At 43.8% G+C, this 231,684-nt stretch overlaps 2 protein-coding genes and 2 long non-coding RNA genes across 7 annotated transcripts; 2 read left to right on the top strand and 2 right to left on the bottom strand.

Annotated features, from left to right (window-relative positions):
* Positions 1-22,855: 22,855 nt before the first annotated feature.
* LOC103351281 (uncharacterized) lies at positions 22,856-61,349 on the bottom strand. Of its 2 annotated transcripts, none has more exons than XR_001794462.3 (4): positions 61,113-61,349; positions 55,214-55,338; positions 51,117-51,207; positions 22,856-23,802 (listed from the first exon to the last, which is right to left on the bottom strand). It is a non-coding gene; the product is annotated as an uncharacterized lncRNA (long non-coding RNA). The 2 variants fall into 2 exon arrangements; XR_519095.4 differs by lacking the exon at positions 22,856-23,802 and adding an exon at positions 27,564-29,491 and having other exon boundaries at positions 61,113-61,338.
* A 4,285-nt stretch (positions 61,350-65,634) lies between these two features.
* Positions 65,635-68,177, top strand: FJX1 (four-jointed box kinase 1). Its single transcript, XM_002709052.5, has one exon. It carries the CDS (start codon positions 65,917-65,919, stop codon positions 67,231-67,233), a length of 1,317 nt encoding a protein of 438 aa, XP_002709098.1. The 5' UTR covers positions 65,635-65,916; the 3' UTR covers positions 67,234-68,177.
* A 46,557-nt stretch (positions 68,178-114,734) lies between these two features.
* On the bottom strand, positions 114,735-116,816 carry LOC138849153 (uncharacterized). Its single transcript, XR_011387562.1, has 2 exons — positions 116,546-116,816; positions 114,735-114,949 (listed from the first exon to the last, which is right to left on the bottom strand). It is a non-coding gene; the product is annotated as an uncharacterized lncRNA (long non-coding RNA).
* On the top strand, positions 116,785-229,876 carry TRIM44 (tripartite motif containing 44). 3 transcript variants are annotated; one of them, XM_017345979.3, is made up of 5 exons: positions 116,785-117,812; positions 138,874-138,951; positions 158,561-158,800; positions 167,712-167,731; positions 172,116-173,364. In XM_017345979.3, the coding sequence occupies exons 1-5, from the start codon at positions 117,144-117,146 to the stop codon at positions 172,165-172,167; spliced, it is 1,059 nt and encodes a 352-aa protein (XP_017201468.1). In that variant the 5' UTR covers positions 116,785-117,143; the 3' UTR covers positions 172,168-173,364. The 3 variants fall into 3 exon arrangements, with proteins under 3 accessions (XP_017201468.1, XP_051708279.1, XP_051708269.1); XM_051852319.2 differs by lacking the exon at positions 172,116-173,364 and adding an exon at positions 229,825-229,876 and having other exon boundaries at positions 116,868-117,812; XM_051852309.2 differs by lacking the exon at positions 172,116-173,364 and adding an exon at positions 221,489-223,640 and having other exon boundaries at positions 116,868-117,812.
* The last annotated feature ends 1,808 nt before the right edge of the window (positions 229,877-231,684 follow it).

Here is a 231,684-nt window from a genome sequence, read left to right as displayed (position 1 = left end):
CTTTCTCTAAAGGGAGGAGAGAACTTCCACTTTGACTATGACCCTGTTGGAATAAGATCAAAGTCAGCGAACTCAAAAGGCTTCCATAGCCTTGGCAACTCATGACTAGAGCCTAGGGAGATTACTGACTCCATAAACAAGAGTGTCAAATTGTTAAGTCAACAACAGGAGTCACTGTGTACTTACTTCCCATGTGGGATCTGTCCTTAATGTGTTGTCCAATGTGAAATAATGCTATAACTAGTACTGAAACAGTATTTTACACTTTGTGTTTCTGTGTGGGTGCAAACTGATGAAATCTTTACTTAATATATACTAAATTGATCTTCTGTATGTAAAGATAATTGAAAATGAATCTTGATGTGAATGGAATGGGAGAGGGAGATGGGAGGGGTGTGAGTGGGAGGGAAATTATGGGGGGAAAGCCATTGTAATCCATAAACCGTATTTTGGAAATTTATATTTACTAAATAAAAGTTAAAAAAAATTCAGAGATAACCTTTTACTGCTGTACAAGCATTCAGAAGAAGCTCTATCTCTTTGAAGAAGACCTTAGATTTTGTTTCACAAGAAATAGACATAGTCAGAACTTGAGACCAACAGAATCATAATTCTTGGCATCCAAATAGTCTTCCGTGTTTTGAAAATTCATCAGTAGGGATCATCCTAGATGCTCTTCAACACTTCGGTGAGCCTTGGATAAGTTTATTTGCTCCACATTAGTCTGCTCCACTTACGGTAGTAGGGACTGCTGTTGTCAGGGGGAAAAGGCACCAGAGAGATGGTCTTGGTTCTTTGTCTCATGCAAAAGAATTATCATGCAGGCACAACAGTGAAAGTAAAGTAGGATTTATTCAAGTTGGAAACTTCTTGCCAGAGGCGCAAAGAGGGGGCTCCAAAGAGGAAGACTTGAAGGGCTGGTGGTAATCAGGATTTTAAGTACAATCTTGGGGACCAAACTGTCAATCAATAAGATGAGGGCAAACTCAACAAAAGACCTGATTTATAATTCTCCATCCTTGCTTATTATAAAACAAAAGGGTGGGGGAGGAATCATCACTCCCTTGATTTTCTCATGGTAAATTTGTAAATTTGGAGATTCCTAAGGAAGCAGGACACCTTGATCGGCTAAAGATAACCTTTTGTGGGGAGCAAGCACCTCACAATTCCAAATTTCTGCCAGGGGACCACCTATTACCCATCTGACTCTTCACAATGTGTGTTCACTTTTCCGGGAGGCTCCTGGGTAGACCTCTTCTAAGGAACACAGCAGAAAGTGATGTATGCTTGTTCTACATCTGGCCTGTAAAACATCTTGTGACATTCCCTCTCTCCCCCACCCCCTCATCTGCCAGCTCAATGGCAGATTAAAAATGTAGAAGAGGACAGAGACACAAGATGGAAGGATTCTTGGTCTACGAATCACCTCTTGGGAAACAGCCAACCACAAACAACCATGTCAGACTGTTGCAAAAGAGCAAAACAAACTCTTACTAATTTATGCTACAGAAATGTGAAGATAATTTGTTATAGCAGCAAGCCTACTTTGAGCCGTATAACTCATTACTTTACTTTCTAGACAATAACCTAAAGTAAATTCAAGAGAGAGAAAAATCCTTTAGCTTCAAGAATCTATTTTTCATGAAAGCATCTTGAGAATAACAGCTGGTGAGAAAATATTTGCAATATATCTTACAGTCAAGCAGTTATTAAGACTAAAGAACAAAGAGTCATAAATATACAGCAAGAAAAATTATCAAAGGATATAGACATAATTCACAGAATTATAAATGACTACTAAATGTAGGAAAAGATGTTCAGCTTCATTAGTGATCTGGGAAATGCAAATTAAAACAGCAATGGCATAATTTTTTGCCAGTTAAAGTAGATTGAACCAGCTTGACAGCATTCAATGTAGGCAAGGGCTTAGGGAAAAGAGCTTTTCCTGAGAGTCATGTGTTGCATAATGAGGAGGATACATTGTGAGAAACACATCTTCAGGCAATTCTATTGTTATGCGAACATAATAAATTATACTTACACAAATTAAGGCAGCTATGACAGACAGTAGGTGATACAATCTGAAAGAACCAGTGTTGCATGTGCAGTCCATTGTTGAGAGAAATGTCATTATATGGTGAACGACTATCTTTCTAGTAGGACTGTAAATTGCTACAATTTTTTGAATGGTAATTTGGCTCCATCTATCAGAACACAGAACGAGCTTCTGATCAAAATGTAAAATGCGTGTACCCTTTGGCTCAGCAATCACATTTCTAGGAATATTTACTTAAGGGCATAAGGATATATGTTAAAGGATTATTCATTGCAGCATTTACTTATAGTATCAGAAACCCATCTAAACATCTATTCAAATGGTGAGATAAATTAGGGTGCATTCACAGGTACCATAGGTTATGTAGCTATTGAAGAATTGTAGAAATGCATACAAATTAAAAAGGCAAGTTGAGTCCTAAAAATGAGTGTACATGGGTGTGTAATGGAATACCAGGTGCAGCTTTTCCAGTTGCTTTTGAATTCTACTAGTGCCTGAAGCTGAGAACAGCGAGTGTGAAGTAATTGCCAAAGACACTGTCTGGACACATTGATCCACAGAGGTCTTCCACTATCAAGCTCCCTCCCCTATCTCTGGGTCATAGAAGGAAATGTTGAGATCCACAGAGAAGATTGTGTTGAAGGCCATTTGTAGGAGTTGAGAACCAGTCACGTTTCTACTCACTTCTCCTTCAAACTAAGGGTGATGCTTGCCAGGGGAACCAGTCATGGTGTCTGGAGTTGTCTGCCAAGAGGGGCAACCACATCTCACCTTCCAGCTTAAAGTGTCCTGGCAAAAGTTCACAAGTCCACCACATGGTGCTGCTACTCAAACAGATCACAATCAAGTTCTGGGGGAGCATGAATTGTAGCCACACTGGCTTGAGAGGTATGGATGGGGAGACTGAAATGCTTACTTCTGGCCCAGAGAAGTGTATAAGTGGGAGCCTGCTTGGAGCTACCTGTGATGCTGAGGAGAGAAATCTGGGCCAAACCCACCTGTACCTGCAAGGCAGAGTGGCTCAAGGAGGCATGAGTTTTCCTATGGCTGTAGTCATAGTCACCCCTAATAGTCCCAAAGCCCAGATCAAGAGTACAAATGGAGGCCCACGCACCCTATTCTACATTGTTTAAAAGTGCAAATCAAGCTAAATAAAACATATCCTATCAGCCTACCTTGAAAATGCATCTTCACAACAACCTTGAAAGCCAGATTCAGAGAACTCTCATAATCCTTAGAGTTCATTTCTTTTTTTTTAAAGATTCATTTATTTATTTAAAAGGCAGAATTACAGAGAGAGAAGGAGAGACAGAGAGATGGGGGAGAGAGAGATCCTCCATCTACTGGTTCACTATTTAAATGGCCACATCAGCCAGGGCTGGGCCAGGCTGAAGCCAGGGGCCAGGACCTTCATCCTGCTTGGATGAAGGGGCCCAAGGACTTGTGCCAGCTTCCACTGGTTTCCCAGTTGCATTTGCATGGAGCTGGATCGGAAGTAGAGCAGCCAGGACTGGTGCCCATATGGGATGCTGGTGCTCCAGGAAGTGCTTTAACCCGCTGTGCCCCAGCGCCAGCCCAAGAGTTCTTTTCTGAGTGGAGCGGCACTGTGAGAACTGCTCCTGCCAAGCTTCCCCTCTGCCCCACTCTCAGGTTCCTGCCAGGCTCACACATGCGCAAGTTCCATCCCCAGCAAGCAGCACCTCTCGGCCCTCTCTTGGGCCTAGGGCTGTAGACCCTGCAGTGAGGCCCAGGTAAACCTGGAGAAGTAGGTTTAAAGTTATCTGGGCAAAGAATTCTGGAGTCTTGTTTCTTATGATGAGGTATGGAAGGACTTTTTGAGCTCCAGGTGAGAGGCTGAAGTCCTCATCCAGTTGAAGAGTTGCAGATGAAAGAAGGTAAGAGCAAGATCCTCGAAAGCATGAGGTTCAAGGTCAATGCCCTTCCTGCCCAAAAAGTGAGTACTGGGACCAGTGAATTCTGTGGAAGCTGAGTAGGGCAGGGAGACCAGCTGACCCCAGGATGAACCCTCAGGGCCAGGGCCCAGGTTTGGGGGATAATAAGTTCATGAAACAGTACAGAGAAGATTTTCCTGAATATCCAGGATTTGGGCACCTGCCACACAGATTACAATGGTACAAGTGCAGTAAGACTTTGCTTTTTCTTCTAATTCCCTTTTCCTTGCCTAGGAAGAGCCAAAAGTCACAAAGGACGTGGGGATGTAGGAAGTTTGAAAAAAGAGGTTGTAAAACTCCCACCTTTCCTTACTCAGTAACTCAGGACTGAGCTGGGCTCAGAGGTGTTGGCGGGGTGGTAGGGAAGAGATTGTAATTATATGAGAGATTGAAGACTTGATGATACTAGACTGGACTTCTTATCAGCTGACAGTTACAAGGAAGCTATGGGATCATCCAAGAAGCTTTCAAGAGATTAAAGAGGGAATTCCTTAGAACACATTTAAGGCCGGCGCCGGCCCACTAAGCTAATCCTCTGCCTTGCAGCGCTGGCACACCAGGTTCTAGTCCCGGTCGGGGCGCCGGATTCTGTCCCAGTTGGGGCGCCGGATTCTGTCCCGCTTGCCCCTCTTCCAGGCCAGCTCTCTGCTGTGGCCAGGGAGTGCAGTGGAGGATGGCCCAAGTACTTGGGCCCTGCACCCCATGGGAGACCAGAATAAGTACCTGGTTTCTGCCATCGGATCAGCGCGGTGTGCTGGCCGCAGCGCACCGGCCGTGGGGGCCATTGGAGGGTGAACCAACGGCAAAAGGAAGACCTTTCTCTCTGTCTCTCTCTCACTGTCCACTCTGCCTGTAAAAAACACACACACACATTTAAAGCACTAGGCAAAAAAATAAAAGTGTACTAATTATTGTCTGTACCCTACTAAGTCCCACTCACTCAGTGACACTCAATTTTTAAAAGCTCAACCAGTTAGTCATATGTTTCTGTCCATATAGGAATTCTGTGATGGTTCTCATGGTGGTGGTTGTATCAGAAGAGTGAGAATGAAAAGGGGGAGGGGTGACTTTTGACTTTTCAATTCACACATTCTGAGTCACTTTTGTTTATTTATTTTTTAAAATCTGAAAAAGTATATGAGGTTTTAAGTGATATGGACTTGTCTCCATTTGCCCAGTGAGGCACTTAGCAAATCTCTTCAACCCAGATGCAAAAAAAAAAAAAAAAAAAAAAAAAAAATCAAACTTGTGTATTACATATTTGCCTTCCAAATGTTGCCACAAGGCCAAACACTATGATTTTGCTAGGGAAATAGAAGTTGTTTATTATTCCAGCGGTTGCCATAGCACTCAGTGTTTCCATGTTATCGTCTTTTTCTCCCCAGACATTACTCCACTAATACAAGTTCCAGACCTGCAATCCCAGGCATTTCAGACAGAAGGAAATGTCCTTTTCCTTCTGTAAAATCAGAGGGGAAGGCCAGCCTTGCGGTGGGAGTCTGAGTTTCAGAATTTTCAATCACTAGAGCACGTGGAGCCTGTGTCTGGCCAAAGCAGGGTAGGCTCTTGAAGAATTTATCCAATCCCACAATCTCCCGTCCTCTTCCATCTTGGAGGCACATCTGGTGCCAGATATCAGAGCTGAGATGGTCTCTACAACAGCAACAGAACAAAGAGGAGGAAAACTAAAACCTTGAGACAAGTCATTTGAGAGTTTGACCCTAGTGATAGCTACATCAGCATAAGAAGATTAAAAATCAGGGCTATGCTTCAATTCTCATCAAGATATCAGAGATCACCTTCTTTCATTTATCATTCCAGTGGAATAGCAGGTGAGCAGGCAACCAGAGTCAATGTCATTAGCCAAATGACTGAGGATTCTTTAGGGCCTATACTTCTCCTGGTCACCTCTCACCCTGATTTTATGTTTCTGTCGAATTCTTTCTCTCCATCCCATGACTAGGCTCCTTTGATTTTTGTCCTTACTCTCTCCTACTTGCAACACTTGATCAATCACTCCATTCCTTCAATCCTTCTAAATACTCGAAAGTTATGCAAAGTAGACTTTTACTAAAGATTGAAAGAAACAGAATTACAGCATAGAGAAACACAAGCATTGCCCTAAATTTTAATCTCATATGCTCATATATGCATAGAACATTCCTGGAAACACATACTATGCAAAGTGACATGGAATTAGGGTAGTAGGGAAACTCTCGCTCATCCTGATAATATTGAATGAGTGCTTCATATGTGCCAAGCACTGTTCTAGCTGTTAGGTAGGAAGGTAGACATTAGTCTACATGTGTGTGGTGGGTTGAAAAACAAAGAGGAAGTTCATGGGGTTGATTAAGGGAAAAAGCATAGAAGTATGCCTTGGAAACAGCCCAGCATATACACATCACAAGTCTTGCCCACGCCTGATAACCTTATAGGGAGGTTCCAGGGGGACACCTCAGGGGAATCTTCCCAGCCTTGTGCCAATCGAGGAGTGAAGGTACCCCTTGTCACAAAAATTCCAGTCTGAACGGAGACTGGGCTCTTGATTCTTTGCCGAGTTGCCCACCTGGTAGGCCAGGTGTGTTCTCTTCATTAAACTTTCCTAACATGTTTACTTTTGATCTCTGTCTCTCCTCTGAAATTCTTTTCTTATGTGAAGGCAAGAATCTGTGTTCCAGCTGTCTCCAGCAACATAGCTCCATGGCATCCATCAGCAAACGAAACACGGAACCATTGCCGTCTTCATGGATTTTATCTCTTTGAGGCGAGCTAAGATAAACAATGCCTAAGTAAGTAAACTATACAGTATACTGAAAGATAAATGCTATGAAAAAATAGAGGAGGAGACTCGGGGCGACCTGGAGGAGGAGTGTTCCAGAGGAGGAAACAGCCAGTGCCAAGGCCATGAGGCAGGAGTGTGTGCTTTGTGCATTACAGAAACAGCAGGGAGGTGGAAGTAGACATTGCATAGGAGAGACGAGAGGTTAGTGGGCAAGGAAGGTAGGACCCAGAAGGCAGTGATCAGGACTTTTGGGTCTTTTCTGAGTAGAGGAGCAGCACAACCTGACTTGCATTTCAACAGACACTCTCAGGCTGCACATAGGCTATGGAGAGGGAAGACCATAGCAGGGAGCCCAACTGAAAAGCAGTTAGATCATTTCAAGGGGTGGTGGCTCCCACCAAGCTGGTAGCAGATCTGAATTTGCTTTGTCATCAGAATTTCCTAACGGATTCACGAGAGGTGAGGAAAGTAGAGGAGGGGAAGACTGTGGATGGGGGAAACTTCAAGGTACATCTCGGAAAGGTTCATGAGAGGAGGTCCATTAGAACACCCCACGTGGAGGTATCAACTTGGAGAGATGTTTGGTGAGGACTTACAGTCAGGAGCCATTGGCACGTAAATGAACTAGCAGCCCCGGTACCAGATGAAGTCGCTGAGGCAGTTAGTTTAGATAAGACATAAACGGCCACACAGGACATCTGCAGTGTTAACATTTCATCAGTGGGACATGCGGTTAAAAAAGTATGCAGAAACACTCTGCTGGAGGACAATAATAAAAAAAAAATCTTGAGAAACTCTGGTAAAAAAAGAAAATAGGAGGAAAGGAATTGGAGACAGAGAAGATAAGCAATGCTGTAATGAGTTTTGCTGCAAAAAAAATCAAAGAAATAGCTCAGTGGACAGCAGATAAAATACAGTTAAGAGAAGCATCTCTAAATATTTAATACTAGGGGCAGATGCTGGGCCTAGGGGCAAGTGCTGGGCCTAGGGGTGAAGGACACTGCTTGGGATGTCCACATACCACGATGGTGTACCTGAGTTTGAGTCCTAGCTCTGTTGCCTGTTCCAGCTTCCTGCTGGTGCGCACCCTGGGAAGCAGTGATAATGGCTCAAATGGTTGTGTCCCTGCCATCTATGTGGGAGACCTGGTTTGAGGTCCTGCCTCCCACCTTCAGCCAGGTCCGATCCTGGCTATTATGGACATTTGGAGAGTGAACCAGTAGATATGAGCTTTCTTTCTCTTTCTCTTTCTGTGTGTGTGCATGTGTGTGCGTATAGGTGTCTGGCACTGTGACTTCCAAATAAAAATATGTTTAATATTTAATAAAAATATATAGTACTTATAAAGTGCTTATAATAGGCCAAATGCTGCCCTAACCCTTTACATACATGTCAACACAATTATTCTCCTTAATATCTCTGTAAGATAGGTCCCGCCATTATCCTGATTTTATAGATGGTGAAATTGAAGCCAGAGAGCTTAACTCTCTTGCCCAAGATCACACAGCCAGCAGGTGTGGGGCCCAGAATTCAACAAAAGCAGTTTGGCTCCTGAATCAACACTTGGATTTGGTCTAGATCCTGCTATAGTCGTGTTATGTTTAATATTTACATTGGTTGTGTTCTCCATATTTCCTTTACAAAAGCAAAACAAACATGAGGACCATCTCCAAGAATGAATACTTGGCATTTTGGCCCTGTTGGCCATTCTCTGCTGGGGAGAATTCCTCCAGTGTGGGTGCCTGCCTCCTTCCCTATTCTGTGTCCTCCTCTTCCTCAGGGGACCACCTCTACTCTGCTCCAGCTCTTGGCTCCCAGACCATATACCCGGAGCAGCTTACACTTGCCCATCCATGTTCAGGCCCCGGGGGCCTCTCTTTTCTCAGTCCGAAAGGCCTATCACAGCCAATCCAGGTAACTCCCTTTGCAGAAGAGACAGCCACTTCTAAAGCTAAATTAAGTTTAAATATGGTGAGATTTCAAGTACTGAATGAGCCTTCCCCTAGAATATGGAAATGTAGCCAGTCACTCGGTATATTCCCTTCTCCCAGGCAGCGTGTGGCTCAGTTAACACAACCCAAAATTAGCTTGGAGAAAATTTAATAAAAAAAAATCACAACTTTTGGCTTTGATTAGGTCAATTTTCAGGGAAAAGCTATATTTGAAGGATAAATTATTTGCATACGTGTCCTTATTCTTCACTTAATTTAACATATTTATATGGAGTAAGAGGCAAACTTATGTAATTTTTGGTAGATGAGCCCTACACAGCAGTTAAGATGTATATGTGCCTGACTAATTATTTTAATTAGGGTTCAATTTGGGAGCAGGGACTTCTTCTCTTGCTCTACAAGAGGCAAATGTCATGGATTCATGGGAAAACAAGTTGTTATCTGAAGGATCCTGTGTTTGAGGCCCCAAGGGAGTGTCCTGCGAACACATCCCAGTGTCCTTGCTGTAACTGTCAGAGAAAATACCTCCTGATACTCTCTTCTAGAAAGTTCTTCGTCAACCTTAGGAGCAACCCTACCCGCTTCCAAAGAAACTGGTCTTGTCCTGGATCCATTGCCTTTTGCCCAGACTGCTGTATCCAAGTCAAATTCATTTAGTCTGCATGGGGGGTGGGGGTGGGGTGAGCTCCTGCAAGACTCAACCCTGTCCTCCAGGCACTTGAGGCCCAGAAAATTTTGCTTTGCTTTGCTTTTGGAACTGGCTCATGAATGGAAATTAGGGACAAACCTCATAATTCTTCCTATTGTTCGGCTCCTAACTGTCAAAATCAAACATATCCGCTCATACTGCCAAAGAAAAAAATATCAATTTCAGACTCAGCACAGTCATCCCATAAGGAGAATATTTTATTTTTTCTCATAATACTCAATTTATGAGGCCATCTCTCTCATAAATAATGGAATCTTTCCTCACCCTTTCCAATTGTGTCCTTCAGGTAGCTGGTACATCCGTAAATTACCTCCCCCGGATCCAGTCTAGACTTCAGAGTGGCCATCAGTAAGGTGAGCGTTACATTCTTGGCCAAGGATCACTGATCACTGTCATCCTGGAGACGGCTACACATGCCTCCTTCCATCTGGCTCATGTCCTTTCTTTCCTGTTTTTCTTATTAATTTCACTTATTTGGAAGACAGACACATACACACAAAGAGAAAGACAAAGAGATTACTCTGAAAATGCTCACAGCAGCCAGGACTGGGCCAGGTCAAAGCCAGGAGCTGGGAGCTCAATCTGGACCCAACCACTTAAGTCGTCTCCTGCTGCCTCCTGCAGTGCATAGTGGCAGGTAGCTAGAATTGGGAGCCAAGCCGGGACTTGAACTTCAGGCACTCTGATATTGATGTGAGCATCCCACAGCATCTATTTTTATTTTTTCAAAAGATTTATTTATTTGAAAGACAGTTACATGCAGAGGTAGAGGTAGAGGTAGAGAGAGAGAGAGAGAGAGTAGAGAGAGAGAGAGTAGAGAGAGATATCTCCCATCCACTGGTTCACTCCCGAAATGGCCGCAACAGCCAGAGCTGAGCTGATCTGAAGCCAGGAGCCAGGAGCTTCTTCCGGGTCTCCCACATGGGTACAGGGGCCCAAGGACTTGGGCCATCCTCTACCACTTTCCCAGGCCATAGCAGAGAGCTGGTTCGGAAGTGGAGCAGCAAGGACTGGAACCGGTGCCCATTTGGGATTCTAGCACTGCAGGTGGTGGCTTTAACCTATTGCACCACAGAGCTGCCTGCCCCAACAGCATCTTAACCACTTTGCCAAATGCCTATCCCTGCCGTATATAACTTCTTATTGTCTAAGCACACCTTTGCCCTTGTCCCCTACTCAAGAAGAACATACAAATAGAAACCTGTAGGAGTAATAGGCCTTTACAGATAATCCAGCATCCACGCTAATTTCTCAGTGTAAATCATATGTCAGTGTTATCAATGGTAAATGACTTGAAACATATCTTGTCACTGATCGCAGGTACACAGCATTTCTTTGGCTGAGAACTATTGAAACAAAGAGAATGAGGGGCTATACACACAGATAAGATGCAACAGATCCATAAATTAAAGTTATAAATGTTGGCTCAAGGCAAGAAGTACCCTGTTAAGAACTTGAATTATGAAGCCAAACAGAGTCCCTAAACCTGTTGTGCTCTTCAGTAAATTTAAGATTTTCAGCAAGTTCTTTTAAACCATTTTTGATCCTAAAAGTGTTCTTTTTTTGAAAGAGTAAGGGAGTTTAGTGCAGGGCTAATCCACAGAATGCTGATTATGTCCAACAATCCACAATTTACACAATCATTATTCTACAGAAGGGAAAGTAGGGACCGGGCTAGAAGTTTTGCAAAATAGTTTCCTGATTATTGATAAGGAAAACATTTCAATCAATTTGCACATCACACAGATGTTTTAATTAAAAAAAATACAGCCGCTCTTGTAATAACATGAAGTTACTGTCGAAGCCCATATTTATGTGATGGGAGAGTAATGTTTTGAGATAATAAAATGGTTCATATATCTTTGCACGTTGTCTAGAGGAGCCCTTAGGAAGTAGACAGCTTTCAAATCTGTCCTGGATCCAAGCTATTTTGACTAAATGTTTTGAAGTTAAATAAAGTGAAAGCTACCTGGGGCCAGTGTTGCAGCATAGCAGGTAAAGCCACCACCTGCAGTGCCAGCATCCCAAATGTGCACTGGTTCGAGTCCTGGCTGCTCCACTTCCTATCCAGTTCTCTGCTATGGCCTGGGAAAGCAGTAGAAAATGGCCCAAGTCCTTGGGCCCCTGCACCCGCATGGGAGACCCAGAGGAAACTGCTGGCTCCTGGCTTTGGATCAGCATGGTTCTGGCTGTTGTGGCCATCTCAGGAGTGAACCCACGGATGGAAGAGCTCTCTGTCTCTCTCATTCTCTGCTTCTGCCTCTCTGTAACTCTGACTTTCAAATAATAAATAAATAATTTTTTAAAAAGTTACCCATAAATTGGTTAATAAAGAATTTCAAATTATTTGGATTAAAATTTCTTTAATTTTTAAGTAGTATAAAAAGTTGCAAAAAATATTTTACCTAAGTGGCCTGGTTTCAAAAAATAATGTGAAACCAAACAGGCTTGTACTGTCTTAAGAAACCACTTACATTTTATGAAAACCACATGAAATAGATCTCAAATCAAATAATTTTAACAAAACCATTCCCAAACCAGCATTTTGAAATACTTTCCAAATTTAACCATTGATGGCGATGGCTCTCAAAATTCCAAGAAACCAGTTACCAAATCTAAGTTTCATGTGTTGAAACTTTATAAAATATCTTATTCATTTCCACTTCTGGTTTATTTTAGCCTTTTCCTAGAAGAACCAGAGAATGTGAGTGTATTTCAGCCACAAACAGCACACATAGAAGAGAGAGATGAGATGGGGGGAGGAAAGGGCCGGTTCTTGGGGTCAGCCCTGGGTTGAATTCCTTTTCTCCCATACTCTTTCTGTGGCATTCTGGCATCATTACTGCTCCCGTTTGCACTATACTTTCTGTATAAAAGGAGTTCCTCAAAAGCAAAGCCTGGTCAACAGCTTTCATGCAGAGAGTTTGGGAAATGGCTTAAAGAAAGGATTGAGAGCTATAAACAAACAAACAAACAAATGAATACAACAAGAGGAGAAACAAGCCATTGCCAGGGGATGCTCTGGAGCTGGCCACCGCTGTGGACGACTGAGCCCAAATGTGCAGTTGTCTTCTGAGGGCCACATTGGATGCTCAAGGGAGAGAGGAGGGATGGTTCTCCCTGTGCTCCATCCTCCCCAGAGGCATAGTCACTCCTCGACCATGCAAACATGAGTTCCTGTAGGCTTTCTACATTTGAGAACCCCTGACACTGAGAGCAAGAGAGCAAGAGAGGCGTGGCCAACTCTTACCTACATCAAGCCCACTGCCATAGTCAGGACAAATGGTGGGTCAAGAGGATAGGGGACAGAGCACCAGAGGTGTCCAGTGCAGCTTCTTCTTTGCAATGAGGTGTTAGATAAACATTACAGTAGGTCAATGTTTTGTACTAGTTTCCTGCTCTGTACCCCAACAGACCAGAATAACAACCAAAATGGAGTCACCCATGTCAACGTTTTATATCACCAAACTGAAACTGAAGCTGTATCTCTGACCTCCCAAGAAACCAGAAAAAATGAAAGATAACAGCCAAATTTCCCAAAATAGGCCAATTTCCATCAGCGTGATAATGAAGCTGCCCCCAACCTTAGCTGTGACACACAAAAAAGGTAACCTAGAGCAACCTGATGATAAACCAATCCAGTTTTTTTTTAACTTTTAGTTAATAAATATAAATTTCCAAAGTATAGCTTATGGATTACAATGGCTTTCCCCCCCCATAACTTAGCTCCCACCTGCAACCCTCCCATCTCCCGCTCCCCCTCCCATTCCATTCACATCAAGATTCATTTTCAAGCCGGATTCTGTCTCGGTTGCCCCTCTTCCAGGCCAGCTCTCTGCTGTGGCCCGGGAAGGCAGTGGAGGATGGCCCAAGTTCTTGGGACCTACACCCACATGGGAGACCAGGAAAAGCACCTGGCTCCTGGCTTCAGATCAGCCCAGTGTGCCGGCCGCAGCATGCTGGACACAGAGGCCATTGAAGGGTGAACCAACGGAAAAGGAAGACATTTCTCTCTGTCTTTCTCTCTCACTGTCCACTCTGCCTGTCAAAAAAAAAAAAAAAAAGCAGATCAGTTTAGTATAAATTAAGTAAAGATTTCAACAGTTTGCACCCACACAGAAACATAAAGTGTAAAATACTATTTGAGTACTAGTTATAGCATTAATTCACATTGAACAACACATCAAGGACAGAGATCCTACATGAGGAGTAAGTGCACAGTGACTCCTGTTGTTGACTTAACAAATTGACATTCTTATTTATGGCGTCAGTAATCACCCTAGGCTCTTGTCATGAGTTGCCAAGGCTATGGAAGCCCTTTGAGTTCACCGACTCTGATCATATTTAGACAAGGTCATAGTCAAAGTGGAAGTTCTCTCCTCCCTTCAGAGAAAGGTACCTCCTTTGATGACCTGTTCTTTCCACTGGGATCTCACTTACAGAGATCTTTCATTTAGGTGGTTGTGGTTTGTTTTTGTTTTTGTTTTTGTTTTTGTTTTTGTTTTTTGCCAGAGTGTCTTGGCTTTCCATGCCTAAAATACTCTCATGGGCTCTTCAGCCAGATCCGAATGCCTTAAGGGCTGATTCTGAGGCCAGAGTGCTGTTTAGGACATCTGCCATTCTATGAGTCTGCTGCATATCCCGCTTCCCATGTTGGATCATTCTCTCCCTTTTTAATTCTATCAGTTAGTATTAGCAGACACTAGTCTTGTTTGTGTGATCCCTTTGACTCTTAGACCTATCAGTATGATCAATTGTGAACTGAAATTGATCACTTGAACTAGTGAGATGGCATTGGTACATGCCACCTTGATGGGATTGAATTGGAATCCCCTGGCACGTTTCTAACTCTACTATTTGGGGCAAGTCAGCATGAGCTTGTCCCAAATTGTACATCTTCTCCCTCTCTTATTCCCACTCTTATATTTAACAGAGATCACTTTTCACTTAAATTTAAACACCTAAGAGTAATAATTTTTTTTAAGATTTATTTACTGGGGCCAGCACCGTGACTCACATGGTTAATCCTCTGCCTGTGGCACTAGCATCCCATATGGGCACTGGATTCTAGTCCCAGTTGCTCCTCTTCCAGTCCAGCTCTCTGCTGTGCCCGAGAGGGCAGCGGAGTATGGCCCAGGTGCTTAGGCCCTGCACGCGCATGGGAGACCAGGAGGAAGCACCTGGCTCCTGGCTTCAGATTGGCGCAGCACCAGCCGTGGTGGCCATTTGGGGAGTGAATCATCGGAAGGAAGACCTTTCTCTTTGTCTCTCTCTCTCTCTCACTGTCTATAACTCTGTCAAATAAATAAATAAAAATAATTTTAAAAAGATTATTTATTTGAAATATAAATTTACAGAGAGAAGGAGATACAGAGAGCAAGATCTTCCATCTGATGGTTCACTCCCTGAATGGCCCAATGGTCAGGACTGGGCAAGGCTGAAGCCAGGAGCCAGGAGCTTCATCTGGGCTCTTATGTGTGTGCAGGGGCCCAAGCATGTGGGCCATCCTCTGCTGCCTTCCTAGTGCATTAGAAGGGAGCTGGATTGGAAGTGGAGCAGCTGGGACCAAAATCAACGCCCACGTGAGATGCTGGCATCACGAGCTCTGGCTTGATGCACTATGCCACAGCACTGGCCCCAATCTTTTTGCTTGTACCTTCCTTACAAAGAAAGTGACTTTGAAATGGCCAATCTGAGTGCTCTTTTTTTTCTGCTTTCTTCAGCCTTTCTCTGTCTATGAAACCAATCTGCTCTGCCTGGCTCATTGGAACACTTCCTCTGTGTCAGGGACTGTGGTGATGCCCAATCCTAGCATTGAAAATGCAGTCAATTAAGATCTTTGCTGTGATGTTTCCCTGTCTTTCCCTGTGTGCACAGTGAACAGTTCCTCTCCATCCAGTTCTTTTCCTCTGCGGCTTTTTCTGAGCTACAGTGAAGGAGGCTTCCTTTACCCCACCTTGACTCACTCTAGGCTCAAAGTCAGGAATTTCTGTCCCTTTCTCCATTTCAGCCCCTGCCACTACCATCCACACACATCCCTCTCGGCGAGAAGGAGTGGCTTTTCTGAACAGAGAGATTGGGAAAAGCTCTGGTTTTCAGGTCAGAGCCTTCTAAAAGTAGGTTGGTCTGAGCTGGGTAGGACAGGCCAGTCTCACCTTCTCTGCAGATGGTGGGAGGGAAAGGGAAGAGGGACCAATCGGATTCCAATCATGCATCCACAACATGTTCTCCCATCCTCCCATCCCCTTTTCCCAGCTCATGAGTCTGATATGCTGATCCCTCTTGGACACTTGGATTATTTTTCATGTGGTCCTTCTGTTAACAACACAAGCTGCATGAGCAGGGATCTTTGTTTTGTCCACTGATGTACCCCAAAGGAGGTGCTCAGTAATTATTTAACAGAAAAGGGGGGAGGGGTATGGCTAGCACCTCAGAAAACCCGCAGTCGTCCCCTCCAGAGATGAGTTCTTCTTTTGTGCTGCCTGAGCACCCCCTGTGATAGCACTACACACACTGTACCGAGCTGATAAGAAATCTGGCACTCATGTTTGACTTGGAACTCCCCAAAGACAAGGATTTTCTCTTCCATTTATCTATGGCTCTTAAATGCACAGCAGCCGAAAGACAGACCCCTAGGAGGTGCTCAGAAGGAGCAGCTGCATGCATAAGACAGGAATGCACCATCACATGCTAACTGCCTTCTGTTGTTGCTAATGCCAGAAATGCTTTTGATTTAAAGTTAGAACATATGACTGATGACTCACTCCCAAGCTTTACCCAAAACCCCAAGGAGAAGAAGTGGAAAGGCAAGGTAGGAGGCCGGCATTGTAGCACAGAAAGCTGCTGCCTCCAATGCCAGTGTCCCATGCGGGTGCCAATTCAAGTCCTGTTCCACTCCCAATCCAGATCCCTGCTAATGCTCCTGGGAAAACAGCAGAAGACAGCCCATGTGCTTGGGCTCCTGCCACCTCCCCCCATGGGAGACTAAATGAAGCTCCTGGTTTCAGCCTGCCTCAGCCCTGGCTACTGTGACCCTTTGGGGAGTGAAAATGTGGTTGGAACATCTCGCGCTCTCTCTCTCTCTCTCTCTCTCTCTCTCTCTCCCTGTTTGTGTGTGTGTGTGTGTGTGTGTGTAAAACTCTGCCTTAACTAAATAAATTGATTAAATAAATCTTTAAAAAGAAAAACACAGATTAAACCAAAAGGAAAAGTCCAATGGGCGAATGTAGACAGAGAGTCTTGCTCTTCCGCGTGTGTTTTGGAACCCAAGGAGGTTGTGTGACTCAAGAGGAAGTGATGTGGGCTAGGCAGGGAGTCAGTGACGCACAAGGAGCTAAGGACTCCCAACACCCAAGCCACGTGCAACCCGCAAATCCCATGGCCTTTCATGCAGATTCAACATCGCACAGCTAAGCCCCACTTTCCATCACGCAAGATGCCATGACACTTTCCTGGAGACCACCACGTGTGCTGCAGCCCCACCCCAAACCCCGGCTCCTTGAGACATTCAGTCGGGCCCTGCCTTGAGCACCACCCCTTATCCTGCAAAGGAGGATCCCAGCCTCGGAGGGGCAATTCCCCCTCGTGAGGTTTCCCATGCTCGTTTCCCAGTGTGCACTAACCCCTTGCCTTCTGATAAATCCTGCTTTCCTTCTCACCTCTTCCTACATTTCCCAGTCGTATTTGTACATGCAGAAAAGAACCCAGACAGAGTCTGGCTGGGCTCTCCGAGACTCACCACAACTCAATTCCCACAATATAACCCAGGGTTCCTGTTGACCACAACAGAAAGGGGTACAGTTCTTCGAGAATTTGCTAAAATATCAAGACTATAATTCCAGAAAGGAAGAGAAGACCCCTCCAATAAAAATAGGTGATAATACTTTAAATAATTATGGGGATGGCAAATACTTTCCCCCAGCCTCCTCATTCTACCTGCCCTTGATTGATAGACATCACTAGTCCATCAGAGTACATTCCTTCCCATCAGGGATCAAAGTCCTTCTAAAGCCATGCATGGCAGAAGAACTTTGTTACCCATGGTCTAAATCAAGAGCTCCTTGAAACAAAATGAAATAAGTAAATTTTTCCAAGTTCCCTAACCTGGATGAGTATCAGGCTCACCTGGGAAGCTCCTTAACCATTCAGATGTGGGAGCCAGCTCCCTAGAGCTGGGTGGGAGATAGGCACATTATTTTGAGTGCTTAAGTCTTCTAGCGAGGAGTTTGTGAAGAGGAAAATATACCTGTTGTTCTCCTCTCCTCCCCTCCCTTCTTCCCTCCCCTCCCCTCCCCTCCTTTCCCCTCCCCTCCCCTCTCCTCCCCTCCCCATTTTATTTTTTAGAGAGAGAGATCTTCCACCTGCTGTTTCACTCCCCCAAAACAACAGGGCTGGGTCAGACTGAAACTAGGAGTCTCATTCCGGTTTACCATGTGGGTGAAGGGGCCCAAGCACTTGGGCCATCCTCCACTACACTCTCAGCTGCACCAGCAGGGAGCCAGACTGGAAATGAAGCAGCCACCAGTGCCCATAGGAGATGGCGGCATTGCAGGCAGTAGCTTAACCCACTAAACATAAACTACAACACTGATCCCTAGGGAAAAATTTTTCTTTGACTCTCTTAGGTTTAGTGATTAGGAGCCTACAGATCACACACATAAAAGAGATTAACACACACACACACACACACACACACGGCAAACTTAATCACATAGTCACAGTAATTCACAAAGAAAATTATTCAAGAGGATGGTTAGAATTGGGAGCTGATACGCTATGTTAATAGGGAAAAGGGAAGAAAGGGCACCTAAAAGAAAACAAAGGACTTTTTGGAAAGGTAAATGAGCCTTTAGGAGAAGAATTGAGAGAGATGCTAGTTTTGTGATAATGTCTGCTTGAGTGTGGTAGGGACTTCTTAGCTCTAGTGATAAAAGTCACTTCTCCCAGATTGTTCCCAGTGAAGGATTTATAAAACGGAGTTCTTTTGGGAAGCTCTGCTTCTAGGCAGTTAAAGAATTTCAGGAACCAATGCTTTCAGCTCAAAATAATTTTTATGCTATGGTGACCTACTCTGGAACTCTTCGAGGAAGTATTTTATCACTGACATGGCTTAGAATTGCAGGTGCATGGTGATGATAAAAAGCAGAACAAGTTTCAATCAGTTTTATTATTGCTTTAAATTTTCTCAGCCAGTACACTTCACTACCTGCACCCACTCCACCCCCATCACCACTGCACTGCTCCTTTTGTAGTTAACCTCTCATTTGTGTAGACTGGAAGCACCAGGCAGTCAGGACTCACCTTTCACTCTCACCATTGTGGCCCCAGCACTTAGGGAAGTTTGACCCAACGTAGGTTTTCAATAAGAGCTGCTCAATGCCAGGAGGGAGGAGGGGTTTGGGAGTGGGGAGAGGGGGACCAACACAGGTGTAGGCTTGCAGTCACAAAAACCATTATGCAACTCTACGTACCCTGTGCCTAACTCCCAAACACCTGTCTCCAAACCATTATAGACTTAAATACATTCATAATAAAGACAGTCCATGAAGGACAAGGTAGCTCATTTTTTTATTTCAAGTTTATATTCATTTTGTTAAAATTCAGGGGCAGGCATTTGGCCTAGTGGCTAAGAGGCCCATGGCACACATCAGAGTGCCTGGGTTTGGTTCCTAGACACAGATCCTGACTCCAGCTTCCTGCCAATGCAGACCCTGGGAGGCAGCAGTGACGGCTCATGAAATTGGATTTTTGTCATCCACATGGGAGACCTAGATTAAGTTCTCTGCTCCCAGCTTCAGCACAGGCATTTGGGGGGAGTGAACCAGTAGATGCGAGTCCTCTCAGTCTCTCTCTTTATATATCAGCCTCTGAAATAAATTAATTGATTAAAAATTCAGATAGCATGACTATGTGCATAGTACCCTCACTTCTACTAAATGATGGCATAGAACTGACAAGTGACTGTGTAGCACTTGAAATGTAGCCAGTACAAATCAAGATATGCTATAAGCACAAAATATAGAACAGATTTCTAAGACTTAGCATAAAGATGTAAAAGAATGCATTAACATTTTTGCTCTTACATGTTAAAAGGGAATGCTTTGGGAATGTTAGGTTAATTAAAATTCATTTTTACAAACTATTTAAGTCTTTCTACAACACTACCAATCAGCGAAGTGTGGCTACAACTGGAGTTGAATACTAGTTAGAGATTGAATTCAGGACAGAGCCTCAGGCACTATCTGACTGTCTGAATCCAGACGCCTGAATCAGGAGTTGCCCAAGAGCATCTCACAGACACCATGCACCCCGCACTTTGAAGTCAAGTTTCTTGACCCACAGGTAGGTCACTGGGCCTTTATTACTGAAAATTATTATAATTAAGTTTGAGAATCAGTTTTCTCTTAACCAAATAAAGCATATTCAAAGATATCTCCTTGCCAAAGTTAGTTTCTCACCTACCAATATCCATTCTTTCTTTTGAAATATATTCTTCTGTAAGAGCTTTAGATGCTCAGCTAACTCTCCAAGAGTAGAGAGAGGTCCCAGACACTCTCCTGTGGGGAGCAACTCAGACTAGACTAAGTTACTGGAATTAAGACTTATTCTATGCATCTGCTCTCCCACAATATGGTGCTGGGAGAGGAGTAAAAACAACTTTTACACAGCTGCCTCCAGTTCAACCAGTAACCTGCAGGAGCTGATCCCGCTCCTGATTGGAGGAGAGCAGCGTACTCGGTGTGTGGGTAGCAGAGTTGGGATTGGTGGAAGAGGACTATAAAGGAGGAGAGAGACAACATGCACCAGGGAACATCTATCTGAAGGAACACCTGTGCAGACCCCGAGAGAGCCGGCCGGCGGTGTGCCGCTCCCCCGCGGAAGTGGGGAAAGTGGCAGGGGGAACCGCCCTTCCACGGAGGTGGAAGGGTCGGTAGCCAACCCGGGAAGAACCAGCAGCAAACCCGGGAAGGGCCGAGCAGACAAAAGAACAGTGCAGGGTCCTGTGTCATTCCTCCACGAAGAGGGGGAGCGACACTCTCTACCCAGTTTCCCTGCGTGACCCTCTCGCATGAGTGTCACAGTTCATGACTAAATTGTTCACGCGTTGTTGGTACGCGGGACACGCTCTCCTCGGGGTTTTCTGTCTCTCCCCTGTGTCTTCTTCCAGTGCAGGGAACACATTACTTGCAGGCATCACGTCTTCTAGGGCTTCTTTGAACTGATCATTTCTCAGACCTTTCCTGGTGTTGGATGACTTTGACTGCTGTGGGGCAAACCGGTCGGGTATTTTACAGAAAATCCATCAGCTCGGATTTGTCTGGTGTTTTTGTCGTGATTAGCCTGGGTGTTGGGCATGAATGTATGTGCCCCTCGCCCCCAGCCCGCCATGGAAGAGTGATTAAGTTATAGAAGCAGAAGCCTCATAAATGGAATAAGAGCCCATAAGAAAGAGGCAAGACAGAGACCTGTCCTCCTTACCACCATGCGAAGACAGTGAGAAGAAAGTTAGTTGGCTAGCGCCACAGCTCACTAGGCTAATCCTCTGCCTGCAGCGCTGGCACCCCAGGTTCTAGTCCTGGTTGGGGCACCGGATTCTGTCCCGGTTGCTCCTCTTCCTGTCCAGCTCTCTGCTGTGGCCCAGGAAGGCAGTGGAGGATGGCCCAAGTGCTTGGGCCCTGCACTCGCATGGGAGACCAGGAGGAGGCACCTGGCTCCCGGCTTCAGATCAGCGCAGCACTGGCCGCGATGTGCCGGCCATATTGGCCATTTGGAGGGTGACCAAGGGAAAAGGAAAACCTTTCTCTCTCTCTCTCTCTCTCTCTCTCTCTCTCTAACTCTGCCTGTCAAAAAAAAAAAAAAGTTAGTGAGGGTCAGAGATCAGGCCCTTACCAGACATGGAATCTGCTGGGGCCTTGATAAGTTTCTAGAACGATGAGGAAATACATTTCTGTTGTTTAAGAACATGATGCCCCAAAGCCTCTGAGCCACAGCAGCAGCCTCGAGGTCTCTCTGACCTTCCCCACCTGTCTCAATCCTCTCTCTCTCCAGAAAGGCAGGAGAGGGCTTTCCCTGAAGTTCCCTTATCTACCTAAAGACCAGATCCATCAAAGAACACAATTGCTTTCAGTCTCCTTACTGAAATTTCATTAACCAAGGAAGATTAGACTCACATCACAGAGGAAGAGACAAAACCAAACAGCACACAGAGAGCCCAGAGGAGCTTTGTCCCAGGCCATGGTCTTTTCACCCAGTTAAATCCCCTGACAATCATTTACTCCCCACCCCCCCTTTTTTAAGATTTATTTATTTGAAAGGCATAGGTACAGAGAGACAGAACTTTAATCCGCCGGTTCACTCCCCAGATGGCTGCAACAGCCAGGCCTGGACTAGGGCGAAGCCAGGAACCAGGAGCTGCAGGGGTGGCCGGGGCCCAAGCACTGTGCCATATTACACTGCTTTCCCAGGCATATTAGCAGGAAGCTAGATAAGAAGTGGAGCAGCCTGGGCTGGACCTAGGGCCCCTATGGGATGCAGGCATCACAGTGGAGGCTTAACTGCTAAGCCACAATGCTGGTCCCACTTATTCCCTTTCTAAAAGTGCCTGCAGCACCACTTCCCTCTCTCCCACCCCCCACAAGGAGGATATGTAAGTCTCTGCCACCTGGCCCACCTTTGAGTTTCATGTGGCGTGTGGCTTCCATGCACATGTGCATGTTAATGAATTTGGGTGCCGTTTCTCCAGTTAACATGTCTCCTGTCAGTTTGTTTCGGCACACTCAATGATCGAAACTTTGGAGCCAAAGTGTAAACTGGTATTTTGTTCCAGTAGCCCAAAAAATCATGAGAGTTATGTGTTTGGGGGATGAAGATCACAGAGATCCTTTGCCATTCTTGTATCAGAGTGAAAGTACACACTCATGAGGGAGTGCAGGCATGCCCTAGAGTGAGGTGCAACCCACAGGGTTCAGGGTCACCCTCTATGTGATCTGGAGTCGTAGGGGAATGTGTTTTGAGCAGAGTTTTCCAGGAAAGCCCAAGGACTTCCAGGAATTCAGCGACTGCCCATTTCCTAGCCTTTTTGGTTTCGGGGCATCATGGGAATAAGAGTTTCAGTCATGGTAGTTCTATTATAATGATGTTATAATAAGCCATAGACCATCTCTGGGACACAGTAGCCACGTTGGGTATCTCCAGCAGGCAGGTTCTGGGTGATGGCTTTTCTACACTAGTGGCCTTGGATTGCAGGCCGTGGTGGAGTTTCAGAGGCAGCCCTGGGGAAGGCTGTGGTGGTGTGTTTCCTCTAGCTCTATTTCTGATCCCTGGCTGTCTCCTGATGCTCTACCTCCTTTCCTTACTTTAGTATTTGGAAGGAAGGCAATAGCCATAGCACACACTTAAAGGGTATGGAGGTAAACATTACAAGCTCCATTTTTATGGAAGAAATTGAGAAGAAACAGCTTAATTCACTTTCCCAAAGTTTCAAGTTTCATAATTTACAAAGCCATGATTAAAATAACTGAGATTTTTCTCATGGTCTTTTGGGAAGTCAGCAGAAGTTCACTTACAGCTTAATTCTCTGCAGGAATTCATCCCACTCCTTCAAAATACAGACTCTCATTGTCTTACGAAAGAGCAAGGCTGAGAAGTCAACAGACACGGCTCCATCCCAAAGTTTATCCAAAATGGTATGTGACCTTGGATGCTGGGTATCTCTGACCTTGAATTTACTCCTCTGGGAGACAGAATAACAGAGAGGTTAGGAACTGGGCTCTGGTGAGTCTCAGCCAAGTTATTAATTATTCTACCTTGGGCAAGTGCTTTGCTGTGTTTAAGATTCAGTTTCCTCATCTGTAAAATGGCTGTGACAAGGACAAAACCTAGTCCAAAAAGCCTATGAATGGAAAATAGTTGGGGTATCCTCTGCCGCATTCCCAGGTGCATTAGCAGGGAGTTGGATCAAAAGTGGAACAGCCAGGACTTGAACTGGCACCCATATGGGATGCTGCCATCAAAGGCAGCAGCTTTATCTGCTGTGACACGATGCCAATTTGTATTTGAATGGCAAATATTTACTTCCATCAACTTAGGGCCTTCTCCCTTTTCTCCTTGTGGTTATGAACAAGTTTCAGGGGGATTATAAAGTACTAACTGACACAGTGCTCTTCTGGTCCCCATGTCTTCTGTCCATACCAATATCTACAAAAATATTGATCCTTTGATGATATTCTTCATCAATCAGCCAGCCAAATCTCCTTGAACACAGCCTTTCACCTTGTCTGGAACTCTTCTCACAACTTCTTGACACATTTGGGTGCTGGAAACAGTCTCCTGTTTCCAGGATACTCTGGAACCTGGAAAACATAGCAAAGCCACCTAAGGTACTGTATTAGCTTTTGTTATGAAATACCAAGGCAAGCTAGCTTTTTAAAGAAAATAGTTTCTTTAAGATCATGTTTTTGGGGGGGTTAAAGTTCATGATTGGTCCCTGTTGGTTCAGCAGTGGCCTTTTGCTGGCACAGTCCAAGGTGTCCAGGGTATCAAATGCAAGAGATGGAGACATACATGTCTGTCTGTATCTGTGCCCACTTTTTTTAAAGATTTTATTTATTTATTTAAGAGGTAAAGTAACAGACAGAGAGAGGGAGAGACAGAGAGAAAGGTCTTCCATCTGATGGTTCGCTCCCCAAATGACCTTAACAGCTGGAACTAAGCCGATCTGGAGCCAGAAGCCAAGAGATTCTTCCAGGTCCTTCATATGGGTGCAGGGGCCCAAGCACTTGGGCCATCTTCCTCTACTTTCCCAGGCTATCAGCAGGCAGTTGGATTAGAAGAGGAGCAGCCAGGACGTGAATTGGCACCCATATGGGATGCCAGTTCCACAGGCGGAGGCTTAGCCTCCTTCACAACAGCACCATCCCCATGTGCCCACTTCTTATAAAGCCACCAGGATCCAATCATGGGGCTCTACTCTCATGACCTAATCCAATGCCTATCACCTCCCAAAGACCCCACCTCTAAACACCATAATCACATTATTACCTCCTCTTAACGTGATCATCAGCATGAGGCTTTGGGGATTAAAAGTCTGTATGAGTCTGGAGAACAAATCATATTCAAGCCACAACATACCACCTACTGAGACCCATTATATTCATCTCTCTCTCTCTCTCTCTCTCTCTCTCTCTCTCTCTCTCTCCCTCTCCCCTCCTCCTCCTCCTCCTCAATCTGAAGCTCTCACACTGCACCTGTGAAATGCAGCTTGGTCACTTGGATTTATACACATTTCTCTGTAGCTTTTCGCATCCCTGGGCTTATCTCCTGCCCAGGCATTCACCAACATCAACACTTCCAAGTTCCTCAAACCTACCCCTGAAAGCCCTCGAGAACTGTTCCTGCAGGAAAACTGATGCTTGGCGCTGACTTATGTTTCCTTCCAAATCCTTCATCTCTACCATGAAAAGTTAGCCTCCCCTAAAGTCCCAGACTCTTATAACACAAAGGCCAGGGAACAACTTTTTTTCTCTGTTATCTACAATTCAATTCCCTTCCCGAGGTCATTAATTGGCCCAGCTACTTGGATAGGAGAAGTAGAAGGAAGGAGAGAGGGGGTCAAGAAGCCCAGAAAATGGAGCCAGGGGAATGGGAGGCATGGATGGGAATAGCTGTGAATATTCAAAATATTACTTTCCCCCAATAATACTCATAGTACCCACTAGATAGCATTGCTGTAAGAACTGAGACTACTCGCTGAGAATGTCTAGCACTCTTCCTGGTACCTAATAAGTAACCAATCGATAAATGTTAGTTATTCATTTCCATAAAGGAGAGGATACAACCACAAGTAACTAAGATGTCAGGATTTCCAGGTTTCCTTCCAGCATACGCCTAATGAGAAAGGCATGGCCGGCATCTAGCGCCCTTCCAGCTGGCTCTCCCTCGGCTTCCCCTGGCCCTGGGAGGCTGACTTGTCTGGCTCCTGTCACAGGCTCCGCCTCCTCTGGCTTCCAATTGTTTAGGACCACAGGAGCCCCCGGAGGTGTGTTTCCCTGGTTTCTTCCATGAATTTCCCTCTGGAGCTGCTTGGTCCCTCCACCCAAAGTCATCAGTTCCCTCTATGCTACCGTATCAGTGTGCTTGTGGCTGCCATGTCTAAAGTATTCCAGATTGGCTGGCTTAAGCCACAGAAGTTTGTTATCAGTTTTCTTGCAGTCCAAGACCAGGCTGTCAGCAGGTTTCAATTCTCTCCTTGGCGTACGGAGGGCTGCCTTCTTTCACGGTCTTTCATCTGTGTGTGCAGCTCTGGTGTCTCTATGAGTTCAACTTTCCTCTTCTTTGAAGAAAGCTAATCAGATTGGATTAGAGCCTATTCTGACAACGTCATTTTAACTTAGTCACTTCATTAAAGTCTCTATGTCCAAATACACTCAAAGGCTGCGGTGCTGGGAAGTAGGGCTTCAACGTATGCATTTGCAGGGGACACAAGTCAGCCCGTAATCATGGCAAGTAAGTTGTAGCGACTCTGGCAGACATTATCTCAAAACTATATTTAATGAGGTTTGCTGCTGCTTTAAGGGAGGTAACTGGAAGCATATTTCAATAATGATAAAAAAAATTAGGGGCCAGCGCAGTGGTGCAGGTAAAGCCGCCGCCTGTGGTGCCGGCATCCCATGTGGGCACTGGTTCTAGTCCCAGCTGCTCCACTTCCAACCCAGCTCTCTGCCATGACCTGGGAAAGCAGTAGAAGATGGCCCAAGTCCTAGGGCCCATGCACCCACGTGGGAGACCTGGAAGAAGCTCCTCGCTCCTGGCAGACACAGCTCTGGCCATTGTGGCCATTTGGGGAGTGAGCCAGCAGATGGAAGACCTCTCTCTCTCTCTCTCTCACTCTCTGCCTCTGCCTCTGCCTCTCTATAACTCTGCCTTTCAAATAAATAAATAAATATTTTTTTAAAAATTTACACTCTCAGCTGAAAATCTGAATTTGCAAAAATTCTACCACTGTGAGCTTGACAATGTCCTAGTACTTCAGAATTTTTCTGGTGAGATCAGTGGTGATATAGACAAATGTGATTTTTATCATTTGATGAAATGTGTCAATATTTGGATGATATGCATAAACTCAGTAAGTAATATTTTCCATGATATCAGAAAATCATGCATGGGTAAAAGACCCATTAAAATCTCAAGACAGACCAATGGATTTTTATTGTAACAGAGTATGAAAAATTAATTATATAGTTTTACATACCATGCTGAAATAACCTTTAAGAAAATACCACTTCACACATTTTGGTGTAGGAATAAAGAATATTCATAATTATTTTTAAAAGCACATTAAGATACTCTTCCCTTTTCCAACTACTAAGCTTGTTTGGGGCCAAATTTTCTTCATGTACTTCAACCATAATGACATATCACAACAGATTAAATGCAGAAGCAGATAAGAGAATCCAGTTAGCCTATTAAGGCAGACATTAAGGGGATTTGCCAAAATGTTCAGCAGTGTCATTCTTCTGACTAAACTGGCTTTCTGTTTTAGAAAAATTCTTTCTATAAAAATATTACTCAGCTAATGTGAAATGATTTTTGTTATTTTTAATAAATTAATAATAAACATTTTAGCAAATATATTTTCTTTTTACATTTTCATTTGTGATGTAGTAAGTATAAAAGTGCTTCAAAAAGTTAGTGAAAATGGAATTAAAGATAAGTTTATTTTGGTGCAAAAAATTTTGAAGTCCCTGCATATGAGGATTCTTCAAAAAGTTTGTGGAAAATGCATATTAGGAAAAAGCTAAGCAGAGATTTTGAAAATGTTTGCACCAAAAGAAACTTTCCTTTTACTTCCATTTTTCCACTACTTTTTACAGTACTCTCATATAGCATACACAAAAGCAATTTAGAGATCTCAATACATATTGAGAGTATAAAGATTTCCAAAGACCAAAATTCTGAGAATCTTGGATTCAATCCCCAGCCATTTCTCTGACCACCTCTTATCTACTGGCTGGGTATTTTACACTCACAGGCAGGGCACGAAAGAGAAAAGTCAGAGTCCTTGTCTTTATGGAGCTCCTGCCTAGAGGAGGAGCTGTTGAACTATCATGCAGGCACTGTATATATATTTGTCTTCACACTCAAATGAATGTGCACAAATACATACAAGGGTGGCTCTGGGAGCACAGAGCAGGTGTAGCCTTTAACTCAAAGGATGTGTCACTGTTTCTTTGAGACATTCCCTAACTCCCCAAGCTCTGGGAAAGGACAGGAAAAACCACACAGGGAGACACAGCAGGAAATGACCATTGGAGCTAAGAGAAAGACATATTCACATAACACAAGGCAAGAAAGAGCTGTTATGCTCAGGGAAGAGCAAGTGGTTGTTTAACGTGGCTGGAGTGTGGACCACACAGGATTAGCAAGTTGGGAGGCTGTGTTCCTAAAATAATGATAATAATAACGAAACAAATAGATGTTGCAAGCTCTTTCATTTGTTTTCCTGTTAGCGGATGAAAATGTTAGCTTCCCTATGTCCCAGAGGAAATGGGCACCAATGAGTCAGCAGAATGACCCACAAAGGGGAACTGGGGCCCATGGACTCTTAGTCAGCTCTTTAAACTAAAGCCACATGCTGGCCAGCCTTGGAAAATCAGCTTTGCTCCTTGGTAAGTCATTTTTTATGATTTTCTATTCAAACGAATACATATATGATGGCCTAGAATGCAAAATTCATGTGAATTTTTGTGACAAAGCATAAAACTTCAAGGAGTTCTGTTTGTAACCAACTGCTTTGGGCACCATGGCTACATTAATCATTTTCAGTTATAAGCATTTCAGCCGAGAAGTTAGCCTAGCACTGTTCAAAAGTTAACCAAAAATTTGTCCTCAGCAAAAGTTAATAAAACCTTGTAATGGATCATATCCTGGGAAATACAGTTTCCTCTCATTCTTCCACGATGCTGTGGAGCAGAGTTTGTTTTTGTGAGGCTTCCACTGTGTTTTGTGTGATAAGCGGCTTCTGAAATGGCTGCCAGTCAGTCTTTCCTCTTGGCACTCACACTCCTGTGTGCTCACCTCCCCTTGAGTGTGGAAGAATAATGAACTGTGCCTAATCCTTGCTTCCAGCAAACAGAACATGGCAAAAGGGATGGGATATAAGTTCCAAGGTTAGAAATGTTGATGACATTAGGCAGTCAGACTTTTGGGAGGGGATGAGGTCATAAGAATGGAGCCTTCAAGATAAAATTAGTGTCCTTAAAAAAGAGGCCCAAGGAAGCTGGTTTGCCTTTCCTTCCATGTTAGGACACAGCGAGAAGGTGCTCTCTATGAACAGGAAATGGGCCCTCACTGGACACTGACTCGTCCAGTGTCTTGAACTTGTTGCTATTTTAAGCCACTACATTTTTTAGGTCATTTCCTATGTAGCAATAGAGAAGAAATACATTTTATTTTTTTAGGGGTTGTATCAAAGGCATTTTAAAATTTTATTTAAGGAATACAGACTTCATGAATTTAATATATACAAACTTAGGAACATAGTGATTCTCCCCCTGCACTTCCCTCCCACCCATACTTCCACACTTCTCCCTCCTCCCTCTCTTATTTTTTTTTACAAAGATCAATTTTCAGTTAATTTTATCCTCAGGAGATTAACCCTACACTAAGCAGAGAGTTCACCAAATTGTATGAATAAAAAAGAAAAAAAGAACAAGGAAAACCTTGTTCCTCAACAGTCAAGACAAGGGCTGTTCAAAATCGTCACATCTCAAGGTGTTGACTTTGCCTCTATAGATTACTTTTTAGGCACTCTGTTAGTTATCACAGATCAAAGAGACTGTACAGTATTTGTCTTTTTGTGACTGGTTTATTTCACTAAGTATAATGGTTTCCAGTTGCATCCATTTTGTTGCAAACAACAGGATTTCATTTTTTTTACCACTGTGTAGTATTCCATAGTGCATATATCCCATAATTTCTTTATCCAGTCTTCAGTTGAAGGACATCTGTGCTGATTCCATATCTTAGCTGTTGTGAATTGAACTGAAATGAACATGAGAATACAGATCACTCTTTCATATGCTGATTTCATTTCCTTTGGATAAATTCCTAGACATGGGATGCCTGGGTCATATAGTAGGACTATATTTAGCTTTCTGAGATAACCCCATACTGTCTTCTACAGTGGCTGTACCAACTTACATTCCCACCAACAATGGATTAGGGTATCCTTCTCCCCACATCCTCGCCAGCATTTGTTGTTTGTTGATTTCTATATGAGAGCCAGTCTAATGGGAGTGAGGTGAAACCTCAGTGTGGTTTTTAAGAGTTATTTATTTATTCAAAAGGCAAAATTACAGAGAGGCAGAGGCTGGAGAGAGAGAGAGGGAGAGGGAGAGGGCGGGGGAGAGAGAGAGAGAGAGAGAGAGAGTCTTCCATCCACTGGTTCACTCCCCAGATGGCTGCAACGACCAGAGCTGCACCGATCCAAATCCAGGAGCCAGGAGCTTCTTCCAGGTCTCCCGCGCAGGTGCAGGGGCCAAAGGACTTGGGTCATCTTCTACTGCTTACTGAGCTGGATCAAAGTGGAGCAGCTGGGTCTCAAACCAGTGCCCCCATGGGATGCTGGCACTGCAGGTGGTGGCTTTACCCACTACACTATAGCACCAAGCCCCCCATTGTGGTTTTGATTTGCATTTCCCTGATGGCTAGTGATCCTGAGCAGTTTTTCATGTGTCTGTTGGCTATTTGAATTTCCTCTCTTGAAAAATGTCTCTTCAGGTCCTTTGTCCATTTCTTTTTGTGTTTGTTTGTTTGTTTGTTTGTTTTGACAGGCAGAGTTAGACAGTGAGAGAGAGAGACACAGAGAAAGGTCTTCCTTCCGTTGATTCACCCCCCCAAATGGCCAATACAGCAGGCACTGTGCTAATCTGAAGCCAGGAGCCAGGTGCTTCCTCCTGGTCTCCCATGCAGGTGCAGGGCCCAAGTACTTGGGCCATCCTCCACTGCCTTCCCAGGCCACAGCAGAGAGCTGGACTGGAAGAGGGGCAACCAGGACAGAACTGGTGCCCCAACCGGGACTAGAACCTGGGGTGCTGGCGCCGCAGGTGGAGGATTAGCCTAGTGAGCCGCGGTGCTGGCCCTTTGTCCATTTCTTAACTAGGTTGTTTGTTTTGCAGTTGTTGAGTTTCTTGAGCTCTTTATGAATTCTAGAATTTAATCCTTTATCAGTTGCATAGTTTGAAAATATTTTCAGGGATGGCGCTGTGGTGTAGCGAGTAAAACCACCGCCTGCAGTGTTGGCATCTCATATGGGCGCCAGTTCAAGACCCGGCTGCTCCACTTTCGATCCAGCTCTCTGCCATGGCCTGGGAAGGCAGTAGAAGATGGCCCAAGGCCTTGGGCCCCCTGCACCTGCGTGGGAGACCTGGAAGAAGCTCCTGGCTCCATTCCAAGGGCTGTTATTATGCAATGGAATTCTCCAATCTCTTTTCTTTTGCTTTCAAAAATTCAGTAATCATCCTGCATGTCAAAGCTGACATCATTCTTCCTATGGCCAAGAAGACTCTGAACTTAAAAGAATTTTATGTATGTTTTCCCTATTCAATTTCCTAACATTCTACTCTGGGTAATAGGTCAGTACCAGTTACCTAGAATAAGGACTATTAAATGCCATTTTCCTTGTACATCTGTTTTCTGCTAGGGTGTTCCAATTTGGGGTGGATATAGGTAAGGAAGGCAAACTGGGATTGGATTCCAAATGGAAATGTGCTTGGAATTATCCAGCTTTCTATAGAGACAAAGAGACATTTCCCTTCCTCTACCCACTGGAGGCTCACTTGGTGAATGGACAATAGAGAGATTAAATAGGGGAAAAGGCATATAAATGTATTAACAAGCAAAAGGAGAAAATTACAGCACAGGGAAAACTCACAGGGCCGTGATTACCCATTGGTCCAAGTTAATTTAGAAACTTACATGTCTTTCTACAGAAGAGGCTGAGAAGGGAGAATGGAAATAAGTTTTAGAATAGTAAATGACTTGGAGAGGAACTCAATGGTCCAGGAAAACATCCAACCACTTGGCACAAAGCCCACTAGACCTGTAGAACAGACAATGGATTGTGTGAAAATGAATAAGAAGTTTTCTGATCATTTTAATACCTTAAGAAAAATAAAACAAGAGAAAGCAATCACGAATGCCTTTTGGTAGGTGAGGAAAGTGAACGCATTCAGTTGGGTTCTGTTTTCTGCTACTTTCTTTTCTCATTCCTCAGATTCTGTTATGCAACACTGTGATGGCTTGACCTCACCTGACGCCACCTTGTTTGCTTCCCCAGCACAAACACTGGGCTAGACTATACACTCCCACCTCTGCCTTCTCCTGGCAATGTCAGTGCTGGCCCTTGATTTCCCTGAGATGCTGTGAGCTTCCCTGTATACCCTTCTATGCACAGGGGACAGAGCTGGTCTTTGGTGATAAATAAACATTTCTTCTGGGCTAGTAACTCCTCTAATTTGGTTTGGATTTTCATTTTTACCTTCAGAAAAAAAAAAAAAACTAAAGAAACAAGGGTCAAACAAGTGTGGACTCTCAGGTCACACTCAGTTCTGAGAACACTCGGCTCTCACTACATAACTGCAGTGGCTGGAGAATGAACTGCGTGGCTAGATGAGGAGGAAGCATAAAGGTCAGGATGCCTGTATTTGGCCCCAGTGCAAGTATTTACTAAATGTGCACTCTCAAATAAATCCCTCCCCACTGATGCCTGGTTCTTACTACTTGCAAAAATAAATATTGTTGAATGAATTAAACAGGATTGCAAACCACTGGGCCAACCAAGAGACATTTGTTGGTGTTCTAGTTGACACTTTCTGTATCTGCTGGAGCTTAGACAAGAGACCGCAACAAAGAGATCCCAGAGTACAGTGTTTAAACAACAGAAACATTTGTGTCTCACTGGCGTAACAGAATGGGAAGCTAGAAAGAAGGCAGCTCTTTTCTGAGTTATACCTGGTCTGAGACCCCTTCTAGTTTCTTCCTCCAGGGCCTGTTACAGTGGTGCTGCATGCTTGATGTTGGTTCATCAGAACCACATCCAAGCGCCAGCCAGAGGGATGTAGGAAGGAGAGTGGAAAGCAAGCAATTTCCTGTTAAGGGATCGGTGTGGAAAATGTACACTTCTGCTCCCACTCTATTGGCAAGAGTCTGATCACAAGGCCAGGCAAGCTTCAAGCAAAGCTGGGAAATGTGTCCCCTTGCTGATTAATCATGTTCCCTGGGAGCATCTGTAGAGAGGGGAGAGTGGGGGAGGCTTCTCTTACCAGAGGGAAGCAGAGAGAACAGGTGCACCTGGACATTCAGCAGTCTTTGCCATACGTATATTAAGATACCATACTCAATACATGATTCTATCAAGAATGAATTTTATTGCCATGTCCTCTTTTAATATTATTTTATCTTTTATTTCCCCTGATAATTTTCATTGAGTCCATATTTAAACTTACTATTGGCCTAAGCCTAATGACTTTGCTCATACATTTGAGTGGGGGGGTCCATGGCTCCCATACACCTACCCGGGAGTCTTTTGTGAAGACGTGTAAAAAGTGCAGATTTTCCTTTTGATCATGGTCTTCAAATTGAATTTTGTCATCTTCTGTATCATTCTCATGACTCCCTCAAAATCAAATCCTACCACGGGATCTCAGTGGCCTTGTTTATTACTAGTGATAAGGATGTAGACTTCGGGCCATCCAATGGCACTCAGAATCATAGGCTTGCCAAACTTAACTAACAAGGTGGGGTCAAGGTCACGTTCTCATCTGAGAGGTGATCTGGTTGCAGCAGATCAGCAGCATCCTTCCCATTAAATCAGTGTGGCGAGATTAAACTGGCTTTGTAGTCTTGTTTGTCTTTAACTTGGATTTAATTTAGTTTAATTTAACTTGTTTTTTGGTCTCATACATATATCAGAGCCATAAGGGTAAGTTTAAAAGGCACACTGTAATCAAACAATTGACGTAAGCACGAAGGAAAACGCAGGGGCCTGCAGGGCTGTCATGAAGCTCGTGACCCTTCCTCGGGGCGATTCCCTTCTAGCCTAGGATTCTAGCAGATCCCACACAGGCTTGCCCTGATGGCACTTGCTTCAGACCTTGTCCTAGCTCATCACTCAACGTCAGCCCCTCCTCACGTGGTGCCAAGTGTAAAAGAATAGACACGGAGTTTTCTAATATTCGCAGCATCTCGTAAACCAAAGAAACCTTGCCCAAGAGGGTTGCTGGGTCGTGTCTGATTGCTGCCATGCTGCTGCTCCATAGTTGATTTCTGTTGCCCAAAAGGACAGGGAAGTGAGGAATTCCTCTCTTTGCCTCCTGCCTAACCCATGACTGCAGTTTCACAGGTAACTGTGTGACAAGGGCAATAAAGAGTCCACCCCCGCTGAGGCAACGGTGTAGAAAGTGACATATATAGCATGTGGGTAGCAGCACATACATCAGTCTATCTGGTGCTTGGGGATCCTCTGGGATGAGTGGTGCTACATAACTATAAGTTATAGAGACGCTTAATCAACTGTTCTCCCTCTGACTGGTGCTGCATCTGTGATTTACTGGCACCTCTGTTTACCTATAGGATAACCATCCTGGTGGATGAGAGCACGAGCAAACCAGTGACTTGGCAGGTGATTAACTGTCCTAGTGCAGCTCAGGGTCCACTACCAAGATCATTATTTCTATTGTATGACAAGGAAGAAAGAAAGAACAGAGAAATTGTGTGCATAAATAACAGGAGAAGGATTTCTGCACTGCTACGAAACTCCCTCTGTCCCTTTCTTTCAGACCACCTGATGGGGTGAATACAGTAGTCGACATTCCTGTCTCTCTCCTGAGCCTTCAGAATGGGTCTGCACTAGTCCTTGTGACAGGGGGCTAGGGAGCTTTTGAGGATAATGCCCCTCCCATTCATTGCCAAATACAGGGGAACACATGGTGGCAACTCTGCCCTTCCTGGAGCTAAATTACACAAGTGTTCTCTTTTTTAAAAAAATAAAAATAAAAATAATTAGGGGCCAGTGCTGTGGCACAGCAGGTTAACGCCCTGGCCTGAAGCACCGGCATCCCATATGGGCACCGGTTCTAGTCCCAGCTGCTCCACTTCTGATCCAGCTCTCTGCTATGGCCTGGGAAGGCAGTAGAAGATAGCCCAAGTCCTTGGGCCCCTGCACTTGCATGGGAGACCTGGAAGAGGCTCCTGGCTCCTGGCTCCTGGCTTCAGATTGGCGCAGCTCTGGCCGTTGCAACTAATTGGGGAGTGAACCAGCAGATGGAAGACACCTCTCTCTCTCTCTTTCTCTCTCTCTGCCTCTCCTCTCTCTGTGTAACTCTGACTTTCAAATAAATAAATAAATCTTTAAAATAAATAAATAAATAAATAAATAAAAAGATTGGTTAATTTGAAAGTCAGAGTTACACAGAGAGAGGAGAGGCAGATAGAGAGAGGTCTTCCATCACTGGTTCACTCCCAAAATGGCTGCAACAGCTGGAGCTGTGCTGATCCGAAACCAGGAGCCAGGAGCTTCTTCTGGGTCTCCCACATGTGTGCAGGGGCCCAAGGACTTGGGCCATCTTCTACTGCTTTCCTAGGCCATAGCAGAGAGCTGGATTGGAAATGGAGCAGCCAGCCGAGACTCAAATCGGTGTCCATGTGGGATGCCAGCTCTGCAGGTGGTGGCTTTACCTGCTACGCCACAGGGCCAGCCCCTCAAGTGCCCTCTTAAGAAATGACTCTGGGCTCTAAGAATAAGAGACAATGGGGAAGAATATAAATTTGGATTGCATGAAAACTGCAAGAAACTACCGAGCTCTATAAAGGAAAGTTCAGGATATAAGGTGTCAGCTCTCAATGTTTTATTTTAATTAACTAAGTCAAGCACTTAATCCAATTGTTCTCAGTCCCACTGCCTATTAGGAATACTTCACCTGGGAGCCTTAAAAGAACTCCAGACCCGTTAAATCAGAAGCGCCAAGAAAGAAATCAGCACCTTTGTAAATCACTGGCCAAACGGAAACTGAATCCCTGAGCCTTAGAAGCGGCTCTCTGGGGGACTGGAGGCACTGATTGCATCAGGGAAACCCTCATCAGTCTGAACAGAGCAGCAGGGAAGAGCAAAGCACAGCCTGCTGGTGGATGGTTCTGGCTCCAGCCTTACTGCTTCCGGGGGGGGCGGGAGGGGGAGGGAATAAATCACTGAAGAAGGACCGTGCCTGATTTTAACTGGCCTGCGTTTTAATAGCCCATCAGCTCTGGTTTAAATGCTTTTTGATAGCACTGAGCATCTGACCTTAAGCAAAGCACTTGGATTCAACCTTGACATTTACCATAATTAAACAAAGAAGATTTTGCTCATTAAATATTATTTTTGTTTCTTGGCCCATAAACTGAATTGTGAATGAGATTCCATTTCAGGCGATGCACTGACATGACCCTCTGTTCCTCACGGCTGTCAGCGGCCCCCAACCCTGACGGGTCCTCGGTTGAAGACAGCACTCCCTGCAGTTTCTCTTGGCTACTGTCAGCTATGGAGAGAAGCCACAGAGGCTGGCACCCTGAGAAGGGAGGATGTGCAGCCCCATCCCAATTCTCAGGGCTATGAACTTTGGGATTGCGCTGGAACCCTCACCCACTGAGATGGAGGAGTAGACCATTTGGGGCGTATGTGTCCAGTTCATGATGAAACCCTAACTCTCTCTCTATATATATATGTGCAGTAAGCCTCTGGAAATCTGTACGAAAAGTGTTGTCTTCACCCTCTGCCATGATTGATCGACCAGAAGCAGCCCACGCTAGTTGAGTTGAACAAAGTGCTTAGAGGAATTAGAAGCAGAATTGAGAGAACGACAGTATGACTTTGGATGACCAGACCTGTCTGATGGACCCATTCTGACCGCCGAAAGAATGGAGAGGTAGAAGAAGCAAGGCTCTAGGAAATCAGAGCAGAGCAGACGAGACCAGAGGCGAGGGACTCAGAATGAAGATGGCTTGTGTCTTGGTTGCCAATCCTACTTCTTTCCCAAGTCCCATTTTGTTCCTCCTCCAAAGGACACTTCAGTGTCTTTATAATAAACTCTCCCCTTTTGATAAAGTGGGCTTGAGTTGGTTTGTTTCTTTGTTAAGACTTTATTAATTTTTGAAGAGCAATTTTAGCTTTGGGAGGAAGGCATAGAAATTTTCTATATATCTCTGCCCTCTATCAGCACAGTCAACATCCCCAACCAAAGAGACACATGTGTTACAATTGATGACCTCCACTGACCCACCAGTATCACCCAGAGCCAATCATTCTTGGAGCTGTGCATTCTCTGGGTATGGACAGATGTACAATGACATGGATCTCCCACTACAGTATCATACAGAGTACTTTCACTGCCCTAAACATCATCTGTGCTCTGCCTACTCATACCTCCCTTCCTCCAGCCCCAGAAGCTACTGATCTTTTCCCGTCTCCACAGTTTCTCTTTTCCCACAATGGCATATAATTGAAATCAGATAGTATGTAAGCTTTTCAGATGGGCAGCTATGCAATGAAGTGTCCTCCGTGTTGAACAGGTTTTTGTTATTGGTAAACATAACCTAACCAATGTGGGAAGACATCTCTTCCCTGTTCCCTTTCTCTAAATCATCCACCTACTCTCCTTTCTTTACTGTGGTATCTGTGGGCTACGTGGAAGGTGGCTCTACAAAGGTGTTTTTATGGATGAGCTAGGTTGCAAGTAAAGCAGATTCTGCAAGATGTGGGTACATCAGTTGAAGGCTTTTCATAGAACAAGGACTGTCCTCTCCTCTGTAGTCAAGAAGGAATTCTGCCAGCAGACTGCCTGTGGGTTCAAACCGCACTCTGCCCTGGCAAGCCAGCCTGCTCACCTTCCCAGCACATTTTGGACTTGGCAAGTCTCCATAATTGTTGGAGTCAACTCCTTAGAAGATAGATACATGGATGGGTGGATGGATGCATGGATACATAGAAACAGAGAGACAGAGATATATAATATAATGTAGAGTATACTAACACCCACACATCATGTTGGTTCTACTCCTCTGGAACAAACTAGTCAGTTAGTCCCTATAGAAGCCAGCCTCTGGCTATCATTATTATTTTTATCCCATCCTTGAATTTATTTGTAATGATTTAAGCATTCATATTAACTGGCAATAGGGAGGTAGTCTGGCAAAATGGAATGAACGTTGGTTCCAATTTGACTAATAAACGGCACTGATCCTTGTGCAAGTCACTTTGCTTCTCTGAACATACTCCTAGATTATAGAAGATTCCCAAGGTCTTTTTTTAAGATTTTACTTATTTATTTGAGAGGTAGAGTTACAGACAGCAAGAGAGAGACAGAAAGGTCCTCCCTCCACTGGTTCACTCCCCAAATGGCTGCAATGGCCAGAGCTGTGCTGATCCGAAGCCAGGAGCCAGGCGCTTCCTCCTGGTCTCCCACACGGGTACATGGGCCCAAGCACTTAGGCCATCTTCCGCTGCTTTCTCAGCCCACAGCAGAGAGCTGGACTGGAAGAGGAGCAACTGGGACTAGAACCAGTGCCCAAATGGGATGCCGGTGCCGCAGGCAGGCAGAGGATTAACCCAGTACACCACGGTGCCAGCCCTAGATTCCTAAGGTCTTTATAGTCTCAAAAATCCACATAATATATTGTAATACCCTAGTGAAGGGTGAGTCACTCCCTTGTTCTATTGGCCTTCACTGTTGCAGCCATTTGGAGAATGAACCAATGGTGAAACATCTCTCTCTATCTCTCTCTCTCTCTCTCTCTCTCTCTCTCTCTCTCTCTCCCCCTCCCCTCCCCATCCCTCCCTTTCTCTCTCTTTCTCTCTCTTAGTATCAGTTGACCTGTCAAATAAATAAATAAATCTTTTAAAAACAACTAAAGGTGTTTCCTTTCTGGCTTTGCTGAGTATGTACAGCGCTTGGCTCCACCATAGCTGGGACAGAGGATCAAGGAGGAGTCCTTCTTGCCTCCATGCCATGAGGGAAGAGCTCCTCCCCCACCCTGCTAGAAGACAAAAAGTTGGGGATAGCTCCAAAGACACCAGTTATTTTTAGCATGTGGCTTGCTGTCCCTAAGGAGCCATCACTATGATAACAAGGCAACCAGAAATATGAGAAATGATTTTTTTTAAAGATAGTTTGAATCCCTCCCTCCCTCCCTCTGATGCTCCATTAAGATCCAGAAAGAAGAGGCAAAAGAGACACCAGGAATCCCCAGTTTATGGGTGAAAGTACTCTTTCTCAGTTGTTGAGAGACTGGATGAGGGTTCAACCAGGAGGTGTGGTGTGGCTGCTGTTTTGTCACCTGACTTATCTGTTATGTTAGAACATTCCAGGAGCTGCAGGTTTCAGAAGAGGAACCCAGCCTAGTCAAATCAATGAGAAGACAGACCAGAGGCAAATGGGAGTGAAAACTGTGCCTCTGCAAGGGGTACAGCTCAGCTCGAAGGCAGTTAGGAAAGCCATCTACCATGTACAGTTCATCGCTGCTTACTCTATTGCCATTGTATTTCACATCAACTGTTTATCCCTTTACTCCTGTCATCCTGTCCATGGCTTTTTAGACCAGATCTATTGTATCTTTGAGCATTATCTGAAAAGGCTACATTAGTTCTAACACTGTTTCTTACTATGTATCTTTGCTTATAATGCATTCCTTAAAACATGGAGTTTTCTTCAGTCATATCCCTACCTCCCTAGCTATTTCTGCCTTAACAGCTCCAAGACAGACTTATGCAAGGGTTTGAGTCACAACTCCCCCAACAGATTCTTCAAATTTGGTTTCCATATGGCCATGAGTAATGGACAACGGGCTAGCTACAGCAATAGACATTTGGAATGTACTGTGTTTAATCCTTACAACAGTGGTGGGAGACAAGTATTATGAGCCCTGTTCTACAGAAGAAATGGATGTGGAGAAAGATGAGTAACTTTCCCACGTCTTCAAAGTACCTAATTTGAAAATCCAGGATTGAAAAGCCCAGGCCTCTTTAACCAAAGTCTGTGCTTTTGTCACCACCGTGCACTGCTCCCTGTGACTGCTCTCAGCTCAACACTGCCCACGCCACACAGCAATGTCTTCTTTCTATGCCGCTGCTGCTGAAAAATGAGAGCATCCATGGAACTCTCTGAGTTTTCTGTCAATTTTCTGCGAATAGATGAACTTCTAGAAGAAGTGCTAACTGAACAAGACTTGCCCATGGAAAAAGGATACTTCATTTATTTATTTATTTTTTATTATTTGACAGGTAGAGTTATAGACAATGAGAGAGAGAGAGAGAGAGAGAGAGAGAGGTCTTCCTTCCACTGGTTCACTCCCCAAATGGCCGCCACGGCTGGCGCTGCGCTGAACCGAAGCCAGGAGCCAGGTGCTTCCTCCCGGTCTCCCATGTGGGTGCAGGGGCCCAAGCACCTGGGCCATCCTCCACTGCACTCCCGGGCCACAGCAGAGAGCTGGACTGGAAGAGGAACAACCGGGACTAGAACCTAGCACCTGTATGGGATGCTGGCACCACAGGCGGAGGATTAACCAAGTGAGCCACGGCACTGGCCCCAATTTCTTTATTTTTTAAAAGATTCATTTATTTATTTAAAAGGCAGAGTGGCAGGGAAAGGGAGAAACACCATGCTTATGCGTGCATGTGCACACACACACACACACACAATCTTACATCCTCTAGTTCATTCCCCAGATGGTCACAACAGCCCGGGCTGGACCAGACCAAGACAAGAAACCAGGAACTCCATCCATGTCTCCCTCATCTGCTGCTGCTTCCCAGTCGCATTAGCAAGAAGCTGGATCTGAAGCAGGGTACCTGGGACTCGAATCAGCACTCCAACATGGGATCTGGGTGTCCTAAGCAGCGGCTTAACCCACTGAGCTCTAATGCCCACCACAGCCCTTCATTTTTTATATCCCATTGCCAGTGGCATCAACAATAGGCATGAACACGGGTCTATGTATATGTGCATTCAACACGGATGCCTCAGGGTTGTCGTTGCAAAGGATGAACTAGAGACAAGTAAAATGTTGGATGTTTAAGTGTCACTTCATATTATATCCAAATGCTGTCCCACCACAACTGTCCATGCTACCGTGTGAAAATGACATAGCCAGAATGTAAATGCAAAACCAACAAGTGCTTTCCAGAATTTTGTCAGCACTTTCAAAACGTCGAATTGTCAGACATTTTACAGCTAGTCCGCAAAGCTGGCTGAAGCCATTTCTATTGTGCATGTAGGTTTCTTGTTAAGCTGATAAGAGTTTGTGCCTTGGGGCCGGTGCTGTTGCATAGTGGGCTAAGCTTCCACCTTTGGTGCTGGCAGCCCATATATTGTATCCCGGCTGTTTCTCTTCCGATCCATCTCTCTGCTGATGGCCTGGGAAAGCAGTAGAAGATGGCCCAAGTGCTTGGGCCCCTGCACCTGTATGGGAGACCTGAAAGAAGCTCCTGGCTCCTGGCTGCAGCCTGGCCCAGCCCCAACTGTTGCAGCCACTTGGGGAGTGAACAAATGGATGGAAGACCTTTCTCTATATTTCTCTATATATCTTTCTCTATATATTTCTCCAAGGCAATTGAGAAATATACAAAGGGATCAGACAGGTCCTAGTAAGTGTTCCAACACTGACCACCTGGATGGAGATTGACCCTGCAGCCTGAATGAATTTCCTATGCTTTCCTCTCTGATTAACACTTTTTTCATGGTCATCACCATGCTGGACGTTTGCAAACCTTTCACTTCAAGGGTCAAGCTTGCCTGCCTTGCCACAACGCCTTTCCCAGTCCACAAAATCTTGAGCAGATAGACTAATATATGAATAGTATACTCAGTAATTGCCATCCAGCCTCACCAATCAGAGAAGCCTCTCTGGTATAAGGGCAGACAAAAAGTCTACAAATGAGATAATATCCTCACTTCAAAGAGTTATGAATTCTTCTACTATCATGTATAAGGAGTCTTCAAAAAATTCATGGGGATGTGTATTATGAAAAAGTTATTCAGGGATTTCCTATTTGTTTTGCACCAAAATAAACCTACCTTTTATTCCATTTTCCACAAACTTCTTTGAAGTCCCCTTGTTTGCTAAAGTTTCCCATGAATGCAACGAAGGCACTGTAAACCTTGAGCATTGCCAAAGGGGCTGATGAAGAGTAGAGCATCTGTGTCCTGTTGCTGCTGTACCAAATGCCCACAAACTTGATGCCACAAAACAAAAAAGAAAAATGACTGTCTTCTATGTCCGGAAGTCGGGACTCGGAAATGGACCCCCTGGCCTGACCTCAAGGCGTCACACAGTTGCATTCCTTGTGGAGGCTCTGGGGGCAAATCTTTTTCTGGAGCTTTCCATCTGCTAGAGGCTCCACACACTCCTTGGCTCCGATCTCTTGCCATCCTAATGCCAGCAATGGTCAATGGAGTCTGTCTCAGTGACTGACTTTTCAGCCTCCCTTGTCCTCATTTAACCACTGTTTTGCTCACATTGGACCCAGCTGGATCACCCAGAATCCTCTCCCTGCCATAAAGTCAGCCTATGAGAAATTTCAGTTCCATTTACGACTGGAACTTCCCTCTGCCATATTCACAAGGTCCAGAAATTAGAATATAGGCATCTTTGGCTGGGGAGTGGTGGTGGCAATTATTCTGCCTACCACAATGAGTGACCGCAGCAAGGGTAGCTTTCAGGGTAGGCATTGTGGTGCACCAGGTTAAGCCTCCACTTGGGATACTCCCATCCCATATTGGAGTGCCAGTCTGAGTCCCAGCTATTCCGTTTCAAATCCAATTTCCTGCTGATACATATCCTGGAAGGCAGAAGATGATGGTTCAAGTGTTTTGGGCCCTGTGATCCACATGGGAGACACAGATGGAGTTAGGAACTCTGTCTTGAGTCCTGGTTGTTGCAGGCATTTGGGGAGTGAACTAGTGGATGGAAGATATTCTCTCTCTCTCTCTCTCTCTCTCTCTCTCTCTCTGTCACTGTGCCTTCCAAGTTAGATGAAAAATAAATATTAAATGAGAAGAAAGAGTAGTTTCACACCACTCAATGAGGGTTAACACTCAGTTCTTGTACCTCTCCTAACAGTCTCCAGGTGCTCTGAAAGCAGGGCAATAAGAAGCTGTATTTTCATGGTATGTTTTGAAGTTGTTCATGGAGGACAGAAGCGGAACCTTGTTGAAAACAAACTGTGTTTTATCTCTCCCTTCACTCTGATAAGAGTGCTGTGCAGGCCGAGTTGACAGACCGCCAGCTTCCCTCTCAATCATGTGGCCACTAACAACGTTGAAACAGGGCTCAGGGCCCTCAGGCTGGGCCCTGCCAACAATGCGGGCCTCACTCAACAAGAGGCAATTGATGTCGGTCTCACAGATGCTGTGCCGTTTCTGATGGTGATGACGGGGAAGACACACCACGTCCCCAGTTTCCATCTGCACGGAGAGGTAGGAGGAGCGATTCAGTAGACGCCCTTGCCAGAAGCCAGAGCAGGTGGATGGATTAAAACACACCAAACTTTGCCTGCTTAGCCATTTTCTGCCTTTATTTGAATGCCACAAGGCTCACTAAAAAAGGAACAAATTGTACTACATAGGTATATGGCCTCATCAGATCCATTTAATGGTACAATGTACAAAGAGTCCCCCCTATGACTACAGTAGGCATTCATTCACTCCCGGCCCCATAAATGAAGGGAGCAAGTGTGGTGTGCCCCATGTGATACTCTTTTGCCGCCCCTGCTCGTCTGAGTGTGTGTGTATGTGTTTGGGGAACACAGTTAAAGGCAAACACACACAAGACATCAGCAGCAGGCCTGGCCATAGGTGACTTGTTTATCATGTCAGCCAGGACGAGTTGACAATGGCTCATTCAAAAGGAGTTTGGGCAACACGTATGCACATGGGAAGACAGTAAGTGCGAGAAGATCAGTCAGGAAACTGCCACGGCTGAGGGATGATGAGAGATTTTATTTGAGCAGAACCAGGAAAAACGAAGAGAAGGAAGCCAACAAGAAGCTTAATGGGAGGGAGAAGTGGAGCCAGCAAATGTGGTACAGCAGGTTAAGCCGCCACTTGTGATACTGGCATCCCCTATCAGAGTGCTGGTTCAAGTCCCGACTGCTCCACTTCTGATGCAGCTCTCTGCTGATGCACCTGGCAAAGCAGCAAATAAAGGCCCAGGGCCGGCGCCACAGCTCAATAGGCTAATCCTCCACCTAGCGGAGCCAGCACACCGGGTTCTAGTCCCGGTCGGGGTGCCGGATTCTGTCCCGGTTGCCCCTCTTCCAGGCCAGCTCTCTGCCGTGGCCAGGGAGTGCAGTGGAGGATGGCCCAAGTGCTTGGGCCCTGCACCCTATGGGAGACCAGGAGAAGCACCTGGTTCCTGCCTTCAGATCAGCGCGGTGCGCCAGCCACAGCGCACCAGCCGTGGCGGCCATTGGAGGGTGAACCAACGGCAAAAGGAAGACCTTTCTCTCTCTCTCACTATCCACTCTGCCTGTCAAAAAAAAAAAAAAAAAAAAAAAAAAAAAAAAAAAGGCCCAGGTTCCTGGATCCCTGCTACCCACATGGAAGACCTGGAAGGAGTTTTTGATTTCTGGCTTCAACCTGTTTCTGCCCCAGTTGTTGCAGCCATTTGGGAATAAAGCAGCAGATGGAAGATCTTTCTGTCTCTCCCCCTCTTTCTCTGTAACTCTGCCTTTCAAATAAGTCAATCCTTCACAAGCCTGTGTCAGCTTATCTATTTACAGGGACAAAAACTGACCTATACATGAACTGGATGGGGACAGAGGTGGATGGGAAAGGAACCCAGATGACACTGAGATTCTAACCCAGGCTGACTCTGTGGCAAATGGTGACACCCTTACCAAGACAGAAAACCCAATACAGGAAGCAGGTTTGGGGAAGCCCTGAGTCCCCACCTCAGCTCTATGAAGCAGGTGTCCAGCCCCAGCTGGCTTCTGTGAACCCTTGCTTCTTCCTCTGGTTGTGATTTTTTCCCCAGGGTACGTACCTAGTGCAGAGCCCAAGGCCCTCGATCATCTGCTTCCTGCCCACTTCTCCAACCCTCTCCTCCTTCCCTCCCATCTCTCTCCCTCCTGCCCTGTACCCATCCACACTGACCTTCCTTCTGGCCCTCAAACCTGGCAGATTGGTTCCCATCACAAGGTCTTTGCCCTGGCTAATCTTCCTGTTTAAAACCTCTCCACCCAAGATTTCTGTAGCAGGCCTTTTTCCTCATTAAGCTCTCTGCCATTGTCATTCCCCACTGAGATCCTTCGAGCTGAAAGAGCCCCTCCTACTAGGAAGTCGCTGACATCACAGCTCCTATTTTATCTTCTTGATGGCTTAGGTGCATCTTAAATTATGTTATTTGTGTTTGCAAATATTGTCTGCCTCTAAGGGTGCTCCTTGAGCACAGGCACTCTTCTTTGTTTACTGCTGTTGTCCCAGCCCCGGGACACTGCCTGGTACATATTGGTACCTAGAAGTACATATTGGAGTGAGCACTTGACCTAGTAGTTGAAACACCACTTGGCACACTCACATCTCATACTGGAGAGCCTAGGTTCCAGTCCTGGTTCTGTTTCTGATTCCAGATTCCTGTTAATGCACACCCTGGGAGACAGCAGATGATGGCTCAAGTGGTTGGGTCCCTGCCACCCTTGTGGGAGACCCAGATTGAGTTCCCAGCCTTTGGCTTCAACCTGGCCCCATTCTGGCTGTTGTAGGCATTTGAGAAGTGAGCCAGTTTATGGGAAATCATATTTTTTAAAAGAAGTTTATGTTAGCTGACTGAAAATGCTTAATCTAGGGCAACCATCTGTCCCATAGATGCTGAGGGGTTTCCAGGCTACAGGACTTTCAGTGCTACCACTGGGGAAGTTCCAAGCAAACCAGGAGAGTTGGTCACCCTAACTCAAACCCAGATCCTCTAACTCTCGGTCCAGTGCTTCTTCCTCTGCCCTGATCTCTGGAATCCCAAAACATCTAGTGTGAAGTGAAAGAACTCACACTTAACAACACTGCCTGACACACGGAGGCAAGCAACAAAGATCAGTTAGGTGAGTGAATGAATGACCTGCCCCCACTAATTGTTGGTTTGAATCCTGTGTCCTGACTGTTGGGCAGCATCGACCCATGGCTCCGACTCGGCATCTCAGCAGCCCGAGTTGGAGCTACAGTTAAAGCCCTGGGCAGTTCAGTGTTCAAGCCTGGCCAGTGGGTTTCAGCTGTTAGCCAAAGGCCTGCTTTGACGGGTCTCAGAAAGGCTCAGAGAGCAGGGCAGAAGGAACACTCCGAGAATCCAGGTACCTGGCTTGGATATGTCAGAATTTTTTCTTCTTGGGGATTTCTTTGCCTTCTCCTTGGAATCTGGTAGTAACCCCTCCAGTCCTGCACAGGGAGAGGGGAAAGGGAGTGAATGTGCCGAGGCAGGCTCAGGATGGCTTCTGCCCAGCTGCAGTGGGGAGCTACAAGAGGGAGAAAAGGGCAGTGGGCGCGCCCCAGCGGAGGTGAGACAAGACTGGGGCTTAACTGGGGAGGGGCAGTGGCACAACTGATTGCTCTGGTAATCAGGTTCTGGGCCAAGAACCAAGGGGCAGAACCTGCCTGTGTAGTACACAGAAATAATGTTCGAGGTATCAGGGTTTCCATAGCTAGAGAGAGAGAGAGAGAGAGAGAGAGAGAGAGACGGAGAGAGAGCAGCTTTACTCCCCATATGACCTGCAGTTTGAATCCTGGCTCTGCCAAATAATATTTGTGTGTGTTCCCATGAACTTTCTTCATCTATAAATTAGGATTGCTAGGAGAATTGGAGAGTATGGATTTGAAACACTTGTCACATGGTATGTTCTAGTGAAGAGTGGGTGTCATTATCATTACACTACAAGCTCATGACCAAGGTAAAGTTGCTTGAGCCAAGGGTGGTAGGTCGTTCTGTCCCTGGATAATGGAGAATTATTAGCCCAGCCATGTCTTATGACCTGGCTTTGGCATCCTCATGGTTGGGAGTAATGAAGCTGCTAGTTTGGGCTGCTCTCAACAGCGACTGAGCAAACTCCCCCCCTCCCAGGACTAACTCCTTCCATTTAGATTTAATAGATTGGGCTTTAACAAGGTTGTTATTATATTTCAACAAAACCCTGGCTGGCCAGGATGAAATGTTTACTGCAAATTAGGAGCAAGAAAAGCTGTCTCGGCTACCTCTCTGGTCTATCTCAAGCACAGCTCTGAATAATTAATTTGTCATTTCACTACTACACAATTGCTGGCCTATTAAGCCAAGAATCCTGTATTTATTATATGCTAACTTAGTGGCAAACAAACAAAACCCGAGTCAATAGTTGTCTTGCCAGTTATTAAAAGCTCCTCTCCCTGAGGATTTATGTGGGAGGCAGTGCACGTGGGGAGGGCAGTGGGATTTAGGAGCAGCCAGTGGAGGTAGGGGGATGCTAAGGAGCACGTAGGACACTCTTCAAAGCCCAGGCTGCTCAGGAGGGAGGGGACCACCATGAGAGTCTGGGGTAGGTGCCAACGGAACCACCTGGATTCCTCTGCAACATCACACCAGACCTGAAGCAGCTAACCAGAACACATTCGGTTTTGTTTGGAAACTCCTTATTGCCCCAAGATAGGGCTTAGAGGCAGGAAAGATACATGGAAAGTGGTGGGGATCCCAATGTTAGGACTTTTCCCACCAAGAATAATGGAGCATCGATCAAAAAAAAAAATGGAGAATTGAAGATTACAGCCTGTGTTGTACCTGATTACACGCTACGGACATTAACAGTAAGGGCTTTGAAAAGGAAGCAATTAGGATGCTATTGACTGCACATAAAAGAAACCCCAACTCCAAACAGTTTACACATTAGGGAAATTAATTCTCACCCACCAGGAAATTCAGAAGCAATATAAGTTTCTCAGCTGGGATTAGATTTGGTTGCATACAAGAGAAAACACACAGTAAGAGTTGCTTCTGTTTCTCTCACATCACTGGTAGGGCAGCTCCACAGTCATCAAGGCCCTGCAGTTTCTGCCCTGCCATCCCTAGCACTCTTCCTCCCATGAGTTAGCTTCATGGTCCCATAACGACTGCTGCAGCTCTAGACTTCCTGCCCACATTCCAGGAAGTAGGAAGCTAGGAGGGGCAAGGCAAAGAGCCACTTAACATTCAATTGGCTGTCCCTGTGATGAGGGAGTTTGGAAATGTGATTTTGTATCTGGGTACCTTGCTATACTCATCAATATAGATTCTGTGTTACTAAGGAAGAAAGAGGATGCACACTGGAAAGGCAACTAGCAGTTTCGGCTGCTGGAGGTCTCTAGAATGGATTATTTAGAAACTCAACCCCACCATCAAAAAAAAAAAAAAGCAGATTCTCCCCATCTCTGCAAGGGTTGTCTTGGGTATGAGCCTCATCTTTAGATCTGGGAGTAAAGTGGGCAACGGCTCCAAATGCCCCAGGCAGATGTGACAACATCCAACGGAAGATGAACAAAACTACTGGCATGGCATGTCCCCTGAGAAGTGAGAAAGCTTCATTCAGGATCCCATCAGCAGGCTCCCAGTGGTCAGCATCAGGGGAGGGGACAAAACAGCCTCCTCTCCCCTGGAGATGAGGGTGAGCTCCTAGGACCTCCAATTCCCTGCAGCACATGGCTGCATGGGGAGCCACGCTGAAGCTCCATCAGGAAGGTAGAAGGCTGGGAGGGATTGGTGCAGGATGCAAAGACCAACTCCATCCTACTCTCAGAACTTGGGCCATGGACTTCGTCCCCCCAAGCTGGGCTTTCCTTAGACTGTTATGAGACTGGAATGAGATAACCTCTGCCATGTGTGTATGCAATTTTACAGTTCTGTATGAATGAGGCTCTCCCAAAAGTTCATGGAAAATGCATACTATGAGAAACTATGGATTTGAATTTTTGCATTAAAATAAACTCATTTTTGCTTCCATTGTTTCCATGAACTTCATGTGATCTACTCCAGCTCTTGTGACACAAGTAAGGCTGGCAGGTCTCTGTTGCTCAAATACAAGGGAAGCTGCTTGAACACCAGTGGGCATACTCTTGAGACTTGCCTTCTTGGGGCTCATGAAGCCTGAAAAGGAGTTACCATGGCGCCACTGCGAAGCAGAGACAAGGCCTGCATCCCTTGGTCTTCCATTTCCCCTGCTGCGCTTGCTCCTTGCTACTTTGGAACAATGCAAAGTAGAAATCCATACCACGGCTGGCTGGCGGTGATCAGGATCCTCTCTGTGTGATGCACTCCCGCTGTGCTGCAGGAGGGAACTTGTTCTACACCCCCACAGGATGCCATGGCCCTCCCCATGCTGGTTGGTGCCACTGCTTGGTCATGCCACACCGCCTCAGGAAGGGAGACTCTCCCCAGCTCAGGAACCACTCCCCCACACCTTCACGGTCAAGCCAATCCCCTTGTCTGCACCCCAGGATTCATGCCCAGTTTTCTCATGCACCCCATAATCCTTCCCCTTCCATCCTCGGCCTCACAGGTACTATTCTAAAACAGACCAGGCGTCTCCCCTGCTGGGAAGAGCTCACACTCACTGCCCTGATTCTCATTTTGGGAAATCCTTCCCTCCTACTTTTTCATCCTTCAACACCAGCTATTCCTGCTTCATTGTCCTGCTGGAGCCTAAAACCCCTTCTTCCCTACCCTCACCGTGCAGCTGCCATATGAATGGGGGAAGTGTGGGTCCAGCACAGGGCCACGACCCCTAGAATGTGATTGGTTCAGGTAACCTAAGCCAATCTGCCATTCTGCATTCTCTAATCAAAAGAACTTAGTCAAAAATGGACAGGAGACTCAATTCAAATCAGTGTGACTTGAGGGGAGATTTTTCAAGGAACTTCTGGGGGTAGGGAAGATTTCTATTTCTCCTTATAAATAATGGAGAGGTGAAGTCTGGAACTCCTACAGCCATTTTGCCACCATGAGGAAATCAGGCTGATACATAGAGTAGGAACAGAAAGCTTAAAAGAAACCACCATTTGATGATATTCGTAAGCCCCAGAATCAAGCCAGCCCAGAATGCCTTCCAGGTATATGGGCCATAAATCCATCTCCTTTATTGTTGAAGCCATTTGCAAGTGAGTTTCTCATAGACAGAACATACAGTGATCTAAATGATCCAGAAAGGCATCCAGACCTTAGAAAGACCTTGAGTCTCCCTGACTGGCAGTAAGAACCACTGGTCGGGGGGGAATATAGGAAATATGGACCTATGCTCAGGATTCAGACTTTTAAAGGAATTCAGCCTACACCTGAAAGCAAGGAGCATTAAATGAAGGGGCTCACTCATTAGCCCATCCATCACTCACTCACCCATGCACTGGGAATTAGAATTCTAGGTGCCTCTACAGCTCGGCACCAGCACCCAGCCTCCATCCCCATGCACGCCTTAAACCAACTCAGGCATTACCCCCAGGCTGCTGATTTTAATGAGGCTTCACTTCCTCTCCCTTCCTTTTCACCTTCAAGTTCAGGCCCTTCCTCCCTCAATTCCTGGCCCATCGGGGCAGCTTCTGGAAGGTCACCTCTCCATTCTTCCTTCTGACAATCTTGTGCCATGAAGCATGAGTCATTTATTCTGACACATGAATCATTCATTCTGTAGCATTCTCTCGATCATTCCAATCTGCTCAACACTACGTGCTGAGTATGATGAATTTAAACTCTAAGAACATAGAAAATCCCTTCTGTAAATTTCTTGGCCACAAGGTAACCCACTATTCACGGTTGGGTATGCATCCTCAGAGCTTCTTTCTAGGTACACATCTATTTGGTACTTTTCTTTGTCAACAATGTGCCATACAGCTTTATAAAAATTACTATACTACAAGCGAGGGATTGCCCTGAAATCACATTAAGAAAACCATGCCTGCATGATGCCTTAGGGCTACATTCACTCAAAATAATGGAAATTTAAATTCCCATTACCCCACAGGGGGAGTATTCTGAAGCCCACATCTCCAATTTTTGATGCTATTGCATATCTATTGTTTCATTCTCCACTGCTTTAATTAGTGCACAGTATTGTCTGAAGCGGTGTCATTTTTATTGCAGCTATGGCCAGAGGCAGTTAACACAAAATCCACAATATTTTTAATTTCAATGTAATGATTCAGTCTAATGATTCCATTTCAGCTACCTTGGGGGGTACAAACTCCCAGCACCAGAAATTGCAAACAAGTGGGGCCAGAGCTGTGGCATAGGGTGAAGCTTCCACCTGCAGTGCCAGCATCCCCTGTGGGCCCTGGTTCAAGTCCTGGCTACTCAATTTGCCACCCAGCTCCCTACTAATGTACCTAGGAAAGGAGCAGAAGATAGCCCAAGTGCCTGGGTCCCTGCACCCACAAGGGAGACCCAGAAGCAGCTCTTGGCTCCTCGCTTTGGCCTGGCCCAGTCCCAGCCATTGCAGCCATTTGGGAAGTGAGGATGGAAGACCTCTCTCTCTCTCTCTCTCTCTCTCTCTGCCTCTCTCTCTGTAACTCTGCCTTTCAAATAAATAAAATAAATCTTTTTTAAAAAAAAAAGTTGCAAACAAGAAAAATTGGTCCAGGGTTATCTTAGAAAGAACACTCACCAGAGGGTCTATGGCTGGGTGCAGACTTCTGAGGGTTCATGGCACCATGTGCTCTCAACCATGTGCAGAAGGGTAGAACCAAAAGCTTGGCCTAAGGGTGAATAATTGGCACAGTGGTTAAGATGCTGCTGGAGACACCTGCATCTAGGAGAGCCTGGGTCCCAGGCCCAGCTCCAGTTGCAACCCAGATTCCTGCTAATGTGCACCCTGGGAGACAGCAGGTGATGGTCAAGTACTCAGATCCCTGCCACCCATGTGGGAGACCCCGATTGAGTTCCCAACTCCTGGCTTAGGCTTGCCCCAATGAAAGATATTTTTCTCCCTCTCTTTCTCTTTCTCTCTCTAAGTAAAATTGAAAAAAAAAAATCTTGACTTACAATGGTGCTATTACTATGCCAGCTTCTGGAGCAAATAGTGTCTCATAATTTCCAATCTGTTGCAACCAGGCACCACAGTGACATTCCAGGACTGCTCCCAGAGCAGCCAGTGATATGTAGCAGAACTACTAAATCTTGAGTCTGAGCTGAGTTTTCCACATGGGGGAGGGGTTTGGACCAGGTGACCTGGAGACACGGGAGCAGGCTGGAATCTGGTTCTACCATTTCAGAGCTGTGCCAGCTTGAGCCAACTTACTTAAACTCTCTGAGCCTTGGAGCTGATTAAACCCACCAAAAGGGGTTTGTGAGGATACGACTTGAACTGCCTGGCAGGCAAGAAGACTTAGTAAATGGCATCTGTTATTAGTCTAGCCCTGGTCATTAAGAGATTGGCCACTGCCTTTCAATAAATACTTCTGATCATCTTACCCAGCAACCCCGTCCTCCCAGCAGCTCCCCCGAAAAACAAAACAAATCACAAAGGAGTGGGTGGCCAAGGAGAGGATTTATTGAGTCTGGAAAGGATGTTTATGGAAGGACAGGAGGGGCGGTAGCCGAGCAAGTCCTCTGTGGGGTGACGTTGCCAAGAGGCATTACTGAGACCTCAAAGCATCCCCAGCCCCTCCCAGGCTGGCCAAGCTCCCTGCTTCTCACTCTTTCCTCAACCTCCTGGGCCCTGGCTGGGCTTCGCTTTCCTGGGAAACACAGATGGTCAGCCCAGAAAATGCAGTCTGGATTTGAGGCACGCCTTGGATGCGCTCTAAGTTACTCTGCCCTGGCAACGAAAATCAATCTCTCTCTCTCTCTCTCTCTCTCTCTCTCTCTCTCTCTGTACCCTGCCCACTCCCTGCCTTCCAGCCACTATAAAATGACTTCCAGTGATAGGAAAAGCAGAAGATGCCCTATTACATTTCTTGACCCTAACACAGGTCTCAAACTCCCTTCCTAATCAGAGAGGCACCACTCAAGAAACATATGGAAATAAAAAATACAAGCACTGCTACTGTTGTTGGGTCTGTTTGCCACCACAATTCTCATTAATGCAGGCCCAAGGCAGGTGTATCATTCCGTAGTGTATCACCACACACGTGAATGACAAATCACACAGCTTACTTTTGGCTTTTATTGGCTCCTTATAAAAGATACACAAAACATATTTTTGCTGAGATTTTGCAATACAATTCTATTTGTTTTATTCATGGCTAGGGTTTTTAGTATTTTATTTTATTTATTTTCAAGGGAGAGAGAGAGAGAGGAATATCTTCTATTTGCTGGTTGGCTCCCCAAATGCCCACAGGAGCCAGGAGCCAGAAACTCCATCTGGGCTCCTACATGGGTTGCAGGGACCCAAGTACTTGAACTGTCACTGCTGCCTTCCAGGGTGTACACTGTCAGGAAGCTGGATCAGAAGCTGGGTGGGGCCCCATCCCAAGTACTCTGATATGGATGCAGGTGTCCCAAGCGCAGCTTCACCTGCTGCACCACAACACCTACCCCTCATTATTATTTTAAAAGGAATCCAAGGTATACTTTTTAAAAATCAAACACCACAGAATGCTGGGATGGATGTGTACAGGGTGATGGCTCAGCACAGAACCGAAGCACTCCTGCCTTATCTGCCCTGGCACTTGGCAGAGGTGGATGGGGGGGTGCTGGAAACTTTGACCCAGAAATGGACCGAGCAGATCCCCATTTTCCATACCATAAAAGCTTGAATGGAAGGTGACTGTGGGATCTCAGAGCCTCACCCTCGACAGCACCCTCTGGCCTACCAAACCAGGTTACCCACATTGGATGCTTGATCACACCCACTTCCCAGTTCTTCCGGGGATGCCATTCCTTGCCACCAGTGGGTCCTCGACTGATCCCAGTGTACTGAGACCAAACTTTACACCCTCACACCGACAGATCCACAAACTGTCACACTCTTTAATTCCCCATGCATCTGTGGGATCTTACCTTTTAACTTGAGCTGCCCTACACATCCACGCATATTTACATACAATCCCCACCACGCGATGGAGGATGAAAAAAATACATAGAAAAGTAAAACTGCCTCCCACTCACAAGTGCCCTTTTAAGAAGTAACACTATTAACAGCTTAGAATGTAACCTCTGAGTCCTTTTTTCTATGCATCTGGGTGTGTGGCTTTTACTATGGAAGGTTTACTGAAACCATCATATGCCAGGAACTGTATTAAAATGTTTCACCTGCTGTATTTTACCTAAGCTCATAATCCCACTGAATTTTCACAGTTTTCACTGTGAGGTGAGCATTAATATCCCATTTTAGAAATGCAAGAACCAAGGTAGGAAGACTTCCATAGCGTGGAGCTCTTCTCACTGATTCCGAACAGCCAAGTAGACCTGTCATCACCCCTAACCTAGCGGGGGTCTCAGCGGGGAAAGTGACCGTCTCAGCATGGGGGAGTCACGTGCTACACTTTGCTTTGCTGGCCTGGATTTGCCCCCCCTTGAGCAAGCGCATCATGTGCAGGCCAGGTACACCAGAGGAAGCCTTTTTTTTGTCACCATTTCTTCTTACCCATCTCCCAGTCATTGTATGATCTTCCCCGCGTCATCCCCCAAAATAACTCACTCAGAAAGTGAGTGGCTAATCAGCAGTTACCTCCTCCTTCCCTCTCTCACTCCCTTTGATTAATTTCTCTGCTTGTTAACCAACAGAAACAAGCAGGCAAAGAAAAGACTCCAAAATAATTTTTCCCCTAACCCTTCCCTCTCCTTGTAGTTTCCCTTCTGCTTGCTATCATACGTCTAATGAGAGAGGTAGAAAGTTTGAGCAAGGGAAGAGCAGCTATGGTTTGGATGTGGCTTGAGTGTCTCCCCCAAGGATTCATTGTAAGGTATTAAGAAGGTGGAAATTTGAGGCCGGCGTTGTGGCGTAGTGGGTAAAGCCACTGCCTGCAACCCCAGCATCCTATATAGCGACCAGTTCAAGTCCTGGCTGCTCCACTTCCAATCCAGCTCCCTGCTAATTAGCCTGGGAAAGCAGTGGAAGATGGTTCAAGTCATTGAGCCCCTGCACTCATGTGGGAGCCCCAGATGAAGCTCCAGGCTCCTGGCTTCAGCCTGGCCCAGCCCTGGCTGCTGTGGCTATTTGGGGAGTGAACCTGTAGATAGAAGATCTCTCTCTCTCTCTCTCTCTCTCTCTCTCTCTCTCTCTCTCTCTCTCCTCTCTTCCTGTAACTCTACCTTTCAAGTAAATAAATAAATCTTAAAAAAGAAAGAGAGAGGGAGAGCACCCAGAAGACAGAGACACGTACACGTGTGCGGATGCTCCCTCCCTCTCACCGCGTGAGGTCCTGCACCACCAGGGGACCCTGCCAGCAGAAGAGCTGTCATCAGATGCAGGTCTTAGACCAAGGACTTCCAAAACTGTGAGCCAATTTTGTTAACTTATCCCATCAAAACATTTAAAAAGGGGCCACCACTGTGGCACAGTGGGTTAGGCCACTGACTGTGATACTAGCTCCCATGTCAGAGAGCTGGCTTGGGTCCGGGCTGCTCCACTTCTGATCCAGCTCTCTGCTAAAGTGCCTGCAAAAAGCAGCACAGGATGGCCCAAGTGCTTGGGTCCCTGCCTCCCACATGGGATACCCAAACGGAGTTCCAGGCTCCTGGCTTCGGCTTGGACCTGGCCATTGTAGCCATTTGGGGAATGAAACAGATCTTTAAAAATAATAATAATTAAAAACTTACCCACTCTTTTTGGCTTGTGCTACTGGCAACAGAAACCAAACTGATACATGAGCTTTGACATATTCCAGCTTTGTAGCAACCCTGGGTTCACTTCTTCCAGCCGCATTCCAGAGCTGTAGAGGATACTGTAACCAAGATAGTGACAGGGTTTGCACACATGAATAGCACTGAACAGAGGAGATGCCAGATGAAACTTCCAAGGTGGAGGTCAGGTAAAGTGTGCTCAAGTTCCAGGACTGTCAAGTTGCTCTTTATGCAATGCTCTGAAGTCTGTCTTTCTCCTTCACCAAATAGCAACAGTAACCAAGCCCATCTCCCCACACCTCCCTTGTGAAAAGTCATAGATATGTGAAAGTGAATGGTAACACTGCAAGGAGCAACCCAAATATTCCACCATCATTATTCCTCCCCCTTTGTCCTGCTATTCCGGAGGCCCACACTCTCCCTAAAATTCACCCATTGTTTAAAGCCAGGAAGCAAGAAATAGCCTCTGAGGTCCCTTTCATTTTTTTTTTTATCCCCCCTGGGGTGAAAGAATTAAAAAGGAACCAGAGGTATGCAGGAGTGAACCTCAGTGGGTGTGGTACACCACCAACACACTGTCTCCCAGGAGACACCTTCCCTGTGGCAACCTGGAGTTGGGGTGGGGGGCAAAACAGAGGAGAAATGCCAGCAGGTGTCAAGAACACTGACATCTTTACGCAGGCTGTCTGGACCTAAGACAGAGACAGTGCCATCGCCAGGACTATCAGGCTAGCCCTCTTCTTTCCTAACCTCTCTGGTCCCTCCTTCCTCCCTATATTGACCCCATGGAGCCTGCCATACTGCAAATTACCTCCCTGTAAGTGAGCCGGGGTTCAATCACTCAGCAGAGATGAGGAGAGACGCAGGTAGTACTGGGTTCAAGCACACATGGAAAAAGACAACGTGCTAGCACCAAGGAGAGGCACAATTCCGTTGTAAGGTCCCATTGCTAACTCACCAAGGCGTTCCTCAGCCCTGGAAAGCCCTGCGGCTCAGGTCGGGTACACCTTCTCCAAAACACTTGGGCCCGGAAGTGTTACAGACTTTTTTCAGACTTGGGAATAGTTGCGTATACAGAAAGAGAGATCCACATGTGAAATTCACTTATGTTTCAGACACACCTTATACCCCCAGCCTGCAGGAAGTTTTAGATGAAGTTTGTAGCACATCTGTGTTTTGACTGCAACCATCACATGAGGTGAGGTGTGAAATTTTCCACATGTGGTGTCATCTTAGCTGGCCAAGAGTTTTCAATTTGAGAAGCATCTTGGGTTTCATGTTTCTGGATGAAGGATGCTCCGGTGTCGTGGTTAACCTAGTCTTGTTCTACGGCAGACTGCAGCTGGGGTTCTTCTGATACACAGCAGAAGTCTGGGCCAAGTCTTGCTCTCACAATGCTCCTGCTTTCTCATCAATGAATGGGGGGATAACCACCCACCTCGAGTGGTGGGAGGAGGCCTTGAAGACGAAGGGCATGGCGAGATGTCAGCGCACTCCCTGGCGTGTAGAAGGCACGCAGGCAATGCTCAGGGGTGCCCACCATCTCGTCTTTCAGAGACTCCCCAATATGCTCCCTAGAGAAGCCTCAAGCTGAAGTAGAGGCTGATCCTGGGAGGCCTGCATGGGAGCAGCCCAACTTTACAGCATGCAAAAGAGGACGCAAGAGAAAAGAAAGAGAGGAGCCAGACAGGTGAAGGCCTTGCACAGGGAGGAGCGTCCCCTTCGGGGAGTCCTCCAGATTTTCCATAAAGGCAGTAAACTCACGATATCTGCAGGGGTCCAGCAGCCTTCTTGTGAGAATTGCCACAGTGACTTCTGGGGCGGAGGGTAACCCTCAAAACCCCTGCGGGATAAACCAAGTCAAGGTGGTCTGCTGAGCGTTTCAGGACAGGCACTGACACCCAGCCGGAACGTGCCTTATCTCACTCCTGAGATGTTTGTCTTCCTTGAGAAAAGTCCAGGTACATTCCGGCTGGCCAAAGGCCACCTTGTCTGGCTTAATATACGTGAACCCCTTTGCTCCTGCCTTGAGACACGGGGACCCTCTCATCTTGCGGCCATCCAGGACACACTTCCGTCTGAAAATCTCTCATTACTGTGTAATCTTGGATTTGTCTGCCTTTTCCTTTGGTTTCTCTGCACCTTCCGCCTTTGGCAACCAGTTCTCAATACTGCATTTCTCCCAAATCCTATCTGTGGGTCAAGAGGGGACAGCTAAGGCATGGAACTTTGCACCCATGTTATTGGGTGTTGGAACTCAAAGTGGACACAGAGACACAGGCACGAAGGACAAAGCTCCAGGGACTCTCAGATGTCAGGGGAAGGTCTTTGGAACCTCTCAGGCCATTGAAGAGGAGTTTGGGTCAAGTGCAACTGGATCTCAAAGCAGCAGGCATGCTTCACCTAACAGCATAATGTTTGCACCCTGACTGTCATCACTAGCTAATGTTGTCTGTCTCCTGTGGAGTGCAGAAAACTGGTTTTAGGCAATGAAACCTGGAGCCCAGGAAAGAAACACCCAACCAGAGCCACAGTCCTGAAGAATTCACTTCACTTTAATGTAGGAAGCTATGTCTACATTTGCTACTTCCCGGCCAGCAAGCATCCGTAAGGCACCCTTTGCCTTTTCCTGTGAGCGAGCCATTTTTCAGTCCGACAGCACTAGTTTCTCTGAGTCCGGAAGTCCCTCCATCTTCCACTTAGGCTGCTCCCTCTTCTGAGGCCACTCATCTCCACTACACCGCGCCCTCAGTTATGAATTACTTACCTGCTGGCCATCATTTTCATGTAAATGGATTTTAAAAAGCAGCAAAGGAATATATTTTCATTTGGAGTTAAAGCACCCATTTTTTATTTGAGTTGAGCCTGATCTAGGAGAGACGGCAGAAGAATGGCTCGGAGACTAATCTGGTTAATGATTATGATGGAGATCCCGAGAGCCGCCAATATTTCACTCGCAGCCACCTCTATCCCGGCTCCGCTGCCTGCAATCCTTTTTTTTCTCCACAGCCACTTCCATTAACACCCACCGCGTATGATGGAACCATTATGATAATATCTCTGCTCTCAGCTGCCTCGACTGGTCTTGACACATTATCACCCTACGAGCTCAGCCACGTTGCACTGATTCCTATTTATAATAACCCTTGGCAGGAGCCACCAAAATAAAGCCTGCTGCTGATGGGCCACCTTTCATCCGAGGAAATCAGAAAGCTTTCCAAGCTTAATTAAGCCCCGGCATCATCCTGACTGATGACGTGCAAGGCCTGGGGGAGCCAAGAAGGCGCAGAATCACTAATTGTACACTGGATAAAGCTCTGGGCGGCGAAGAACAACAAAATCAACAAAGCAGCAAGAGTCACTGCCTTTAGCGGGAAGTGTTTGTTGAGTGAATTTTTTCGCAGAGGGTTGAGACAATTTTAGGTTACTGCGGAAGGGGCTGTGGTGAGTCTGAATGGGTGACTCTCGGTTTAGGGAATGGACTTGAGATTTGTTTCTATTATCCAAAGAACCCACGCTCAACACCCCCAGTGCTTCTGGGATCACCCACACAAGGGCGCAGACACTGAGCTCTGGGAAGATGCAGCAATCTGCCTGTGGGCACAGGGTTGCTGGGCTCACATGCTGTTCCCTCCCCCTGCCCAAGCATCCTCCCTGCTCCAACGCGCCTCTGCAAACCCCAACTTGCCCTTCACAGTTCTTTACATCCGCTGCCCTGCAGAAGCCTTCCTGCCACCTCCTCTGTGCTCCCCTGTGCTCTCCATTTCCATAATAGCTCTAGGCACTGATATTCACTGCTCACTTACTACATGTTTAAGGTACATCTCGTCCACACGATGAGGCAGGTGCAAGTACCATCTCAATTTTACGGGTGACTTAACATCCCCAGAGAGATTAAGTAACTTCTCCAAGAAGGCACAACTTAGCCCTGCTGCAAAGCACATGTTCCAAAAGGCTAAATCCCAGGGGCCCTAATGCACAGGAGAAATCTGTCCATGTGTCTGCCTCCATCTCTGTTGTAAAGGGATATTACCAATTAGGAACGTTTTGGATGCCAACAACAGAAACCCCAACCCAGAGCTGTTAAACCACCAAGGAAGTCCAGAGGAAGGACAGCTCCATGTTGACTCACTTGGGGGCTCGGCAACATCAGCGAGGACCTTGGTTCCCTCCATCTTTCTGCTCTACCTGCCTTCCTGTAGGGACATAGTTCCCCTGGCCGTTCCCCAGTGACTTTCCCAGTCCAAGGCTTCCCCTCCAGATCTGAACCATGCAGAAGAAGGGCCACATCTTCCTTGTGTCTCTACAATAGGATGGGAATCTTTTCCAGAAACCTCCCCCTGGACTCACTATCAGGTCTCACTGGCCAGACAGACATCCAATGGATGCCAATGGATACACACATACATCCTACATGCCTACACAAGGGGCCTCAAAGACCCAAGGCCTGTTTAGTCCAATCAGGATTTGGCCTCCCTCAAGCATCAGGCACACAGGAGGAAGCTGGAGAGCAGGCGAGAAGTGGGAAGTGAGGGTGGAGGAGGAAGCAACCAGGGCCTGAACCAGGAGTTAAGGGCCAGGGGAAATCTGATGCCCCATCACCTGCTGCCCAGCCCTTTGGCCTTTAGCAGGTGCAGGACAAATGTCACTTGAACTAAATTAGACTAGACAAAAATTCTAGGCTCTAACATCAGTAGATACAGAAACCTTTTTCCAAAGCAGGTCTAAAAGACAGCTACAAGGAATAAAGAAAATCATAGGGCCAGCGCTGTGGTGTAGTGGGTTAACGCCCTGGCCTGAAGCAGCAGCATCCCATATGGGCGCTGGTTCTAATCCTGGCTGTTCCTCTTCCCATCCAGCTCTCTGCTATGGCCTGGGAAAGCAGTGGAAGATGGCTCAAGTCCTTGGGCCCCTGCACTCATGTGGGAGACCCAGAAGAAGCTCCTGGCTCCTGGATTCGGATTGGCACAGCTCTGGCCATTGCGGCCAATTGGGGAGTGAACTAGCAGATGGAAGACCTCTCTCTCTCTCTGCCTCTCTTTCTCTCTGTGTAACTCTGACTTTCAAATAAAATAAATAAATCTTTAAAAAAGAGAGAAATCATCATAAAAATGTTAGTTTCACCATAATTTCAAGGGTTCCTGTCAACCCTGACTTGCTTTCCAGAAACATAATGTGTTCCTAAACGCCAGGCTTGTTTCAACAGACAGGCTAATCACACTCAGAGATTATTATGTTTCCTGATCTCCTGTGAGCTATCCAGGAGAATTCACCTGGAACCAGGAAGACATACACCAATACCTGCCCCGGGCATCCAGGTATATGAGGATGAGATCAATTAAACAATTTTTGGAAGATTCAGATCATGGTCAAACAGAGAAACCAAGGAATAGCAGAAAAATAACACAGCCTACAGGGAGAGAATGTGGGCAGGAGACTATGTCTTAGTTGGCACTGTTAACAGCAAACATCTCTTTCCTACAGTGCTGGAATGCTGGGAAGTCCAAACTGCAGACCCCAGGAGATTGGATGTCGGGTGAGAACATGATTCCAAGGTCACAGTCCCGGACAGCAGTGTTCTGGCTATGTCTTCACACGGCTGGAAGAGGGCTGGAGCGCTCTCGGGGGCCTCTTTCATTAAAGCAGTGATTCCATTCCTGAGGGCTCCACCCACGTGACCTTATTACCTCCGCCAACCCCACTTCTCATCCCATCACCCTGGGCACTCCAGCTCCAACATGTAAATTTTGGGATGTGGGGGTTACAAGCATTCAGTCCACAACCAAGAGACAAATAATGAAACTGTATCACAGAGAGTTAAAAAGCTGCTCAAGGTCAAGCAAACAGAAATGGCCAACTTGGGAGTCATACGTACCCAGTGTCAAAGAATGTCATACACCTCTCTGACATCGCCTTTCTCTCTCTTCCTCTTTGCAGAAGCATCTAGCAGGGCGCGTTGGAGGGTTCTTTGGGATGGACCTCGAACTCAGAAGACCCAGGAAACGTCGGGACAGAGGGCAGCAAGGCAGTGAGAAGAAGCCAGAAGCTGGCTGCTGGCTGCTGGCTGCCGGCTCCCAGCTTTTAACAAGAGCAGCACTGGTGAGCTGGCCCAGCTCCCTGGGAAGGAAACACAAAACAAACGGTCAGAGAAGACACCCATCTGGGGCCTCAAAGGTGCGCTAGGCTGGAACGCAACCTCTACTCCCTGGATTCCATCTCTCAAGACCCAAGCCAGGTCTGGAGCAAGACAGCAACAAGAGGAGGAAGAGGTCCCTATCTGGGCGATAGCCCAGCAAAGCAGGGAGGAAAAGGGAAAACACTAGGTGCAGGAACAGTGAATGCTCGGATGGTCTTTTCAACACTTTAGATACCAGGACCAATCTACTGCAAGATTTGTTACTATCAACTGATTACTAGTAGTCACGAGGTACTAGAGGTGTCCCTGGTACTAATACTCTTGTGACTGCATTTTGCAAGTGAGCCAGCTGAGGAACGGAGAGGATAAGTAACTCACTCAAGTTCCCATTCCTGGAAAGTAGCAAGGCTGGGTGTTAAACCCAGACCATCAGCTTAAGAGTTCATGTTCTCAATCACTGCACTTAGTCATAGCAGCCCCAAAGAACATTCCTAAGGAAATTTAACATGAGTTGAATCTACTTTGATGTAATACAATAAGGACTATACTTAGCATTTCCCCGGTAGTTGATAATTTACACAGGGTTTTACTTCCGTCATTATGAAACTGCAGCCCTTCTTGCTATTTGACTTCAGCTTAGTCACTAGCTAAGCCTCAGTTTTCCCATCTGTGAAGTGGGATAATAATAAAACTTGTCGGGAGGATTCAGTGGGATAAAACCTTTGCAAGGCTTAGCCTGTTCCCAAGTCCATAATAAACCCTCAGGTAAGTGTTGGTGGCCACTGTTGCTGTGACTGCTTTTAATACTTCCCTCAAGCTGCATGACAACCTGGGAGGGAGGATTTATTATCCTCATTTCTCAGGTTCAGAAAAGGAAACTCACCAAAGGTAGACATTAGCCATGGAGCAGGTCAGAAAACAGAAACACTGGACATGGAAAATCTGGGGCCCGTGGAAGGCGCACTGGGTATCCTCCCCTGCTCCCAACCCTCAACTCCACCTCCTCTCATTTCCCAGGATGTGCTGGGAACATGAACATGAACATGAACCAGAACCAGACCAGGTCAAGGAAAGTTTGAAGATATTGCAAGTTCTGGCTCAGGGAGAAACTGAAAAGTATGAAGAAAGACGTAAAGGTGCAAATAGGTTCCCATCTAGGGGCAAGTGAGCAACACCTCCTCCATTAGCAAGTGCCAGAGGGCAGGAGGAACCAAGGTCACCTATTTCCATCAGCTGGAGCCCAGTGAGCCACACTGGCTTGGCCACAGCAGGTGCGGGGATGTCATGAGGCAGGAAGTAGAGAATAGTCTAAACACTGTCTACAACGATCAAACACCATTTGAAAGCTGCATTCCACTTTGCAGGTGTGTGCGCATGTGTTTATCCCTTCAGCTGTCTGTACTTCTGCACTCTGATGAACTTGTTACGGTTTCTATCAGCGCACCCTGCTCAGGCACACGCTGTGTTCCATCGTGTGGCCCCAGGCAAAGACAGAGAGATTCAATGATTAAGTCAGCCCATCTTATGAAGTATAAGAGCTTCGCCAACTTTTGTCAGGAATAGGATTGGGAGATCCAGGGACTCAGGGTGTCTAGCTTTACAGCTGTTCTCTTTTTCAAGATTCATTTATTTGAAAGTCAGTTACAGTGAAAGAGGAAGAAACATACAGGGAGAGGAGAGTGATAGTCCATCACTGGTTCACTCTCCAAATGGCCAAAACAACCAGGGCTGGGCTAGGCAGAAGCCAGGAGCCAGGAGCTTCCTCCAGGTCTTCCTCGTGGGTGAAGGGGCCCAAGGACTTGCATCATCCTCTGCTGCTTTCCCAGGCACATTAGCAGGGAACTGGACTGGAAGCGGAGCAGCCACTTGGGATGCCGGTACTGCAGACAACGGCTTAACCTACTGCACCACCATGCCAGCCCTTGCAGCTGTTTTTGTCAGACTGAAAATCATGGACTTCTTTGCACATTCATTTTGCAGAGCCCTCACAAACAGCGTTTCCTTTTTAGATAAACGAAGAGTTCTTGCTTTGTGTCCTCTATTATAAGGTGATTTATTTAAAAAAAAAAAAAAACCTTATTGCACGCTACTTGGAGAGTTTCTTCTTATTAGCATTCCACGATCAACTCAGCAAACTGTTACTGGACACTCTCTGGGTGCCAGGCTCAGGGCCCAGGCCCTCACAGAACAATGGACAAGACAGACTCCCCACGCAGCTTACAGCCAAGGAACCCTGGCCATTACTGATAGCTTTGGTTAGCCAAAAAGACAGCGCCACCAACCATCTGGGATCCCCCCACCCCCAGTCACTAGGGTATGGCTTGGTCCATCGTAGCCATTTCATATTCTTTAACTCAATTCACGGTGCAGTTAAAAATATATGCGTTTTTTACTCTTAATTAGATGATATTCTACTTATGTCCACAAGGTGGAGATCTTGCTTAAACCAAGCTGCAAGCTCTGCTTTTAAAAAATTCCTGAGTAGAAGTTAACCAAAAGACAAAAAATTAAATTCAATTTATTGAGTGCTTATTTAATGCAATGAACTATGTTAGGTGGTAAAAGAAATAAAAAGTCAGTAAGACATAGCCCCTGCCTTCTAGGGAGAGACAGGGGAGGGAGCTTGCGCAAGGCAGAAACAGAATGCCTTTTAATGAATTAATACATTTTCATCTATCCATATGGGACTCATAGTAATCTCAGCACAGACAAGGGATATAAAAAGCCATGATTCAGTCACCAGTGCAGTTGCGAATAAATTCAAAAAAGACCCCCACGCTTCGGCCCATATGTACTTCCACACCAGGGACAACACAGCATGGTTACACCGGGTCAGCACTTGCAGACTCCAAATGCGGTTTTCTGATGCCTCTGCTCAGCTACAAACATTGGAGTGTCTGTCCTATAACCCTAGAACATTCTTTCTAAAGAGAATCAGGGCCAGCTACTGAGGTAGTACCATTGAAACGCCCCTGCGCACCTGATGGAGAGAATACAAAGAAGAAAAAGAGCAAGGGGAAGGAAACAGATTTCAAACTCTGGCTTTCAAACAGGCAGATTCCACCTACCTTCCCAACCTGTGTCTCATTTGGGAGCAGCCAGGTTTGGATCTGGGACACACTGAGGCAGAAAGGGAAAGGAAAGAACAGATTAAATTCCAAGAGGTGCATTCCTGGAGGACTGAACCCAGGGGTGGCTGGAAGATATGTTGGTGTTTTTGTTTGCACCTCAAACCCCCATCTCACCCCCACTTCTGTTTTCCTTAAACCAGTACATCAAATGCAACATAGGGCTATTTTTGTTTCATTGAAAATCACATTTGGGGAATACAGGACTGACAAGCGACAGAGTGGAAAACCTAAGCATCCTGATTTGATTAAATCATGTTAAGTCTCTCAAGTGCCTTGCAGCCAGGACCCCTGAACGTGACTTTGAGCCTCTGCACTTGCTAACCGTGGGGTCTGGAGCAAGCCTGCCTTCTCAGTGCCTCGGTTTCCTCGAGAGCACAACAGTATCATTTCTATTGGGAAGTCGTCCCTGGCACCTCTGCGCCAGCACGAGGTTGGGTCCCAGGTTATAACGGTGCGCCCTGGGAACGGATCTGGGGGTTTATACACCGTTTGTGTCCAGAGCTCAGGACAGTGGCTTTGTTGAGGGATCCACCCATGACTGGGAACCAGCCCAGGTATTCCACGTGCCCAGCGCGGTTTCAAGCCCTGTTGAGTCCCTTGGGAGAGGCGCAACCTCAAAGCTCGCAGTGACCAGGAGCGGGGAGCACGCTCGAGAAAGGGGGGTGCTGGTGCAAAGTTGTGAGCCACCAAGGGTGCCTCTTCCCGCCTGCAGCCCCATCCTCGGTGGCTCGGAGAGATTACCGGGGGCTGACACAAGGCAACGTGAGCCTCACTGTCGCAAACGGAGAAAGCATAGGGACCCGCCCTGACTCTTGCGCCCGGAGTGCGGGGAGGTGAGTGGGGGGTCCGGCGGAACTTCGCGGGAGACCGGACGCTGCCCGGGCCAGCACCCGGCGAGCACCCCACGCAGCGAGGGCCAGGCCCGCCGCGGACGCCGAGCCTGCGCCGTCCCCTTCGGAGCCCCAGCGCGGGCGCAGCCGGCTGTGCTTCCTCCTACCCCTAAGCCTCCGACCGAGCCTAGGGCCGTCTCTCCGGCTTGTACGGCGCCATCGCCGCTTTAAGGGGAAGAGGACGGGAAGGGGGCGGGGGAGCGGGGGGCGGGGAGTGGCGGCGGAGGAGGGGGAGGGGGATCCCCCTCGCTCCCACGTGGTGCGGGCGCCTGTGAATCGCGCCCGCCGGAGGGTCTCACAGCGAAATACAAAAGCAGCTGGGAAGCGGCGGCGAGGCGAGTTCCCAGCGCCGCACAGAGCCCCGCAGCGCCCGGCGGCCGCCATGGGGCTGAGGCGCCCGAAGCCCCGGAGCCAACGAGCGGCCCGGCCCACCTCGCCGCCGGGACCTGGGCGCCCCGGCTCGGCTTGAAGCGGCGGCGGCGGCGGTGGCGGTGGCGGCGGCACCGGCGCGGCCACAGGAGCATGGGCAGGAGGATGCGGGGTGCCGCCGCCACCGCGGGGCTCTGGCTGCTGGCGCTGGGCTCGCTGCTGGCGCTATGGGGCGGGCTCCTGCCGCCGCGGACAGAGCCGCCCGCCTCGGGGCCGCCCGAAGACCGACTCCCGCGCCTCGCAGCCCGGATCGGCGGCCCGGCACCCGCGCCTCGCTTCCCTCTGCCCCCGCCTCTGGCCTGGGACGCCCGCGGCGGCTCCTTGAAAACTTTCCGGGCGCTGCTCACCCTGGCTGCCGGCGCTGACGGCCCGCCCCGGCGGCCCCCGGGCGAGCGCAAGCGGCACGTGCCAGCCGGGCGGTCCCGGCCGGAGGAGGAGAGCGCCGCCGTGCACGGGGGCGTCTTCTGGAGCCGGGGCCTGGAGGAGCAGGTGCCCCGGGGCTTCTCCGAGGCCCAGGCGGCGGCGTGGCTGGAGGCGGCGCGCAGCGCCCGGGTGGTGGCCCTGGAGCGCGGGGGCTGCGGGCGCAGCTCCAACCGACTGGCTCGCTTCGCCGACGGCACCCGCGCCTGCGTGCGCTACGGCATCAACCCCGAGCAGATCCAGGGCGAGGCCCTGTCCTACTACCTGGCGCGCCTGCTGGGCCTCCAGCGCCACGTGCCGCCGCTGGCGCTGGCTCGGGTGGAGGCGCGGGGCGCACAGTGGGCGCAGGTGCACGAGGAGCTGCGCGCGGCTCACTGGACCGAGGGCAGCGTCGTGAGCCTGACGCGCTGGCTGCCCAACCTCACGGACGTGGTGGTGCCCGCGCCCTGGCGCTCGGAGGACGGCCGTCTGCGGCCCCTACGCGGCGCTGGGGGCGAGCTGGCCAACCTCAGCCAGGCGGAGCTGGTGGACCTGGTGCAATGGACAGACTTGATCCTCTTCGACTACCTGACGGCCAACTTCGACAGGCTCGTAAGCAACCTCTTCAGCTTGCAGTGGGACCCGCGCGTCATGCAGCGCGCCACGAGCAACCTGCACCGGGGCCCCGGCGGGGCGCTGGTCTTTCTGGACAACGAGGCGGGCTTGGTGCACGGCTACCGGGTGGCGGGCATGTGGGACAAGTATAACGAGCCGCTGTTGCAGTCCGTGTGCGTGTTCCGCGAGCGGACCGCGCGGCGGGTGCTGGAGCTGCACCGCGGGCAGGACGCGGCGGCCAGGCTGCTGCGCCTCTACCGGCACCACGAGCCTCGCTTCCCCGAGCTGGCCGCGCTCGCCGACCCCCACGCTCAGCTGCTGCAGCGCCGCCTCGACTTCCTCGCCAAGCACATTTTGCACTGTAAGGCCAAGTACGGCCGGCGGCCGGGCACTTAGCGTCACCCGGAGGAGCCGGGAGAGCCGGCACTGGGCTGTGGCTGGTGGGGGAAGGGCCGTCGCCTCGGCCACCGCCTGGGGACCCGCCGGCCAACGCCCAGCCGGTGGCCCGCCGCGAAGGTGTCTCAAACTTCTGCTTCACCCACCTGCCTTTCTTTGCAAGCCCACGCTGTTTGCTTTCAAAGTTCTGGACGGGCGAACGCACCGAGGCGGGATGAGCCACGTTCCCTCCACCCAGTTGATAAAAGGATTCTTTCTAAAGCCAGCGCGAGACCCGATCCGAAGAAACTGGCTGCTGAGGTCTGCCCCAGGGGAGCCGTCTCTGTGGGAGATGCACCCCATTCTTGCCCCCCACCCACCACCCGGCCGCTTCCCACCCCACCCCCCGACCCCGGTCCATTTCCGAAAAAGGAAAACTTCCGTTTGAGCCCTTGAGCTAATTCTGCAATTTCCTACGGAACGCGGCGCTGGTGGCCCCCGAGCCCGGCTGTGACATTGGTGGTGGAGCCCCCTTCTGAGCTCTCCCTTTGTTCCAGCGCCGCGGTGGTGAGATCACTGTTGAGAGCGGGGAACGGCTCCGATAGGACAAAGGGAGCAGGACCTTCAACCGCTGGGACCCGCAGACCCTGTCAATTTGTCTGACTCATTCCTGACCTCCTGTCATTTTAGCCTGAAGCCTCCGATTTCAGGACTGACTGTATGCACTGAATCAAATAATGGATTTCTTCCTCCCCCTCCCAGCCGACCAAAATTTTGACAATGATGATGTTCACACGAAAAAAAAAAATCAGTTTCATGCACTTTACTTTGTTTTTATTTTAATTTTTTATTAAGAAAAACTTTTTTATTTGACAAAATTTGCCTTCTGTATATATATGTGCATAAAGTGTGGTGTAAATATACTAAACAGACTTATATTTCAATAAAAGGGAGTTTAAAATTTAGAAGTTTAATTTTTGTGGCTTTAACTCTTTGGAGTATCTGATACTTTGAGAGTATGTTTTAGGCTTTCTCCCTTGCTGGTGTGCTTTTAAAACAAAGGATGCTTATCCCCGCCCCTTGTGACTACAGAACTTGCAGAATTGAATGGTCAAGAGCAGGCCGGCTGTCTCCTGTGCTGGAAATTTGAGTTCAGCCTAGAATGTAGACTAAGGAGGTGGAGAAAAGCCTGGGAGAAAAGTGTTCTATTTCCTGGCAAATAAAACTGATAGGAAGAGATTTCATTGCAGTATATTCCTATATTAATCATTTGACAAATACGATAGAACCAGATGTGCAGACTAAAATAGAACAAATGCCTCCTTTGAAAGTTGACTGTTGTGGTCACATGCTGTACATTATTTGCAGCATTATAATCACCAAGCGTCACAGTGTGTAGCATTAATAAGCTGAGCACATATTGCAAACAGGTAGAGAAAGCCATACATTAATTCATCTCTTTAATCTGGCATAGACTCCGTTGCATTCAGGAGATCATCATCTCCAACATCTGGACTCATGCAAAGTTCTTAAAGAAGCGGCGCTGTTGTCCAAGGTCCAACTGCCTGACGCCCTAAGAGCAGGAGGCATTGTGAGACCAGGAAGGTGCACAGTTCTTCTGTGTGACATTTGGACTCTTCACTGTCAGAAGACTTAGAACTTTAAAAATGGCTTCGGGGTCTTTGGCCCATGGCCCATGACAGGGGACAAGATTTGCTTTTGTTTATTTTAAAGCCCCTTGGTGTTGCATTTGGGCATTTGTTATCTGAGCCCAGGGATCTTGCCTGTTCATGGTGTTTCCTGACTTCTAACTCAAAGCTACTTGGGGTTACAATTTTGGTTTTTTGGTTTTTTGGTTTTTTTTTGTAATTTGACTTGCATTTGTAAACCTAGGGTTTTATAGACTCACAAAGCTATTAAATCTCTGTGGGTTCTTTGTCTCACTGTGAATTGCAAGGTAGTGTGTAATTTAACTATTTAATGTCATCCGTATGTTTTTCCTGCCTTAGGCTAAGCCAAATCTTAACTAGGAAAAACAAAAACAGTCCATAAACTATTTGTGGTGAAAGTCAATTTTTTTTGCAGTACAACCCCAGAATGTACTGATAATAGCAACTATATGCTTTTTCAAGACCTCTGGTAATTACACCTTTCAAAAATAGCGTTTTCCCTTTCTGATAGTTAATAATAATGAGATTTGCTGCTGACATTAATGGTGGCCACTTCAAGAACAGGATATAGATTCTACATCTTGCATGTTCCTTGAGGAAAACAATGAGCAGAAGGAAGCTGGAAGTTTCCCGTTTGCACAGGAAATGCTCCCTGCCTCCCGTCTGACTCCAGCACTGGTGAGTTCTGGGCCGGCAGCATTCTCAACATTCCTCCTGAACTTCGGTTCTAAGCCCAGACGTGAACAGAGTTAACCCAGAGCAAGGCACTGAGCTTAATTTAAATGACTTTTCTCAGATTCTTTAGTGAACCATATCTGCCTGTTTGAGGGAAGAAGAAAGAAAAAAGTTTAATTACATGGTGGAGTTGTTAAGGGAACCGAGAATTAATTACAGAGACCTTGCTTTAACTGTTGCTATTCCTCGTGGGTAACCGGTAGGCTGTGGAATGGAAAGATCAATTAAAGTCTTGCCATGGTCAGTAAATGCTGCTAGGGACAAATCATTTTTCAAATGAAAAAAAAAAAAGTTTCAGGCATGATTTGCAGAAAGTAATGAGTTCTGCAGGCAAACTGTCTTCTGAATTCTGCCCCTCACCTATTTACCTTCAGCAAGTCCTTGAATTTAGTTCCCTCATCTGTGAAATGGAGATTCGATCAGAGTATTGTGGGATTTAAATGTTAACATATAAAACATACAGGCACATAATAGGTACTTCCAAAAAAAATCTCATTTCTTATTCCTCTTTTAAAGAGGAAAAAAGCCTTTGCATTTCTTATACTTCAGTAGAATTCTACTAATTTTGATCATCGAAACCATAGCTAGGGAGAGGTGTTTGAGCTAGGAGTTGAGGCACCAGTTGAAACGAGTGGATGTCTGCATCTCCTACCAGAATGCCTGGATTCAAGTCCTGCCTCCACTGGCCCGATTCCAGCTTGCTACCAATGCAGACCCTGGGAGGCAGTGGTGAGGGCTCCAGTGACTGAGTGCCCACCACCCACACGGGCAACATGGATGGAGTCCCTGGCTACTGGTTTTGGCCTAGGCATCATGGGTATTTATAGAGTGAGTCAGCAGATGAGCACTATGTCTATCTCTCTCCCTCTCTATCTCTCGAATAAACCAGCATTAAAAGAAAAAAAAATCCCCAAATCTAGCTGTTTCCAAGACCAGGATCGTTTTTGTATTTGCTAATCAATTAATTCAAGAAATTGTTTCTTAAGCACCTGCTAGCACTATGCAAGGCACTGGTTCATAAAGCCAAGGTCACAGCTTAATCTCCACGTGGATTTGAGTGAGTGGTTTCAAGACCAAAGCAGACCCTGTGCTCCAAAGCAGCTATACTACAAATATATGAGGGCAATTTAAAAAAAAAAAAAAAAAAAAAAAGAACAGAAAAAAGTAGATGGTTCATTGCAAATCTATCACCACTTCTGGAAAGCATCAAAAAGTGATGAATCTTTGCGGGAGCGAGCCTCTTCCCAATGCCTTCTGCCAAGAGAAAGTAGGCAGTTGACCTTTTCTCCCTGGATTCCACTGTTGATTAATTCACTCTGTCAATGACATAGTTCTAAACTCTATTAAGCATACTCACCCTCCTGTCTTTGAATCAGGAAGAAAAACACATTATTTTAACACATCTCAACATTTCTCATCCTTCTGCCTGCAACTGCGGCTAGGAGAGTCCTCTAAGGCCCAGAAGTTGATTATGTGGATTAAATGAGTAAATATTTACAATGCTCTCTGAGTAGTGCCTGGCACATAGTAAATACAATACATGTGTTTATTTATTGGTAGGGTAGATCATTTTTCTACGTCAAAACCAGAGGCACCAGGAGTCTTTCATAATCCTGCTCTATCTCTGCCATCATAGAACACATTCTACATGCTTCTGGTTTGGCTCAGGGAAACCAACTACAGTGCATGAGCCTGGCAGAATTACCTTGGAGCTCACAGGTATCAGCTGGCTTGTCTCATTTCTGAGACTGCCCTCTATGTCAGTTGTCATATATACCTCTCTCTCTTTCACCAGGAGGCTGTAATTCTATTTCTCATGTGGCCCATCAGCTCCAGGGAGCAATGAGCTGCAGAATTTTGCACCTGCTGAGTGACCGTGAGCAATCCATAGTCATGGATCATCCAAGCCTGGGCACTGGTTATTTGCCCTCCATGCACCTGTCCCTTTCCCACGTGGTAGGAGGGTGATAGGAATGCTGGAGAAGGAAGAGAGAAGCAAGCTCAGGTAGAAGTGCAGGGAATGTTCCAGAAGGGACTAGAATGCCAGCTCCCTTGGCATGACAGCACAGGGATTGACAGCCACCCTTCAGGACATTCTGATCATTGGCACCCAGCAGAAAGGACCGTGGGAATCAGGAGCTCCAGGCTTCTTCTGACTCACAAAAAGACACAGACTTTACATTGCTACCCGGACCACACACACACACGTCATACAACAGAAGCAGAATTTTACAAAACACTATGTATAACATATTTTTTCTCTTTTATTCAATTGTATTCTGTTCCACCGCCTCCTCTGCTTCCTATTGCTTTTGTGACCCTCTGAATTGATTTCATAACTCCTCAGTGGAGCACAGCCTGTACTATGCAAAACTCTAGATCAGGTGTTCGGTAAGCTCCCTTCCAGCTCTAAGATTCTAGGGAAAGTCCTTTTTAACCAGTTTACCACCTACTACATTTTTTTCCCAAGGGGAATACAGGATCCAATTGTGTGTACCTTTTACAAACAAAATATTGAAGTGCACTGTTTCAAAAGGTAACGGGGAGAACCACTCAGAATTTTACATAAGGTCTTTTTAAAAAATACTTACAAAAAAAATCCTTAAATGTGGGAAGTAATTTTCAGCGTGTCTCAACCCTGTGTAAGCAAATAATATTTTGTAATAAAGCAAAATCCTTTGCATCTCTGCCTTAGTCGTGCCCAAGGATGACTCCAGAGGACAGTTCCTTTCCTGTGTATTCATAAAGATCAGATGTAAGAGTCATAATTTTTTAATGTGACTGTTTTACCAGCTTCTTTTTCGGTGTCCTGCTGTGGGGGAAGCTGCATTAATAAACTATGTCTCAATACTGCCTCGCTGGAATTTTTTTCTCCGCAGGACTCCACCAAATATAGCAAAGGAATGCTCATTTTATTTATCTTTTCAACTTTATTTCCACTTTGAATATATCTTTGTGGCACTTTTGAAATTTTTTGTTCAACGGCACGTTAACGTTTTTAGGAGAATGGAGAACTGATTGTCCACTGAATAAAAAGAAAAAAAGAACTCTTTCCCTCTTTCTTACATGCCATATGGTGCCTTTTATGGTTTTAACAGTTACTGTACACCATATCTAGAAAAACTGGTACTTTATAGAGCTGGCATTTCTCCAGTACCAACGAACAGTTTTACTTTGCTGAGAAATTGCGAGTTAATAATAGAGAAGTGTCACCTTTAATTCAATGGGCCTTTGTCATTCATTTGTTTCTGTTTCCACCTTCCTTGCAATGACTCTTTTTTAATGTTCATTAAAGATTTTGCCCCCATCCCACAAAGATCCTGGAGAGTAAGGCAGGTAGAGCATGACACAATCAGGATCATTGTTTTTTTGAGTTGTGTTAAAATATATGTAACATCCACATTACTCTTTTATTCATATTTACATGTACAATTCAGTGGCATTAAGTATAACAACCTTGTGCAACCACACCATGGTTTCCAAAACTTCTTCATCACCCCTTTAAAAGCTCTTGTAACCATTAAGTAATAACCTCTCTGAGAGCAGGGTTGTGGCCCAGTGGATTAAGCCACGGCCTGTGACACCAGCAGCCCATAGGACTGCCAGGTGGAGTCCGGCTGTCCCACGTCAGATCCAGCTCCCTGCTAATGGCCTGAGAAAGCAGCCAAAGATGGTCCAAGTCCTTGGGCCCCTGCCGTTCAAGTAGGAGACTGTTCCTGGTTTTGGCCTGGCCCAGCCTCTGCCACTGTGGCCATTTGGGGAGTGAACCAGTGCATAGAAGATCCATCTGTCTGTCTCTCTCTCCCTCGCCCCGCCCTCCCATCTCTCCCTCATTCTGACTTTCAAATAAATAAACATATCTTTAAAAAAAAATCTTCATTTCCGCTACCTCCAGTAGTCTCTAATCTACTTTCTATCTCTATTGCCTACTCTACATAATTCATGCAAATGGCATCATGCAGTTTGTCCCTTTGTGTCTAACTTCTACTTTGACATTGGTCATGGAGGCAAATCCATTGGTGGTAACGCAATACTGTTTAGGAACCAGCAGACCTGCATTTGTGCTGAGTTCACCACTTAATAGCCCTGTTTAGACCAATTGACATACTTCTGTTTCCCTCATCTGGAAAAGCGATACAAAGGCTACAGACTCTCTAGAGAGCCTTTCAACTCTAGAAAGATGATGTGTGTTTATGTTCAGCCACTACACACATGATTTCCAGCCGTAGTTTCCAGTTTCCTTCCCCTGCTTGTAGCTTCCACAACTTTCTCGGTGCCTCCGAAGAAGTCACAAGCCATACTCTAAGCACTGTGCCCTTGAGGACTTGCCTTCATGGAGCTTAGAGTCTAGTGGGAAAGATGGGACATTATCTTGCAGGCTCGAACTGGGATAAATGCTGTCTGGGCTAGAGGACATTTCCACTGGATCCATCACACAGGTCTTTGTGAGCTCCTCTACAGGGATGGCTTACAAGCTGACCTTGTCATTATATTTGTACTTGAGGGGAAGTCTTGAAGAAAAAGAAGTATAAAAAAAGAGATTTTCACAGTAGTCCCCTGAACGACCTGAAGAGGTTCTGCTGAAAGGAGTCCGGGAAGCTTCTCTCGGAGGGCTGGGGAGAGCAGGGGTGTGACCTGAGCTTTTCCAGCAGGGCTCTTAGCTGCTTTCTGCGATACGACATACACTTCAATACAGATCTCTCTTGTATTTCACTAGTTTTCTCCTCAAGCTCTAAACTGCTGTTTAATTCATCACTAAAGTTTTGCTTTCCTTTTCTTGTCTCTTTAAATTCCATGATTCCATCATCCTGAGGAGGTACTTGGGAATGGTATGGTAGGAATTAATATCATGAGGAAATTGAGTCTACCAAAAATATAAAAACCTACTTGTGATGAACACATACTAATAAACAGCACCTTTTGTTAGGCATATTTTTCCTTTTTAAAAAAATATTTATTTTATTTATGCAAAAGGTAGAGTTACAGAGAAAGAGGGAGAGATGCAGAAAGGGTTCTTCCATCCGCTGGTTTACTCCCCAAATGGCTGCAACAGCTGGGGCTGGGCCAGGCTGAAGCCAGGAATCTAAAACTCCATCTGGGTCTCCCACATGGGTGGCAGGGGCCCAAATGCCTAGCATCTTCCACTGCTTTCCCAGGCACATCATCAGGGAGCTGGATCAGAAGTGGAGAAACCTGGACTCGAAACAGTGTCCCATAAGGGATGCCAGTATCACAGGGATACCACTGTGCCACCATGTTGGCCCCCGTCAAAACTCCTTTGATTAAAGCTCCCTGACTAAAACCTGGCACCAGTATTTCAGTTGGAAACTACTTCAAATTGTGATGCATTCCAGATTTCATCAGTTCTTTATACTCTTAGGCATTTTACAGAGTTATTATGAAGATTAGCAATCAGAGTTCAAAATTCACTATTTCTTTTACAGGTTTAAGAACCAAGGCTCAAAAGGGTTAAGTAAACTTCCCCTCAGGCTTGCAGAAGCAAGCCTGTGGCTTGAAGACACATCTATCTAGCACCAGCATAGGTTACGCTTTTCTCCCTTGTCATCCATTCTTTCTTTCTCTCTCTGTCTCATATGTCTTTTTTAATTGTCTTTTTTCCCCTCCACAATCTTCTCTGTGTCTTTGGTGTCCTGTAATTTCATTATGATGTCTTCAGACATGAGGGAGTCTCCAAAAAGTTCATGGAAAAATGAAAAAACTCTACATAGGTTTTAAAAAACTTTTTTGCAGCAAAAATAAATGTATATGGGCTGGCACTGCAGCTCACTAGGCTAATCCTCCACCTTGCGGCGCCTGCACACCAGGTTCTAGTCCCGGTTGGGGCGCCGGATTCTGTCCCGGTTGCTCCTCTTCCAGTCCAGCTCTCTGCTGTGGCCCGGGAGGGCAGTGGAGGATGGCCCAGGTGCTTGGGCCCTGCACCCACATGGGAGACCAGGAGGAAGCACCTGGATCCTGGCTTCGGATCTGCGCAGCGCGTCGGCCACAACGCTTTGGTCGTAGCGGCCACTTGTGGGGTGAACCAACGGAAAAAGGAAGACCTTTCTCTCTGTCTCTCTCTCTCTCACTGACTAACTCTGCCTGTCAATAAATAAATAAATAAATAAATGTATATTTGCATTCCATTTTTTCCCTCAAATCTTCCAAGACATCATATGGATTTATCTGTTGTTTGGGTTTTTTTTTTTTTGGTAGGAAAATTATATCTCATAAATCTAAGAATTCATTTTTGTTGTTGTTGTTTCAATGTAGGCAAATTCTTAGTCATTATTTCTTCAATTATTTTCTCTTATTCTCTCCCTTCTTTTTTTTTTTTTTTTTTTTTTTTTTTAATTTTTGACAGGCAGAGTGGACAGTGAGAGAGAGAGACAGAGAGAAAGGTCTTCCTTTTGCCATTGGTTCACCCTACAATGGCCGCCGCTGCAGCCGGCGCACCGCGCTGATCCGATGGCAGGAGCCAGGATCCAGGTGCTTTTCCTGGTCTCCCATGGGGTGCAGGGCACAAGCACCTGGGCCATCCTCCACTGCACTCCCTGGCCATAGCAGAGAGCTGGCCTGGAAGAGGGGCAACCGGGACAGAATCCGGCGCCCTGACCGGGACTAGAACCCGGTGTGCCGGCGCCGCAAGGTGGAGGATTAGCCTATTGAGCCACGGCGCCGGCCCTCCCTTACTTCTAAGACTATCATTGGGCATATACTATATCATCTTTCTATTCTCGATGGCCCAACCTTTCTCGTATTTTCTTATTTTTTTAAAGATTTATTTACTTAATTGAAAGGCAGAGTTACAGAGAGGCAGAAGCAGAGAGAGAGAGAAGTCAGTCTTCTATCTGCTGGTTCACTCCCCAGGTGGCCGCAATGGCTGGAACTGGGCCAATCTGAAGCCAGAAACCAGGACACGATTCCAGGTCTCCCACATGGGTGCAGGGGCCCAAGGACTTGGGCCATCCTCTGCTGCTTTCCCAGGCCATAGCAGAGAGCTGGATCAGAAATGGCACAGCTGGGACTCGAACCGGCATTCATATGGGATGCTGGCACTGCAGGCGATGGCTTTACCTACTACATCACAGCACTGGCCCCTCTTGTGTTTTCCACTTCTGTATCTTCTGTGCTGCTCTCTGGGTACTCAGATCTCTCTTGCATTTCACTAGTTTCTCTCCAAGCATCCAAACTGCTGTTAAATTCATCACTAAAGTTTTGCTTTCTTTTGCTTGTCTGTTTAAATTCCATGACTTTATTCCCAAAAGTCCTACTGTGTTCTTAGCAATTTTCTTATCTTGTCTTCTTCCTTCCTCAACTGATGACTTTTTTAAACTACTCAATCATTTAAAAGTATACATGTGTGATGGGTTGATGTGTGTTCAGTTTCCAATTTCAGCTCTCTGCTCACTCTAGCTTCTTGCTAATGCTGACCCTGGGAGGCAACAGTGATGGGAGACTCGGATTGAGTTCCCAGCCCTTGGTTTCAGCCATGGCCACTGAAGGCACTGGGGAGTGAAACTCTGTCTCTATCTCCCTTCCTCCCTCCCTTTCAAATAGAAACAGTTTTTAAGGTGTGCATCTGATTACTCTAGTATCTGAGGTCCAGGCAGTAACCTTCTTGTGTGTATGTGTCCTTTTGTACAGAAATTACAGAACTTTAAATATGGGATGCTGGCACTGCAGGCAGTAGCTCTACCCATTAGGCCACAACGCTGGTCCCAGGGATATGATTATATTAAAATGATTTGTTACTTACCAAATTCAAAGTTAACTAGACATCTTGGGAGCAGGCATTTGGTGCAGCAGTTTAGACACCTTCATCCATATCAGAGTCTCTGCCATCAAGTCCTTGCTCCACTTTCTGATCCAGCTTCCTGCTAACACTCACCCTGGGAAGGAGCAGATGGTGACTCAAGTACTTGGGTCCCTGCCACCACACGGGAGACCCAGACGGAGTTCTCAGCTCCTGACTTCAGCCCGGCCCAGCCCCAGCTGTGGCTGGTGTTTGGGGAGTGAACCAGTGGATGGGGACATCTCTCCCTCTCTCCTGCTCTCTCTCCCACTTTTGGAGTAATAACTATTATTAAAAAAAAAAAAAAACAGTTAACTAAGCATCCTCTTTCATTTGGTTTGGCTTGGCTTGGCTTGGCTTGGCTTGGCTCTGCTTTCTTAAATATGGCAACCTGACTCATGGAGGTTTTGTATTTTGTGACTGAGGATTATAAACTCGTGCTCAGGCAGGATTTTATCAGTGAGATTCCCTTTTGTTTAGGTTGAAGATACTTTCCAAGATGGTTTCATTTCCTTGTGTCAGACACCTCAGGGATAAAGCCAGAACTGGCTCATTTTTACATTAATCATTTTGTCTGGATGTTGAAGGCCTAGCAGGTAGGGTAAATATAAATAACAAATGAGCGAGGAGAGGAGGAATCTTCCTGGAGATTTTTGTTTTACCCCAACTAGAGTTCAGCCCAAGACAAGCAATCTCCTCTCACATCTCCCTTTGCTGGAAGGATAGAGTTTTCCTTTGAGAGTCCTGACGCTATGGGGGGGTCTTGGAAACTCCAACGTTCCCTCCAGCTGGAGCACATTAAACCGGATCTGCTTACTCAGACCAGACACACACACACACACAAATATCAGGGTGTCCCAGGCGTCAGTTCACACTTATCACTCTGCTTTTGGTTCTCTTTGTTTTGGACCCCTGGGGATTTTCCTTACATTTTTGTGAGCCCAGCTATGCATTTAAAAAGATGTTTGTTATATTTTATAAAACATTTATAGATGTTTTACAGAGACGAGGTTTTTTGGGTCATGTCTTCCGCCTTATTGCTAGAAACAACGTCCACCTGAGCGCCTTCTAAGGCCTGTGATCAAATCCTGCTTGCAATAAGCTGGCCCTCACCTGAGGATTAGGTGCCCTATTTGGTTATTCAGAGAGATTTCCCCACAGTGGAGACATTTACTTTAATAGGATTTGACCTGAAGTAATCCGTGAAACAAGTGACCCCAGAGTCAATAACAAATTCTGTTCTGTATGCCAGCAGCAAGTTGAAGATATCAGCCTGGAAAATGATTAAAAGGAATGAAAAAAGGGAAAGGTGAGAAAGCAGAGGAAAGGGGAGGGATTGTTAGAAATCGTCACACGTGGTGGAGAGGCAAAGGGGCAGCCTTTGCCTCCACTGCCCTTCAGTCAGCATCGGAACCAGCAAAACGATGCCATGTCGCAGGGAAAAGAGCCGGTGCCCCTGCAGGTTACACGTAGGATTAAAGAAAGGTCAAGTAACTCCAGGGAAAATTGCTTTTCATTTACAGACAGCTTCCTGCCTCCGCCACAGCTCCCAGCTCTGCAAAGTGCAGCCGTCCCCACTTGATCCTTGGCTCCTGGACACCGAAGGCCACACTCTGCCAACCTTTCAAAGAAAACCAAGCCCTTGCCATCATCTGCGAATCTCAACTTTGCATTTCCAGAGGCAGAACATTGGGTTTCATCATTTAATGATGTGACCTATTAGCAAAATCAAAAATGCTAATGAAAGAAGAGGTTAAGTATCTTTGACTTCTGAAGGCATTAAGCTAATAAAAGATGTCCAAAAAGTCGCTACACATCTCTCCTGTCATCCACCTGTTTGTAGCTGGAACCCATCCAAGCTCTCCCTTTAATATCCCACTTATGATCCAACTCCACATAAAGTGTGTGTCTTATCTGATACCATGATCCTGGATGCATGACTCATGCCATAAAAATTATTGTAATGACTCCAGACTTAGCCATTCAAAAATTGACACTCCATGTGAAGTCCTGTTGGATTCTTTTCAAGTGCTTACTCATGATCCAGGTATGTGCTACATGTATGGATAGTTATGTTGGTTAGACTGTTGACATACTTCCAGCTCAGTTGATAAACATCCACTGCCCTGAGTCTCGAGTGTACCTATCCCACTTTCCCAACCGTTCCAGCCTCCTTCCTGAAAAAAAAAAATCCTCTGTACTTTCCTACGATCCAGCAACTAACGGGTTAACACCTGGCACAGTGCTAACACCTGACCAGTGCCCCAGGACTAAGACCAATAAATAAGCTCTGATTTCTCCTTATATAATTTGAACAGCAACCGCTGGTATACACTATCCTAGTCCTTATCTTTGATTTCCTTGCGTTATTCAAAACCTTCATTTATTTGGCAAACTGACATTATTGCATCTATTCATGGCACAAACATTTCCTGGCTGCTTGCTTTGGGTCGGGCACTGGGTTGGGTGGCAGCAATAGGTCAGTTACCTGGAGAGATGTGGTTTCTGATCTTCTGGAGAGCCCCGGAGCGGAGCTAGACAGTAAGCAGATCATCACTGTAATAACTGCGATGACAGGCAAACCCATGTCCCTGTGAGAGTGCTAACAGGGGACCACCTGATGTTGCAGGCTGAAGGATGTGGCATTTAAGCAGAGACCAGAGCAGTGAGCAGAAGTCAGCCAGTATAGAGCGGGGAAGGAAGGAGTGGAGAGCATGTCAATCAGCATGTTTGAGAGACCAAGGGAAGGAGCTTACTGTTGAGAAATTCAAGAATGCCGGTGTGATTGGCAAATGTGGTCTGGGGAGGGGTGGGGAATTGCAGAATTTATGGCTGTAGAGGTAAGCAGGTGCCTACTAAGAGCCAAGCACAGAAGGCAGGATACGGATAGCACAGGGCCCCGGTTCCTTAGGAAGGCACTGAGCATGCTGAGAAAGGGCTGGATTCTACAGGAAGGCTTTCTGGGTTCAAAGCCTGGCTCCTCCATTTTTCTGGCTCTGTGACCTTGGGCAAGTTCTGGTTTCCTAGTCAGAAAATAGGGATAATAGGATCTACTTGTTCATGAATTCACACATGTGATGCATGTAGAACAATAGCTAGCACAAGGAAGGACTCAGTGCATGTTAGAAATTGATCGATAGGGCACAGAAGGGAATGGCAGCACAGACAGATTGAGTGGCTTCTTTCATACCCATTTTCACCAAATTCAAAGGGGTTAAATAGTAAAATATTGTGTTTATTAATCCCATTCCTAGGCACCAACATGGTCTGTGCTGCTGTCACCTCCACCATTCTACAGAAGCTCACTTCTAGGCCTCCCTCCCATGACCCATTCCAAAGGTCTGCGGGAGCTTGATACTGACTCTTCCCTGCATCAGACTTTTAGGAGAGTTTTCAAAAGAAAAGCCACAGAAGCCTGCTGTTACAGGGAAATCATCCAGATAGTGTCGAAGAAAGGAGGCCATCATCTACAGAGCTGTTAAACAGGAAAAAAAGCAACAAAAAGGAAAGAATGAAACCAGATAAAACTACCTTTCCAAAATTGATCACAATGTGACTGGAAGAAAAAGAAATTCAAGCTAGAAAGGCACACCAAGGCCCAGCAGTAGGTGCTGACAGGTTTACAAAAGACTTCTCATGGGAGCTTAGTCAGAGTCCTGAAGAAATCCACAGGGCCCTAGGAGGAAACAAATCATCCTGTGATGCCACCCCAAAATTACAGACCCCTGGGGATTCGGTGGTGCTGTCATCAAAGCCATCATGGCACTGCTCACCCCGGGCAGGAATGGGAGAAAATGTAGGTGAATAGGGCTGATTAAATCTGTAAGTCTTTCCCTGGAGAATACACGTGGCGATCACTCTGTCAAGTGCCCTCCAGTGAACTCAATGAACGTTGGGATTATTCAAGCTAAAAGCATGGAACTCTTCCCTTCAGCTCATTATTTTGTGCACCCTGGGGGGCTTTGGGTTTTTTTTCTTCCCATAAATCTCTGCTGTTGTCACATTCTGTAAAAGACCATGCACGTGAAGTTTAGTTGGCATGACCATGCCCTTTGTAGAAAGGCACCACAACACATTTCCCACCAGAGTGGCCAAGAAGGCAGGGTGGACGTTTGTCATGGTTATGGCCATCCAGCATCCATTTCTTGAAGAACATCTGGTTTGCTTTGGTAAATTACCCAGTTGTGGCTAATTTTGTTGAGTCTCAAATCTAATTGTCCCCAGACACATAGTGAGACTGAATGTGATCTAAAGTCTGTCAACTGGATTCTCCCTCTTAGCACTTTGCTTCTTAACTATTTATTCCAGCTGCTTAGAAAGTTGGGGGTGTGTGGAGGTTGGGGGTTTCCTGCCACCAGAAGTTTCTACAGCTATTGTCTGTTCCAAGCTTAACTTCAAACTTCCTTTCAAGCCTAAGAGTTCCCTCATTTCCTACCATTTGCGAGTTTGTTTCTGTTGCTTGCAATTGAAGACTCTGACTGAAGAAATCATTCAAACAATGAAAATCTTCGAGTGGATATGGTGTCTGGAAAGACTGTTCCATGACAACTGGCATTTTCCCTAATGAAGTGTCACAGGGCTGAGACTTCAGGGTCAGGAGAGGCAGAGTATTTGCTTTTCCTCATCAGCTTCTTTGGGTAGCAGCCTTTGACCCGCCTGGGAGCCCTGTGCTCAGCTGGCCCCGGGGCAGTGGAAGGGGAGGTTTGGTGGCACAGTGGGTTCTCTTGCACCCAGTAGTGAGCTGGTGAATGCTTACCATTTGGCTCTGGGGCAGGAGGAGGGGAAGGCACTGGCTTGAAATGTCTGCCAGTTTTCATGGCCAGGTTCCAGCTCAGGAGTGATGTCACCACAGAATTGGGAAGAGGTACACACACACATTCCCCCGAGCCAGTCTAAGCCGGCACTAGCACACCACTGCCTTCTACTCCTGGCAATCATACAAGAAAGATTCTGGGTAATAAAGCTTAATCTTTACCAAACACTTCACCTAGTGCCAGGAGCCATTTTAGGCACTTTACATATAGTCTCTCATTTAATTTATTCATGATGTCCATGGCAGAGGCAATCCTTTTTATTTTCCTTTTCTTTTTTTGTAAAGACTTATTTATTTGAAGGGGGAAGGTTAGAAAGACGAAAAAGAGAGAAAGAGAAAATGAGAGAGAGAGACAGAGAGAAAGAGAGAGAAAGCTTCCATCTGCTGGTTCATTCCTCAAATGGCTGCAACGACAGGGGCCAGCCCAGGATGAAGCCAGGAGTCCAGAACTTCAACTAGGTCTCCAACGTGGATGGCAGGGCCCCAAATACTTGGGCTACCCTCCGTGGCTTCCCGGGCACATTATCAGGGAGCTCTATTTGAAGCAGAGCAGCTGGAACTAGAACCAGTGGTCTAATGTGGGCTGCTGGCATCGCAGGTAGCTGCTTAGCTCCCTGTGCCACAACACCTGCCCAAAGAGACAATTCTTGAGCTTATTATATGTATTAGGAAACTGAAATAAAAAGAAAGTAAGAACTTGTTCAAAATCCTGAGGCTTGGAAGTTGAGGCGCCACGATTAGATTCCCGGTGAATGACTTTAGGGGCATCTTGCTGGGCCACAGCAATGTGTGGTGGGCACAATTGAGTTATAAAAGGCTTCTGCCTTCTAGAACACAAGGAATGGCATCAGATCCAAACACTCTGGCAGAAATGACAGTGACAAAGTTCCTGGGTAAACTCAACACAGGTGTTTTCCACTGGATTTTTCTTCTCCATACGTATATTGCGATGATCTGTATCCTACGTACCATCAGAAGGATGGAAGGTAGATTGAAATAGTAATATCTAGTAATTATTGAGTACTCACTATAACCCCTTTACATTTGGTCTCATCTTCACAGCAAGCTTGTAAAGACAGCAGCTGTTCTGCCTATTTTGCAGATAAGGAAATGAAGGCTCTTTAAAAGTTGATTTACCAAAGCCCACATAACTGATAAGTCACCAAAGTAAGGCAGATTGTTTTGAATCCTCTTCCTTGATAGGGAGAGAGGCACAGAGAGGTTAAGCAACTTGCCCCTTGTGACACAGCTAATCAAGGCTGACAACATCCCAACCTACCTGCTATGAAAGCCCAACATCTTTACACCATGCCCAGTGACTTCTTCCTCTAAGAACTTGTGCTAACACAGCTGGAAGTGATTTTCCTAGAAAGTTCTGGAACTCAGGAAGATGACTTTGTCAAGTGGCCATTGAGGGGTCGGCTGCAATTCCATGCCTCAGAAGGCTCTCTTCTAACCTCTTGCCATTTGCTCATAATCTGTGTAGTCAACATTTTTCTCTCTGAAAAGCTCAGTGAAGATCAGCGGCAGGTTAAAAGTAACAGCACAAGAATAATGAGTTTGATTTCTAAACAGTGGTTCCTTCTGATCTTTTGCGGCTTCCCTTTGGGGACTGGGCTGAAGGGAGGGGTACATCATCAGGGTGCAGGATTCTCCTTGTGTGTGATGTGAGAGTCGGCTTTTGCCGGATGCATACAGGACCCAACCTGACGGCCTTGACAGGTGTGATGTGGATGAGGTATTCCCGTTATTGGTGATAATGAGACTTTTCAGTGTCTGTCAGTTATGGAACAATTGATGTCATCAAGTGACTGGCAGCTTCCCAGCTAACCTACCGCTCAGAGACAGGGCTGCTGCAACATGGAATGCTTTGAGGAAGTCATTGATGCTGGTTTGGGAAGGGTTAACACACTCCAACATGCCTGCTTAGTGCTTCCACAGAGAGAGGAGGGGGTGTACTGGGGGTGGGATATGTGTCACATTCAGACACACATCCACAGCAAAACAGTGGAGAACCCATTTTAAACCGTGTTGCTCCCTGTTCTGGCTTGCATACTAATAACCCTGGGATTACTTTCCCCGGCTCTTGCAATCTGTCACCTGTACTGGGGAGGAAAGGCAGGCATCGGAGAGACTAAATGACTGAGTAGCATTCTCTTGATTTTATGAAAATGCCTAGGAGGTCCTTGACCTAATTAGGAGACATGATGGTGGGGTGGGTCCTGCAGGAACACCTCAGAATTCCCCTTCTCAACAGCCCTTCTACTCCAAATGCTACACACAGAAGAACCCATCCTCAAAATACTCAACATAGACTTATGATATGATTGTCAACCCCACATCTGGGTAAATATCCAAAAAGAACTGGAAGCAGAGACTTGAACAGATATTTGCATTTTTCACGATAGGAAAAAGTGGAAACCACCCAAATGTCCACCAACAAATGAATGGATAAATGTGGTTTATGTCTACAATAGACCATCATTCTTTTTTTTTTTTTTTTTTTTGACAGGTAGAGTCATAGACAGTAAGAGAGAGAGAGAGACAGAGAAAAAGGTCTTCCTTCCGTTGGTTCACTCCCCAAGTGGCTGCTATGGCCTGCACTGTGCCGATCCGAAGCCAGGAGCCAGGTGCTTCCTCCTGGTCTCCCATGGGGTGCAGGGCCCAAGCACTTGGGCCATCCTCTACTGTTCTCCCAGGCCACAGCAGAGAGCTGGACTGGAAGAAGAGCAACCGGGACTGGAACCCTGTGCTCACATAGGATGCCGGCCCTGCAGGCAGAAGATAGTGAGCCACAGCGCCGGCCCCTAGACCATCATTCTTAAATGGAACTCTTAAAGAGGAATCAATTTCTGACACAAGATCCAACATAGGTTAACACTGAAGACGTTAAACTAAGTGAAGGCAATAAGTCAGACAGAAAATGACAAATACAAGTTGAGTGTCCCTTATCTGAAGTGCTTAAGCCCAGAAGTGTTTCAGATTTGGGATTTCTTCAGATTTTGGAATGTTTACATATACAGAATGAGATATCTTGGGAATGGGACCCAAGTCTAACCACAAAATGAATTTATGCTTCAAGTATATACACTTGATTTATGTAGCCGGAGGTAACTTTATACACGATTATTCATGATGTAGAATTTTTCCATGTGTGGTATCACGTCTATTTGAAAAGTTTGGAATTTTGGTGCATTTTATATTGGGGGTATTATGTGATGCTACTTATATGAGGTACCTACAAGCAGTCGAATTCATAGAGACAGAAAGCAGGCAGGTGGTTGCCATGGGTTAGGGGGAGGACATGAGAAGTCATTATTTAATGAGTACAGAATTTCAGTTTGGGATGATGAAAAAGTTCTGGAGAAGGATGCTGCTGACTGCACAACAAAGTGACTTTACTTAATGCCACTGAACTGTACAGTTAACAATGGTTAAAATGGTAGATGTCATGTATATTTCATATACTTTAAAAAAAGGATACCTAGCAGTGTGCATGTGGTCAACGTTTTTACAAAGCATGAGCCAAACATAAGAGTGCTTGGGTATTCGCTGCTATCATCTATAAGGCATTCTACAAATGTTAGCTAAATGTGCAAACTGACTTCTGTTATTCTTCATGGTGATAGCATCAGCTTCCTTTGACACAGGAGGCAATGGAAGTTCTGAGAAGAGTTGCCCAGATTCCACGGAAGTGATAGAGGGAAGACTTAAACCTTGACCTTCCTGTCATCAACTGCAGCGTAAATCCCGTGCCCCACAGTGGCTGACAAAGTGTCCTCTTTTCAGAGTATTTGTAGGCCAGACAATCAGATGGAGCTGGATTGACCTGCTCTCAGAAACGGGCAATCCAAGCTCAAGAATAGTTTAGTATTCATCCGAGGAAGTGAAACTGAAATTCCTAGAACTAAAATATGCAGTCTGTTGTTATCAATGGAGAGACCTGGAGAATTTCCCTAATAAAGGTACAACTCTGTCAGATGTGGCTTTGGTTGGCTTATAGAATTAGACTCACTGGGCCTGTGCTGTGGAGTAGTAAGTTAAGCATCTGCCTGCAGTGCCAGCATCCCGGATGGGCTCCGGTTCGTGTCCCCATTGCTCCTCTTCCGATCCACTCTCTGCTTATGGCCTGGGAAAGTAGTGGTTGACGGCCCAAGTGCTTAGGCCCCTGCACCTGCCTTGAAGACCCGGAAGAAGCTCCTGGCTTCAGATCAGCTCAGCTCCAGCAGTTGAGTCTACTTGGGGAGTGAACCGGCCAGTTAAAGACCTTTCTCTGTTTCTCCCTCTCTCTGTCTGTTACACTGTCTCTCAAATAAATAAATAAATCTAAAAAGAAAGAAAGAAACAGACTCACAGCATCCACTCACAGCAGGCCACTGTGGTCAGGACAGCCGGGCTGCCACTGCATTGGCAATAACCACAGGCCCTGGCTGTTCTTCCAAACTCAGTTGGAATAACAGACTGACTTACCCCTGGCCAGGTCCCTCTCTTGGTTTGACAAAAGCAATGATGTGTCATTCTCACCAAATTCTTCTTAAAGGCCTGAAGATCTTCAGGAAGTGTATTTTTCCCATGTTTGATGCTACGCTCAATGCTTTTATTAGGAAGTGCATTATAGTCTAAGCCACGTAGTTCAGCATAGTGGTAAAGATCATGTGCTTGGGGTGGAGAAGGGGACAGATGGGGGAGGGTGGGGAGGGTCTTACAAATCCTGGGCACAAGGGCCTGTGCTTTGGTGCAGTGAGTTAAGCTACTGTTTGCAACACCAGCACCCCATATCAGAGCACTTGTTCCAGTCCCTGCTGCTCTGCTTCCAATCCAGTTGCACCTGAGAAGTCACAGGAAGATGATCCAAACACCGGGCTCCTGCCACCCACATGGGAGACCCAGATGGAGTTCCTGGCTCCTGGCTTTGACCTGGCTCAGCACTGACTATTTGGGGAGTGCATCAGCAGAGGGAAGCTCTCTCTCTCACACACACACATTTAAATCCTGGGCATAAATCCTGGCTCTGCCCTTTACTGACTATATGACCTTGGGCAAGTTACTTCACTTTGCCTCAGTTTCTCCATCTGTGATCTGAGGGACAAGAATAGCACATATTCCATAGGATCACTGTGAGATCTAACTGTGCTAATGAACAAAACTGTTCAATGTGGCACACGGCTTAAAGTAAACATGAAATGCTTATTAGCCACTATTATTAATTTCTTTGAATATACTGATACATCTCTTTTCCCAAATCCCAGTGATATGGAAAAGCTCTAATATGGGTTATCTTTAAAATGCACCCACTACTATTTCAGGAGAGGGAGAGGGAGGGACTGAGAGGTGAGAAAAGGTGGCTTTGAACCAAGTATAAGCATCTCACATTCTCCTCTGGTACCAATTACTGTGATAAATTGAAGGTGACAAGTTATTTTATGACATAAATGCAAATCAGCATTCACTTCACTGTTATTTTCCAATGCCCTGGCACTTTAATGGTCCCCATAAGTTTGCCTCACTTGCAGCAAGTATCAGTATGTTCACAGTCAGCCAGAGAATTTATTTTTAGGTGGGGAGTGCAATGAACTGAGCCCACCGGCTGACTTAGAAAAATGATCACATTCCAATCCACAAATTATTCACCAGGCTAGTTAGCGTTTGAGCTTTTGTTGGTGAAATAACACAATAAATAAAGATATGTCAAAAGGGCTCATTTCCACCTGCCAGATTTGACTTGCTAAATATTAGGCATTCACACATCTGTGGAGGCTGTGAGTTTATGTGTGTTTATCAGAAAAACAAAAACCTCTCCCAAAATGTAGCCGTCCCTGCAAGTGACAAGTTGAGACCGTCCACTCCTTAACCCAGTGCTGTTGGGGAAAGAGCCTGGCTTCCTGTCTGTTGAGCAGTAAAGCTGCTGTACACCTGTAACTCCAATGCCAGGGACTTCAACATGAATGGGCACAGAAAGGAGGAGACATTGCACTATTTTCTCACTTTCCATCACAGAAGTCAATTTCTGGTCCTGCCAGTTCCACGGGCCTGTCATCCCTTCCCCTTTGATGTTGATGGCAGGAAGAAAGCAAAAAGAAATAAAAAGAAGAAAACAGAAAAAAAAAAAAGCCAAAGAGCAGTTGTCCCTGTAAATAGGACTGTACCTCCCTACCTGCTGCTCTCCTACATGTCTGCATTAATAGAATGTGGGAACGGTTAAATCCATGGGCTAATTAATTAAAATTACAACTTCAGAGAGATAACCCCTAATTGTTAAAGGTGCTTTTATTAGGACATAAAGCTAATCACAGAATTAAGTCATTAAGAGTCATAATAAGGAAACTGGTGCACAAAATGACACCTTGATCCCCAATGTCACCCCTCCTTTGCTGAATGGCTGCATTCGCTCATTTGTTTATTATCTAAATATTTAGCAAGCATCTCCTATCCTGTTCCTGCCAGTGAGCCACCAAGACAAAGGTCTCACATTTTGAGGACAGGTGGTTTTTTTTTAATTTGTCCACTTCATCCTTAGAATTATTATTTTCATATGTGAGTGTGTGTGTGTGTGTGTGTGTGTGGTTTGCACTCTGAGATGCAATCAGCGTGTAAGGGCCGGGAAGGCCAAGGCAAATAGGCGGTAAGGAACATTTTTATGCACACTGCAGAACAAGGAGAGTTTCTATCAACACCTTTCCTTAAGTGCATTGCATTAGGCATTCCGTCTGACAAGTTGCCACTTGGAGACAAAGTCTTACTCCTTCCCCCACCCTCCAACTTGGAACTTGACATTGCTTCACATCAAATGTTTAATTTCCCACTGTTAGAAATAAAGTGGTATGTAAAACATGCGTTGCCATGGATGCAAAACCCAACAGTGCATATAGAAGTTCCTGAAACCAGTAATGGGATCTGCCCAAGTACCCAGGTGCTGAATAAGGCAAGGGAGGAACTAACCTTCCCAAAGACATTTCCAGTGGGACGTTTTTCTATTGCAATCAAGCAATAGTCTACTTGCCAGTGCCTAACTCTGGTTTCTGCTCAGAGAGAAAGTTCCTGATCCATTCCTCTGCCTCTGCTGTCAAGAAAGTAATTTTCTTCTCGATTAAATGTGTCTGGGGTTCACATCCTTGTCTGGAGGTGTCTCTGAAAGTTACTGAGCAATGTTGTGATCCCTGGAGGACGAAAGCAAGAAAACGTCTTTCGTACACAACACATAAGGGTTCCAAGAAATATCTCCTAGAGCCAGATACACGCTCAACTCTACATGCCAGGTATATGCAGATGCCCAATAGAAATGCATTCACATCTTCATGAGAGACTGTGCCAGGGTGTTCCTAGCAGCTGTACTCACAATAGCACTCAACTGGAGATTGCCCAGATATCCAAGATACAAGGCAATCCAGATACAATGCAATGCCATATCCAGTAATACAAGGCATTGCCAGGTCATGGAATAAAAGCACAATGAGGATGGATGAACCCTAATCACACACAACATGAATGTATCTCACATGCAGTGTTGGGGGAAAAAACCCAGACCCCAAAGGGACCTGCCGACTGATTCTGCTTACCCACAGCTTCAAAGTGGGCAACACTAATTTTGCAGTCAGGACAGTGACTGGCTTTAGGGACGATGGAAGAATCCTGATGGGCAGCAGATACAAGGAAGGGTTTCTGCACATGCTAATGATCTCCTGCTGTTTTGACTTGGGGATGGTTTTGTCTACTTTTCTGATTTTGGACAAAATCTGATATATTTTTGCTGGTATATTTCACAATTAAAAATAAAAACCTTCAAGCTGGTCTTGGAGCATGCAAGCACAGCTCTCTTGATTCTGTTTTATTTTATTTTTAAAAAAGATTTATTTATTTGTTTCAAAGAGTTACAGAGAGAGAGAGAGAGAGAGAGAGAAAGAGAGAAAATATCTTCCATCTGCTGGTTCACTCCACAAGTGGCCACAATGGCCAGGGCTGCGTCAGGCTGAAGCCAGAAGCCAGGAGCTTCTTTCAGGTCTCCCACATGGGTACAGGGGCCCAAGTACTTGAACCATCCTCCACTGCTTTCCCAGGTGAATTAGCAGGGAGCTGGATGGGAAGTGGAGCAGCCAGGACTAAAAATGCCACTCATATGGGATGACTGCATCACAGGATGTGGCTCTATCTGCTATGCCACAACGATGATCCCTTGATTCTGTTTTAGACTGCAGATTCCTCACAGTCATTGTGCAAAAGACTAAGCGGCAAATCAAGGCAGCAGGTGCAGGGCAGGAGCAAGATAAGCCTTTTCGCTACCACCCAAAGGAAGCTCCTCAGTCCCGACCAGAAGTCAGGCTCCGGGACTGCCCCAGATTCCCGAAGATGAGCATTCTTTTGGAGGCCAAAAGTACAGACATTCTGGTGGATATCACCTTTCCTTATGTATTTTTTAAATTATTAACTATGAAAGGCTCCTCTGCTCACCATACATACCAATGCTTTTATATCTGTGAAATACAGAGATGCCTGTTGATGACAAGAAAGCTTGTGTCCACTTAAGTGGCAGAATTTTTTTCCTATTTAGTGGTATAAAAGATAATTGTGTATCTTAGATTTTTTACCATCTTATTTGAAACATAGGAACACAGAGAGATAAACAGGGAGAGATCTCCCATTTGCTAGTTCACCCTCCAAATGCCCACAGAGGCCAGGGCTGGGCCAGGCACTCAGCTACAACATACTGGTATCCCAAATGGTGGCTTAACTGCTATGCTACACACTCACCTCAGTCTTAGATTTGATAGAAGTATAGTGAGTACGCATTGTATGTATCTGAGGTTTTGTGTTTTGTGGTTTTGGTTATCAAAAGATATTCAATGAAAAATTCCAGAAACAAACAATTCCTGTTTTAAGTTGCTTATCTTTCTGAGTAGCATAATGAAGTCTTGCACCATACCTCTCCATCTGTTTCAGAACATGAATCATCCCTTTGTACACTGTATCCGCACCATATATGCTACCCACACTTTAGTCACTTAGTACCCACCTCAGTTATCAGATGGCCTGCAGCGAAACTGCAATGCTTTTCACATAACCCTTATTTTACTTAATATCCTCAAGTACAACTGTAGTGATGCTGGCAACTGGGATATGCCAAAGAGCCTCTGTAGAGTGATTCCTTTAAGCGAAAAACTGTACATGGTGTGTGTGTGTGTGTGTGTGTGTGTGTGTGTGTTTACATGTATATGTGTATATGTACATATATATATATATAATGTGCAGGGGACAACAGTATCTGCAGGATTCAGTCCTATCTGCAGTTTCAGACATCCACTGGGATCTAGGAACATCTCTTTATTGATAAGGAGACACTACTGTATATCTGCTGTAGCTGCGAGATGTTTTATCTGTGCCCTCTCTACCTACGAGGGACAAGCCAGGCATGAGATTTTCCTGGGAGCTTCCTTCCTGTGGGGTCTCAGGTTCAGCACTGACCCACAGTGGAAAGCAGGACAGGAGAAGCCATTTTTCTCTTGAGCCAGTTGCAAGCAGACACATGGGCAGGTGTGAGAGCTGCAGTGGCTTCCAGGAAGAGGCTCCTTCTTTGAGATGCAGGATGAGACAGTCAGGGGCAGCTTCTCTGACTTGCTCCTCCAGCTATGCTCCTAATTCCGGTTTTGTAAAACTGTAATGCCGTGTATTACATGCATTCAAACATGGAATACTTTGAGGGGCTTTTGTTTTCCTTACTAAATCCTGACATAGAGCAATATGTTCCTCCTATACACACACACACACACACACACACAAAGAATTCTGTTCTGGGGCCTGATGTTCAGACTTTCAATGGTTCTTTGAGGCTGTTGCTAAACTCTGGGTCTCACCTGTGGAGCTAGCTTCCACAGCAGTCCATAGGGTTCCCACAATCCAATCTCTGTTTTTTTCCTCTGATTTTAGCCCATATCAGTCATCCCTTGCTCACTGAGCTCCAGCCAAACATGACCATATGTTTTAAGTTGGTTGACCTTCCTCATTCTACAGTAACACTAACAACTTCAATGAGCTCTTCTCCTTACCTGGGACCCTCTTGCTCCTCAATACACTCCCCCTCCATCACCTAACATTCACTTTGAAGGCCTTCCTTCCTTTCTTCCTTCTTAATTGGAAAGGCACACACATACAGAGGCATAAAGAGATCTTCCATCTGATAGTTCACTCCTCAAATGCCTGAAGCTTTTGGTCAGGCTGGGAGCTCACTCCAGGTCATTTGAGGGTGTCAGTGACCCAACTACTTAAAGCCATCATCTACTGCCTCCTAGGATGTGCAGTAGCAGGAAGCTGGAATCAGAAATGGAGCTGGAATTTGAAACCAAGCATTTCAATATGAGATGTGAGCTTCCCCATTGGTGTCTTAACTCTTACACCAAATGCCCACCATGTGAAGGTATTAATTAACCAGTGAATTCATCAGGTAGGTATTTTTTGATCTTCCAGAATGCATTAAAGCCCTGCTATATATCCCCATTATGCCCTACAGTGTTCCTTTCTTACTTATTATTTCTGATCCACAACTCCCTTTAGACTGTAAGGTCCACGGAGGTAGACACCAGGCCGAAAGAGCATTCTCATGTGACCAAGATACCCAGTACCTCCCCAGGACACACAGGGCACTCTACAAGTATCTGTGGAATAATTCATATTCCAAGTACTCTCTTCATGGGTAAATAATGTGTTTCTCTCATGATAGATGGGACCCAGTTTTATAAAAGGTGGAATTGACAGGAGAGTGGAAGTGAAAATTAATATACATTTTGGATTCTTTGTGTGCACTGCACATGGTGCCAAGCACTTTGCCAACATTATCATCATTTAATCCTCACAAGAACACTAAAAGGTGGATGCTATTAATATCTCAATTTCACAAATGAAGGAAGAGATTCAGAGAGGTTAAGTAACTTGGCCAAGGCCATATAGTTGCCTCAAGTCTTAATTCCTCATCCTCTGTTCCATCGGTAATTGTTCATGATGTCATATGTCCCTCACACAGCTGGCAAAATGGCTCAGAAATAGCAATGGTTAATTTCCATAATAATTATATGAGGTTGTTTTGAATGTGTCCTGATATTCTATTTTGTCACTTTAGCAATGACAGGCTTACATTTCTACACTGCTTAGCTACGGTGGCTTAGCGTTGACCTCTAACCTCCATGGACTCTTTGAAATTGCTTCATTTCTCTTCCTTCAAAGGGAGCCAGCACTGCTTCAGTTAGCAGTCCCCACAACAATTTCCTCCCAAATCCCTCTTTTCTCAGGCTGGATTTAAGTTCCTGCTTCTCCGAGATGCTCCCCCTTTCCCACTGCTAACTAGATGTCATTGGGGTGCACAGCCTGCTGGCAAAAAGAAGTGGGTAGTTCGCAGTATAATATTCACAGCCAGGTACATAGCCTGTGGAGTGGAAATATTGTTTCAAATCCTAGCTCTACCACTTGTTGTGTAAACGTAAGGTACCTTGTCTGCCTCAGTTTCCTCACACCTGTAAAATAAAATGAAAATAGTGTTGACTTCATGATGTGGACTTAACAGTGGAATGGTAACTGCAGAGGCCTAAGTCGGCTGTGATACTGTCCATGGTGTGAACACATCCTGCCGCTGGCCATGTGACCTCTCAACAGTCTCTAACCCTGACTAGGGAAATATCTATTGTACCTTAAGAAGGAGTGAGGGGAGGGCCGGTGCCGCGGCTCACTAGGCTAATCCTCCGCCTAGCGGCGCCGGCACACCGGGTTCTAGTCCCGGTCGGGGCGCTGGATTCTGTCCCGGTGGCCCCTCTTCCAGGCCAGCCCTCTGCTGTGGCCAGGGAGTGCAGTGGAGGATGGCCCAGGTGCTTGGGCCCTGCACCCCATGGGAGACCAGGAAAAGTACCTGGCTCCTGGCTCCTGCCATCAGATCAGCGCGGTGCGCCGGCCACAGCGCGCCGGCCGCGGTGGCCATTGGAGGGTGAACCAACGGCAAAAGGAAGACCTTTCTCTCTGTCTCTCTCTCTCACTGTCCACTCTGCCTGTGAAAAAAAAAAATAGAAAAAAAAAAAAGGAGTGAGGGGAAGGTGCTGTGGCACAGCAGGTAAAGCCACGTCCTGCTGTGTTGGCAACCCCTATGAGCACCAGTTTAAGTCCTAGCTGCTCCACTTTTGATCCAGCTCCCTGCTAATGCATTTGGGAAAGCAGCGGAGGATGACCCAAGTGCTTGGGCCTCTGCACCCACATGGGAGACCTAGATGAAGCTCCTGGCTCCTGACTCCTGGCTTTGGCCTGGCCCTGCCCTGGACAGAAGGGACATTGCAGCCAGGATGGAAGATTTCTCTCTCTCTGCCTCTGCCTCTCCCTCTCTGTAACTCTACCTTTCAAATTAAAAAAAAAAAAAAAAGGAGTGAGTCTTCCATCTCAGGGCCATTGTGTGGCCAGAGTGACTAAAGTCCCATGTTTGGTTCTCCCTACACCTAGTAAACATTGAGAATGGGAATGAGTGTGGGAATATAGTCTATCTCCTTAATCAATAACCAAGTCTCTTAGCTGTTACTAGATATTCTTCCACTTTCTATGAAGTATTCTTTGATTTTAAATGTGATTGATAACCACGCATAACCTGTAAGAAAAGTACAGAATGTAACCAAATGCAGGCTTGCAGAACAGCTAACTCAGGCCACCGAAGGGCTGTTTCCAGGTTTAAATCCTAGGTTTGACCAAACGTTGATTCTCAACTGGACTATTCTTTCCATCAATGGTGGGATTGTTTGGGGGATTAAACGATACAAGAAATGAAATAAACTAGTGAAGTACCTGGCCCATTGTAACTGCCTGACAAATGTGCACATTGGTCATTATGATGCCACACAGGAACTTGATACAGACCCTAAGCAAGCCCTGTCCTGTGTCCCAGCTGCAGCCTCAGGCCCCCTGTTTTGTTTCCCTTCACCAAAGATAATAGAAGTTGAAACCCTCCTGGGCTGTTTAGCAGTGAATTCAAGCAAGCTCAGCTCCTGGGGGAAGAAGACTATACCCTAGCAGGCAACCCTCTGGGATCTGTTCTTTCTTTGTGCAAGAGTTTTCTCCCCTCCACCCCACGACAGCACAGTCTTCCTCATCTCTCATCTCTCACCAGTGCTCCTGTGGCAGAAAAATTCATTCCCTTCTCTAACTGAATCACAGCTTTAATAAAGCTATTGTATTTGACCACAGGCTTAGGCAACAGCAATATAGCAGAATAAGAGAAGATCATTAAAGTTCTGTAAAGCCAGCATTCCACTTCTTTATTTCCAGTGTCCCCGAGCTTGAGATAAGGGATAAACATTTTTTAATCAAAATCTAAATAACAGTGAATCTCACTTTTCATTTCAAGTATTTTTCCGGTTAAGTATGTGGTGTTTTCTAATTTCCTGTGTAGATCAGATGGACTATAAAAGTTTTTTTTTTAATTTTAAGTTTTCAGGGGCACTTTTCTGACTGCAATTCCAGCACATGTCTTTGGTTAGGCTGTCAGAAGAGTGAGCCAAGAATGATTAAAATTCTAGAAACTGATTTGCAAAGGAATAAGAACAAATAAGTACTGAGAGGTAAAACCACATATGGGGGCGGGGATAACTGGGTAAGTAGCTCAGAAACAATGAGGAAAAAAAAACAGACATTAATTATGTGGTCCAAATAGTTATAGTCCAGGAAAAATGTTCTAAAGGAAAATAGAAGCCTCTCTTCTCCTTCCTCTGCTTAGAGCAGAGATTAAGGGGATACAACCACAGAAGTCGTAGGCAAAGACTGAAGTCTCACCTCTGCCATTTGCAGCTGGGTGGCCTTGGACAAGTAACTAAATTACTATAAACACAAATGCCAGTACTAAAACCCCAAGTAGTCATAAGACGGTCACGAAAAATCAAGAGGGATGTGTATAGAATGCACCTAGCACTGTGTCCAGCACTTAATAAATAGTTCATTGTGTTACTACCGCTTGTGCAGACACTTGAGGGGTACCATATTTGGAACAATATAAAACTTCCTAAGGAACTGTTCAAAGAGAACTTACTTAAGATGTTTTCAAACTGGGTTAAAGAATAAAAAAAAATCTCTACCATGAGTAAGCCTGGAAGTGCACTAGCAAGCAGATTGGACACCTCATCAACTTCTTCATCAGATGCATTTTGTACTCTATGTAGAGACTTTAGGATGCATATTTTCCTACATTTTGACATCTCTATAGTCAGGAAATCTTACAATCTAGGCATTTCTTCTTTCTTGGTGCTTGATAGAATGATAGCACATACTCCAATTAATGACATCCATGTTTTGAAGTAGTATGGTATTAAGCAATAAACACGCAAAATGTTTTATTCTGGCTCAGTCAGCCCAAAGAGTTTGTCCCCTAAATAACTTATAATGTGAGGTATATAATGAGGGGAGGATGTTGTAGTGCAGTGGGTTAAGCAGCCACTTGGGACACCGTATTTGAGTGTTTGGGATCAAGTCCCATGTATGCTTCAGATATAACTGCTCAATAATGCGCACCCTGGGAGACAGTAGTGATGGCTGAAGTACTTGGGTCCCTAACACCCACAGTGGGAGACCCAGAACTAATACCTGGCTCCTACCTTAACCTTGGTCCAGCTTTGGCTGTTGCCGGCATTTGAAGAGTAAACTAACAGATAGAAGTGTGTTCTCTCTCTCTTTCAAATACAATAAATAAATGAACTTTAGAAAGAACACTGAGGGTCAGGGTTGTGGCAGAGCAGGTTAAGCCGCTGCCTGGGACACCAGCATCTCATATGGGCACCCATACAAGTCTCTACTGCTCCACTTCCTATCCAGCTCCCTGCTAATGTGCCTGGGAAAGCAATAGCAGATGTCCCACGTGTTTGGGCCCCTGCACCTACATGAGAGAACTGGAAGAGACTCCTAGCTCCTGGCTTTGGCCTGGTACAGACCCTGTTGTTGCAGCAATTTGAGGAGTGAACCAGTAGATGGAAGATGTCTTGATATCTCTCTCTCTCTCTCTCTCTCAATTTATGTCTCTCCTTTACATTCTGTAACTCTTCTTTTCAAACAAATAAAAAACAAATCTAAAAAAAGACTTTTTGAACGCCGGCACCACGGCTCACTAGGCTAATCCTCCTCCTTGCGGTGCTGGCACACCGGGTTCTAGTCCCGGTTGCCCCTCTTCCAGCCTAGCTCTCTGCTGTGGCCAGGGAGTGCAGTGGAGGATGGCCCAAGTCCTTGGGCCCTGCACCCCATGGGAGACCAGGATAAGTACCTGGCTCCTGCCATCGGATCAGCGCAGTGCGCTGGCTGCAGCATGCTGGCTGCAGCATGCTGGCCACGGCAGCCATTGGAGGGTGAACCAACGGCAAAGGAAGACCTTTCTCTCTGTCTCTCTCTCTCACTGTCCACTCTGCCTGTCAATAAATAAATAAATAAATAAATAAAAATAAAAAATAAGAAGTTAATTGTTAAAAAAATAAAAAACTTTTTGAAAAAGTATTTTATTTATTTATTTGAGAGGTGGAGTTATAAACAGAGAGAAGGAGACACGGAGAGAAAGGTGTTTCATCCACTGGTTTACTCCCCAAATGGCTGCAACAGCTGTAGCTGAGCTGATCTGAAACCGGGAGCCAGGAGCTTCTTCCAGGTCTCCCAGGCAGGTGCAGGGGCCCAAACACTTGGGCCATCCTCCACTGCTTTCCCAGGCCATAAGCAGAGTGCTGGGTCAGAAGAGGAGCAGCCGTGACATGAACCAATGCCCATATGAGATGTCAGTGCTACAGGAGGTGGCTTAGCCTACTACACCACAGCACCACGCCCCACTCCCCCCACCAAAAGAACATTGAAACAACTAAATCAACACTATCCAGATACAGGAGGATTTGTTGGCAAAAAATAAATTAATTACCTAATTAAAGATACCATTTCACCATTTACTTATTGTGCAAACATGTTCAAATTACAGAGAGAAAGAGATCTTCCATCTGCTGGCTCACTCCCAAATGGCCACAACAGCCGGAGCTGAGCTAATCCAAAGCCAGGAGCCAGGAGCTACTTCCTAGTCTCCCATGTGGATGCAGAGGCCCAAGCACTTTGGCCATCCTTTGCTGCCTTACCAGGCGCATTAGCAAGGAGCTGAATCAGAGTGGAACAGCCAGGACTCAAACCAGCACCCATGTGGGATGCCAACACTGCAGACCAGAGCTTTAACCCACAATGCTGGCTCCCAAAGTACTTCATTTCTGTGTGCCTTGATTTCCTCCCGTATTTTTTGTAGAAGTGCCTAGTAACATGTCTTGAATGGTTGTAGGAAGTACTGAAGGCATCACTCTATAAAGAGGAACAGACCATATGGGTCCTCAGCTTGTCACATAGGTGTGACTTTCATTCTTCCCATAGTCCCCTGGTGTGAGACTGATGTCTCCTTGCTCCCTGAGCCCCCATACAGAGGAGTCATAACAATCTAACCTCAAGACTTCATTATCGACGATGTGTAGTCAGCCCAGGTTGCTGGAACAAATTCGTGTAGACTCAGCAGGTCAACCAATAGAATCTCTCACAACTCTGTAGCCTGCAAGATCCAAGATCAAGGTGCTAGTAGGTCCAGTGTCTGGTGAGAGTACACTTCCAGGTTTGCAGATGGCCATCTTCTCATGAGTTTTTGAAAGGCCCCTCATTTACATGGATTTCAATCTTTGTACCAAAATACACTTCTCTCTCAACTCCTCTTTTCCATGAGTGTTCTGAAGTACCTTGTATGTTCCAGAAGCCCTGCCAGACTTACCTTATGCTTCCTTGGCCGGAGCTGGGCCACATGTGCACTTCTGAACCAATTACGGGCAGAGGGGATAGCTCATGCCTCAGAGCTGAGGATGCTAATATCTAAATGTCTGAAGAAATCAGGGTTCTATAATAATGAAGAAGGAAGCATGCACCTGGGTTGTAACCAACTGTGTGTCTGCATTGGTCCCTGCGTGATATTGGGGAGTTTGATGACCAGAAGGGTGCTGAGGGGACACTGGATGGTAAAACAAGCATTGTTTATGAGAGCTAAACTGAGAGCAGGGTGGGTTTCAAGGCCTGGAACATGCTTGGCACTCACTGGAGAACTCAGAGTCCATAAATCCAATTGAGAGATTGCTTCACAGCTTTAGGGTTTAAACACAGACCATCAGAGCCAGCAGGTACCATACAGATGTTGGTAAGTGCTTTGGAAATTGGTCACAACAATCCCTCCCATACTGAATGCTTTTTATCATGTAACTCTGAAAGGCTTCTGGAGGTGGCTTCTCCTCACATCTGACTTGCTTTGATGAATATCTTACAGTGAAAGTAGTCCTGTGTGACCTCTGGCATAAGCCTTAAGAATCGTTGGGGTTTCTATTTTTGTCCTCTAGGGGGCCAGCTGCCATGTATAGAACCTGAGGTTATCTGATTGGAGGGACCATTTCAAGAAGGCATGGCCCTGGAGGATGAGTGTTCACACAGAGAACTGAGCTGACAAACACAGCTGTCACACATGAAGAGTGATGCCGCCCAGCCCCTGTTGAGCACTCAGCTGTGAGCAGCTACATGAAAGACACCAGCCAACACCATATAAAGAACCACCCAGTTGAGCCGAGGGAATTTCACAAGATCCTGAGGGGAAAAAATGAATCATTTTTGTTTTAAATCACTAAGTTCTGGGGTGGTGTGTGGCTTAGCAATAGATAGTTGAAGCCAGAATCAACTACTGCGGCTCACTCATTTCACAGACTGAAATGCCAATGAAGGTACAAGACTTTCTCAGAGTCACAAAGTTTATGAGTGATGGAAGCACAGCAAGAACTCAGATTTCTGAATTCTCAGTTCACTGCTCTGATGATTAATCTAGCATGGCTATTTTCATCCAGGCAAAATTGGTGCACTTGGAAATTTCTCTGACATGCATATAAGCTAACAATTTGTACTGAATGAGTGTTTATTACATGTTTGGCATAGTGCTAAATGCACTATCTCATTTAACTCTCACAATGAACCTATGGAGCAAGTTACATGACCCCTCCTCTATATTGTACAGAAAAAAATAACTGAGTTAAAGAAATTAAATAATGCATTCAGAGTTTTCTCCAAGTAAACACATGGCGGGGTCAGGATTCACATCCAGGTCTGTCGGGTTCTGAAATGCTCACTCTTTAAGCATCCTGATACATAGCTCCCATTGACTCACATTTGCTTTCTTGCATGATATGGTGATTCCACTCAGCCCAACTCTCATCATATCTTAAATGTGCCTCAGGGTGGATATGGATTTCTGGGTAAAGACAGAATAAGTATGTTGAGATCATTCTAACAGTTTTTCCTTATTGAGTATTGACTTTCTAAGGAGAGAAATAAAAATGTCTTGAGTTGTTTAATCCATCATAAGATGTACATTCAAGACACTTCCCACCCTACCCCCACACACTGTACACTCCACATTAGGATTCTTGAACTCTTCTCATCCTGAAGTTACCTATGAACTAAAATATGACAACTGTAGGGTTGTAGTTTCGCAGGTTTATACAGTCTTGTTGGGAAAAGAGAGAGAGAAAAGGAAGAGGAACAGGAAAGAAGAGATGAGCAGGAAGGGAAGATGGACCCATGTGACATGCTGCATGGATGAAGGAGGATTACTGGGGCACTACGAATCCAAAGCTGCCTCCTCTGGTCCCCTTCTTAGGATGACTGTACACACACCACAGGTACCTGAGCCAGTGCTGATCCATGCCTCGTGTCGTGGCCTGTCAGGAGTGTTTCATTTCACTCTCAGGGTATCCCCATTTGGACAATAAATTGGTGATCCTTCAATCATGTCTCACTCTCAGCTCCCAACTTCAGGTTTCAAGCAACAGAAGTAGGTTTTGGATGCTATGGTAGGTACTGAGGACACCAGATTCAGCAGACATAGCTCTTGCCCTCAAGGAGTTCACTGCACAGTAGGAGAGCCACGGATGCAGCAAGCACAGTAACAGAGGCACTGCTGGACACAGTGGAAGGCCATAACTGGGGGAGGAGGTGAGGTAAGCAAGTGCCGAGGCATGGAGAGTGGCAGTGCTTGGCATAGTCTAGGGAACCACAGTAATCAATCACTCCTAACATCCAGATGCCATGTAACATTCCTCCCCAAAATTACTTTTCAGAAAAGCGTCACCTTATATTTGATTTCTTCCAAAGTTTCTCATTCTGTGAGTTGATCTCCTGATTATATTAAAGTTTTATTTATTTATTTATTTATTTATTTATTGCAGAGAGAGAGAGAGAGAAAATCTTCCATCCACTAGTTTACTCTCCACTCTCCAAATGTCCCCCAGCACCCAGGACTGGGTCAGGCTGAAACCAAGAGCCAGGAACTCCATCCAGGTCTCTCACATGGGTAGCAAGGACCCAAGTACTTGAGTTATCATTTGCTACCTCCCAGGGTGTGCAAGAGCAGGAAGAGGGATTGGTATATAGCTGGGACTTGAACCCAGGCATTCTGATATGAGATGCAAGTGTGGCAGGCAGCACAGACTAACCACTGTGACATAATGCCCACTCTCCTGATTATTTTAAATAAAACAAATTACCATTTGAGGAAGAAGATAAAATCAGTTGAGGGTGAGAAGGAGAGAGAGAAATTTCAAGATTTAGTATTTTTCCTTGCCCAGAGAGTAGCCTCACAATCATTATTTGTACATGTCATTTTAAACCTACTTTTTAAAGACTACTTGTAAAACAACAACATGGAACATGGCTATGTCATGGAGATACATACATATACATACACACAAATATATGGTACCTTTTTTTTTAATAAAATGATGTATTTATTTGAAAGGCAAAGTTTCAGAGTGATAGAGATCTTACATCCACTTGTTCACAACTCCTGCCCAGTACCCTGTCGCTCCCCCTCTTCACGGAGGAACGACACAGGATCCTGTGCTGTTCTTTTGTCTGCTCGGCCCTTCCCAGGTTTGCTGCTGGTCCTTCCCGGGTTGGCTTCCGACCCCTCCACCTCCGTGGAGGGGCGGCTCCCCCTGCCACTTTCCCCACTTCCGCGGGGGAGTGGCACACCACCGGCCGGCTCTCTCGGGGGCTGCTCAGATGTTATCCGGATGTTCCCGGTGCATGTTGTCTCTCTCCTCCTTTATAGTCCTCTTCCACCAATCCCAACTCTGCTACCCACACGCTGAGTACACTGCTCTCCTCCAATCAGGAGCAAGATCAGCTCCTGCAGCTCATCAGTCAAACTGGCGAGAGGCAGCTGTGTAGAAGTTGTTTACTCCCTTTCAGTGCCATATTGTGGGAGAGCAGATGCATAGAATAAGTCTTAATTCCAGTAACTTAGTCTAGTCTGAGTTGCTCCCCACAGTACCCCTTACCTCAAATAGCTGAAATGGCCAAGGATGGGCCAGGCTGAAGTCAGGAGCCAGGAGCTCCATATGGGTCTCCCACATGGGTGACAGGGGCCCAAAGAATTGCACCATCTTCTGTTGCTTTCCCAGGCACATTATTAAGTAGCTAGATCATAAGTTGAACAGCCAGGACAGGAACTGGGGCTCATATGGGATGCCAGAGTTACAGGTAGTTGCTTAACCCGCTATACCACAATGCTGGCTCCAAATATATGGGACTTAAAAAATGTTCTATTGTTGGGGCCAGCACTGTGGTGGAGCATGTAAAGCTACTGCCTGTGGCACCAGAATCTCATATGAGTGCCAGTTCAAGTCCCTGATGCTCCACTTCCAATCCAGCTCCCTGCTAATATGTCAGAGAAAGTAGTGGGTGGGCCCTGCACCCATCTGGGAGACCCAGAAGAAGCTCCTGGCTCCTGCCTTCAGATGGGCCCAGCTCCAGCCATTGCAGCCATTTAGGGAGTGAACTCACGGATTGAAGATCTGTCTTTCTGTTTGTGTCTCTCTCTTTTTCAAATAAATAAATGACCTTTTTTTTTTAAATCCCATTATTAAGAATTATTATTATCTCCTTTTTTATTTGAAAGGCAGAGACAGAGATAGGCAGAGCTCTTCTACTGCCCCCAAATTGCAGCTGGGCCAGGCTGAAGCCAGGAGCATGAAATTCAATCCAAGTCTCCCATGTGTGTGGCAGGAACCTAAGTACTGAAGCCAACACCTGCTGCTTCCCAGGGAACACTTTTGAAGGAGGCTGTAATTGGAAACAGATCCAGGACTCAAACCCAGGCAGTGCAATATGGGATGAAGGAGTTCCAACTTGCATCTCAATTGTTCCACCAAATGCCTACTTCAACATTTCCTATTGTTATATAAAGGTATATGTGTGGATTATGACAAAAATTCCAGTGGCTGCATAATTTGCAGTTTCAAAATGTTCTAAATTACAAGTACTGTAGGAAACAGTGAAGATATAATGCTCAAAAAACTGCATTCTGTGACCCAAAGAGTGGCTCTTGGGATGATGAAGACAGACACTGCATTTGGAGCTGCCAATAGAGTTGCAATGAACTTATTTCATGAATTTGAGAGACAAAAAAAGTATTTCTGAGGCAGGATTTTGTTACAGCAGTTAAAGCACTGTTTGGGATCCCCATGTCCCATGTCAGAATACTCTGTTTGCATCCTAACCCCTCCACTTCAGATCCAGTTTCCTGTTAATATGCAGTCTTGGAGGCAGCAGGTAGTGGTTCAAGCAGTTGAGTCCCTGTCACGCATGTGGGATATTTAGATTGAGTTCTAGAATTCTGGCTTCTGCCTGGCCCCACCTGAGCTGTTACAGGCATTTGGGGAGTGAATCAATGGAGAATCAATCAATCTCTCTCTCTCTCTCTCTCTCTGTATGTGTGTGTCTGTTTCTGTGTCTCTGCCTTTCAACTAAAATATAAATAGCATTTATTTAAAAAAAATTCTGAATTAATGCTTTCTACTGTATCTGCAAACATTTATACATTCAGACTAGCTATGCTTGGGAAGGTCCTATCAAGAGACAATTAAGGAGTCACCTTAATATATGATATTCAGCACAGTCAATGTTTTGGACCATGGGACACCAGGGTTCAGGGAGCAGCAGGAGGTGAGGTTGGCAAGGTAGGCAAGTGGTCAAATCAGAGAACCTTGAATAATCTGCCAATTCATAGTCAGTGATGGAAATCTACTAATGAGTGTTCAGAAGATGAGTGTATGTTAACTGAGTTTGCATTTTGGAATAATTATTCTGGTAGTAGTGTAGAAGGTTGGAGAATTTAGAAGAAAAACTGTTTTTGCTACTATACACTCACAAGACAGATCCTTTCTGACACCAGATGTGTGTGGATTTATCTGCACACACAACAAGCAAGCGATTTTGTAACAGACGCCAGCTAGGTGTCCCCTAATTCAATTCAGCTCTGACATTACCTACCTAGAGATAGCGTCAGATCCCCCAGCTTAAGGGCTCAGTCCCAAAGACATTCCCCCTTTCAGGTGACAATTGCAACCCCCAAGTTGCTTCACAAGTTGTGCTTCTGACCATCTGCCTGCTGTTGACCAATTTATCACAAAGGATGCTACAGAGCCAACAAAGGAAGAGGCTCATGGGGCAAGGCAAGTGGGAAGGGGTACAGGCCTTCGTTCCTTTCTCCAGGTGCACCCTATCTAGGAGCCTCCAGGTGTTTGGGTACAGAAGCTCTCCAAACCCTGTCCTTTCAGGTTATTGTGAAGACTTTATTACATAGATGCATAAAGCATGGGCAATCATGCAGAAATATGACTGGACAAAATGGGTATGCTCAAATGCTAGTAGACTGGGGGAATCCAGCAAAGCCTGTCTGCTCAGGCTCTTCCTGGTCTCTCTGTACAGCATTGCTTCCTCCTGGGTATAGGGCAGGACTCATTCTGAAACAGGAGTCTTGGGATCTACTATCAGATAAGGTAAGTCAGAGAATTTCTTTGTGGCCACTTCTAAGACAGAATGACAGGGGAAGATGATAGTATATTTTTAGAGTCTATGACCCACCTTGGGAAACAGAAATTGTAGCTTCCCTGGCCTGCCTTGGGGAGAGTAAAGGAGCAGGTAAAAGAGGACAAGAGAAGGTCCAAGAGAGATTTTGCTTCAGAGACCTAATTCTGAGGCCTAAAGTGCTCCAACAACATAACAGAAGATTTTCCTTCACCTTTGTTACTCTGAAGCTGTTTGGACGCTGCCTTTGGGAGCCAAGGACACAAGGCCAAATACTTTATTGTTCTACTTCATTTTGGAAAGGGCTATAAGAGTTCTAACTTAAGAACCACAGATGAAAACCAAAAAAAATATATACCAGAATATCAGAGGGCCAAGCAGAAATGAAAGAATGTCAGCTTCTGCTAGAAGTATGATTACAATGGCAGCAGGCGTGGTCTTGTTTTACAGTTGCATCCTCAGAACCTAGATCAGTGCTTGGCCCATGGACAGCAATCAACACTCAGTAACTGAGTGAATGAGGGAATGAATGAATTAGGGAATGGCCCACAGGAAACTCCCTGCTCTGACCCCTCATCCCATCGCATCAGAAGATGCTGCACCAAGAGTTTCCAGGATTGTGCTTCCTCGTTTTGACCATATCAATGCCTGTGCCAGTTTATCTGTATTTCCTGATATTCCATTGCTCTAATGTCTGGTCACGATAGTCCAAGTAGCTACCATGGCGATATAATCTTAAAATTCTTTTCAAAAGGTACCACTTTTAGATACTTAAGGGAAATTATTTACACTCTACTCTTAATTACATCTTCATAGTACCTCCCATACAACAAATTTCTTCACTCAGTAATTATGAATTAAATCAAGCAGTTGAGAAAATTATCTCTCTACAGAGAAAAATTAGGTTGGATCCCTAACTCAAGCCATATATAAAGGTGACTTCAAAATGGATGTGCTGTGAAAAGTAAAACCATAAAGATAAAAGATTTGGGAATATATTCTGATAATCTTGGGGTGGAGAAGGACCTTTTAGGCAGAACAGGTTTGACTACATTGAAACATAAGATTCTGTTCCAAAAGGACATCACTATAAATGATTTTCATGGATAACTGACCTGCTGGGAGAAGATATCTGCAATATCCAAAACTGACTGGGGGGTGGGGATGTGTGTTTAGCCAACTGATTGAAACACTCACATCCCATATCAGAGTGCTTGGGTTCAAGTCTTGGCTCTGCTCCTGATTCCACCTTCCTGCTAATGCAGACCCTGGGAGCAGCAGGCGATGATTCAAGTAGTTAGGTCCCGCCACCCACATGGGAGACCCGGACTGGGTTCCAGGTTCCTGGCTTTGACTTGGCCCAACCCTGACAGTCAGGCATTTGGAGAGGGAAGAGAGTAAACCCAGCAGAGGAGAGCTCCCTCTCTATTTCTTTGTCTCCTTTGCTATCTCTCTGCTTCTGAAATCAGTAACTTAAGCAAAAATTAAAAACAAATAAAACTAACCAGGGTTAATATCTAAGATACAAAATTCAGCCATAAATAAAATGGATGAGAACTCACTTAAAAATAGGCAAAAACTATTTACTAAGTATGAAGAGTTATTCATCTTTATTAGTAAACTTAAACCCTCAAATATAATACTTCAATGAGCTGTCACTAAATATCCATTAGATGGACAACAATTAGAAAGTTAGATAATATCAAATGTTGCCAGGGGTAGATATACAAAATAATCACAGCACTTTGATAAAAATTAAAAGAAATATAAAGTGTTCTTTCTTTTAAGGTTTATATATTTGAAAGTCAGTTACAGGGAAAGAGGGGGAAAGAGGGAGAAAGAGGGAGAGAGATGGAGAAAGAGGGAGAGAGATGGAGAGAGAAGGAGAGGGAGGGAGGGAGGGAGGGAGAGAGGGGGAGAGAGGGAGAGAGGGGGAGAGAGGGAGAGGGAGAGGAAGAGAGAGAGAAAGAGAGAGAGAGAGAGAGAATCTTTCATTCACTGGTTCACCATTCCTGAAATGACTTTCAAATATATAAACCTTAAAAGAAAGAACACTTTATATTTCTTTTAATTTTTATCAAAGTGCTGTGATTATTTTGTATATCTACCCCTGGCAACATTTGATATTATCTAACTTTCTAATTGTTGTCCATCTAATGGATATGGCCAGTGCTGGGCCAGGCCAAAACCAAGAGCCTGGAACTTCTTCCAGGTCTCCTACATGAGTGACAGTACAGGCCCATCTTCTGCCGCTTTCCCAGGTACATTAGCAAGGAGCTGGATGGGAAATGAACAGTCAAGAATTGAATCAGCACTCATACGGGATTCTGATGTCATAGACCATGGCTTAACCCATTGTGCAACAACAGCAGCCCCGAAAAGTGATTGATTCTTTAGTGATTTATTTGTTTATTTGTTAAAAGGCAGAAAGACTGAGATGCTTGTGGTAGGGTGGGGAGAGACAGGGATCTCTCATGTGCTGGTTCACTCCCCAAATATCACGCTAGTTGGGGCTGGGACTTGGGCAAGCTGAAGCCAGAAGCCCAGAATTCAGTCTGAGTCTCCCAGGTGTGTGGCAGGAACCCAATTACTTGAGTTATCACCTGCTGCCTCCTAGGGCATGCTTTATCAGGAAACTGGAATCCTAGGCAGAGTTGGGATTTGAACCCAGGCATTTCAATACGGAATGTGGGTGTCCCAAGCAGTGTCTTAACTGTGGCACCAAATGCCAGCTCCTATGTAAAGTTTAACACATGCATAAGCAAAAAAATAGAACACCTCCTAAACACACACACACACACACACACACACGGATATTTATTAAACACATTAGAGAGAATTTCTGTGTGAAGAATTTGGGAGAATGGGAATGAAGTTTGGAGATAAAGAAAACATAAAATTAAATTACATGCAAAAGATGCCTTGCATGGACTTCAGACACGTTATGATTCGAGTAGTATGATTAACTAGGCTCTTTGCACCAGAGTTCCTAAATAAATAAATAAATGGAGAGCACAAGCCTCAGGGAGGTTTTCCCTCATAATCCCTGATTTACAAGGGCAGTGCACTAACCGCAGAAACACAAAGTCTTTAATTAGTTCCAGTCCAGGGGTGACTGTTTTTCCAACTGGAGTAATGGGAGGCAAATTTAGGGATTTTTCTCACTCCCAAGGAGTGCTGATCTCACGGATGATTAAGTGTCCGCCTTCATTTTCTGCAGCCCACTCAGATAAAAGCCAAGACCACCCCTAAGAAAGGAGTTCCAAGGAGAGGAGTTTCAAAAACAGCATTTTGCCTGGAAGAATTAGCATCACCCAGGGGTTAGGGAGCTGGCCTGAGGACCAGTGAGGAAGTCAGAGATTAACTCACAGTTGACTGCATATTCTTTTCAATAATTCTCTTGGCCTTAAGTCCCCACACTGGTAAAATAGAGGCATGCATTAACAGAGATTTTGTAGAAAGTTTCTGAGGAAAACTGGAACAAATAACAGTGAAAATATGGTTAAGTAAGGTCTTTTATTATTATTATAATTTACAGGAACTATTTAGCACTGTTTAGCAGTAGCATGCTAAATGAGTGTAATGAAAATACCTTGATCAGCATTTATCTGGAGTTATCTTTATTTTTTAAGGAGTTGGGGTGTTTAGAGTACTATAAGAGTGCCACTCGGGGCCAGTGCTATGGCATAGCAGGTAAAGTCACTGCCTGGAGTGCTGGCATCCCATATGGTCACTGGTTTGAGACCCAGCTGCTCCACTTCGTATCCAGCTCTCTGCTATGGCCTGCACCCTCATGGAAGACCTGAAAGAAGCTCCTGGCTCCTGACTTCGTATAGGTGCACCTCCGGCCATTGCAGACATCTAGGGAGTGACCCAGGGGATGGAAGACCTCTCTCTCTCTCTCTCTCTGCTTCCCTGTAACTCTGCCTTTCAAATAAATAAATAAATAAATATTTTTTAAAAAGAAAGATAATTAAAGTTAGAAATATTTTAAAAGAAAAGATGACCGCAATGAACATGTTCAGAATGGAGTTGGCCCAAGGAATCTTTCTGCATCCCCCTCCAATAAGCTTAAGAGTCAGGTCTGGTCTTTAAGACTTCATTTTTTGTATGTTGGCAGGGCTGGGATGGGCTAGGAGATATCATATTTCACTGTACTGACATAATAGGATAAGATGTAAGCTAATATAATAAAAGCATAAGATGAGGTTTAGGTGGTCTCAGGGGCATGTTGGGGAAAATGAATTAGACTGAAGTGACAGTCTAATTGCATAAGAATGGGACCATCCAAGGGGCACACAGACCTTCCCTAAAGCAGTGGACTTTGACATGCTACCTTATTTTCTTTTCAACTCCTAAAGACTTTTCTGGGCCGGCGCCGCGGCTCACTAGGCTAATCCTCCGCCTAGCGGCGCCGGCACACCGGGTTCTAGTCCCGGTCGGGGCGCCGGATTCTGTCCCGGTTGCCCCTCTTCCAGGCCAGCCCTCTGCTGTGGCCAGGGAGTGCAGTAGAGGATGGCCCAAGTGCTTGGGCCCTGCACCCCATGGGAGACCAGGAAAAGCACCTGGCTCCTGGCTCCTGCCATCGGATCAGCGCGGTGTGCCGGCCGCAGTGTGCTTGCCGCGGCGGCCATTGGAGGGTGAACCAACGGCAAAGGAAGACCTTTCTCTTTGTCTCTCTCTCTCACTGTCCACTCTGCCTGTCAAAAAAATAAAAATAAATAAATAAATAAATAAAGAATAAAAAAAAATAAAGACTTTTCTGAAATTAACTATACTAAGCTATGAATATTACTAAACCCTAGTTCTTCAATTTGGAACAGGTGAAGGGGATAGAAATTGATTTCACAGCTGGAAAGAAAAGGAAAGGAAAAGACAGGGAAAGGTACCGGCAAGCAATTAGGCAATTTGCAACAGGTGAATATGGTAAGATAGTGCCAAAGAGATCTCTTTGTCCCAATTCCACTGTCCCAATTCCACTGTCTTCTGGTTGGGGAAACCTCGACAAGTTTCATTACATTTCTGAACCTAGGTTTCCTCACTTGTAAATAATTCAAATGTTTAAAGACTTAAGAGCTACCAGCCACATAATATCAGATACCTGTTTATTTAGAAATACTTCATTTCACACACACACACACACACACTCACTAACTCACTCACAAAACTGTCACAGCTCTAAGTTGCCCTGTTCTCCATGTCTGCTGCTTGCTCAGCGTCTTGGAGATGCCTTACAGTTGTTGCTACCCAAAACGAAAAGACAATGCCAAGTGTGATGATCAGTTCCAAGAAGACTCAAAGTCTTGGGCTAATCTGTCATGGAGCAATAGGCAGCTAACCCCAATTTTACTATGGTGAGTTTTTTTTTTTTTCTTAAAAACTTATTCTAGGCCGGCGCCGCGGCTCACTAGGCTAATCCTCCGCCTAGCGGCGACGGAACACTGGGTTCTAGTCCCAGTTGGGGCGCCGGATTCTGTCCCGGTTGCCCCTCTTCCAGGCCAGCTCTCTGCTGTGGCCAGGGAGTGCAGTGGAGGATGGCCCAGGTGCTTGGGCCCTGCACCCCATGGGAGACCAGGAAAAGCACCTGGCTCCTGGCTCCTGCCATCGGATCAGCGCGGTGCGCCGGCCGCAGCGCGCTGGCCGCGGCGGCCACTGGAGGGTGAACCAACGGCAAAGGAAGACCTTTCTCTCTGTCTTTCTCTCTCACTGTCCACTCTGCCTGTCAAAAAAAATAAATAAAAAAAAACCTTATTCTATTTATTTGAAAGGCAGAGTGAGAGAGACAGAGAAGGAGAAAGAGAGAGACAGATCTTCTATCTGTTGGTTCACTCCCCAAATGGCTGGAGTAGCAGGGGCTGGACCAGGCTGAAGTCAGGAACCTAGAACACCATCAAGGTCTCATATGTGGATGGCAGGGACCCAAGCACTTTAACCATTAGGTAAAATTAAGAAGAGACTATAACATAAGAATGACAGGAAAAAAACTACCTATCACTCCACCAAAGATCCTGGATGCAAATATGTCCCTTTAAGACATTAAAAAATTATTTTTACTGAAAAAAGATTTTCTGGTGATCATGGGTACTAAGTTATAGTTAGGAAAAAATAAATTCTGGTGTTCTATTACAAAGCAGGGTGATTATAGGTAGCAAAAACATTTTCTTTATACCACAAAAACTGCAAGAAGGGATTTTAAATGTTTTTAGCAGAAAGGAATGATAAATGTCTGAGGAAATGGGTATGCTTATCTTGATTTGAACATTACACAATGTATACATGTATGGAAACACCTTCATAACCCATAACTATGTGTGATTTTTCTGTGTCAACTAAAATATTTTAAAAAGATTTTCTATGTGATAATATGTTTCTAAAAGCTAGGTTGTTTAGGTTGGGGAGAGGGGTAGATGTAACAGAACACTACTCATTAGGTATAATAATGCTGATGTTCAAGTTGACATGTATTGAATGTCCTTTTTCAGAATTATGCATCAATTCCTCTTTTGAATGCAGACATAGAAAAAAAGTTCAGAGGAATGACCTGAAAGAAAACAGGAATGTATGTTGAATTGGATAGAAAAACTTGATTTTTATCAACATTCTATAGAATTGTTCTGTGGATAAGAAGCATAAGAAGTAAACAGCTAGACACAGTCCAAAGATAAAAGCCACTGCAGCAAAAAAACAAAGAAGCCAACAAATATCTCCACAAATGCCAAATAACAAATGTACCAATTCAAGAAACAAGAAACAGGAAGAGATCATGACATCCCCAAAAGCATACAACACTTCAATATTAGATTGTAAAGATGGTGAGATTGAATAAATGCCAGAAATGGAACAAAAACCATATGATTATCTCAATAGATGTGGAGAAAGCATTTGATAAAATGCAACACCCTTTCATGATGAAAACTCTAAGCAAATTGGGTATAGAAGGAACATTCCTAAACACAATCAAGGCAATTTATGACAAACCCATGGCCAGCATCCTATTGAATGGGAAAAAGTTGCAAGCATTCCCAGTGCTATCCGGAAGCAGACAAGGATGCCCACTCTCATCATTGCTATTCAATATAGTCCTGGAAGTATTAGCCAGAGCCATTAGGCAAGAAAAAGAAATCAAAGGGATACAAATTGCTAAAGAGGAAGTCAAACCATCCCTATTTGCATATGACATGACTGCAAAAGAAATACTCAGGAAAGACACAACTGACAGAATGGGATAAATTATTTGCAAACTATGCAACCCATAAAGGGTTAATAACCAGAATATATAAACAGATCAATAAATTCAACAACAGCAAAATAAACAACCCAGTTAAGAAATGGGCAGAGGACTTAAACAGACATTTCTCAAAAGAGGAAATCCAAATGGCCAACTGACACATGAAAAAATGCTCAGGATCATTAACCATCAAAGAAATACAAATCAAAACCACAATGAGGTTTTACCTCACCCCAGTTAGAATGGCTTTCATACAGAAATCAACAAATAACAAATGATGGCAAGGATGTAGAGGAAAAGGTACCCTAATCCACTGTTGGTGGGATTGTAGACTGGTAAAGCCACTATGGAGGACACTATGGAGATACCTCAGAAATCTGAATACAGAACTACCATTTGACCCAGCCATCCCACTCCTGGGGACTTACCCAAGGGAAATGAAACCAGCAAATAAAAGAGTTATCTGCACTCCCATGCTTATTGCAGCTCCATTAACAATAGTTAAGACATGGAACCAACCTAAACGCCTGTCAACCAAAGACTGGATAAAGTAATTATGGGACATGTACACTATGGAATACTACACAACAGTAAAAAAAATGAAATCCAGTCATTTGCAACAAAATGGATGAATCTGGAAAAAATCATTTGGTGAAATAAGCAGTCCCAAAGAGGCAAATATCACATATACTTCATGATCTGCGAGAACAAATAGAGCATCTAAAATGAAATCTGAAGAAGTGAAATTGACACTTTGAGGAGGGAAGACCTGAGCTGCCCTTGTATTGACTGTCAAGGAACAGGTTGTTTTTTTTTTTTTTTTGATTATTCATTTTTTTCTCTTCATACTATTTGTTGAAATAATTATTTAACAGAATTAATCATATGTGTATAAAGTCAATTGAGGATGGATCTAAGTAAGAAATAACAGTGAGAATAAGAGAGGCAGGAAGAAGTTTGCAATTGTAAAGCTATATAGTTCTGCATACATTCCTAAGGACTAACTTCTAAGGGTAGTTTAAAAACTTGTCATGCGACCCCAATCCCCTTAAGCTGGGTGATAAAAAATGCCATCATAAGTGTTAAATGATCATATTAAGCATTAAAGTGAACATATACATAGGATCAAGTGTTGGATAATTGTAATAGACAGAATTAAAAAGGAGAGAATGTTGCAACATGGGGAGCAATCCATACAGCAGACTTACAGAATGACAATTGCTTTAAGTAACACTCTGACCTCAGAATCAGCCCTTAAGACTTCCTGGTCTGACTGAAAAGCCCATGAAATCATTTCAGGCATGGAAAGCCAGGACACTGTGGCAAAACATTCTATATGAAGGATCTCTGTGACTGAGATCCCAATGGGAGGAAGTGGCCATGAAAGAAGGATGTACTTTTCTCTAATGGGAGAAGAGAACTTCCGTTTTGCTTATGGCCTTGTCTAAATACTGACAGAGTCTGTGGACTCAAAAGGCTTCCATAGCCTTGGCAGCTCATGTCAAGAGCATCAAGTGAGCACTGACATCATACATAAGAGTGTTAATTGTTAAAAACAGGAGTCACTGTGCACTAACTCCCTATGCAAGACCTCTGTCCTCAATAAGTTGTATTATGAAAATTAACCGTGAAACTTGTTCTCAGTGTGTGTCTTTGCAAATTGTTGAAATATTTATTTAGTATACAGTTGTTCTGTGTATAAATTTAATTGAAAATGAATCTTAATGTAGAATGGGACTGGGAATTGGAGAGGGAGGAGGAAGTGGGGTGGGACTGTGGTGGAGGGTGGGTATGGTTGGAAGAATCACTATATTCCTAAAGTTCTACTTATGAAATTCATACTCATTAAATAAAAAGTTTTCTTGGGGAAAAAAGAAACTTTCATACACTGCAAAAAAAAAAAAAAAAAAAAAGAAGAGAAAGAAGTAAATAGCTAACAAGTTGTATAAACATTAAGCACACAGGGGCAGATGTTTGGCCCGGTGGTTAAGATGCCTGCATCTCATTTACCAGAGTTTGATCCCTGGCTCCACTCTTGACTGAAATGCTAATGCAAGCCCTGGTTGGCAGCAGGTGATGACTCAAGTAATGTTCCTGCCACCCACATAGGAGATCTGGATTGAGTTCCTGGTTCCCATTGCCTGCTTCAGCTAGTCCCAGCCCAGGCTACTGTGGACATTTATGAGTGACCCCACTAATAGGAGAATGCTCTATCTGCCTTTCAAGTAAAAAAAGATTAAGATTTTATAATTTCTGTGGGGACAGTAAAATTATTTAAAAACTTTTGTAACCCCACCTAATCCCCTGGTATTTTTATGGCAATCATCTGGAAATCCTAGCTTAAAATTAACTAAGGGAATCAATGGCAAACAGGTACCATTCCATCCCTTTTTTTTTTTTTTTGATTGATTTATTTTAAAGGCAGAATTACAGAGAGGGAGGGAGTAGAGAGAGAGAGAGCTCTTCCATCCTCTGGCTCAGCCACAGTGACCAAGGGTGGGCCAGGCCAAAGCCAGGAGCTTCTTCTGGGTCTTCCACTTGGACACCAGGGCCAAAGGACTTGGACCATCTTCCACTGCTTTCCCAGGAGCACTAGCAGGGAGCTGGATCAGAAGTGGAGCAGTCAGGACTTGAACCCATGTTCATATAGGATGCCAGTACTTCAAGCAGTGGCTTAACCTGCTGCACCACGGTGCCGGCCTCATCTATCACCTAGTCGTTTTTTATTTTATTATTTGGCAGGTAGAGTTATAAACAGTGAGAGAGAGAGAGAGACAGAGAGAAAGGTCTTCCTTCCGTTGGTTCACTCTCCAATTGGCTGCAGTGGCCAGAGCTGCGCAGATCCGAAGCCAGGAGCCAGGTGATTCTTCCTGGTCTCCCATGTGGGTACAGGGGCCCAAGCACTCGGGCCATCCTCCACTGCCCTCCTGGGCCACAGCAGAGAGCTGGACTGGAAGAGACAGCACCGGCCCCTATCACCTAGTCTTAATCACACCTGAGCCTCTCCACTGACTGGATCCAAATGTCCTTTTCCCTCTCTTCTATGGATGGAGACACACAGATATGGGGTAGAGACAGGGGTTGCATACACTACCACCATTAGCCAAAAATATTATAGGTTTAAAACATACTTCGGGGCCGGTGCAGTGGCTCACTTGGTTAATCCTCCACCTGCAGTGCTGGGTTCTAGTCCCAGCTGCTCCTCTTCCAATCCAGCTCTCTGCTGTGGCCCAGGAAGGCAGTGGAGGATTGCCCAAGTGCTTGGGCTCTGCACCCGCATGGGAGACCAGGAGGAAGCACCTGGCTCCTGATCGGCGGAGTGCCAGCCGTGGCGGCCATTTGGGGAGTGAACCAACGGAAGGAAGACCTTTCTCTCTGTCTCTCTCTCTCACTGTCTATAACCCTACCTGTCAAAAAATTTTTTTAAAATAAAACATACTTCAAAACTGCCTTCAAAAGGTTACTGTGAACACTAAATATAATTTGTGCCAAAAATAATTGTCTTAGTGAATACAGTGCAGGCATTTTTACATTAAATTCACAAAAGCACCCCAAGAGGTATGTAGCACCACTACTTCCAATATATGTATTTTTTTCAAAAAGTGGAAGACAGAATGTGAATTAACTTGTCCACCGTGGTCACAAACCTGATCCGCTGACCTATGAATCTGGCACCAAGCATCGGAGGTCCTGGAGCAGTGGATCTTCCATAACCAGCTTCCGAAAAGCTACAAAAAGATGTAGCCCGTTTCTTGGCACTTTAGTACTCGTTCATAAACAAATCCTTCTTTTCTTTAGGAGTCTAATCTGAGTATTATATAAAGGAAAATGACTGAAACCCAGAACTCCCCCTCTCCCCTCACTTCACCCAACCCAAGGCAGGCTCTCAGAAGCCACAGGGTTGGCACTCTGAGCCCCTGGGGGGCAGGAATGCAAATACACTTCGCAAACAAAGCATAGTGTTTCTTTGGATAGAAAAATATTTGCTCAGCCTGCCGCGGGCATTCCCTGAGCCCAGGAGAACAAAACACAGAACTTCTGAGGCCCTCTGGAAATCCCAGGAGCTCAGGTTTCAGTCTGGTCCACAGCGCCTTGCAGAAAACTGGGGACCGTGACAGGTGGCAACACACTGGTCCCAGAGAGCCCCTGGTCACACGCAAGGACACCAGCCAGGCAGCCTGAAAAAGTCGAGTTGATACCTCCGGGGACGGCGCGGGGGAAAAGGGGTCCCCATTCCCGCCTCCCGAGTGAGCGAGAGGCTCCATCAGTCCTCCTCCACCTTCCGGGGATGCCGAGGCTGGCAGCAGCGGAGCCGAGCCCCCGCGGGAAAAGCAGAAAAGGGCCATTGCCACTTTAAATGACTCAGGAAGTGAAAGCCGGCCGCCTGACAGCGAAAGGGAAAGTGGAACCGGGGCGGCGCCGAGCCCAGCCGCCGCCGCCGCCGCCGCGTCCTCGCCGGGCAGGCCGGCCGAGCGGGAGGCGCGGCGCGGGGGCCGACGGGGGCGCGGGGCGGCCGCGCCGGAAGTGCCCGGTTGGGCAGAGGAAGCGCCGCGGCTGCGCGCAGCTGGCCGAGCCAGAGGGAAGGGCTTTCGCTCCTGGCCCGGGGAGGGGCTGCCGCGGCCCCAGGCTTGGCGGCGAGACGCGGCGCGGCCCAGACGGGCGGCGACTCCCAGGGAAGGGACCCCCCACTACCCCCACCCGACCCCTGCCGCCGGGGCGGAGGACGGGCAGAGGCCGCGCCTAGGGACGGCGGCGAGCGCAGAGGCCCCGAGGCCTTGGCCGCGTCACAGCACCCACATGGCCTCCGGAGTGGGCGCGGCCTTCGAGGAGCTGCCTCACGACGGCACGTGTGACGAGTGCGAGCCCGACGAGGCTCCGGGGGCCGAGGAAGTGTGCCGCGAATGCGGCTTCTGCTTCTGCCGCCGCCACGCCGAGGCGCACAGGCAGAAGTTCCTCAGCCATCACCTGGCCGACTACGTCCATGGCGCCCAGGCCTGGACCTCGCGGGCCCACGGGGAGGGGGCGGGCAAGGAAGAAGCCGAGGCCAAGGTGGAGCAGGAGAAGGAGTTAGAGAGCGAGGCCGGGGAAGAGAGCGAGTCTGAGGAAGACAGTGAGACGGAGGAGGAGAGCGAGACGGAGGAGGAGAGTGAGGAGGAGAGCGACGAGGAGAGTGAAGAAGACAGCGAGGAGGAGATGGAGGACGAGCAAGAAAGCGAGGCGGAGGAAGACAACCAGGAGGAAGGAGAGTCAGAGGCGGAGGGAGAAACTGAGGCAGAGAGCGAATTTGACCCGGAAATAGAAATGGAAGCGGAGAGAGTGGCCAAGAGGAAGTGTCCAGACCACGGGCTGGATTTGAGCACTTACTGCCAGGAGGATAGGCAGCTCATCTGTGTCCTGTGTCCTGTCGTTGGGGCTCACCAGGGTCACCAGCTCTCCACCCTGGACGAAGCCTTCGAAGAACTAAGAGTAAGTATTGGGCTTTCGGAGCACAGGCCTGGGTTTGCACCTGGTGGTCTAGCCGCGACCGCACTGCGCTTCCACCGTGTCCCTAAAACTTTAGTCTGTTCCGCTTACTGGGAACAATGTTTATGCGCTATTTTTTTTTTTTTTTTGATTGAAATGCTTGGAGAATCCCATGAAAGTCCTGGACTCTTGAGAAAACACTTTTTTTTTTTTTTTTGACAGGCAGAGTGGACAGTGAGAGAGAGAGAGAGAGAGAAAGGTCTTCCTTTGCCGTTGGTTCACCCTCCAATGGCCGCCGCGGCTGGCACACCGCGCTGATCCGATGGCAGGAGCCAGGTATTTATCCTGGTCTCCCATGGGGTGCAGGGCCCAAGCACTTGGGCCATCCTCCACTGCACTCCCTGGCCACAGCAGAGAGCTGGCCTGGAAGAGGGGCAACCGGGACAGAATCCGGCACCCCGACCGGGACTAGAACCTGGTGTGCCGGCGCCGCAAAGCGGAGGATTAGCCTAGTGAGCCGCGGCGCCAGCGGAGAAAACACTTCTATACACAGCATCTAGTGTATAATTTCTGCAAAGCTGGGAGTGCCCGGGCTGTGGCTCCCAGGTGAAGCATTCCTGGGGAATTTTGACAGGCCGGTTTCCACCGCACTGTCGTTGAGACCGGTGCCTTGATTAGGGCTCCTGGTCATGATGGTGGTCCTGCGTACCTGGAAACCGGGAAGGCAAGGCTTTTGCCAAGCGACTCCGATCAGAGGGTTCCACTATGATGAAAAGATTCCAAGGTGGTGATTTGGATAGGATGTTGGTGTGCCCTGAGTTCCCTTTCGGTTCTTCTTGTTTGAAACTTGGTGAGAAAGGAGGTGAGAGGATGACCGCCAAATCAGGGTGGCGTGGAGGCTCCCATGTCCTCCATCGGGGCCTTTATCTTGAACCTTGATGGTTCTCTACAATAGCATTTGCACGGTGGTAGACATTTAAAGAATATTTGTGGGAAGTGAATCTGCAAGTGATTTGCCTTTTACTTATGTTGTGGGTGTTAACCAGGAGGAAAGTTTGAGTGACTGGTTCATACAGTGATTAGTATGTTAGTGAATGCCCCCATATGACCTTTGCTTTTCTGAGCAACCTTACACTTGCTGGAATTGGGGTAACAAATATTGTGATATTGAAAATTCACCGGCACCGTGGCTCACTAGGCTAATCCTCCGCCTTGCGGCGCCGGCACACCAGGTTCTAGTCCCGGTCGGGGAGCCGGATTCTGTCCCGGTTGCCCCTCTTCCAGGCCAGCTCTCTGCTGTGGCCAGGGAGTGCAGTGGAGGATGGCCCAAGTGCTTGGGCCCTGCACCCCATGGGAGACCAGGATAAGTACGTGGCTCCTGCCATCGGATCAGCGCGGTGTGCCAGCCGCAGCACGCTGGCTGCGGCGGCCATTGGAGGGTGAACCAACGGCAAAGGAAGACCTTTCTCTCTGTCTCTCTCTCTCTCTCACTGTCCACTCTGCCTGTGAAAAAAATAAAGAAAAAAAAAAGAAAAAAAAGAAAATTCCCTGTATAAACTTTTCCCTTTGTGAATGTATTTTTGATTGTAAAACTTACATTCAGAAAGTGTGTAAAAACATATACCCGTTCTAACAATGATAAAGCAAACACTGATGTATCCTTCACCGAAGTTAAGAAATAGAACATTGGACTCTCCCCTCCCCCCATGCTCTTTTCTAGTTATAACCATCTCTTTCCCACAGGTAACCATTATTCTGGCTTCTGTGGTGATAATTTTCTTATTTATACTTTTATCACATTCCTAAATGTGTTGGAACTTGACACTGCTGGTATTGTTTTTGGTTAATTTTCTCAACATTATATTCATGAGGTCTGTGCAGTGACCAGCAGTGGTTTGTTCATATTCAGTGTTGTATCAAATTCCATTTTGTGAATTTGCCAAAAGTTACTGATTCTGTCATAGATGAACGCTTTGCTTTTTAAGTTTTATTTATTTCCATGAAAGGCAGGGTGATGGAGAAAGAGAAAGAGAGATCTTCATCCACTGGTTCACTCCCCAAATGCCTACAACAGTTAGGGCTAGGCCAGGCCTGGAGCCAGGAACCAGAAACCAGAAACTCCACTGGGTGTCCCACATCGGTGGCAGGAACCCACGTACTTGCTGCTCTCATTTGCTGCCTCTCAGGCACATTAGCAGGAAGCTGGATCAGAATCAGAGTAGCTGTGAATCGAACTAGGTGCTCTGGTATGGGATACAAGTGTTCTAAACACAATGCCCATCCTGATAAATGCTTGATTAATTATTCTCAGGTGCTGGAATTTCTGGCTGTTGTGAACAGTGTTGGCATAAACATTTTTAGTCATGTCTGCTGATGCACATTTATATACTTTTAAATGGATTAGAAACCTAGGAGTGAAATTGCTTGGTTATAGATTAATGTGACTCTTCAATAGAGTTAGATGTCGTCAGCTGTTTTCTAAAGTGGTTATACCAGTTTGAATCATCTTGAAGAGTATATGAGAGTTCTTGTCGCTCTATATCTTTGCTAACACTTGCTAATACAGTATTTTTAATTCTTGCCAATTTTGTGGGTAAGTAATGAATGCTATCTTTTTTCCCCTAGATGGTCTCAGTTATTGGGGCTGGGCCAGGTGGAAGCCTGGAGCATCTAGGCCATGTGGGTGGTCAGGGCCTAAACACTTAAGCCATCCTCTGCTGCCTTCCAAGCAGTGGAAACCACACTCCAATGTGGGATGCCAGAGTTGTAAGCATGGGCTTAACCATCTGCACCACAGCACCAGCCCCATGAATGGTATCTTGTTTTGGTATATTTTGCATTCCTCTGGACACTAATGATTTTGAGTACCTTTCATTTTCCTATTTTGTGAAGTACCCAGTCAGGTCTTTTGGTCATTTTTCTATGGGATTGTCTTTTTCTTACTAATTTATAACCGTTTGTATAAATTTGTTTCTGACTTCTTTGTTGTTTATATCAGTTGCAGATATTTCCTGTGTGATTTTCTTAATTCAAAATTGTGCTTTGAGTAGAAGTTCTTCATCTTAATATACAATTTATCAGTACTTTATGGTTGTGCGTTTTTTTTGGGGGGGGGGTCTTGTTCCTTTTTAAAAAAAAAAACTTTATAAGATGAACAAATTTCATGTAACTCATATATAAATTTAAATGTGTAGTGATACTTCCCATTCTACCCTCCTTCCTGCTGGTCTTGTTCCCCTTAATATTGGTTTTTGTGTAGTTGAAATAGGGGCTTGATTTCATTCTTTCCCCATATAGCTAGGCAGTTGCTCAGACACCATTTGTTGAAAAACCTGCCCTTTCTGCATTGATCACATAAGTGTCTGTGTGTGTATACATGTGTTTCTTGGCTCTTCTATTCAGTACTGTTGCTCTGGTGGTATATCCCTGTGCAAAAACATGTTTTCTTAGTTACTGTAGCTTTCTAAGATTCCTTATCTCTGGTAGAAGCGGTCCTTCCCACAGGAATATCTTGTACAGTTGTGAGCCTTTACATTTTTTAGAACCATACTATAAAAAAGCCTCGATATTGTACTGGATTTATAAACTCATGTAGGGAGAATTAATACCATTACAAAAAGAAATTTATGGCATTTATTTGTGTCTTTTTATTGTTTCACAATAAAGTTTTATAAATTTTTTCTGAAGTATGTACATTGTGAAATTTACTCCTAGAGACTTCATAGTTTTATAGTAGTATAAAAATGTTTAAAATTTGTGTTTTCTACTTGTAGATAGAAATACTGATTTTTTGTATTAAGCTATTTGCTTAAATTCTCTTGTATCTTGTAGTAATTTATCTGTAGATTTCACTCTGCATATATGCTTATATTATCTGCAAAGAGAGCCAGTTTTTGTTTGTTTCTTTTCAATCCTTATACCTGTTATTTGCTTTTTCTTGCCTTATTGTTTTGGAGAGGATTGCCACTATAATGTTGAGTGGATGTGATAGTGCGTATTCCGGCCTTGTTCCTAATCTAGGAATAATTTACAGTATATCACAAAGAAGAGTGATATGTCTATAGTTTTTCTTAATTCTGTGTAGATATCAAATATCACATAATTTTTCTGCACCTAGTATAATTATCATTTAATTTCACTCTGATAATGTGAGGAATTACACTAGTGATTTACTTACTAGAATTAAATTTAAAAATTGGTAAGTGTTCACATGTCTCAAAAGCCTTTGTCCCTTTTACTGACTGTTTGTAATCACTTTTTTTTTTAACAGAGTTAGACAGTGTGTGTGGGGGGGTCTTCCTTCCATTGATTCACCCCCCAAATGGCTGCTACAGCTGGCGTGCTGCGCCAATCTGAAGCCAGGAGCCAGGTGCTTCCCCCTGGTTTCCTATGTATGTGCAGGGCCCAAGCACTTGGGCCATCCTCCACTGCCTTCCCAGGCCACAGCATAGAGCTGGACTGGAAGAGGAGCAACCAGGACAAGAACCCGGCGCCCCAACCAGGACTTAGCCAAGTGAGCCGCGGCGCCGGCCTTTAATCGCTTTTATTAGTTTTTTGCTTATCCTCAAGTGTTTCTTTTTGCAGATATTGGTATATGCATGTATGTGGTCTTATTTCCATCTCTTAAAGTAATATGTATAATTTAAAGAACCTTGCATTTCTGAGATATACTTGACTCAACTTGATCATGATGAAATATCCTTAGGGTTTTGGTTTACTAAGAATTTTTTAAAAAGATGTATTTATCTATTTGAAAGGCAGAGGTACATGGAGAGAGAGAGAGAGAGAGATCGAGATCTTCCATCTTCCATCCATCTGCTTCCATCCATCTCCCCAGGTAGCCACAACAGCCCAGAACTGGGCCATCCAGAGCCCAGGAGCCAGAAGCTTCTGTGTCTCCCACATGGGTGGCAGGGGCCCAAGTACTTGGGCCATCCTCTGCAGCTTTCTCAGACATGTTAGCAGGGAGCTGGATCGGAAGTGGAGCAGTGGGGACTTGAACCATATTGGATGCCAGCACTGTAGGCAAAGGCTTAACCTTCTGTGCCACAGTGTTGGTCCCTTTTTAAGAGTTTATGTAAGATTTTTTTCATTATAGATTTTCCATCTGCTGGTTCATTCCCCAAATTCCTGCACTAGCCAGGACTGGGCCAGGTCAAAGCCAGGACCAGGTACTTTATCCTGGTCTCCCATGTGGGTTGCAGGGATCCAAGACTTGAACCATCATCTGCTCCCTCCCAGTGTGTGCATTATCAAGAAGCTAGATTGGAAGGGGAAACACAGAAACTTTCAGAGAATTGGCTTTGTTTCTCTGTCTGTATAGTGGATGTAATAAATAAATGTGTGTGTGAGAGAAAATGAAGTGACTTAGTAATAAGAGACTTTTACACAACACATTGGCAGTGCACAGTAAATGTTAGATGTTGTTATTAATATAAAGACTATGCAGTTTGTATTTTGGAGGACTTTTTGTGATTTATTTTGATACTTCAGTGCTGAACTAGGCTGTGAGTAGCTGCTATTTGTGGCAAAAGGCCAAATTGTTGCCAAGGTCTGCTGAGAGAGAAATGAATCTCAGAGTAGACCTGAATAGGCAGAAAACCAGGGTGACTGTAGAGCAAAAGGAAACCAGGGCCAGAGGCAACCTGTTAGGCCAAGTAGACAGAAGTGAACTCTGTTGAGACAAGGTAGACACTTCTTAAAGCATTGTTTGGCTTTTTCTTCTGGACTTTGCTGTAGTACAGTTTAGCATCATGGGTTAGCTCCTTGGAATGTGGTATCTAGAGGATTCTGTGGGTCCACATTTGAAGTGAGCATAAGCTCCAGCTCTGTCGTAGAAAAATAGTTTCATAGCCCTTATGACTCCTCACCTCAGATATGTGGATTTCTCTTAATTCATCATAATTTCTCATCCTGAAAATGGATCATTAGGTCTGACAGTGAAACTTGATCTGGTTCATGGATTTATTTATATGAAATTTTTTATATTCTAAACTGTTGAAAAAATTCTGGAGCCTCCCACCAAATTCATTTCATGTTACACTAATGGGTTGTGTTCTGTGGTTTGAGACGTACTTGTCAGGTTCACAAAGATCACCTGAAGGGAAGGTGACATTTTATAAAGTGGCAAAGGGAGAAGTGCTTGGCAGAATTCAGCAAGTACATAACATCTGTAGGTTGTTTTTTTTTTTTTTTTTTTTAACATTTCTTTGCTGTGGACCAGTCCAAAGGTTTAGAAGCCACACCTCTTCCCTTCCTGTGTATCTTTTAGATGTAAGTTTGGGAAGAAAAATGTTTGGTAAGTGATACTGGGAACAACTGCCTAGAGGAATAAGTGAGGGAATACTGGTAGCAGGGTGATTGGAAAGATACAGTCATAGGCTCAGAACAGCTGTGCATAGGGGCTGTGAAAGTATGCTATACTGTATCCTATAGTGGCCAGTGTCTAGGACTCTATAGATAGTTTATAAAATTCTAGTAGGGAGACAGAAAGTCGAAGCTTTGCTATAACATACATAATTATATCTTTTATTTATATTAAAGGATAAAAGGTACCTTCTGATAAAAGTACAAAGGACTGGCTGCAAAGTGGGATTAGAGAGGAACAGGAAGTACCTGAGATTTGCTGCTAACAGTATTTTTTAAAGTGTATTTATTTGTTTGAAAGAGTGACAGAAAGAGATCTTCCAGCAACTGGTTTCACCCCCAAGTTCCTCCAACAGGCTGTGAGTAGGCCATGCTGAAACCAGGAACTCTGTTCCAATCTCTTATGTGGATGGCAGGGACCCAAGAACTTGAACCATCATCTACTGCTTCCCAGGGTGTGCATAAGCAGAAGCTGAATCAGAAGCTTAGGGCACTCTGATAGGGGATGCAGGCATCCCAAGCAGTGGCTTAACCTGCAGTTCTACTATGCCTGCCCATGTGTGTACATTTAAATGAACTTTTAGCTTTAGGATAGTTTTAAATTTACTGAAAAATTATGAAGATAGAACAGAGTTCCCATATGCATTTTTCTGTGTCCTGTTTTTCCTATTATTAAAATCTTTGTTTAAGTGAACCAGTATTGATACATTATTAACAACTACAGTTCATATTTTATTCAGATTTCCTTAGTTTTCCCCTAGTGTCCTTTTTCTGTTCCAGTAGTTCACCTCTTTTGGGATTTGTCTTACATTCATTTTTTTAAAAGATTTATTTATATATTGAAAGGCAGGGTGACAGAGACAGAGATCTTCCATCACTTGTTCATTCCCCAAATGCCCACAACAGCCAGAGCTGAAGCCAGGAGCCAAGAACTCCATCCAGGTTCTGATGTGGGTGGTGGAATGCAAGTACTTGAGCCATCATTTGCTGCCTCCAAGGTGTGTTAGCAGTGTTAACAGAAAGCTTTATCAGAAGCAGAGTAGCTAGGAAACTAATTGACATTTCAAAATGAGCATCCCAAGTGGCAGCTTAACCCACTTCACCACAATGCCTGCTCCTCATGTTTATCTTATGGTTAGATTGGGGTCATGGGTTTTTGGGTGATAAGGAGTCTTCTCCAATACCTTTAATTTCTGACCTTCTTTTCTATGGTATCCAGTGATCAAGGATCTTGTAATGTCTCCATACTAGACTAAAAATGTCTTCTCATCTTTTTTTTCTTAAAGATTTATGTATTATTTGAAAGGCAGTTACAGAGAGGCAGGGGCAGAGGAAGAGAGAGAGAGACAGAGAGAGAGAAAGAAAGAGAGGTCTTCCATCTGCTGGTTCACTCCCCAGTTGGCCACAATGGCCGGAGCTGGGCTGATCTGAAGCCAGGAGCCAGGAGCTTCTTCCAGGTCTCCCACGTGGGTGCAGGGGCCCAAGGACTTGGGCCATCTTCTACTGCTTTCCAAGGCCATAGCAGAGAGCTGGATCAGAAGTGGAGCAGCCAGGACTCAAACTGGTGCCCAAATGGATGCCGGCACTGCAGGCGGCAGCTTTACCCACTACGCCACAGCGCCGACCCCTGTTCTGTCTTTGCCTTGTTTATTGGTCTGCTTTTGAGCACATCCTGATTCATGAAAAATGATTAATAGTATTAATAACTAGCACTGATAGTAATTCAGGTAGCTTTCTGAGTGCTTTACACATATTAACTCATTTGATCGTCATGACAACCCTAGAGGTGCATTAGGTTTCATGTGTTTTACAAAAGAAGCAAATGGAGGCATGAAGAAGTTAAAGAACTTGTGTGGGGTCATATATTTGGAAAGCATTGGAGCTTAGCCCGGGGTTTGAACAGCCTACTCTGGAGAAAAAGGATTCAGGCTTTCCCTCTTTTCCTGAGTTCAGTACCCTCTTTTTCTCTTCCTTACACTTTTAATCAAAATAGAATAAGCTAATACCATGATTAGACTGTCAGGCAATTGATTTTCATGGTATGGCTGCTGATGCGACTTAAAGTTCTTAAGCTCCTTTGGATATACAGCACTGTATGCCTTTGGCATCAGCTTTTGTTGACCACAGCCTGCCACCTTGAGCTGGACCTGGGAAGGCAATGGAAGGTGGCTCAAGTACTTGGACCTCTGCCACCCACGTGGGAGACTCAAATGGAGTTCCTAGCTCCTGGCATCAGCCTGACCCAGCCTTGACTGTTGAGACCATTTGAGGGAGTAAACCAGCAGGTAGGTCTGTCTCTCCCTCTGTCTCCGTAACTCTGCCTTTCAAATAAATAAATCTTTTTTTTTAAAAAACAGAAGTGAAGTAACCAGGACTCGAACCAGCACTCACATGGTATGCTGGCATCACAGGCAGTGGTTTAACCTGCTGTGCCACAACACCAGCCCCTTTATTTATTTTTTAAAAAAAGATTTACTGATTTGAAAGGCAAAGTGACAGATATCTTTCATCTGCTGGTTCACTCCCCAAATACTCAGCCACAGCTGTGCTAGACTGAGGCCAAGTCCTTCTAGTTCTCTCATCTGGGTGGCAGGGACCCAAGTACTTGGGCTATCATTCATTGCTTTCCCATGTGCCTTAGCAGGAAGTTGAATTCAAACAGAGGAGCCAGGACTTGAATCAGCATTCTGATAGGAGAAGTGGGAGATATTGGGGGCATGTTTTACTGTAGCACTAGATACTACAAACTGTATAGTCACCTTTTTCCATGTCTGTCCTACGTGTATTATAAACTCTTCCAAGGCTAGAACTATGTTGCCTCCTGAGCAATAGTTGTATGTGACATATTGGATAAGCATACAAAGAAGGATAATAATCTTATCTGCATCTGGTAAATTAGTGAAGAACTGAGAGACAGTTATGCATCATTAGGATTAAGTTTTACATCTAGGATTAAGTTTTGCATCTAAAATTATAAGATAATTTGGAAATTCCAAATAACAGCTCAAACAGATGTTTCATTTCTCTCATATAAAGGGAGTCTGGTGTTGGCAATGAGATTGGTGAAGTTATCAGGAATCTAGGCTCTCTTCAGCTCCACTCTGAAATCCTTAGAGTGTAGTCCTTGTCGTGGACCAGTCCTGGAGGTCTGGGCAGCACTTCCAAGTTAGAGAATAGCAGACATATGGAAGTGAAGAGGGGTACAACCCTCTTATTTTAAGGGTATTCTAAAGAAGTTGCACAAATTGCTGCTCATATTTCGTTGGCCAGAACTCATTCTTTCATTTTTCTAATTGCAAGAGAGGCTGGGAAATAAGTAATTTCTCCAGGCCAGTGTGTGTCCAGCCAACAGCTGAAGTTTTGTTATTAGGTAAAAATGGGAGAATGAATGTTGAATGATCAGTTTTTGCTGCACTTGGCTTTGCAGTCTAAGGGTCTGAGCCCTGGCTCTTCCACCTACTAGCTATGTCATGTTGAGTAATTCACTTAGCCTCTCTGATATGTGGCAACTTGGTTTATAATATGGGCGTAATTGTTTCTCATTGGGTTATGGTGAGGAACAAACAAGATCATGGATATAAAGGGATTGGTGTCTAGAATATATTAAGTCTTCAGCAGTTGGTGATTCTTATTGCTGTTAGAGATTCTATTCTGAGTTCAGTTCCAGACAAGTCAGTCTGGTAGCAGTAGACATTCTGGACACCAAGTTTCTTTAGATGAAAACTGTTCAGCCCCCTCTCCTTCTGCTTGCTTTAATCTGGTGGGTAGATAGACTGGTGAAAAACCTGCCTTCTGAGAAGAGCTGCTGTATATTTCAGTGCCCTGCTGGTGCCTTATTCACTAGCTAACCAAAACACAGCTGGTAGGTCTAATTTTAGGCTCACAAGTTTTACTGGTTGTCCTATTTAAATTCTGTTTTACATTCTGAACTGTGAGAAATTTTTATAGAAGCAGAAGGGAAGCAGGGGCAGTATACCCTTTCTGGTTGTAAAATAGCCTCTGTTGTCTTTTCAGTTGATAGTCATGAGAAGAGATGTCAGGTTAAGTTTGTTTAGGTACCGAGACTGTTCTGTCTGTATTTGGGCTTTGTGTGAACCTGGCGGGGTATAATCTGTGTTGAATGGTAGACTTTGATTTCATGTATGTCAAGAATAAGAATGGCTAACCCTCAGCTGAAATTAAAAAACTAAGTCTAGAGTTTGTTGAATTTTGAGGCTCTTTTCAGAGGGAAGAAAAATAATAGTAATTACCATTTATTGAATGGTTTAAGGCCAGATACTTTTCATTCATTATTTTATTTACTCCTCAGAACAACGCCACAATAAATATTGTTATGATTCCCATTTTATAGATGAGTAAGCTGAAACACAAAGAGGTCGTGTTTTGCTGAAAGTTAGCCAGCTAATGACTGATATTTGAATACAAGTCTGACACACCAAAGTATGTGTTTTTTCCACCATCCCATTTTGCTTGTACTCTAATTATTCCCATTTATATTTGAGCTTTCTAAATTATACTGAAACATTCTCCTGATGTTTACTATCCTAATAGTCTAAAACCATTGTTTTCCTTCTGCCTGAAGTTTTCTTCCTAGATGCTGTATGGAGTACTTTGATTAGTAACATTGTTTTTCTCAATTTCTCTATTCAGCACTTCTCTAACTTAGTACCAAGTACTAAGTATTACGTTGTCATTCAATATAGTATTACTCAATTAATAATAGCAATAACAATGGTAACTTAAATTTACCAAGAATTTAGCATGTGCTAGGTTCTGTACTGTAAATTTCCTACACATTTCATTTAATTTTTAGTGCAATTCCTTGAGGCATAGTAACTAAGATACACATATATATATATATTGTTTGAAGTCGGTGGTATAGTTGTTTTATTTTTTCTTTGGTTAATTGATTCATGCAACATATGTTTATTGAAGGCATAAAATTTGCCAAGTGAGGTCGTTTGCAGTAGGGAACCCAGCAGTGATCAGTTCAATATCATCGGGCCCATGTTGTGGCATAGCAGGTTAAGTTGCTGCCTGCAATGCTGGCATCCCATATGAACATTGCTTTGAGTCCAGGCTGCTCCCCTTCTGATCCAGCTCCCTGCTGATGTGCATGAGAAAGCATCAGAAGATGGCCACTGTCACTCATGTGGGAGACCCAGATGGAATTTCAGGCTCCTGGCTGCGGCCTAACCCATCCCCAGCCATTGTGGCCATTTGGGGAATGAACCAGTGGATGGAAGAACTTTTTCCATCTCTCTCTATGTCTTTGTAACTCTGCCTTTCAAATAAATAAGTCTTTAGAAAAAAAATAAAGAATAATCTGGTATCATGGAATTTATATTTTGTGAACAAAAACAATGAGCAAATTAAATAATAGTATTTCAAATAGTAAGTGCTATGAATAATGATCTGAGGAAGGGAATAGGTAGTAATTGGGATGAGGGAATGAAAGGGAAGCTTTTTAAGGATCTGAGAAGGACTTTCTTGAGGTTGTGACCAGGGTATCATTAAAATCAGTGATGAAAGATTCTGGGGGTATAATGGCTCAACTGAGCAAACACCAAGTATGAACACCTCAAGGTGGAACAAGCTTGTTGAGAGGATAAAAAGAATGGCTGGAGTAGGGGCTGGTACCATGGCCAGTAGGTTAATCCTCTGCCTGCGGCACAGGCATCCCATATGGGCACCGGTTCTAGTCCTGGATGCTCCTCTTCCAGTCCAGCTCTCTGCTGTGGCCTGGAAAAGCAGTAGAAGATGGCCCAAGTCTTTGGGCCCCTGCACCCATAAGGGAGACCAGGAAGAAGCACCTGGCCCCTGGCTTTGGATCGGCACAGCTCCAGCTGTTGTGGCCATTTAGGGAATGAACCAATGGACGGAAGACCTTTCTCTGTGTCTTTCCCTCTCACTGTCTATAACTCTACCTCTCAAATAAATAAATAAAATCTTTTTTTTAAAAAAAAAGAATGGTTGGAGTATAATGAATCAGAACAGGGTAGGGAAAAATTGTAGTAGACATGGTCATATTACTAAGTAGGTCATGATCAGGATTTTAGATTTTATTCTGAGTGGCCATAGACTTTAAGCATTGAAATGATTGTGATTCTTGAAACTTCACTCTAGTTCCCTTGTGGAGAACAGACTGTGGGGTAGCAAGAATGGGAGCAGTATTGCTGCTTATACTATGCTAGGAGAGTGGAGATGGTGAAGAATAGTTAAATATGGCATGTTGCTTAGTGTGAGCTCTGAAAAAAACATGTTGATGGATTCTTTCAGGCCCAAGAATGATTTTTGGTCTGAGCAATTAAAGGTGGTTGGTTGCCCAGTGTAGGATTGGGCTCATTGTTTGGAGAATGAAGTAATATAAAGAAGATGGTGGCCGGCGCCGCAGCTCAATAGGCTAATCCTCCACCTAGCGGTTCCGGCACACCGGGTTCTAGTCCCAGTCGGGGCGCCGGATTCAGTCCCGGTTGCCCCTCTTCCAGGCCAGCTCTCTGCTGTGGCCAGGGAGTGCAGTGGAGGATGGCCCAAGTGCTTGGGCCCTGCACCCCATGGGAGACCAGGATAAGTACGTGGCTCCTGCCATCGGATCAGCGCAGTGCGCTGGCCACAGCGCGCTGGCCATAGTGGCCATTGGAGGGTGAACCAACAGCAAAGGAAGACCTTTTTCTCTGTCTCTCTCTCTCACTGTCCACTCTGCTTGTCAAAAAAATAAATAAATAAATAAAAGAAGATGGTAAAGAATTTTCATTCATGGAATGGTGATATTAAAATTTATTTTTGTTTCCTTTTGACAAAACTTTGCTTCTGATTTAATTCCTTAGGAGGACTTCTACATTTCTTCTTTGGATTCTCTTCTACTCTTACTTCCAAACAAAATATTTTTGTAAAAATGACAAAAAGTTGGATTGACATGTATTTTTTAAATATGATATCAACACAAGGCCAGTGGGATGGGAGGAAAAACTCACCCTACCTCAAATGGACATGCATTTTTCTTCTCCAACTCAGTGTCTTCTGATTTTTGTAATACAAATTTCAGAACTTAGGAACCAGTGTAGGATATTTGCATTGCTGCTGACAAATTACTTCTGGTGCCCAGCTGATTTTTACCATTAAGCTAGACTGACTCTCATAAAGGTGCAGAGACTGATTCTCAAGAAACACTTCCTCCTGTTCTGATGTCACTTTTAACTACTGCATTTCATGTTTCACCTCCTAGACCATTTTTAAAGGGTGTTTACATTACAATGAACTCTATTATTTCTGTGTTTTAGGGTAGATGAAAGGATTTATGTATATCAGGTATTCTATACTGCTTTAAAGAAAGGAATACAAGTGTTCTTGTTGTTCAAAAACAAGGAATCTTAGAAATAGAAAACCCTTTTCTTTATTTATCTGGAAGGCAGGTAGACAGAAACAGAGATGGAGACAGAGATCTTCCATCCCCCAGTTCACTGAACACCTGCCAACAATAGCCAGGACTGGGCCATGTCAAAGCCAGGAACCTAGAACTTAATCCAGGCTCTGGCATGGGTAGCAGGATCCCAAGTATTTGTGCCTTCACCTGCTGCCTCCAAAGGTACACATTAGCAGGAAGCTAGAACACGGGAAATGGAGCCTGGATTTGAACCCAGGTATCCCGAATGGCATCTTAATCACTGTACCAAACACCTGCTGTGAACACTTTTAAGAAAGAGCTGCTTCCAGTAGTAGCAACTTCAGATGACTACAGAGTCCAGAAAGGTAACATAAATGAGAGAAACGAACCAAGTTAGCTATGGCAAACCAGGGAGAGCTTGCTTTGCCAAAAGCAGATAGCTGTCACTTCACTTCAGCCAACTTCTGCCATGTGGAAATGTGATCAGTAGGTATGCCTGTTGGATTTCCAAAGATGCTAGAAATCTTTATTGTATGTCTTATTTCTTAATATTTAAATGTTGGCAGCAAATTAAAATTCCCAGTATGAACGTGGGATAACATTCCAAAGCCAAAGAAAATAGTTCTGTGGGCTGTAGACTCCAAATTTGTACCTTCTGATCTGGTCTACTTTCCTCATTTACAGATGGAGAAACAGAAACCCAAAGATATAAAATGACTTTCCCAAGCTCACGTAGCAGAACTAGCAGTAGAGCCTGGGTCTCTTTTCTCTTTGCATAATGCTCTATGTATTTGAAAAGTTAAATTTTTCTGAAATCTGAGGAAAGCTGATGTTCATTTGCCTAGAAAAGTGCATGGATAGCCCAGATTTTGTATGATTTTGGGGCTTTTACATCCTCTGAAATCCAGGCCTGAACACCAAGTGAAGAAACCTTGCCTCTATACCTGCTGGCTCATTTCTTTGAAGTGTGACAGGAATACTCCCCTGTATTTTCATTTTGGCAAAAAAAAAAGGGGGGGGGCAGGCATTTGAAGGATGAATCCTGGGTCCTCCTTCTTCACTTTCTCCCTTCCTCTCCTCTCTCTTTCCCCCTTTTAATTTTTTTTTGTATATGAAATCTTTATTATGAAGATCACAGGAATACATTTAAGTAAGTCCAAACCCCTCCTACTACTGTTATTTTAAGTCCCACAACAATTTATTTTCTAGTCTTTTACATACATACATATCAGCTGTAGAAAATGTCTTAGGTTATTTTTCAAACTTCTGTGTGCCATTTGCAAGTTGTTTTTTAGAATTCAACAGTATATCTTGCTTATCCAAGTACATACAGACCTGCTTCATTCTTTATTTACAATTTTCACTTATTTTCATATTACTTTAAAGACAGAGTGACACAGAGAAAATTCTCCTATCCATTGGTTCACTCCCCAAATGCCTGCAACAGAAGTGGGTGTGCTAGACTGAAGCCAGAATCACAGAACTCAGTCTGGGTCTCTCACGTTGGTGGCATGGATCCAAGTACTTCAGCCATCATCTGCTGCCTCCCAGGATGTGTACCTGCAGAAGGCTGAACTGGAAGGGAAGGAGGTAGAATTCAAACCAGGTAGTCCAATGGGATGCAGTTGTTCCAAGCAGCAGCCTAGCCACTGCATTAGAAGTCTGTCCCTACTTCACATCTTTTCATTTGCTATGTCCTATTTGAAGCTTAATTCTGGAGTTTATTTAGCCACCCACTGTTGATGAATACTTAGGGTGTTTACAGTTTTTCAGTGTTAAAAACAATGCTGTAATAAATATTTTTGTGCATGCCTCCTTGACACATGTGCTAGCATTTCAAGGGGAAATGAGAAGTGGACTTGCTAGGCATCTGATTTCAGAGCAGCATTTTCATTTTATACTTCATCAGCAACATATGGAAGTCCCTAGTTTCACAAAGCCCCTTAACATTTGCTATTATCAAATTAATTTTTTTCAGTCTGATGGCTCAGAAATAATACTTAATTACAAATAAGTTTGAACATCATTTGTATCTTTTGTGATATATTTATTAGCCATTTCTCATGTCTGTTGTGTTCATGTATTTCATTGGGATTTCTTTTGGGCTTATATATAATTGGCTTTCTCTTACTGACTTGTAGGAATTTGTTGTGTGTTTTTTCATATATTCTTCACACCAGTCTCTTCCCTTGTATATGCTATAAATCTTTTTCATTTGGATCTTTCTGATCCTGGTTTTGCCACCTACTAGGTCTGTGATTTTTGGTGACATCTTTTAACTTCCATGAAGCTATTTTTCTCTGTTGAATTGTAAGAATGCACTACATCTTACCCCTTAGTTACTGTGAAGCCAGTGCAAGTATCAGCTTTGTGATATTTGAACTCTCATTTGATTTTCATTAGCCATTTTTTTCTCAGATATAAAGTGAAAATACACTACTTTTTTGGTTTTACCATGAAGTGCCAAAGGAGAGCATATGGAAGAGTCTTGGAGAGTAAAGAAATCTTCAGTGTGTGGCATTTTGTCCTTTCTTTCATTTTAATATGGCTCATCTCTAGGAGCTGGCTTTTGTGAAGCATCTCACACCTCCAAATTGATAGAATTTTGAGGGGTAGGTGTCACAATATTGCATTTGTTTTATTAATTTATTTGAAAAACAAAGAGGGAGAGAAATCTTCCATCCTCTGATTCACCCCACCACTCCCAATACCTGCAATAGCCAGAGCTGGGCCAGGCCCAAACCAGGATCCAGGAACTCTGTCCAAGTCTGCCATATTGGTGACAGGGACCAAAGTACATGAGTGTTCATCTGCTGCCTCCCAGGGTGTACATTAGCAGAAAACTGGATGGGAATCTGAATTGCCAGGACTTGATCCAAGGCACTGTGATACAGGATGTCGGCTTACCAAGCAGCAGCTTAACCTCCTGTGCCACAACACCCACCTTGTCTTTTTCTTCTGTGATCTCTTGGGGGAGGGAAGAAGCACATAAGTAAGCCATGCTCACAATAAACTGCTGTGTTCTTGGAATGCGTTAGGTGGGGTGGCAATGGAAAATCTTGCTTTTTCGCTAGTCACAGTGCAAGGATTAACATAGAATCTGGTCATTTATGGAACCAAAGTCCACAGGGTTAGAATTAGTCTTCTTTTTGTTGCAATCCTGGTCCACTTCTTAGTTAGAACACAGATTTCAGTAGTAGTTGTTCTGTTCTGTCAGTTAGGGAGGCCTACAAGGGTATGATCTCCTGTGCTGGTTGCCATTTTTGTTTTTATTTTTGTTTACTTATATGAGAAACAGAGACAGTGAGCTCCCTTCTACTGGTTCACTCCCTAGATACTGTCAATGGCCAGGGCTAAAGCCAGGACCTGGGAACTCAATTCTGGTCTCCGATGTGTGTGACAGAAACTAAATTACTTGAAGCATCACTGCTGCCTCCTAGGGTCTGTCTGAGCAGGAAGGTGGACTCAGGAACGGGAGGTAGGAATTGAACCCAGGCACTTTAATGTGGGTTGCAAGCATCTGAACCAGTAGGCCTGCTGCTTACCTTTACTAGTGACTTCCTGCAGCAAACAGATAATTAAGAGAAACACGATACTTTCCTATAGTTTGAGGATACTCAGATACCATCCTTAGACCCTGATATACCTGTGTCCCTGCCCTTGCTCCATGTTTTTGAAGGTCCCACCTTTGATATTACCCATCTGCTTCTACACCACTCTAAGTACCTAGGACCAAAAAATTACCTGACAGAATACCTGACTCTTACCCTCAGGCATATAGAACTTCTTACTGAATCCGTGCACACAAAGGTAGATCAGACCATTGGACCCAACCCCTATTATATATATCCCTAGATCCTAGGTATGGTCAAGGGGCAACTCTTTCGGAAGGATATTCTGAGTTCAGCCACATAGTTGGAACACCTGTGCACAAGGCCACTTGGGATTCAGGGAGGGACCAGGGTTTAGGAAAAACTTGGGTGGAATGGGGTAGATTGGAGGCTACCATCCTCTATTTGGACTCTTGCCCCAGCTATGCAGCTGTCAGGGTCAGGTCTGCCCAGAGGAGTCTCTCCCTTCTGACCAAGTACTTATTTTATGAGTTGTAAAAAAGGCGGTTGGGGAGTGTTTTCTTCACCTCTCACTTAGAGGCTGAGTATAGCAAGCTCAACATGAGCGCAATTAATCTTTGACAATAATTCGCAGAGAGTGGCCTGGGGAGGTGGAATGGGTGAATTTCCTGACAGGAGGCCCTTTTCATGTGCCTCTTTCTCCCCTGGGTTAGGCAATGCTGCTGATGCGTTGTGAAAAGCAGGAAAAATTCTGCTGACACACTGCACTTTTATGAAAGAAGGCTAAGGGTTCCCTTATCTTTCCACACAAGACACATCTGCCTGCAAACAGGCTGTCTGCTTTTTAGGGATTCCTTCGTCTTTTTGTTCCTTTTCTGAAGGTTTGAAGGCACAATCTGGTGCATTCCTTTTTGTTCTCTAGAGTCAGAGGAAAAGTCATAATACATCAGAGCTCTTGCTGAAGAGCTTAACATGGACTCTGGCAGCTGAGATATGGGGAGAGAAAGCTTTCCAGGGACAAGTGACCTGCTTGTTTGACCAATGAGAAACAGGTTAAAGGAATGATATCACTAGACAGGCTTTATTGTCTGTCCATCCTATAAAAGCAGGATTGTGTTTGGCAGCTTAACCCTTTTTAGGCACTTCATGTCTCATCCACTTCCTGGTATGTGTTTCTTCTAGATTCCTTTTCCCAGTTGTGAGCTGTGGGGTCTTACTAAGAATTTTCTGTTTGGGGGAATTGAAATTAGTCCTACACATTTGGAAAATGTCACTGATAATGAGAGAAATTTTGAGTAAGAGTTATTTGTAAAATGTTTGTTTATTCTTGCGCTTTTTTTTAAAATTGTACTTTGTTATTGTTTCCTCCATGAAAGCAACAGTCTTTTAGTTCTTTATTCTTCTATTTCCTCAGTGGTAAAATGAGTGGTCTTATCCCATGAGTTGTTGAAATAAGAAAATAATTCTTTTCATTTTAGATTATAATACACACATGTATTATTTAGGACATTTATATATATTAAGAGGATATGTTCATTTATTCATAAGGCTTTTTTTAAAGGATTTATTTTATTTATTTGAAAGACAGAGTTACAGAGAGAGGTAGAACCAGAGAGAGACAGAGAGGTCTTCCATCCGCTGGTTGGAAGCTATCCCCAGATAGCCACAATAGCCGGAGCTTCGCTGATCTGAAGCCAGGAGCCAGGTGCTTCTTCCAGGTCTCTCACGCGGGTGCAGGGGCCCAAGGACTTGGGCCATCTTCTACTGTTTTCCCAGGCGATAGCAGAGAGCTGGATAGGAAGTGGAGCAGCCAGGACTCAAACCAGCACCCACATGGAATGCGGGCGCTGCAGGCTGCAGCTTTAACCCGCTGCACCAAAAGCGCCTGCCTCTCATATAGGGCTTTCATAGCTGAACGATTGTGTGCTCGTTAATTTGTTCAGTAGACTTTATGCAGCACCTTCTTGATTCTGGACATATGGGACACAAATATAAAAGATGCAATTCTTAATTTAACATAATGAGGAAGATAGAGAATAATGATACTAAAACTGTTTCATACTTGTGGTTACTATATACCAGGCCCAGTTCTAAGCACTTTGAGATATATATATATATATATATATATATATATATATATATATATATAATATAAATATAAACAAACTCACAACCCTCTGAAATGGGTACTACTGTTATTAGCTGCATTTTCCAAATAAAGAAATTGAGCCACAGAGGGGTCAGATAATCTTGCCTAAGGTCATAGAACTTATGGTAGAGTTGGGATTTTAATTTAGGCAGAGGGTTCCAGAGTCTGTGCCCTAAATCTGTGCTGACCAGCACAGTAGTAACTAAGCCATGTGGCTTTGGAAGGGCATGAAATGTGGCTAGTCCAAATTAAAATGGACTGTAAAAATGTAAACAAAACAAAACACATAATCCCCCATTAGATTTCAGAGATTTAGTATGAGAAAGCCTGTATTTAAAAAACTCATCTTGGGGGCAGGCAGTGTGGCGTAGTGGGTAAAGCCGCTGCCTGTGATGCTGGCATTCCATATGAGTGCCGGTTTGAGTCCTGGCTGCTCTACTTCTGATCCAGCTCTCTGCTATGGCCTGGGAAAGCAGTAGAAAATGGCCCAAGTCCTTGGGCCTCTACACCCCCGTGGGAGACCCGGAAGAAGCTCCAGGCTCCTGGCTTTGAGATCAGCGCAGTCCTAGCCGCTGCAGCCATCTGGGGAGTGAACCAGCAATGGGAGACCTCTCTTTCTTTCTCTCTTTCTCTTTCCCTCTCCCTCTGCTTCTGTATCTGCCTCTGCCTTTGCCTCTCTGTAACTCTGCCTTTCAAATAAATAAATCTTTAAAATATTCTCATGCTAACACTACATATCGCGGTGGTCATATTTTGGATATAATGATATAAGTAAAATTATTAAAATTAATTTCACTTCTTGTGGCTAGTAGAAAACTTAAAATTGCTTATAGGGCTTGCATTTGGAAGCTTATATTACATTTCTTTAATTTCTGGATTGTGCAGTGTTATATTGCAATAATGATGACGATAATAGCAGGTGACATTTTTGAACACTATGCACCAAAAATGCTTTTTCAATTAAGCCTATTTCAAAATATTTCTGTTCATTAATAATCTTTATTTTGTAGAAGAAAAAAGAAGGTTTTGAAAAGTTCAGTAATTTGCCTTAGATCAGTCAGCTACTTAATGGCAGACCTCAAATTTGATACTTTGTATAGCTGCTTCAAGAAGTCTGGGCTCTTTAAAAAAAAAAAAAAGTGCACTTATTGTGTAACTGTGTTTCCAATTACAACTTATGTTATTTTCTTTAAGTTATGTAAGAATATTTAATATTGTATACTTTTGTATCTGACACATAAGGGTTCAAAATAAAAAGAAATCACTCAGCCAAAAGATGAAAATCTCTTTTGCAAAGCCTCAGCTCTTAATAAACACCAGCACAGTTGAACTTGAAATGAAGCAGTGAATCAGCCTGTATTAATTGCATTTAGTTTTCATTCCAGTAGTTCTCTCAGATCACTAGGCAATGTATAGCCTCACCTTCTTTGTCCATAGAGAAAGGAGGAGAGGCAGTATAGCTCTACTTAGCCATCCAGTTCTCTTGACTGATACAAAGAAAAAATGTCTTTCTATATCACTGGCTTCAGAAATGCTGTATTTGAGAGAGCATCAAAATGTTGTCTGTTGACCCCTGATTTTCCTTTCTTCTAGAGCAAAGACTCAGGCGGATTGAAGGCGGCTATGATAGAGTTGGTGGAAAGGTTAAAGTTCAAGAGCTCAGACCCTAAAGTAAGTATTTTGGAATTGATGAATGTTGGTGTCATAAGAATTTTGTTCTGCTTCAGCTATGTGTAAAGGTTGTTAATGATCTTGTTTCTGAACACTGAAATAAGATCTAATTAAGCTTGCCCATCAAAATCTATGTTCTAATATGCCGGAGATAAGTCATCTATTTTTTTCCCTTTATTTTATGACTTACAATGCATGATCATTAACTGTTTTCCCTGAACTGCCGAGATGTGCATTTTTAATCTTCCTTTACTGGACCTTTGAGACTTCTGTCCTTTCTGTCCATTAAACCCAGCCAAAGGCATCTTAGATACTGATCAGCTTAATGCTGAGGACTGGAACAGGATCCAGCCCCATTCAGTCAGTATTCAGTACTAGCATCTTATTTCTCCCCCACTTACAGGACAACTGCCACTGAAAATGCTTTTGTCCTCGTGTCCTGGAGTCTAGTCTGGGAAATGATTTTTTTTTTTTTTTTTGACAGGCAGAGTTAGACAGTGAGAGAGATAGAAAGGTCTTCCTTCCGTTGGTTCACTCCCCAAAGTGAACTGGCTGCCATAGCTGGTGTGCTGCACCGATCCGAAGCCAGGAGCCAGGTGCTTCCTCCTGGTCTCCCATGCGGGTGCAGGGCCCAAGGACTTGGGCCATCCTCCACTGCCTTCCTGGACCACAGCAGAGAGCTGGACTGGAAGAAGAGCAACCAGAACAGAATCCGGTGCCCCAACCTGGACTAGAACCCAGGGTGCTGGCGCCGCAGGCGCTGGCCTGGGAAATGATTTAAACATTCAGGATTTTTTTTTTCTTTCTTTTTTCTTTTTTTCTTTTCTTTTTTTTTTTTTTTTTTTCTTTTTTTTTTGCAATTTGTTGAGGACTAGAGGGTTGATATTCTGGGAGACACCATACAGAGTGGGGGTGGACTGAGAACTTTCAACTTGCTCGAGAGATTATGACTAACACAGATTCTGTTCTTCCTACCCAGACGCTTATTGTGGCACTACCTGGTATCAGGGCCAGCTGGCTCTCCCTGAAACTCAAAGCTTCTCAGAATTAAATAGGGAAAGGAACATGATTGCATTTTACTTTATGTGCCTCCTTTTTTCCCTTTTTTCTTTTTTCAAGTTCTTTATAAGGGGAATTGGATTAGATTTCTTGAGTATATCCTAAGAGCTGGGAAATGTACTAGGATGCCTTACATAATTGTAATAAAATACATACATTAAAATCTTAACCATTGTCAGCATACAGTACAGTAGCATTAAGTACATCCAACTGTTGTGGAACCACTACCATCATACATCTCTAGGAACAAACTGAAGCTCTGTTCCCATTATTCCTGTTCCTTCCTTTTAACTTTTGATTGCTGCACCAACCCTGTAAAGCAGCTTATTATTCCTATTTTATTGATAATGATGCTGAGGCTTAGAAAGTTAGAATCATTTGTTCCAAATCTAATATAATGTAGAGGTAGTGGGATTCAAACTCTGACTCCAGTGCTTATACTCTTTTATGTAATGCTGTAAACCTAACACAGTTGCATTTCCTTTCTACCATATAATTCCATTGTTCCTCAGTTTTCTAAGTTGAAATACCATATGAAGCAGAGCCATGGTGACAGTCTCTTTAGCAGGCGGCTGCAGTCACCAGTCTATAACATAAATTACTTACAGCATTGCAAGTACTGGGGCATTGTTGGTGTCTTGTCTTCTAATGTAGTTTGGGAGGGATCCAGAGGTAGACAGTATTTTGATAGGGAAATTTTTTTAAAGAGGGATAGATGGAGGGAGAGAGATCTTCCATCTGCTAGTTCACTCCCCAGGTGGCTTCAGCAGCCAGGGCTGTGCCAAGCCAGAAGCCCAGAGTTTCTTTGGGTCTCCCACATGGGTGCAGGGGCAATCTTCTATTGCTTTCCCAGGTGCATTAGCAGGGAACTAGATGGGAAGTGGAGCAGTTGGGTTTCAAGCTAGCGCCTATGGGATGCCAGCATGGCAGGTGGCAGCTCAACCTATTACACCCTGATGCTATTCCCATAGATAGGAAAATTTAAAGCAGCCTATTTCAGTGGAGGCAGAGACCAGGTATAAGTAGTTGTTCCTTTAATGAAGATGAACTAGTTAATTATTAAAGGTTATTGAAAGCTGTCTTAACCCAATTACTCTATCTTTAGGGAAACTGCTTTGCTGAGGGGGACAATTATATTTTCTGTTTGTGCCACACTTATGTGACTGTAGTTAGTAGTGCAGTGAAGGGGAGAAGGGTGTGATAGGTCACACAGAGTGGCCCTTGAGTATGATGGTCACACAGATAAAGAGCTTTAGAATCCTTTATGAATGCATGTAGTACTTCTAATAGGAAACTTGCCAGAACTGAAAGAATTGGGTGGTCCCAAGAGAAGAATCCATTAACGTCTCAGGGTTTTCTGATGAAGCATGATAAGCCAAAGCTTATTTTTGGGAACCTGACTTGACTCTTGGGTAGGACTCTATATATACACCTCTGTTTTACCCTTTTTCTTGCCCTGGACCATTTGCCACTAACCTGTTTTATTTTCAAGTCCCAACTTAGTTTACCTCATGAGTATTCTGTATATTGTTGAAGTCAGCTTGAAGAAGGATGAATGAACATAACTGCAGGATGACTGCCAGTTCGGGAAAGCAGGTGAAAAATGGGCCACTGAATTACATAAATTCTGTAACAAAATTTTCCCAGAAATAACTTGGTGTCTTCCAAGAAAATCCTTAAGTTTATGGTCTCCTGTTTTCCTGCAGAACCCTCTCCTCCTTGTGAGCTGGCCTACTTAAGAAGGGCTGGGTCTCTCAGGCTTCATGACCTGTCATTTCCTGGCACAGTGGCTTTACAGAGAAGCACTGATTGATTGAGTCTTGGAGGACCAAACACTGTCTCTGCATCACTTCCTCTAGAATTCCCTAAAGCATCACAAAGCTTGATTAGTCCAGACACTAAAGTCTCCTGAGGACTGAGTTAATTCTTAACTCTGAGTTTTGCCAGAGAACAGTGGAAGGTGCATGGATTAACCATTTTTTTTAAATTATAAAATAATATGTGCTTATCAATTTAAAAATACTAGTTTTTACTAAGGAAAAGTTAAATGAATTCCCCCAAAATTAACCACTAGCAACAATTTGGCATACAACTTCCTAGACTTTTTATATGCAAATATATTTTGAATTTTTAAAGTAAAAATTATACCTATGGTTTTGCAATTGCTATTTTCATTATGCAGGATATCCTATCCATTCTGTGTCTGTGATGTTGACTGAATTCTTCTTCAGGAGATGTTCTCATTTTATGTAAATGTTTGTTAGGCACCTTGTCTTCCAGACCGGTGTTCCTAAGCTTTAGTCATATGAAAGTCACCTGGAAGACTTATGAAAATACAGAGTGCTGGGCCTACTCTCAGGAGTTTTTGATTCAGTTGGTCCTGGGTGGCTAAGAAATTTTCATTTCTGTCATGTTCCCAGGTGATGCTGGTGGTGGTGTTCCTGGAAGCACACATCTGGGAACTGCTGTGCTGAATGTTGGCGATTTGCCATCACTCTGGTTTTGATTTTTGTTTTTTACCAATTCTGCAGATAGTCTGAAGAACCTCTGGAAATAAGTTCAAGTAATTTTGACTTTGAAATAGAAAATGAAGTACATAGTAGTCCAGGCTTAGAAAAAAATAAATTGAGCAGAAGTGGCAGAGAATAGGAGAGTAGAAAGGGAGGTATATTGGGAATTCAGCTCAGTCTGTCTGAGAGGACAGGATTTATTTATTTATTTTGTTTGAAAGATTTATTTATTTGAAAGGCAGAATTGCCAGAGTTGGGGGTTTCAGGGGAGAGGGAGGGAGAGAGAGCACACACGTGTGATCTTCCATCTGTTGGTTCATTCCTCAAATGGACACAATAACAAGGACTGGGGTAGACTGAAGCCAGGAGCCTGGAACTCCATCTTGGTCTACACAGTGGCAGGAACAAGTGTGCTTGGGCCACCTTCTGCTGCTATCTCAGGGGCATTAGTAGGGATCTGGATCTAAGTGGAGCAACCAGGACTCAAACCACCACTTAAATGAGATGCAGGCTTTGCATCGCTGGCCCAGAGATTTATGTAGACCCATCATTACCAACAGATAAATGTCAAAAGCCAAAAAATGAGGAAAGAAGACCTGGTCAGCATTTAAGAGGATGACTGAAGCCCATGCCATAGTTTAGGAGTAGATTGCATTCCAAATCTGCAGAGTCAGTAAGAAACATAGATCCCAGCCACTAGGAGTGAACCCGAAGACAGGAAATCAGGGCCAGAGATGGTTGAGAGTAAGGCACGGTTCTAGACATGCTTGGTTCTGTGATGAGTCCTGTTTTAAGGATATATACCCTGCACATCTAGAACATCCATTGCAGAAGATCACTTTTTTTTTGAACTTTTATTTTGTAAATATAATTTTCCAAAGTACAGTTTATGGATTACAATGGCTTTCCCCCCCCCCATAACTTCCCTCCCACTCACACCCCTCCCATTTCCTGCTCCCTCTCCCATTCCATTCACATCAGGATTCATTTTCAATTTTCTTTATATACAGAAGATCAATTTAGTATATATTAAATAAAGATTTCATCAGTTTGCACCCACACAGAAACACAAAGTGTAAAAATACTGTTTCAATACTAGTTATAGCATTAATTCACATTGGACAACACATTAAGGACAGAGATCCCACTTGAGGAGTAAGTGCACAGTGACTCCTGGTGTTGACTTAACAATTTGACACTCTTGTTTATGGCGTCAGAAATCTCCCTAGGCTCTTGTCATGGGTTTCCAAGGCTATGGAAGCCTCTTGAGTTCACTGACTTCGATCTTATTGGACAAGGTCATAGTCAAAGTGGAAGTTCTCTCCTCCCTTCAGAGAAAGGTACCTCCTTCTTTGATGGCCTGTTCTTTCTACTGGGATCTCACTCGTGGAGATCTTTCATTTAGGTTTGTTTGTTTGTTTGTTTTTTGCCAGAGTGTCTTGGCTTTCCATGCCTAAAATACTCTCATGGGCTCTTCGGCCAGATCCGAATGCCTTAAGGATTGATTCTGAGGTCAGAGTGCTGTTTAGGACATCCGCCATTCTATCAGTCTGCTGTGTATCCCGCTTCCCATGTTGGATCATTCTCTCCCTTTTTAATTCTATCAGTTAGTATTGGCAGACACTAGTCTTGTTTGTGTGATCCCTTTGACTCTTAGACCTATCAGTGTGATCAATTGTGAACTGAAATTGAAGAAGATCACTTTTAATAACATTCTTTGATTTGTAAGAAAAAAAATTAGTAGGAAATGGTTTTTTAAGTTATAGGTTGTCCAGATGTGTTTGACATCTTGCAACTTGCAAACTTCTTTTTCTAGCCAATTTTTTCAGACACATCTATTGCACAAAGCAGGATTTTTGCTTTAGATTTCTTATATTTGTGCTAGAGTTTAGGGAAATTAAAAGATGTAGTCAATCAGCAATATGTGTTAGTATATGTCTACCTGGATTTGTAAGAAATTTCCGAGTTGTTTATTTCACAGCTTTCCTTGTAGTGACTACGTAGTTTTCTCTGATAGTTTACCCAGAGGAAACCAGAGCTTGCAAAACACATTGATTCCCTTCCCTTGCTTTCCCTCAAAACAACCCCCTCCCCACCCAGTCCTGTGCTCAGTCCTCAGAAAGCATTGAACCGAAAGCATGACATGGTAAGCACATTCAAACTAACCTCTTATTATGCAGTTAATAACAGCCACTTTATCTATTATGTATTGATTGCTTTCCCTCTAAAGATGTGCTGCTGTTTCCTGTTACTGGTGAGCTTAAAGCAAACCGTTAAAAGCATAGTTGTGTGCCTCACATTCATACTCATTTTATCAGAAGTCATTCTCAAAAAAAGAAGCATTTTATAAGTGAATCCAAACAGTTCACATGATTCTATCTGGCTGGAATGGGATTAAACAGAGTCTGGTCAGACCAAGACTGCCTAAATAAAACATAGCAGGTTTTTTCCCCTGTTCTTGTCTGTAGTTTCCAGAGGTGTTACTACTGAGGTGTGAAAGCAAAAGAATCATCTAGCAAAATGAAATTCGTTAAATGGATTTAAGAATGGTTTTCTTATTTTACTATTCTTATTCATCATTTATACAGCATTTTATAATTACAAAACAGCTTTATAAACACAGCCCGTTCCTTCAGTCATCTGTACAAATCAGATTCTTGTCAAAAAATTACAGGTTTTTCATATACAAATGGTAATTAAATAAGCAAAACCTAATTTTAAGTCTTGTAGTTACAGTTAGTTATTGGTCTCTCATGTAGTGGCAGGGGCCCTGTTACTTAGGCCATCTTCCATTACTCTTCTCAGGCCATTAGCAGGGAGCTGGACCTGAAGTGAAGCAGCTGGGTCTCAAACGCTTGCCCACATGGGATACCAGTTTGGCAGGAGGCTTAACCCACTATGCCACAATACCAGCCCCTAGCCTTCTAGTTTGAGATCTAGGATTGCTTTAAGCACAAGAACAAGGAAGGGTACATGGGCCAGCTTTCCCCCTGCGAAGTTTAGGAGACCATCTAAGCCTTGCTGGAAAAAAAAATAAGCCACAAACTTATAAATAACTGGATTCTATGTTTTGGTCAATTAACAACTTCCCAGGATTTGTGACACTTATAGATTCTAGATTTTTTAAAGGGCCTTTGATACTTTTTTGAGTGATAATGACATGCAGATAAATGGAGTTAAATCTGCACAGTTGGGATCCTTTGGTGTGGCTGGCTGGCTGGCTGGCTGGCTCTCTCTGTGGGCCTTACCTGACTACAGATAATTGGCTTTAGTTCAGCATAGGGAGGTACTTTAAAAAGTTAATGGAAACTACATATTATGAAAACACTGTGTGTGAGTTTGGAAAACTTTTTGCATCAAGATAAAACCGTTTTTAATCCCATTTTCCCTGAACATTTGAAGTAACCTTTAGCTCAGTTGCCTGTCCCAGTCAGGGCGGTGTATCTGCCTTGGCAGTGTGCAGCTAGCTGTGTGTGCATATATTTGCACTGGAAACAAGCAATACATAGCAGCTTAATGTAACACTGTTACAGCGCAAACTGTAAGTACTAAAACTGCCTGATGCCGAATTAAAAGAAAAAGAAGTTAAGTCACATTTCAAAGACATTTTGGAAGATATGTTCCCCTTTAAGTAGATCCCACCAAAATCTGAAAATCTCTATTCCTCTTTTCCCCTCCCTTGTAGCTTGACCCTTTGATTGTTCTTTTTTGGGGGCCCCAGTGCTCCTAATTAAACAACTACATAAATCAACCATAAGCATTTTAAGAAAAAGGTAGGCATGGTTTCTGAGCTGCCTGGTGGATGGAAAGCAAAAAGATTCAGTTTTAAATGGCTTAATAAAAATACCACATCAGGTCATCCTTCTCTCCCTGCTCTGGCTCCTCTCTGCACTGATATGAGACTTGATCATGTACTCTGCCAGAAGCTTGCAAGGCTGATTACACATATAACATGGAGAGGGCAGTGGAGTTGTCAGGACTCCCCATAGCAGTCACATTTCACATTTCTAGTGCACGATTGTATTTGACACTCAATTTAGGAGCCTTGATACCTAGATATATAAAACTTCACTTTTCAATGAAATGATGCAATCACCCAGATTTCATTTAAGGTTCTGCTTCTGTCCTGTCCCTCTTTCTTTCTCTATTTGTTAGTTCACCTCTCAGGAATTAAAACTCAGATTTTCTCAAGAACAAAGGTATTTCCTTTGCCATTTTAAGGCAAAGGACCTGAATGAATACAACTTTCAGTCTTCTGAAATAGACTACTAAAACTCATTTGTAGATTCTTACGTTAATATGTGTATAATATATACAACTTTATATATATATATATATATATATATATATATATAATTTTATATATCCCCTGGTTGGCTTTGCCTTTATCCAGGGTGCAGTATATATTAGTTCTCTATAGCTTGAAGAGAAATTCCATTCAACCAGTGATCTGATTGATGAACAGTAAGGTAGTTCCTTGCTTCCTAACTCAACTAGTTAAACATCATCCCCATTTTCAACTGAAAAAAAAAAAAAACAAAGATTTAAGAAGTTAAGTGGCTTGTGCAAGGTCACAGGGTTAATGAGACTAATAAGTTGCCTTTCTGTGATTTTTTTAAAAGATTTATTTATTTATTTGAAAGGCAGAGGGGAGGGAGGAAGGGAGAGAGAGCGTCTTCCATCCGCTGGTTCACTCCCCCAGATGGCTACAATAGCTGGAGCTGGGTAAATCTGTAGCCAGGAGCCTGGAGCTTCTTCTGGGTCTCCCATGCAGGTGCAAGGGTCCAAGAATTTGGGCTGTCTTCTACTGCTTTCCCAGGCCATTAGCAGAGAGCTGGATCAGAGTAGAGCAGCCGGGACTTGAACCCACACCTATATGGGATGCCGGCACTGGAGGCGGCAGATTTACCCACTATGCCACAGCGCCGGCCCCCTGTGATTTCTTTATAGAATTATTAGAAGTTATAGTAAGTTACTAACTTTTTATCACAGAAGGTAGGTTGGGAATAATACTCCAGTACTGAATTTGTTCAGATCTTTAGGAAAGAAAACTGTAAGTATGACATACTTTTCTTTATGGTGAAAAAGCACAGACATTGAAGTCAGATAACTTCAGTCCACATACTGGTGTTTACTACCTGTTTCACTCGATGTGTCTGAGCCATCAATTTTGTCACAAAATAGGGTTAATCTTAGTATGCTTTTATTCATGAGTACCGTGAAAATAGGAACTTTGCAGAATGATAAGAAGTCATAAGGATGATTTGTTATCACAGCCTTTGGATACATGAAAAGTGTCTTGGTAACTAGTTAGTTAATGAGCACTGTGGTTCTTAGATAGAAGCAGGTTGTTTGTTCCCTAAGGAGGTGAAGTAGGGTTTCAGTCTGCAAAAAGGAGAGAAAATAGAGTAAGCAAGTTATGAGATTGAGGAGCCAGTTATGCCCATAGACCGACCATGCTGAGGTTCTGAGGAACAGAACGTTACTCATCCTTCGTGTGCTGCCTCTGCTTTGCTTCTGTGTCGTTGAAGACTGTGCTGGGGAAGATTTTACCAAACTAGACAAGGCAGCTACTGCTTCCTGATAGCCTATGGCCATTTACCAAAACTGAGGCAAGGAGCATACGTATTAATGTACTTACTTCTCAGTGCCTAACATGTATGAGAAAGTCCTTCTGTGTTCACTTGGGAAATTAGAATCGCTCAGGGCTGCATGTTCTCTTTTCTTTGAGCAAGTTTTTTTGGGCTCTTTGTGAGAACTCAGTGGGTACCATATGGGAAGCATGCAATAAACGTTCACAGTTACTCTGTGCTCTGATGAGCAGAATGGTTTTCCTGATGGTCATGTGTGTTTTTTTCCATTTATTTTTTATGAAGTTCAGAAAAATATGAGACTTCCATCTCACAAATGAGGGAACTTTTACCTTTCTAAACTTCAGAAGCATAGGGTTAGCAGAGCCAGCCCTCCACCTGCTTTGTCTACTGCATCAAGCTTTGTGTACCTTACCCATTGTGACCCTCTGTAACAAAACACTCAGAAAACAGGAGGCCAACATCCTAGCGCCTTTTCCAGGGCATTTTTTGTTGTCGTTTTGATGTTTGAATTTTGATAGAATCCATATAACTGGATTTGTATGGGTAGAGATTTACAAAGGATGTTGAGGTATAAGTATTGTTATAAAATTGCTTAAATTTTCAGCTGATACAATAGACTTTCTGTACATTCAAATCTAATAGGCTTAAAAATAGTAACTTCTGTATAGTTGCCCTCTCAACTTTCAGTGTCACACTCCACCTCCTGTTTCCTAATAGCACCTGAAGCAGAAGCTGTCTTCTCTAGTTTTTGATAGGTTAGGGTAGCGAGAAAACAAGATGGACTAGAAGCTCTCTTTCTCTTGGTTGTTACAGGTCCTGAGTGTCTCTCAGAACTCATTCTTCTACTTTCACATTCCTATAGCAGGGATTACCAGATTTGTTTTCTGTTTATTCAGGAAAAGTAGTGCTCAAAAGTTTAGAATTTCTTTCTTCATTGCCACCCTGGGATCAGGCAGAAAAAGAGCATCTTCAGAGTAAGCAGTCGTATCAAGTCAAAGTGAACCCAGCATTTCTGGTGAACTGCATTCTGGTGCGTCTAGTTCAGTGCCGTGTCACTGGGTTATACATCAAGTTGTCATGGCAATAAAGTCATGGCAGCTGACATCATGAACAAGCAACCCTGGGAGAAGAGGATGCTTGGCAGCTATGCCGCAGTTGTAATAGTTACATATCCATCTCTTGCACTAAGGGCTGAGTGTCAGTCAACTCCCTCTCAAAAGACTGCGGTACACATTTGCCATCCACTTCACAGCTGCCTAGCACTTTCAATTCAAGTATTTATTAGGCCCTTTCAAGTAGAGAGCCTTTGGGAAACATGGTCCTGAGCCACAGTACTGTGCGTGTGTGTACGTACGTGGACATCTATACTTACATTTGTATGTCAAGTGCAGAGGACCATGAGAGGAAGGAGATTCAGAAGAAGCATAGGTTCATATGCAGGAAGCTATTAAAGAGCAGTATAGTACTTGGGCTCTAGTACCAAAATCTGTTGTCTCAAGAAGATGCACTGGGCAGAAGATTTGATTATTCTGACTGTCATACGGAGTTCTTATCTGAGACAGTGTTATTCTAGGAATCAAAGACACAAGGCACACCAAAGATTGTACAATATAAGACAAAGCTGAGGTCTAAGACCAAGGGGACAGAGTGAAAGGCACATACAGTCAGTAAGTTTGAAAGGGCCATAGGTGAAATTTGAGAGTAAGATTAGAAAGCCAAGATTTCAGACCAGGTGGAGATGATAAAGGAGAGTAAGGTGGCCAAGCACAAATTTGGGGAAGAAGTAGAATTCCAGCAAGTTTCTTCCAATCACTCAAAAGCTTTTTGTGACTTAGAATTTGTTTCAGCCCATTACTGGGATGGGGGCAGAGGGAGAGTAGCCCTGGGTGGAAGGGCTTAGGTGGGGAGAGCAGATGGGGCTACATCAAGAATTAAAGAAAGTCTTTAGATGTTTAGTGGTGGGTAATGGGGAGGGGATGTGAAGAAAGGAGGGGTATTTTTCTAAATGGTGAGGGATAGCTGTTTTTCAGTCAGACTGGTTAGAGGGACAGAGGTGGGTGACACATCTGATTCTGATATTCAGTCAGAATGTGTTTCCTGCCATTGTATGCAAGGCCCTATGTAGTTCCCTTCCAGTTACTAAATCCAGAGAATGTAGGATCTGGTAGAGAAAACGAAACTTGACTGCAGAGTCCAGAGCCTGAGAAGCTGCCTAAATTGTGGGATCATACATGGAGCTAGGAAAGCAGTTTGATGCTTAAAGAGAGGATGTGGGAGAGGCATATTATGTATTCAAACTCCATTCTGCTACTTAGTATGTATGTGAATTTGAACAGATTTCTTACCTCCCTGCCTCAGTTTCTTTTTAATAATAAGTTTATAATAATAAAAGCCACCTCATGGTGTCCTTGTGATGATGAATTGAATATACATAAAGTGCTTAATGAAGTGCCTAATATGCGAGGCACTGAAAAAAGTTAGAAATGATAATGATTTATGGCGAGTTCAAAGATTCAGTTTGGAGTTTAATGGTTTGAGTAATAAAAAAGTATCCAGGTAGAGATGTGCATCAGCCAGCAGAACTGTAGAAATAGTTTCCTGGAGAGAAGATCCAGGCTTAGGTGCCATCTCCATGGAGGTAGTAGTTAAATTGCAGAAGTGAGATGAAGTTGCTAAGGAAGAGAATGTAGAGTAGTACCTCTCAACATACGGTAATGTTGTTCCTGAGGACGTTTAGCAATGTTTGGAGACACTTTTGGTTGTTACAGTGGGTTGTGTGGGTGGGGGTGGGGATCAGGGTGAGAGTGAGCAGAGATATTACTGCTGCCTAGTTCACAGAGGCCAGAGATGCCGCTGAACATGATATAATGCATAGGATGTCCCTTCCCTCTACCCCCTGCCCACCACATAGAAGAAAGAATCATTGGCTCCAAATGTCAGAAGGTGGTAGATTTTCTCAATCACAGTCCCCTGGAGAGAGGGAGTAGAATTGAAGAGATGAAGCCAGGTAACTGGAGAGTCACAGAAGTCCAGGATCACAGCAACAATGAAAAGGGAGAATTTGCAGATCAAGGGGTATCAGTAGTATAAGTGCTACAGACAGGTTGGTGGTGAAGTGAAATGGAGTTGGTAACTAGTAGATTCTTTTGTGGTAAGGGAGCTAGGAAAGCAAGGGTTATGTGATTTTAAAAAAGAAACAAACAAAACTTGATAATAAAAGGTAGGAGAGAGGCTAATCACTTGATAGAGTAGCATTGTCAACAGATTCTGTGTTCTCTTGTTTTGGCTATGTCACCCTAACAACTACTGAGTTATATTCCTAATCCCCTGAAACTCTACTTGTTTTGCACCCCCCCCATGTAATTAGAGACAAATCTGGATTTATGAATTATTGTTCCAATTCACGCAGTTGTATCATTATAAAACTCTTGTCATTTAAAAGGGTCTCTGTCCTTGTTGACAAAGCTCTTCCCCTTTGTGGCCTCACTGGAGCCTGGCAGAAATTTGGAAAAAAGCTCTCTTGGAGTTAACAGGCCAGATAAATTCTGAGGCCTTTCAGAAGCCTTAACTTTGAGCCTCCTCACTTGAAAATTTCCATGGCCACTGGCAAGTTGCGAATGCCCTGCTATGGGGATAAAGACAACCTGCCAGCATCTGAAAAAGTTCTGTTTCCTGCTTTTTTGTTTTTCTGGTCTATAATAGTGGCCATTCAGAAGGAAGAGGAGAATAAAAATGGAATCTGACTTTTTAGGAGACATACTTAATCTTCTCACTCCATTTCAGACAGTTTACATTTTTTCTAGCCACTTTTGGAGTAGCCATTTTTAATCCTTGCAGCATATTTGGCTAATGGAACAAATGTTTCTGAAATCTTCAGTTGTTATAGACTTGGATACATTGTTTTAAAAAGATGTATTTATTTATTTAAAAGGCAGAGTGACAGAAGTGGAGGAGAGATCTTCCATCTGCTGATTTATCTCCCTCCCTCTCCCCACCCCCCCCCAAAATGTACACAATAGCCAGAATTTGTCCAGGCCAAAGCCAAGAAAGAGCTGGAACTTATTCATCTTGTTTTCTCATGTGGGTGACAGGGTTACAGGTACTTAAGCCATCATCTGCTGTCTTTCCAGGTGTGTTAGCAGGAAGCTGGATCAGAAGAGGAGTAGCTGGCCAGCGCCGTGGCTCAATAGGCTAATCCTCCGCCTTGCGGCTCTGGCACACCGGGTTCTAGTCCCGGTCGGGGTGCCGGATTCTGTCCCGGTTGCCCCTCTTCCAGGCCAGCTCTCTGCTATGGCCCAGGAGTGCAGTGGAGGATGGCCCAAGTGCTTGGGCCCTGTACCCGCATGGGAGACCAGGAAAAGCACCTGGCTCCTGCCTTCGGATTAGCGCGATGTGCCGGCTGCAGCGCACCAGCCGCGGCGGCCATTGGAGGGTGAACCAATGGCAAAAGGAAGACCTTTCTTTCTGTCTCTCTCTCTCTCACTGTCCACTCTGCCTGTCAAAAACAAAAAATAAAAATAAAAAAATTAAAAAAAAAAAAAGAAGAGGAGTAGCTGTGATCCAAACCAGGCACACTGATAGCAGATGGAAGCATCCCAACTGGCTGCCTAACCTGCTGTGTCACAGTGTCTGCCCCTGGATACTTTATTTGTAGTGGCTTCTTGCTCCAGACCTTGATATGTCGCAGTATATGTCAGGAATGTTTTTCTTTTTTTTTTTTTTTTTAAGATTTATTTATTTATTTGAAAGAGTTTCACAGAGAGAGGAGAGGCAGAGAGAGAGAGAGGTCTTCCATCTACTGGTTCACTCCCCAATTGGCCGCAATGGCCGGAGCTGTGCCGATCTGAAGCCAGGAGTCAGGAGCTTCCTCTGGATCTCCCTCATGGGTGCAGGGGCCCAAGCGCTTGGGCCATCCTCTGCTGCTTTCCCAAGCCATAGTAGAGAGCTAGATTGGAAGTGGAGCAGCCGGGTCTCGAACCAGTGCCCATATGGGATGCCGGCGCTTCAAGCCAGGGCATTAACCCTCCACGCCACAGCGCTGGCCCCAGGAATGCTTTTCTAGAACAAATTTTTCTCAAGCCAGTAAGCCTTCTAGCTAGTATGCTTGTTGTTTTGTGTAATCTGCCTATAACACAAAAAGTGAACAAAATCTTGGTTTCCTACAGGCCAGTTAGATATGAGTTCATGGGTTCTAGCACATTTCAGAAACATTAAGTGGGTGTTGTTTTTTAATGCAAACTTCTTAATTCTAGGTTTTATGTGTTTATTTGTGTATATGTACAGTGCCAGTCTACATGCATCTTGGGTGTGGCCTGGCTTAGAAACACTGCCTGTAAGAGCATATAGAAAGTATCAGATGCAAGACTTAGCTCTTCAGATGTAAATCCTTTGTCCCACGATTCATTTGGGGGAATTGCATCTTATTGGCGCTAATAGCAGAAGCATCCTTTTAACTGAGGAAAGGCCTAAATTAAGAAGAGATAAATTTGGAGTCAGAAAGGGATTATTTAAGGTGAAGCAGTTAGAAAGGGATCATTTAAGGTGATACGTTGTTGCAGAAAATTTGCTGGACTGGCCAGAGGAACGTTTCTAAGCCGTGACTTTATTACTGTACTACTTCTGCTACTGAGCTTTCTTTCCCTTCACCTGTAAAAAGAGGAGATTGTACTGAGGTATTCACTAGTTAGTCTGACCATATAGAAATAATGCCATGTTTATATGATTTTTATTAAAATCCTGTGTTTAAGTAATAAAACAATAGTGTACCCTAATGCAGCTGTAACAAAGATACATCATCTCACTTATAAATTAGGGGCTGAAGATTTTGACAACTTGGAGGCCATTCAGTTGAACAAAGGATGAAAGCTCCTGTTAAGATTTTGTTTATGTTGAGGACCCAGTTCTCTCTTGTAAAAATTTTTGGAAGCCACTACAGTGTCATAGGTAGTATGCCAAGGAGGAGGGGGAGATTTTTCTTTTAATCAGAATAGTTCCACTTTGTTTTTTATTATACTTTGGGGTTCCATATTAAGATTTTGTTTGGCTGTGAGGGAAGTCTGCGGCTTTTAAAAAGATGTGACATCAACTACTAGTAAATGATGTATAAAAGGAACTTTTCACATCACCAATTTCAGCATTCTGTGTACATCCAGGTTTCTCTTCTCTGGATATGTTGAGTCTTGTCTTTCTGTGTAACATTGCTGTGGTTATAGTGTAACATTGCTGTGGTTATAGTTAAGACTGCAACATAGGGATGGTGGCATTGTGGCACAGTGTATTAAATCCCTGCCTGCGACACTTGGATCTATAATGGAGTGCCAGTTCAAGTCCTGGCTCCTCTGTTTCAAATCCCACTTCCTACTGACATGCCTGGGAAGGCATCAGAAGATAGCCCATGTATTTGGGCCCCTACCACCTATGTGGGAGACCTGGATGGAGTTCCTGAATCCTGGCTTTGACCTCACCCAGCCCTGGATGTTGCAGCCATCTGGAGAGTGAACCGTGGATAGAAGATAAAGCAATTTCAATCTCTCTCTCTCTCTCTCACTCTCTCTCACTCTCTCTCACTCTCACTCACTCTCACTCTCTCACTCTCACTCTCTCTGCCTTTCAAACAAATAAATCTTTTTTTTTAATCTGTAATATGTAACTCACTTGGACAGAGAGACTAAGTAAGTCCCAAGAAACCTACTTGGAAGTGATGTCAGCAGCTCCCAAGTAGCAGGCACTGACCTTAAGAGCCTGCTACTCTTGCAGTTTTTAGCAGAATGGAGTTCTGATGACAAAGAGGTGAAATGAAACCTGAAAGGAAATTTTGAAAGCTGCTATCATTGGTAGGAATCCTTTTCCAGAGAATTCAACCAACCACATGCTTAGTCTCCCAGGGAATCCCTCTGGATTTGAATGGATGCTGTGACCCAGAAATTTGTTCTTACTACTTTGAACTAGATGAAGGATAGGATACTCGTGTCAGTTAGTAGAGAATGGGAATGGAAAGAAAGCATACAGGTAATTCTACCTTCAAGTCTCATTTATGGCCTGATCTGTATGGAATAAAGTATCATGTTGAAAAAACCTATGTAAAACAATAGGAAATAGAGAATTCAGTTTTTAAAAGTCCGTGATTTGCTCACCTGTTGTAGTCTAATCCATACCTTTCCTGACTCTGATGTCAGTTTCCTAACTTTGAATCAATGTGTATTATAATCAAATAAGTTGTGAGTCAGTTTTTATTATGATGACTATTTTTAGTCACTTGAAACTATTAAGAGAATTTCTCAAGCATTCGGGGAACTTCCTCTCTTAGTGAGTTTTCCAAGTTTGGCCTCTAATAGAGAGATGGTCGTAGGTCATTTAAGACCCAGTTTATTTCAAGAATAGAGATCTATTGGTAGATAATCATCATAAAGCATAAAAGCCCTGAAATAGACATACAAAAATAAAAAGAAATTATATAATTAAACACAAGTCACAGTTCTCAGTCTGTTAACAGAGTTTGCAGGGCTATTAATAACATTTAACACTCTTCCTCCTGTTTTCTCCAGCACCAGGGAGAGCACCTGGGAAGAGTATATGAATTCCTGGGGGTTTATGTCACTTAGATTTGATACATGAACAGATCCATGTCATACAAGCCATCTGTATTGACCTCCTTATGGCAGTGTTACAAAAGCTGCTTAAGATTCAAGCTATTTGCAGTTTTTAAGAGGCTGATTAAAAATGGCCTCCTCTGCTTCCCCACCTCTTTGTCAGTTTCTTTTCATAGGTTTTTCCAGTTTGATTTCCCTTCTGATGGACTGTTACAGTGAGTGGAGCACCAGACTAAGAACCAGTGCACTTAGATGAGAAATACTTGCTCTTCTAGGTCACAAATTCTCCGTTGGCTTTCCCCTTTGGCCTACTGTTCTTCCACCAGCCGTACCCCCCTCCAACCCCTTATCTCTACTGCTCATTGTTGTTTAAAAATACTCATAAAATGAACACATGTCTGGAAACTTTAGTAAATAAAGTTACTGGCAAGATTTAGAGTTTATAAGTACTTATTTTGATAGTTTCTCACTGTGTTTGTCTTTCTTATGCCCTAGACAAATACAGCCTACAGTTGTGTTTTCTTTGATTTGCAGTTGCTATTGTAAAACAAAACAATAATCTACCTTTCACCCATCATATAGTAAAAATCTAAAAGGTTGGTATTACCCAGTATTGGTGAGGGCATAAGGAATTGTTTCTTTCACATATTATAGGAATATAATTGGTACATCTGTAATTGGAGAGGAGAAATTTCATTTCTCTGAATAAATATACAGGGTACATTACAGAGCTTATGGAAAAATGGAATTACAAGATAAGTTTATTTTGTTGCAATAAGTTTTGAAATCTATGCATAGTTTTATATAATATACATTTTCATTAACTTTTTGAAGATCCTTTGTGTGTATCAACATCAAAATGTTTTGCACCAAAATGAATTTTTCCTTTAATTCCATTTCCATGTAGTTTTTGAAGTATCCTTGTACACTTAATTACAATATTTTTAAAAAGTAATTATATGGGGGCCAGCACCTTGGCTTACTTGGCTAATCCTCTGCCTGCGGCGCCGGCATCCCACATGGGTGCCAGGTTCTAGTCCTGGTTGCTCCTTTTCCAGTCCAGCCCTCTGCTGTGGCCTGGGAAGGCAGTGGAGGATGGCCCAAGTGCTTGGGCCCTGCACCCGCATGGGAGACCAGGAGGAAGCACCTGGCTCCTGGCTTCGGATCAGCATAGCTCTGACCGTGGTGGCCATTTTGGGGGGTGAACTAATGGAAGGAAGACCTTTCTCTGTCTGTCTCTCTCTCTGTCTCTCTGTCTCTCTCTCTGTCTAACTATGTCAAATGTACAATTTGGGACATGCTCAAGCTGACTTTCCCCAAAAAGTAGTTAGAAATGTGCCAGGGGATTCTACCAATGCCATCTCACTAGTCCAAGTGATCAATTTCAGTTCACAATTGATCATACTGATAGGTCTAAGAGTCAAAGGGATCACACAAACAAGACTATTGTCTGCTAATTCTAGCTGATAGAATAAAAAAGGGAAAGAATGATCCAACATAGGAAGCGGGATACACAGCAGACTCATAGAATGGCAGATGTCCTAAACAGCACTCTGGCCTCAGAATCAGCCCTTAAGGCATTCAGATCTGGCTGAAAAGCCCATGAGAGTATTTTAGGCATGGAAAGCCAAGACACTCTGAAAAAAAAAAAAAAATGAGGACCTAAATGAAAGATTTCTGCGAGTGAGATCCTAGTGGAAAGAATGGGCCATCAAAGAAGAAGGTACCTTTCTCTGAAGGGAGGATGAACCTCCACTTTGACTATGACCTTGTCTAAATAAGATCGAAGTCGGCGAACTCAAAAGGCTTCCATAGCCTTGGCAACTCATGACAAGAGCCTAGGGTGATTACTGACGCCATAAACAAGAGTGTCAAATTGTTAAGTCAACACCAGGAGTCACTGTGCACTTACTCCTCATGTGGGATCTCTGTCCTTAATGTGTTGTCCAATGTGAATTAATGCTATAACTAGTATTGAAACAGTATTTTTACATTTTGTGTGTCTGTGTGGGTGCAAACTGTTGAAATCTTTACTTAATATATGCTAAATTGATCTTCTGTATATAAAGAGAATTGAAAATGAATCTTGATGTGAATGGAATGGGAGAGGGAGCAGGAGTTGGGAGGGCTGCAGGTGGGAGGGAAGTTATGAGGGGAAAAAGCCATTGTAATCTATAAGCTGTACTTTGGAAATTTATATTTGCTTAAATAAAAGTTAAAAAAAGTAATTATATATTTATACTAGTATAAAAACAAAGCAAAAGTGAAAGATAAGGAATTACTTCCTGAACAATGAAAAAGGCCAAAGGATCAGCAGGAAATTTGTCAGCTATTAGGGGGACATTGTTGGAAGATAGCCTTGGTGCCGGCATTGTGGCATAGCAGGTAGAGCCACTGCCTGCAATGCCAGCATTCCATATGGGCACCGTTTCAAGTCCTGGCTGCTCCACTTCTGATCCAGCTCCCTGCTAATGGCCTGGGAAATCAGTGTAAGATGGTCCAAGTATTTGGGCCCCTGCACCCACATGGGAGACATGGAAGAAGCTTCTGGCTCCTGGCCTTGGATCAGCTCAGCTCCAGCCCTTGGGGCTTTTTGGGGAGTGAACCAGTAGATTGAAGATCTCTGTCTCTGTCTCTCTGTAACTCTGCCTTTCGAATAAGTAAATGAATCTTAAAAAAAAAAAAAAAAGAAGAAGAAGAAGAAGAAGAAAAAGGAGAAGAAGATAATCTCAAAACTTCAGAATCAGATAGGAACCATGGTTTGTATCTTGGCCAGGGCTGCCTAATGTTTTATAGCAATAACTTCACCTTTCCATTTCTTTGAGTTCAAGTTAACTTTCTTGTCTGTGCTTTTCAGGTAACTCGGGACCAGATGAAAGTGTTTATACAGCAGGAATTTAAGAAAGTTCAGAAGGTGATTGCTGATGAGGAGCAGAAAGCCCTTCATCTAGTGGACATCCAGGAAGCAATGGCCACAGCTCATGTGACTGAGATACTGGCAGACATCCAGTCTCACATGGATAGATTAATGACTCAGATGGCCCAAGCCAAGGAACAACTTGATACCTCTAACGAATCAGCTGAGCCAAAGGCAGAGGTAAATGAAGATGCCCACAATTATTAGTAGCAAGAGACATAAAAAGTGACTGACTGCCATATTTGTTAGTTTTGGAATGCCTGCTTGTCGTCCTGAACATGAATGAATTGAAAGCTTAGGTAGGGTATAAATGTTTGGACAGATGTGTAAACTAGGATGGAAATACTGGCTACTAGGACCTGCACCCAGATGCTTGGCCTGGTGGAGATATTTATCGACTGTGACTTAAAGGAGTACAGTCAATGCAGAAGATACTAATCGCAGTTAAGGAGGGAAGCCGGAAATCAGAGCCAGAGACAAGGGCAAGTGGGAGATCTTAAGTTGTGAAATAAGCCTATAAATAAAAATATCACAGAGATGAGAACTGGATTAAATTAGAACAACTCAGGAAGTAGAGCATAAAGCAGGCTAGAATGAAAGATATTTTTTTTTACCTATTCTGTAAAATAGTGAAAGAATGCCTCAGGCTGCTTTTTATATGGAGCCAACTGTGCAAATTGGGGACGTAACTGGGTTAATAGTGGTATGTGGGCTAAGGCCTTGTGAGGATCCAAACAAACAAAAACCAGTGTAAGAGGAAACATAGAAGATAAATTTAGAGTTGTAACAAATGTTAGTTACTGTAGTCATTGTTATTTTGTAATTTTGGAACAGAAATGAAAAGGGTCTTAGGTATACAGGTACATTCCCAAACAACATATTCAGACATTTAGAATCAGTTTCTATTTTTTCTTAAGTTTTTGTTTTGTTTAGTATCTATTCACTTGAATTGATGGCTTGTGCTAGGGCTGGGCTGAAGCTAAGAGTTAAGAATTCAATACAATGCAGGTCTACCACTTAGGTGGCAGGAACCCATCCATTTGCACCATTGCCACTGCCTCCAGGGCCTGCCTTAGAAGGAATTCAGAATCGGGTCCTGGAGCTGGGAATTGAACCCAGGTACCTTGATCCTAAAAAATGATTTAAGGCAAAAGAAACTCATATTTTAGTCACTATGGAGAGGCTACTGTTCATATTTCACCCTATTATGTTGAAAATTCTGATCAATCTTAGGATAGGTTCAGTATAGGCTCATCTAGAAGAAAACTGTGGAGATTCCTGTGGATTTCACAGAACTGCTACTGACTTAATGAGTTCAGCCTTAACTGGTAGTTTTGCCTTGGCCTGTTAGAGCCTGGTCACACACAAACGGAAAATGTAGCTAATAAGAGGGCCAAACTGTTATCCAGGAAGTAGGAAAGCCATCCTGACAGGAAATATGAGAGAACATTGAACAGTTATCTGCTGTCTCTGTCCAGGCCTCCTGATCAATTTTCATCAATGTGTGAAAGGACTAACTTTTGTTCTTTTCATTTTATCCTCCTCAAAAATAAGAAAATGTATACCTAAGTTAGTTTCCAAATAGGCGAGAGAAATATATTCAACATTTCATTTGATGCTTACATCAATGTTCATTAACCTACTTTACAGATGGGAATTGAGATTCAGAGAGCTGCAGAGACACTGACCTAGTGTCATTAAGTTAGTAGAAAACAGAACCAGGAATTAGATTTAAATCTGTTCTATTTCAGTGCCTATATTTTCCCCCTACCATATGTTGTACACGAGGCATCCAATTTGTGTCTGGGAAGGGATAGGAGAATCAATGTTTTAGAAAGTGTTATATACCCCAAACCTCAATGTTTTAGAAAGTGTTGTATACTCAAGACCAGCTACAATGCTGAATTGATCACTTTGTATCTTAATGAACAAAAAGTCAACCAGAGTTAACTCAAGGGATCAATAGCATAACTCTGTCCCACATTCTCCTCCAATTGGACTCTCATTTATTCTGTGTATTGGTTGGGTTGTATAAAGGTTTAATTTTGAGAGAAATCCCCGTATTATTTTAATTTCAAATAATATATTTGGTCTCTCCTTGTCATGAACTGCCCTTTAGGTGCCTCAGCTGCACTGTGCTTATTAACGCTGATGGGATTATGTTTAGGTTTGCAAGGGCTGGCTGACAAGGCTTACAGCCCAGGCTGTGGACTAAATAAGTGACTATAAACAAGAAGTAACAGTGAGTTGACTAGAACTTTTTCAGAGAGTTTCTAACATCTAATAGCTTCTCATTCCAGTTAATCTAGTAATAGCCAGTACTTCCCCTTCACCCAAATGAGAGATTCTTTTCTTCACTTTGCATGATAATAGAATTTTTTATTTACCTGGATTTTGAAATCAATCGAAAGATTTTCCCCAACATTTGATTATGAAAAATTTCTAATATACAGTAAAGGTAAGAATTTTACAAATAACACCCATATACCTAACTTAGATTCTATCATTAACATTTTGCAATATTTGCTTCATTACTATGTATCTAGCTGTCTTTCTAACAAGCTTTCCTCTATCAATCCTTTTGAATTTTTGATATGTTTAAAGCAAATTGCAAATTCTAGTGTTGAACAAGGTAGTATAAACTTCTGTTAATTGCAATATCCTTGGACAAGTCCTCTTCCAGAAGACTCAGAAATGGAGAAAATATGACAGACTGTGTGGGGACCTTGGGATTTGAAGGACTATAAGGCTGTGAATTCCTTGGGTTTTTTTCTTGCTTTGTATATATGCTGGCCTACATGTTCTGCAGACTGGAGACACTAATAGACACACAAAAAGAAAATATCCCCTTTCCCGCCCACCACCAAAAACCAAAACAACAACAACAACAAAGAAACCACCTGTGCTGTCTAACCAAAGTGCTGGGAAAAGAGTGGTCTAGCCATAAAAAAAAAAAATCTTTTGACCATCCTTGCCTATTTTGGAGATAAACATGAAAATGCCTGCACTTCTCCCCAGTCTCAGTTGGCACTGCTTCGGAGGAGCCAGTTGGGTGAAAATCTTTTTATACCCTCACCCGCAGTGATAAGGTATCTTTATCCTTATTTTTCCCGTGGAGCCTGTGTGTGAAACTTTGACATCTACGTTTGCCTTTGCTAGTAGTAAGTAGTGCCTCTCATACACTTGTAGGTGCAACTCTGACTTCTGCTCCTGCCTCCACTACCTCCTTCTCCCCACTGCATTAACTAGACAGTGCCTCTCCACAGGAGCGTCAATATGTAGAACTTTAATTCACTTCTTCCCTGTATGTAACGTTACGTTAGTCCTAATGTTAGTCCTGTCATCTAACTGGTGCAGACCAGAGTAGCAGAGTACCAGAGTAGCAGCACTGCAGAGGGTTTATAAACTGACGTTAACATTTGGAACCACAGTCCATAAAAATTGATACAAGACTTGTATTCTGAAACTAAACAGATTGACTGCCTACTGATGTAGTATATTTAAATAGGAACCAGATTCTTGTAACACAGGACACAGCCCCAAATTACTCATTATATCAAGAACTAATAAAATCTCAACTGTAATGAGAAGAGTCGTGTATGCCAACATCAAGATAACACAGATGCTGAAATTATCAAACAAGGATTTAAAACCTGCTTTCACAAATAGATCTCAGGGAGCATTCACAGATACTCTGGGAACTATTGAAAAATAGAAAATCTCAGCAAAGAAACAGAGTTATAAAAAGGACCAGATGAAAATTTTAGAACTGAAGAATATATGAGCTGACAAGAAATTCACTGATTGGGTTCAGTGGCCCATTGGAAATGGCAGAGAAAAGAATTAGGGAATTTAAACTAGATTGATATTGATCAATCTATACCTCCAAGAAAAAAATCCAAAAATAATTGAATTCCAGGGACCTATAGGATAATAATGAAAAATTTAATATGCTCTGAGAAAGAAATGTGGGGCAGAAGAAATGTTTTAAGAAATAATGGCTTAATATTTCTAAAATTTGGTTGAAAAACATAAACCTACAGATTTAAGAAACTGAGTGAATCCCACACCCAGACACATCAAAACCAAAGTTTTGAAAAATAAAGAAAAAGGAAAAGAAATCTCAAAAGTAGAGTGGCTAAAGAGAAATGACACAATAACTATGGCAAACAACAATTTGAATGAAATGTGGTAAATGTCTCCATTTATGTCTGATTTCACATGCTCTCAGAAATTTTAATTTTAATTTAAAAATCTTTAATTGCTTTTATTTAAATTTAACCCTTGGTGTTTAATCTTTCTGTTGCTATTGAAAGTTTTTAATTCAGTTTTTCAGCTTTTTTATATTAGTATATAAAAATACAGTTGGTTTGTATTTTGTAAACTTGCCAAATTCACCTATTAGTAATATTAGTAATAATAGTGGTATATAGATTCTTTATAACAGTCATTTTAGTATTTTCTATATCAGCAATCATTCCATTTACAAATACAGATGGTTTTACTTCCTTCATTTCAGTATTTATGCCTTTAATTTTTCTTGCCTTAGTGCAATGGCTAGGACTTTCTTTGCAATGTCAACATAAATGCTAAAAATGGGCAATTTTGCCTTGTGCTTAGTCATAGAGGGAAAGCATCTAGTATGTTACTATTAAGTTGGTGTATTTTGTAGATGGCCTTTATCAGATTGAGGAAATGCCTTCTGTTCATAACATGCCAAGAATTTTTTTAAATTACTGATGTTGAATTTTGTCACATTTCCTCTACTTACTTTGAAGTGACCTTATGTGTTTTCTTCATTATTTTGTTGTAATAGTTAATTATATTGATTAATTGTATACTGTTAAGCCAACCTTGCATTCCTGCGTTGAACTACTATTTGATGATAATGCATCAACTGAGTTCAGTTAGTTGATATTTTGTTAAGGGCTTCTGTTTCTGTTTTCATAAGCAATATTGGCCTGTAATTTTTATTTTTGTAATGTCATTGTCAGCTTTTGGTATTATGGTTATGTTGGACTGATAAAAGAAGCTGGAAAGTAATTCCTTCTCTTGTGTTTCCTGACTTTCTCACCTTATGTCATTTTATAAAACTCTTTGCGCAGAGTCAAATATTAAAAAAAGATGTCTTTATTTGATTATAATGAACATTTTCATCTTTTGTCCAGTGTTGAAAAGTACTGAATAGGCCGGTGCCACGGCTCACTGAGCTAATCCTCCGCCTGTGGTGCCGGTTCTAGTCCCGGTTGGGGCGCTGGATTCTGTCCCCGGTTGCTCCTCTTCCAGTCCAGCTCTTTGCTCTGGCCCGGGAAGGCAGTAGAGGATGGCCTAAGTGCTTGGGCTCTACACCCGCATGGGAGACCAGGAGGAAGCACCTGGCTCCTGGCTTCGGAATGGTGCAGCGCGCCGGCCGTAGCGGCCATTTGAGGAGTGAACCAATGGAAGGAAGACCTTTCTCTCTGTCTCTGTCTCTCTCTCACTGTCTAACTCTGCCTGTCAAAAAAAAAAAAAAAATACTGAATAGCACTGAGATAATGTTAGAAAAAGTTTAAACTTCTAACACATATTTGTATATTTTTTGTCATTCTCAATGTATTCTTTTTGAAAATATGAATTGTCTGTTTGGCTTTGAAGGTCATGTTTCTGGCATAAGCCCTACCTGTACTGCACAATTTATAAGGTCCATTTTCTGTCTTTTTATAATGAGAGGGGTGCCATTCAAAGTAAACTGAATGCAGAATCTTAGATTTTTATAATTTGTTTTTTCTAATATTTTGCATAGGTTTGACCTTCATCAAAACTGACAGCAACTCTTAAGTAGCTCATCATTGAATGCTGTGAAAGCATTCAGATAAATTCTTATAAAAGCAACATTTCATGGAAGCAACCATTGCACTCATGTTTTGTTATTAAGTGTGTCATTATAATTCGATGTTCAACTGATATAAACTTGATTCTTGGTGAACAACATTTCCACTGATAGAGGTAGAAATGGGAGGTTGCACTAGAGGGTAGTCTGCCAACCAGTAGCATTCAGGATGGTTTTCAAGGAGGGATTTAGGAGCATTGCTTGATCTAACATTTATTTAAATGGAAGTTATTTAACAGATTCTTGCTTTTAATAATCTCCAAGCCAGAGTTCACACATAATGAGAGTAGAAATTAGTCTTAAATCCTACTTATATTTTGCCTCCCCTCCTTTCCTTTCTTGAGTAATTATTTGCTGTGTGTCCTTGTGCTGCATTAGATACAGTGAATAGAGATGAACCAAACATATTATGTTCTCAAGATGATGAAATCCATATGATGCTGTTATTGTCAGTTTTCTTTTCTAAATACAGTCTAGAAGGTTAAACTCTATGGATATGGAGAACAGAAGAGGATGACCCCACTCAGGCTGTCAGTGAGGCAATTTCCAAGTAAGACCTCATCTTGAAGGTTGGAAATGAATTAGCTAGGCTTTCAGAATAGGCATCTGCATTGCTGGTAGCAGGAGTAGCATTTGTATATCTTTTACTGTTACTGTCAGGATTAGCAATCATCTGAATGTTGACCTATTCAAAATGGTCCTATAATTTATGTGTGAGGGTGTTTTCTTTCCTTTGTTCATTCATTCATTCATTTCTTCAAGAGTAAAACTTACTCTGCCTGCCCCAAGGTTTGTGGTAGTGACTGTTGTTTATGAAAAGCACATACCTATAAGTTACAAAAGTGGGTGAACATATAGCAAGACCTTGTGCCATCTGTCAGAATCTTTCTGTGCTTTCTATACTTTCCTCTAGAAATTTAATTAATTTGAGGGAAGTGAAATGATGTCTACCATTTGTTGAATACTTAATATAAAACATTTGCTTAGTGTTCTGCACACTTTTTCTCATTTATTTTAATACATAGAGTGACCCTTTGAAGTAAGAATTAGGATCTCCATATGCAGATGAGAAAACTAAACCTTGGAAAAGTCCAGTAAATAGTCAAAAGCTTTACTGTTGGAATTAGAGAGCTAGAACTCGATACCATCTTTTTGTAACTCAGAAACTTGTTTTAACTATTGAACCAAGCTATGTGGTTGTAAGAAGAATTTGCTCTAAATCGTGGGAGAAAGTTCAGAAACTTTTTTTTCTATAAGACTCTTCTGTTTAAACATCCAATGATAATTGAAAAATTGTGTTGAGATTTAATTGTCATTGACAGTTATGTAATTCATTTTAAATTTAATGATTTTTTCTTGCTATATTTTAGTTCTCCTGAGACATGCTACTCAGTTAAAATGCAAAGAAAGCTTCCACCATTCTTATATACTCCCTCTACCACTTGCCCACTTCCCTCATTGCATTATGGATGATTAGCACCCTTACTACTATTGAAAAAATCCTTAACAGTCTGCTGAAAATGCCCTCCTTGTTCTTCTGTTCTACCTCCAGTGTATAGTCCGATTCAAATCATCTTTCTGGCTACAACAGTTCTTTATAGGCTGGCACCCTTGCAGTCTCCTTCTACCTTGGTTTTACTCTGAAACCCCCTACCATCTTCATCCTTACCTCGGCCTACCACACTTGCATGCCCATAAACATTCGCTAGTTCCATAGAACTCAAGGTTCTTTAAGCAGTGCCATTTGTTTTCAACTGCTGTGCCGTTTGCTACACCAGTGAGCTTCCCACTTTTCTCTTTGTCAGCCTGAGGAAATACTACTAATCCCCTGAGTCATAGTATAAGTGTCACCTTTTCTGTGACAAGCCTTGCCTACCTTCTCCAATAAAGTGTTCATCACTTATTTTTTAATGCGTAAAGCTTTATGTTTTTATGTTTATGTCTTTGGTAGTGCTCTTGACCCATTGAGTCATATGAGGAGCTTATTCTACCCACCTGTTTCTCCTGCTCCTGATTGAGAGCTCTACAAAGGTTAGAGCATCATGGGTTATTTAGCTTACACCCTTAGTGCCAATATATAGGAGCTCCTTAATGAATCACACTAAGTTGCTACTGATATTAATAACTAACCTTTATTTAGTGCATCAGACACTGGGCTTCATGGTGATAAGCAGTATTTAATGCTCATACTCATTCTACAAAAGACAGTTACTCCATTTTACAGATTGGGAAATTGAAGTCCAGAGAGACCAGATAACTAGGGTTCTATAGCCAGCAAGTGAATAAGACAAGGTTTGAAGCCAGAGTTTTTTGTCTCCAGCTCATTCTCCTTAATACCAGCAGAAACCATTTATTCATTTTCTGGGGAGTATAAGAGGGTACATTTTCTGTGGAGACCATCCTTGAATAGCCACAGAGGAGGTTGTAAAAGATAGTCTCCCTAAAAGCATGAGTAAGGCCCTTTGTAAAAGCTCTAGAGTTGTTTGAAAAATCTTACTTGGTCATGGAAGGGGGCTGAAAGAAATTTGCAACTACTGATAAAGTTAGGTTGAGTGAATGCAGTATCTGGAAAAATAACACATTGTGTTCGCATAGTGGACAAGAAAGGAAAATGATGAGAATCATCAAACATCAGAACTACCCTGATACAGAGGAGACCACTGAGATCTAGAATAATTAATTATTGTGCCCCCAAAGGCACATAGCTCACAAGGATCAGAGCTTGGACTAGAATCCCTAGTCCACGAGTCCCAGCACAGTACCCTTTGCACTACAGTATGCTATATATTAGAATTGCTGTGTTCAGAGAAAATTATTGGACCAAGGCAGAAATGAGTCTTTGAAGAAAATCAGCTTGATGCTTTTGGAGCTGGTCAGCTTCTGCCCAAGACCTGCAGCTATTTTGGTGCTCTCAGCTTGTTCAGATTTGAATACTGCCAGCCATACAAATAAAAAGGCAAGGCTATTATTTAGGCCTCCTGGGTCCGTATGTTCTCATCTGTGCTTGCCAGGACAAATTACCAGTTCATCTCTGCAGGGCAGTTTGAACATAGGATTATGTTAGCCCTTGTTTAGTCCTTAGACGACTCCTGGTTTGTCTTTGTTACAATAAATGCATAATCCTTGCTTTCAGGTTGGGAGAGGAAAGGGAAAGAAAATAAATCTAAATCCATCTCTGCCAATGATGACTTCTAATACAAGTTCTTTCTCTTTGTCTTTTAGGGTGACGAGGAAGGACCCAGGTAAGATCACATTATTTCTGCTTATCCATTCTCAGAATTGAAGTGGAGTGACATTTGTGGCCTTTTAATGTCCCATGAAATATGGACAGCCAAGGAATTGCACAGAAAAGAGATCTCCATCTTAAGCCAGGACTTTGAAGATCTTATTTTGTAAGCCTTCCCCAACTGTGTCATTTCCTGCCTGTAACCTTCAGATAAAGGTAGACTTGAAAGTATGTACTGACACTAACTTTGCGATATTCTTGCTGCATTCAGAATACTTTGTTAAGAAGAGCAGGCACTACATATGGATGGTAATTAAGCAATCAGGTGGGGTGACTAGATAACTTACCCATTGTTCTTTTTTGACTGGAATTGGATTGTCTTTTTAATAGGCTCTGGATCCAATATTCTTTATTTCTGATCTAGAACATCTTTGTGTCAGACCCAAGACACCTATACAATGAATCCTAGGAGAAAGACATGTTGACAAAACTTTGTTTAGGAAAACAAAATACCTTTGTGCATTTATTTCACCATGGTTGGAGGAAATTTAAAGTGTGTTCCATTCCCCCCTCAGTTTTGCAGTGCATCTTTGCAGTGCATGCTGTCATTTGGCTCAGGCAGTGAGGATAGACTCAGGGAAACGCTGCAGCTGTGCCATCAGCATAGTCAAGGTTATCAGGACAGATTCAGTCTGCCACAGGTTCAAGGGCTATGCATGCTGAGAGGTCTCAGGCCGCGGAGGCCGCTGCTGTTCATGTTGTAGTTTTCACAGAAGTGCCCTTTTTTTCAGATGGACTTTAAGTAGAACCTCAATGTGAGTGTAGTGGGGGGACGTTTCTGTGGTTAAAGTTGGGGACTACATTCAGTAGTGAACATTCTTCATCATGATAGGCACTGAGGGGCTTCTGTAGAGAGCTGAGTTCCTCAGAACTCAATTTGAAAAAACCTAATCTAGTCCAAGTCCCTTACTAATAAAAGCTAAATGAATTTTGCACAGTCACCTTCTTGGCCCTTCTTTGGTTTTATTTACATATCAACAAATAGGATTTTTTTCCTCCCAAAAGTTATCCCACATCTGTATCTCCTGGTACTTCTTCATTTGGGAGCTGAGGTTCTCAACCTCAACTTTAGCTCCAGGGAGAAAAAAAAAAAAAAAAACCCTGTCTGGCTTATCCTCTACTGCAGTTAAAACCATGGGCACCTTGCTTCAAGCTTACAGAGCCTCAGGAAACCCCTTCACACTCCCATCATCTAACAGTGCTTAGTGCTCCTTCTGTGTTGTAGTTTATTTTCTTCCTTCTTTTTTCCCTCTCTCCCTTCCTTCCCTTTCTCCATTTAAAAGGAATTTGGATTTTAAAAAGGTGGGGGAGGGGGCTGGAAGTGGTTCATTAATTGTGACAAATTGACTAATCTGGGATGTTAGTAATAGGGGAAATGGGTGAATAAAGGCTCTGTGGGGACTCTCAGTATTACTACCTCATGATTTTTTATGGATTTAGAACTATTCTGAAATGTTAAAAAAAAAAACACATCAACAACCCTACTATGCTGTACACTGGGTATGTAAGGATGACTGAGGCAGACATGATCTGTAGATCCTGAGTCTAGAGGGACCAGATACTTACACTGTGGGAAAAGTGCCATGAAAAGGGAAGTTTAGGTTAGAAGAAGGGTTCCCAGGTCAGTCCTGGAGGGTGAGGAGAGGCTTAGTGGAAAAGGTTATAGAGGAGCCAGTACTATGGAGTAGCAGGTGAAGCTGCCGCCTGCAGTGCTGGCATCCCATGTGGGCGCCAGTTCGAGTCCCAGCTGCTCCACTTCCAATCCAGCTCTCTACTGTGGCCTGGGAGGGCAGTGGAGAATGGCCCAAATCCTTGGGCCCCTGTGCCCGTGTGGGAGACTCAGAGGAAGCCCTTGGTTCCTGGCTTCATATGTGGCCATCTGGGGTATGAACCAAGACATTGGGAAACCTCTGTTTTTCTCTCTGTGCGTAACTCTACCTTTCAAATGAATAAATAAATCTTTTAAAAACTATTTCAAAAAAAGAAAAGATTGTAGATAACATTTTACTACCTCAAGGCCTGAAAGATGGGAAGGCAGAAAAAAAGGAGGAACAGGAGTTGGTAGTTCTAAAGAGAGGGGAAAACTTGGATTAAGGCTCCAGACAAGAGAGTAGAGGAAAGCAGAGCTCAGATCATTTAGAGATTTAAAGGCCACCTTAAGGTATTTGAAGGCAGTAGGAACATTAAATATTTTTTTAATTTTTCTTTTTTAGGTTTTACAGGTTCAACACAGTTCATAGATATAGTTCTGAGAATATAATAATATTCCCTTTCTCTGCATTAAAGATTTTTAAACAGGAATTAACCTAAGCAGGCTTGCATTTTAGAAATCTCCCTTGCCTATAGGACAGAAAATGAATTGGAGGTGTCTCAAGAGCATGAGAGACTAGTTAAACTAAGTTAACAAAAGTAGCTGTCTAAATCAGTATCTTCTCTAGTTATTGGCCAGGTGTTTATCATTTTGCACAGATCTTTGATTTAGACACACTGTAAATTATTTCTCTGGCATTCTACCTCTTCTACTCTCAAGATTAGCTCTGGCTCCTTAAAACCCATGCCAGATAGTCCTAGACCTTCTTTCTCAGACAACTCAAATAAGACCATGATTTAAAAAAAAAAAAAATGCCTTAGAAATAAGAATGTGCAGACTTCATAGGATAGCAGTGGCATTTCTGCCTGAGAGAGCCTGAATAGGATAAATTACTCCTCTTGCCCTCATGGCCACATGCCAGAGCCACATTGATTAAAGAATACAAGGACCTTAGGTAGAGATTAACTCTCTTCAAAGATAACATTCATGGCCGGCGCCGCGGCTCACTAGGCTAATCCTCCGCCTTGCGGCGCCGGCACACCAGGTTCTAGTCCCGGTCGGGGTGCCGGATACTGTCCCGGTTGCCCCTCTTCCAGGCCAGCTCTCTGCTGTGGCCAGGGAGTGCAGTGGAGAATGGCCCAAGTGCTTGGGCCCTGCACCCCATGGGAGACCAGGATAAGTACCTGGTCCCCGCCATCGGATCAGCGCGGTGCGCAGGCCGCAGCAGCCATTGGAGGGCGAACCAATGGCAAAAAGGAAGACCTTTCTCTCTGTCTGTCTTTCTCACCGTCCACTCTGCCTGTCAAAAAAAAAAAAAAAAACAAAAAACCATTCAGTGTGGAATACTGGCTTTAATATTTAATTGCAAACACTTTCATGTCATTTTGACAACATAGTGGTAAGACAGAGTTTGTTTGCTAGCAACCACGATGTCAGGCTGTCTCTCTTGAGCCAGGCTGCCGTGAATGTCAGCAGGATTCTGTTGGACTGGGACTTGACAGAACCCTTTTGGTACAATGAACATTTGCAGAACATGTTCTAATTGGCAGAAAGAGGGAAGAGAAATCAAATTTTATTTTTAATAAGTTCATATGTGTTGGTTCCATTCAGTTTATTTGTATTGAACTACCATTTGCCTGAATTTAATTCATTTAGTACTTCAGGGAATATTGCTTTTGATCTGAAATTCCTCTCATTTGTGATAGACACTTTACCATTTCCAAAAGCCGAACAGAATTTTGTTCCAAAGTCTTCTTATTAAATGAGGGTTGATGTGTAAAGGAGGCAGAAAGGAAGTGTGAGTCTCTCTGCATGGGGAATGGATGAGAAAGGGATCTGGAGATGCTGAGTTCTAGTTCTGATTGTGTCTCCTTTGCTACCATGCTTTCCACACAGCCACTTCCCCACTATCTACACAAAAGTCCAAGGAGAAATGGATTCCAACCAGTATGCACAATGGGAAGAACAGAAAATGTCCTGTCATGTGGGAATGTAATGGCCAGTTACAGACCTTTCTGTCAGCTGGAATCTCCTTTTTTTCCCAAGTTGTTTGATATGAGATATTGTGCTTTGGGTCATGTCTTTTCCCTGTCCTGAATTCTCTTGTGTAGCTACCTTACTAATTAACAATAATAGCCATATATATCATTTACTGAACATTTATTATGTCCAAAGTGCTGTTTGTTCTAATTAATTCTCATGTAAAGCTTAGGGTTTAGTTTTCATGTCACTGGTCAAGTGAGGAAAAAAGTACTCAGATTAACTTGCCTTCCATGACGTAGCTAATAAGCAGTAGAACCAGAACTTGAATCTGGTTTGACTTCAGGGCTCGTGCCCTCAAGCACCTTTCAGATAGTCTCCAGTATACCAGCACACTTCTCTGTGTGAGCTGGTGTGAAAATCAAGAGGACTCACACTTAGTCCTCAGAGGATCACTTTGATCTTGTCCTTCTAACCTGGTGTTCTTACTTGCTTTGACAATGAATTGCTGCAGTCTCTATTTTCTGTAAATTGCTTCTTCTCTCCTTAGGCTCTGTCATTATGCAGGGATCTTCGATTCATCCTCATGCAGTATCCTCTGAGAGTCAGCAGTGGAAGAGATGCTCTCTGGGGAGCAGCAACCCAAGTTTCCTCTGACTCCACAGAATAACAGCCTGTTGCTTCTTCATCAAGTAACTTACTCCTCAGATCCATGATACGCAGTCATAGTGGCAGATTCTCAGAGGAGGGAAGGAGCAAAAGAACTAATATGTAGAGCATGGATAGCAACTGCTGTAGAGTCATCATTTAACAGGGTGTCTTTGAAGCCACAGTGATTTTTTTCCAAGTAAAAAAAGCAATTTACACTTTTGGCAGCAATTTTCTGTCTTCTCTGTGCTATTACAGGAGATCTTGTGTTTGCACCCTCACAGATTGGCTCCTTCTCTTCTGAAGCCTGCTGAGAAGTAATATGTATTTGAGGAGAGGAGGTGGCTGTAGGAACTGCTGGCGTGAAACCTATTGTGTGGTGGAAGGAAGTCAGAGAGAGAAAGACCCATAAACCCTTGTGCTCAAAGAAGGAGCAAGATCAGGACTAAATTTCAATTTGCTATTGAGGTTCTCTGAGATTTTTCTTTTTAACGAAGAGGAAAATGACTTTTTTAATAGTCAAAGTTATATGTGGAACTTCTGTAGAATTTCTCTTCCTCAAAGAGGGCTATTCCTCAGGCACAAGGCTACTGCTGAGATCAGCGTGACTCTGACCCACACTGAATCTGTTGATCAGACAGAAAGCATGCTGTGCAGGAGTCAGAGATGAAGGAGATCAGCCACCTCACTTCTATTCTTAGTTCTGCCTGTGACTGACTGCATGACCCTAGGCAAATCATTTAACCTCCTGTGAACCATAGCCTCATCCCTCTCTGCTCGCACTTCACCTAGTTTTGGGGACATAGTTTTGAGGAAGAATACAAAGCTTGTATCGAATACAAAGTGGAGGGGCTGATGTTGTGGTACAGTGGGTTAAACTGTTGCCGATGGTGCTGACATCCCATATGAGCACCAGTTCAAGTCCAGCTGCCTGCTAGGGAACTGGGAAGGCAGCAGAAGATAACGTGAGTGCCCGTGTTCCTGCCACCCACATAGGAGACCCAGCTGAAGTTCTTGCTGCTTTGCTTTGACCTGGCCCAGCTCTGGCCATTGCAGCCATTTGTGGAATGAACCAGGGGGTGGAAGATCTCTGTCTTTCTTTCCCTCTCTTTCTATAACTCTTTCAAATAAATAAATCTTTTTTAAAAATACGAAGTGGAAAGAATCTGCTTATAGATTCTGTAATTTGGTAGACTTATTTTTTTAGTCCTAATTTTGTTTCTTTAAATATTGTCTTACAGTTATATATATCCTTTTTTCTCCTCTAAACAAATCACCATATGTTCTTAGATACAGCATTTCTCTTTCTGACTAGCTAGGTTGTAGAGATAAAAGAGGACTAAGTTAGTGATACACTTTAGTTTATTTTTGTCCTTTGATTACAAATTCATGGTTTGGTTATTTTGTTATCACCATTTGAGGAGACCCATCTGGAAGCCAAAGGAAATGAAGCTGATGCTTGTGACATGACATGGAACTGTCGGGGCTGTTTATTGTATAGAGTGGGGTTCCGACATCTAAGTTGGCCTTTAGCATAGAGAGGCTCTTAATGGCCACATTCTCCTCTTTAGGAGCATGAGCTGACTTTGTTTTGCCATCCTGGTGTGGATTGTTTGTCCCCTACTTTAGCCAAATAAAGGATAAACTTCTGTTACACCTTATACTGACAGTTTATATCAAAAGCAAGCCTCTTTGCTAAAGTACTTGGTTTTTAGAAGTTTTCCTGTGAGAGTCACAACTTTATTTTGTGTATGTTGGTATATTAACCAGGGAATCTACTCACATCTAGAATATTCAGCCAAGGTGCCTGTAGCTTATTGCATCTGCTCCCAACTGGAAGTGCTAAGAACAGCCCATATTCCATATTGCTGCCTGCTATTTCTGGCTCAATAATGCTAACAGTTGGGCCTGGTAGGAAGAGGCCTGGGTGTCACTTTGCATGCTGTGGTTCTGCTCTATTCCACTTTTGTTTGCCATCCAATGCAGTAGTTAATGATGTATGACAGGCTACTCTTGTTTATGTATTTGGTCTCAGAGTAACATTTTCTGCTAGGCACTCTGGTCCTTAAAGTTTCAGAAAGGAGAGATTACAGAGGAATTCTCACATTCATTTGTTCAGCAAATATCTTAGAGGTGCCTAATGTGTGATAGGCCTCAGAGATATGAAGGTGACTAAGATTTTTCCCTTGAATTTATAGATTTCAAAGTCTGATTTGAATGAGAGTTAAACCATTTTAATTTCATATTTAAGTACAGTATAAAATCATAAATTATTATAGAGAAGGATTTATTGAGTGACAACAATATGTGAGAAAATATTTTAAACATTTCCATATATCATTTATTTCTCACAACAGTCCTAATAAGTGGTTGTTAATATACTACCTTCATTTCTCATCCTAGATGAAAAGCTGAGTTGCAGAGAGGTTATACATTCATGAGACCACACAGCTAACAAGCAGTGGAGCCAGCATCCCAAGTCTAATAGTCTGACTCCAGAGTGTGAGCTCTTAACCATTGCACTGTAATAATACTCTAAAATAAATGTATTGGATATAGATTAGGATCCAAGTAATTCAAAAGAAAGAATCAGAACGTACAGCATTTCTTCTTCCTGTTGACAGTAGGTAGGGCTACTTTCTATTTTCTTACTTTTAGATGGAAAGGGTAGAGGGGCTGTCCAAACAGAGAGACCAGCACATAAAAAGACTCAGGAATGACCACACGTGCTATGTGGATGGTGAGTAATAACAGCACGATTGCCCTGTGGCAGGAACTAAGACTAAAACCTGGGTTGAGTCCAGCTTGCACAGGATCTTTTATGCCATGAGATGGTGAAAGGTTTGTATTGTTTCCGATTACACTTTACCTCTTGCCTGTATCATCTATGGAAAAAAAAAATGGAACCTTACGGGTTTCTTCCTCTAGGAAGATTTCATGTTTTATTATGGGTAAATTGTTTGCTTTCTTCATACCTCAGTTTCTCAACCACTTGCATCTTATTATACCCAAAGGGCAAATATGCTATGAAGCATTGAAAGTGTTCTGCTTTTGGAATTGCTCTTTTAAATGGAAAAGCCATCAGCTAAGCTAAGGTAGTTGTAAGAGGAAATTATTCATTTGATTTGTGTCCTATTCCTCCATTTTGACAGCTCCTACCTTCCTCTGATTTAGAAGTAAGTCTGAAAAGTAGTCACCCAGTTCCTTTTAAATTAATAGAGAAAGGCAGTTCTTAAGTATTAACATTTCCCAAATAAATGTAAAGGTATAGATGTTTTTACTTCAATTGATGTGTACAGTGCCATGTTGATACCCAAAGTATATCCAGTGCTAAAGTACATGGCTGCAGTCTAGTTCTCCTGTTCTTTGTCTTCATAGCCATTTTGGACTGGAATTAAGTAGAATATATTTTTAGGAGGCCACAAACTCCAGTATGTGTTTCAAGAATATCTAAATTTGATATCTTTGCTTATGCTCCCCTCACTAGCGGGCAGCCACAGCAAAATTGTTCATAGTGTCTTTCACTTTATTTTTTTTAACTTTTATTTAGCAAATATAAATTTCCAAAGTACAGCTTATGGATTACAATGGCTTTCCCCCCTCCGATAACTTCCCTCCCGCCCACACCCCTCCCAACTCCAGCTCCCTCTCCCATTCCATTCACATCAAGATTCATTTTCAATTATCTTTTTATACAGAAGATCAATTTAGTATATATTAAGTAAAGATTTCAACAGTTTGCACCCACACAGAAACACAAGTGTAAAATACGGTTTGAGTACTAGTTATAGCATTAATTCCCATTGAACAACACATTAAGGACAGAGATCCTACATGAGGAGTGTTTTTCACTTTAGAAGAAACCTGCTGGTCTTAAGCATCTTCTCTCCACTTCCCAGTGAAAGGCAGGAAAGAGGCCAGTAATTCCTTTTCTCCAACAGTTTCCAAGGGTCTTTTCTTTTTCTCTAAGCTCTTTCTGGCTGAATGGCATTTGCCTCTTTTTCTAGAGACCTTCAGTGGGCATCTGTAACAGATGTTGGGAATACATGCTGGTGGATTTCTTTTTTTCAAGATAGTATGCTGTTGAAAGCAAATGAGTGCCGCTTTCCTTAAAATTAGGACTGTAAGGAGCTGGCTTCAGAATTTTCAGGAAGGAGACCAAAGGCTGAGATAAAGCTGAAGCACCATAAATGATGAGGTTTTGCCATAGGCCCGTGTTCCTGTGCCTGTTCTCGTTTGGACCTAGAACCTAAACGTGAGTTGTCTCAGGTTCCTAAAAGATACTTTTTTTCCACAAGCAGAAGTTTCAAGGAAGAAAATAACTACTTTGTTAGATGAAATGCCCCATCCTCAACTCCTGCTCCTGAGCACCACTACCAGTTGTACCCTGTAGGTTGCAATGAGGTTGTAAAATGAAAGGCATTTTGTTTCCTTGGTAAGTACATGTCCTTTACACTCTGGTTGCATCAATTCTATTTAAAGGAAGGTGAGATTGAACACGAGAAAAACAGTACAGACAAGGAGGAGCTGAAGAACTTTAGTGGGGTGAGGATGGGGAGGGTGGTGTTGTGACACAACAGATAAAAGCTGCAGCCTGTGATGCCAGCCAGCATCCCATATGGGCTCCAGTTGGAGTCCTGGCTGTTCTACTTCTGATCCTGCTGCCTGCTAATGTCCTGGGAAAAACGCCTGTACCCACATGGAAAACTTGGATGAAGCTCCTGGCTCCTGGCCTTGGCCTGGCCCATTGCTTGCTCTCTCTCTGACTTATAAAATAAATCTTAAAAAACTCAACAGAATGAGGAAAAGAATAATTTTTCAGCTGTTCCTGGCTGCTGGATGCATCTTGGTCTAGTTGCTGTGGGGTGTTGTGACATTTTATCCCGCCCACATAGGTGCTGTCACTCAGACTAGGCTTAGCTAAAATAACTAGGCTGCCAAGTTTGCCCTAACTTTCAGAGTAGTCTAGGATTAATACTTAGCCAACAATAGCAGTGATACCTGTCTATGTATTGAACATTAAGTAAGAACTAGACCTACATATATTAACGTGTTTAAACAACTTCTGGGAAGTATAGTTATTCTAAGCTCTCTTCTGTGTGAAGAAGTTGATACTGTGGTCACACACCTAAGAAATAACAAGAATTAGAACTCAGATCTATCAGGATTAAAAGTCTATGCTTTCCCAGTCCCAAAAAGACAAATACCATAGGTTTTCCTTGATCCAAGATAACTAATAGAGTACCTACAATGTAATATATTGGAGTCAAAAGAACATTTTAAGATACAATGATTGTAGCCCCGTCTCTTCTGTTGAGGAACAGTGTTTTCTTCTTCATACTATTTTTTGAACTCTTTCACTTAGTGTAGGGTTAACTTTACAATCATAAAGTAAACTGAAAATACATCTTTGTAAAAATTAAGAGTAGGAATGGGAGAGGGAGGAAGAAGGGCCTTGGAGCATGGGCAGGAGGGAGAGTAGGGTGGGAAGTATCACTATGTTCCTAAATCGATATATATGAAATACATGAAGCTTGTATAGTTTAAATAAAATTTACAAAAAGAAAAAGTCTATGTTTTCAGCCATTGTAGTATACTTCATTGTAGTATACTTTGTAGTATGTATTCAGGATGGAATATTCATCTTCCAGTTTCTTGGCTGGGAATAAATGAAGCTCATGGATGCGATTGTAACAAAGCAGAATTGGCATTTAAATTTTTAAAAATTCGTTTGTTTGTGAGAGAGAGCACACCTAATTGCTGGTTTACTCCCTAAGAGCCCACTGGGGCCAAAGTTAGGAACTTAATCCAGGTCACCTATGTGAGTGGCAACAGCCCAGTTAGTTACTTGAGCCATTACTACTGCCTCTCAGGGTCTGCATTAGCAGGAAACTAGAATCAGGACTAAAGCTGAGTGTGGAAGCCATATACACTGATGTGGGACGTGGGTCTCTTAGTTAAGAGTATTTAACTGCTAGGCTAAACACCTGCCCCAGATTTGGCATTTTTATCAGATTTTTTTTTAATTTTCTCTGCTAAATGTCAAGAAGCAGTTTTTAGAAGAAGTGGAAGTGGGGTTTGCCAAGAAAATGCCTAAGGTAGAATGAACAGGAACTGCTCTCCCTAGACAGGTAAACATTAGTTTACTCCCTGGATTTGTGGAGCCAGTAACTGCCATTGCCTCTTTTGAAAGAGCCACTGTTCACCCAGTGGCAGGTGCAGGCCAACTGTTGCCATGGAAACAGCAGGAGAAGCAGTTTAATTCCAGAACTGATAATTAACTGGGGGTGGGGTGAGGAGGTGGGGAGAGAATTGGGGGGATAATTGTTGCAAGAGGGGAAACATAGCAATTACCAGCAAGCTGCATAGATGAAAAGTCCAAGCACAGATGCTCTGCCTCAGCATGCCCCTAATATTCAGTGCTCATCCCCTCTGGTTAGGAATTTTTGATAATCTAAAATGAAGGGTCAAGTCTCCCCAGCCAGCCAAGACTTTTTAAGGAACCCCATGAGGAAGGAGAAATGTTACAAAGACTATGAAAAGAAATGGAGAGAACCAGATGAATGGCTTCCCTAAGTGACACCACCCAGCCAGAAGCAACCCAGAAATGTTCTCTCAACTCCTCAGGAATAATTCATGCTTGGGGATAAAAAGGACTCACAAAGCATACTTTTTGTGAGTTTCTACTTCTGTGGATGCAGTAGGGGAGAGTGCCTCATTAGGAAGAAAATGAAAGGATGACTTGTAAAGGTGGTGACTTATTTAGGTAGTTGATTACCATGGCTGTTAGGCTTGCAACCCTTCAGAGATTGTATTAATGAAAGTAGCCAACCACTCACAGAAATTATTATCCCATTTAATCCTCAACATCTCAGGAAGAAGGTGCTGTTGTTATTCTTACATCAGAACCAGAGATGTTCAATACTTTGACCAAGGTCTCAGCTAATAAGTCAATGTACAGAATCCAATTATCTTATTGGGTTGTATTTACAAAATACAGCCTTGCACTGTACAGAAAAATTGTAGTCCCAATTTAAAATAAAATTAGACTTAAGTAGATAGGAACAGCTTATAATAAAAAAGAAAATGTTTTTCTAATAAGGTAAGTGGCTTAGGGCAGGTAAGGCTTGGAAAAAGAGGTGACTTGATGGCATTGCAAAATGCAAAGAGACTGTCAGATTTCCTCTAATAATCCATTTTAACAAAACTTACATGATGTGTGTATTTTTCATGGGAAAAATGCCATACAGTATAGCAAGATCTCTCTCTACGTGTGTGCACATGTGTTTGCGTGAGGAAAAGAGGGAGGTAGGTCCTGCTTTAAAAGCCTCAGTGAGGGGAGAAACATAGCATTCATCGAACAGTATATATGGAACTTTGTACCAGTGTTTTCTTTGGTGTTAGGAATACAGTCGTGAACAAAACATTCAAGATTCCTTTCCACAGGGAGCTTACATTCTAGAATCTGAAGTAAGGGTTGAGGAATGCTAATGATGTGTGACTTAAAAGCACATTTTAAGGAGACTCATTAGTCCTTCTTTTAAAACCTGTTATAGAAAATCTTGCTGACATCATAAATAAGAGCGCCAATTGTTAAATCAACAACGGGAGTCACTGGGTACATGCTCCCCACGTAGGATCTCTGTCCTTAATGTGTTTTACTATGAAACTTAAAAACAACACTACTAGTCGAACAATACCCCATACCTTGTGCAGTTGTGTGGGTACAGCCTGTTGAAATCCTTGCTTAGTATATACTATGTTGATCTTCAGTATATGAAGGTAATTGAAAATGAAACTCAATGAAGGGCGGGATGGGAGAGGGAGTGGGAGAGGGGAGGGAGGGAGGTTGGGGGGGAAGCCACAACAATACAAAAGTTGCACTTTGTAAATTCACATTTATTAAATAAAAAAAACTATATAACAAACAAAAAGAAAAAAAAGAACTTAATACTTTACCCTTTTAGTATTTTTATGTTCTACTTAAAACTATTGGTTGAACTCTGTAATTAATACACAATTACTCTTAGGTGTTTATTAATTAATGCTATAATTAGTACTCAAATAGTATTTTACACTTTGTGTTTCTGTGTGGGTGCACACACAGGGTGTTGAAATCTTTACTTAATATATGCTAAATTGATCTTCTGTATATAAAGATAATTGAAAATTAATCTTAATGTGAATGGAAGGGGAGAGGGAGCTGGAGAGGGGAGTGTTGTGGGTGGGAGGGAAGTTATGGGGGGGGGATGCTATTGTAATCCATAAGCTGTACTTTGGAAATTTATGTTCATAAAAGAAAAGAAAAGAAAGTAAATCTTGTGGTGGCAGTGCTGTGCCACGGTAGGTTACTCCTCCGCCTGCAGTGCTGGCATCCCATATGGGCACTTGTTCGAGTCCCAGCTACTCCACTTCTGATCCAGCTCTCTGCTAATGGCCTAGGAAAGCAGTGGAAGATGACCCAAGTGCTTGGGCCCATGCACCTGCATGGGAGACCCGGAAGAAGCTCCTGGTTCCTGGCTTCTGATTGGCACAGCTCCGGACATGTCAGCCACTTGAGGAGTGAACCAGTGATGGAAGACCTTTCTCTATGTCTCTCCCCTCTCACTGTCTGTATCTCTGCCTCTCAAATAAATAAATAAAATTTATATATAAAAAAGAAAGTAAGCCTTATACAGTCTTGCTGGCTGATAGGAAAATATGCGGAAGACAGAATGAGACATCAGTATAGGTTGATCATCTTATATTCTTAAAAGTAAGTGCTTGCCTTCATTTTTCCAGAAGTTTGACAAACTCGTAAGTTAGTGTTGCTTTTGTGAGTGAAACAATATAAAAATTTGGGAGTTCAACTCACATAGTAATTATGCTGGAAAATGTAATTTTGCCTGTATAATAGAGATGGGATTATTTCAAGGTGATCTCATTAATGTGCTTTTCATCAACAAAAAGCAGTGTAACCTTTCTCTTACTAGATTAGTACAGGGTCATGATGCAAAAGGCTGTTGGGATGATTTTCAGTCTTTTGTTCTAAGAAAGTAAATTAACTACTGTCTAGAAGTCTAGATATGGAAATTTAAATAATTAAAGATAGAAAATATGTGGGCACTCATTCTGAAATCTCCATGAGTATTCTGTCACTTATGCAAGATCCATTTCTTTGTCCATTTATTTAACAGATGTTGTCAAATGTGTACTATATGCCAGGCAGCACTAGAGTTGGAACTATAGTAGAAAAAAAAACCACAGACAGTTCCTGTTTTTATGATGCCTGATGTATAGTGAATGATCTCTTCTCCCCATTTCAGGGACATACATTTGTTTTGTATCTGCTCAACTCTCTTCAGGCTTAAAGAACCAGCAGCCTACTAGAACAATGCATGTCACATGATGCTCTAAATGGGAAGCCCCCCAGTGCAGGGGTTCCCAGACATATTAGGCTGAATGCTAATTATTTGAGTTGTCAACTGATTTTTCTAAACCCAGGTTTCATGGTCCTGTAAAGCCAGGAAAAACCACCTATTTATGTACATGTACTACAGTAATGTACAGTAATTTACTTACATGTACTACTGTGTAACCAAGACTTTGAGCATCCCTGTGATAATGTTTACCTTATTTTTTTTTTCAAAAAGATTTACTTATCTGTTTGAAAGGCAGAATGACACACAGAGATCTTCCATCTGCTGATTCAGTCCCCAAATGCCAGGGGCTGTTTCTGCACCTCTGGAGCACTGAGTCAAGGTGAGAGGTTCCCAAACCAGACTTCCGATTCCCTGAGGATAGGAGAGTGGACCTTTGCCTTAAACCAGCCAATCAATGAACAGTTCTTTTATTGAGCTTTGACCAGGTTCTTGGGTTTGTGATAGGATGGAATCTTTGTCCACTAGTTCTGTACAACCAAGATGGAATGGTGAATGAGTGTCAGGTTATAATATATGAGATAACCAGAGAATTATATATAAGTAAGAACCAATGTTTATTTCAAACTCTAACAGTTATAAGAGTTCTTCTAATTCTAAGGTGGCTTTGATATCAGAAGTTCCCAGCTAGTTTGAATTTCAGCTTTTTTAAAAAAATTTATTGAGAGGTAGAGTTACAGACAGAGGGAGAGACGGAGAGAAAGATCTTCCATCTGCTGGTTCAATCCTTAAATGGCCACAATGGCCAGAGTTGGGTGAATCAGGAGTCAGGACTTCTTTTGGGTACCCCACGCAGGTGCAAGGGCCAATTACTTGGGCCATCTTCTGCTTTCCCAGGCCATAGAGAGCTGAATCGAAAGAGAAGCAGCCAGAACTAGAATGGTGCCTATATGGGATGCCAGCACTTGAATTATGGCTTTACCACCAACTGTGTAACCTTAGCCCCACTATTTAAACTCTCTAAGCCTTAGTTTTCCCTTCTGAAAATTGGAGATGATAGTATCAAAAGACAGTTGCAGGCCAGCGCCACGGCTCACTAGGCTAATCCTCCGCCTTGCGGCGCCGGCACATCGGGTTCTAGTCCTGGTCGGGGCGCTGGATTCTGTCCAGGTTGCCCCTCTTCCAGGCCAGCGCTCTGCTGTAGCCAGGGAAGTGCAGTAGAGGATGGCCCATGTCCTTGGGCCCTGCACCCCATGGGAGACCAGGAGAAGCACCTGGCTCCTGCCATCGAATTAGCGCGGTGCGCCGGCCGCAGCGCACCAGCCGCGGCGGCCATTGGAGGGTGAACCAATGGCAAAGGAAGACCTTTGTCTCTCTCACTATCCACTCTGCCTGTCAAAAAAAAAAAAAAAAAAAAAAAGTTGCAATGAGGCCTGAGATGATTCATTTCTTCATTTAAAAAAAAAATGTTGCTTTCTTTGTGCCATGTGCTGTTCTAAGTGCATGGACCATGCAAATAGCCCTGTAATCTGATAGAAAACAGCGAATGCTTGTTTTCTCCCATACTATGTGTCCATGTCCATTAGCTTTAGCTTTGCTCCCTACTTCATTATAAGACCAAGACTAAAGGAAAGCCTCTGTGTGGGGTGTGCTGGCAAATGAAGAAAAGCAATGGCAAAACCATGCAGCCTACCCCAGGAGGGCAGAGAATCATTGTTGGAGCAGAGTAAGAAATGATTTTAGGTGGGGAAAAGAAAAATCCTGAAGGCCCGCTTGATTAGAAAATTGTTCTGAAGTTTCAGACGCAAAAGTCTTGAAGTTCCACACTTGGATAAGAAATAAGAATAGGAGCAATGGGAAGAAAAGAGTAGGTGGAGGAAACAAAGAGTGGGAAAATATAGAGGACTTAGTGGGTGCATCAAGGAGAAGGATGGAGCTATGTCAAGATTCCAGGTGTATCTTTGGCACTACTTAGGTCAACTTACACAATCATTGAACCTCTCTGGGTCTGGGTTTGAACATTTGTAAAATGAGAATACCAAGTTTGATGTGAAACTTATGATTTCATCCAGCTGTATCACTGGCTCTAAAATTCCTGGGTTTTTGTTTTTGTTTTTGTTTTTGACAGAGTGGACAGAGGGAGAGAGAGAGAGAAAGGTCTTCCTTTTCCGTTGGTTCACCCTCCAATGGCCGCTGCGGCCGGTGCGCTGCGCTGATCTGAAGCCAGGAGCCAGGTGCTTCTCCTGGTCTCCCATGGGGTGCAGGGCCCAAGCACTTGGGCCATCCTCCACTGCACTCCCGGGCCACAGCAGAGAGCTTGACCTTCTGGAAGAGGAGCAACTGGGACAGAATCCGGCGCCCCGACTGGGACTAGAACCCGGTGTGCCGGCGCCACAGGCAGAGGATTAGCTGGCGCTGGCCTCCTGGGTTTTTATACTGGGAGACGACAGACCACTAGGAGGAGGAAGTTAGTTTGGAAAGAAAGATGTTACAACAACTCCATTTTGTATTTATCTGAACCCACTGAATTGTGCCTGTTCTGTTTTGTTGGTTTGTTTGTTGGTTTGTTTTTGTCTTTTCTCATAGCCCTCGGTTTCTCCTTGGCTGTGTTGTGAGTCTTAAAAAGAGACAAAATTTATTCTCTAACACCAGATCCTTGGAAACACATAGGACCTTGAGGTGCTGAGACTAATAGGGCCTTATGCACAATGTTTATAGAGTATCTTTGGTTATCTTGGCATCTTTGTATACTTCTACTAGCACATTTCTCTGTCTGAAAATACCTTCACAAGTATCAGAAGTCTATTTTGGGGGGGAAACCTTATTTCCCCTTATTAGCACATAGCTACAAAATCAGAAATTTTGCCAACTTTTCCTGCTTGTTAAGGGCATGCTTCTATATCTCTTATTTACTTAACTCATTCCTTCACAAGGGAAGAGAAGCAACTTGTCCGATAGATGAGAGTCTGATAATCATTTGGCTCCACTTCTCTGTTGTTTAAAGTTTTAATAATCCCTGCACCAAAAAGACAACATATCTTTCTCTCTTTTGCTTTCTTGACTCACCCTGTTGTAGTCAGGATGGGCCTTTGCTTTCTGATCTCCATTGCAGGAAGCAGATTAGGAAGGCATTGCCTCTGGTAGATCCATCCAGATCTTTGTTCCAACTTCTCTATCGGTGACTAGAAGTAATTCAGGTCACTTCTTCCCTGAGATTTGGATAACTTTGACTTAGTGTAAGAGGTAGTAAGATGTATGTTCAATAGCCTCAGTACTAAGACAGTACTATACTTTACTAATTGGGTCTCCATCTGCAAAAGTAGTACCTTGATCACCATTTAGTTCCCTAAATGTCTGCCCTAATCAGATAATGCAATGAATAACTGACACCATGACCTTGAGCAGAGCCCTTTTAAAATCACTTCACAGTTGTTACTGGCTTCCTGTTCCCCTCCCTCAGTTTTGCCATTAGGAAAGTACAGTTATTGAGGAGGAAGATTATTTTTTTCCTTGCATCATCGGAAGTAGCTTGCAAAGCTAAGTTACCATCAACCAGTATATGCTTGACCCTTAAGTGTGTTTCCAGGAAACTCAATCCAGATCTGTTTCAGTCATTTGAGCTTAAATGCTGAGTTTGGTACTTTTTTCAGTTGATTTCTTTTTAAGTTAAATGATTACTCTGACTTTTTTAGTATTACTTTTTTTTATACAGTATGAGTATCTCCTAAAGAGGAAAGTTGTATTGTACTAAATACCTTGTCATTGTCACTCACTCCTGTTCTATATCCTATAAAGTGTTCTGGAATATAACTTAAAAATGAACTTCAAAAATTATTTGAAAGGCAGACAGCAAAGAAGTTAGAAGGTGTGGAGAGAGCTCTCATATGCTACTTCACTCACCAGATTCCTACAACAGCCAAGAGCTGGGCTAGGCTGAAGCCAGGAGCCAAGAGTTAATTCAGGTCTCCCAAATGAGTGGTAGGAACCCAAAGTCACCATCTGCTGCCTGTCTCCCATGGTGTACATTCATAGGAAGCTGGAGTTAGGAGCTAAATTGGAACTCAGATCTAGGTACTTCAGTATGGAATGCAGGTATCTTCACTGCTGGGCCAAATGCCTGTCTCTGGAATTTAACTTTTTAACTGGCAAGTGTTTAATAAGTATTGATATGGTATCAAAAGATACTGAGGCCTGCGCCGCGGCTCAATAGGCTAATCCTCTGCCTAGCGGCGCCGGCACACCGGATTCTAGTCCCGATCGGGGTGCCGGATTCTGTCCTGGTTGCCCTTCTTCCAGGCCAGCTCTCTGCTGTGGCCAGAGAGTGTAGTGGAGGATGGCCCAAGTGCTTGGGCCCTGCACCCCATGGGAGACCAGGATAAGTACCTGGCTCCTGCCTTCGGATCAGTGCGGTGCGCCGGCTGCAGCGCGCCGGCCACGGTGGCCATTGGAGGGTGAACCAATGGCAAAGGAAGACCTTTCTCTCTCTCTCTCTCTCTCTCTCTCTCTCTCTCTCACTGTCCACTCTGCCTGTCAAAAAAAAAAAAAAAAGATACTGATACTTTTTCTGTTGTTACTAAAATGAAGGCTAACTCAGTTGAAATAGCTAAACTGTTTGTATCCATAGTTGCAACCCTAGTTGATTTGTTACAGAACAATTTTAGACCTTAATTGTTTCCAGTACCTTTTTTATGAGATGGAGCTAATGGGTATTGGTTTATTCCACAAGACACACAGCGAGACATAGCAGAGCTAAAGAATAAATGTGGGCCCTGGACTTGAGAGTCTTATACTCGAGTTGAGAAATGAAATTCATGAGCAGAGAATTATATATGGTGTCAGAAATATAGAGAAATGTGTTAAGTGCTAGGAGAGGCAGAGGAGAAAGTGGTTGTTCTTGGAGCATCAGAGAAGATCTCAGATATTGAATCCTTCAGATCAGTGAATGAACAGAGCTAAACAATAGTGAGTTGATTGGGGGAGGACAGAATATGGACATCGTAATAGGTAAGCTCTTTCAGTTAAAAAGAGATTTTGAACTATGGTTCACAGGGGAAATTGTGTATTACATCACTATTTAGGTATTTTGTTGGAATCCTGCTTTGTTTTATAAGAGAGCTTTTCCAGCATTTAGCCTTCTGGTTCTAAAAAGCATGGACATAATAGAAATAAACTGGATGTATTCTGTGACAGCCGTAACTCAGGAATTTTCAGTATTTTTTTAATATATTTTTTGACAGGCAGAGTTAGAGAGAGAGAGACAGAGAGAGTTATAGACAGTGAGAAAGAGAGAGAGAAAAAGGTCTTCCTTCCATTGGTTCACTCCCCTAATGGCCGCCACGGCCAGCGCTGCGCAGATCCAAAACCAGGAGCTGGGTGCTTCCTCCCGTTCTCCCATGTGGGTGCAGAGCCCAAGTACTTGGGCCATCCTCCACTGCCCTCCCGGGCCACAGCAGAGAGCTGGACTGAAAGAGGAGCAACTGGGACTAGTACCCGGGGTGCTGGCACCACAGGTGGAGGATTAGCCTAGTGAGCCACGGTGCCGGCCAAATTTTCAGTCTTAAAAATAATGTTCATTCATTCATTCTCTCCTCTGTGCAATCTGATAAAAAGAGATTTTTTTTCCCAAAGATTTATTTATTTTTTTGTTTATTTGAAAGAGTTACAAAGAGAAGGAGAGCCAGAGAGGAATAGAGCTTCCATCTGGTCCACTCTCCAAATGACCACAATGGCCAGGAATGGGGCAGGCCAAAACCAGGAGCCTGGAACTCCATCCGAGTCTCCCATATGGATGGCAAGGTTCCAAGCACTTGGGCTATTCTCCACTGCTTTCCCAGACACATTAACAGAGAGCTGGATCAGAAGTGGGACAGCTGGAACACAAACCACTGCCCTATGGGATGCGGGCATTACAGGTGGTAGCTTAACCTGCTACACCACAACGCCAGCTGCAGATATAGTTTGTTTTTTTTTTTTTTTTTTTTTAGCCATCTACTCTTTATTTTTTTTATAATGACATAATTTCAGTTTATTTTATAATCTTAAGATTAACCCTCCACTAAGTAAACAATTTGACAAAAGAAAAAAAAAAACTGTTCCTCAGCAGTAGAGAAAAGGGCTGAAAATAATAATTCTCAAAATGTCAATTTCACTCACATACATTACAGCTTTTGTACTCTATTAGTTAACACAGGTCAGGGAAAACAAGGTATTTGTCTTTTTGGGACTGGCTTATTTCACTAAGTATAATAGTTTCCAATTGCATCCATTTTGTTGCAGAAGACAGGTTTCATCCTTTATTATGACTGAGTAGTAGTCCATACTCTGTGTGTGTGTGTGTGTGTGTGTGTGTGTATACATACCACATTTTCTTTATCCAGTCGTCTGTTGATAGACATCTGGGTTGATTCCTATCTTAGTGATTGTGAATTGAGCTGCAATAAACATGGGGCTGCAGATACCTTTTTCATATGCTGATTTCATTTTGTTTGGGTAAATTCCCAGGAGTGGGATGGATGGTTTGTTTGGTAGATCTGTTTCCCTATTTCTGAGGAATCTCCATACTATTTTCCACAATGGCTGTACTATTTTGCATTCCCAACAATAGTGGATTAGGGTACCTTTTTCCCCAATCCTTGCCAGCATTTATTGTTTTTTGATTTCTGTATGAGAGCCATTCTGAGTGAATGAAAGTTCATGTGGTTTTGATTTGCATTTCCCTGATGGCTAGTGATCTGAGCATTTTTTTTCTCATGCAGGACCATTTGAATTTTCTCTTTTGTGAGGGTTTGGGGAAGAATAAATGTGCTTTTCCTTTGCTGGGTTAGATGGGTACCTGCCCCCAACCAGGGCTATAGGCCATACTCAAAGTCATGTTGTCTGTAAGATTCTTCCTCGTGCAAATCAGCGATGACACAGGCTGCCACAGGCTGCTCTCAGCTCTCTCGTAGGAGCTGGTGTCTCCCCCAGCCCCTAGCTGTGGGAGTCGTGTGTGGTGTCCCGGCTTGCTGCTGTGCGTCTGCTCTTTCCACACTGCTCCACATTGTCCCTCTACCTTCTGTAGAATTTCCACTGCAGACTCTCTCCAACATTTTCCTGGGCATATGCTTCCTCTGCTTTTCTTCTGCTATCTTCCCCTGGTCAAAATCAGCACATTTTTTCCCTATTCAGCTGTTTTGGAATCCCCGTCATCTACTCTTTGAGCTAGTTTATGTCGTTTCTCCTGGTTCATACTGTTTTCATCAGCAGCTGTTTAGTTATAAGAATCAAATCCAGCTAGGCTAGTTGTGTGACACGGGGTTGTGTAAAGGATATTGTGTGTGTTACAGGACCCAATCAAAAAGTATTTCTGTGCCCAGTGGAGACAAGGGTGGGAGTTGATTAGTACCAGAGATGCTCTCTCAGTTTCCTTTCTTTTCTTTGCCTCTTTCTTCTGGCTCTGTAGAGCAGTCTCCTCTGTTTACTGAGTCTCTCCTCTTCCCTTAAATTCCAGCTTGCCCTTATACTACGTTGGTCCCAGCATTACAGAGTTTTTTAATCACCATTGCAAGAAAACCCAGCCAATGTGTCTCCTGTTAATTACTTGTTGTTGAGTTAGGTGGCCATGTTCAAGCACTTAGAGTTCCTTGAATGAAAGGTATAATGGAAGATAGTGTGACCTCCTACATTGGGCATATCATCATGGCTCCTGTGTATGACAGAGGACCTTTCATTTTATTCATTTTTGAGCTGACACTATTTTAGTCATACTGTGTTAAGTGGGCTGATATCTGTATACTTTTTCTAGTTATATAGTGTTAGAAAAAAATACAGACCCTGACAGATGTGTTAACTCAGAATCATCTTTACTTGAATGTGAGAAAGAACAAAGAAGGTCACTTCCTCTGTCCCTTCTCTGTCAGTCACAGGTTGGGTATGCAGCAGGTAATACTCAGTGCTGCTGTTCTACTCCAAGATAGAATATTAAAGAGCATGAAGGTACTGCCAGCTCTTTTCTTTTTCTTTTTTTTCTTTCTTTTTTTTTTTTTTTTTTTTGCCTTTTCTGTGGTTGTATTATATCTCTGTGCTGTGGTGTAAATAGTAGGAAAACTTATTTTAATAATGTTCTTTCATTGTGATTGCTACTTGTGAGGCAACTTGATGAAGAGTAAAATCATGGGCTTTGAAATTAGAAAAATGTGAAAAAATCTAATCCCACTTGAAATCACTTAACCTCTGTGAACTTGAGATTTCACATCTACACAATGCAGGTTATAGGGCAAGCATGTGATTTAGTATGGAGTCTAGCAATACAAGAAACATTCTAAAAATTTGTGGAAAATGGAATTAAAGAAGATATAAATGTTGTTTCTCTATAATCTTTGTTGACTTCATGACATGTTTTTAAGTAATTACTAGTTGTTTAGTACATCCCTAAAGAATTGAAGTTTTGGGGAATTTAACCATGTCAATGTAGCCTTTTTAACTGAAGAAAGGGATTGCGCTTTAAAGGTTCTTTCAAATTAGGGGCAAAAAGAAGTCAGAAGGAGCCAAATCAGGACTCCTCAGATAGATGCCTAATGACTTCCCATAGAAACTCTTTTAAAATTGCCATTGTTTGATGAAAGGAATGAGCAAGGGCATTATGTAGTAGAGAAGGAATCATAGCAAGAAGCTTTCCTTTGCATTAATCTGCTAAAACTTTGGCTAACTTCCTTTGAACATCATAAAGAGATGTTACCATTTCTTGGCCATCCAGAAAGTCAGCAATCAAAATTTCATGATCTTCCCAGAAAACTGTTGCCATGACCTTCGCTTTTGCTTGCTCTGCTTGTATTTTGACTGGACCACTTCTGCCTCTTGATAGCCATTGCTTTGGTTATGCTTTGTGTTCAGGATCTTATTAGCAAAAATAATCTTTCATATCCTGTTCCAGTTCTTCAAAGAAATGTTTCAGGATCCCACTTGTTTGAAATTTCCACGGAAAGCTCTGCTCTTGCCTGCAGTTGATCTGGGGTACAACAATTTTGATATCCATTGAGCTGAAAGTTTGTTGCACTTTAATTTTTCAATCAGAATTGTATAACCTGAGCCAGTTGAAATGTCTGTGGTGTTGCCTAGTACACCTGCAGTTAATCATCAGTATTCTTCATTTAGGGCACAAAAAATATTAATTTTTGTCCTCACAAATTGATGCAGATGTTCTATCCTGCAATCTTCATCTTCAGCATCATCTTGTCCTTTCTTTCTTTCTTTGTTAAGATTTATTTATTCATTTGAAAGGCAGAGTTACAGAGGCAGAGAGAGGGAAGTCTTCCATCTGCTGGCTCATACTCCAAATAGCCACAGTCACTGGAGCTGGGCCAATCTGAAGCCAGGAGCCTGAAGCTTCTTCCAGGTCTCCCTCATGGGTGCAGGGGCCCAAGGACTTGGGCCATCTTATGCTGCTTTCCCAGACCATAGCAGAGAGCTGGATTGAAGTGGAGCAGCTGGGACTCGAACCAGCATCCATGTGGGAGGCCAATACTGCATGCAGAGGCTTTACCCACTATGCCACATTGCTGGACACATCTTGTCCATTCTTACAACAACCTACCCATTTGTACTTTGCTGATTTCTTTGAGGGCATTGCCCCATGCACTCTTCATAAATCATTAATGATTTCATCATTCTTTCACCCAAGCATCACCATTTTATATTCATTTTTGCTTCAAATTTAACAGAATTCTTGTTAAAATTACAAAAGGGCTTTTTGTAAACTGCTATCCTCCTTACTGCCTTAAGCAGGTACTTTTCAAATATGTTATAGCAAGTTAGTACAAGTTTGTTTTGATGCTAAAATATTTTGAAATTAATTCCTGCTGGTTAACTCCCCAAATGCCCAAAACAACCAGGGTTGGGTCAGTCCAAAACCAGGAAATACAAAGTCAATCCAGGCTTCCTACATGGGTGCATGAGCCATCACCTGCTGGCTTCCCAGGGGTGCACATTAGCATCAATCTGGAATTAGAAGTGAAGCCAGGACTTGAACCCAGGCATCTCTGATAAGGCAGAGTGAGCATCTTAACCACTGGGCCAAACCCCTGCCCCTATCTGCAACAAATTTACCCTCAGTAACAAAAATGCCAAGTTTCTTTGCTTAGGGTAGAGTTAATGTTAACTCTTTTTGTCCTGTGGTGACCTGATTTGTCATTGATGTATTTAATTGATATAAGAAAACTAATTAAATATTCAAAAATGCTGTTCGTTATGCAAAGACTAAAATTCTGAAGCTTTTGGGAAAAAAACTAGGATCCTTTATGGTAAGATTATTAAATACAATCAAATCTAAAGACTGCAAACCATTAGGGCATCTGCCAAATCTTTCCTAAGGATGTGTTTTCTTTGGTTATTTTTATTTTATGATTTACTAACCAGCATTTAAAAAATTTGAAGATTTTAACACCAAAAAGTCAAACTTTTCAACTTATTTTGAAAATTCACAAGTCATGGCAGTACTGAATCTACATTTCTCCCTGACTCTGACCAACTGGAGCTGAGTTGTTACTTAGATGGCAGCATGTGCTTTCCAGTTTACACAGCCTTTACCTGGCCTGGTTTGTTCACGTGTGTTCCCTATCAGGCCATTGTAAGCATTTGAGTTTGTGATGCCAGACTGTGTTACTGCTTGACTGTAGAGTAAAGTTCATTTCCTGGCTGTGATCACTCCTGCTTCTGTATCCTGTACAGTTTTGAGTCTTGGTCTTTTCATCTTTTGGATGATCTTTTAGATTTTTCATGTAAACTTGTGTTTGGCTCTACTGTGTCTTTGAGAACAGGAGCCATTTTCTTGTTAATTCAACAAACATTATTAGCATTATTTTAGAAACTGAGAATAGCAGGAAGAATAAGAAAGTGTTCTCCACCTAAAGGAGGTTATAGCCTAGCTTTGTTTCTTTTTAATTAATGAAGACATCTAGCACCTGATAGGTACCAAGTACATGTTCTGGATTTACTTGCTAGAGTATAATAAACAACATGAGGTTTGGCATCAGAAGGTCCTAGGTTAAAGTACTTTCTACCATTTATTGACCACACAGGTAATTTATGTTAACTAAAGTTCAGTTTTCTTTTCTGTAAAATGGAGATAATCATAGTGCTTAAGGGATGAAATGAGGATTGGATGACCCAATAATCATAAGAGATAAGGTTATGGTCCATAACCTATAACTGCCCAATATCTGATGACTTATCTTTAGTGCTGTTAGCTCTCATCTGATGCCTGTTGAATGAGCAAATGAATAGGTAGCGTGAACTGAGTATAAAAAATTAGGTAGGTATGTTTAAATGGACAGAAAGCTGTGATTGAGGACAGGCATTGTGGTGCAGCAGATTAAGCCTCCACCTTGTAGTGCCTGAGGTCGGGTCCTGTCTCCATGCTCCTGACCGAACTCCCTGCTAATGTGTCTGAAGGGCAGTAGATGATGGCCCAAGTACTTGGGTTCCTGCCATCCATGTGGGAGATCCAGATGGAGTTCTCTGGCTCCTGGATTCAGCTTGACCCATCCTGAGCTGTTGATGGGCATTTGGGGACAGAAGATCTCTGTTAACCAGTGGATGGAATTCTTTTCTTTCTTTCTTTTTTTTTTTTTTTTTTTTTTTTTTTTTTTTTTTTTTTTTTTTTTTGACAGAGTGGACAGTGTGAGAGAGAGACAGAGAGAAAGGTCTTCCTTTGCCGTTGGTTCACCCTCCAATGGCCGCCGCGGCCGGCGCGCTGCAGCCGGCGCACCGCACTGATCCGAAGGCAGGAGCCAGGTACTTCTCCTGGTCTCCCATGGGGTGCAGGGCCCAAGCACTTGGGCCATCCTCCACTGCACTCCCTGGCCACAGCAGAGAGCTGGCCTGGAAGAAGGGCAACCAGGAGAGAATCCGGCGCCCCGACCGGGACTAGAACCCAGTGTGCCGGCGCCGCAAGGCAGAGGATTAGCCTAGTGAGCCGCGGCGCCAGCCAAGGATAGAATTCTTTCTCTCCATCTCCCAGCCCTCCACCTCCTGCCTCTGTCACTGTCCCTTTTAAATAAATGCTTAAAACAAAACAAAACTGTAGCCAAGAAATTCTCTGAGTGTTTCCAGCAGGCCTGGGAGCCACAGACTTTTGATGGCTTTGAATGCCCAGGTCTTCTTGAGATCAGAGGAAACACATGTGTCAGAATCAGCATACATAGTTCTTTAAAAATGGATTTATAATATTACTTCTGGGACGTAGCATCAGCTCTTTCAAAGTTGATAATGTTGAAAAGAAAGGAATTAATCTAATATTCTTGCAACTAGACTAGTGCTTAGTGTTTTGAGACTATACTTAGGAATTGACCTATGACTAGACTCCTTTATGCAGCAGCTTGAGTGAAAGTAGTTGGTAAGGCAACTGCTGGATTAGGAAAGAGCATTAGACAACTTTCTTTTTTTTTTTATTTTATTTTTTTTTATTTTTTGACAGGCAGAGTGGACAGTGTGAGAGAGAGACAGAGAGAAAGGTCTTCCTTTGCCGTTGGTTCACCCTTCAATGGCAGCCGCGGCCGGCGCGCTGCGGCCAGCGCACCGCGCTGATCCGAAGGCAGGAGCCAGGTACTTCTCCTGGTCTCCCATGGGGTGCAGGGCCCAAGCACTTGGGCCATCCTCCACTGCACTCCCTGGCCACAGCAGAGAGCTGGCCTGGAAGAGGGCAACCGGGACAGAATCCGGCGCCCCGACCGGGACTAGAACCCAGTGTGCTGGCGCCACAAGGTGGAGGATTAGCCTAGTGAGCCGCGGCGCCAGCTAGACAACTTTCCTGAAGCTCCTGGTTGCTTCTTTTTATAGCTTTAAGGGACAGGCAGGCAGAGGGAACTTACTTATTTGCTATATATCATCACAGTGATCCTCAGAAACAACTTACTATAGAGATGATGCATCTGAAACTCAGAGAGGCAAAGGGATGTGTTCCAGTTCTCATGCATGTGGTAAATAACAGGACAAGGACTCTGGCTGTTTCCCCAATTCCACCTAGTCTCCAAAGCCAAACTCAGCATCCCTAAGCATACGTAGTATCCATCAGTCCCATCCTGATCCCCATTCCCAAAAGAAGCTGAAAGTGAGCAAAATGCATTTATGGAGTAAACACTCCCTGCATTCTCTTTTTTTTTTTTTTTTTTTTTTTGACAGGCAGAGTGGACAGTGAGGGAGAGACAGAAAGGTCTTCCTTTACCATTGGTTCACCCTCCAATGGCCGCTGCGGCCGGTGCGCTGCGCTGATCCGAAGCCAGGAGCCAGGTGCTTCTCCTGGTCTCCCATGCGGGTGCAGGGCCCAAGGACTTGGGCCATCCTCCACTGCACTCCCGGGCCACAGCAGAGAGCTGGCCTGGAAGAGGGGCAACCGGGACAGAATCCGGCACCCTGACCAGGACTAGAACCCGGTGTGCCGGCGCCACAAGGTGGAGGATTAGCCTATTGAGCCGCAGTGCTGGCCATACACTCCCTGCATTCTTTCTTCTTACTCATTTTCAGCACATATTTATTAAGCACCTACATTATGCCAGGCATAGCTGTTGGTGTTAAGAATACAGAGTGAACAAATCAAAACCTCCTTTGGTAGAACTTAATTCTGGTGGGAAAAGATAGACAATACAACTAATAAGCCATTTAATCAACAAGATGATTTTAGATAGCCATGTAGGCAAGGAAATAAACAGGGTGATCTAGTAGAAAAGGTTTAGGGGAGAAGTAGCTAGTATAGATACAAAAGTACATTAAAAAGTTCATGGAAAATGGAATCATCATGTCTTAGTACAGAAAAAGTTGGAAATCCAAGCATTCAAGGGTCTTAAGAAAATTTATGAGGGGTAGGTGTTCGGCTTAGCGGTTAAGATGCCCACATCCCATATCAGAGTACCTGGGTTTGACACCTGCCTCTGACTCCTGACCCCAACTTTCTGCTAATGCAGACCCTGAGAGGCAGTGATGACTGCTTAAATGAGTTCCTGCCACCCAAGTAGGAGTCTTGGATTTTGCTTCTGTCTTTGGTCTCTGCCACTGTGTACATTTGGGGAGTGGACCAGTGGATGGGAGTTCTCTTTCTCTGTCTCTCAAATAAATAAATTACAAAAGTTCCTGGAAAATTCATATTATGAAAAAACTATGCATAATTTCAAAAAATTATCACACCCAACTAAACTTCTCTTTTAATTCCATTTTCCATGAACATTTTGAAATGGCCTCATATGGTATGGAAGATGTTCAAAGAAGGGCTCAGGAGACTATTTCTGACTTGAAACTTGACTGAACTAAGGAGCCAGCCAGGCAATAATGGATTTAGGGAGTCTTGCAGGCAAAGGTACAGAATGGAGCTCAGACCTGTGGCAGACTACTTCACCTTTTAGACTTCTGATTTATGATCAGTGTGGTAATGCTATATTATGTGTATTGCTGGTATCTTTCTGAGTATGATAGCCTTTACTTCAAGGCTGTGTGGTCTAGAAAAGTCCCAGAGACAGCTGGTTTTATAGGAGGAAAGAAGAGGACATGAAAGATACATCTGTTTCCTAGCAGGGAACCACACACTTTAGGCTCAGCCTGAATATCTACTTACTGCATTTGGGGATGGTTGGAACCCAGATATGCCAGCATTAGCGGAAAGCCTATGGAGCCTATCACACACTGGAACTGATGCCTCAGAATGGAGCCACTGGATCATGTAGACATTTCTTTTGATGCCATATGGGGTTATTTCCAAGATATCTTTGGTTATCACAAAAGGTGAATTCTTTAACAAAAAAAGAAAGAATATTGTTTTTGTGGTAGACTAATAGAAAAGTGTCATGAATTCAAACAAGGATCACATGGAGTAATTTTTAAAGATTTATTTATTTATTTTGAAAGAGTTATAGAAATGGAGAGACAGAGAGAGAGAGAAATCTTCCATCTGCTGGTTTATTCCCCAGGTGGCTGCAGTAGCCAGTGCTGGGCCAGGCTGAAACCAGGAGCTGGGAGATTCATGAGTGCAGGGTCCAAGCACTTGGGCCATCTTTTGCTGCTTTTCCCAGGCACATTAGCAAGGAGCTGAATCGAAAGTGAAGCAGCCAGGACACAAACCGGTGCCAATATGGATGACAGTGTTGCAGGCAGCACCTTTACCTACTGTGCCACAATGCCAGCCCCTGAAGTAATTTGTAAAGTTAGAAAAATCACAACCTGGGCCTATGCTTTCCCAGTGTAGAGTCCCTGAAAGTAGTAACAGGAATTAGAAAACTGCCTTCAATGCTTCAAAAATATGAATAAATAATATGGCTATCATTTACTTCATGCCATTTCAGATCATTTTTTCATTTTTTTTAAGATTTTATTTATTTATTTGACAGGTAGAGTTACAGACAGTGAGAGAGACAGAGAGAAAGGTCTTCCTTCCATTGGTTCACTCAATGGATGGCCACCACGCCGGAGCTACGCTGATCTGAAGCCAGGAGCTTCTTCCCAGTCTCCCATGCGGGTGCAGGGGCCTAAGCACTTGGGCCATCCTCCACTGCTCTCTCGGGCCACAGCAGAGAGCTGGACTGGAAAAGGAGCAGCCGGGACTAGAACCCGGAGCCTGTATAGGATGCTGGCGCTACAGGCGGAAGATTAACCAAGTGAGCCGCAGCTCCAGGCCCGTCTTTCATTGGTTTATCTACTATTTCAACAGATTCTTAGTTATCAACTATGTGGAGATGCTCTACCAAGAGCTAGGAAAAGTTTTAATGACTAAAACAAGAATCCTTGCTATTGAGACATTTTTAAGCACCTAATGAGTCAAAGAGAGGCAAATGGATAATTATTAAACAGTATAACATGTACTCAAAGAGGTGGTTATGGAGTGCTGTGAGAGATCCAGGGGGTGAAGGAAACACTAGTTCAACTGGGGATAGGGTCTTGGAAAACATCCTAGAGGAGATACTACTAAACCTCAGTCTTAAAGAATATATATAAATTAGCCAGGTGGATCCAAAGGAATGAAATTCTTGGCAGAGGAAAGATTATATTCTTTAAGTAATGGGGATTTTAATTCTCCAGAGTACTTATGCACTGTAGTAGTTAAAATTGTGTTCAGCTTTGAGTTATAGAAAATTCTGGTATCTTAAAATTCTGGTAGCTTAAGCAAATAAATGTTTGTTTCACAGAATAAGTTTGGAGGGAGGTGACTGCTAGCTTTGGTTCAGTCGCTAATGATGTCAGGACTGCCTTCTGTCTCTGAAATTCCCTGGGCTTTTCCTTCATGCTTTGTTGCCTCATGATTGAAAAAGACCTACGTTGGATGGGTTGTATAACCACGTTCAAGGATGAAGAAGGAGTCAGAAAGGCCATGTCTGTTAATCAGAAGAAATGCTTTCCCAAGAACGCCTGCCACCACCACTGCCAAACCAGAAGACTTAACCCTGTGTGTCGTGTGTGAAGGGCTTCATGGCCACCCCTCATTGCAGTGTATGCTGAATAGGCAAGCACTTCAGCCCTTCTACACTCCATAGTAGAAGACAACAAAGAAAGTGAATTGAGGGCCAGTGCCGCAGCTCAATAGGCTAATCCTCTGCCTGCAGTGCAGGCACCCCGGGTTCTAGTACCGGTTGGGGCGCCGGATTCTGTCCCGGTTGCTCCTCTTCCAGTCCAGCTCTTTGCTGTGGCCCGGGAGTGCAGTGGAGGATGGCCCAGGTGCTTGGGCCCTGCACCCACCTGGGAGACCAGGAGGAAGCACCTGGCTCCTGGCTTCGGATCGGCACAGCGCGCCGGCCATAGCGGCCATTTGGTGGGTGAACCGGCGGAGGGAGGACCTTTCTCTCTCTCTCTTTAAATGTATAACTCTGCCTGTCAAAAAAAAAAAAAAAAAAAAAAAAAGTGCATTGGGAATGACAGCAATCAGAATCATCCAAACATACAATTTCATTTGCTCAGTATAACAAATTTATAAGGTAGGAAGAATAGGTATTATTAACCCTACAGGAAAAGAAACTGAGTTTTACAGAGCTACATAATGCCTTAAATCAGTCATATATTTATTTAGAGGTAACATAACTGCAAAAAAATTTTTAAACATTTAAAACATTTAAAGAGTATATTTTATGTGATTTGGAAGAGATCTTCCTTCTGCAGATTCACTCCTCAAATGGCTCTAATAGCCAGGGTTGATCCAGGTTGAAGACAAAAGCCCAGAACAAAATCTGGGTCTCCCACATGAGTGGAGAAACCTGCCGTCACCTGCTGCTTCCCGGGATGCATATTAGCTGGAAACTGTAATCAGAAGCAGAGCTGGGGCCAAATCCCAGGCACTCGCCTCTTTTTTAAAAATTCTTTTTCAGGGCTAGGGAACCTTTTTCTGCCAAGGGTCATTTGGATATTTACATTATTCACAGGTCATACAAAAATTATCAACTAAAAAATTACCCTGCTGTAGATGTTTTGAATTTTGAGTCCTTCCAATTATTGCCTTTGCAGGGCCAGACCAAATGATTCTGTGGGCCTTATATGCCCCGTGGGCTGGGCATTTCCCACACCTGAACCAGAACTTTCTCTGTGGATCCAGAGAATGTGTCATCTCACTGACATTGCCCACAGCCTTGAAGCCATCCCATACCCTTATTACACCTTTTAATTTACATAACCCATTCCTGTTTCATTATTGCTCTTAACAGACACAGAAGCCAGCAACACATTATTTCAAATGTCCTGCTATTATGAATGCATTTCCTTTCATTGTAGTAGCACCAACCATAATGAATACATTTTGCATCTGTGCAGATGTCACTGGTGTTTTTGATGCTCCATTCTAATTTATGGTGGAAAATGAATACTTAAAAGTGTTGCCCAGGCTCCCATTACTCCAGAGGAAATGAGGGATGCCCTGTGTGTGTGCATATGTTTTTGCATTCATGCAGCAGATAGAATGTTTTGGTCAGAATGAATTGTGTGCCTGAAATGCAAGTCTAGCCTTTCCTGAAAGGACACATTGAAGGTAATTTGTTGTGTATATCAGTGAACCAGTGCAAGCAGATTTGGGGGCAGGGAGAATGGGTAGTTAGGCCTACTTTAATGAGCTCAAATGGTAGCCAGATTCATGAAAAGGAAGAGGGACAGCCTTACTGATCTTCCCCAGGTTTTGGTCCCAAGCTCTTTTTCACTTCATGTTCATAGCCAGCACAGGTTGCTGATGTGCTTGATGCCAGCAATCACCCTGCCCATCAGCCACACACTGCCATAGCCTTCAGTGTTCTGGGTGAGTGAGATACCAGGTCCCCTGGGGAGCAGCTTGCACTGCACTTGGGATTCATTATGTGAACCAATTTCTATGGCAAGAATCAGTCCATAAGGTAGAGCAGGATAATAGTCAGACTTTATTGTATATGAATGTGCATATACATATGTATATTCTATGCATATAATCATTGTAAGGGGTCTGGAAATGTTTGTTTTAAATCTAACAATAAAAGACGAGACCTTTTCTTAAATTTGACTTTGGAGAAAGCAAAATTTCTCTCTGTTATTAGGTCTCACCAGGTATTTATTGCTGGAAATCTATTAGAAACTGGGTTGTAAAAGTTTAGTCTCTGTTTTCATAGAGTATACTTTTCCCTCTTTGAGTCTCTCAAGCCTAAATTTCTACACAGTGCGTCACAGGAATCTAGTGTCAATACTTGAAACATAGACTTGGAAGACATGAACCTAGGTAAGACAAGTGAATTAACCTTAAAGACATATTGTTCTTTGCTTCCAAAAGTAATAATAATAATTAACTAGTAACACTTAGCCTATGCTGAAAAGTTTACTATTATAAAATAAATTCTATAGACCAAGTTTACTATTTTGGGAAATTAGTTAAAGCATAAGTGAGTCTAGCTCTGAATTGAATCTCTGAGTCTCATATTCTGAAACTCAAATATCAGTAATGCCTGCTGTATTCTGTAAGTGAAAACTGTGAAAGGGAAAGCTTTCACAGCCCTGCATGTCTGGACAGTCTGCCTCCATGCTCACCATTTCCTCAGGAGCAGTGCTTTGAAGCCTGTTTAATTTTATGTTAGGCAGAGTTAGTCTTTCTGCAGCCTCCAAAGCCTTTCTGAAATGGGTACAGGAATGAACATGCAGGTAGAAACTGTCTAATGTGGCTGGCGTGGTGTCAGGTTTCTGTGGTCAGAGCATAGAGAGCAGACACAGTTGACCACCAGAGCAACTGTCAGTAAGAATTGCAGGACCCTCCTATTTTGTAGATCACAAAAAATGAGGGCTTTTGAGATTAAATATGTGGTCTGATGTCACAGAACATACCAAAAGCCGAATCAGAATCCTGAACCTTTGATCTTCTGTTACTCCTAAAACTTAATAAAATATGATTTAAAGGCTGCCTTAAGAATTTTTTTTAAAGAAAGAATTGTAGGAAACTACTCACAAAGAACCTCTGGATCTTCATGTCTTTATTGGGGTCAGAGCTCAGCCTTTATGGTGAGAAGCAGAGGCGATAACACAGTATCAGCCCGATTCTCCTTCAGTTTGCTGCTGTTTGCTCAGTTAGCTGGCAGGTAAGCCTGGGAACAAGCGTACAAGGCCCTTGCTGAGCCACTCCTAAGAGAATACTTCTAGCAAATGTGCCTTCAGGGAGATATATAAGTAGAAGCAAAGCCATTACATTAATTCATCCTATACATGTCTTTGACCTCTTAAAAATGTTCAGAGTTCCCCACCACATGTGTGTATGTTTCTAGTCACTAAATAGTTGTGCTTATAGCCTGCTGAAAGATGATTGAACAGGAACTGGTGTTGCAGTACAGCAAGTTAAACAGCCAGTTGAGACACTAATATCCCATGTTGAAGTGACAGTTCAAGTCTCTGCCACTCTGCTTCTGGTCCAGCTCCCTGCTAATAATCCTGGGAAGTGGCAGATGATGGCCAGATGGCTCCCTGAGCAGCTGGCAGGCAGCTAGAGGAGTGACTCTGAAGACTGCCTTCACACTTCTGCCACTCAGCCCAGCATGTCTGGAAGTCTGAGCAGTAGAGGATTATGGCATGAGTAAATGCCTGTATTCTAAACATCAGCCAAAGTGCAGAGCAAAACAAAATCTAAGGTAATAAACACAGGACAGCTAACAATACATTTCCACAGGTCATTGTGTTATCACTACCCTTAGGAACATCCTGCATCCTGCTAGAGCCAGTCATTAGTCCATGTCAGCTGGGGCCCTAGAATGCTTCCAAGTGTTTTTCTTTTACCTTTTCTCTAACTGTGACTATTTTCACCAAGGGGAAGGTGATTAAGGTATAGGAAATGGAGGGAAAATGCAAATCCCTTGTATCTTCATTCTACAAATGTTCTGAGCCACACAGCTGCTAATAAGGGCTGTAAGTGATGAATCAGGATACTTGTCCTCGAGCAGCAGCTTGTTCCCTAAAGGAGGAAAAGCCCCAATGGCCTTACTGGGTTAATATCACCACAGGACACACCTGTGATAGCATTACATACTTTGTGCTCGATCTTTGTGATCCCCTTGAAGCTTTGGAATTAACCCCTTACCACACATCAGGCTTCATAAAGAGTTTTCCAGTGCCCACCGCTGGTCACTGCCTCTATTTTGAACTGTTCAGTCTTACTTGTTTTGCATGCCACTTCCTAGTCTTTGCAATGAATTATCACATTATGGACTTGGGTCAGTTCTCAGAACTGCCACCCTACCCTTCTTCAGCCTTGCCCCAGTGGCATTGTTCATGCCTATTCCTTTGAGTGGACCACATCTGACTCAGCTGGGTTCATCAGCTCTTGGGATCCTACAATTCTGCCACTCCCCCGTGGACGGTATAACACTAAGTTTCTTCTCCTTAGCCTCACATAAGGACCCAGATTCTGGGAGCCTGGTGATGAGTGATGAATAGCCTCTCTAGGCTGGAGGGATTGGCAGTCTTCCTGGAAGATGCAGACTTAAGGCTGGTTATGATTTGAGTAAGGAAGGAGAAAGGATGTGGATATTCATTCACACTGTAGCAAAAGAGGTCCTTGTTATGACTTGTTAACAGCTGTTGAAACTCGTAATGAAGGAAGAATTCAGAACTGGAGCTGCCACAGAGATTTAAGGATTATCTGTGGATTTCAGTGCTGTTAACTCTCCTTTACCTAAGGGAGGGAAGGAGGCAGTTGGAATGAAAGAAAGAACATAAAGCCTCTAGTGTGGAGGTATATCAGATTCGTGGAGTCAGTCTACTTTTCTTCCTCCAGACAAGTTTTACATTCCTGTGTTAGGCCTAATTTGAAAGTCTACATTTGACCCCTGGTAAGAGTGCTCTTCACAGACATGTGGTTACCATTTTTTTTTTGTGCCAAAGGAATAAGACCCAAGTGGATGACCATCTTGCCTCTCACATAGACCAGTGTTTCCCAGCTTTGGTTACTAGATCCCTCCCGTTAATCTGACCCCATTTCCAAAGCCTGATCTTCCTGCCCTATTCAGGGGGCAAGAAGTTGCCATATAATTAGCTGCCAGAGGCCTTTGTTCTACCAGGGCTCTGAGTACTGTGAGAAATTAAACTGAGGAGACACAGCTAGAGAAGGAGTTTGGGAAGGAAATAGGCGTTTTCTTTCCAGCTGAACATAAAACAAGTAGTTTCATAGGCTTAAATTCATGTTCAGAGGATTATCACTCTTTTTTCTTTCTTGCATGTATTTCAGTCATGACTCCTAAAAATAGTTTTTATAAGAGGAGCGGCTTTATTGTCTCACAACAGTTTTTTTTTCAATTTGAAACAACCCCCAAAAGAATTCTCACTTTTCCCCAAAGTGGTTGACTATAATATTTATTTTGTTGTCATTTCCTCACTCCCATCCCTCTGTGTTGGGCTGAGTGAAGATTGCAGTGCAATGTTTTCTTGAAGTGAGTGGGTGGGGAAAACAAAACGTTCTTGGATAACTTCTCTTCCTGATGTAGAGAAACCATCTGATACAAGTATATTTATTGTTCTATGTTAAACTTGAGTCTGATTGGGACTCAGAATGTGAGAGCCTTAGAAATCATCTAATTTAAAGAGGAAGAAGGGAACAGAGCAATGTATAATGAAAGTTTGATGTGTGCACAGCACTTACTGACACACCATTTCTTGAGGAAAGTGATTGTTTTATAGCATTTTTATAGCATGTGTTGTATGCTTTTACATTTATAAAGAAACTGGGAATCATTGGCCCTATTTTATAAATGAGGAGACTGAGGCCCAGTGGAATAAGTTTTGCCCATGAGGACCCAATTAATAAGTGTGTTCCAACCTTGGTTTCTCTGACTTTTCACCCCCCTGCTGCTGCTCTCACTCTGAAAGGCAGGGTTGAAAATTCTGACAGCAAGAAGCCCTGCTATTCAAGTTGACAGATGCTCCTCAATTAGTCTTAGCGGGTGATTGAGTCTTACTTGATTCTGAGGAGCATATTCCCCTGGTGCTCTTGGGGATATTTGGATTGTAGCTTCTGGTCTGAAACTGGGCCAGCATAAAACAGTTGCTTCCTAAGTATCATAAATAAATTGTACAACCCCTGATTTGTGTTGAGACAGAGCTATAAACAGGTATGTGTGCACAGAGAGAAAATGGGTCTGAAGTGGTAGAATGATGTCATTTGAGTGTCACAGCAGAGCTGGCTTACAGGAAAACTGAGAGGAAGACAAAACGTGTCTTTAATAATCCTTATCTGCTTCTTTCAGCATCCTGAACTTCCACACTATTCCTGACCCTTTAAAGATGATCATTTTTCTTTCTCCAGCAAAATTTAACAAGCTACCACTTCATCCTGTCAGCATCTAAGATGACAGTTGGCTTACCCAGAAACTCATCTGTGGTTTATGGGGCCCTATGGCTTATCCTTATCTTGTAATATATACAGACTTTTAAGTTCAGAAACCTTCTAAGTCCAGTACCTGAAGGAATGACTTTAATAGGGACTTTAGGCTTAATAGCTTATGGGAGAAGTTTGAAAGTGGTGCAGGCCTTGGCTGTTTCTCACATGCTGTCGTGTTAGGTGTCTGTTACCTTTCTCCAGTACATAGAAAGCCATTTGAGTTCAGGCGATGGGCTTTCTTCAGTCTTGAGACTGGGCAGTGGAAAGGATGGAAAGCTGCAGTGTTTGATTCCTTGTTGCATTCTGCCTTGGCTCTCCCACTTGGTGTTTCCCTGTGTTTTGAATCATCTAGTGGTGACCACACTGTCATGTGACAGCGTTAAACTGCAATGCAAAGAGAGTCTCTGGAAAGAGTGACTGAAAGTAAATTGAATTTGATGTTCATCTCCTCAGCTGTCTGTCTCAAACTCCAGTAGGGATAGATTCCTATATTCCATACCTGCTGGGTACATCATGAGCTTTTGGAGTATTGAGGGTCAGGGACAGGTGGAAAGAGCTTTCTTACCTTCTTCCCCGTTTTCTGGGAAACTCATAACAAAAGCATTTTCTGCAAGGGGAAGGATAGAACTGAGTAGTAAACAGGCAAGAAACCAAGCCATGAAATGGGGATCTTCTGTTCCCTTCTTCAAACCTCCACACTGTAGTTATATTCATCTCCTAGAAGACATGCTGGTAGAGATGCCTGAGTTACTAACTAGGCACAAGCTTCCTTTCCATACATCACCCCATGTCAGTATCCTCTCACTTCCCCTGGCATGGGCCATAGACTTTGGCAACAAAAAAAAAGGCTGTCCATTCACTCCGGAACCCTGGCATCAGCACATTGGCTCATGTGTTACTCTTCTAGGCTGATGATATTACCACATTTGAGCAGCCTAATGCCTGCCTGCCTGCCCACACACAGGCTGTATATTGAGATACTACTGGGTGTTTTTGGTTTGTTTGTTTTTAACCAGGAACATCTGTTTGTGCTGCTGTGGGGAGGGACACACAGAACAGAGCCTGACTATTGTAAACATGGATCTTGTTCCCAATTTGGAGTGCTGGCAGTGTGGTAGACACCACATGGAGCTCTGACATTTTCTCACTACCTATTTTTTCCTGCCTACGCCTCTCATCTACTTAGGAGACACTAAGCATGGCCCATGAAGATAAGTGCCGAGAGCTGCTGATGAGTCACTTTGTCTCTCTGTGTGCTGTCCTGAACTTTGCACAGCTCCCTAAACACGCTGATCTCTTTCACATTTCAAGAGTCGGTTCAGGCTACTGCCTCCACCTGGCATGATTTCCTCCTGGCCCCATTGTATTCCTGGAAAATACATCCATGGCCTTTTGTTACCCCTGAGTAATACAGACTTGCCTGATTCTCTAGGTGGAACTCACTTCTTCCTTCTCCCAAACATTCTTTGCCAGACTGTGAGCTTCTTAAGGGCACAGACCCTGTCAGACTCTCCTCTATTCTGTCACTGACAGAATGCAGTAGGGACTCAGTCACTGTGAAATGAAAGAGAAGTGACTGACTTTAGACTGGTTAGTCATGTAAGAATAGTTGAATTTGGTTGAGTGCTCATTACTTACTAGGCAGTATGCTAAACACTTTAAATCCATTATCAGTTCTTTTTTTTTTTTTTCAATGCACACAGTTTATTGGCCTTTATTTCCCAAATAATCTTTCCTCACTGGTGAGGGAATGAAAGAATTGGGGGCGGGGTGATGTATGGAAAGGAAAAGAGACACCTGGAGGTGTTACTGCCTGTTGACTCCAGGCGGCTCTGAAGCTGACAGGCCTCATATTTCAGAGGCTCAAAAAGCTCCTGCCAAGACATAAGCACTCTTTCAGCCAAATACCTTCCACCTGCTGGATCAGAACCAAGCATTTCCCTGGCCCAGGCCTGCTGCTCGCTCCTACACCAGACATCTCGTCCTGGGCTATAGGATCACGAAGGGGGCCTTATCAGTTCTAAGAAGTAGATTCTGGTGTTTTCTCTTTCTTGAGTTGACCCCAATTTCTTCATAGTATTTTCCACCATCTAAAATTATTTGTTTACTTATTTATTTTTACCTTGTGAGAAATTAAGCCCAAAGGCAACAAGGACCTTATCCTTTTTTTTTCTTCTTTTTTTTTAAATTCACTTGAGAAGCAGAGTTACAGAGAGAGGGAGAGAGAGAGATCTTCATCTGCTGGTTCACTCCCCAAATGGCCACAATGGCCAAAGCTGAGCTGATCCAAAGCCAGAAGCCAGGAGCTTTTTCCTAGTCTCCCACATGGGTACAGGGACCCAAACACTTAGGCCATCTTCCACTGCTTTCCCAGGCCATAAGCAGAGAGCTGGATAGGAAGAGGAGCAGCTGGGACACAAGCCAGCACCCATATGGGATGCCAGAACCGCAGGCAAAAGATTGACAAGGAGGGCCAACGCTTAACCTACACTACAGCATTGCCCCCCCCCCCCCATCAATCTTGTTCACTGCTGTAATGTCAGACCTATCAGAGTGCCTGATTTGTTGCTGGTACTCAATAACTATTTGTTCCCTGAAAAAGCAAATGTATCAATGACTTCCCACGTCACAGATGAGGAAACTGGGCATAGAGAGGTGAAATAGTTTTCCAAGAGTCATGTAATTCATTTGAAGGGCTTAGTTGGGAAATTTGGTTTTACTCCAAAGTCGACTATCCTAACATTATACTACCTCCTTTATTTTTCTAGTAGGCAGAGTTTAATTTTCCTGGGAGAAAGGTCATCTTTTCCTGCTGGTCATTGTTTCTGACTTGAAGGTCTGCCCTCCCCACCTTTTTATTTTTTTTTTTAAAGATTTATTTGCAAGTAGGAGTTATATAGAAAAGGACAGGCACAGAGAGAGAGAGAGGTCTTCCATCCGCTGTTTCACTCCCTAACTGCAACAGCTGGAACTGTGTTGATCTGAAGCCAGGAGTTTCCTCCTGGTCTCCCATGCGGGTGCAGGGGCCCAAGGAGCTGGACCATCTTCTACTGCTTTCCCAGGCCACAACAGAGAGCTGGCTCGGAAGTGGAACAGCTGGGACTCAAACTAGCACCCATTTGGGATGCCAGCACTGCAGGTGGCAGCCTTACCCACTATGCCACAGCACTAGCCCTTCCTCCCAGCTTTTTACCTCACCAGCTAAATCCCTTCTCCTGGGCAAGGCAGATTGTGAGACTGTTACAGTGTGTGAATGAGAAGCAGATCCAGCCTCCAAGGAGCTTCAATGGCAAGACTGACATTGCAGCATAGCCAGGCTAAGGTACACTGAGTCCCTGAACTGCTGGAACCCTGGAGGCTGCAAGACCAAAGCAGGTTCCCTGAAGACAGACAAGGGGACATATCTGTACTATTTGTTAGGCAACCTGATTAAAATGGCAAGACCTTGATGTCTCTTGCCTCAAGACAAAAAGCATTGATATTGAAACCAGTATCTGACCTGAAGACACTCTATCTTAAGTCCAGGGAAGAGTCTTATAGTGGCAGGCCATTTTTGCCTAACTGCTGGAGCCTGCAAAAACCAAGGTGAAGCTCTGAGAGAAATGACCACTTTTGCAGCCAAGTTACAACAGGAAAGTCATTGACCAGCTGCAGTTGTAAACACTGAAAAAAATCTAGCTGCACTTGAGACAGACATCCAGACAGACAAGTTATTGGGATCCCTCTAGCAAGGAAGGAATTTTTCCGAGTGATTGATGCCCAATCTGGTGTTTGAGTCCACCAAGGCCTTGGAAAATCTTCAGCGACAGCAGAGGTAGTAACGTGGCTGGATAAATGCAGCCAGGCTCACTTAAAAGCCCACTCATATGCTGCTGCCTTCACTCATCATTGAGCCTCCTGCCTAGGGCTAAAAAACAAAGGCCAGGCCTTGGTGGTAGTTCCAGCGCTGCCTAGCTGTGAGAATGTGGTATGTCACTCATTTCTCTGCTCCTTCATTCCAGTTGAAACTTTAAAGAGCATCTCATTCAAGGGCATACTGCTGATGTGTGCTGAAATAGGCCTTGAAGCTTACTTGTGTGCTTTTTCAACTGTTGGTCACAGCTACCACAGTAACCCAGCTCTCCCACTTCTGGATCCATGCCTCAGCCGACTTTCATAGGAAGAAATGAGTGAAACAATGAATTAAGCACCCCTTCACCTCCATCTCGACCTAGATGGCTTGCTCCTATCCATGTCTCTCCCTTTATATACCACCAGGGTGAGCGATAAATGGTTAAAGTTGTGGAATCCAGGTCTGCCTTGAGAACAGCTCACAGTTGGATTGCAGAGGCTTGGAAGTTGCCAGATGTGCAGCTGTTTTATAGGGAAGCCACGTGAGGACGTTTCCTCATGGAAATGACTTGACTTTTCAAGTTTGTTTGGGGAGGGCTGGACATGAACTTACTCCTGCTTTGTCCTCGGTCACAGCAGCACCCCCTGTCTTTTGCTAGTAAGACTTAGTTGTTTGAAAATAATCGTTCATGATACAGCACACCTGGTATCCTAGTAGTTACATGTTGTACAGTTTTTTCATTGCATTGACAATTAGAGAAGAAATGGAGCCTGGATTCACCCATAGAAGTAAGCTATCCATGAGTTAGCTCCAAGACTAGCAAATGGCCCACAGTTTGCCTGGGAAGGCTTCTGGAACAGTAATAGTTTATTGGGTTGTTTTGATCATTTATGGTTTCATTAGTACCAAACACATCACCAGATACTGGTGATACAGCAAGGAACAAATAATTAAAGGCCCTTGCCATCTGAAATAATGTCAGATAGTGGTTGGTACTATGAATACAACAGTCTGATATAATCATGCATGGGTAGTGACTACTTGCTTGGTCAGGAACAGCCTCTGAGAAGGTGACATTGGAGCTGAGACCTGAATGTTAAGGAGTCAGTTATTCCAGTATGTAAGGGAAAAAGCTATTCAGACACAACAGAAAATGCAAAAGCCTTAGGGTAGGAACAGGCTCAGCTTATTTGAGGAACAGAAATCCATGTGGTTAGCAGATGGCATGAATTATGTTGGAGAGGTAAGCAGGAGGTGAAGTGTTTAGGGATTTGTGGACCATGAGCTTTACTCTCAGGGTTATAGAAAGACATGGAAAAGTTTTTAAATGGGCCAGTGACATGTGAAAAAAATGCTACTCGAAATACAGTTTGAAAAATGGACAATTGTATATTAGTAGTAGAAGCAGAAAGACCAATCAAGATAGTGTGATGGTGGAGAGGAGGGATGGAAAGACAGGGTAGAGGTTGTTCATGGTAAGTAACCAGGTCTTGCTGTTGGACTCAGTAGGATAGGGAAGTGGTATGCCTAAGGTTTTGAGTATAAGCGTGGCACGTAGAAAGCGTTCTGTATATGATAGCTGTTAATGTGTTAATGTCATTACTAACAAATGTCCTGATATCAAATACCAGGAGATTAGTCTTAAACCCATTCAGATGACAACATGGTACCTACAGTGCACTGATGACAGTGCTAGCAACTCTCTTTTTTGTGTGAATAAGTAACAATCTTCAAGACCAATTAGGAGCCAGAAAATGATTTTCAATCACCCTCACTGTGCTATCATCTCACAGAGTGACTTTTAGCTTTGGTTTTTTTTTTATGTAATATTACTAATTAACTAGAAAATGCATTGAACACTTATTGTGTGACAGGTATCATGCCAAGCACTTGTGTGTGTGTGTGTGTGTGTGCGCGCTTGTGCAGGTGCCAAGCATTCTATGTACATGAATCTCATTCAGCTCTCTCTCAGCAACTTCCAGGCAATGCTAAATTGTCCTCCATTTCCAAGTAAAAACATGGAATTCAAAATCCCATAGCTAGTGACAGAGCTGTGACTCAAACCCAGATGTTTCTAACTCCTAAATCCACATTCATAATCCTCTGCCACATGAGAAGTAGCACAAGTTCTCTTAAGTGTTGATATGCTTCCAAAGTCCAGCTTTCTACAACTTCAGGACCTCAACCAGGGTCATCATGAGATATTCTCCTCCTCCCCTCCCCTCCCCTCCCCTTCCTTCCCCTCCCCTTCCTTCCCCTCCCCTCCCCTCCCCTCCCCTCTCCTCCTCCCCTCTCCTCCCCTCCCCACCCCTCTCCCCTCCCCTCCCCTCCCCTTTCCCCTCCCCTCTCCTCTCCCCTTCCCTCCCCTCCCTTCTCCTCTCCTCTCCTCCCCTCCCCTCCCCTCCCCTCTGCTCTCCTTTCTCAATTCATACCTACTAAGATCTACTCATTTGCTCTCTCCTCCTCCAATACTCAAAACGCTACTATTCAGAGATTAGAAATTGATGTCAGTAGTATTTACTGATCCTTTCTCCCTCTCCTTTTGATAACATGAAAGAAACAACAGTTGAAGCATCAGGAAACTTCAAGTTCAGCATTTTATTAAATCTTAATGTTTAAGATTTCTGTTGAAGAAAACTACTTGGAAGAGATTTGGTTTCCATTATTCACATGCTAAAAGAAGATGAGGAAACACGATTAGTTGAATTTCCTGAAAGTGCTAGAGTCTGGGAGAGTAAAACCTTGGGTTGTTTTTTGCTTGTAACTCCTCCAACTCCATGGAGTTGCTTGGGCCATCATAAAGGTGGAGAAAAGGAAAAGCTTAATACTCCTTGGAATTTTCTTCCTGAAGTTCAACAGGAAGCCACATAACACGGAAGTTAAATGTATCAAATGCCTTTAAAAATATATGCTCCCTGGAACAATATCTGTTCTAGGAATAGAGCATGAAATAGATAAGCTAAACCTGGAGATTTTAGGTACCTGGAAGTAAGAAGGTGCTCAGAAACAAAACAAACGCAGGTTGAAGGGAACACGGAAGCCAACTAAAAGCTCTGAAAGGCCAAAGTTGGCCAATTGAAGCAACAAGACAAGTAGTATTGGATTATAACCCAAAGTATAAATCAACTATATATCAGTTGATACTTACATAATTAAATCATTGAATAAGTAAATGAAGAGCACTAAATCTCATGTCCACAAGTATTTCAGATATTTTATACTTTTCTAAGTGTGAGCTCCTTATTGTAACTTCCTTCAGAAGAGTACACTATGGAAATGTGGGAAAAGTGACTGTACCATGAAAGAACCTTACAAGCACTACCTCAACCAGGTGGCTGAAGTCAACATCAGTAGTGCTAAGCAATACTGAAATTGTGCCTTTGATATTAGGTAGTGGGACTTTAACCTCTGTAGTTTGCCATCCAAAAGCCCGTAATCATAGCCTATATAGGAGAAAAAACAGCAGGCAAACCACAATTGGGGAACATTCTACAAAGTATCTGACCAGTACTACTCAAAACTCTCATGGTCCATAAAAAAGAAAAGTCATAGCCAAGAGTAGCATAAGGAGTCAAAATGACTAAATGTGGTTTTCTGGGTGAAATCTGGGACAGAAAAAGGGACATTAGGAGAAAACTACACAAGTTTAAATAAAATACAGGCTTTAGTTAATATTAATGTATCAGTATTGGTTCATTGTAATAAATATGCCAAGCTAATATGCTATTGATAGAGGAAACTAGATATGGAGACTTTCTGTACTTTCAGTTTTCTTGTAACTCTATAGCTGTTCTAAAAATTAGTTTATTTAAAACATACATGCCTTTTGACTCTTCTGGGATTTTTTTCCTTTTGAAATAATTAAGAATGATTCATCCACAGTGGTTTGTATCAGAGACATGTTGGTAATAGGAAAAAGTTAGAAGTAATTTAAATGTCCAATATTAGATAGCTAAATTCATATAATTCAATCATGAATCATAGTCTTATAGCAATACATATTTTGAAAGAAAAGATGTTCGTGATTGGTAGTTGAGTGGGAAAAGCAAATTATGACCGAGACTGTGAACTGTGAGTCAATTTTAGAAAATATAGAGATGCATTTTTATACATGTATAGAAGGAATATGGGAAAATATATTAATGTGCTAATGGTGATTATCCTTGGTAGATAATACTATGGAACCTTTCTTTTTATAGAAACAATGCTTGTTTATTTCAGAATGTAAAAGGCAGCAAAATAGAAAAGTTCCTTTTTAACTACAAAAAAGGTTATAAATTATTCCATTCTAAATCTAGCAGCAGCAAAGGACTCTCAGTTCTAAAGAAGAGAGTTCTGAGGGCAAACCAGACATTGGCAGGCTAAGTAGCCTGCCGTTACTTCTGTTCAAATACTTCACTTGTTCACTAAAGCAAGGCACTGCCTGGGCAGGCCTGCTGGCTCCTTTCTGTCGTCCCTAGAAGCAGGCACCACCCACACAGGCCCTGCCATGTGCAAGAAGGGTAGGACCTACGGAAATGGAAAATAGGCCGCAAAGGACATGGAGGTCAAACTTGGCACTGTGGTCAGGGTGCCAACCTGGGGCCACACTGGGGACCCACACCTCTCTCAGAGGCCTCCCGTATGTAGGCAGAGCCAGCTGTGAGGGCTGAAACAAACCAAGTATCTGTATTTCCTCCTCTTAAAGTGATCTTGTGGTTTTTTTTTTTTTTCATCTTAAACTGTGTGTATGTATATTTCATCTCATTATAATAACTCTTAATAAAAGGTATGACTACTCCATTTTTCAGTTCACAAACTCAAGCTGCAAAAATTTAAATGTCTGTGACTTACTGGCTGGGTGACCAGGGGTCAAAAGACACAGGCTCACTTCTTACGCAAGTTTGCTTTCACTTCTGAGAGTTCTGGAGTCTGATTGCTAGCTTTGCAAGCTAGCAAAGTGTACCTTGATCAAATCATATAGCTTTTCTGGGTCTCAGTTTTCTCTTCTGCAGAAACCTCTGCCAGCAGCTTTAGTAATATCTCCGTTTTCTCATCTGTAGATTGGAGAAAACGATACTAGAAACTGTTTTTAGGATTCAGAGATTATGTGCATAAATTGCTCAGCACAGTTCATGGGACAATGAGTAAACCCCTAAACCACAATGAAACGAGGAATCGTGAAGTTTTGCTCATACCAGGATTATTCTTGGGTCTGACCCTGGTGCTGATCAAGCAGTACCATTCATCGACCTAGTATTTGGGCCAAGTCAGAGACAGGAAAGAACTTGGAACATTTAGATCAGCCTGCAGACTGAGGAGATGGAGGAGGTAGGGAAGGAGTGGTGGGGTTGAGGATGGAGGTGAGGGTGGGAGTGAGGGATTGGAAACAGAGATAAAATAGTACAGAGGAGGGCAAATTAGTTACCTCAGCAAGTGTGTCATGGTTGGAAAGATTCAGCTTTGGTTTGGTTTGGGGTTTTCCTAAATATCACTTACAATGCGCAGCAGCATCCTTTCCTAGTGAAGGAAACTGAGTCCAGTGTCACACGGCGGAACCAGGACCTGACTAGCCAAATCAGGTTTTTCTCAGTTAACCTATGGTAAACTACGACCATTTTACTTTATTTTATATGTGTGCCTTTCTAGTCCCACAGGTAGCTGCTAAATATATGTTTTGATCCCTTATAGCACAGTAACCCTGTCACTTGCAAATGAATCTGGGACATTGGGGACAAAAGTGACAGTTCTGCCATATCATGGAGGAATGTTTCTGGATATGAGCATTTGCTCCATCCCTTTAGCAGGACTGAGCGTGCACAAGGATGTTTCAAAAAGTCATGGAAAGTAGAATTAAATGATAATGTTCATTTTCCACAAACCTCTTTAAACTTTATTTGTTTGAAAGGCAAGCCACACAGAGAGGAAAAGAAATCTTCCATCTGCTAGTTCACTCCCCAAATGCCCACAGTAGCTGGGGCTGGTCCAGGCTGAAGCCAGGAGCCAAGAACTACATCTGAGTCTTACAAGTAGGTGGCAGGGACCCGCTACTTACTTGGGCTATCATGTACTGCCTCCAACAGTGCACATGAACAGGAAACTGGATCAGAAACACAGATGGGGGCTGGCGCCGCAGCTCACTGGGCTAATCTCTCTGCCTGCGGCGCCGGCACCCCTGGTTCCATTCCCGGTTGGGGCGCCGGTTCTGTCCCTGTTGCTCCTCTTCCAGTCCAGCTCTCTGCTGTGGCCCCAGGAAGGCAGTGGAGGATGGCCCAAGTGCTTGGGCCCTGCATCCTCATGGGAGACCAGGGGGAGACACCTGGCTCCTGGCTTCAAATCGGCGCAGCGCCGGCCGTAGCGGCCATTTGGGGGGGTGAACCAACGGAAGGAAGACGTTTCTCGCTGTCTCTCTCTCTCACTGTCTCTCTCTCTCTCTCACTGTCTAACTCTGCCTGTCAAAAAAAAAAAAAAAAAAAAAAGAAAGAAAAGAAAAGAAAGAAACACAGGTGGGAACTAAATCCCAGGCTCCACTAGGAGTATCCCAAGTGGTGGCTTAACCTGCTGTGCCATAATACCTACCCCTCCACAAACATTTGAAGACCCCACCTACATACTGGAACTAGGCAGCTGCTTTCTAAAAGGCAGAAAGCTTAAGACTTGCCAGTTAGCTACGTATACAGTGCCTGAGAGAAAACTAAGTCTGCTTGAATCTAGCCTTCTTCCCTTGTCAATACCTCTGAATGTCTGTATCCTCCTGAGTTGATACAGCGATAATTAATTAATAAATTGACAAGAACTCAGCAGACATGAGTGATGCCAAATCAAATAAGTTACATTATAAGCTCAGAAAACAAAACTATTACAAAGTCAGAGTACCTGCCACCACATTTATTAACTTCCTCTTATGCCCCTACAGCTTTGGGGACAGAAGCTGAGCAGTTGAACTGCCTCTTCAAACAGACTAATAAATGATGAGGCAGTGAAACCCTTCTCCATGTTCATCACTTTATCAGCAGGTGTTTAGGGACTGAGTGTAATGGGGGCTTGTGGTCTGCCTCTAACAACTCTTGAATGTCACAGGCACCAGAGCAAGTAAAAAGGGTTCCTCATCAGTCAGGTGCCCAACTCGGAAGGGACAGCATTCTGCTGGCTGGGATGCCTCCAGCCTTACCCCAATTGGGGAAGTGTTAAATTTCATGCCACCTCCCAGTCAGAATTTGGTAGCTCCCAGTTCATTCAGTTAAACTCTTTGGTTCCGTATCCCCTAAAAGAATTTAGAGAGGCCAGCGCAGTGGCACAGTGGGTTGAAACCCCTGCCTGCAGGGCCATCATCTCATATGGGCACCAGTTTGAGTCCCGGTTGCTTCATTTCTGACCCAGCTCCCTGGTAATGCGCTTGGGAAAGCAGCAAAGGATAGCTCAAGTCCTTGGGCTCCTGCACCCACTTGGGAGACCCAGAAGAATCTCCTTGCTTAGGATCGGTGCAGCTCCAGCCATTGCGGCCATTTGGGGAGTGAACCAGCAGGTGGAAGACCTTTCTGTCTCACTCTGTCTCTACCTTTCTGTGTAACTCTTTCAAATAAATAAAATATATCTTTAAAAAATAGAATTTAGAAAAAGTATATGTTTCTTGCCCATTTTTAATTAACTCTTGAAATTATGTATCAAGTTTAGATAGTTGTGAAGGATGTGATTTCTGATATATTTGATAGTTTATATGAGCTTTTATGTTTTGTTAAAACATTGGCACTGCAGATTTAGCTAACTAAGTTTACAAGGCATAATCTAATTGGCAAAACCAGTTCTTACGGTCATACCTGCAGCCAAATCAGACTTGCTTTCTGTCAGATCAAATCTGATATCATTTTTTAAACTGAAATAAACATATTAGTACATCACTCATGCCAGTGACATCTGTCTTCTGAATGACAGTCTTAGATATATAGAGCATACAACCTTGCCTAGAGTTTACTACCTGGAGGAAATAAGGGACTCTGTCCCCTACTGTTCTCACCCAACTCTCCCAGGACTCCTTTTAGAAGTGAGAGACTCTGAGACTGCCACCTAGTCAGATCCAGGAGGTGAGGAATGCTTCTCTAAGGTAGGTGAAGTATGTTAAAGGGGGAGTGGCTGAGAAGAGAACCTGTAGGCCACAGGCATGTCCTGGGAAGGTCAGTTTTAGGAAAAAGCATATATAGAAGCTAGAAATCCAGACTGATATTTCCTTAAAATGGTCTATGCCCAAATGCTCCCTAGAAAGTCATATGTACCACAAGAGTATGTGTTTCTAAGACCACCACTTTTTTTTTTAACTTTTATTTAATGAATATAAATTTCCAAAGTACAGCTTATGGATTACAATGGCTTTTTCCCCTCATAACTTCCCTTCCACCCGCAACCCTCCCCTCTCCCGCTCCCTCTCCCCTTCCATTCACATCAAGATTCATTTTCAATTCTCTTTATATACAGAAGATCAATTTAGCATATATTAAGTAAAGCTCTCAACAGTTTGCACCCACACAGAAACACAAAGTGTAAAATACTGATTGAGTACTGGTTATAACATTAAATCACAATGTACAGCACATTAAGGACAGAGATCCTACATGAGGAGTAAGTGCACAGTGACTCCTGTTGTTGACTTAACAATTTGACACTCTTGTTTATGGCATCAGTAATCACCCTAGGCTCTTGTCATGAGTTGCCAAGGCTATGGAAGCCTTTTGAGGTCGCTGACTCTGATCATATTTAGACAAGGTCATAGTCAAAGTGGAAGTTCTCTCCTCCCTTCAGAGAAAGGTACCTCCTTCTTTGATGACCCATTCTTTCCACTGGGATCTCACTCACAGAGATCTTTCATTTAGGTTTTTTTTTGTTTTTGTTTTTTGTGTTTTTTTTGGTTTTTTGTTTGTTTGTTTTGTTTTGTTTTTTTTTGGTTTTTTTTGCCAGAGTGTCTTGGCTTTCCATGCCTGAAATACTCTCATGGCTTTTCAGCCGGATCCACATGCCTTAAGGGCTGATTCTGAGGCCAGAGTACTGTTTAGGACATCCGCCATTCTATCAGTCTGCTGTGTATCCCACTTCCCATGTTGGATCGTTCTCTCTCTTTTTCTTATTCTATCGGTTGGTATTTTCAGACACTAGTCTTGTTTATGTGATCCCTTTGACTCTTAGTCCTACCATTATGATAAATTGTGAATAGAAATTGATCACTTGGACTAGTGAGATGGCATTGGTACATGCCACCTTGATAGGATTGAATTGGAATCCCCTGGTATGTTTCTAACTCTACCATTTGGGGCAAGTCCGATTGAGCATGTCCCGAATTGCACATCTCTTCCCTCTCTTATTCCCACTCTTATATTTAACAGGGATCACTTTTCAGTTAAGTTTCAACACTTAAGAATAACCGTGTATTAATTACAGAATTTAACCAATAGTATTAAGTAGAGCAACCCAAAAAAATACTAAAAGGGATACAGTATTAAGTTGTTCATCAACAGCGCAAGGGCTGATCAAGTCACTGTTTCTCATAGTGTCCATTTCACTTTAACAGATTTCCTTTTTGGTGCTCGGTTAGTTGTCACCGATCAGTGAGAACATATGATATTTGTCCCTTTGGGACTGGCTTATTTCACTCAGCATGATGTTTTCCAGATTCCTCCATTTTGTTGCAAATGATCGGATTTCATTGTTATTTACTACTGTGTAGTATCCTATAGAGTATATATCCCATAATTTCTTTATCCAGTAAGACTACCACTTTTAGATACAACAGTGCTTCTAAATTAGATCAATCAGTGACTGAGATAAGGCCACTTAACTAAATTTCACTCAGTATTTGTCCTCATCAGTATTTGGCAGGAGATGGATTTTTCTAGAGGTCTACCACATAGAAGAGGGTCAGAGCCAAGGAACTCAGTCTTTTATCCAATACCTGTCCATCTGGAATTGTCACTTAAAAATAGACAAACAGAACTCTCCAGGCAATCAAAGCAACATTACTGCTGCTCTCCAGTATTTGAAAGGAATTGGTACATGCTTGTTCTAGAAGGTAATGTTTCAGACGCCCATACTAGGACCATTGAGGGAAAGTTAGGAGGAGGCAGGTTTTGTTTTTGTTTTAAAGACTTTATTTTACTTATTTGAAAGATAGAGTTATAGAGAGGGAGAGGGAGAGACAGAGAAAGAGATCTTCACCTACTTGTTCAGTCCCCAAATGTCTACAACACCCAGGGCTGACCCAGACCGAAGCCAGGAGCTTGGCTCTCCCTTCAAGTCTCCTACATACATGGTAGGGGCCCAAGTACTTGGGCCGTCTCTGCTTTCTCAGATGCATTAGCAGGGCGCTGGATTGGGAATGGAGCAGTCAGGACTCAAACCAGTACTCAGATGGGATGCTGGCATCGCAGGTGGCAGCTTAACCCACTGCACTGTGACACAGACCCAGGGAGGCAGGTTTTTATTCAATATAATATGGAAGGAGGCCAAGATTTCTTGTCATTTGTATTGTACAGAATGTGTGAAGCTTTCATAATAACCCTGTAAGATAGATAGTATTACCATGAGGTCACAGATTCAGAAAGACTTAGTGACTTACCCAGGGATTGGAACCTATTTCAGTCTGGTAATGTCAGAGTCATTGCATGATGCTGCCTCTGTCATTGGTAAGAGCCTGCTGTGGAATGGAGGTTCTCTGCCTAACACTTCACTTCATTATTATAAACGAACATTATAAAGAAATTAGATAACCTCTGAATCCCACTCTAGTTATTAATCTTAAGCGTAAAGTAGATTTCAGAGGAAGCTGAGTGGCTGAAGTGGAGGAGGGCTGTGTTGCTTCATTTGGGCAAAGTGGAGACTTCTAGGGTGTCTCAGGAAGAATCCTAGGAAGATGGATGACTGGATGACCTGATTTACAAAGGGAAGGAGGAAGATTCAGGAGAGATGATGTCTCATACCTGTTACGCCATCAGGTTAACACTTAAGGAGAGACTGTTTGCAGAGTGGATAAAGCTGTCAGAGATTCAGTTAAAATGATTCTTCTTCATTATCACGAAAGTGGGTTATTGTGAAAAGAAGATGCTTCAAAGATGCTACTCTGAAAAACATTTTTCTTTCCCTCTCTCCCCCTCCCTCCTGTCTCCCCTCCATGCCCCCTCTTTCTGTCACACCTACTAAGCTATAAAATCCACAAGGGCAACTGCTGCGTCCATCTTATTTGCTGTGATGCCTAGCATCATGCCTAACACGTAGAAAGCAGTCAGAACATATTAAGCATATGATGGGATTGATAAGTGCCAGAATCCCAAGGATTTGTTTTTTAAACTTGGGGATAAATTACATCTTTTGGGTCCCAAAACAGGTCTCTTTTTAAGGTAATGAGAAAAGATACTCTCAGTCAGGACTTTAAATCTTTTTTCCTGAGCCACTCTCCAATTCTTACAGTAAAGAACCTGACAACTAGGAAAAAAAATTTTTTTATACACATTTGATTATTGTCTGTGGGCGGAGGGGTGGTCGTTGACCTCTTTGAATATATGATGAAAATTATGGTCTCTCTCAGACAAAGGGACACACAGACAAAACTGTTGTCTGCAGTTTCAGCAGGTTCATGAACCCTTTAAACTGCATATCTTAAGAATGCTAAAAAGTTAACTGCAGCTTGGGGAAAGGGCACAGGCACCATGCCCTCATATTTGACGTAAAACTGACAAGAGAACAGTAAGAGCTTTGCTTTGGATATAATACCAAGCAGGAAAATATGGCACTGGTTCCAACTCTGCCTTGATTCTGATGAGAAGTTTTCATAAAAGATCCTTTGTTCCCTTTGGATGGATGCCACAAAATTCTATTGTAATGACAGTCCACTGTCTGGCCTGTCCTAGCATGCACCCTTGGTCCTGTGATTAGATAAGAACACAGGGAAAAGGAGTGGATATAGGGCAAAACTGTGGGTGGTGAAGGTTGCTGAGCTTGTCTTTGGCTCAGAGTCCATTTACCTTGATCTGTAAAGACCCTGTGTCTTAAATGTCTCCACCCTTAGTGTAGGTACTAAGACGTTTTCTCCCAAAGTCTTTCCCAAATGGATACAAAAGAACGCAAGTTTTATGTAGATATAGATAGTCCCTTGCGGATGAGGAGTTTCTAGGTCATAGCAGGGAGCTGCTACCCTAAAGGCCTTTTTTTCTCACCAGCTGGCTACTTTCAACTGTGTCCAACCAAAACGGAAACTTGAGTTTTAAGGACACAGACTGAATAGTGTGTGGTCCTCAGATTTTACATCTCTCAGAGGTTCACTTCCTTCATATCTAAAATGGGGATATTAATAGTTCCCGTGTCCTAGGATCAGGCCTGGCCCTTGTTAATATTTTAAGGACAGTGACCTCTGGAAGTGGATAAGGAGAAACCAGGCAAGTTAGCTCACTTTTACCCTTCTAAGTGTGCTCTGCCTTCTTGTCCTGATCCCTGCATCTACCATGTTCTCTCCCAGGACCACGCCTGTGAGCAGCTGTGGTGCTCAGAGCCATGTCTCTACAACCCACTGAAACATCATAGACGTCTGAAATACTCTGGCCAGGACAGTAATGACTGGCCATAACTTTCACTTGTATCTTTCCCTCCCACCCACCCTCTCTTCCTGTTTTTATTCCACTCCCCTTTTTTAAGTGCTAGATATGCAGTAGTTAAAATAGTATTGCCACTCTTGTATGCTCTAGCAAGCAAATTATAGGATGTGATAAGAACTATGAAAGAAATGATAGAGAATAACTGGGGAATGTACTTAGAGAGACTACCTTCTCTGAAGAGATGGCATTTAAACCCAGTGATGTACCTCTGGCCTGTGTTGTCTTTGATTCCAAGGTTTGTGAGGTGCCACTTGCAGGGCAGAGGATAGCCTCTCCTTGCTCTCTTGTTGTTCCCTGCTAACACTAGATGGCTTAAGCTTCAGAAGAAACCACACTCCCTCTGATTTTTTTTTCAAATAAGTTTTAAAAATTATGATCTTCACCTGATCTTTTAAATAACTATTCGCATACCAGGCACTGTGTGTTTTATATGTATTCTCTTATTTAATCCTCCAGCAACCTGATAAAGTCAGTTTCATCATTATTCTCCCTATAGTTAGATAAAAAAAAATTAAAGAAATTAAGCCATTTGTCCCTTGCTGCCCTGCTCAGTCGTGGTAGTTGGGACTTGAATCCAGGTATGTCTGACAGCACAGCCTGGGCCACCCTAGACTGGTGCCTCCCTGTCTGTGATGCCGTAACTCACCCGGTTCTCCTTTTCCTTTGTAGTGGTGCCAGTGAAGAAGAGGACACATGAAGGCTTGCCGTCCCCAGCGGAGAATCACCCCCCTCCCCGTGTGTATGTGACAGCGTGTATGTGATGGCTTCTGAGTCCTGTGAAAGCTGCCCAGCAACACACACACTTCCACCAGATACACCCCTGGATCCACAGCGGGCACACAGCTCTCTGAAGGATGCCAGCGTTGTGCTTACTAACTGTGTGCTTCTCTTCCTGTTGTGCTCTGTCAAGAAAAAGAGCCCCTTTGAAGCAGTTAAGAGGGGTCCTTCGATGGCTGCTTTGAAATGACTCAGGAAAGCCAACCCCTGTAATATTGTACAGCCAAATAATATCACTTTAATAGGCAGGATCTGGAATAATGTTGAACTGAGTTTTTCCCCTACCTGCTCACAGAAAACTCCATATTGTTCATATTGAAGCATGACATAAATGAGTGCAGAATAGGATATGTTGACTCATATTAGACAGTCTCTGAAAGTCCAGTTCTGTATGAAAATATGGTGCCATGAATTCCGTCAGATGGCATGAAACTAGGGTTGGAGAAAGAGTTAAAAGTTAGAAAGATGCACATATTTTTAGTATATGAGGTTTTCCAGGTCTTCAGATTCATAATTCAATACTGTGGACATGATAAAATGATTGAAGAGATGGAAAGGAAATGACCTTGTTGGGGGTAGGAGAGAGAAGACCAAAGAAATCTGATTAAAAGTAGAGTTAGTGTATCTGAATTCAAATTGCCTGAACTTCCAAAGTAGTCACTGACGGATCTTATAGAACACAAATTATTTGGGTGAAATCTGCAAGTTGTGTGGGTTTGTCACAACAGGAAAGGATTACCAAGTGGGAGTCTTCAGTTTTTGACAGCCCCACCCCCAGTTTAGCCTCATATGACTTAACTGCAGTGTGGGAAGAGTTCAGCCCTGTGTCCCAGCACACACCTTCCTTTTACCCCGTCTGGAAGGAGTCCTTCTTTCCTAGCCCTTGTCCACGGGGCTTCAGCTCATTCCCCACACTCCGGCTCTCTGTTCTTAAGCAACATGAGAGACTGCCCTGAGCTAGGACCTCTTACCTTTCCCCAGTCCCAACTCGGGATTCCTACCCTGTCAAATAGCAGTGATGTGCTAAGGGAATGCAAAACTACAAGCTTAGACTAGCATCTTCCTGAAACAGTAGCATTATTTAAGGAATGGCTTGGAGGCAGGGGATACCCTGGGACAGGAAACATAGTTATGTTATGAAATGGAATGTTCATACACATAAGCTAAGCTAAAATGAGACTAGAAAGATAATTTTATTTACAAATGGGTAGTTTGTTCGCTCTCCTTTGCCTTTAGTGATGTTTTGGTGTATCCCTCTGAGACATACAATGGAACCATATGCAAACAACCTTGGGGTTGCTGCCAACACAGGGCCTAGGCCTCTAGTGTGTCTGAAGCAGAACCAAAGGAGCCTGTGTTGGAGGAAATCCCTCACTCCCACCTGCCTGCCTGCAACCTCTGTACCTATCACAAAACTTCTGGGTCAGTTGATTGATGTGTGAGCAGGAAGGTTTTGAAGCAGAAACAATACTTGCTTATTGTAGCAGTCTAGTTGTGTCATTGTTGAGTCCTGTGCATGCTATGAAAAGATTTATTCCCTTGAGGCCAGAAAGCTACCAGGCATGAACACTGCTAAGTTGTGACTACCCTAGCTCACTAAGTATGTCAGGATACTCGGGCTGAGAGACAAAAATGTTTCTCAAACCTGATAGCCAACAAATGACTAAGATGATTTTGGTGCTCTGTCTCTGCAAAAACTGGAGAATTCAACATAGCACTGATTACAACCTCCGATCATATCCAGCCGAACCACCCTGAAAGAAGGACCAATAGCCACTCTTGAAAGAGCTTAAAATATCAAAAGGTTTTTAAAAACTGTAGGGTTTGGAAACTTGTGTTATCTTTCCCTAGCAATCATTGTTTGACCTCCAAATAGTAGCCCTATATTAGCAATGGATAAATGATTGGCTCTTAGCTCCTAATCATGTTTTATTACTTTAAATTACTATTTGAAAAATCCAAGCATTTATGCAGTGGATATAAACAGGAATATAAAAATATGTGCCAGCCTGTCTCAATAAATTATCATGTCTGTAATCCTCAAGGAGAGCGCTTTTGCTTTTACTTAGAAAGGGTTGCAGATTTGCTTTATGGGCTCCTGCTGTCTTCAGCACCTGATAAAACTTTAACCAGGGAAGCATTAAATGCAGCACAGCAGCTTCTGCCCAGGCTCCTAAGCTCCTGCCGGCAGCATTTATCAATGTAAGAACTAGGATGCTTCCTGCAGTGGCACCAGCTTCCCCCAAAGCTGGAGCGTGCACCTTGCCTTGAGCCCCAGCATGACGAGGCTTCCCACCTGCCAGGTCAGTAAAAGTTAAGAGTGCTCAGAATTGTGTCCTGACTGGCTGGCTGCAGGCATCAGGATCGCAGAAATCCCAAGGGAGGCAGGTATGAGGTATGGGTGTCACCAGGCTGAACCGGGTACTCAGAGCGATTCCTGGCTGCTTTCGAAATGTCGCGTTTCTAGATGTTAGAAGGAATTGTCCTTTGATTTGATATCATTAAATCCAAGGCAGTCCCAAGAAGTACTTGGGACTCTCCGTTTTGACAGACCAGGAAGGGAAATAAACTATTGAAGACCAGCTATGAGCCAGGCCCTGTGTTACTCCACACCTATTTCTTAGATGATAAAACGGATACCAGCTATAAGAGTGGCTTGTCTCCAGTTACACAGCAAGGAAATGCTGAAGTCAGATGTGATCCCAGCTTTCCATATTCTGGACAGATCCTTTTGTACCATGCCATGGTACACCTGAGAAATACAGAGGAAGGGGGGAAAAAGACTTCCGGTTCCCCAAGTACAGTCTGACTGTCCCACATCATGAATTCTTTTTTTTTTTTTTTTTTTTTTTTTTTTTTTTTTTTTTTTTTGACAGGCAGAGTGGACAGTGAGAGAGAGAGACAGAGAGAAAGGTCTTCCTTTGCCGTTGGTTCACCCTCCAATGGCCGCCGCGGCCGGCGCGCTGCGGCCGGCGCACCGCGCTGATCCGATGGCAGGAGCCAGGAGCCAGGTGCTTTTCCTGGTCTCCCATGGGGTGCAGGGCCCAAGCACCTGGGCCATCCTCCACTGCACTCCCTGGCCACAGCAGAGGGCTGGCCTGGAAGAGGGGCAACCGGGACAGAATCCGGCGCCCCGACCGGGACTAGAACCCGGTGTGCCGGCGCTCATGAATTCTTTTAAAATGACATACATGACTAATTTGGCTCAGAAATGGCACCAAGCTAGCCTTATTCCTCCACTCTAGCAAATGCTTTCGATAGACATAGCTAACTTGGGCCTGCCCCACAAGTAGGAGTACTCTTTCCTTTTTAGTGCCATTCTCCACAGATAAGAGACTTCTTGGCTTTAGAGTATAGAAATCTTCAGGAATGGTAAAGGTGAAGATTGTTCTCTCTACTCTGACTTTATTTGGAAATTTCCTTGCTGTAGAAAAAGAAGTCTTTCTACTTTTTAGTAAATCTTTCCTCTGTGCTCTGTGAGGATGGGGCAGTTCTGAGTCCAGTGAGTCTGAACTGTTGTGCTGATACCTAGATTGTGTGTGTGTTCATGTGGTGGGGGTTACCTCTTTGTCAATGATAAATGGGGTGTGCATGTATATATATGCATGCAGGCACGCACACGCATACTCTAAGAACTAGAAAAGCTCGGAGCAACCCTGTCTTGTACGCTACAGCAGAGGTTCCTGCCAGCCTGTTGGAAGTGCCACCAGGTTCTCAGAGCTTAGCTGCTTGCTTACAAGATGCTTAACAGAAGAGCACCTCCCTGGCAAGAGCTGTCAGCTCCTAAGCAGTGTGTCAAGTCGACAGCCCCGAGAGAACTGCAGTCCAGTCTTCTCCAAGGTGTCTGCGACACGGGGAGTTTGGATGGCCAGCTACTCTGATGACCTCTAGAATTCACGACTTTGTAGTAGTGACAGGACCTGGGATGGCTCCTCCCCCAGCCTGGAATTTCTTCTCCTGCTAATTCCTCAAGTTCCACCCTCACATAATAGCTGTTCAGTATGTGCTTTTCAATAAGGAAATCAGTTGCATGTTTATTATATACCAAACACATTGACATCTTTCTGTTCTAAAAAAAATCTTGTTGTAGATCAAGACACATCTGTCCAGCCCAACCCTAAGAGAAAAAGAAGCCCAAGGGGGTTAGCATTGCCTTTACTCAGTTATGTTTCTGAAGCCCCCTGCCCAGCCTATTCCCAGAGCTGTAACAGGTGGCCTGCCTCTGGGGACTTGCCTGGTAAGACGCTATCATTTGGAACTGAGAGCACACCAGAAACAGAGCCAGGGCTAGAGCAGGGCAGTGAAAATAAATGTAGACCCTTCAGGGTACACTGGAACAACAACAACAGATAGGCCACAGAGCCCGTGCTGGGATGGATAAGGCCTTGAGGGCACAGCAGATTTACATTTGATGGAAGGTAAACCTGACCATTCTTTGTGCAGTGACAGGCTGCACTGCATAAGTGGGGAGAAGCAACAAACCCATTGTCCTCTGCCTGTTTTCCTGGGCACAGTCACATTCCCTCCTTAGTCATCTTCCCCTTCCACACTTTACGTTAAACAAGGGAACACTCAATCTTTCAAGGGAATTACACGTTGAGTTAATGTTTCAGTATATCATTTTCATACTGTAAATTATTTTGTAAGAGAGATTTACTGCTATCCCAGGATGTTCGGACTTGGCGCCCTGTGCATTTGGAAATCAATAAACTATTACTGGAAATACCATTTGTCTCTCAGAGTTGTGCACAAAGGACCCTGTTAGGTGTAAATATTCATGACAATCTGCATACTCAACTCTGGTCATGCTGGGGATGATGGCGTTTTGGTTATGAGATGTGGGAGTCTGGTTTACTCTTGACTTCCTCACAGTGCCTTAAGAGATACCTGGAAAGTGGCAAAAGGACACATGTAAGATCATTATTGTTTAGGGACATGTTTTCTCCTCAAAGTAAAATTATCCATTCCTAGAGTAATTGTTATGAACAAAGTAGGTTAACAACTACAGAATACTTGGTCTTGAATGATGTCTTCAAATAACATTGGGGCTGCACAATTTGGATGACCTAGGAGGGAGGTCAAATTTTAATTTTTACCATGTTATCTAGGAAAACTATATGGAACAAATTTCTGTTAGGCCCGGAAAAATATCTCTGGAGTTTTAGAAGTACATATTTGCATATAATTGATGAAGAGATAGAATTAACTTGTAAATAAAGCAGTTGAAACTAGGGGTCATTTACTCAGAGGCTTTCAGGAGCCCCTTGGGAGGGCCCAAGATGATAGATACTTTGTAAGTTGAAAAATGGGACACCTGCCTACAGTCATTAAAATGCAGTTTAGAAGTAGGTATTTAGCCCAAACACCTGCATCCCACATTGGAGTGCCAGATTCACTTCTGTCTCTAGCTTCCTGCCAGTGTAGACCCTAGGGGACAGAGTGATGGCTCAAGTGCTTGGGATCGTGCCACCCACATGGGAGACCTGGCTCTAGCTCTGTCCTAGCCATAATGGCCATTTGGGGAATGAACCAGTAGATGAGAGCTCGCTCGCTCGCTCTCTCTGCCACTTAAATAAATACGTATTTTTTAAATCTAGTGTTTAAAAATTCAGGGGGGCTACAGTTTCTGAACCTGGCTCTAAATTTCCTTTTACCTCATTCTCCTCAATAGCCTTTTAATTTGCTGGGGAGTGTGAGGACTTTAGGGAAATTGTCCAAGATAGGGAGATAAGTCAGTCAAGGTCATGCGGTAAGCCAGGCTGGAGATGTGCAGAAGAGCAGACTCTCTGTCTCCTGTAGCAATCATTAGGCACTGCTCCCTGCTCCCCACTTCTGAGGACACTCCTCCCGCACAGTGGGTGGCAGTGCCAAGCGCTGTAGCACTTGGGGCTCTTCAGTGTTTTAACAAACCACAATGTGTTTGGAGGTTTTCTTCCCTACTTCCTGGTGCCAGGATCTCAACACCAGCCCTTTCTCATCATCTTCCCCTCTGAAAGTGACAGCTCTTTATTTTGTTTTATTGATCTTTTCTTGGTCCAACTTACACATGAAGTCATTGCATTTTTCCTCCTAAAAGGGCAAAATGGTAGCTTCTCAGGAATATCTCCTGGCCTTGAGAAGGCACCATCATTAGCTAGACCTAAGGCTGCCAGTCTTAAGAAGATGTCACAGGAGACAAAAGCCTGCTTGAAGTCAGTAACCAGCTGCTTTGAGTGTCTGCATTTTTTAAATGTTGCAGTCTTCAGGTTAAAAATCACTCAGTAGTTACCATTTAGTAAGCTCTCTGGACCCTGCACTCTGCTAGTTGATTTTTTATGTAATCTTACTTCATTCTTACAATATAATATTAATTGTTCAATAGCATTACTATCCACTCTGTCTTCACCCCAAACACACACACACACACACACACACACAGTATGGCCTGGGGGCAAAGAAATTTTCCCTTTTCCAGGCCTTGCTTTGTATCACCTAGAAGCCACAGTGTACAGTGGGGCAGGGAGGGCTCAGGATAGCAGTAAAATCCATGTCTATCCAGAAATGGCACTTGTGGAAGGAGAGGAAGACTGTGAGATGTGTAGTATTTTTACTGGAAGGCCATAAATAATGAAGTCATCAAGGGGGGAGCAATGGCTTCTTTTGCAGCGGTGTTAGAATCCCAAAAGCTGGCCGGCTCTGACACGGAGTCCATTTCAGTCAAATGAGGAAGGTGTCTCCAACAGCTTGGGGTAAGGCCAGCCTCACGCTCTTGGAAAGGGACAGCAACAGTAGCTCCTGTTTTGAAGTTCACTCAGTGAGTTTACCTGTCATGGTCACATACCTTACAAAAACAACCTCCAACCTGCGCACCATTTTAGGGTTCTGTGGCAACATGTACATCTCGGACTCAGCCACATGACAGCTTCTCCTATCCCTGTTCTGTGGACCCAAATCCAGACAAGTGGTTTGACAATGAGTGTTTGAGATGAAATTGCAAAAAATCTAGCTCTTCTGCTCAGCTCACTGAAAAATGACTGAGAAACCACAACCAAGGAAGTTTTCTGACCAGATGAAATGAGTACTAGAAATAAACCACATACAAGGAAGGTCAAACTTCCACCATCAAACACCTACTCCAAACCTATTTCACGTCACAAGTAATGATTGATGTCTGGTTTCCAAGGGGTCTGCAAGCAGGTTCAAGGGGTCTGCAAGCAGGTTAAGAGACAGTAACAGACTTCTCGAGGAAATTTAGGTCCAAAGGAAAATGAAATGACAACAACAGAAGTTTTAAGTTGACTAGGGGGTTCCAAAGCCCTGCTTTAGGTGGGCACAGTGCCCCAAACAGTTCTACACGTCTCGGTCCCTAAGGGCAATCTGTTCAAAATGATGACCCTGAACATCATGCTTAAAGGAATTAAATTATTCTGAGAAGGCAAGAATTTGTGTATTGAATACTTCAGAAATCCTCGTATCACAAATGGTTAAAAGGGGGGGGGTGGTACTTAGAGATTAAAAGGAATAAACCCAGCAGGTTAAGCCACTGCTGGGAGTGCCTGCATCCCATGTCTGAGTACAGTCTTTCAGGTTGAAGACTTTGCCCCTGATCCCACTTCCTGCAAATGCTCTTGGGAAGGCAGTGAATTATGGCCTAAGTACTTGGGTCCCTGCCACCCACATAGGAGACCTGGTTAGAGTCCTGGGTTCCTGGCTTTGCCTGGCCTTATCCCAGTTGTTGCCAGTATTTGGGGAGTGAACCAGCAGATGAAAGATCTGTCTCTATCTCTCTCTGTCACTTGGCTTCTCAAATAAATAACTAAATATTTTGAAAAAGGAATAAGCCTTTGATTATCCAGAATGGTTAGCTAAATAAAACAGAATATATCCCCTAGCTGAGGTTTTAGTGTTCTGTGAGCCTCTTGGCTTAGAGTTTTCACAGCTTTATAAGTGACTTTCATGCTACAGTGCTTTGCATATAATGGCATGAACAATGGGAGTGCCAAGTTTCCAATGTGATGAATAAAACTAATAACCAGAATACAGGTCAAATTCTGTCACAACAAAAACTGCTACTATAAAAATCACTTAAGCATCCCTGTTATCTCTAAGTCCCTGTCGATTGCCTATTTATTTTAGGCAATAGTCATTACAACAAAATTGGAGTATAATAAAAAGAAACCAGACCCTCACTACAAGTTGAATGTAACAGTTTAACCTGTAATAACAGATTCTCCCCTGTATTTCTCCAGCTCTTTGCTCCAAGAAGAATAAACCGTACGTAGACATAACACCAGCCTGAACAACTGGTAAGTGGTTGTTGTTGCTAGGAGAAGAAAGAGTTCAGAAGGGAAGGACACACGGAGTTTTGTGGCAGTCTCTCACTAGGGAACGTGGTCTCCAGGGACACTTTTGACCTTAATCTGTGTTGGAACCATCGACCAAAAAGTTACTTGTCACTGGTAGTGATGCAAAGCATATCGTAAGCCCTGAATGGAGACATGCTGCATTTCCCATGGATCACTGAACACTTTGTGGTAACCTAGCCCCGGTCTGAAGACCCTAAGAGAAAGAGCCCCCAAGCATGTGACTGGAATTATCTTTTCTCAAAGGATGCACTGCTTTCAACACTGCAAGTCAAAGCGCATGCTGGGTCAAGGCTGTGCAGGGCAAAGGCCTCAATCAGCGTACCCCATTTGGTATACAAGTAGGGCTCCTTCCGTGACTGTCGGCAGTAATGATGAGTTTCGTTGTTTGCTAGAACAATCTCATCTATCCATCTTGTTTTGTTAAGTACTGTTTACAAATTTATTGCAACCAACATTTTGTAATGCCCTCAACAGCAGAAGGAATTAAATCATAATTCACTTCTGAATAATACAATCAGACACAGGGAAAGGAGGAGTGAGGGAAAGGAAATTGCCCACCTCTCCCAAAGCTAATACCTGGCTCAGGCCCCAGGTCCCACTGAGCTCCAAAGAAGTTCATAAATATGGAGAGGCAGAGAGTGCCCCTTCCTCCCTCGGGGTGAGGTGAGTGGTCTGCTGAAGCTGGGCCAGTGCATTCACCTCTGCTCGCCTCCCTAAGCCAGAGCCTCATTCAACATGTATGCGCACCCACGATGCAGATCAGGTTCAGATCTGCTTGGTCCTTGAAAACACTGAATCAATCCAGTGTGGCTTTCCAGCTGCAGGGAGCCATTTGCTGTGTATGCACCTTTTATCAGGACATCTGGAGGTTAGAAGTGTGCATTGGAAACAACTTGCCTGCTTGGGTTTCTCTGCACACATTTCAAGGCCTTCTGTACCTGGTTGCATGTCTATATCTACCCAGCAAAGCCAACCTTTCCAAGTGGGAAGAACCAGGGACAAGATTGCGTGGTGGAGATGGTGGTTGGGAGAATCTAGGATGCAGTTTCAAATGGGAATGGTGATGAAAATGACCACTTGTAGAAATGGGTACTTTCTCAACACTTAAGCCAATTTTCCATTTGCTAACAGGTGGGATTTTGTTTTTCTCTCTCTCTCTCTTTTTTTTTTTTTTTTTTTTTTTTTTTTTTTGACAGGCAGTTAGGGGCAGAAAGAAAGGTCTTCTTTCCATCGGTTCACCCCCTGAAAATGGCCACCATGGCCCACACTATGTGGATCCAAAGCCAGGAGCCAGGTGCTTCCTCCTGGTCTCCCATGCGGGTTCAGGGACCAAGCACTTGGGCCATCCTCCACTGCACTCCCGGGCCACAGCAGAGAGCTGGACTGGAAGAGGAGCAACCGGGACAGAATCCGGCACCCCAACAGGGACTAGAACTCGGTGTGCCGGCACTGCAGGTATAGGATTAGCCTAGTGAGCCGTGGCGCCAGCCAACAGGTGGGTTCTAATCTGTCTTCCCTAAACTCCTATTTTCCCTAGACCGTAACAGCCATCTGACTAAACAGAGGCATTCTTCTGAGATCCTACTTATCAGAAATGACTCCAGCCTGGTAAACCCTCTCCCCTCTTTGGGCATGCGTGCAAGACATGGGAGGAGACTCAGGTCACCTGAGCGTCCACCACTGCATAGGGTTAAGAGGTACAGAGAAGTCAGCATTTCTAAAAATGGCTGTCTTTTGCCAGCG

This window comes from Oryctolagus cuniculus, chromosome 1, assembly GCF_964237555.1.
Source record: "Oryctolagus cuniculus chromosome 1, mOryCun1.1, whole genome shotgun sequence".
NCBI classification, from domain to species: Eukaryota; Metazoa; Chordata; class Mammalia; order Lagomorpha; family Leporidae; genus Oryctolagus; species Oryctolagus cuniculus.
The sequence above is the reverse complement of the archived record's forward strand: the minus strand, read 5'-3'. Positions and strand labels throughout refer to the sequence as shown.

Excerpts from the sequence above, each read along its gene's own strand:
- FJX1 (XM_002709052.5), top strand. The coding sequence starts at position 65,917 with ATGGGCAGGAGGATGCGGGGTGCCGCCGCCACCGCGGGGCTCTGGCTG.
- TRIM44 (XM_017345979.3), top strand. The coding sequence starts at position 117,144 with ATGGCCTCCGGAGTGGGCGCGGCCTTCGAGGAGCTGCCTCACGACGGC. Across the intron at positions 117,813-138,873 it reads AAGCCTTCGAAGAACTAAGA|AGCAAAGACTCAGGCGGATT; the intron begins GTAAGTATTGGG and ends CCTTTCTTCTAG. Across the intron at positions 138,952-158,560 it reads TCAAGAGCTCAGACCCTAAA|GTAACTCGGGACCAGATGAA; the intron begins GTAAGTATTTTG and ends TGTGCTTTTCAG.